The following is a 244,516-nucleotide window of genomic DNA, read 5'->3' as shown; positions in this document are numbered from 1 at the left end:
TGGTTTCGGCTCAGGTCATGATCTCACAGTTTTGTGGGTTTGAGCCCCGCATTGGGCTCTGTGCTGGCAGTGCAGAGTCTGCTTGAGATTCTCTCTCTCTCTCTCTCTCTCTCTCTCTCTCTCTCTCTCTCTCTCCCCCCAACCCCCTCCCCCCCGCTTACCCTGTCTCTGTCTCAAAAATAAATAGATAAACCTTAAAAAAAATACAAAAAAATTATCTTGTATTGTACACATTGTCACTGAAACATAGTTACTTGCCTATTGCAGGGGTGGGGGGAAACAGGGCAGAGATTACCATAACTGGTTAGATTGTGTATTACACAGTAACTACTAAGTGATTAAGTGAGGGAACTGGGATACACAGAATCACCCCATCTGACACCAGCCCCGGTGCTGGTCACTGCACATCTTACGTCTTTTTGCAAAACACCCTGAGATTTTTAATACCAAATTGTAGCTGGCGAGGCCACAAATACCTCAGTGAAGTGGGGTGATAACCTTAACTCATGACTCGTACTTAACTTTGTTCTCTGCTTTCTAAAGCAAATAGACTATTGAAAAAGTTTTAAATGGGCATCTCTTTCATCATAACACAAAGAGTCATATAATGTTGAAAGAATAAATGTAGAGAACTGCTAATTTACCCCTTACAAATAGTTTTATAATAGTTATATCATTTTTAAAAATCCAATGATCGATTTTATTTTTGTGTGTTTTGTTAGATTGCTTAACATCTGGGGACCTTTGGGCTTGAGAGGAATACGCGCTACTCCATGAACTTCAGCGCTCAATTTTTCAAACTCGTATTCACTAACACATTGAATGCCTCTTGAATATCTAAACAATAACAAATTTGATTAAACTGCCTTCAACAGAAATATCAGTTACAAATTTAGTATAGCTGATCCTTTTGAGCATTTCAAGCACCATAAATAGTATATAAAACATAAATAAGTCCAGTGATTGTAAAAGATTCCCTTATCCCAAAATGGAGTATAGAAGAGCTGATGCCATAGATTTGACTTTGTCAAATGGTTACACCTTTGGGGAGTTCTAATTTTTAAACCTCCCCAGAGTTTTACTGACTTCATCAGGTTCCCCTCCTCACCCCCACACACCTTCCTAGCTATTTAGTAATAGCATATCCAAAGGGAAACGAGTACCATTTAAGACAAGTACTATTTCCACTGGGAGCATTTACATGTGAGGTTGGAGACCTGGAATCACAGACAGCTGGCTTCTCCTCAGTGGGTGGAGAATACCTGAACACAGGAGAAGCCTGAAAGAATGGAGCCAGGCAGAAACTGTCCTAATGGTATCTACTAGACTTCTCCCTGTTATGGGACCTAATAAGCCCCCAGTGTTTTTGTTTTTTTTTTTTTTTTAATTTTGATTTTATTTATCTCTGAAGCTAGTTTGAGTTGAGTGTATACAGCTTGCAAGTGAAAGAATATGAATGCCCATCCTCACAGAAAATTGGATTACTTGGTACCACAACCTGTTAACCACTACCTGGAGCAGAACTTTATTAACTTTCACTGCAGTCTACTCAAGTTAACAGCATTGTCTAAAGGGTACATTACCAGGAGAGACCTTGAGATAAAATGCAGGAAGGACTAGGCTAGGAGGGGTCAAGAGTCCAGGGTCTTTGTCCTAGAGCTTACCACTGACCTGTTGGGCAACTTTGTGCCAACCACTGGCCCTCTCTGGAAATCAATTTATTCAGCTATATAGCAGGAGCATACTTCTTGCCCTAGCACTCACTGAGAGTTATGTGGGTCTGATGAGGTAGTGAATCCTCAAAAGGGTTTAGGAACCAGTGCTGTGTCATGTAAATAGAGGATAAGTTACCATTCACCCATTGATCTCCCTTATCCATCAGCATTGGCAACATTTGAAAGTCAAATGCTGAAAATGAAGGTGATGGATGGAAGGGAGCAGAAGAAGGCAGGGTCCACTGAGGAGGGCACTTCAAGGCTGGACAGCCATCTTGCCTCACCTCTCTCATGTCCTTAGCAAAATGTAGGCCCATGATTTTGCCCAACCATCTGATTTTGCCCCAGATCTTTTGTTCCCTTTCTGCGAGGAATGATCCAGCCTGTGTATAGAAGAGGGAAATCTCAACCCAAGTAGGAAGGGACTTGGGCTGAGTCATCTTTGTTTTATGTGCCCACCAAAGTGCCAGCCATGGCAAGACTATAGGAAAAGAAGTGTGGAAGGGGAATAGCATTTGTAAAGTGCCTAGTGTGGGTTGAGTTATACATACATTCTCTCATTTAATTCAACAACCCATTTTAGAGATGGAAACGTTGAGACTCAACAAGGTTACATGATGTGTTCCAAAGTCACACACCTGTAGATGATGAAGTCAGATCTGATTCCAAACCAGTATTTTTGTCATACGGCAAATAAGTGGCAGAACTGTGGGTGATGCTTACCTTGCCGTTGATGTGAGGTAGGGATAGTGCCTCTTAATTCCTTGGAACATGGTGGGCATTCAGCAGCTGGTAAGAGGCTGGTGATGATGATTCCTGTAATAATGACATGTCTCACATTTGCACTAAAGTGGCTTCTCAGACCAAAGGTCTTCTCCTTTTATTTCACCCAAGAGAGAAATGCATTAGTTTCTTTGCTTGGAAGCCCAGATCTAGCTGGAGATTATTCTCTAGGACCTCCAAACTTCAGCAAAACAGCTGCCTCCCACAACGCAGTCATTCTAAATGTAGATTGTGCTGTCATCAATTAGGAATAGAATCAGAGTGAGAGCATGGATTCTCTTGAGGGGGTAAACAGAATTTGATCAGGTGAAGCTGATTTAGTGCTGAATGAGAAGGGTCCGGGCCAGCAGGCACCGGGCTGGTCTCCAATTGAGCCACAAGTTTGAGATAGCAACTCTACTTCTACCTTTCCCCACTGTGGGCCAGTCCCTGGAGCCGTACCCAGTGGCCAGGTCTGAGCCCATCAGGCCATGTAGATGGTCCTCCATACATTGTCTCTCATCCTCACAACCACCAGGGAAGCAAGACATTATTGTCCCCAGCCTACAGACAAGGAAACTGAGCCTTGGCAAGTTTAAACGATTGGACAGATAACTATAATTTCCTCTGTAAAAACTAGGATAATAAAAGTATCTCATAGGGTTGTTGTGAGGGTTAAGTGAGAAAATGTATTTAAACTTAGATAAAAATTTAAAAAGTGCCTGGCATATAGCAGATATTCAAAAAGTGGGATCTGTCATGATTATTATAATTTTTCCCTGTAGTAATCATATTAGCCCATCCAGCACAGTGTGGTAGCAGTATTTTTCAAGCTTATGTGTGCATATGAATCACCTGGAGAAGTTAAAAAAGGCTCCTGCCCCCACCCCAAGAATCTAATTTGGTAGGTCTGGGATTGGGCCTGAGAATTTGCATTTATAACAAGCTCCCAAGTAATGCTGCAGACCCACAGACTACTCTTTGATAACCTGTTTCAGTACTCACCTCTCCATCCATTGTCCCACCTGCCTCCTACTCACACCCTTACCAGCTCCATGATGTAGGAGGAACATACAATGCTACTAATGTCCATGTGGAGCCAACTTTTATTTCCCAAATAGTGTCTAACTTGGTTCTTTAGCCTGCCAGTGAGCTGTATTTTTCCTGGGTCAGGAATTTAGCTTTCCCATGGCATGATAATTTCCTGGGATTCCTATTGATTTTCTTGCCAAGTCTCATGGAGATTAAAGGTGACACCAGAGCTTGGGCACAGACCTAGGCCTGCTGGCACAGGGTGCTTTTTCCATCTGTAAAGCAGATTTGCAAGACTCCTATACTTAGCCAAGTACTGGGGAAGAAGTAGAAAAAGAGGCCTTGCATTAGTTGGGTGGCTGAGGACTCAGCTCTGTGAAGACAAACTTGTTATACATGCAGAGATGAGAGTGAGGGTCACAATTAAGCCTGGAGCGTTGCCAAGCTAGAGATTGATGAACTCTATTAGTATGAGGGTCCAATGTGAAATTCGGGGGATAAGGGAATAGAGCTACATGGTACCCATCAAGCAGACAGTAATGACCCTATGTGTGGTCTAGATGGTCATTTTCTGTCCTAGGTGGCCATGCTGTGTGTGGCCATAGGCAAAGGTCCTCCTCATTGTCTCCTGATAACCTTTCCTTAGCTCCTTCCCCTCAAGGGCCTTAGTCCCAGATCTCTTTGGATTGAGACACTGGAAAACGGTCAGGAAGTTCTAGTGCCCTTTTTGCTACTCTATGTGCCTGATTTGAAGCTGAGATTTCTGTATTGAAACTGAAAGATGGTTATAGGCCATGGAGTTCGGGTTAAGGCCGAGTCCTATGAGCAGGTATGAGCTTTGAGGGGAGGGTACGATGTCCATTTGTTCACCATATTATTCCATCCCCTGGCATAGTACTCAATAAAAATCTGTTGAATGAATGAATGGCCATTCCACACTGAATCCTCCAAAATTGAGAACTCAGAGGTGGATATTAGGATATGACACCCTCGCCTTTCCTGACTTCACTCCTTTGGTTTGAGACTTGATGGCATATAAATGACCCAGAAGATGGTCCCTGGTAGCCCAAGTTATAGCGAACCCTGTATTCAAGGAGGTGCTATTAAGAAGATCCTAGGCTGGGGCTGAGGAACACCTTCTTTGTCATTCCAGTAATCCAGGTTTGCTCCACGGTCTATGTTGTTACTGGAAAACCTTTCCTAAAGCCTGATCTGAAGACTGTCATCTGCTGTGTTGTCAAGCATCGAGAGATGCTTGGGTGAGCGCACTTGGCCTGGAGCCTTGAAAGTTGAGAGTAATGCTCCCTCCCAAGGTCAGCGTGATGGTAGCAGGAATCAGTGAGAGAAGACCTAAAGCAGAAGCCTAATCTTGAAGCCAGAGTCAGGTGTGGCAACTGCCTTCCATCTCTCATGGGAAGGTCTCCTCTTGCTGGAAAGTAAGTTTCCTTATAACACTCAGGAGGATAGGGGTGGGGCTCGCGGGTAGGGTTCCATGTTTGCTTTCCAGGCCAGTGAGTAACCCAGTGCTTCCAAAATTGTGAGTGGAGGAGACAGGCCTTCATATTAAGCCCAAAGTCAGAAGGTAGGGCAGATCCTCCCTTATCAGACCTCCCTGAACCCTATGGAGCCTGACAAAAAGGTCAGGCTGCAGAAACACTTATACATTCTCAGGAGCTGAGGCTGATCCCACCAGCTAGGGACAGACGAGTTCCAGGTTCAGGAGCTCAGGTAGGTGATATGTTTGGGCAAGGCTGCTGCTTTTCATGTATCATACAAAAGTGCCTGGCCAGGAGGCAAGTGGGGCCCCAAATCCACCAGCATGGCTTGGGGAGCTCCCCAAGCCATGTACCTGTAAGGCAGCAAATGCCTTTTTTCTAATTAGTACTGGCTAGACCATAGAAACCCCTGGGTTTGGGTGTCTGAGGATAAGAATGACTTTCTCAGATCTCTGGACTGAGGAGCCCATACCTGGCATCTCTGGGAGGTGCTGAGACCAAGAGTTGCCTCTCCTCCTTGCCATGTCTGAGAGAGGGTGACCTAGGACTGGGATATGGTTGCTCTGTATCCAGACAATTCTCAAAAGGGGCCTGTGTACTTGGCAGTGGGACCTCTGGCCTGTGGGTAAGGATTAGTAAAAGACTTTGTGAAAGAACTTGGCGGGAGGGAGGGTAACACTTAAATAACATTTAGGAGAATGTAATTCATTGAATAGAAACTTATGGAACAGAGCAAAATGATAGGAAATTAGGGTTATGCCGGGAATCAAGAGGAAGCTTGGAGCAGCAGTAAAGGCTCTTAGTCTTCTTTCTTTTTTTAGCTCTCACTCCTTCCCTCTTCCTTCCTTTCTTCCTTCTTTTTGTTCTGTTTTGTTTAAACTAGCTGTGTGAGAACTTGGGCAATTCATTAAACTTGTTGAGCCTGCATTTCCTCTCTGTAAAGTGGGCACAATAACATGAACCTCAGGTTGTTGAGAGGATTCAGAGTGTGTCTATGTGATGCAATGGGACAGGGATGGGCAAGCTTGTCCTCTCCATCCCTGCCTTGTTCCCCTTTTGTATTCATCTCTGGGTGGTGCCGGTGGGCCTGAGGCAGTTTGTCAGAGAGTCTAGAGCCATAAGGCGTCCCCCTTGTATTGAGGGAACCATGCTTACCCACGGAGGAAGCCTGGCTACTGGCAACTGGGAGGGTTGGTGCTGGTGAAGGCAGTAGCCCCCACCATGTCCTGTCAGGCTGTCCAGTCAGTCTTCTCCACTCCTCTGGGGTGGGAGAGATTACCTGCTTTGTATAAAAGAAGAAATAGAAGCTTAGACTTGCGCAGGTACGGTGTTGAAGGTCACAGAGCAAGTGATGGAACTGAGGCTGGAACCAGGTTTTCTGGTCCAGAGACTCTCTGGAGTCAGCAGCCCACTTTTCTTGCACTTTGGTAACCCCAGGAACTATCCAGGTTTGGGTTGAGAACAGTTCCCCACGCACAGAATGACAGTCCTGAGTGGGGGCCAAGAGAGAAAGTTGAGGAGCAGGGATCTCTGTGAGTTTGCCTCACCTTCTCCTGGTCTCCTGGGCCTGACGCTTGCTCAAAGTCCTGCTGGAACAAGATCCAGGTGGTCAAACCTTTCCTGAGGCCCTGCCCAAGACAGGTACATCAGTGCAATTGTCTAGTTTAATGCTCCCCATGGCCCTGTGAGACTGGCATCACTACCCCACATTTAGATGAGAAAAGTGAGGCTCAGGGAGTGGCAGTGATTTGCCCAAGGTCATACAAAGTCGGGCTCACCTCAGCCTGAGTGCTCTCAGACCAGGGTTTCACCTGAAGCCCTGTGGCACTGCCAACATCGTCCACCAGGTGGCAATCTTCCCCCAACTTGCCGTGGGCTACAGGCAACCACAAGCCTGTGGTTGGCAATCCCAGCAGTCTCTTCCTGGTCTGTCAAAACTGCTCTGAAGCACCACTTAGTACCTGTTGTTCCCAAGGGGAAACTGATGCCTGAGAGGGGCCATGGCTTTCCAGAGAAGGACGTCCTGTGTGTGTGCCTGAGCACAGGATCCGCCTCACTCCAGTTCCATTTGAGACTGATGAACCTGATGACCTGTCTGTTGTTAGCCGAGAGATAGTGGCCATGATTTCCTTGGCACTTGTCTACCCCCTGTGTTGTCAAGGCCTCGCTCAGTGGTGGCAGTTGAGTTGTCCTTTGACTCTGCCAGAGGTCCAAGGCCCAGTCTCTTCTGTAGGTGGGGTCGCCCTTACTTGGCTTAAGGCAGTCTGTACAGCCCAACGTATACATGCCCTATTCCAACCTGTGTGCTCTTTGTGTGGAACACGGGAACTTCTGTGATCTTCTTCCATGCCTGCCTACAGTCAGAAAGAACTAGGAGGGGGTCCTCTGAATCCTACCTGGAACACCACCTTCCCCCGCTCAGTGGGATTCCTGCCACAGGATCACTCTACCAGAAACTTCGTTCCAGTCTCTGTGCTGCTTGGTGGCAGTCCCAAGGTGGGCCTGTGGGTTCCCAGCTTAGCAAGCTTCCTGCCTGGGTAAGGGAGGGAGGTTCACCTCTAGCAGGCAGGCCCAGTTACCCTGAGGAGCTCTGGAATAGTCCCCATTCTCCATCATGACAGTAACTTCTCCACAGGAACAGAGCACTCCTCACAGGGCTACACTGATGCCCCCCGCCCCCAACTCCGTTTTCCCTCCTAAGTCCTCCATGTGTCTCTTTACAGTCTCCACGGAGTGTGGTCTTAGAGCCTCCTGTCTTCAGCTGGGTGCCTCCTCTGCAATCGCACAAGTCTGAGACCTCAGGGGAAGTCCTGCTCTACATCCTGTCAAGGAAAGGTCATGGCAGTTACCTTTGCAAACACTGAAAAGGTTTAGTTTTGAAGTGAGGGAGACTGGGGGCTCCACGAAGGCAGGGACCTGCCGTTTGAGTTCTGTGCTGTCAGCACCCATCACAGGGCCTGCGTGGAGCAGGCCTGGGGTAGGTTTCTCCTGTGAGTGAGGGGCCCTGAGGTGACCCCCCCCCATATTAGGTTGCATCACCTCTCAGAGCAGGATGCGTCACCTCCCTCTGTAGTCTCCACATTCCTCCGTGCAGGAAGTGGGAGGATGGGGAACGGAACAAAGATTTATGGATGCAACACCACACAGCTGTGACTTCAGGGTTTCCATGCTTCTCTCATTTTCATGCCTCCTCGGTGATTTTTGCTAAATCCATGTATTCTTAATATTTTTCTTTAGCATATTTTGTGTATATTCCTAATTTCACTATCTCCTAAGTAATAGTACTCATGAAATCAAAGGTTTGATATGTTTTATTTTTTCCTAACACACCCTAAAATAAATATGTAGCTCTTAAAGAAAATTAGCAGAAACCACCGACAAACACCTATGTGCCACCAGTGACGTATGTACCAAACTTGGGATGTTCGTTTTTCACAAAACCCTATGAGGTCAGTAATGTCATTTCTGGTTTCACAGGTGAAGAAATAGAAGCTCCGAGAGGTGAACTGCCTTGGCCAAGGTCACACAGAGTCTTCCCATCTTGACCCCTCTGCTTACAGATAGGGGAGGGGAAGGGAGGATGTGTGCTTAGGGGGGATCTGCAGTGAAGGGGGATGGGGGGCATCTCCCAATGAGAAATGACAAAGACGGAGAAGATGGGAAGAAGTGGGGGCAGGACTCCACATCAGAAAGGCAAATGACCTGAGTCTTGATGTCCTATGCACAGTAATGGCCATGAAAATAGCTGCAGATTTGCCTGCATTTGTGTGACCAAGATTTATTGTGCCAGCAGCTCCGGTAATTGGATGATGAAAGCACTGCAGCTGGGACTGCTGGCTGGAGATTAATTATTAGGGAGGAGGGGGAGTGGCTGGGATGACGCCTGGCCTGGTGCTGGTTATCTGTAACCCCCTGCAAGAGTAGGCAGCCAGACCTCAGCAAGCCGGTGGACCCCTCCCCACTCAGCTGATACCCAGAGAGGGAGACCACTGGCCCAGAGAATAGCCATTCCATGTTTCATGGCAGAGTGGGGTGGGAGCTCCTTGGGAGGAAGCCAATTCCTGGGAAGGGCCAGCAGCTATAGCAGCAGGAAGAGCCTGGGCTTGGAGTCAGGAGGTCAGAGGGGTAATTCCAACTTTGTCACTTTCTGGCTTTGTAGCCTTGGAAAGGTGGCAATATCTTTGAGCCTCAGTTTCCCTAGCTGTAAAATGGGGAGGATGGTGCTGACTTTACTAGGAAGTTGTGAGGATCCAAGGAGATTATTAAGCCCTCTGTAGACCCGGGACCCACTCTGGGGAAGCTTTTATGCTCACCCTCACTGCTCAGGTCTGGCCCTTTTCCCCACTGTCTGGGTCCTGCATGCCCCTTCTTATCCCCCCAGAGCCCTAAACCTTGGTGCCCAGCCACTGTGGGCACTTTCTGCATGAACATCAAGGGTCCCCAGTGGGATGGGGATACCCAAGAGGGACTAGGAGTTGGGGAATCCTAAGAAGAGACCCTGAGGGGAAGGCAGGTTTGGGGAATGAGTGGATCAGTCCTGAGTCCAACCACCTCTTGCAGCTAGGAGAGCCTCTTGCTGGCATCTGATTCTACTCCCACTTAATAGGGCTATGGCTGAGCTTTCAAGGATTTATCATCCCCCTCTCTCAGGAGCAACAGGGTCTGAGGGTAAGAGCTGGGGATGAAGAGAAGCAGCCCTGGTTCACTTGGGGCAGAAGGAGTGGGCTCTAGAGGAAGAATGCTCTTGGATTCTAACTCTAGCTCTGCCACTTACCCAGCTAGCTGTGTCCAACTTTTGCTTGCATGTGGCCTTTCATGTCTACAACCAACTCCATGGTTTCTCCCTCTGGTCCACCTTGGAGTCTTTACTTCTTACTGCCAGATGCTCCCACCCTTCCCAATTCATATGCATGACAGAGGGAATCTGGCCATGATCAGGAGGTCACAAGGCCCTCATAGATCTGTGGTGTGGGTACAGCAGATGAGGGTTGAGGTTGGATGCGTACAAAGGGCCCCACAGGGTGCCTGACACATGGTAGGTACTTGGAAGAGTTTGAAACTCAGAAATCCCCCTCACACCACAGACCTTTCTCCTGGCTCCTTCCCTTTGCCTTCACCCTCATGGAGTCCTCCAACCTTGGATTCCCTCACCCCTGCAACTTTTCTTGACCTCCCTCTCCTCTTCTCCCAGCCAGCCTGGACTTGGGATGGGGTGATTGTCCCATCCAGAGCCTTTTCGGTGCCCCGCACTCCCCACCCCACATCCCAGCAAACCTTCTTCTGCTTAAAGTTCCAGACCCCAGTTCTGCCCTCTTTCACAGACCTCCTGCCAAGGCCTATGTAACTGGGAAGGGAGTAGGTGACAACTAGAAGTATTCACTGAGCACCTCTACATGCCTGGCCCTGTGCTCGGTGCTCTACCCATTTGTGTGATGAACCCTTCAGGGTTCCCCTTGGGTCAAAGCTTTGTCCAGATGGAAATACTGTGGTTTGTCATGATGAGAGGAAGTGAAGCCATGAGGCAAGCTGTTGGTGTGAGCTCCGCATCATGAATCCCTTCCAAGTGGCATTTCCATAGGCCACTCGGTATTTCCCACCTTCTCTCTGGCTTTACAAGATGAGTTAGCTAACAGCTAGTTTTTACTGACTACTAACAGCTAACTTTTATCAAGCACTTTATATGTGCCAGGCACTGATCTAAGCACTTTGCATGTACCAGTTCATTGGACCTTCATTATAACTCTATGGGATAGGCTCTGTCAATATCCCTGTTTCCAAAACAAGGACCTGATACTTCTGCATCATGTTAAGTAACTTAACCACAGTCACATCATTCTGGTGGAGTCAGGTTTTACAGCTAGGACTTCTCACTGGCGACCCCAAGCTCTTGACCCTTTGCTATAGCATAGTAGCCATAGAGCTGCCCCCACTGCAGTTCAAGGCCCTGGAGCCCATTTTCTGCCTGTTTCCTCCAGAAGTTTCTATCAATCACCACCCTTCGGTCCCCCAGACACCTTTAAGTTCTCTATCTCCTCCTTAAGTACTCAACATGTTTGCGACTTTCCCATGCCAGCAACTCCCCCATCCCTGGTTCTGCTGTAGATATTCCTCTTTCTCTCCTGGTCATCACAGCCCATTTTCTGGAGTTTCTCCACCTGCTGTCCACACTTCCTCAGCCCTCTTCAAACTGACTTACCCTCCTCCCACTCTGCCCTAAGCATAGGGAGACGGTGCCCTCACCTTTCCAGAGGAAAAAATGTGTACCCATCAACAGCTGAAAGAAACCATCAATCAAACATGCAAATTGTAAAACGTGTTACAGATCTAGTACTTCTACAACAAAGTCCTCAAAATTAAAGACAGGAGCAAAGGCAAACACTGAAGACTTTGGTAAAACCCATCTGATGATGGCACTTGGGCCGAGTCTTCTCCATCACGCGGGAGTTCTGCCCTCTGCTCACATGTGCTCTAATGTCAGAGCCGCCAACATGGCATCCAAGCGTAGAGGCAACAGACCAATACTCGCACTGTCCCATTTTACTGCATACATGCAGTTCTTACTCTTCTTGGCTCATATGGCTTCTTTCTTGGTAACTATGATTATTGGAAAACAGTCAAGATAAGTCTCCTTTTCTTCTTGGTGGTTTTGCTGTTATCATACCTCCCTAATGGTCTTTAGGCATTTCTCAGCTGTTCCTCCTATAATCTTTCTTCTTTCCTTCACATCTCTCCTCTGTCTCTCTTCTTTTTTAAAAAAACTTTTTTGGGTGACCTGGGTGGCTCAGTTGGTTAAGCATCTGATTCTTTTTTTTTTAATATATTTTTTTAATGTTTATTTACTTTGAGACAGAGAGAGACAGAGCTTGAGTGGGTGAGGGGCAGAGAGAGAGAGAGGGAGACACAGAATCCAAAGCAGGGTCCAGGCTCTGAGCTGTCAGCACAGAGCCCAACGCAGGGCTTGAACTCGTCAACCTCGAGATCATGACCTGAGCAGAAGTCAGATGCTCAACCCACTGAGCCACCCAGGCACCCCAAGCGTCTGATTCCTGATTTCAGCTCAGGTCATGATCTCACAGTTTGTGAGTTCGAGCCCCATGTCAGGCTCTGTGCTGGTAGCATGGAACCTGCTTGGGATTCTTTCCCTCTTTCTCTCTCTCTCTCTCTCTCTGTCCCTCCCCTACTCATGCTCTCTCTCTCTCTCTCTCTCTCTCTCTCTCTCTCTCTCAAAATAAATATATAAACCTTTAAAAAATACATTTTTTATGTTTATTTTGAGAGACAGAGGTACAGAGCATGAGTGGGGGAGGGACAGAGAGAGGGAGACACAGGATCCAAAGCAGGCTCCAGGTTCTGAGCTATCAGCACAGAGCCTGATGTGGGGCTCGAACCCACAAACCATGAGATCATGGCCCCATCCAAAGTCAGATGCTTTACTGACTGAGCCACCCAGGCACCCCTCTGTCTCTCTTCCTAAAGCTTTCCTTTCATCATCTGGCTCAGGATTTCTGGGAAAGGTTGGATAGGAGTCGCTAGTGTACCAGCCTCAAAAGATGTCCCCGGGCTGGGGCGCCTGGGTGGCGCAGTCGGTTAAGCGTCCGACTTCAGCCAGGTCACGATCTCGCGGTCCGTGAGTTCGAGCCCCGCGTCGGGCTCTGGGCTGATGGCTCAGAGCCTGGAGCCTGTTTCCGATTCTGTGTCTCCCTCTCTCTCTGCCCCTCCCCCGTTCATGCTGTGTCTCTCTCTGTCCCAAAAATAAATAAAAACGTTGAAAAAAAAATTAAAAAAAAAAAAAAATATGTCCCCGGGCCTAATGCAGAGAGAGAATTCAGAGTCCTGGGTAGGATGTGTATAGACCTCTAAACCATTCAGTAACATGTGTCCATGAAGACTCCATTGCCAAGGTTCCCAATGACTGCTGTATGGAGCTTCTCTGCTGCACTGCTGTCTGCCCATCCCAAGCCCAGTTTTTAGCTCAAATTTTACCAATCATTTGCTCCTTGAAACAATTCCATTCCTCAGGGGCTGACATCACTTTGCACCACACTGATTCCTTATCTATCTTCCTGCTGCTCATCCTCTAAGGACCGGAATTCTCCTAAGTTCCAGCCTTGATCTTCCATTCATTGTATACACGCCCTCTAATGACCTAATCCACTCACACAACTATGACTACCCTTTTGTCAGCCACTCCTTGGCCAGAAGCATGCATAGCCTCCATGAGTCCTGTCCTTTGCTTTCCACATCCAAACAACTACAGAAATCAGATGGATCCTATGCTCTCTTTGACTCTCTGGAAACTGTAGAGCACAGTTGAAAGAGTATGGGGCTTTAGGGTTGAACAGACCTGGGTTGAAATCCTGCCTCTGCCACATCCTGGCTACGTGACTCTTAATTTACCCAAGGCTTAATTTCTTAACTTACAAAATGGGGATAATAGCTGACTTTGAAGAGTTGTTTTGAGGATTAGAAACGCTGATGTAAATACTTAACGCTGTGTCCATCCTGTAGTAACACTTAATGGCAGGATTCATCAGAATGATGGTAGTGATTATTGTCATTTCTGGATTCACATTATTGCTCTAATCTAGGGCCTTGTCTTCTCTCTCCTGGACCACTGATCTCATCAGCTTCATCACAGAACTCCCTGCCTTCATTCTCCATCACCACCCCCAAATCTGCTTTTCTGACAATAGTTGTAGAGATTTTTCTAAAATGCAGATCTGGTCATGACATGTACCTGCTTAAAACTCTTCTGGTCCCCTATTCCATCTATACTGTGTCCCATCCACACTCACAGGCCTCTGAGCACACATTGGTTACTCACCCCCTTCTGCCATGTTTTATTCAACTAGTTCCTTCTGCTTCTGCCCGAATGTCTCCTGCCCCTCCTTTTCCGCACTCCCTGCTTGACACATCCTTACCCTTCATTCCCAGTGCCAATGCCTCCCACCCTTCCATGGGAATGTCTGTTTTACTTGTAGTTGACTGTCTGCTCCTGGAAGGCAGGGGTCAGGTCTGATTCTGCTCTGTGGCCCCTGCTTGCCCGCACAGGGCCTGCCATAGAGAAGGGCCTCACAGAATGTCTTCAGACACTTGCCCAAGGTCACATAGTAGGTCAGCAGCAGGGCCCAGGCTTGAACCTCAGTCCCTTGTTTTCCTTCCCAGGACTCTGCACTACAATAGTCACTTTGCCTCAGCAGAGAGCAGCCCAGGGCTGGTGGCTTGGGTGGGGGACCTGCCCACGTGTGGGCAGCAGGCGACCTGAGGACATCACACACCCCATCTCGGTGCTGCACCCGATCCTGATAAGTGGTGAAGGATAAAATTATCTACAGCCCACGTCCTGTATCTCCCCATCCGACATGGACTAGAGATAAAAAATGAACGGCACAAAATCCAATCTTCCTTGGCGCAGAGGCTGGCAGGGGTGCAGGGGGTGGGGCTGGCGGCCCAAGCGGCAGCTCTCACACAGCACATCTCATATTTATTGGCTCATAATTGAAGGCAGCCTGGAGATGTCCCAGAATTGGCCCCAGGCAAGACAGATGGGGGCACAATGATGGCTGAGGGAGGGAGTCAGGACGTAGACATCCTCACGGGATTGCAGCTATGGATAGGAGGGGTGAGAAGGGGGAGGCCGCTGGCTAGCTGCCCTGGGGGGGGGGTGGTTGGGGAAGTGGGGTGGTTGGGGGGGTGGGGGGGGGGTCTGGCCCCTGCTCTAGGGCCTGTTTCTGCCACCTAGTTGGGATGACCTTGGGTCAGACCCTTCCTTCTCTGGACCCATCATTTCAGGCTTCTGCATTTCATTACCAGAGAATGGAAGAGCTGCCCTGGGATTTGGGGAAATCCAGGCTACTAACTTGCTGTGTGGCTTTAGGTGAATCTCTACTTGTTGGGCTTTGTTCTTTCTCCTAGTAAAGACAAGGGGATGCCTCTGTCTTCCATGTGAAGACTCAGGGGTTTGGGGTGACCTACAAGTAGCCAAGTCATGCATTTTCACAACAGCACTGGAAGGCTCCCTGTTGTGGGAAGGCAAAGAAATAGGAAATGTTGCCAAGTGGTAAGAATCAGCCTTGGCTCCCAAATGCTTGTGGGAATGGTCCAAATTCCCAGGCTTGGCATTCAAGGCTCTGTGAAACCTGTATAGCCCTACCTCTATTTTTTTGTGGAGAAAGGGTTTGGGGCTGGGGGCCAGGATGCCTGAGTTCTAGACCAGTCTCACCACTATCTTGCTGTGTGACTATCAGCAGGGCTTTGACCATCCTCAGGTCTCATTTTCCCTATCTGCTTCTACATGTGATCTATGAGTTAACTAAGGTCTCTGAGTCCAGGGCCAGTCAGTGACTAAGTTCTGCCATCTCTCCCTCTAAGTGTCCCAATCCACCCTCCCTCCTCCTAATGTAGCTACTACCTCACCTCATAGTAAGAAAAAGAGTAAGTAAGGAAGAAAAAGTACTTCCTTTTTCTCCTGGACCAATGCAGGAACCTCTTTGCTGATGTCCCAGTTCCTGCCCACCCTTCTCCATACTCTGGTCAGAGTGACCCTTCTAAAGCACATATCTAACCCTGTGCCAAACCCTTCTTCAGCTTCCTTGACATTTGGGATCCTCCATGACCTGGCCCCATCTTATCCTCCTGTCCCCCACCTATCTACACCTTTAAGGCTGACCTCTTCACTTGTCTCTTCGGTGCCTTTGCTCAAACTGTTCTTCCAGACCTTTCCCCTACGTTCTCTTCAGTTCTGACACCAGGCCTTCCCCAACTGGTCCCTGCTCCAGCCTCTCCAGAACTTCTGGAGTTCCAAGCCCCACAGGTGACCTGTTCCACGGAGTCCCTACAGCCTGAGGTGTGAATGACACTGCCACTTCTCCCTCTTGCTGCTGACAACCAGAGAATGTCTGAGCCACAGGGGGCCCAGAGGTGACCTCCTATAATCCCCCTTTGTACAGATGGAGAAACAGAGGCCCAGAAAGGGGCAGTGACCACATAGCAAGTCAGTGTAGAGCCAGGGCTAGGGCTCCTCCAGTGTCTGCCGTCTGGGGTGGGGACACAGGGCTGGAGCAGAACTGGGAAAGAGACAAAACACTCTGGGGGATTGGGTGAAAGGGACATCCTGGCCAACCCACCTCTCCCCTAGTGGTTAGGGTGAGCTCAGCAGGAAAGCATCAAGGACGGGGAGGCTCTTGTTGACTGAGTTTCTCATTGGGCCCCCTGATGGTTCTGTCACATCAGGGGTTGCAGGTCTCAATGCTTTACTTGACTGAGGCACAGGTTAGGTAGGGTAGGATTGCCCAGTTGCCCCAGAAGGTTAGGACCAGACCTGACACCAGAATCTAGGGCCCCAGGAGATCACCCAGCATACCGTGTTCCTGCCCTGTGGCATGGGGTGGTGAGTACTTGGACACTGGAAGGGGCTCAGCTTCCTGCCCCAGCTGTTCCAATATCATGTCCATCTCTGGTTAAGACTTTTTCTACAAGTTGTAGCCACCCATTCAGTAAAATGAGCTCCTTGGCTGGATGGTAGGAACACTTGGTCCTTGCCCTTGCAGCTCATAGGCCTGGAGACAGGAGACAGCAACTCTTGAAGGGAGAGAAGATGAGGCTAAATCATTGGAGTGGTGGTGGATGGAAATGGAGGGAAGGATGCCAGAGAGGTAGAATTGGCAAGAGGACATGTGGTGCCCAGGGGTGATAGTGGCCAGACCTGAGCTTAGGATACACATTCTATTGGGTTGTTTCTCAGACCCACAGGGCCCTGTTCAGGAATGAGTCCTGATGAGAAAGACTGGTCCCTACTAGGGGAAAGGCTGAGAGAGTACAGGTCCCTTTCCATATTTCAGGGGACCATTGTCTCAGGGCTGAAGGCACTGCTTTGGATGAAAGGCTATTTAATGCAGGCTCAATCTGATGGTCACATTAAGTGGTGCCATAAGGGAGCTTTTCCAGGTGTGAGGTTATTAGTTTCCTAGATGTAATTTCATAGGAGGAATATGGCCCAAATGAATCCTCATCAATCTAGCAACTGAAACAGCCTATTTAAGACCCAAAATCGCATGTTACTTCTATAGCATGTCTGTCAGTGACACCATAAACCCCGCGTTCATTCCACAGATAATCACAGAGCCCTGTGGGCGAGGCTCCGTACCAGGCTCTGGGAATCCACAGCCCTTGCCTGCATTTTCTTTAGTTTTTATGGTTTCATTTTTGCACTCAATTCTTTAACTCACCTAGGGTTTATTTTGGCATATGGCACAGGGTGAGGCTCTGAAATGATTTTCCTGCAATGTGAATTGTAATCTATGTTAGAATCTTTAGGGACGCCTGGGTGGCGCAGTCGGTTAAGCGTCCGACTTCAGCCAGGTCACGATCTCGCGGTCCGTGAGTTCGAGCCCCGCGTCGGGCTCTGGGCTGCTGGCTCAGAGCCTGGAGCCTGTTTCCGATTCTGTGTCTCCCTCTCTCTCTGCCCCTCCCCCGTTCATGCTCTGTCTCTCTCTGTCCCAAAAATAAATAAAAAAACGTAGAATCTTTACGAGTGATTCAACAGAGTACTGGTCCCATCAGATGCTCAGGAGTCAACAAGGTCTGTAGTCTAAAAAGTGTAGGAACTGCTGCAGCCTCATAACCTTCTCAGAGATTCACAGTGGATATGAACATAGTAAAGGCTCTGAGGAGTCCTGCACTTAAAGAAGTCTTTATGTCTTGTTTCCTCATTTTATTTGACTACAGAAGCCATTTGTAAGTAACAGCTACAAACACAATGCAGAACATCCGCTTTGGACTAAAGATGATGGTAAGACAAAACTAAGTCAGAGGCCTCCTCTGCCTCAGATGCAGCATCTGTCTACTCACTTATGGACCTGGGGCTGTGGTCAGAAGCACACAACCAGCTCTGCTACAGGCCCTCAGCACTAAGAGTTCTGCCAGGAGCCACAAACCCTGGGTGCCTCAGGGAGGGCCAAGTGGCCTGGCACTGGGCTAAAACTTTACTGAAGAGCATTAGCTCTGGGCCTTGAAGGACAAGCAGAAGTGCATGATAGAAGTAGATCTTGTCAGGGCAAGACCTCCAGCAGTGACAACCTGCCAGGCAGACCCTGATTCCAGAACCGTGGGATGGAAAGAGCAGTATGAGCAGAGATGCCCATGGGGAGCCTGGCGACAACACAAATGCCGTTAACGTGGGGCAAAGTGGGCGTGGGCATGCATCCAGAACAGGGGAGGGGAAGAGGTCCTTACCATTCACTTTCCAAGTTCAGGGTCTGCTTTGATAAGTCAGGGTCTCCTAGGGCCTTATTACAATAGTCAGTCCAGACCACACATGTGATCACGTCCCAAGGCTTCTCTTTCCTCAGGGAGTCTGCAAAGTTCCTTTCCTGTCTGGAACAAATAACTGGGGAGTTGGAGTGAAGCAAGAGGAGAATGTGGGGAACCAAATTCCTAGGGATTAATTAGGGCCCTACAAGGAGATCCGTTTCCCCTCTGGAGGCCAATTAGGGCATCTGGAAGGTTGGGAGAGGAAAGGTAGGTATGTGTCTATGTACTAGTGGGAGGCCCATCCATCCTGTGCTGGGCTGGGTCCCTCTGGGGGAGACCAGGTCTCAGAGGCACCCTGTCCACTTACAGGAAAAGTACAAGTGCAAAGATAATCACAGAACAGTTTTCAGCATCTATGAGCAGGAATTTAGTGTTGCACTGTATGAAGTGCATTATCATCATTGCAGAAATCCCCCTCACCTTTGTAGTATTGTCCTACACTGAGCATTCAGTAGGGGCCGGACCCTAGGCTAGGCTTTTATATTCATGAGCCACCAGCAATGCACGTAGGTTCCAATCTTTCCACATCCTCACAAACATTTGCCATTTTCTGTGTGTGTGTGTATGTGTGTGTGTGTGTGTGTGTGTTTAAATAATACCCATCCTAATTTGTGTGAAGTGGTTTCTCATTTTGGTTTTGATTTGCAGTTTCCCTAATAACTAGTGATGTTGAGTGTCTTTCCATGGGCTTATTTGCTATTTATATATCTTCTTGGAGAAATGCCTGTTTAATTACTTGGCCCATCTTTGAATTGTGTTGCTCATTCTTGTTAAGTTGTAAGAGTTCTTTATATATTCTTGATACTACTTCCTTGTCAAATATATGTTTTGCAAACATTTTCTTCCATTCTGGGCATTGTCTTTCCCCTTTCTTGATAGTGCCCTTTGTTGCACTTAAGTTGAAACTATTGTTTTAATTGGGAGATACAGAGATTGTGCCACGTGGCAGGTGAGGCTACAGGTAGAAAACATTGGTATTGTTATTGTTATTGTTTCATGTCTACTTCTGAAAAATGTTTAGGAGGAACCACAGGGACAGAGTGAGTGGGGTAGAACTAGCCTAGGATTCTGTAGCATCTTGACCCACCCCCCGTGTGATTCATTCATTGTTCCATCTAGCAGGGGAAGTGAAGACGACAAGATGTCATGAGGCTCTTCCAGGGACACAGGAAACCAAAGCACTGAATTTAAACTGAATTTGGTACGAGAAGAGCAGTTACACAAGACAGAACTTCAGTAATGATGTGGTGATACTTGTGGAGTTATTTACCAGGCGGTAGTGGAATAAGGAGGGGAAAAAAAATCCTTTCCATGTCCTTAGGTTAAATTCTAAGAGCTTACGGAACTCAGAGGCAAGGCAACTTACTAAGTTGTCTTTTTTATACCTCGAGGATGGCGGTCCCAAGGAAGTCTGGACACCAAGTTCAAGGACTGAGGGAAAGAAGCGCTGCAGATTGAACACAGTTTGAATAGAAGAATGTGAGCCCTGAATCCAGTTGCCCAGGGCCAGGAAACTGAAGACTGAAACAGGAGACTGAAAATCCTTTCTGACTGTAGCAGGATCTCCAAGACTGCCAAATGCAGAGTCCAGGAACAAACCATACCCTTTGCTGACCTGCATCACCAATTGAATTCCCAGCTGCACTGGGTTTTATGCAACAGGAAAATGGTTAAAGTTGGTGCCGTGAGTGTCAGAAACTTGAATCCTGGAAACTGGAACAAGAATATCTGTGATGAGCCAGAGATGAGGGTACCTGTCACCTGGGTCCCCCAGACACTTTCACTGTATGGTCTGCATGTCCCTGGCTGGACAAGCCTGGCAGGTCTTTGTGAGACAATTTGACATAGGGGAAGGGAATGAGGAGCCTGGACTGGCTGCTAAGGCCAGAAAGAGGAGACACGGGACTGTATTTTGAGAAAGAGTAAAGGTCGTGGACACAGCATACTAACAATAAGTCACACTTCTCTACTTAGCTCCCCATTGTTGTGGAATGGCTGAGAAATAAAAGGACTGTCATGCTTTGATGCTCACACAGGTCTGGGAAGGAATACCCTTGCTTTAGCATCAGCTAGAGGAAGGACACACTCTACTTTTCTGACAGGAATGTCTACATACCAGAGGTAAACTTCCTGTGTGACTCGTGTTAAAATATTTGTAGCAGCAGTGAACTTTCAGGCAACAAAGATTGAGAAGGTAGCAGGTTCAGACTTTCTCCTTGAAGGGGCTTTCTAAGTTGCTACCACAGCAGAGAGGGCAAGGCTGATTCACACTATCTGTCAGCAGTCCCGGGGAAAGCTAGAAATATGAATAGATAGAAAGAGATACAAGGGGAAAGACTGAAGTTCTTGCTAGTCAAATGCTTGAAATCTCTGAGATTCAAAATTGTTTGAACTAATGGAAATGTGACCACAATTATTTTCATAGTCTTATGAGATTGGGACTCACAACATAAAAATTGAGTAGAAAAATCTAAGGGTGCCTGGGTGGCTCAGTCAGTTAAGCATCCAACTTTGGCTCAGGTCATGATCTCGCAGTTCATGAGTTCAAGCCCTGCTTTGGGCTCTGTGCTAGCAGATCAGAGCCTGGAGCCTGCTTCAGATTCTGTGTCTCCCTCTCTCTGACCCCACCCCACTCATGCTCCACCTCTCTCTCTCTCTCTCTCTCTCTCTCTCTCTCTCTCTCTCTCAAAAATAAATTAACATTTAAAAATTTTTTTAATTGAATAGAAAAAGCCTATACATTTTATCTGTGAATTAAGGAAAGAAAATCATTATATTATTACAACGGAGGAGGAACAATTAAGACTGTATTTTGAGAATTATTGTTCTATCTGGCTATCTGAATTGTCTACTTTTCCCTCTATTGTTATTGACATTTGTGAGTAGAATCAGGGTTCCCCAGCATTCTTTGGGTCCTGGGGACATTCCGTTCTGGTGATGGCTGCTTTGACATTCTTGTTCCTCAGCATAGATGAGAGGGTTGAGGACAGGTATGAGAATAGCATATACCACATTGCCCATGATGTGGAAGTTGAGTGGCAGGTTAGTGCTGTAGGCCACATAGGCTATGGCAATGGATAAGTAGTAGGTGCCAACCACCAGGAGGTGGGAGCTGCAGGTGGAGGCTTCTGAGCGTCCTTCTCGGGAGCTGATGCGAAGCACCGAGGCCAGGATGTGGGCATAGGAGAGAAGCACCAGGACAAGGGGCAGGAAGGATACTGCCATGGCAATGCAGAAGCCCATGAGAGCCTGGGGCTAAGCAGGTGGCCTAGACCACAGCCAGGTGGTCACAGAAGCAGTGATAGATGTGAGCAGTGTTGTCAAAAGCCATGTGGGAAGTCTGCACCACCACTGGGGTGGGCAGGAGGAGGGCAGTGAGCCAGACACAGGCTGCCAGTGCAGCATTGGTCTGTGGAGTCATGAGGACAGGATAGTGCAGTGGGTGGCAGACAACCACATAGCAGTCATAGGCCATGACCACCAGGATGAAGGCTTCTGAGTAGGAGAAGCTATAGAAGAGGTACAGCTGCAGGAAGCAGGCAGGGAAGCTGAGGAAGCAGTCCCCCAGTAAGAGGAGGGACAGTATCTTGGAGATGGTGGTTGTGGTGAAAAGGATGCGCAAGCCTGAGAGGTTGATCAGGAAGAAGTATATGGGCATGTGGAGGCTGGGTTCTGCCACCACAGCCACCAGGATCAGGGCATTTCCCAGCAGGATGAGTAAGTAGAGTAGGAGAAAGACAAAGAAGATAGGAAGAAAGAAAGATTTGGGTAGAGAGGGAATTCCCACCAGGTAGAAGATGGTTGAGGAGTCCTCTGATCCATTATAGGCTCTAGTCTCCATGGTGGGTTAATCTGGATACCAGGAAGTGGGTAGGGGAAACATCTGGGAACCAGGCATATCTGGAAACCAGAACAATCAGTGATTCTGGAATGATAATTATGTGATGGTTACTATATAATTAAGGAAACCCTCTTTTCTTTTATAGTAAAGTATGGAAAAATATCTACAATATATAAAACTATGTGTTACATGCTGTGTATATAGTAGATAGTTGAATAAGACAGAGACAGTCTCCAATGTCATAGGGCTAATTTGAGTGGTAGAGAGAGACATTAAGCAATGAATCACACAATTATTTAATGTTTATTTATTTTTGAGGGGGAGAGAGAGAGCGAGAGAGAGAGAGAGAGAGAGAGAGAGAAGGGGAGGGGCAGAGAGAGATGGAGACACAATCCAAAGCAGGCTCCAGGCTCTGAGCTGTTGACACAGAGCCTGACTCAGGGCTCAAACTCACAGACCATGAGATCATGACCTGAGCTGAAGTTGGATGCTTAATCCACTGAGCCACCCAGGCGCCCCTGAATCACATAATTTAATTGTAGTTGGGTTAAGTGTTATGGAAGAACTTGTTCTCTTTCCCATGTCCCATATCATCCTTTTTGGGGATAACAGATCTCTTAAACCATGTCCCTAAGCTCCTTTTTCTTTTGGCATTTGCTTTTTTAATGTTTATTTTATTGTTTATTTTTTTCTGAGAGAGAGAGAGAGTGTGCGCGCGCGCATACACACACACACACACACACACACACACACACACACACACGCACAAGTGGGGGAGGGGCAGAGAGAGAGGGAGAGACAGAATTCGAAGCAGGCTCCAGGCTCTGAGCTGTCAGCACAGAGCCCCACGTGGGGCTCAAACTCACAAACCATGAGATCCTGACCTGAGCCGAAGTCGGACACTTAACCAACTGGGCCACCCAGGTGCCTCAGCATTTGCTTTAAGTTTTTAAAAAGTAACATCTTTGGGGCACCTGCATGACTCAGCTGGCTGAGCGTCTGACTCGTGATTTCAGCTCAGGTCATGATCTCATGATTCATGGGATCAAGTCCTGAGTCAGGCTCTGTGCTAAGCCTGCTTGGGATTCTCTCTCTCTCTCTCTCTCTCTGCCCCTCCCCTCCCTTTCTCTCTCTTCCTCTCTCTCTCCCTCTCTCTCCTGCAAAATAAATAAATAAACTGTTTAATTAATTAATTAATTAAAAATAAAAAGTGACATCTTTGTTACCAAGTTGCTAGGGAGAACTGATTTCTCCAAGGTTTATAGCAACATGCTGTCTTCCCACCATAATTACTAACCAGGGAATCGTTCCTTTCTCTCTCAGCCGCTTGGTGCAGTGGTTCTGCCTGTCTCCATATCCTGTCTCTGGGTGTGGGGCTCTTTGTTAGGTTACAGTGAAGGGAAATGCTGAAAATGCTCTTGATGGGAAGAATCATTCCTGAGTCGGAACAGATAGTGGATTCTCCCGCAATTGGGCAGCAACAAAGAATCCAAGACAATATCTGTGTGATTCCATTGAACTTACCTTCCCACTGGCTGCCTCAGCTCAGCAGGTGCTCCTGTTTAACCATTGCATGCCCCCTGCCCCCCGCCCTCCACCCAGCAGGCTGACTCGTGCCTGGGCAGAAGTTGTCATGTGCCCTGGGAGGCATTGTCCATAAAGAGAAACTGGTTTGCAGTAGCAGCTCAAAGGAAAAAAGAATCCCTTTCAGAGGAATCAGAAGGGAATGTTTTCAAGCCACAGATCTGGGGGGTTGAGCTAAAAGAAATACTGATTCACCCTCCACTTTGGACTAAGCGACCCTGAGAAATCCATGTTGATAACTGGTATTCCTGTCTGGTTGATCCTGGTGACTCCATGAGTGGTGTCCCCATGATTTTTCTGGAGTCACTTCTAAATTCTCTCTCTTCTTAAAACACCTCTTTAATGTTTATTTATTTTTTGAGGGACAGAGAGAGACAGAGCATGAGCAGAGGAGGGGCAGAGAGACAGGGAGACACAGAATCTGAAGCAGGCTCCAGGCTCTGAGCTGTTAGCACAGAGCCTGACGACGTGGGGCTCAAACTCTTGAACCATGAGATCATGACCTGAGCTGAAGCGAAGACGCTTAACCGACTGAACCGCCCAGATGCCCCTCTTCTTAAAACACCTCTCATGCGTAAGACCACCAATATAAAAACTGGAAAAAACACTTTTATTTTCAAGTCCCACCACTTCCCCCACAGGCCAGAGACTGAGCACAAAAAGGGCAGGGGCTTTCCCAGGTGCCACAGGCAAGTTGCAAAGCCCCCACCAGAGCTCAGGCCTTTGTTTCCCAAAACAGGGCTCTTTCTTCTATGCCTTGTTTCCTGGAGATCCAGAAGTTCAACTTTTCAGAGGGAGAAAAATACTAGGACTAAGGTTTTCTATTTCCCTTTTTGTTTTTTTTCATTGATAACAGATAAATCTATATTTCATATTTTTAAATGTTTATTTTTGAGAGAGAGAGAGAGAAAGAGCATGCAAGTGAGGGAGAGGCAGAAAGAGGGGGACAGGGGATCCGAAGCAGGCTCCTGCGCTAACAGCAGAGAGCTTGATGCAAGGCTCAAACCCACGAACTGTGAGATCATGACCTGATCGCGACGCTTAACCAACTGAACCACCCAAACACTCTATATTTCAAATTTTTATCTGAGTTCTATATGGTGAGTGCTAAATCAAGACCTGGTATCTGTCAATTCAAAGCCGTCTTTGAAATGTTCCAGAAGTCAGACCCAAGGATCTAGCAAAAGAGTGAAAATTCTTTGTCCCAAACTGAGAGGGCTATCCCTTGATATCTAACCCCATCCTGAGATGATAGCCCACTGGGATTTTCTCAGACCCAAATGGATGTAAACTGCATTGCCCTGGTCACTTTTTCCTCAGGCAGCTGTGGCTGACAGTCCCAGATGAGGCAGAGTAGGGCATCAGAGAGGTAGGAACACAGAGAGCCAAGGCCAGAGTGGTCCTAAGGGGTCATTAACTCCAGCTGTTTTCTCTTCCCTCCTTTGCTCCACCGCTGTGCAAATGGAAGCACAGATGCTATGACCTGGGAGGACAGGTGGCACGTGGCTTCTCACTGCCACGCGGAGCTGGACTGTCCAACAGGCACACCAGGCAGGTGCTGGGCCACCACCTGGCACCAGCAGGGGCACCAATAATCATTTCTGAAAGAATTTCACTTTTGGTATTTCAAAGCATCGTTCAACTAGCCCATCCTAGGAAATATCCAAGTTTGACTGGACCCTCTTACACTTAAGTTACAGGTTAGGGTCCTTGTTTTACTCTGAATTGCACAGTATATCTGAGTGTTGCAGTCGTGTGCTCAGGGCCCAAAAGTTGCTGTTTCTCAGGCAAGGCACAGAACCTGCCCTGGCAGGTGCTCCCTTTCTGCATTGTCTACCAGCCAGTTACAGAGAAGGACAAAAAAATCAGTCACTGGAACACATAACCTGATGCCACACTCACGTATATCTTCTCCTCTCATCATCCAAGTCTGCCAGGGAGTGGCTATGCCCTTCAGCCAGCAAGAATCTGAGAGTCCATTCAAGACCATGGCTGGGGAGGGTGAGAGCAGAAGGTGTTCTGGAGCCAGCCTGCTGCAAAAGACTGAGCCCTACCTGGCAACCAAGAGTGCTGGCTCCTGGACCAGCTCTGCCACCCGCCTGCTATGACTTTGGGCCCCTGAGCCTTGGTTTTCTCATCTGGACAGTGACGGCTTTGGAGGAAAATATCTCTGGGGGGTTTCCAATTCAATGAGCCCTCTTCTGAGGGTCCCTTCTGTGGTTGGCTGATCAGATGGCACAATGGCCCATGCCCCAAAGGGAGAGATCAGGGACTATCTTGCCTCATGAGCACCTGTTGCCAGCTGGGTTCTTTCCCTTCATCTTATCACATGGACCTTAGTGGTCAAGTGTGAGTCAGAAAGGACCTGATTCCAATCCTAGCTCTTATTTCTAGCAGTGTGACCTTAGGCAAGTCACTTCCCCTTCCTAGAGCTCATTTTCCTCACCTGTGACCTCCTGGGTTGTTGTGATGCTTACAGAAAGAACGCTCAGACATCATTTACACAAGCCTAGAACACGTAGGACTCAGGGCTTGCTAGTGTGTCCAGTGGTGGCTGCTATCATCAGCCTTGCTTTCCTGTGGTAAAGCCTTGGTCAAGATTATTTGAATCCCACCCATTAAGTGCAACCCATTGCCCAGCTCCGCCAGGATATGTGGTCCAAGTTCCCACAGACTACATGTGCACAGTCAACCTGGATCCTGGTTGCCTGTGTCTAGTGTCTTCTTGATCCCTGGTCTTCCTTTATAGGCTCTGGACTACCTACCCTGTTTCCCTACCCCAGCATTCTCTGCCTGTCTTGGAGCACTTTATCCCTAGCCCTACTCACCTGTTAAACCTGATCCACACTGGTGCTCCTGCGGTGTCTCCATACAAGACCTTGTTGGGAGGTGAGCCATGGTCCACTAAACCCTCAGCTTTTTGCTTCTAGGCAGGTCTCCTGGGGTGCTTCCCCTCAAGATGGTACTCCTGTTGGCACTGTACCCACCACCCTGCAGAGATCAATTCCCTGGCATCTCTTAGAACATATATGAGGGAGGGTAGGATTTGTTCGTAGACTTTGCTGATAATGAGAAGAGCATCATTAACAGTTCTGAAGGACTCAGCATTCCAATGGTTAGACTTTATTTTCATTAAAAGTTTGACTGAAATCCATGGATGGATCATCTTGTCTACCTGACTTTGCCTGTTGGAAGTGTCTGTTCAGTTTCATTCTCTTTTACTATTCTGTATGCATTAATTTATTTATTCAGCAGTATTTACGGAGTTCCTAATCTGTTCTGGGCATAGTTATTTGATGTCCTGAGGGCAGAATTAGCTGCATCTAAAGCTCAAGGGCTCTTATCCCGGACTGGGTCTTGAGAGATGTGATTTTCATAATGGCTGCCTTGACATCCTTGTTTCTCAGAGTGTAAATGAGAGGGTTGAGGATTGGTGTGAGAATAGAATATGCTACATTGCCCATGATGTGGAAGTCGAGCGGCAAGTCAGCCCTGTAGGCCACATAGGCTATGGCAATGGATGAATAGTAGGTGCCAACCACCAGGAGGTGGGAGCTGCAGGTGGAGAAGGCTTTTGAGCGTCCTTCTCGGGAGCTGATGCGAAGCACCGAGGCCAGGATGTGGGCATAGGAAAGAAGCACCAGGAGAAGGGGCAGGAAGGATACCACCATAGCAATACAGAAGCCCATGAGGGTCTGGGGCATGGTGTCAGAGCAGGAAGCCTGAACCAGAGCTAAATGATCACAGAAACAATGGTAGATCTGAGCAATGTTGTTATATGCCATCTGGGAGGTCTTGACTACTGCTGGGATGGGCAGGAGGAGGGCGGTAAGCCAGGCACAGGCTGCCAGTGAAGCATTGGTCTGTGGGGTCATGTGGACAGGGTAGTGCAGTGGGCGGCAGATAGCCACATAGCGGTCATAGGCCATGACCACCAAGATGAAGGCTTCTGAACATGTGAAGCCTTGGAAGAGGTACATTTGCAATAAGCAAGCAGGGAAGCTGAGGAAGTGGTCTCCAAGCAGGAATAAGGACAGCATCTTGGGGACAGTGGTTGTGGTGAAGAGAATGTCCAGAGTAGAGAGATTGATCAGGAAGAAGTACATGGGCTTGTGGAGGCTGGGCTCTGCCACCACAGCCACCAGGATCAGGGCATTTCCCATAAGGATGAGAAGATAGAAGAGGAGGAAAATAAAAAACATAGGGAGGAAGAAGGTCTCTGGCAAAGAGGGGATTCCCACCAGATAGAAGACTGGTGATCCATCCACTGATCCATTACAAGTTGTGGCCTCCATAGTAAGGCAGATCTGGATTTCTGGGGGATAGGCAGCTGGAACATCTGGACAATGGAATATCTGGAAATCATAGAAACAAAGGATTCTGGAATGAGATTTTATAATGTTAATATAAATGTGTATATATATATATATATATATATATATATATATATAGTTAATATAATCACAATTATTTACAACCAACTCTAGAAGACTGACGGTAGGCTGTGGTGTTGATTTCTACCATGTGAATCCAAAATTCCTACCTTTATTCTTTGGACAAATATTAATTACTACTTAACTAATAACCTACCAAATGGAAATCATTACGCTTATGTTCAGGTGATACAGTGGTGAAAGTATAGAAGGCAGGCAAAATTCCTACCTTCTTAGAGTTTACATTTTACTGGGAAAGTCGGATCTAAACAGTTGATTATTGAATTATAATTGTGAAAAGTACTTGGAAAGATTTCTTCTGACCTTCATCTTAGGTTCCATGTTGTTTGGTTTGTGATGTCAGATCTCCCAAATCAAGTCCTTAAGCTTGTGTTTCTTCTTTTGCACTCACTCAAAGTTATACCATCTTGCTTTGTAAGGGCTGCTTTCTCCAAGCTTTCTGCAACATGCTGCTGCTCACATACTTATTAAACCTATTTCTTGCTTGTATGCCTTGACCAGTGGTTCTTCCATATACCTCTTTAGCTATGTGTCTGGACCTCTACTCCTGTATAGGATATAATAGGTCGTGAAAGCCCAACACTTGTGCTGCAACAACTAGGAAAACCTGGATAAATTACACAAATCACACTTTTTTAAAAATAGTAAGAGAAACATGGCTACAATAAGGACAAGATGAATAGAACTCCAGGGAGGAGGGCCCCTCCAAGTGAACGGTCAATCACCAGCTCTTTTCTTCTCTGGGAATATTTGATCTGGGGACCATTGTGCAGCTTGGACTTGGCCCAGGCAGAGGGACGCAGATGAGAGAAGGAAAGCTCAGCACTGCTTTTTGGCAATCAAAAAGGATTTGCAAAATATATTGGAAATGTAAAGCACTCTCTAAATGCATAACAAGTTTTCCCTGTGGGACAGCTTCTGAATTTGGGGGCCATACAAAAGAGGCTAGGAAGCTAGACTGAAGGCTTCTAAAAGACAAATCTCACAATGCTTAAGAGGTTAGAGAGAAAGACCCTCCCTTAAATATACAATAGTCTTACCTTAAAACATTTTCAAAATTTTTGAAGTTGTGTGTTTGTGTGTGTGTGTGTGTGTGTGTGTGTGTTGAGAAGGTGGGTGGTAAGCTTGCTAAAGACATAAGTTCAAAACCTCCAAAGGATAGGAACAGATCTTCCACAATCTTAAGGGCTGAGGAGACAGAGACCAGCCAAGCTATCAACCCAAGGTCCAGGAAAACCAAAGTTAGACTAAATCTTATGAAAACTAAAACCAAGCCTAATTCAAGCCTTGATTAGCTCAAGGTGATCAGCCCTTACTCTGTTTCCTAACAAAGGGAGAGGGGTGCCTGGGTGGCTCAGTCAGTTAAGCAGCTGACTTCAGCTCAGGTCATGATTTCACAGTTCATGAGTTCAAGCCCTGTGTCAGGCTCTGTGCTGACATCTCGGAGCCTGGAACCTGCTTAGATTCTGTGTCTCCCTCTCTCTCTTCTGTCTCTCCCCCACTCACACTCTGTCTCTCTCAGAAAATAAACAAATATTTAAAAAATTAAAATAAATAAAAGCAAGGGAAAAATTGATCTGGTGAAAGATATCATTGAGGGCCTCTATGAACCTATTATAAACATGTTCATCCCATAATAAAAAAATTGTTAGGGGCGCCTGGGTGGCGCAGTCGGTTAAGCATCCGACTTCAGCCAGGTCACGATCTCACGGTCCGTGAGTTCGAGCCCCGCGTCAGGCTCTGGGCTGATGGCTCAGAGCCTGGAGCCTGTTTCGGATTCTGTGTCTCCCTCTCTCTCTGCCCCTCCCCCGTTCATGCTCTGTCTCTCTCTGTCCCAAAAATAAATAAACGTTGAAAAAAAAAATTAAAAAAAAATTGTTAGACATGCAAAAAGGCAGGAAAATGTGACCAACAATCAAGAAGACACAGAAGAGGATAGGATTAGAAACCCGGAAAATAGATCAGTAGAAAATATCAAAAGTAAAGCCCAGAGAAAGATAAAAGAATATATACTATATGATTTAATTAATATTAAATTTATGGACAGGCAAAACTAATTTATAGTGTTATAAATCAAAACAGTGGTTGTCTATGGAGGTGAGGATTGGCAAGTTATAGGCAAAAGTATGCTTCCTGTTGTGATGGAAATGTTCTACATTTCTGTATTGAGTGGAGTGGTGGTTACATGGGTGTTTATGTTTATGAAAATTCATTGAGTCATACACTTAAGATCTGTGAATTACCTTCTGTGTAAATTTTACCTCAATTTCAAAATACAACATGAAGAGATGAGGAGGTAAGACACAGACTTGGAGAAGATATTTCCATATTTTAAATACATATATCAAAGAATGTGTATCCAGCATACATCCATATAAAAGCTTTCCATAAATTAAGAAAAAAAGATAGATGACCCTTCAGGAAAAGGAGCAACAGACTTGAATAGGCATTTCACAAAAGAGAACATCCAAATGACCAAAAAGTATATACAGAGTGCTCAACATTATTTGTCGTCATAGAAATGTAAATTAAAATAAAATGATACCATTACATACTCACCAGAAAGGCTAAAGTGAAAAGAATTGCCAAATGTTGGTGAGGTACGGAGCAAGGGGTACTCCAATACATTGCTTATGAGTATGCAGATACTCCAATACATTGCTTATGAGTATGTAGATACTTCAATACATGCAACTTTGGATAGCTGTTTGGTAAACCTTCTAAAACCTGTGACCCAGGAATTACACATATGGACACAAAGCCAAGAGATAGGACTGCTTGTGTCCACCAAGATACATGTATAAAAATGTGCATTGTTCTAAATATAAATCCAGAAGAATTAAAAACATATGTCACACAAAGACTTGTACATGAATATTCATAGTAGCATTATTTATAATAGTCAAAAAGCAGAACATCCTAAATGCCCATTAGCTAATGAATGGATAAACACAATGCAGTATATTCATGCAGTGGAATATTATTCAAAAATGGAATGGAACACTAATCCATGCTACAATGTGGGTAATCTCTGAAAATATTATGTTAAGTGAAAGAAGTCAGATAAAAAAAAGTCACATATTGTATAATTCCATTTGTATGAAATGTCCAGAATAGACAAATCTACAGAGGCAGAAAGATTAGTGATCCCCAGGGACTAGGGAAGGCGAGAATGGGAAGTAACTGCTTAATGGATACGGGGTTTATTTGAGGAGTGATGAAAAGCTACTGGAGGTAGATGGTGGTAATTGTTGAACAACACTGTAAATGCATGGAAAGCCATTGAATTGCACACTTTCAAATGGTTAAAATCATGAATTTTATGATTGGTGAATTCCGCTTTGATAAAAAATGTTCATTACAGCTTTTACTTATAATCACCAAATGGAAACAACCCAAATGTCCATTATCAGTAGAATGGACAAATTATGGTATATTCATCCATATTGCATAGCAAGGAAAAAGGATGAACTATTGTTACATGCAACAAGATGTATGAAGCTCACAGTCCAGTTTCGAATGAGAGAGACCATATCCAAAAGACTACATATTGTATTTAGTTGAAGAACAAAGATAGAAAAAAATTAATCTATGGTGATATAAGTCCTAACAGTGACTAAATTCTGTGGAGGGATTTATTTGACTGGGCTGGGCACAAGGGAATCTTCTGGGTTGCTGGAAATGTGCCATATCTTTAGCTGATCTATCTATATCTATATCTATATCTATATCTATATCTATATCTATATATCTATGTATCTATACCAATATCTGTGGATGTCTATGATGTCTATATCTTTATCTGTATTTATAGCTAGACCTATATCTGTACCTAATATTTGTAGGCTTTATTATACCTGAGTTACACCTTGAATAAACAAGGTATAGCTTTTTGTCCTCCTTCAATGAAAGGAATGGCAGAGGATGCCTTTTGTTGGAGTCACTTCCTGATAGGAGTCAAAGTTACAGGTATACTCTAACCAATGGCAGAACCAGAGATTGGACGGCATTCCTGTGTAATATGATTTTTTCCCTCCCTCCTAGCTGGTACTGCTGCAGAGCAGATGTTCCTGATGAGTCACTTCATGTCCACTAGCCTGTAGGCTTCCCTAGCTCCAGCTAAGGAGGTATTACAGTAAACTAGAAACTTAGGGTCTTAGGATCCACTGCTGCAGAGAAGAACACTGTATTCTTGTGACAGTGCCAAAGGCATAAGTCCCTACCCCAGAGGCTCCCTTCATCAAGCAAGGGGGGATGTGTGCTTCCAAGCACCCACAGAATTGGAGATCTTCAACTGAGGGGATCTAATGACTCCTCTCATACATTGGGATGTCCCTCTGAATAAACGACCCATGAGCAAATCCATGGTCACGTTTATATCATTGCTTTATCAACTCCGATGATTCTAAAACTACTCCCTCCCTGATTTTCCCAGAACTGTCCGGTTTCTCTTATTTGTGACAAAACCTCTCTTATGTCATTAAATCATAAAAATACCAAACCTGGAAATGTCCAGCCAGCTTTCTTCTTTATAGACAAGAAGGTCAAGGGCTTACCCAAGATCACATGGGATCAGTCAGCCACAGAGCTAGGACCAGAACCCAGGCCTCTGACTTCCAGACACAGGCTCTTTCTCTAGATCATCTGGAAGCTTAAGTGTTCATGTGGGAAGAGATTGGGAAAAAGGTTTTCTCTTTTCTTCTCCATTTCTAAGCTGAAATTGTCAGCAACAATCAGAAATTTCAGTTTGTTCTTTAGTCTCTTAAGTGTGATGGGTGGCCTGGTTCCTCATTAGGGAGTGAAGGCTGAATAAACGTCTTTCTGAAAGATGCATGGAACAAACCACTCCACTGTGAATGCTTCCTTGAAAGAAAAAAAAAGTGTGCTGAAGGTCAGTGCCCCAGTACCCAGCCAGGAAAGCAAACCTGCTGCCCCCAACTAAAAAGAGTTAATTCTCAGCTGACCACACCACCAGACACAACCTGCCTGAGCCACTCACCAGGTTTTCCTCACACCCAAATTGATGCCAACTGCATTTTCCTACATGATGTTATAGCTCAGAGGAATTGACTTTGGATTGGTTATCACTGAGTTAAGCTGAATTGTGGTTTGAGGTGCTCAAGTTCAGAGCCATAAATCTATTTGTACCCCTGTCATCCCTCCTCTGTCCCACTTTTATTCAACAATGTGGGTGGGGGTAGGGAGGATGAATTCAGAGTCTGAAGTCGAGTAACAAAGTGTCTTCTCAAGGTCAACCAACAAGTTCACAGCAAAGATGGGTCTTGAACCCAGTTTTCTAGCTCCTATCCAGTGTTCCTAAGGATTTTTCCTGAGGAAAGATGACTCCCTAGCCTGCCATCCAAAGTCTATCTTCTTGCAGCCTTATTTCTTCTTACTTTGGTCAAATGGCAACTCCTTGCTCTTGCCTTGTTTTTCCGCCTAACTTAGCTCAAATATTCCCTCTTCCAAGAGGCTTGGCTGGGCTTGGCTGTCTCGGGCCCTCTTTCCTGGGCTTTCACAATTACTGTGCCTTCCTTTGTCATCACTACGATCATACTGGTTTGTCTCTGTCTACTTTGTGTGTCCATGGCTCCATCAGACTGGCAGCCCTGGGAGGGCTGTCATGGAGCCTGATTGTTTCTATTGAAAAGTGAACCCCACCCTTACCAGGAGCTCAGTGCTCCAGAGACAGGAGCCAGAAGGCAGCTTTCCCAGTAGGCCTTCTGTTGCTTGCTGAATCAGACAACCAGAAAGAAAGGGTCGTTAGCAATTAAATAGTTTTAGTTTAACCCTTTTCTTATACACAGAGGGCACACAAAAGGGAGAGTCAGAAATGGGCTGTGATTTGCCCAAGGCCACATAGTAAGTGGGTGACAGAACCAGAACTAGACTATTGGGTGGGGGAGGGGCAGATTATCACCGGGAGCCTCAGCAGAAGCTCTGCCTGCTCTCCAGACTGGGGCCAGAGGCAAGACCAACCAAGTGATTTATTTGGTCACCCCAAAGGCACTGAAGCACCTCCCTAAACTTTCATTTTGTCAGAGTGCATCCATGCAACAGATAAAACAGGTGCTTAGGGGGGCGCCTGGGTGGCTCAGTAGGTTAAGCGTCCGACTTCGACTCAGGTCACGTTCTCACGGTCCGGTCTGTGAGTTCGAGCCCCGGATCGGGCTCTGTGCTGATGGCTCGGAGCCTGGAGCCTGCTTCCGATTCTGTGTCTCCCTCTCTCTCTGCCCCTCCCCCATTCATGCTCTGTCTCTCTCTGTCTCAAAAATAAATAAATATTAAAAAAAACAAACAAACATGTGCTTAGGTGCCAACTAGATAGGAGCCCTGAAAAAGGCTTTTGACAGAATTTAGTATTTGATAGTTTTCGAAAACACTGGTGTAGCATCATGGTAATAATCAGGAACTTTCTGGACTTCCTTACTTTTATTTTGTAGTTTAGATTGGGGGACTTATTTTGAATATATATCACAGGGGTGTTTTCAGTGCTTAAGGACACCAAAGGTATTGTTAGGGGACATTTCCTCGGTCGGGATTATCTGTGGGCCATGAGTTACAGTGCTGGCAAGGGACAGAGAAGGACAGAAAAACCTATTACTGGAATGTCCAATGTGATGCTGCACTTCACATACACCCTCTCCTCTCATCCTCCAGGCCTGCCAGGGAGTGGTTATGCCCCTTGAACAAAGGAGAAACTGAGTGTCAGTCTGAGATCAGGGCTGAGGAGGGTGAGAGCAGAAGGAGTTCTGGAGCCAGCCTGCTGCAAAGGACTGAGCCCTGCCTGGCAACCAAGAGTGCTGGCTCCTGGACCAGCTCTGCCACAAGCCTGCTGTGACTTTGGACCCTCGAGCCTCAGTTTTCCCACCTGTAAAAGGAGGGCTTTGGAAGAGATGGTCTCCTCCAGCTCAGCTAGCATTTTGGTGTGCACCCTCTGTGTTTGGCCCAGTGAGAGGTCAGAATGGCCATCTTGTGCCGCCAGCCTCTAAGGAAGGAAAGCAAGGGCCCTGTGGCATGTTTGATCTTTACAGCCATTGTGTCATTGTGCTTCACTACAACTCCCGAAGCCACACCATCCTCTCACAATATTTCCAGTATCCTCTGTCATTCCCATAGCCGAGGAGCTGGATATGTGTGCATGACAGAGTTTGTGTTCATTAACTGGAGTTAGAAAGTCCTGGGTTTCCGTTTTGGCTTCAGCACTTTCTACTTTCCCTCTCTGCACTGTAATTCCCTCCTCTGTGACTCATAGTGTTACAGATGCCTCACTAAATATTTCCATTTCCTTCACTGTCATCGACCTTGCCTCTCTGTGAGAAGCTCTCTTACGAGATCATCAGCCTCTTGCTTGTGACTGCATAACCCTGCTTGTCCCATCAGGGTGTCTAGCCCAGGGACACACAGACCATGTGTGCACACTGGGATCCTGATGTTCACCCATCAGTACATGTCCCTGGGCTCCTCACTGTGGCTGTACACATCCCTGGCCACTCTGAGGCTGTCCATTCACCCCAGCCTTTGCCTGCTTCTGGACACTCCATCCCCGGCTCAGCTCACCTTCAAGGCTGATCCACCTTGGTGTCTTCTGTGTAGTCATCACACTTGGCCCTGGGGGAAGAGCCAGGTAGGAGCTGGGCCACGCATGGCCCATTAAACCCTGGAGTCAGGGCCTGCTGGGGCCCCTTCCTCAAGTTTGTTCCCTCTAAGAGACCCCACGCCCGCCAGCTGGGAACAACTTCCTCGGTGGAGCAGGGGATTTGGCCCTGGGCTTTGCAGGTAATGGAAACAACATCATTAACAACCCTCATGGGTCCCAGAACTTTATCAGCAATGGAACAGTTTAATTCTTGTTTTTCCATCAGGCCTCACAACAGCCAGGGAAGACAAGCAGAGCCAGGATTGTCCCTACTATCAGACGTTTGAGGAAACAGATCTAGAGAAGTGAAGTGACTTACTAGCCCAAGGTCACAGGAGTGACAGCTGGTAGAGCTGGGATTTGGACCCAATTCCTGTTGAGTGGTTCAGCAGCACATCAATTAATGGCTGACACCTGAGTTCTTTCCAGTGATGTCACCTTGAACAAATCACTTAGCCTCACTGGGCCTTTACTTCCTTTCCTGTGAAAAGGGTATATAAAAATGCTGCCTAACCCACAGGCTCCTGGGAAGCTTTCGGTACTTAGCTCAGTGCCTCCCACACAGTAAACCAGTAAGTGAGAGGTGAGATTTTGACCAACCAAAATAGTAAAACCCTGTTGTGTGATTGGAGCACACTACTCCTCGGGCACAATGAGGATCTTGGGGGTTCTGTGGGAAGAATGTGAGGTGGGGGTCTGTGCCCTAGCCCCAGCCAGTGCCAGGCCGACCCTTTGTACCTCAGTCTTTCAGATTCCTTCCTTTAGCTCCATTGCTCTCAGTTTCTGACTCTTGTCATTCTTTTACTAATCTGTATAAAATTTAAACAATTTTTAAAAATTTCACAAGTAATAAATAGATCCTATTGTAAAATATCTTAATCAATATGGAGATTTATTTATGGAGTAAAAAGTGAATGTTTTCTTCACACCAGCCCTTCCTCATATTTCCTCTCCCCTCCCCTCCCCAGAGGTAATGATTTGGTGTGTTCCTTCCAGATCTTTTCTAAGCATGGGGGGGGGGCGAGTTGTTTTGTTTTTCTTTTGGGGGGAGGGGGTTGTTTTGTTTTTCTTTTAACATAAATAGAATCATTTTGCTCTTGATGGCATCATTTATATTCCAAATTACTAAGTTTTGGAACCTTTCCATCTGACATACTTCATTCTTTTTATCTGGTGTTTGGTATTTCATAATATGGATATGACATAGACTGTTCATTTCCCTGCCAACGAACATCTAGGTTGTGCACAATTATTGCTATTATGAACAATATTATTATTAATGTCCTCTTAATATGAATCTGGGGGATGGGCACCCAGATATTTGTCTCAGATCCTTAGAAGTAGAACTTCTGGGCCAAGCAGCAAGCACATTTTAAAATGGAATAATAATAGGGTGTGCATGTGCAGGGACTGTCCCGGTTTCAAATATAGAGGCTTCGAGACCACGAACCTCAGAAATGACTGAGATGACCTTGTTGCGCCTGATGCTGCTGCCCAGAACAGAGGAAGACCATGCACGAGCGATTCATTTCAGCCCACAGAAAGGACCTGCATAATAGATGTCGACTGTAGATACACAACTGCAGGACGCAAGATTACTAAGCCATTGGCAGCTTGATGGAAACCAAAAGAATGATACAGCAGAGGCTACAGCCCCTTCTGATCTAACCAATGTCACAATGGGACTGAAGATGGTTTTGGAAATTTCTTTGAATAACAAACCAGAACTTTTTGTGCTATTTTGTCCTCTCCAGCTCTTCTCCTTCCGACTGAAGAGAGGAATTTTGGTTTGGGATAAATTTGTATATGTGGATCTTTGCTTCGGTGCCATAAAGGTAAATGCTGAAGGTTTTTCTGGAGGAGAAGATCTAACCACTCTTAAGTTAAAGGCAAAGAATCCCGCAGAACCACCAGACTGTTAGGTGGATTCTTTTGTTCTGTTCTGTTCTGTTTTGTTCAGACACTACAGAGCTCCTTAACAAACACCCAGAACCATGGTAGTGTTGTATAGCGACAGATGGTAGCTGCACTTGGGAGCATAGCATAACGTGTAGACTTTGCCAAATCACTATGTTACAACATTGTGTGTTAACTATACTTCAAAAAAAAATTTTTTTTAGCCAGGTCTGTACAAAAACAAAACAAAAAACCACCCAGAGCCAGCTTTTGGCAGCATGAGAAGGACTAAGGGCTTTCCAGGATGTCCCCGATGAAACTAACGAAGGGGCGTGATTTCTTGGAGGGAAGCGGTCACATGGAGCCCAATGGTCAGTAGAACTGCAGTAGGCAGGAGAAAACAAACAAAAACCAAGACTTAGCTTCCTTTTAGGTTCCCAATTTTCTTTTGTTTTACTTACAAAAGTGAGCCCAAAACAGGAGAGCCAAACTGTTGGCTGGGATTTCTTTGTAAAAAGCCAACATTTTAAGACTTACTAGTATAACATCACGGGATAAAATATGATTTACTTCATTACCTCTGAGAAGAAAAGTGTTCTCAGGCTTCTAGGAAATGACAGGCTGTTCTATAGCCATGATAACACATAGTCCTCAGAACTTGTTTTAAACCTGTTGTATTGTTTAATGACTGCTTCCCACCAGCACGCAAGCTCCTGAAAGCCAGCCAGTTGAAAAGTCAGCCGCCCAGCAACAGCTTCACTCCAGCAAACCACACTTCCACCACTACATGCAAACCATTCCCTCGATGCTGGCACCCCTGAAGGTCTAGCAGCCTCTCATCTCCGTGTTGTCCACAACCCTGTGTAAGATCAGCTCGCCACGTCGCTCCAAACCAGACTGTGCCATAAATGATACCATTCCCATGCTTAAGCTAATGATTAGGTTCAGCCTTTTGTTTCAGAGTTGGCGTGGTGGTCTCTTCCTTTAACATTTTGTAATTATTTCTCTTTGGTTCATACTAATGTTCTCTCTCTCATTTTTTATTTTGGTAATTGGGGATCTTCTCTCTTTTTTCTTAGTCACTCTACCTAAATGTGTGTCAATTTTGTTGATGTATTCAAAGAACAAATTTTAGTTTTGTCAATTCTTTCCATTCTCTTTTCATTTATTTCCACTCTAATCTATATTGTTATCTTCTGCCTACTGCTTGCTTTGAATTTAGTTTGCTTTTCTAAGTTCTTTTTTTAAATTTTTTTATGTTTATTTATTTTGGAGAGAGAGAGAGAGAGCAGAGAAGGTGCAGAGAGAGATGGGGACACAGAATTCGAAGCAGGCTCCAGACTCTGAGCTGTCAGCACAGAGCCTGATGTGGGGCTCGAACCCACAGATGGCAAGATCATAACCTGAGCCGAAGTCGGATGCTTAACGGATGGAACCACCCAGGTGCCCCTCTTTTATAACTTCTTAAAGTTAAAAATTAGGCTATTCAGCACTCTCAACAATAACCAAATTATGGAAAGAGGCTAAATGTCCATCAACTGATGAATGGATAAAGAAATTGTGGTTTATATACACAATGAAATACTACGTGGCAATGAGAAAAAATGAAATATGGCCTTTTGTAGCAACGTGGATGGAACTGGAGAGTGTGATGCTAAGTGAAATAAGCCATACAGAGAAAGACTGATACCATATGTTTTCACTCTTATGTGGATCCTGAGAAACTTAACAGAAACCCATGGGGGAGGGGAAGGAAGAAAAAAAAAAAAAAGAGGTTAGAGTGGGAGAGAGCCAAAGCATAAGAGACTGTTAAAAACTGAGAACAAACTGAGGGTTGATGGGGGGTGGGAGGGAGGGGAGGGTGGGTGATGGGTATTGAGGAGGGCACCTTTTGGGATGAGCACTGGGTGTTGTATGGAAACCAATTTGACAATAAATTTCATATATTTAAAAAAAAATTAGGCTATTAACTATTGGTTGAAATGGGTGATGGGGATTAAAGATGGCACTTGTTGGGATGAGCACCAGGTGTTGTATGTAAGTGATGAATCACTATATTCTCCCAAAACTAACACTACACTATGTGTTAACTAACTGGAATTAAAATAAAAACTTGAAAAAATAGGCTATTAATTTGAGATTTTTATTCTTTTTCTAATGAGCATTTCCAGTTCTACATTTTCCTTAAAGCACTTGTTTAAGTTATATCCTATGATTTTTGTATGCTGTGTTTTCATTTTACTTAGCTCAAGATATTTTCCAATTTTCCTCGTGATTTCTTTCTTGACCCATTGGTTATTCAGGGGTGTGCTCTTTAATTTCCAAATATTTGTGGAAGAAGCATTCAGTGATAGAGTTTATTATTTTAAAGACAGCACAGAAAAAAATGGGCAGGTTATTTAAAACACATAGGGCTTGGAACCAAAAAATCTAGTTTAGAAATAATGATGGCTTCAAAGTTGAAACTAGACAAGATAGCACAGACAATTCTCAGAATATATTTGAAGAACACATAAGAGGAAGATAAAAGAGATTAAACTGAACCACGCTGCTGGAAATATAAACAGTCCCAAATAAGAATTTAGCATACTAGGAGCATTTTACTTACCATCAAGACTATATGGAATTAATGCAGAGGAAATGGTATTACCATAAATATCGTTCTTATAATGGAGTCATAATCTCATGACTACCTAAGTATTTTCACCATGTGTAACTGATAAGTGGAGCCAGCTTTAGAGCTTAACGTTGTAATTGAGTTTAGAAGTGATTTAAACTAGCTTTTGAAATCTTAGAATTCACTTTTTAGTGTTTTTTCTTCCTTCTTCTCCCTGTAACATTGAGATATACAATATAGCACATAGTACACTCATGACATATATAGTCACTATATAAATGACCTTATGTGTTTTAGCTGACGGATTTTATTATCTTGACAAGAAGCATAGGTAGCCATTGGTGAGGACAGATAAACGATCAGATTTTTAAAAAATCAAATTGTTGCTGCCTGTAAAACAAGTTGGCCTATGTAATTATCCTAATGATTGGTTAAAAAAACACAAAAACAAAAACAGAAAAACTCCACTGGAAAGAATCCATAACATTGGGATATCAGTCATACATACCCTGACTCAGGATGAGCCCTGCACCCTTAGGAAAAAGTGAGGTGGATTTTAAGAAAGTATTTTCCTGATGTAGATGTACCTTATCTGAGCTTAATGTAAAAGGGCTCCACAGACCTTGATTCTGACAGGTCATTCAAGATGTCCCTGGTTTGTTCCCTCCTCTCCTCTTCCAGATGACTTTTTCAAACCTTCTCTTCTCTCCATGATCCACAATACCTCTTCCCATTGTCCCTCCAGAAAACAGGAAGGAAATGCACAGAGTCCCTTTGCACACCCGCCCACCTGCCAGCATCCATGTCCACAGTCTGTCTTCCTGCCTATTCCCATGGACTAATTCTTCTTCATGTTCCTACCTAAAGCTGGTCGCTCCAGCAATGCCCCCTCCCTCTCTCACCACCCATTTTTTTGCTTACCTTGAACAAAAACTTGATCTCTGCAAACTGTTGATTAAAGTTTCAAAATCAAAGTGCAGAATGGTCTTATAGTATGTTAATGCTACTATTTCCCTAAGGAAGAGATAATATAGCCATATTTATATATTATACATATGTGTGTAAGCATACAGATTTGCTTCTATTAAAATGAGAAAGAAAAAATATGAATAAAAACAATTTATGTAAAGGGCATGCAAACAGATGGAGGGAGCAGAAATGGAGGGGAGAATTCACTAACGATGCCTTGTTTCATAATTTTGACGTAAAATTGTTATCATTGTGACTTTAAAAGTCTATTAAAGACTCTTTGCTTATTTACTATTTACTATTTGCTATTTACTGAAATTCTCACTCTCTGTTAATGCCCTTGCCTAAATCACATGCTGCATCTTTATCACAATTTTCTAAGGAAGGTTTTCTTCCCTTTAACACATGCAACAAAAATGTCACTGTCTGTGCCACTCACTTTTCTGAGAATGGTCTTCCTTCCTGCCTTTTTGGGGGGCGCTGTGGTTCTGCCCATTCCAGAGACTTTTTTTTTGACCTGTGTGATTCCTGAAGAAAACTGAGTGGCAAAGTCTTTTGGGTTTGATTGTGAACTCCGTTTCTTGACTGAGGGGGTCCAAGCTAAAAATCAACACCCCATGACAGAAGCAACCTGCATGCCACACAGCCTCCTGGCCAGCTCTAGAATGAGACCGCTCTTTCTCTGATGGGAGCAGCTCAGGGCTTCCGTTCAATCAGTCCACATCCACCATGTTGTTAACTCCATGAGGACTCCCAAACCACACTGTGCTATTTCTGCCCTTGTCTGTCTTCCTCACTAGATATGGTAAACAAATTGAGGGCAGCGACTGTCCTGATTTCTCTCTGCATCTCTAGCTTCTATTAGCATGGTCTAGCACCTTCCAAAGGCTAATTAAAATTTTCTTTAAAAAAATTTTTTTAATGTTTTATTTATTTTTAAGACAGAGAGAACACAGAGCATGAGTAGGGATGAGGCAGAGAGAGAGGGAGACACAGAATCTGAAGCAGGCTCCAGGCTCTGAGCTGTGAGGACAGATCCTGACATGGGGCTCAAACTCACAAACTGTGAGATCATGACCTGAGCCGAAGTCGGATGCTTAACCAACTGAGCCACCCAGGCACACTGCCAATTAAAATTTTCTTAAGTGAATGGACAAACGGGGAAAATTGTATTCAGCAGCTTGATGCTTACTGTGAATGTGAAAACCACCTCAAGTCACCATACCCACGGAAAGACTTAGAGCGAACTTTGAGAAATACTTTGGCAGCCTCTGCCCAATGGAATGATGCCTTGTAAGAGTTTATTATAAAATACAATGTTCACATAGAACAAACATATATAAAGTCTAATATACAGTTTAATTGTAAAGTAAACACCATGTCATCACCATCCATGGGAGAATGAAACATTGGCAACACCTCATAAGGCCCCAGGTGCTCCTCCTTGATTACAAACCTCTCCCTCTCTTACAGAAATAACCCTGGGGCACCTGAGTGGCTCATTCGGTTAAGCCCATCTGACTCTCGGTTTCAGCTCAGGTCATGATCTCGTGGTTTGTAAGTTCGAGCCCTGCGTGGAGCTCTTGGCTGGGTCGGGCTCTGTGCTGGTAGCAAGGAGCTTGCTTGGGATCCTCTCTCTGCCCCTCCCGTGCTTGCACATTCTCTCTCACAAAATAAGTAAGCTTAAACAAATAAATAAACAAGATAATTTTTTAAAAAAGAACCCCAGGGGCGCCTGGGTGGCTCAGTTGGTTAAGCATCTGACGTCAGCTCAGGTCATGATCTTACGGTCGGTGAGTTCAAGCCCCGCTTCAGGCTCTGTGCTGACAGCTCAGAGCTGGGAGTCTGCTTCAGATTCTGTGTCTCCCTCTCTCTCTGCCCCTCCCTGTTCATGCTGTTTGTCTCTCTCTCTCTCTCAAAACTAAATAAAGATTAAAAAAATTTTAAAAAAGAACCCCACTTTTCATTTTTATAAGAAATATGCCTTCTCTTCACAATGTATGCCATCTGTATGCATTTATAAAAAAATGTAGGGGGCGCCTGGGTGGCGCAGTCGGTTGAGCGTCCGACTTCAGCCAGGTCATGATCTCGCGGCCCGGGAGTTCGAGCCCCGCATCGGGCTCTGGGCTGATGGCTCAGAGCCTGGAGCTAGTTTCCGATTCTGTGTCTCCCTCTCTCTCTGCTCCTCCCGCGTTCATGCTCTGCCTCTCTCTGTCCCAAAAATAAATAAACGTTGAAAAAAAAATTTTAAAAAAAATGTAGTTTAAGATACCAAATGTTTTCACTCATGTGAATCCTGAGAAACTTAACAGAAGACCATGGGGGAGGGGAAGGGGGAAAAAAAGTTACAGAGAGGGAGGGAGACAAACCATAAGAGACTCTTAAATATTGAGAACAAACTGAGGGTTGATGGGGGGTTGGGGAGAGGGAAAAGTGGGTGATGGACATTGAGGAGAGCACCTGTTGGGATGAGCATTGGGTGTTGTATGGAAACCAATTTGACAATGAATTATATTTAATATAAAAAAATGTAGTTTAGCCTTGCCTGTCTTTAAACTTTATATAAGTGGCATCATATCATATATATCTTTTTGAGTCATAATTTTTTTGCTCAACACTTTGTGAGATTCCTCATGCGTATACGTAGTTCATATGTATGCCATATTTTATTGGCATCCAGTGTTACATCTTAGGAAAATTTTACAAGTTATAGAAATGTTGCCATGCCAGATAATAAAGTATGTAGATCTTCAACATGATAAGACAGTGATGAAGTGTTTTCCAAAGTGGTTGTACTTACGAACACTCCCACTATCAAAGTGTGAGGGTTCCATCAACCCATATGCTCCCTATATTGGATATTGTCAGACTTGGACATTTTAACCCATCTGATGGGTTTTCTAGTGGTAACTATTTGTTGTTGTAATTTGCACTTCTCCTGTTACTACTAGGTTGAGTGTGTTTTCTTAGATTTACCGGTCAAGATGCTAATTTTCCTTATGACTTGACTATTTCTAAAAATTGACCTGAATTAATTCTCTCTGTATTCTGGATGAATCCTGGGTCCTTTCCTTGGTGATATGCATTGCAAATAACTTTTTCTGTTCTGGAGCTCAGCATTCCACTCTCTCTTTGGTGCCTTTTGATGAACAGAAATTCTATATTTTAAAAGCAGTCGAATTTATCATTTTTTCCCCTAGGTCTAGAGTTTTTGAAAAATCTTGCTTAAGAAATACCTCCCTGGGGTGCCTGGGTGGCTCAGTCAGTTAAGCGTTTGACTTTGGCTCGGGTCATGATCTCGTAGTTCATTAGTTTAAGCCCCTCACTGGGCTCTGTGCTGACAGCTCAGAGCCTGGAGCCTGCTTCGGATTCTGTGTCTCCCTCTCTCTCTGCCACTCCCCTGCTCATACTCTCCCTCTCTCTCTTTCTCTCTCAGAAATAATAAAAATAAAAACATTAAAAAAAAAGAGAAATACCTCCCCATCCCAAGATGAGAGCTATACTCTTCTATATATTTTTATAGTTTTGCCTTTCATATTTAGATATTTAATGATTATTTAATGCTTGCTTGAGGTAAGGGACAAATTTCATGTGGATACCTGATGGTATTAATACCATTTATTATATGTCCATCTTTCACACCGCTCTGCTGTGTCATGTTCATATATTTAAGGGTCTGATTCTGGGCTCTCTATTCTGTTCTATTGATCTACATTCTACTCATGTCTTAATAACTAACTTTTCTGTGTTCTCATATTTATTACTAGTTTAGCATTATTACATTAAAAAATCTATTTGATACTTTTATGAGACTGACTCACTGCCCAGCGTGTTAGAAGGTGATAATTTTGATACTTTTAAGAAAATACTTCTTCTGTTTTATCTGACCTTTTTCTTTCCACAGAAGGGTTGATTTCATAGCCAATATATCATTAATGGAAATGGAAGTCTCAATGGTATATTTTGGGCCCTACTCTAAGGCACTCTTCCCTTCCAAAAACATTTTTGATGACATAATTTATTTTTAGCACAGCGGTATCCTGGGAACAAAATTAACTACATCTAAGAATCAAGGGTCCCTCCAATGCCCTGGGTCCTGGGGACATGCCATTCTGGTGATGGCTGCTTTGACATCCTTGTTCCTCAGCGCATAGATGAGAGGGTTGAGGACAGGTGTGAGAATAGCATATACCACATTGCCCATGATGTGGAAGTCAAGTGGCAGGTTAGCTCTGTAGGCCACATAGACTATGGCAATGGATAAGCAGTAGGTGCCAACCACCAGGAGGTGGGAGCTGTAGGTGGAGAAGACTTCTGAGCATCCTTCTCGGGAGCTGATGTGAAGCACCGAGGCCAGGATGTGGGCATAGGAGAGAAGCACCAGGACAAGGGGCAGGAAGGATACTGCCATGGCGATACAGAAGCCCATGAGGCATGGTGTCCGAGAAAGAGACCTGGACCACAGCCAGGTGGTCACAGAAGCAGTGATAGATGTGAGCAGCGTTGTCAAAAGCCATGTGGGAAGTCTGCACCACTGCTGGGTTGGCCAGGAGGAGGGCAGTGAGCCAGGCACAGGCTGGCAGTGCAGCATTGGTCTGTGGAGTCATGAGGACAGGGTAGTGCAGTGGGTGGCAGACAGCCACATAGTGGTTATAGGCCATGACCACCAGGATGAAGGCTTCTGAGCAGGAGAAGCTATGGAAGAGGTACATCTGCAGGAAGCAGGCAGGGAAGCTGAGGAAGTGGTCCCCAAGTAAGAATAAGGATGACATTTTGGGGACAACGGTTGCAGTAGAATGTCCAAGGCTCAGAGCTGATCAGGAAGAAGTACACGGGCTTGTGGAGGCTGGGCTCTGCCACCACAGCCAACAGGATCAGGCATTTCCCAGCAGGATGAGCAGGTAAATTAAAAGGAAAATCAAGAAGACAGGGAGGAAGAAAGATTCATGCAGAGACAGGATGCCTACCAGGTAGAAGACCAGTGAGTAGTTCTCTGATCCATTACAGATGGCTTCCATCAGCACATATCTGGAAACCAGAACAATCAGGGAAACATTAGCTAGAACATTAATCTTTCCCTTTTCAACCATAGATCTCAATCCCAATAGTTTCTTTGAGTCTAGAATTTCATTTCACATCTAAGATGCCCATAATGGTGAGGTGTCTAATGAGCAATGCTTGAAAGAGCTGGTCCTGTCTGGGGGAAGAAAAGTGGACACAAACACCTGAAGGGCTGTTAAAGGGCAGCCATGCTTACCAAGAACTAGTGCTAGTGTTAGTAGCTCCAGGAGCCCAGAGTTCAGCCCCACACATGGAATAAGTTTCTTACAGTTAGAACTATCCCATTAGGTACAAATTTGGCCTGAAAATTAGTAGATTCCATATAACTTAGAGGTATGCAGGCTGGGGGCTTTTTGGCTGAAATGCTACAGAGAGGTTTTAATATCTGGGTAAGAGCTAGATTACAAAACTTTTATGCAGCCTTCTAACCCTAGATCCATTGGTTCTTAAAAAAAAAAAAAAAGTAACATAAGTGAATCACGTCAATCAGATTGTGGAGTTTCGTGGGCAGACATATTCCATCCAAGAGAATAAGTCTTGGGAAGCATCCATTTCAGCTCAAATGTCAATTAAAAATCAAGTAGCTACTTTGTTAGTTAGTTCAGTAGCTCCTTTAAGGCTGTCTTGTATGGTAGCCTACCTCCTGCCACCTGGGTGAAGGAACATTCTGGGTAGGAAATGTGGATGAGCCCCTCATTGGATTTTGCTCTCTGTCAGCACTAGAATCTTGAGTGCAGTCATTTGTCACAAGCCCATCCGGTCCAGAGATATCTACATAGCAGTTCCTGGTGGAGTTCTTTAACCTGAGACCTCGTAAGGACAATGGGATCACTGGCTGATAATGACAAAGCAAGGGCCTGGGTGACTCTGTCACTTGAGCATCTGACTTTGGCTCAGGTTGTGATCTCATGGTTGGTGAGTTGGAGTCCTGTATCAGGTTCCCTGTTGTTAGTGTGGAGCCTGCTTGGGATCCTCTCCTCGCCTCCTCACTCTCTGCCCCTCCCCTGCTTTTGCTCAATCTCTCTCCCTCAGAAATAAAATAAAACATATGAAAAGAGAGACAGAGAGAACAACGAAGCTAAAGTCTGTGGTAAAAACTTACATACCTTACTCTAAGGTTCCCTTGACCCTACTTACATACCTCTGAGCCTAAGGGTTGTCAGTGGATTCTGATAAAGGCTTTCAACTCATAAGCTCTATGGGACTGGTGGGAAGCCTTCTTCAGAGACACTGAGAGAACCATTTCTATATAGCTCTGGATTCAATTCCTCTTCTACACCCCACATCCCACCCCATTCTCATCTCACACCATCTGGATTGGGACGTTGTCTCTTGAATCAGTGTCCCTTGTCTCTACGCTTCCATTTGCTTGAGGACTCCCTTTCTATGATATCTTACCGTGATATCGTTGGGAGGGCTGCTTGCTCCAAGGAACACTACAGACTGCTATCTGCCTAACTCAGGAACAGTCGCCCTTTCTGTGTAGCTGGGGCTGTGGGCCTCTGTCTGTCTCCAAACTGGGTACCTGTGACCTGTCTTTCCATGGAGCAACAAGAACTGATTTTCCCAGAACTTCCTTGTGTTAGCACTGAAATTCCCATGTCCCAGGAAATAGCTCCATCCACAGCAAATCAAAAGTTGGTTACCCCACAAGGGTAGAGGTACTGTATGTGCCTTTGGTCGAAGGAGTCATTTTCTGAATGGAATCTGAGTTGGAGATGAATTCTCCCCCAGTGGGGAAAAAAACAGACTCCAGGGAACTTCCATATGTCTTCCCTCTTCCTAGCTGCTGTAGCTTGATAGGTGTTGTTACTGTTTAAGTATTTTATGCCCAGTAACCCCAACCCTTCCTTTCTTTCTTTTTTTTTTCTTTTAAGTTACAAAATTCTACTTATATATTTATTTACTTATTTTTTATTAATTTATTTTCAAGTTAGTTAACATACAGTATTGTCTTGGCTTCAGGTGTAGAACTCAGTGATTTATCTCTTACATATGACACCCAGTTCTCATCCTGAAAAGTGCCCTCCTTAATGCCTGTCACCAGTTTAACCCACCCCACCACCTCCCTCCAGCAGCTCTCAGTTTGTTCTCTGTATTTAAGAGTCTTTTATGGTTTGCCTCACTCTGTTTTTATCTTACTTTGCCTTCCCTTCCCCTATATTCATTTGTTTTGTTTCTTAAATTCCACAAATGAGTGAAATCATATAATATTTATCTTTCTCTGACTGACTTCTTTTGCTTAGCATAATACACTCTAGTTTCATCCACATTGTTGCAACAAGTAAGATTTCATTTTTTTTTATTGCTGAGTAATACTCCATTGTATATGTATATATGCCACATTTCTTTATCCAGTCATCAGTTGATGGAAATTTGGGCTTTTCTATAATTTGGCTATTCTTGATAGCACTGCTATAAACATTGGGGGTGCTTGTGCCCCTTTGAATTAGCATTTTTTGTGTCCTTTGGGTAAATTCCTAGTAGTGCAATTGCTGGGTTGTAGGGTAGTTCTATTTTTAATTTTTTTATAACCTCCATACTGTTTTCCAGAGTGGCTGCACCATTTTGCATTCCCACCAACAGTGCAAGAGGGTTCCCCTTTCTCCATATCCTCACCAACATTTGTTCTTTCCTGAGTTTCCTAATTTTAGCCATTCTGACAGGTGTGAGGTGATATCTCATTGTGGTTTTATTTGTGTTGCCCTGATGGTGAATAATGTTGAGCATCTTTCATGTGTCCGTTAGCCATCTGAATGTCTTATTTGTAAAAGTGTCTATCATTTCTTCACTGAATTATTTGTTTTTTGGGTGTTGAGTTTGGTGTTGAGTTTGGTAAGTTCTTTATAGATTGAATACTAACCGTTTATCCAATATGTCATTTGCAAATATCTTCTCCAATTCCATCCATTGCCTTTTAGTTTTGTTGAGTGTTTCCTTTGCTGTGCAGAAGATTTTTTATCTTGATGAGATCCCCATAGTTCATTTTTGCTTTTATTTCACTTGCCTCTGGAGACATGTCAAGTATGAAGTTGCTGTGGCCGAAGTCAAAGAGGTTGCTGCCTGTTTTCTTCTGTAGGATTTTGATGGTTTCCTGTCTCACATTTAGGTATTTTATCCATTTTGAATTTATTTTTGTGTATGGTGTAAGAAGGTGGTCTGGGTTCATTCTTCTGCATGTTGCTGTCCAGTTCTCCCAGCACCATTTGCTAAAGAGACTTTTTTCCATTGGATCCTCTTTCCTACCTTGTCAAAGATTAGTTGACCATATATTTGTGGGTCCATTTCTGGGTTGTCTATTCTGTTCCACTGATATATGTCTGTTTTTGTACCAACACTATACTGTCTTGATGACTACAGCTTTGTAATACAGGTTAAAGTCTGGGATTGTGATGCCTCCAGCTTTGGTTTTCTTTTTCAACATTACTGTGGCTACTCAGGGTCTTTCGTGGTTCCATACAAATTTTAGGACTGTTTGTTCTAGCTCTGAAGAATGCTGATGTTATTTTGATAGGAATGGAAGGAAAGCTTCCAAACTCATTCTATGAAGCCAGAATTACCTTGTTTCCAAAACCAGACAAAGACCCCACTAAAAAGGAGAATTACAGGCAAATATCCCTGATGAAAGTGGATGCAAAACTTCTCAACAAGATACTAGCAAGTCGAATTCAACAATACATTGAAAGAATTATTCAAGTGGGATTCATTCCTGGGCTGCAGGGTTGTTTCAATATTCACAAAATTAATCAACGTGATACACCACATTAATAGAAGGAAAGATAAGAACCATATGATCTTGTCAATAGATGCACAAAAAGCATTTGACAAAATGCAGCATCCTTTCTTGATTAAAAAAAAACCCTCAAGAAAGTCGGGAAAGAAGGATCATATCTCAACATCATAAAAGCCATATATGAAAGACCCACAGCTAATACCATCCTCAGTGGGGAAAAACTGAGAGCTTTCCCCCTAAGATCAGCAAGGTGGCAGGAATGTCCACTCTCACCACTGTGTTCAACATAATGTTGGAAGTCCTAGCCTCAGCAGTCGGACAACAAAATGAAATAAAAGGCATCCAAACTGGCAAAGAAGTCAAACTCTCACTCTTCACAGATGACATGATACTCTACATGGAAAACCCAAAAGACTCCACCAAAAAACTGCTAGAACTGATCCATGAATTCAGCAAAGTCGCAGGTATAAAATCAATGAACAAAAATCAGTTGCATTTCTATACACCAATAACGAAGCAACAGAAAGAGATATCAAGGAATCGATCCCATTTATAATTGTGCCAAAACCCATAAAATACCTATGAATAAACCTAACCAAAGAGGTAAAAGATCTGTTTGCTGAAAACTATAGAAATCTTATGAAAGAAATTGAAGAAAACACAAAGAAATGGAAAACATTCTGTGTTTGTGGATTGGAAGAACAAATATTGATAAAATGCGGATACTATCCACAGCAATCTACACATTCAAATGCCATCCCAATCAAAATAACCCGAGCCTTCCTTTCTTGTGCAGTGGGCGCTGCAGAGGGCACTGCAGAGAATTGAGAAGACTCAGAACCCGGAGAGGAGAGATGGCCGAGTGAGCACTCTTCAGTGACTGTGCTTTCTGGAAGCTGTTGAATAAGGTCCCACACAACTCTGGCCACCCAAGACCCAAGTGAGACTTTGCAACCCCCAGAACTGAGCTGAGGGAAGTGTTGGTTTGCCCTTTACCTGGACTAAATGATCCAGGGCCACGTTATGCCGACATTCAAATCACTGCTTCTCTGCCCCAACCGCCACTTGAGCAGTTCCACTTGGTTTTCCCAGACCGCCTCCAGCTTCCTTCTCTTTTAACAAAACCCTCCTGAGGTCACAGAATATTTAAGAGTGGAAATGGCCCTGCAGATAGGTGAGTCCCTGATCCTTTCTTCACAAAGGAAGAATCAGGCGGGAATGGGATGGGAAACAGTTCCAGGTCAACAGCAGGTCGGTGCCAGAGTTAGTCCTGTGAAGCAGGCCTCCTGGCTCTGGCCTTGGACTTGGCTCAGCAAAGCCAGGACAGCTGGAGAATTGGGAAACTGCTTTCCACCTAGGGGAAAATCAGGCTAAAGGTTTATTTTTCCTCTCTCCATTTCTTAGGTTGATGTCAGAGACAGCTCTAAACTTCTATTTTCTTTTGAGGGCATTTTCTAACAGTTTCAGATGGACTGGTTACCAAACAGAGGCTCTACGTGGCTAGAAAAATGCTCTTTTCAAGTCATGACTTAAGGAAGAGATGGGCTGGGCACACATCTGCATGGAAAAGGTCATGGCAGCCAAGCCCCGTGTCCTGAGCAGAAAAGTTATACACCTCGTGCCTGGTAAAACCAGCTCCTCAGAAAACCTCAACAAAGATATATTTTTTTAATTATTTATTTTGAGAGAGTGAGAGAGAGAGAGCATGTGCAGGGTAAGGACAGGGAGAGAGGGAGAGAGAGAGAATCCCAAGCAGTCTCCAAACTGTCAGCGCAGAGCCTGATAAGGGCTTGAACTCATGGATCATGAGATCATGATGTGAGCCGAAATCGAAGTCAGACGCTTAAGTGACTGAACCACCCAGGCACCCAAAACAAATATTTTTTAATGAATGAATTAATGAATGAAAGGGTAAACCTGGGTCAAGCTCCACTTTTTCCCACAATGGACTAGTCCACAGGGTTTTCTATTTTCTTTTAGCATTTAGATTGATACAAACCATATTTCCCTCAAAGTTGCCACAATTCTGAGAGGCTATCCCCTCCACTGACTAAGCCCATGTAAGCTGGTCATGCAAGGTTTGCTGGGCAATCACAGAACATCAGAGACAGAAGCGCACTTAAAAGCAAGCAATATAGTCCAATCCCCATTTCTCCCAATATTTCAAAAAGGAGTGGCTTGCTCAAGGTCGCACAAGGGTTGAAGACAGAGCTGTACTGGAAGCCATATTCCTGGCTCCTTGCCTCTCCACCTTTTTTTTTTTCCTAAGTTTATTTATTTATTTTGAGAGAGACTGAAAGAGTGAGCAGGGGAGGGGCAGAGAAAGAGGGAGAGAGAAAATCTCAAGCAGGCTCTGCACTGTCAGTGTGGAGCCCAATGTGGGGCTCGAACTCACGAACCATGAGATCATTACCTGAGCCAAAACCAAGAGTTGGATGCTTAACAGATTGAGCCACTCAGGGGCCACCTTGCCTCTCTACTTTGGGAGAGGCACTGAAGCTCCCCTGTCTGGAGGCCCACATCATTCCGGGAATTGTCATTCTTGTTTCCCTCATTGGGAGTTCCTTAGGGCTGGAGATTGGCTCTGACTCATCTCCTACAAAACCAGCCTCTCAGTGGGACCCATCTTGCTTCCCGGTGTTTCCACAGACAGACACTGGAGCATGGCTGTCGACACCCACAACCTCAGGGCTTTCTCTCTAGCATTCCTGAAGAATCAGACAATACTTGGCTTTATGGAGACCTTACGATCCTGTTCCCTTATTGTTGCTGATAGTGAGGGAGAGGCCCAGAGAGGGGCTATGACCTGGCTAAAATCACACAGTTAGCAAATCACACAGTTAGCAAATCAGAACCAGCCCATCCAGAATGCTATAAATTGGGGCAGAAAGATTTTAACCCATCTCCCTTCTCTTAGAGCCCTTCTCATAATAGGGTGAGAGTCTCTACCTGCCTGCCCGCCTAAAGCCTGCCCTCTTAAAGCCTTGTCCCTTCTTGGGCTCTGACCAGCTCTGGACTCTTCCTTTGTGGCCTTCATACCTGAGATCTCTGCAGGGTGGCCCAGTTCTCCTGCAACCCAGGCCACTTCAGCTGCCCCCTTCTCTCCCCAGGTCAGCGCTGCCTTGATGGAGAGAACCATGTGGGGCTGGTCCTGGTCCCATTAAACCTCCCAGCCCTGCCCATCACTAGCCTTCTGGAGGCTCTCCCCCTGGAGATCCCACTCTGCTGGGGCCCTGAGTAACGTTTTTCTGGAGACTCCCAAGTGGCTAATTAGTAGCAACCACTGGGCTTTGCTGATATGAGAACAACAAGAATAACTGTCTTCACCGGGGCTCAGAACTGTGTGGTCTGTGGACATTTTCCCAGCTATTCACCAATAACTCGTATCCCTGTGTGATGGATGAGGAAACTGGGGATCAGAGGTGAAGGGATTTTCCAAGTCACACAGCAAGCCCAGGGCAAAGGGGGGATCTGAGGTCTTACATTTGCTAACTCTCAGACTAGTCTCTGAGCCAACCAACCACACAAATGAGGAAAAATTTGTGAAAACTCTCTATGTAAATGTGAAACCAGTCCTGTGCTAGTGGCCAGGGGATGGGGGTAGGGCCTTGAGTGTTTTGAAGCTAGAGAAACAAGTGTGACAGCAGGGAGCCACTCAGTTTCCCAGATCTTCACTCTTTCACACTCACCTGCCCTCTCTTGCTCAATCTTGCTCTTTGTCAGACACTTTATAACTCAGTCCAACTTCCTCCAGGAAGCCCTCTGTGATTTCATTTCCTCCAGCTCCCAGGGCTCTTGCATTCCTCTGGATTAACTAGGCCTGGCTAGCTATGCTGATCATTTTAAAAATAAAGAGAACTGAGGATCACCACTCATTCCATATTGAATGAAGTTGGCTGTGTTCTGGCTGCCTGACCACAGTGAATCGACACAGTCTAGTGGGGGGAGTCAATGGCAACACTGACAAGCAATCATATCCAGTGTGATGTGTACTACTATAGAGTTGGAGGGCTCAGAGGAGGGAACAAAGCAGGCTTGTATCATGGAACACATCTTTTGGGCTGGTTGTGAATTATAAGCAGGTGAAGAGAGCCCTTCAGGCCAATGAGGCAGAGACAAAGTCAGGAAGGGCTGAAAAAGCAGAGGTGTGTTTGAGGGGCAGATAGAAGAGAATTTGGGGTGCAGTACAGAGGGGAAGACTGGGAGTCTCAAAAAGTGAAGCTACAAAAGTTGGCAGGGGCCAGAGAGAGAAGAGCTCAAATTCCAGACCACAGAATAAGAACTCAGCATGAGACACTGGAGAGCCAGGGCCAGTTTTCAGGCAGGGGACTACCAGTCAGCTGCCTGTTCCAGAAAGATCACCCCCACTGCCAGGTGGAGAGCAGATACTAGCTGTCTAAAGTGGCTAGAGGCAGGGAGGCCAGCTGGGGAGCTGATTGATGAGAAAAGGAATGGGGAGAAGTAACAGCATTCCTGATGGCAGAAACCGCTGATGTTCCTGAGTGCTAACTTGTGTTAATGATGTGCCTGGGTGGTCACATGCTTCATCGCAGTTCATCTGAGTGTTGGTTTTCATTACCCTGGCTTTATAGATGAGAAAGCTCAGAAAGGTTAAGTAACTCAACCTGCTCTTGTCTCTCCTCTGGGCTGACAGTGAGTCACTGTTAGAATTCTATCCATCTCCAAGGATTAGAGAAAACATCAAGGGACTGAATGGCCAAAATTTGATAACTGTGCATGGAAGAATCCAAGCATTCTGGCTTGGGTGACAAGGCAGATAGTGGTGATGTTGAGACACGGGACATGGTGGTGGGCAGTGGGCAGTGCAGGTGGGAAGATAGTTTTGGAGGAAGATAATGAGTTTGGTTTTGGACATGTTGCATTTGAAGAGCCAATGAGACATTCAAGTGGAGATATCCAGCAAATATTTGAGGGATTAAGCCTGGAGCCCAGGAAAGAGCTGAGTTGCAGACAAGGACCGGAGGAAGCCTTTGTTTTATGGAGCTAAGGAGAGTGTGAAGTGAGGGGGACAGAGCCTTGGAAGAAACCAGCATGAGACAGGGGCAGAAGAACAAGAAAAATCTGTAAAAGTTGCTGAGAAAAAAATGCCCAGAGAACATGAAGCCACAATGATATCACAGAGGAGTTCCAAAGGGCACATGTGGCCAGCAGCAGTAAAGCCGCTGATGGGACCAAAGGATGAGAAGTAGAGACTGTCCAGGGGCCCAGCGAGGAAGAGGCTGCTGGTGACGTTGGAATGAACAGGCCCAGGGGAACCGTGGGTGTGGAAGGTTGGGGACTGAGTAAGTGCAGAGAGGAATAGACAGCATTTTCAAGATGTTTGGCTGTGAAGAGAAGCATGTGGTTGGAGGGCAATGAGGGGTCATGGAGGATTTTGTTGTATTTTTTAATTGGAGATATTTGAGCAGATTTCCCAGCATTTGTTGGTGGAAATAAGCCAGTAGAGAGGGAGAGGAGGGAAAAAAATGGGACAGGGAAGGATGGTCAACAGAGGAGAAGAGGAGCTTCAGGGTCCAAGGTCTGGACTCCTGGTGAGTCAGGTGTGGTGGGGGAGTTGGGAAGGTGGGAGGTGGTGGTTAAAAAAAGAAGGGGGTAAAAGCCAGTTTGCAGATTTAGCAGTGTCGGTAGGGGGGGGGGGGAGTCTGATTTCAGACAAGAGTGGTAGGAAAATTTTGTGAAGCTGTAGGGGCTGTGGGGAGTTTGTTCTCCACGCAATGGGAGCTGGAGCCTCTTATAGAGGTCTGTGCTCAGATCTTGGTGCCAGACTGATTGGGCTCAAGCCTGGCATTTAGCTTCTTGAGACTGAGTTTCCTCTTGTGTAAAATGGGGGTTTGCTCATTGAGTAAGTATCTCTAGAGTGCAAGCTCTGTGTTCGTGCGGTGCGGGTTGAGAAGAGGTGAATGGTGCGAGCTGTTGTCATAAGCATTTTCCACCCAAATCGCACAAGCCCTGTCCCTCTTGCCTGGCCTCTCACCTGGGGCCGTGGGAAGGCTGGTAACTCTCACAGTCCAGGCCTCTTGCTCCTTAGAAAGGGGGGAGGTCCAGATATGTCTCCAGGAGGAGCCTGTGCATCTCAGGAGCTTTTCTGGGCTCAGAAGAGAAAACAACCTGGCCCTCTGAAGTTCCCACCCAAGCAGAGGCCAGCTGCCTGTGCCACCTCGCCCTGGAAAGTCCATGACATTCTGTCTCTCTGTCTCACCCCTACCGCTCTTCCCCCTCACTGACACAACGCTCTGACAGACTCGAGAGGCTGGAAAAGGAAGGTGCCAAGGGGGAAAGGGAAGTTATAAATACATTCAGGGAGAGCCTAGGCTGCCTTTCCAGCTGTGGGCAGGAGGCCATTGAGCTCCAGGGAAGGGAGTCCAGAATCAGGGCCCACATGGGTGGGGCCTCCAGCATTCTCATCCCTGTCACCATCCTCCTGCCACCAGGAGGCAGGGTGGCACCAGCTTTGGGGGTTCAAACCCTAGCTCTTTCACTTATCACTCCACTTGGGCAAATGACTTCACGGTCTCTCTGCCTCTGTCTCCCCTGAGGGAATGGGGAGCACCAGTAAAAGCACCAGCAACAGTGGCTGCAGTGAAAGTCTAGTGAGATACTCTAAGTGAGAGTATTTTGCAAGCTGAAGGGCTGTGAGGAAGTTTTCTATTGCCATCACCACCATAGCCACAGAGAGGCCACTCCCCTGGATGTCTTCTCTTCTAAGGTTTTTCACCTTGGAAGGGTAGAGGCAGAAGAACTGGCTGTGGAAACCTCCCTGAGGGTATGGCCAGACTGTTCAATGCTCACAGACAAAGGTCTGTGTAGAGAACTAGGATATGATTCTGACCTTGTCCATTTTCTTCCTGGAAGAGTCAGAAGGAACACTTGGGGCCGGGGGCGGGGTGGGGGGGGGGTTGGCAGTTGGCAGTGGTCCTTGAAGGGTGAGTGCTAATCCTGCAACAAAGGGAGGAAGGACATTTGTCCAGGGGGGCACTGCACATGTACAAGTACCAAGACGTAAGTGTGTCTGGTAAGCTCTGGGCAGGGGACCATTGCAGGTGGGGAGGCTGGTAAGGTAGGTTGTAGATAACGAAATGACAAACATCAATTTTAGGCTAAAAAATAAACTTTGCTCTAAGGAGCAAGGCTGGGTGCCATGAGATTGGGGTTTAAAGATGACTCTGGGAGAATGGGGGGAATGAATTAGAACAAAGAAACTGGAATCACAGAAGAGCAAAGGGACTGCAAGAGTTTGGAGGAATTAGGAGTGGAGTCAGCTAAGGTGGTTGGGGAGAAGGAGACAAGAATATGAGGGCAGAGACTTGCTGTGGGGAGGGAGTCTGGGATGGGCCTGACTCCAATGAGACTGGGTGCTTAACAAGGGCCTGGCAGGGGCAAGTCTCCAAGCCAATGATGAGCTCTTGCTGAGCTGGAGGTACCTGGGTGACCCCCAGAAACAGGTGGACATCAGGAGGGGCAGAATCTAGGAATCTGCTGGAATTTAAGCCCTTTCTGCTGTGAAAGGGAAACATGAGATTTGAGGAGGAAAGTGACACACCCAGACTCATTCAGATGGTCATCAGTAGAATAGGCCTGGACCCCTGTCAAAGGTGCTTAACTCAGTACTCAACTCTATTCAACCCCACGGCTTAGGGACAGGTAGACAGATGACTGAGTCCTCAAACTAGCTGTCTGACATAGTTAAGTGCCATGATTCAGGACACAAAATCTAGGGTCAGACTGTATAGGTTAAATACTGGTTCTGCCTCTTAGCAGCTGTGGGCGAGTCTCTAATGTCTCGGTGCCTCAGATTCCTCATCTGTAAAGTGGGGGTTATAATGGGTGATTGGGAACATTAGCTGAGTCAATGCATGTAAAGAACTTAGAACAGTGTTTGGCATGTAATGAATACCAGCCATATTTATTATATCAGTTGTATAGTTGGGGAAACTGAGGCTTAAAAAAATGAAATAGCCACCCAGGGCCACATAGCTAGCTGTGGGCAGAGCTCAGGTCTACGTGGCTCCAAAGACTGGATTGGTTTGCTTATGCTGAACTTCCTTCCCTTGTGGCTATTTCTGGAAGACGGTTGATGTTTTTAACTCAAGAGACAGGAGTCCCCAGCCTAAGGACCCTTGAGGAAGAGATTCTGTGGTCCTGGGCTCTGATTCTGGGCCCTGCTCAGATTTGGTAGACAGATTCACCCCACCCTTGCCAGAGACCTGGTCTGCTCTATTTGGGACATCTCAGGCCTGGTCTCTCCCTTCTTCCAGTAAGACTCATGTGTGTTTCACCCAGAGGACAAAAAAAGGGCAGGCCTTTAAATAAGTACAGCACCACTTTGCTAGTGAGAGTGTTCTAGGCATGAGTGCCAGAACAGTCAGAGTGAGCAAATCTAGGAAGAGTGTATGCCGAGTGGGAGAAGTAGGTGTGTTTGGGGTGGAACGTGAGAAGGAGAGAATTGAACAAAATGCAAACTGACAATGCTCCAAATAAACAGCACTGATGGAACCAGCTAGCCTGTTCCAGCTGCTCCTGAGAGTTAGAACAGAGGCAAGTTGGGAGTCCTGCCCTGGCCCAGACTGGGCCCTAATGCCAGACAGAATTCTATTTGCCCCAGCAATTCTCACCGGAGCATCTGCGGAGGGCCAGCCTGGCAGAGATCAGCTGCCTGTGCTGCTCTGCTTCCTGTCTTCCCTATCTGCAGGCTTACAACCCCATCAGGGAGGAAGTGACTCATCTTCCTAGATGAAGCATGCGGCATGCTTCCCCGGCAGCTGGCATAAACTCTGCCCGAGTCACAGAAATGAATCCTGGGGAGTAATGGGCCCTTGGGTTTCTGTAGATAACCCATGCGGTGCTGCTGCATTACTTTCCAGAGCAGTTGCCTCAAGAGGATAAAATAACAAGTAATGTTGACTGAGTACCTATTACCCACCTACCAGGCCCTGTGCAAAGACATCCCCTTATTAGTCCCATCCTACAGATGAGAAAACAGAGGCATAAAATCACACAAGGATATGGAGTTTCAGTTTGGGGAGATGAAAAAGTTGTGGAGACGGGTAGTGGTGGTGGCTGCCCCAAAATGTGAACGTACTTAATGCCACTGGATTGTACACTTACAGTGGTAACAATGGTAAATCTTACGCTATGTGTATTTTACCATGATACAAAACAACTTACAAACAAGCAAAGAATTAAGTAACACAGTTACCAAGTAGAGAAGCTAGGAGTCACACCCTGAAGTCCTGCCCCAAGGCCTTGTTCTTGACCATTTGCCATTTTGTCTCATCTGCAAGTGGAGATACTGACCTGGCTGAAGACTACAGACAGACTGGGGCACAGGCCATCAGGCTGGGAAAGATGGGTTTATCCTGAGGGCCGCTGGGGAGAGCAGGGGAGGGCAGGGTTTTAAGCAGGGAGGGATAGCATTAGATTTAAGGATTGGAAAGATCCCTCAGGCTTTTAGGAGGAGGGGCTGGAGGTGGGGAGGAAGCTGGGGCAGGGCCCAGCCAAGAGCTGTTGGTGGTCTGGACTAGGGTGGGGACAGAGGAATGGGACGAAGTGGGCCAGTTTGAAAGACTTGTGAAGCAAAATAGAAAGTTGTGGAGGGGAGGGAGAGAGGCAGGAGCAAGCTGTGACTGGTCTCACTGGGCTCCTCCTGGCCTGCCCACTTCAGCCTCCTCTGACAGTGGTCCTTCCACTCCCTTTCCCTGACTGGAGTCTCTGGGAGGAAAAGCTCAGGGCGCAGCCTCCTCTCTGGTCCCCAGGGGGCAGTGTTGCAAAGCCTTCTGAGAGTTGGCCCTTGCTTCAAACTACCTGCAGTGGGGGGCAGATGCTGGCTCCCCTCTGTCTCTCCTCCCAGCCTTGGCTGCACCCTTCCCCCACGTCCTTTTTTCCAGGAGCCAAATTATTAATAACCATAATCCCTCATGCCCCACACTTGACACTTTACAAAAACAGTGATACATCGATAAACTCACGTGGTTCTTCCCCAAAGACAAGAGTGGGGAGTGAGACCCTTCCTTTTATCCCTCCACCACCATTTTATACTAAGGAAACTGAGGACAGGCAGGAAATGGGATCTGACCAATGGAAGGTGTTAGTGGCAGAACCAGGGCTAGGAGCCACGGGCCAGCCAGTGCCTGGTCTAGAGCCTGTGAGAGGGCACCACCCCACAGCTCCCATAGCTGCTCACAATGGTCACCCAGCCTGCCTGCCTGCGCCCCAATTTTGCCCTGCAGTTCCCTCCCACCTCAGGGGGCCTTCTCGGTGATTTATTCCCATGGGGTTTGTCAGTCAGGTCAGACTGACCTGGCACGCACCTGCCATGATTTACTTCTTCCTCATCCTCTGTTTCCAGAATTACAAGAGTCATCCCATTACCATCGTCACCATATTAATAATGGCTCTCGTCTGCTCAGCTCTTAGAACTTAGCAAGTGCTAATCTGAGCCTTATGACAGCCCTGGTCACCCAGCCAGGTCTTGGGAGAGTTTATAGTCTGCTGGGATAGGGAGGCTATGCATGTACCAAGTTGAAGAGAGGGTGAGATGGTCGGGTTTATTGCAGATTTGCCTGGAGGTTTCCTGTTATCTCAGATAAGGAAACTGAGTCTTTGAAATCTTCTTACTGGGTCAGTTTTGAACTATCTGATGGCCGAGCTCATGCTCTTTCTGGGGCTTGGGGCTGCCACTTTCAGGGAGGGATGCAGAGTTTCTAGCATAGTATTCTCTCCAGGCTAAGGGGGAACCTGGTGGGAAGTGGATGCAATTGGACCCAGGGAAGGTTGTTGTTGGGGCAAAAAGTCTTCCTGGGGAGGAACCTCCAGGGTGGTGTAAGCTGTAAAGAGCCCACAGCATGGGCTGTGCAAAGCTGGCTGTGCTGAGCCAGGGCCGGTGGGGCTGCATGGCCAGACCAAGTACCCACCTGTCTGTAGGCCTATCCTTCTCCTCAGATGATTGGGGAATTTCCTATGTTTTGATCTAAAAGCTGTGCCAACAAAGAGGGATAAGATCCTGAACCGTTGGCAGGAAGGGGTCTGTTTCTCATCCACCAGAAAGAGAAACTGAGGCCTAAGGAGAGTGAGTGACTTCCTTGTCATCTCACCAGGCCTCAGTCTCCCAGTCTGAAAAAGGAAAGGGATAGATTAAATGAGGTCCCAGTTTCTTCCCACTCTGACCTTCTAAGCACCATGTGTCCATCCTTGCTGTCCTTGGCTCTGATCCCAGCCCAGGCTGTATATTTGACTTGTAACTCTGGGCAAATCACATGGACTTTCTGAGTGTCAGGGTCTTCATGGTGAGATAAGTATGACACAGCCTTCCTTGGGCAGATTAAATGAGCCATGCATGGGAGCATGTCTGTGTAGCTTGGGTTTTGACTCCAGGCAGTGTCCAGAGGCAGGAAAGGCTGAGACTCTGACTGAGGTCCTCACTTGTCTGCCCAGCCAAGGGCTCATTTATAGACATCCGCTCCCTGGCTGCCAGGCCAGAAGGGAAGTGGGAGCAGAGGTGCTGAAATAGCAGTTTGGAGCCTTTTTCAGGAAGGAGGCACTGGCTACCCTTCCCCTTCCCACCCCTGCCCCCCATCTTCTGGACATTCTCACACTGATATTAATAACAGTCCCAAAGGGGGATGGTTGGATGTCATGATCTCCATTTAACATAGGAGAAGACTGAGACCCAGAAAGGGGAAAAGACTTGCTGCAAGTCCCATAGCTAATTAGTGACAGAGCTGGGACTGGAACTGGAGTCTCCAGTCGAGGACTCAGGACTATTCCCTTACACCCAAAGTCAGATAGTTCTATAAAATGAAGTGTGCTCTATTTTTCTGGGTTTGCAAACCTCCAACATGGGTTGGCTTAAAGAAGGGAAAGGCCTGGGTTCTGCAAACAGACCAGGGTTTGTGAAACGGCATCAGGCTTGGCATGAGACACAGGACTGTGCACACATCATGGGGCCCCAGAAGCCTCAGAGCTCTGCAAACTGTGCTGGGCTATGCCAACAGCATGGGACTCTAAAAAAGGCAACAAGTTTTGCAAACTGTGGGAATTCACAGATGGTGTTGCCATCTACACACACCATGGGGCTCTGTAAAATGCACAGGGCTCAGCAAACCCCATGCTGGCAAGTAGTAAAGCTGGGGTGCCAACCAGGTTGGCTGAACAAGCTGGGACCACCCACAATGGGGCCTCACTGCAGGATTAGCCCAAGAGCCATCTGAAGACCTGTTAGCCTTCCTCTGAGAAGCTCCTGGGTACCTGACCCTTGCTCCAATTCCAAGCTGAGTTCAGGAATATTCTTGGACCAGACTGCGTCAGCCTGTGCAGGCTGAAGTGATGAATGAAGAACACTCATGTCTGAGGTTCCTGTATGTTCCATGCCTTGTGGGGTGTTGTGTGTTGTACATTGTCTCACTCAAAGATTGATGACATGAATGTAGCCTGCCAAGCTGGTCCCAGCATATTCCCAGACCAATCCATGTATAGAAGTTTTTCAAACCTCTGAAACCAACATGGAGGCACCTGAGCTTCCAGAAAGTCTAAAGGGACCTTCTCTTTCTTAACTATGCACCTGCAGTTTGGAATCTGAAGGTGGCACCTCTGCTGGTCTCTGTGAGGACTCACAGCGCTGACTTCAGTCTGAAGGATTTAGAGAAATAGACCCAATTGGTTTTCTCAAGCAGGAGCCTCAAGCTGAACGGGGCCTGGTCTTTATATCAATCTGAGTCAACTATTGACCTTTCCCAGTATAGTGGTCATGCATTCACATTTCTGGTTTCTTAAAGACTCAGTCATGCCACAAGTACCTATTGAGCGCCACTCTGTGTCAGGATGCACATTGATTATTTCAAATACTCCCCACTTCCCACTAGCCCCTTCATATAGCCCCCAGAGCCAAGTGGGACTGATGTCTATTTCTCTATCATTGCACCCTAAAACTTGGATTCCAAACCTACATCCCCATTTCATGCAAAGACCCTATTCCTGGAATTGGTTCAAGTTCACTTCTGTATCTTGGATTTGGGGAAACCCAGAGGTCTTCCTCAGAAAATGCTGCCTGGGTAGAGGGAAAAGCCTGTTTCAATGCATGGCCCTACCACCTACTAGCTGGGTGGTATCTGGGCAGTTGCTGAGACTCAATGCCTCATCTGTAAAATGGGAGAATAAATGCTTGGCCTATGAGGCCAATAGGAGGACCCAATGGGGTCTCATGTGTGAGAATGCTGAACTAGCTGGAAAAGGCAAGCAGGTATGTTTTCTCTTGCTGTCCTGTTCTGAACCCTGGCTTCCTTCTCTGAGCTCCAGACCTTCAGGCCTTTTTTTTTTCTCACTCACTGAACTTGCACAGCAGCGCTACAAGTGCGGGGCCAGCTGTCCCTTCTTTATGGATGAGGGAAATGACACTCAGAGAGGTGCAGAAACCTGCCTGAGGCCACACGGCCAGTGAATGACAGGACTGAGAAAGAGGTCCAGGTCTGTCTGGCTCCAAGGTCTCCATCTTCAGCCTGCAGTCCAGAAAACTCTGGAAATGTCATATTTACCCTTCTGCTCCCCAACCCCCTCCACCAAGATGCCTGTACTTTATGGAGCTGCTACCATGAGTTCCCCAAGGCGGGCTGGCCATTGTGATTCCTGGTGAATGGACTTCCTCTTGGCTCTGGATCCTCAGAGCTCAGAGAGGAGATGGGGGTTTGGTGAGAGGGGATGAGATCTTGCGGGAGACAGGGATTCCAGGGAGGGGGACAGTGGGGGGGAACAAGGGCTCTAGATGGGGCTCATGGAGGGCGACAAAATTTCTGTGAGGGGGGGACAAGAGCTTGGTCAGGGACAGACTGAGAATGGGAGTGTAAGAAGAGACTGGAGAATCGGGACTGAATGATCCCAGGGCATGGGGATCATTGAAATTCCCTCTCCCTGCCATCTCTTTCCTGCTAACAGAGGAAGTGAAAATATCCAGGGGAATGCTGAGGTATGAGGCTGAGGGGAGGCGACACAGCAGCCTCCTCCCATCAGTAGGGCTGGATCTAAACAAACCCAGCCTCCCACAGAACTCTGGCCCTGGGCTGTCCCAGCCAGGAATCAGAGGAATTCAGAGAGACAGAGACAGAAGGAACAAGTGGCTGCATGAGGCAGGCACTTGGAGAGTGGGGTCAAGTTTTGCAGGAATTCCTAACCCATCTTGGAAGAGGTGGCTGCGGTCCAGTGTGGCCCAGGCGGCATCAGCCTGGTGCCTGGAGTCTCCACATTAGCGCCTCCCTTCTAGAAGTGGCTCGCAACTGCTGTCTCCAGGGGCCTCCCGATAAGGTCTCACTCCCTCTCTCCTGCTCAGCTCCACTCTTGAAATTGAAATACGGGCTGGAATTCACTGCACCCCAAAAATCATGGGACCCAGGATAGGTAAGTCTAGATGACGTAAGGAAGGGGCATTGGGAGGGAGTCTGGGGGCTATGTTCCCAGTGTGGAGGGTGAGGAGGTTGTAGAGCCAAAATGGGTAAACTGGGGTGAAGTCGGGTGGGATGGGGGGCTTGGCGTTCCCCATGCAGAGCCAGACATAAGGAAATATAGTGAAGGTGTATTGAATGAATGAGTGAATAACCAAAGGGGCAGGAAGGGATACTGTTTGCTCAGCTGGAGGCAGGGAACCCAGCCTATGCTCCCTGATGACACAAGGATGTTGAAAGGGCGGTGCAAATTCAGGCCACTGAGCCCCTCACCGAGCTGAGCCCTGTTCTCCCTCTGAAGTAGGCAGAGATACAGACAAAGCAGAGAAAAACACAGATAAAAGTGTAGTCAGAGACAGAGCAAGTCCAGAGATATGCAGTCAGACAAAGGCTGGGACAGAAGGGCGACAGGACAGAGGAGAAGACAAAGACCAGCAGGTGTCTGCAGGAGCATGCAGGGAAAGGGAGGGAGGTCAGCCCCAGAGAGCTGGCTGCAGAAGAGACAGGGAGAAATGAAGAGAAGCAGAGATCATGTGGGAGAGAGAACCAGAGACAGAGACAGGAGAGAGACAGGAGACCTGCCACGAAGAATCTGAAAGATCAGCAGAGAAGAGAAACAGGTTCAGAGAGAGACCTGCAGAGCCAAGCCTGGAGTGTGACTGAAGCACCGCGTGGAGATGGTGGCGGTTCTGTGAACAGAGCACCCAGTTGAGCATTTCTTGGGCAGGCAAAGGAGGAGGAGGAAACAAAGGGTTCTTCAGACAGGGTGGCCCTCCGGGCTTGCTGCCCTGTGGTGATCACTTCTGGCCTCTTTCTAGCTGTCTGTCCTCCTCCAGCTGTGTTAGCCTCACCCCCACTCAGGCAAGACTGAACTTGCTCCCTGTCTCGTGCACGCGACAGTAAGGGCTTTGTGGGCAAGCTGACGCACCTGGGGACCATGGCATGGCAGGAAGGGTGGGATGGATGCTTCCTCTAGGGACCTCACAGGAGAGATGACAGTGAGATCAGAGTTGGACGGATTGGTTTGGAGATGGGTCACTGACAAACCAAATTCCCCCTCAGCCTTGGCTCATGGCAGGATGGGAGGGTTGGTGATCTTATAGGTATGGGAAGAAACTAGAGACTTTGGCTGTATTGCGCTTGCCCCCTGCCCCACTGTTATTCTGACCCCTGCAGGGCTCAGTTCTGGAATATTCTCTAGCTGCCCCCACATCCCACACATACAGCAGGAGGCTGACCCCAGCATCTACCCACTGGGCCACCAAAAGTCTTGCTTCCTGAGCTCTAACTTAAGCTGAGAGGCTAGTCTTCCTCCATGCTCTCTTTCTGGTCTGAGGGCACTCTGAGGGATGTGGGAATTCAGGTGGGGCTGGGTATAAAGCCTGGATCCTGGGAAAAGAGCAGGGACCAGCTTTCCTGAGGGAGGGAGGCAGCTCTACCAGCCAGGGGCTGACACACAAAGAGCAGTCAGGGTCAGATCTGGCTCTTGGCCTAGCCCCACCACCAACTCACCACATGTCCTTAGGCAACACGCAGAGCTTCCCCATCTGTGGGGGAGGAGTTGGAGAAAACGATCTTCCAAGGCCATTCCCATTTTGTGGTTTCAGAGAAGCCACTTTCCTACTTCTGCCCCTTTGCTCAGCTTTTACCTCCACCAGGAAGGTATTTGTCCATTTTTCTTCACCCATTCTGGTGAAATTTGCTATTTTCCTCCTTCAAATTTGCCAACTCTCCAAATGCCAACTCCTCCAGGAAGCCTTCCAGACCAATTCTCCCAGCTGGAAGTAACCTTTCTCATATATGCTGTTTCACTTTTCTTTTTTGAGGTTCATCTTTTCTTGTTCCTAATATTGTTTCTGTTGCTTTTGAACCCCCCTGGGTTCAAAGTGAGCCAATCTAGGGCAGACAGGTAGGGCAAGGGAAAGAACCAGCAGTCCTGGGTTAAAATTTGAACTCTGTATCACTGGCTTTATGAGAATGAAGTGACAATCTCTCAACCTTTCTGATAGTTGAGGAAACAGATGCTCAGAGAGGGCAAGTGACTCACCCAAGGTCACCCACCAAAGGAGCAGCAGAGTGGGGGCCAGAACCCAGGTTGTCTTGATGCCAAAGCTCTTTCCTTTCTCTGCCATTACCCTCAGGGCTCCCACCTCCCTTCCACAGACCCCACACTAGTGAGACTCCACCCATTTGGGCATTTCTCCACTGGTTCCAGACAAAGCAAACTATTCTCTGTGCTAGTGACTGGGGAGTAGGCAGGTTTGGGGATGATTATTTCATCCCAGGCTAGGCCTTGCCTACTGGGCCAGATCTCAGGCAGCTGTGAACCAGATGTCAAGCTAGCCTAGAGCCTACAATTGGGTGCCAAGCATTCAATGCCCAGTCTGCTTTCTGAGACCCACTGTCTCTGTGCAGTAGATGGAGGGGGTTGGCCAAGGTGGTCGTTTGGTCTCTTCCTGTACTGAGAAGCTCAGTCTTCTGTGTCTGCAAGGAGCAGTGCAGCAAGGGCCTCTCTGTAGGGGAAGAGATCTCCCCATCAGTGTTAAGGGAGCCTGGCTATTTCCAGGGTGCCAGCTTGAACTTCAGCTGCACCCTGGGGGTCAAGAAGAAGTAAAGACATAAACTTGGTTCCAGCCACCCCTTATATGCTACAGCCCAGAGCCCTAAGCACTAATGCTTGAAACAATGGAGAACAATGCCAGTCTCACCAGACTGGGGGCTCCCTGGAGGTGGGGCCACATTTGATTCCCTTCTTAAGGGCCCAGATCTGAGCACAGGCTGGGCAGAGGCGCGGCATTGGGAAAGTCACGGTACATAGACTGTCCTCCTTCACTCCATGCCTCCCCCATGACATTCCTTCCTTCCCTCCAACCTGTTGTGAAAGCCTACTCTCCTTGAGGACAGGAGACTCATGATATGGAGTGAGGTTGGGTATGATAGGGCTCCAAGGAGTAAATGTAAGCATGGAGAAATGAGCTGGGACTCACGGTTGGGGGACCGAGCATGGCCAAAGTCAGTGGCTACCTGTCTCTGAGCCTCATTCTCAATGTTTTAAGCTGAAGGAGACCGACCTGAATTCCCTGTGGGCTCAAGGCTTGCCCTCCCCCCAGGCCCTCCTCATTATTTTTAAGGTCTTCTTGGGTTCAGATAGGATAGCCAGGGCCAGAACTGGAAACAGAAAGTCCCAGCACAGAGTGCCTGACCCAGCTTGGAAACCACCAGAAAGTGCTTGGCCTCCTCCCCACCCTGCATGGATCTCCTTCAAGAAGCAACAGCTGGAAGGCTCGCAGTAGCTGGACCTCAAGCATGCTATTGTCCTCCCAACAGACCACCCAAAGTCCTGCTAGCAGGAATTTCCCAAAGATGGCAGCCAAGCCCTTCGTGGCTTTGACTCTTCCTCCTCCAGGAGCCCACCAGGCCATGCTGGGAACTGGAGCACTAAGGGGGCCCACTCCACCCCCACCCCAACCTGGGCCCCTCCTCTCCAGGCCCTGGCCTTCCCTTCGCCCTCATCCAGCTTAGCTGAATTCAACAGCCATGTTTTTAAGCTGAGCCAGGTCTTGAAAGATAAGAAGTGGTTTGCTGGGGAGGAAGGACACTCCAGGCTGAGGGTACAGTACGTGCAAAGGCTGAGGGGTGAAAAGAACAGGATGAATTTGGGGAAGGGCAAGCATCTACGGGGCCAGAGAATAATGTTCGCTAGGGGTGGGTAGATGAAGCGGGAACAGTTCCTGGGGGCCTTGCCCTCTTGAGGCTGAGGTGTCGGTACTCACATGTTGCGGATGGGGTGGGAAAGGAGGAGGGGGCTAACTGTTGTTGAGGACTGCAGTGTACCCGGCACAGCATTTTCCTTCAATCCTACAAAAAGGCCACGAGACGGGCACTCTTCTCTCGCTTCCAGAGAAGGAAAATGAGGCTTACAGGGGTTACATAAACTGCCCTAGGTCACATAGCTACAATGTAGCAAAGCAAATATTTGAATCCAAAGTCTTCTGACCCAGAGGGTTTCAGCAGGCACTTGACATGATCCCTCGGGACACAGGACGGGACAGGCTCTGCCCTAGGGAGTTCACTGCTTAATCAGGGGGACATAAGTAGTGCAGGAGACTGACCAGCCCTGTGGCCCAGAGCAAGGGCTTAGGCAACTGGCCCAGGAAGGGGTTTTATGGAAGGAAAGACAGCTGGTATGGGCTGCAGGAGCTAGGCAAGAAGGACCAGCAAGCCGAGGGAATACAGAGCAAGGAGGTAAGAAGGGCTCGACGCAGGGGTTGGCCACACTGGCCTCCTTCTACCCCAGCACTTCCAGAGAGAGCTGTCTGCTTGTTATGAGGGACAGATTACCCAATACTTGCCGTGGGGGATATTTCCCTTCCCAGGCTTGGGCTGTGGGGGCTGTGTGTGCATTAGTGCTGGAGGCTGGTGGATTTTCCAAAAACATCTTGGCGCCTTTGGAACACTGTCCCCTCCCCTGACCTTGGCATCTGACCACAGTTCCAGGGCGGGTTTCTCCTTCGCTCTGTTCTCTTCAGGTGGGGCACATGGCAGAGGCGTCTCATTCTTACTGGGCAAGTTGCCCACTTGTGGTTTCTGTTACCTTCTCTCCACTCATGTCTCCAGACAGCCAGAGATCTCGCTCCAGCCCATATCCCCTCATGGGCTCTCCTGGAGCCCGTGGCCTCCTAGGCATTTCTCCCTTGGTGCCCCCTGGCCACCCCAAGCTCACCATGGCCAAGGCTGAGCTCACCACTCAGTACCACCCTATAATCCTGGCCTTCAATGTTGGCATGTCCAGATGCAGAGCTGCGCCTCTCCCCACTCCACCCCTGCCCCCAGGATTCCTCAGCCTCCTGCAACCCCCATAGCTGATTTTCCATGAAGTCCTGCCCATCCTACTTCCCACTGTGGTACCTTGGCTTGTTACTCTCCATTCCCACTGCCACTACCTGACCCAGGCCCCAGAGTCCCTTGCTGCTCTGGACCCCACCCCTGCCTTTGCCCTAATCCCTGCCCACCACCTGACTTCTCCACTTTCCCTGCAGAGACATGGAGGTCTTCCCAGGAGGCCAAATCGGACCTCATCCTTGGGCTCAGAACAAAGCCCAGCCCTACAGTCTGGCATTCAAGGCTTGTCAAGTCTGGCTCCTCCAAGCGCTCTAGTCTCACCCCCTCAACCTTGGCCCCAGGGCTCCAGCTTTGTCAGACTGTTTGTTCCCTGAGCATTCTTTGTGCTTTGATACTTCTGCCCTTTTCTCTGATGTTTCTTCCTTTAGGAAGCTTTCCAGAAACTTGCAGTCTAGGCCGGGGCCTCTGCTCTGTTTCTGTAGGCTTGAAACTCCTTGTATCACATCAGTGAGCACATTTCACTGTGATTCTGTGTTAGATGTCTGCCTCCCCCCAGCCCCCCCCCCCCATACATACACTGGGAGCTCCCTGAGGACAGGGACTGGGGCTGCTGGCCTCTGGGTCCCCAGAGGCCTGCCTCAGGTTGCTGTCAGGATGTGTGGAATAAATCTTCACTGTGACTTCTAGAACCAGCAGAGACCAGTTCTTCCCATATGGTGACCCTGGGCAAATCATAGCGCTCTCTGGTCCTGTTTCCTCATTCCTCAAAGCGTTAACCTAGCCCTGGCTTCCTGTCCAGTGGACTCCCCAGGCCCAGTGTTGCTGTGAAGTCACAAGCAGGTGAAGAGAGTCCATCAAACAGACGAGACAGGCACCCCCCCCCCCCCCCCCGTCAAAGAGACTCCAACAGGGCAAATTGCCACATGTAGGCCCAGAAGCTTGGACCAGCTGAGTGTTGGCATATGAGAATGTGGGCCCAGTATTGCCAGATCTGCTAATCTTTCAAAAAGAAGCAAAAAAATCTGGAGTTTATGTCAAGTTTCCTGTTTTTAAATGTTGGCAACCAGCTGAAAAACACTGAGAAAGCAAGCATTGTGCAAGCCCCCCAAAATGTCTAGAAGTCAGATGTACCCCCCCCCCCAAGGCAGGACTGCCATGTGCCACACCACTCCAGAGGGCACCATTCACTTTGTGGTGCACAGCCCACACAACTGTACATGGGCCTTTGGCCAGGGCCTCCCCATTGTAACCTCTGCCCTGTACTCTATCTCTGCTAGTTCCTTTGGTGGCTTTGGCAAAAAATGTGGAGGAGAGAACTTTCGTTCTCTTGCCCAGGGAAGTTATTAGGAAAAAAAAAAAGACGTTTGAATGCAGCTGGTGAGATGGGTTGGGGAGAGGACAAGAAATGGCAGAGGGAGGCATCCAGAGGGGTCTGTATTGCTTCAGGGATCAGAAGGAGGTGAGAGAGTGACACCAGGGCTGAGTCTCCCACAGGAAGGAGTATGAGTTATTCTGGGGCCTGGTGACCACACCTGGAAATAGATTCCCTAGTGAGTTTGGGGCAGAGGCTGACGAAATTGCTACTTGTGGGACATCCTGATATTGACAAAGGGTGTTATCCTGTGTGACCCTCACACAGGCTTCAGAGACAAGGTTTAGTATTCCTATCTTGCAGAGGCTCAGTGAAGTCTACTTGCTGGCCCAAGGCCATACTGGGTCTAAGTGATCTTTGATCTTGCTCTCTCTGCTGGAGACAGGCTCTTTCTTGAGAGAAAGAGTCATTGCCCTGACCCCCCCCCCCCCCACTTAGTTCTCAGGATGTGGAAACTGTCACATTTCTCAGCAGATCCCTCCTGAAAGTTCAATTCTGGGCCTTGGTGATGAGTCCTGAACTCCCACCATACTTAGGTCCCCCAGAGTATAGGACTTAGATCCCCACATGTCCCCCTTCCCTCATTATGGTTGCTGTTGGGGGCCCAGGAGTCAGATAGATCCAGGTTCTGGTCCAGGCTTTCCCATTTACCAGCCCCAGGACTCTGGGTAAGTTGCTTTCCCTCTGTGCCTCAGTTTCCTCCTCTATATCCTGGGGTCACAACAGCTGTCTCAAAGGGTTGTCTGGAGGATTGGTGAGGGAGCCCAGCCTAGCCAAGCACAGCACATAGTATTGCTTGGTCTGTGATAGCCCCTCAGACAAGCTCCTCTAAGTCCCTTCTTGTAGAGGATTAGGGTGAGCCAGAGAGCTGAGTCTCCCAGCCTCCCAACTTTCCAGCCTTCCTGGGTTGAACTTTTTCTGAATTCTCAAGTTCCAGATGTGGTAATGTTCCTTGCAGTCACAAAGCAAGTATGGAGGCCTGTCGGGAGTTTGTGTCAGGATAGACAGCTAATGGAAAGACTGGCTGCCTGATGGGGAATAAAACAACATTTACTGAACATCTGCTATGTATTGTATCCATGCTGGCTCCCCACATATTACTGACATAACCTGTTGGTAAGACCAAGTTTACCATGATAAGGGATAATACCACTTCTCAAAGCTTTGGCACGATTCAGAGTGGGGAGGCAAGGTCAATATTTGTTGAGAATTGAAAGTTTGTTTTAAGGCAGGTCCTTTAGTATGGGGAGGGAGGTGGAAGAGGGAGGCTTGACTGGGATCGGGTAAGAATCATGATACAACAGTTTGTTGGTGGAAACAGAAGATAAGGATTTTGTGCACAGAGATTCAAAGAATCAGAGGCACACACTCTGTTGATGGTTTCCCTTGAAGAGTCGAGCAGTCTTTCAAGAAGTTCCTGTAATGAACAATCAAGCCATTTGCTTGAGCTGGTCAGTCTGGGAAGAGTAAGAAGAAAAAATGCTAATGAAGACAGTGGAATTGCAAGGTCAAGTTAGTGCAGACCATAAGATGTGGTTCCAGGCTTTCAGTGTCCAGGCTAAACATGGGGTGGAAGGATCTGATTGTCGGTGGGTGCTTTGTGTACTGGGATGTAGGGATTACAGGCCCTGTCACAGATGAGAAAGCAAAGGGGCCACTGGTCCAAAACCACACAGCAGGATTGCAGCCAGTGGGGATTGAAACCTGGGCAATTGCTTCTAAAGCCAGTGAGTGTGCATGGAGGGAAGGGGTTCAGGTCCTCAGGTCTTGTGGTAAATTGGGGCCTGGATGAAAGGGAGAGACAATCTAGGGATGGAAGAAGGAGGTGTTAACTTGGAGGGGTCAGGTGCACATGGAAGGGAATGGGTTCAGTTTGACCTTGTGGCCTCGGAAGCACTTGAAGGTTATAAGGAGAGGGGAGGGCAATCGTCCTCAGTGGGGCCTACTGTATCCCAGGCCTGAGACAGCCCCCCTAGATGCCTCTCTTAGATGAGGAAACTGCTCAGATGTTTCCTCTGAGATGAAAGGGCATGTCCAGGCTCACACAGCTGCCGGTGGCAGAGCTGGGGTTCGAGCCTAGGTCTGAGGACTTTGAAACCCACACTCAGCCCCACACCTGCCTGGAATTTTCTTTTTTGCAGCTGGGAGGTGGCTGGAGGAGGCCAGACTTTGAGCCTTTCCAGCAAAGAACAGGCAGAGAAAAGTAGTCCTCTCTGTCAGGCTACTCTCTGAAACCTTCCTCCCCATCACCATGGATCCAGCTGGTGTGAAGAATACTGACTCTTGTCATGGAGGGGGCAGGGAGACCCCAGACCAGAGCCCAGAGGCTCTGCCTCTGCCTTGCAGACATTCAGAGTTTATCCTTCAGTGAACTGAAGGTCTCTGACAGACATTCAAGATGACTGTCTGACTGGCTAGCTAGCTAGTTTAGCTTATCTAAACAGACAAGTCTTCTGAGAGACAGCCAGACCAATGACTTACCAGCTGATGGACATGAGTTGGCCTGTGTGTGGCCAGCCATGTAACCAACTGACAGACACACAGACCCCTTGCCTGCCACTCTAGGGGCGTGGGCTCCAGCCCTGGGAACCACCTGGCCTACCTAAAGCCCCCAAACCTGGTTGCTCACCTGGGAGAGAAACAGACTCCGATTTTTTCCTGGAGCCTGACTTCCTGCCTCTCCCCTCATTCCCACAGGATACCCAGTCCCAGCCCAGGTTCAACTCCACAGCTGCCCGCTCTTCTGTCAGGGATGACCCCTGACAAAGTTTTCACCGGATGGGAAGGTCCTCAGAGATGTCACATGAGGAGGACCTACCTTCCTGGTCTCAGGATCCTCCTGTCGAGCGGAGCTTTGTCCTTATTCACAGAGTTGGACTGTTTCCTGCCAGCTCACTCAGAGGCCTCAGCCCACAGGAAGAGCTTGGAGAGGTCTGGCTACCTGCCTGACCAGCCCCGTTCAGTGTTCAGTGATCAACTGACCACCCTGCGCACTAACTGGTGGCTGCTTTCAGATCCCAGGGGCCACAGCTTCCCTCTACTAGACCACAGGAAGGTGGAACATTCTAAGCTGGTCCACTGATCTTCTGTCCCCCTCCCTCATCCATATCCTGGACTTCTTTCAGAGCTGGGGCTCCTGGTCAGCGACTTCTGCCCGCCCCCCAACTCAGCTCCAGCCTCATCATCTGGTTGGCCTGACCCCTTGATGTTATTGGGTGGGCACTGGCCTGGTGGCCTGGTTAGGCTTGGTTGGGTTCAGACAGAGAAGAGCATCTCCCCCTCATCCATACTGTGCAAGGAACATGGAGTGATGTTGAGGTTAACACCTGGGCTTGAGTCCCTGCACCAACATTAATCAGCAGAGCTAGCTACTTCTGAGCCTCTGTCCTCGTCAGATACAGAGATAACGAGAGCACCAAAGGCACAGAGCTATGGAGAGGTTTGCATGCATGTGAAGGCTGAGTTGCATGTAAAGTGTGTAGCCCAGAATCTCTGCTGTAGTAGGTGACCGTCTATGCTGGTGAGTGGAACCAGGGCTTGCAAACGTCCTATCAGCCTCCTCTGGGCAAGTTCACCTGGAGCCCCCTCACCTCCTTTTCTCCTCAGTGACCTCCGCAGAGCCCATCCCACCCCCACTTCACTGGGCCAGCCCCTTATCTCCTCCCGGTCAGGTGTCACTTTTGTTTCAATATCTCCTTGTTTCCTCTGAATACTTACATCCCCCATCGGGACTCCTCCCCAGCCACACACACTTTCATTTCCTCAAATTCCTCAAGCTATCTGAATAGACATTTCTCCAAAGAAGATAAACAAATGGCCAAGAAGTAAGTGAAAAGACTCAACATCATTAGTCATTAGGGAAATGTTAATCAAAACCCTACAAGATATCACTTCATGCCCACTACGATGGCTATCCTCAAAGAGACATGATAATAATTCTTAACAAGGATGTGGAGACATTAGAACCATCCTATGCTGAGGGTGGGAGTATAAAACAGCGCAGTCACTTCGGAAAACAGTTTGGTAGTTTCTTAAAAAGTTGAACAGAGTTGCCACATGACCCAGGAATTCCGCTCCTGGCTACATACCCAAGGGAACGGAGAACACATGTTGACACAAAAATGTGTACGATACATGAATGTTCACAACACCTGATACAATCCAGATGTCCTTCAACAGATGAATGGATAAACAAAATGCGATTTACATCCACAAAATAGAATGTTGTCCAGCCATAAAAAGAAAGGAGGTACTCATATGTCCAACAACATGGAGGCACCTTACACATTATGCTACGTGAAAGCAGCGAGGCGCAAAATAATTACATATTGTACTATTTTGTGTATATGAATTTATATGAAATATCCAGAATAGGCAAACCCAGAGAGCCAGAAAATAGATTAGTGGTTGCCAGGAGCTGGAGGGGAGGCAGGACTGCTAACAGGTATGTGGTTCCTTATTGGGATGATGAAAACGTTCTGGAATTAGTGGTGATGATGTATAGCTTTTAGAATATACCAAAAAGCACTGAATTGTGTACTTTAAAAGGGTGAGTTTTATGGTATATGAGTTATATCCCAATTAAAAAGAAATTCCTCAGGCTCTCAGGTACCTCGTGTGAGGAGCACAAACCCTTGGCTGTGGTGGTTCCAGGCCTCTGTAGCCCCTCCCTGATTCTGCCTTCTGGGTCTGGAGATGGAGAGTCCCTACCCCCTACCTGGGTCAGAGGTGTCCTGAGTCCATTTCCAGACTCTACAAGGAGCTTGTTGAATGAGGGGAAACTCCTGCCAGGTTGAGAAACATAAGAAACAATGGAGGAAGCTTCCGCAGGAAGTGGGGCCCCAGGAAAGGAGGAAGGCCAAGGTGGTGGGGGTTTCCATCTAGGTGGAGGCATGGAGTCTCCCAAGGCTGGACTTCAAGCTCCTCACCGATAGTAAACATCAGGAGGGGCGCCTGGGCTCAGGTCATGATCTCATGGTTTGTGGGTCAGAGCCCTGCATTGGGCTCTGTGCTGACAGCTCTGAGCCTGGAGCCTGCTTCAGATTCTGTGTCTCCCTCTCTCTGCCCCTCCCCTGCTTGCACTCTCTCTCTCTCAAAAATAAATAAACATTAAAAAATTAAAAAACAAAACAAAAGAACATCAGGAGGCCCCAGGAGATGCCCTTGTGGGGGTTCAGCTTTCCTCTCACTGCAGTGAGTAAAATGCTGACATGTTACCGGTTTCCGTGGAAAAACCCAGACATGCCTGATGGGGCCAAGGGTCCAGGTTCTAACCATAGCTCTGCTTCCTGAGTCATCACAACACTTGGGGAGTTCAGTTTGTCCAGGGTGAGGGAGGTAGTTAAATGGGATGACCTCTGAGGGCCATTTCTGCACCAACTAGCAATATGGTTTGATTCATGAGTTAGAGATTGGGCAAGTTAGCTCTATGATTACATGCAGGGTGGTGCCCTGTGGGGGTGTTGGTAACTGTTTTGAACTACTCCCAGGAAAAGCCTTTACCTGACCGTGGACCAAGCCTTGACCCTGCACCTGACCCCGAACCTGTGATCCCACACCGAGCCAGACAGACCCACAGCCACTCAGCCTCTATGAGCACCAATGTCTCACAGATACAGGCCCAAGGGGGTCTAAGTCTGCACATTCTTACTCCTGGAGACCTTGCTTGAAACTTATGTAGTGTGGCCAGCAATGCCTCCCTAGAAGGAAGGTTTATGCTGGGAAAGGAACGAAGTCACTGTGTGATAGGTGGTTCCCGTTAGGATCTGGCCAGCATGGGCACGTGGGGCACATACCCTCTTAGGAAGGGCCCTCCCATCACTGGGACTCAGGGAGGCTGAAGGTGCTCAGACTCTCAGATTCTCACCAACGCCTGGAATACCTTGGGCGACCTGAGTCAGGGACATCCTCTGGGATTCCATCTCTACCCTCACCTCCTGGATGTCTGTCCCACAGGTCCAGTGGGTGAGGAGCCCCGGATGTCAGACAAGGACACCAAGGCCATGATGAGCACAGAAGACATACCTCAAGGCAAGGCCAGCCCAAACTCTCAGGACTTGCAACGAAGTGTGTTCTATAGCATCAAGGTATCTCTCAGGGCCTGCCGGGAGCAGGGGTGTCCGGACCTGGCAGAGAAGGCCGTGTAACTCCAAGCAAGCTGCTGCTTTTCTCTGAGTCTCAGTTTCCTCGTCTGTAGAATGGGTGGCTGTGAGAATCAAAGGGACAATCTACCAAAGCATTTAGCTTAGTTTTGGGCATGGAGAAGAAACAAGGGCTGCCCCGGAGGCAGTGGGGCACCAGTCTCCTTGCCTCCCCATGTCCCTGCAAGGAAAGAGAAGGACCCCAGAGATCCTATCTGTATGAATATCAGGGAGCTCTGGCTCCACCAAGGGCAGCCCTAAAAATGCAAGTGACCCCTGGGCGCCGGGGCCTGTGCCGAGTGACGTCTTGTTTAGTCCTTGCAGTCACCCTGAGTGGCAGGGATGTCGTCCTTGCTGTGTGCAAGAGGAAACCAAGACTCAGGAACAGAGAGACTGTTTTTAAGCTCTGGAATAAACACCCTTCTTTGAAGCAAGTTTTCCTTCTCCTGGGAATACTGCCAGTTCACCAGGAGGGAGGCCAGACGTTTAGGGTGGAGTTGGGTGGGGTGGGCAGTTTGGGGATTCGGTGTGTGCACGTGGTCTCCCAGAGGAGCTCTAAGGGGAGGACCGGGTGGAGTGAGCAGGGAAGGATCCGGGAGAACTTCCCGGAGAAAGGGGACAGGGTGGTGGAATAGGGAGGACGGTCCAGTCTAGCCCAGGTGGGCTCTGAGGGTCAGAGTGACTCTCATCATTCTTGGCCCCACAAAGACCCTACTCTCAGTCATGTGGGTCTGAGGTGGCACCCAGGACAGCTTGTGTAGTTTTTAGGCCTGTGTGAGAAGCCATGGGCTACTCCAATAACTCTCTCTTTCTCTCGCCCCTCTTGTTCTTGGCCCTCCCGCCCTTACTCTCTCTCTCTCCTGTGTGTCTATCTCCTCTGACTCTATTTCCCCATCTTTATTCCTTGCTCCTCCCTTCCCCCAACTCCGTCTCTGTCTCCCAACCACCACCCTCTCTAACTGCATCCCCACCTGTCTCCCTGCTGCCCCGCCGGCTGCCACCGCCTTGGCCCCTCCGGCAGTTCTTCGTCCTGTGCCACAGCCTGCTGCAGCTGGCACAGCTCATGATCTCCGGCTACCTCAAGAGCTCCATCTCCACAGTGGAGAAGCGCTTCGGCCTCTCCAGTCAGACCTCAGGGCTGCTGGCTGCCTTCAATGAGGTACTGGCCCTGGAGCAGTCACAGGGGTGGGTGTTCAGGGCGACTCTCACCTGGCCTCCTCATCCTCCTCTCTCACCACCCCGACATAGGCCCTTCCCCTCCTGGTGCCCACAGGCGACCCCATTACAGCTTCCTCCCCTAAGATGTTCTCCTCAGCCAGCTCCTTCCTCATGTTCCGGTAGAGAAACTGACCTCTGCCTCCCTGTAACGTCAGAGCACTGGCAGTCCTGCCCTCAGGGGCACTCTAACGGGGGGTATGGGGTATTTTAGAGCTAGTCAGAATTCCCGTGTCCACCCACTCTCCCTTTGGTTCCTTTACCTTTCCAGGGACCTGGCTGTTGCCTGTCCCAGGAAGGACTCAGAGGAAGTCACTTCAATAGTAGAGGGAGAGATTTAAATTAGATCAAAGGCAGAACTGTGGACCAGTGGGTGGTGGGGGAAGGGAGCCATACCATGGGATGAGTGTCTCTTCAGAGTTGCCCAGAGATCCACAAGTCTGGGGCCGACAGCCAAGCGATGAGGAGGGGACAAGCTACTTTGGGGGGATTTAGAGATCAGGGTACAGCTGTGCCCCAGCCCCCCCCTCCACCAGATGTTTTCCACCTCAGAGAAGGGCCACTGTCCACAGTACCCTTTCTCCCCTCCCCACAGCAGATTTCTGTGCAGTTGTCTCCCCCTGGGGTGATGTGTCACATTCAACCCAAGGCCTGCCGACTACATGGCACCCTCAGATATCTCTCAGACCCCACCTCCAGATGTCAGAGGTGGGAAGGAAAGGTCATTACCTAGCTCTGGGACCTTAGGGAAGCCACTCCACCACTCACCCCACCCCCCCCCAACCCCCCAGAGCCTCAGTGTCCTGTCTATAAAATGGAGAGTGGCTACCTTCTCAGACTTGGTCCACCTACCAACTCTCTTGCAGATACTGCCTCACCCCCCCACAGCAGCGAGGAGCCTGGGGCTCAGGGCGAGTGTCACAGCCAAAAAGCAATGGGCAGCACATTTCAGCTTCTGGTCGTAGAGCCTGCCCCATCGCTGCAAGCTCTCAAGTCCCCTCCAGTGCCCACATCCTAAGTTTTTTATTCTAAGGCTTGAAATTCCAAGAAATTCTTAGTCCCCTGGCTTTAGATTTTATTTGTTTGCCTCAATTGTGATATCCCAGAAACTTAACAACCCTTTCCTTAACTGTCCCCCCTCTTCCGTGTTCTAACATGGGGTCCAACCCATTTTCCAGAATGAAATTGAACTGCTAGCCTTGTCTGCTCTGCCCTCATTTCTCTCCCCTAATGGGACAGTGGGGACCCTCCTAGGGGGACCCAGAATCTGCATAAGAGGGGCCCAGATGATTCTCATTCAGCCAGCTAGTCCTTTATTCGGATGGGAACCCCAGATTGGTGACAGAAGTGAGGGCGGTGCTGGCCTGTGGCAGCTCTGCTCCATTCGAATGGGTCCCCTCATCCCTCGGCAGGTGGGGAACACAGCCCTGATTGTGTTTGTGAGCTACTTTGGCAGCCGAGTCCACCGGCCCCGACTGATCGGCTATGGGGCTGTCCTTGTGGCCCTGGCAGGCCTGCTCATGAGTCTCCCACACTTCATCTCGGAGCCATACCGCTACGACCGTGCCAGCCCCGGTAAGACCAGGAAGGGCTGGGCTGGAGACGTACGTGAGGAGCCGCATTACCATGCACCAGGGCCCATCCCCAGGCCCGTTGGTCAGAACGGGCATTTTCTGTTCCTCTCCACTCCCTCAGTCCCAGTCCGGGTGGGTCCTTCTGGCAGTCCTGGAGAGTGGGGTTGTCTTGGGGCGGAGGGCTGAAACCCTCTGATCCTCTCTTAGTGAGGGCCTGCTTATATGTCACTGTATTTTTGAGGTGGGGTGAATTACAACACAGCCTCCGTCAGGGCCTGGCACGTAGTAAGTCCTCGGGAAAGGATTGTGAAATAGTAATAACGGTGTCACATACCACTTATGGTGTACCAGACACTGTTCTGAGTATTTAGGTGTATTCATGCATTTATTTAGTCCTCACAAGAAGCCAAGATGTTAATGAAAGAATGAATGAGTGAATGAACAAATTAAAAAATGAAAGAATTTTAGAGAGGAGTAGTGAAGCCCCTGTTTAGCCCAGTGAGATTTTGTTGAGGGCCTATTGGACAGATAGATGCCTGTCCCTTGGAGAACAACCTAAGAAGCCTGAGCTTTATTCCTTCTCTCTCCCATCCACCCATGTATTTACCCATCGATCCCTTCACCCCTCTACCCATTGATCCATTCACCCATCTATCTACCTATCAATCCATTCACCCATCTATCTACCCTTCGATGCATTCACCCATCTAACTACCCACCCATCTATCCACCCTTCCATCTATCCATCTATCCTCCATCCATCCATCCATCCATCCATCCAGTGGTCCACCCAAGAAACCCTTCATGCTGCAGACTTTTTGTCAGGCCCTCTCAGGGGACTCAGTATTGCCTCCAGGGGGCTCCCAGTCTGGGACAGGAGACGGGCAAAGAAAAACCCTACAGTGTGTCCCTTGTGTGAGAAGGGAGCCCATGCCCCAGCCTAGCATCATGGAAGGCTTCCAGGGGAGGAATGTCTCAAAGAGCATCCTTCCTCCCTCCCTCCCTCCCCTGCCTTCTCATCAGCTCACATCCTGGGGCTCCCACTCTGTAGCACCAGCCCTAGGAAAGAGTCCAACTCCTTGGGAGTCAGCCAGAGAGAGCCACTAGAGCCCTGAGTAGACTGTAGTGTGGGGGAAGGAGGGCATTTCGAGTGGAAGGAACCACAAGGGCAATGGCAAGGGAAGTAGAGAAGTAGATAGTGTGCATGAAGAGCTCAGAGCTGTTATCTAGGCCTGAGTGGAAAGCGGTCAAGAGGCTTGATTGGAAGGCTGAAAAAAAAAATTTTCTGTGTCCAGAATTTCCACTTTCACAGAGCTTTTTCTGTACAGAGTCATACATGTTCTTCTCCATCCTCCCTGCCATACAACACCCCTCTGCCACAGGAGCCCTGTGAAACCCTGAGTAAAGCCTTCTCCTGCCTGAGCCTCAGTCTTCGATGAGAGACTAGGCTCAGTGACCTCCGAGCCCCCATCCTGCTCTGGTATTCCAGGCTATTTCATTCACTCATTCTTCACCCAAAATTAATTAATTTATTGTTAATACTTATGTGCCAGGCCCCTGATAGGCACTAGGGTTACTAGGGGTGGCCAAAGAAGACAGGGCTCTATGACAATCATCACATTTAATGGCTAGTAGGTGCTGTGTGTGGGCACCACTCACCACTCTTAACATTTACAGCCTTATAGCAGGTATTCTCTCAGTAGCCCATTTTACAGGTAAGGAAACCAATGTTCAGAGACAGGGATTTCCCGAAGGCCCACAGCTAGTGGAGCCATGACATGTCCAGGTAGCTTGGCCCTAGAGTCCCTGAGCCACTGAATTATTGTGCTTCTGAGTTTCTGTAGAATTTCCATTCTAGGAGACTCTTTTGACAGATGAGGAAACTGAGGCCCAGATGGGCTGAGGGCCTCTTGTCAAAGTCTCCCAGTCTTCTACCCAGGCAACCTTGGTTGAAGGTCAGGGTCCTTGACCCTGGTTCACGTGGCTTTTTCTCAGAGTCCTGGCTTCTATAAAGGGCTGGGCCTGCCACAGAGAGAAAGCCACTTCTACACCCACATTTGGGATAATAATAGCATGAGGGTCTCTTTAAGTTTTCTCACCAAATATTGGTGAGCTACAGGGAACAACTGTCTGGTACTAAATTAAGAAATTCCCCTTTACTGAACTCTGCATCGGTGTCCTGAGCTGACACTGAGCCCACCCAAAATGAAGGCCAAGGGCACTAGAGCCCTCCACAGTCCAGGCCCACCATCCCTCCCCTGCCCAGCCCTGCCCTCAGCCCTGGCTTTGCCCCTCACCCTCTGTGAGCCAGCCATGCTGAATTTCTCAAGCCCCTGGGTTTGCATATGCTGTGACCTCTCCCTGGAACACCCCTTCCACCTTCTCTTTCTGGAAAATCTTGTTTGTTCTTCTTGGCCTTGTTCAAACTCTACTTCCTTTGACAGCCCCTCCCTATCCCAGAGCCATGGTCACCATGGTATTTCTATATACCTCTGCTCAAAAAGGTGGCATAGGGTGGTTTTAAGACATAGACTCTAAGTTGAGCTTCCTGGGTTCCAATCTCAGCTCTGCTTTTGCCAGTTGCTGCCTGAGCATCAGTTTCCTCATCTGTACAATGGGAGTAATGAGGGCAACCATCCTCTAGGTTTGTTGGGGGAGGGAGTCAAATGATTTATACACACATCACTTAAAATGCTACCTTGCATCTGGTGCATGCTCTGTAAGTCTTAGCTATTGCCATAATATTTTTTTTATCATCTCTTAGTGGACATGCCACAGGATTTTGAGGCTTCTCTGTGCCAGTCCAAAACCTTGGTCCCAGACCCAACCCCAGCTCCCTCCAACAGCAGCTGCTCAAGCTACACGGAGACCCAACATTTGGCTGTGGTGGGGATAATGTTCACGGCACAGACCCTGCTCGGTGTGGGCGGTGTGCCCATTCAGCCCTTCGGCATCTCCTACATCGATGATTTTGCTCACAACAGCAATTCGCCCCTCTACCTTGGTGAGGACCGGGGTCTGAGGGAGGGCCAGGCTCAGAGGAAGGGGTATGAGAGGCTAAGATAGGGGCTGGGCATGAGTCCCTGACCTCTGCTCCATGTGACCAGTAAAGGTCCAGAGAAGACCCAGAGTTTCCTGGGCCTAGCCAACTGCTCTTGCCTATTAGAGACTGGGCGGGCACTGATCTGCTGAGGGAAGCCAGGGCCAGAGGAGACTAACCCAGCCTTTGTGTTGCAGGGATCCTGTTTGCAGTAACCATGATGGGGCCAGGCATGGCCTATGGGCTGGGCGGTCTCATGCTGCGCCTTTATGTAGACATCGACCGGATGCCAGAAGGTGAGCCTCAGGAGCGCACAGTTGTCCCCGGGGGCACACAGATGCTAGCTAGCTTATGGATTGCTCATCTAATAGGAGACAATGAGCCAGGGGACTCAGGTTCAAATCCCAACAACCCCACTGACCTTGGACATGCCTCTTAACCTCTCTGAGCCTCAGCTTCTTCATCTTTGAGATACTCTCTGTCCTGTCCACCTCCCAGAGCTGCAATCAGAATCCAATGAAAGCTGAAGATAAGCTGTAAAGCACCATCAGACAGGGGAATGGAGAAGCATGCAGGAGAGAAGTTCTGGAGCAGGACTCAGATGCTTGGGCCTACCTCAGATGGAAACTTACTGGGTTGACCTCTAAGGACCCTTCTAGTTCTGACCACTTAAGGGTCTGGGAACCTGTGCCGAGGGCACCATTTAGGGAACCTCAGTCACTACTCCAGGTAGTAGCTGGGGTGGGCCAAAGAGTAGGTTGGAAGCTTGGCCTGAAGGCGCCAGGAGAGGGCAGTGGTAGGGGTCCCCGTGCTTTGGCACCCTACAAGGAATAGGAGAGGATTCCTTTTTAGAACAGGTCACTGTGGCATCTCAGCTGCCTGATTGTCACATCTAAGCAGCTCTGAGCCCCAACCTATGCCTTCTACCTCCTGCTACTCAGAAGTCCCATCCCTCACCTGGAGATTTTCAGCAAGCTCTAGAAAGCTCAAGGTCACACACGTATGAATGGATGGACACGAAGATTCTGCTTCTTGTTCTCTGGTTTTTGCACAAAGGTGCCTCCAGGACAGGTCTGGGCAGCTCTGAACAGGTCTCACTAGGAATAGCCCTGCCCCGCCTTCCTCTCTTCTAGAAAGCTGGGGCCAGGAGCCAAGCGTGAGCTCTGGTTATTGTCCTTAGGTTTCCCAGACACGTCCCAATGCCGGGGAAGGGCGGTGTGTGTTTTCTGGCTCTGTTGACACCATCCTGGCAGATGTGGCACCTTCACAGGCAGATGTGGTGTTCCTGTGGACTGACCTCCCTACACTTTCTCTATGGGGGATTTCAGGGGTGGGCGTGGCGTGTCTGCTGCAGGCACAGCTGGGTGTGTGAGAAGCGGAGGAGTCAGGGAGATACGTGTGCTGACGCTCGCCAGGCTGGCACAGAAGCAGGGGAAATAATAGGTGGAGGAGGGATTTAGTGCAAAAACCAACTTCATTCCCAGCTTTACAGATACATTTGCTGAATGCCAGTTGTGTACTCTGGCCCCTGGCCAGGTAAGCTCAGGACCAATCACCTGGGAACCAGCCCCGCTCATGGGGTTGGTGTCATTATGCATCTGTGTCTTTATAAAGTGTTTGCGGATGCTATAGCAATTGAAGGAGGAGGTATCTGACTCAGCCTTGAGGTCAGGGCTTGGATGGGAGATGTGGGTGTTCCAGCCAGGAGGCACATCTGGAATAGTCTAGTCCTGATTACACCTTGGGAACTTGTTAAAGGTAAGACTCCTGGGTCACCTTCCCACCCCACCCCGTGGTAGTTTTAAGTTGGTCTTGGGTATTTTTGACAAAAACTCTGGTGATTTTGATGAGAATCTTGGGCTGAGAAGCACAGGAGTAGCCCTGACCATAACTTAATAATAATAATAATAATAATAATAAATCACAACAGTAACAGTAAGATGAGGAAGATGAGCAAACTCCTATACAGCACATACTCTGTGCTGGCACTATTCTAAATGCTTTACATGAGTCAGTTTCTGTGATTCATCACCTGTGATATAGGACTACTACTGTCTGTATTTTACAGAGGAAGACACTGAGGCACAAAGATGTTAAGTAATTTGCCCAAGATTGTTATGTTAGTAATGGGAATTCAGACTCAACGGTCCATTTCCAAAGTCCATAACATCGACCATTACACCCAATGCCTGGGTAGTTGAAAAAGCTGAGGTCCAAGAAAGGTCAAGGTCAGATGCGATGTAACTGGCAAAGCCACCACTGAAGCCCAGGTCCCCTGACTCTTGGTCCAAGTCACCTCACGTCTCAGAAGCCAGTCCCACGATGGTGGGATCCTGATCCTAACATCACTATGGTCTTCTCTTTCAGGTGGTATCAGCCTGACCTCAAAGGACCCCCGATGGGTGGGTGCCTGGTGGCTGGGCTTCCTCATCTCTGCTGGTGCGGTGGCCCTGGCTGCCATCCCCTACTTCTTCTTCCCCAGGGAGATGCCCAAGGAGAAGCATGAACTTCGCTTTTGGCGAAAGGTCTTGACGGTCTCAGACTCACCTGTCAGCAAAGTAAGCCCCCTCCACATCCCCACCCGAGTCCAGGCTCCAGCCCCACCCACTTGTTCTCCTTTGTAACCTTAAACTTCATCCCTCCCCGGCACTGCACTTCACAACTTGCAAATCCATTCCTGTCCAGGCTCCACAGCATCCGCCTACAGCCCCACGCAATGAGTATGTCTGGCCCCTTCCACAGCTGAGGAGATTAGGGGCCAGAGGAGGAAATGACCTTCCCAAGGCCACAAGGCCACTGAGGGCATCACTGGGATGAGAACCCCAGCCTCTCTGATCCCATGCCCTGTCTCTAAACACTACACTTTGCACCTCTTTGCTCATCACTTCATGGTTTTTGTGAGTTCTAGCCGTGCTGTGCCGGAGTAATATTGAGAGCCAGGGGGAGGGGAGAATGGGTGGGAAGGTCTGAGAAGACTTCTCTGAAGGGGTGGAAATTGAGCTGGACTTTGAAGGATGGTGGGAGCCTAGAGAAGGGCGTTCTAGGTGTGGACACAGTAGGTCAAAGAGTTCAGCTGTTGAAATGAATCTGGCCTTTTTAGAAGCAGTGAGGGGACAAACACACATTGAGTGCCTCCTCTAGGCCAGATGTCAGGCCGACACTGGAGCTCAGCACATGGCCTCTACCCTTAAAATAGGCATGGCCTAGTGGGGACAGAGATTCATAGATAAGTAACAAGCCATGAGGTGCTGGAAGACATCTCGCTGAAACCCCTGCTCGGCTGTGGGGCAGGTGGTCTTTCCTCAGAAGAGACCCACTGGGCAGATCAGATGACTGGTCGGGGGGCCTCCCTGTTTTCCACAGACTCACCAACACACGAGGCCCTAAAAAACAATACATTGGCTCCAAAGTACAAAAGAAAATGACAAAATAGAAACGTTTCTTAGAAGTTCAATATACAAGTAATGTCAGCTTGATCAGGTTTTCTTTAATACACACATTTCATGACATTCTGAAAATCTGTACATTTGATTTTCTTGTTTCCCAAGTTCTCACACACACAACGTTTCTGTGACCAAATGTGTGGAGTTCTTCATGCCGATCAATTCTCGGCGATACCAACAAGGTGTCCCACTCAACCCTGACACTGTCTACCTGGAGGTAGCATCTGATCCCACAGGTTAGGGCTCAGATTCACAGTTGAAGTCCCACTTCATTTGCAGACAATAGGCTCACCCCCTGGTTACCCACAACTTCTGTCCTACTTGGCTGCAAATCAGGTTCCCACAGCCCCCTTCTTGGATTCCATGATTTTCTAGACTAACAGCTCACAGAACTCAGGAAAGGACTTACATTTACCAGCTAATTATGTAACAAGGGATATGATAAAGGGCATTGCTGAACAGCCAGATGAGATTACATAGAGCAGGGTCTGGGAGAGTCCCCAATGCAGGAGCTTCTGTCCCTAGTGGAGTTGGGGTGTGTCACACTCCTGGCACGTGGATGTGTTCACCAACCTCAAACCCCATACTATTAGGATTTTTGGGGGGCTTTCTCCATATGGAAATGATTGTCCTTAACTCCATTACCAGCCCCTCTCCCCTCCCTGAAGAATTGGGGGTGGGGGTGGAGGGGCCTGAAAGTTCTAAGCTTATAATCATGGTTTGGTCTTTCTGGTGACCACTTCCCATCTAGGAGCCCACTGAGAGTCATCTCATTAGAACAAAAGATGTTCCTCTCATCAAGGAAATTCCAAGGGATTTGGGAGCTTGGTGATAGATGCTCCCAGCACTTAGGAAATTATACAGATCTTAGGGCTCCATGTCAGGAACTGGGGTCAAAGACTAAGTATTAGAAGATTCTCCTAAGCACTCTTATTTACAAGAGTTTTAGGAGCTCTGTGTCAGGAATATATATATATATATATATATATATATATATACACACACATATATATATTTGTTTATTTATTTATGTTTATATATTTCTTATTAGTAATTGTGGAGAAATCACAATCACAAATTATTTGTTGCTAAGTAGTTCTAATTTCAAAGAGATGATTTGTAAAAAAGACTGTTGAATATTTTGCAACAAGAATAATTCTATTTCATGAGGCAGGTTGGTGCATTTGAATATGCTTGCTGTGATGTGAGCAAGAAAGTTTGGGCCTTGGAGAGAGGGCTGAAAATGTCTTCACCTAGAAAGGCTAGAATTTGAGCCCAAGTCTGTCTGACCTCAAACTTGGCTGTTCTATGACCCTCATGACCCATCTCCCTCTGCCCCCACCAGCACCACCGCCACCACCACCACTGGAGCAGAGGGTATATACACGGGACACCAACAAGAATTGATATTAGAACAGCCAATAGGGGCCAGAACAGGAAAGGCCTTGCCTGCCAGCTTTGAGAGCAGCAGGCAGCCCTGCAAGGAGGGTAAACAGGGGTCCCGTGGCTCTATCACTAGGTTCTAAGCTGAGAAAGGGACAGAGGAAGTGTGTGGACGTGGCTGGGGGTGGGGAGACTGATGCAGCAGCCGTGGCTGCGGTCCAGGTGGGAACCGGTGCATTGGCAGTGAGGCAGGCCAAAGGGAGGAGTCCAGGAGCCTCCCAGGAGGGAGATTGCTTGGGCCCCGATGCTGCTTTGCTATGGGGCATCCAGGATAGTGCAGGGCTGGGCTGATGCTGGGCTTGGAGGCAGGAGAAGGCAGGCCCTGCAGAGGGACCAGTATCATGGGAAGAAGACAGCTTGAAATCACAGATGGCACTTACTGGTTCTGCCTAGCTCAGGCCAGAATTTGAACGAGGTAAGGATTCCTAGAACTTGGAGGTGAGTTCTTAGAAGTAGGGGTAGTCATAGAGGAAGAGAAGAGCCTGGGTTTTTGGTTATGGGCAGTCTCCAAGTTGGGCCTTAAATCTGAGCAGAGAACAACCACTTGAGCCATGGGGTGGCATCTGTGGGAGAAGCAAGGGTGAGACATGTGTCAGTTGTGTGACCTTGAGCCAGTCACTTCCCCATTCTGTTCTGTCATGGAAGACACTGAGGTTGGATTCCTGGAGCAATATTCTGTGTGCCTCGAAGTCTAAGAAGGCACAGTTTTTGGAGTTGAAGCTGCTGTGATGCAGAGATTTGGGTTTTAAGAGCTGCATCTCTGTGATGCTTTGAAACCCTGGCTCCCCGGCTGTGAACCTGTCTGGCTGTCTGGATTCATTCTGTCAGCACATTGGGGATGGGGAGTGAGGAAGGAAGGGGGTGAGAGGTTCTTAAAAAAGAACCGAAGGCTGAGAACATGATGATCTGCTTCCAGCAGCTCTCAGGCAATAAATATTGATGTGGGAGGAATTGTTCCCCCGCCTCCTTGAAGCTGCCTTGGCCAGCTCTGCTCGCAGTTACTCAGACTGGCCCAGCCCACTCAGGCCACTGAAGAGGAGGTAGATGGACGAAGAGGAAGGGCCCAATTAGGCAGAACTGACAGCCAGAAAGTCCAGGCCCGCAGACATGGGAAGTGTAGCTTCTGTAGAGAGCGGGAACAGGCAGGGGGAAAAGTGAAGGGAGGCTATTTCTCACATCTCTTCAAGCATCTTCTCCCAGGCTCAGGGGTCCCCTAAATACCCTCCTATAGTAAATGCAGTTTTTAAAGGTGGTGTGATGGTATGTGATATAAGGGTCGTGTGACCTGGCGAAGGTCTCTGACCTCAGTCTCCTTATCTCTAAAACGGGCAGAAGATTGGACAAGGGTTTACCAGATTCAAGGACGTCTTCTCTAAATGGCTCCCTATCTCTGGAGCAGTACATGAGCCCTTTCCCTGTGGGAGAAAAGGGTGCCGTCCACAGCCTCTGCCCCAAGAAGCTCTCAGGTAATGAAGGCAGGCCAGACTCAGACAGACTGACTGACAGCTCAGGTTTCTCCAGGGTCGGTGCTTAGAGTTCTCTGCCTACAAGGAGGGGAGCATGAACAGTCTCCACAGAGAAGACTATAAGATGGTAGGTGGGGGAGGCTACATGGACGTGAAGGGGCAAAAGCTCTGCTTTCCTGCCTTTGATTCTGCCCATGTGTCTGTGGCCTCCTGGTGGCTACCAGACATCCTTCTCAAAGTGAACCAGGGCAGGTCTTACCTTTCTGCAAGCCACAGTGACCCTGTCTATAACCAGACAGTCTCTAAGTCAAGCCCCAGGACTCCTGGCAGATGGCTCTCTAGAGCCTGTGGAGTAGAAATGGCCTCTCAGGGGCTCCCCAGCAGGTCATCCGGTCCCATTAGGACCCCATTCAATCAGCAACACTCCTTTGCCCTCCACACCCTCAGGTCCCTCTTAGTGCCTACCCTTGGGTCTAGGCAAGGGGCTGACAAAGGCCTCATCCTTCAAGATCCCCTGTCCCTGCCCAGCCTCTGAGCACTGCTGGCTTCTGTCACCTTCTCTCGGTTCCAATTTCCCAGGAGTCTCCATGTCTGTCATTCTAGGCTGTCTCTCAGAGTCTGGGATTCTAATATTATAAAGTTCTAAATTTTGTATTTCTAGTAAAGATTCTCAAGTACTTGTGTTCTATTATTCTAAGACTCTATGCCTCATATGGTCTGTGACTCCAAAAATTCATATTTCTACATGGTTACAATTTGGGCCTGTGAGTCTAGGAGTCTGTGAAATCTGTTTCCTCCCAATTGTTAACCTGATGTGCTTCTTTGGGAGAATGGTCAAGGATGGGGACAGGAGTGGGCAGTGGCAATGGCCCTTAAAGCCTAGGACTTACGGCCAGCTAGGAGGCTTCTGTTCCCTTTGGACTTTGTGCTCCTTTTACAGCCCCTGTGAGGTCCAAGGTGACTTGTGTCTCTCTTATGCCTGGTACCTCTCCCTTGCAGTAACTGCCAACAGCCTAGGCTGGCTCATGTCCCTAGCAACCCAGGCCTTGTGACTACCCCCCCCCACCCCTCCTCAACTCTCTAAAGTAGAAGGTCTTGTGTGATCATCCAGTTCAACCCCCACTCTATCTTACAGATGGAGGGATTCAGGCCCAGAGAGGGTCAAGGTTGTTCCCAGAGCTGGACCAGTACCACCCCACCTTGCACCAGTCTATATAAGGCCAGGTCTTGGCCCCAAAGGGCTAAAGTGAGTCCTCCCCCACTTCATGGCCTGGTGTAGATCAGAGCTTCCTCAAACACTGGGGCTGGAAGGCACTTTGGGGTGACCTGTTTGAGTGGTTTCAACAGAAACCCAAAGGTGCCACCATAGGGAGAACCCCAAGGGTGCCACCATATGGAGATTGAAGAGAGGTGTCCGCAGTAGAACTAAGGGCCTTCCACCTCCCTGAACACACACGTGCACACGCACGTGCGCACACACACACACACACACACACACTTCAATCAGACAGATTCTACTTTTATGTGTTTTGATACCAGTCTTTTGAGTGAGGTTTCAATTGGGGAAAGGGTTTTGCTGCTAAAAACCCAGTTTTCAAAACACCGATCTAGTCCAGTACCTCCGTTTGACTGCCGAGGAGACTGAGGCTAAAGAAGAGAGCTGACTGGAAGCTGATTCTGGCCCAAGAGTTTCCTTGGTGCCTGAGATGTCTGAGTGCCGGCCTAGCGGGAGGCCAGCAACAGGAGTTAGACATATGGTGTCTGTACCAAACCAGCCTGGGTATGAATCCTGCCTCTGCACTTATAATTCTGAAATCCATAAAATGGGTATAATCACAACGTTCACATCTTGGGGGTTTTGTAAGAATGAAACAAAGTGTGAAGTGGGTTGTTCAATGCCTGACAACCAGGAATGCTTGTTCTTAGTATCTTTCTCTGCTCCAGCCAGCTCTTTAGAGTTTTGAAAAATAATGGAAAAATTATCTTTTTTTTCCTAATATTCTTCTTACAGCTCACACCAAATTCACGTACAGTGCTAATAAAAGAGTGGGGAATTAGGCTGACATCTATTGCCTACTCTGTACCATGCATTGTTCTAAGCCCTTGGTATGTATTATCTCATTTAATCCTTGTAATCCACCCATGAAGTAGATGCAGCTATTACCCCCATTTAACACCTGAGGTGCCGAGTTACAGAAAGATTAAATAACCCGACCACATGGCTAGTGAATGGTGGAGCTGGGATTCAGACCCAGGAAGAGCATTGCAGGACCTGGGCTGAATCACTCAGCCGAGACCAAGAAGCAGGAAAATAGAAACAGCAGCAAAAGTTTGTCAGAATGAGAGAGAGAAACATAGGAGCATGGACCACAAAGATGAAGTCAATTGTTATAACTGAACCACTTATTTGGTTCTGAGCTTTCTGGTAGTCAAAGGGAAAAGAGAGGCATGGCCTGTTGCACGGATCTCAATACGAGAAAGCCCGAAGCATGTCACAATCTTCTGTGAAGCTCAGATCTCTAGGCACTCTGCTAGAAACACGACCTCCCTCCCGCAGCAGGTAGGAAGTCTAGCAGATAACCCCATTCCCTGTGGCCGCTTGCCGTGGCCACCTGTGATGGAAGCTGAGGGCATCACCTGCCAGGGTCAGCGTGGCTCCGTGGGGTCACAGCTCCACATAGAGCTTTCCAGGAACCCAGCTTCCTCTGAGGATGACTCCCTGGAGGCCCGGCAGACAGGGTCCTTTCATGTGGGGGACCACACATGGTGTCCGGTGTCCCGCAGGCTTGCAGCAGTCAACACACGGCCCCGAGAGGGGAAGTTCTAACCAGCTCACTAGCGCAGGCCTGCTGACCTGGGCAAACCACAACCAGATGTGTCCAACTCCAAATCACAAGGCTTTCAGTTTCAGGAGCTGGCTCTTAGTCAGGAGTCCTCCGAACAGATCTGGAGAGAGAGGCGGGAACTTGTGGAGAACACAGGACTGGAGCTAGGTCAGTGCTCCAGATAAGGCCCAAGTAAAGTCCCTTAGCATGGCCCTCCCAACCGCCCAGCTCCTGCCCCAGCAACTCTTACCCATAGTCAGGATGGCTTCCCCATCACTTTCTGCACTGATAGACCCCTTCCCCCCAGCCACACTCCTGCTAGACTATGCCCTTGCTTCAAATAACCTCTTCCTTCCAGTCCACAAATCTCAAACCTCACTTCTCCTGGATGCCTTCCCTGACCTCCCAGCTCCTGAAGGTCTGCCCCTCCCCTCTTGTCTCCAAACCCCATGCTCTTTTTCACAGCATGAGACAGTGTGGTACTATAGGACCCACATTTGAGAACCTGCTCTGCCCACTGCTCCCTAGGTGACACTTCCCTTTCTGGGGCCTCAGTTTCCTTTTCTGCGAAATAGGTGCGGTAATAACCCCTTCACCAGACTGCTACGGGAATCAGATGACACAGTGGATGTGAAAGTGCTGGGTAGACCATATAGGGTTGTACATGCAGACACTGTGGTTGACTTTACTGTTTACATCAAAACAAGGAACTCACAAGGTTCTGCTTGTCCAAGGTTCTGTCTTGTCCAAAGGTCAAGCCTGTCCTTCCATCCCTGATAAGAAATGCTGGGAAGTTAATAGTTTACCTTAGCCCCTCCTGCTTCTGTTTCTGGGAAGTACCCCAGGCCTAGTACCCCTCCCTGGGGTCCCAGGACCTTCCTGCACCGCCCTCCATAGCTTAGCTAGGACTAAGAAAGGCGTAAGGAGATTCCCTGATTTTCTTGAAGACAGTGTGTCCAAAAGAAATATTAGGTGAACCACATATGTAATTCTAAATGTTCTGGCAGCACATTCGAAAGTTAAAGACATTAATTTTAATAATTAAGTTAACCCACTATATCTAAAATATTCTCATTTTAGCACATCATAAATATGAAAAAAACTAATGATGAGGTATTTTCCCATCTTTTTCATATCAAGTCTTTGAAATGCAACCTGTATTTGGTATTCATGGCACCTCTCAGTTTGGACAAGACATAATCCTGGTGCTCAGTGACCACACATGGCCGGTGGCTGCTGTGTCAGCACAACTCGAAGGTATAAATGAATAACAGACCCCCGGTAACTTACCCAGAGTGGGTAAGACCCAAAGTGTGGGCTCTCAGGCCCCTCCACATAACACCACAAAGGTGCCTCCCAATTATGCCTGTCTTGCATCAGGGCCTCCAACTCACAGGGCTTAGTGGATAAAGCATGAGTTTTCTACTCAGGTAAGCTTGAGCTCAGATCATAGTTCTGTGCAATGTTGAGCAAGTTACCTCACTTCGCAGCTTCTTTGCTCAAGTGTGAAGTGTAAGACCCCTTCCTTTGCAGGTCCCAGGGAGGATGGAGCAGGAGCCCACATACTGGTGGCCTGGCATATCCTGGAACCCCCATTCTGCTAGGCCCCTGGGGTACTCAGTGTGGACGTTTTGCCCTATTCCGAACCAAACTGAACCCACTTCTGAGCAGTGTACAAGCTTGCCTGCATCACATTAGCATCTCCTTTTGATCTCATTTTTCTTCCAAGAGGCCAGCATTGGCCGCACCCATTGCCTGTTAGAGACATCTGTTGCGTTTCTTCTTTTCATGGATATTTATCAGATGCCCACTATTTTACCTCAGGCCCTATGCTAGGCACCAAGGTTTCAACAGAGAATAAGATAAAGATGATCCCTGAGCTCTTGCAGAGCTCAGAGCCCAGCAGAGGAGAGACCCTGAACAAGGTTTGACTTGGACGTACATGTATATGTAAGATCGTTATTTTCTCTTCAAATCAACTTACCTTCTACTCTGAATGCCCATCTTGCTGGATTAGCAAGACACTCAACTTCAGCCTTTCTTAGGGTTCCCCCACCAAGGTGAAGCAAAGGTCCTGAGGTCTTACAGGGTGTTGAGGCACCAGAGAGGTCTCACCCCCAGCCAGCAGGCATCAGCAACAATCCATTCTGGCCTGTTCAGAGCCAAGAACAAATGGAACACTGCTGGCCCCTATTGCTCCCGATGAGGTGACAGCCCCATACCCTCTTCTCTTTCAGAGTGTTTCCGCACCCACAGGCACATCTGGGCAGAATGTCTGGCACCCAGCTGACTGCCTGGGTTGTGTGTCTTCCAGGGTGAAGATTCTCCCTCTGAGCAGAGTCTGCGGGAACCTCTAGAGAAGCAGGATGGCCTAGTCCAGATTGCACCAGACCTGACTGTGATCCAGTTTATCAAAGGTAAGAGAGCTCAGGCCAGGATATGGGGAAGGGGGACCAGAGGGGCATTTGAGGCTGCAGGGGATCCAGCCCCTTCCTGCCCTTCTTGATTTATCTTTCACACCTACAGGCCCCTCATGAGCACCATACACTCCTGTAAGTCTTTGCTTATATGATCTCCTCTGGCTGGAACATCAGTTTTTATTGCTATCTATCAAAATCTTCCTGTCCCTCTAGGTCAAGCTCAAGTGCTACTCCTCTCCTTCCCCCAGCAAGCCTGGCTCTCCCTCCTCTCAGCTCTCTGAACCCTCAGGGCCAATAATCCTTGCTCTGCTTCTCTCAAGGACTATTAGGAGGAGCAAATGGGGTGATGAATGGAAAGCCTTTTGTATAATATATAAAAAAAAACAACTTTACTTATATAAGGTGCAATTATTATTTCGATTACCACCCGTGCCCTATTGCTATTATTCTGACCATGTCCTGGGACAGTAAGGTGAGCTGTCTATGGTTTAGGAAGGTGATAACCACAGGGTTTGCTTCAACACCCATCCCTGCTCCCACTGAGGACTTTTGAAACAGGAAGTAAATTAGGCCCAATTCTTGGAAGTGTGTCCTAAGACTTGTTGTTGGGATGCCAGTAATCCAGCCCCCAGTTCTTCAGTATCCCCAGGGAATGTGGGCAGGGGGGTGGGGGGTGGGAGGGGGCTGGACCTAGAGACAGGAGGGGCTTTGACTTCCTAACCTCAGATCACCCACAGCTGCTGGAAGGCCCCAGCACACTCTCCATAGGAGAGTTTATTAATCACTGCTTTGGCTTCTGCCCAGAGGGAAGCTGGGGCCAATCAATGAAATTGGATCCTGGAGCGGGTGTCCTGGGCAGATAGTCTCTGGCTGTTTCAGCTTCTACACGAGCCTAGAGGAGACTGAGGCAGGGCTAGCCATAGGCCCTGAAGTTGGTCAGCAAGCTTGACTTCTGAGCTTTACTGCTGAGTTCTGGGGAGATCATTGTGACCTGAGGTTTGGCCTTGACCACATGGGACCATGGGGGAGCCAGAGGGAGGAGGAATCATGGCCCTTAGCTGCAGGAGGCCTAAACTCTTAGGGGAAAACAGTCCCTGAGTTAAAGAAGGTCCTTGTCTGGGGGAAACATAGTCCCTGTGCTGGGAGAGATCCTATTCAATGAGAGAGACACAATCTCTGTGCTGGGGGGTGGGGGGGTTGCTGTCTAATGGAGGATACATAGACCCTGAATGGAGGGAGAAAATGCTTTGTCTAATGGAGGAGAGCTGGCCTCTGTGCTGGAGGAGGCCGCTGTCTGATGGGAGAGATACTATTGTTGAGTTAAGGGAGGCCCTTGACAAATGGAAGAAACATAGTCCCTAAAGTGAGGGAAGACCTGGCCTCTGAGCTGTGAGAGGCTCCTGTCTGATAAGAAAGACATGGTCTCTGAATGGGGAGAAGCCCTAGCTTATGTGATAGAGGAGACACTGTACTAAGCTAAGGGAGGTAGCTACCTAATGGAGGTGCCCCTGGAGTTCCCCTTTAGGTATCCCTATCTAAGTGAAAGGCATAGCCCTGCCTCTAGGAATTTTCCATCTGTTCTAGGGATAGGCTGAAGATGTTGAAGAGAGATAGAGGATGGGTACAAAGTGCACTGCAATGATTAGCACAGGAGAATGGGATAGAAACAAGGAGACAGACCTCTGGAGTCAGGCAACCAGAGGGGCACAGGAATGTGGAAGAGGCAGGGGAGGTAATAGCAGACAGAATGACCTTTACATTCGGAGTTAGGAAACCTCTGGAAACTCCTAGCCGTGGCCCAGCCTCTCTAGGGGAACTTGGGTGAGTTCTGTGGTACCCGTCTGTACAATGAGGCCAGTCCTGGCCAGGGTAGCTCATGGGAGGGAAGGAGGCCAGAGCAGCTGTCTGGGGTAAAGGCCACATGTGATACCTTCTCATTCCAAGTGCTGGCTGAATGCGCTGCGTGGCAGGGACTCAGGACAGGAAGCAGGCCTGGGACAAGGAAGGGGGATTCCACAGCCCCAGCTCCTACCCACCCTGCCTAGACTATTTGTCTTTATTTTCTGGCGCCTAAGGAAACAGTTCCTGGCCTGGCCCAGAGGGCCAGAGGGCCAGAGGGCCAGCTGACTGGGCTCTGGCCATGCTCTAAGGACAGATAGAGATCTCAAGTGACAGAGGCCCTGGTCCTGCCACTGCAGGAACAAAAGGGACCCCCCACTTGGCCCAGAAGAGCCCCATGGCTGTCTTTCCCTACCAGTCCCGACTGCCAGGTGGTTTGCTCCTCTGATCTTGGAAAGGCCTTTCCTCCTCTCTCCCCTACGCCTCCAGTTAACTTCCACCTCCCCTCCTGCAGGCAGAAACACGTCTTTTCTCTTTTGATGTTAGTGGAGAGAGAGTTGCGCATGTTAGAACAGGAAGCATTCCTGGCTGTCACCCTGGCTGCCCCAGCTGATGAAGGCCCTGAAGCTCTTTCAGACTTACCCCATGTTACATGCCCTTTGGGTTAGCAGATCTGCAGTGAGGAAACCTGTATGCTGGACATCAGTTTAGGAGCTAAAAGGAGACCGGGGAGGTCCGTCAAAGCCAGACCCGTCACTTCTATGCCTTTCTCCGTGCCTTTGTCCCTGCTGCGTCCCTATAGGGATTCCTTTTCCTTCAGACCCATTCTTCAGGCCCTACCCCTGTCCTGCCTTGAGAAGCCACCCAGCACTGAGCCTGCTCAGTGTTCACCTTCTCTGGAGGTCTTGGTCCTGCTCCAACATCTTGATAGTTGATCATATATGGGCCTGTTTGTCCATTTGTTCATTCCCTCATTTATTCCATAAATATTTATTGAGCGTCTGCTATGCCCCAGGCTCTGGAGATTCAGCAATTAACATAACAGTCAAAAATCCCCCCTGCTCTAAAAGAAGTTTATATTCTAGTGGAGCGACTAGAAAATGGCTGAGTGAGTGAAACATGTGGTATGTTAGGTAAAGTGCTATGGAGAAATATAAACTATTTCTGTTTTGCGCTGGGGACACCAGAGGGAAGACGAAGGGCCAGGTTGGTTTGGAAAGAGCTAGAGCAGGACAGGATGAAAAGGACTAAGTGGGAAAACTACGATGTGAATGGGTAGAAATGGAATGAGGTGGGATGACATGAATGAACTAGAATCAAATAGAACTACATGGAATCAAAGTTTGGATAGAATCAAACGGAAAGAAGCATGATTAAATAGTGTGCAATCTAACTCAATGGAATGTAATGAAACAGTTTCAAAAGCAGAATAGAATTAAATGGACAGGAGTCCATTGTAATGGGATAGAAGCGAATGCAGTAGAATTAAATGAGATGGGATGGAAGGAATAGATCTGTCTAAACTGCACAGGGCAGGATGGGACAGAAATGAAAGAATGGCTGGCCTGCCCACTCTGACCTTCTCCCCACTTCCCCAACAGTGTTCCCCAGGGTGCTGCTGCGGACCCTGCGCCACCCCATCTTCCTGCTGGTGGTCCTGTCTCAGGTGTGCATGTCATCCATGGTGGCAGGCATGGCCACCTTCTTGCCCAAGTTCCTGGAGCGCCAGTTTTCCGTCACAGCGTCCTACGCCAACCTGCTCATAGGCGGCCTCACCATCCCATCGGCCATTATAGGCATCGTGGTGGGGGGCATCCTGGTCAAGCGCCTCCACCTGGGCCCCATGCGCTGTGGAGCCCTCTGCCTGCTGGGGGCGCTGTTCTGCCTACTTCTCAGCCTGCCCCTCTTTTTCATGGGCTGCCCTACCCACCGGATTGCAGGCATCACCCACGAGCCTGGGTGAGTGTGTGCAAGAGCGCGTGAGCATAAGCAGGCGGGGAGACGTGTCAGGGAGGGGGCCAAGACAAGGCCAGATGAATTAGGGGACCCATCTACCTCAAATCTCACTTTCCACCAGCACCTTCTCCTCCCCTCCCCACCTACCTTCAGAGCAGTGGGACTTCTGTCTCCGGGTCTCCGGTGAAGGTGTCAGACATCACTAGAAGGGGCAGGGAACATCACAGACAGGACAGTTTGGGTCTGCGGAAAGATGGAAGCCAAGGCAGGGCAAAGCCACTCGTGGGGATGGCGTCTCCAGAGTGGCCAAGCCCTGTGAGCCAAGGGGAGGTGAGACAGAGGCCACGTCAGAGAGCAGGACCCAGCTCAGCCTGAGGAACACTTAGTTTCTGGCCAGAAGAAAGGCTGGCCTGGGAGCCTGCATACTCTCCATCCCTGGGGGAGGGGGGGCAGGAGTATAGAGAGAGGGGGTGAGCAGAGGGCTGGAAGCCATCTATCATGGATGCTGCAGAAGGGGCTTAAGCTCTAGGAAAGAGTTGGCTTACAGACCTCAAAGATTTGGGGTTTTTAGAGCCTGGCAACTAAAATTCTGTTATCCCACGACCTTAAACCTTTATAGAGTTCTTTTTCCACATCTGGGCAGTACCAGGAGGAAAGCCTCTGATGCCTATCTCCCTTCTCCATCTCTTTGTCCCCCCACCCTGCCTCAGGCAAATGCCCTCTCCCAGTGGGGTCTGTCTTCGAGAGGATGTTGGAAGATACATTGCTGCCTCTTCAGAATGATTTCACTTTTCCCGGGAACTGCTCCAGGCTCAGGCTGGCCCAAGATGCAGCTAGAATTCCCCAGTTGTCTCCGTGCCCACCTCTCTCTGGGCACTTCCTCTCTCCACCCACATGCCAGCTCTCCCCACCTGCAGGAGGCACAGCTCAGGGCCCAGAAATGCTCAGCTCTTCTCTCTGTCCCTGGTCCCACAATAAAACCTCTCCCCCCATCTCCCTTTCCCTTCCCCTCCTTCCTTCTCCCTTCTTTTCCCATTGAGCCGACTCTACTGCCTCCTGTCTGCAGAGCCCTTGTTCGAGGCACGACTGGTGGAGCTTTAGCCAGGCCCTCTAAAGTCCCCTGTTTGAGGAGCGAGCCAGAGCCTTTAAATGATTTGTAGAGTAAAGAGCAAATGGATATTTTAGCACCAGTTTTGCAAAAAGGAAATGGAAAAAAGTCACCTAGCACACATGCCAATTTCCCTTCCCTTCTGCCTCTCACCTTGACTCTGACATCTCATCTCACTGTGTTCTCCTCTTTGTGCAATTCACTCAACTGAGCTTTGGGCTCTAATTCATTGAAGAAGCCTTTTGGGACAAACTGAGCAAATTAAGGAGAATTTCTCATATTCCAGCCCAACTAATGATACTTACAGCCACCAAGAACTGAGGGTCTCCCGTGCTCCCAGCGTCCTGCCCAGTTCTTCCCATATTCTGTCTCATTGAATCTTCACAGGATCTCTGAGATGGGTCCTACCATTATCCCCATTTCACAGATGAGGATAGAGAGGCTCAGAGAGGTGAAGTCACCCACCCAGGGCTGTCCAGCTGGGAGGGGCCGAGCCTGATGCCAGGGCTCTCCCCACAGGAGCAAGGGGCCGAGGAAGAGCCCCCAGCTCTCATCCACTCGGCCTTCCTGATGAGGGTCTGCCCCTGGATGGAGTCCCCTGGTGCAGCCTCAGTTCCAGCAGTGCCAGCCCATTCCCTCCCTTGCCTGGCAGAAAAGGAGGGAGAGATGATCTCCACCCCTCCCCCGCCCCCCACACACTGTTGGAGGGAGACTCCTCTGAGGGAAGGAGAAAGAGTAGAACTCACCTCTGCCCCGATGCTCTCCCACCCCACTCCCAACTCTGGCTACAGGCTGGCTGACTCAACAGTTGTCCTACTCACTTCCCCTGCCCCTGCTGGGCCTCTTCTCCAGGGAACCGGGATGGCACAAAGCTGGCCAGGCCTGCCACTCTGTCCATACCCACCCTAAGTCCCCAGGACCCTCAGCTGGCCACTCTGGCCTCCTCTGTAGCCTGGCCATAGGCTCCCTGGCAGGTTTTCTCCCTCTTAGTTATGAAGTCAGGTCACATTCTGAGTCCCAGGGGCCCCCTCTGCACCTCTCCCAGGGTGACTTACCCCTTGAACTCATCCTCTCTTCTGATCTCCTGCCCCTGTCCACCCCATCTTGCCCCAGCTGACTAGAGTGGGGGCACTCCTGGGACTTGGGGGCAGGCCCTCCAGAGGGAATTGGCGGGACTAAGTCCTGCAGTAGCCACAGTGAACAGGGTAGTGATGTGAGCTGAGAGGTTGTGAAACTACAGGATGGCGATGGGAGGGGGGCCCCAGCTGAGCTAAGGGAGACACTGAGGCCCAGTGAGAGGCAGGGACAGGTCAGTGATCCTGCAGCTAGTCAGGTGCCCTGACTGGTCCCAACACACATAACTCGAATTTTCTAAGAAGAGGAAGCAATCCAGCTCATCAAGAAAAAAGCACTTTTCATCTGAGACTAAATTCTGGGATGAGTTTATCTTGTGTTCCCTAAAGAAGGGCCACTGAAGAGTGGAGATGCTTGCAAAAATTCAAAGGCTCGTAGGGTGTTGGGGCTAGAAGGGGTCTCAGAGGCCTCCATCCGACTGTGCTCGCTGCTTCTCCCATTGGGAGGCCTCCCGCAGCCTCTAGTTCATCTCCCTGCTTGCACATCTCCATTGCAAGGTGCCCACCACTGCACCTTCATGGAACAGCCCTGACAGTGAACAAATCTCTGTGTGGAGTTGAAACATGTGGGCATTGCTCTTGGGGTGGGGAGCTGGGCTACAGGGGTGAGGCGGCCAGGAAGCCAGGCTAATTCTGCCAGCTTTCTCTCCCCCCAGCAACTTGCCTGGACTAGAACAGTTTCCAGCCTGCAGAAGGAATTGCTCCTGTCCATTGGACGACTTTAACCCTATCTGCGACCCCAGCACCCATGTGGAGTACCTCACACCCTGCCAGGCAGGCTGCACAAGCCGGGTGGTCCAGGAGGCTCTGGACAAAAGCCAGGTGGGTCCGGCCTCTGACGGCTTCCTCTGCCTCCCTGGGGTTCTCCGCCCCTCCCTGTCTTTGTGCACCCATCACACTCTCCATCTTTGAACATTCTCATTCTGTGGCTTTTCCGTCTGTCTATCTGTTGGCCAGTCTGTCTCCTTCTGTTGGCCGATGTAGAACATTATTCTCACAATAAACTTTTATCGCCAGTCTGGGCCCAGCCATGGGCCAGGCCCCAGAGCACAGGGGTGAACCAGATCTGGCTCCAGCTGTCTGTGCAGGGGAGAGGCAAAAGGAAACAAGTCAGGAATTCCAGGGCTGGTGGTAGGCAGGAAAAAGGGTCCCCACAAGTACAGACAAGGATAGAAGAAGATACATCCTGCCTGGAAGGGTCCTGGAAGGCTTTCTGGGAAGTGGCCTTTGAGCTGGATCTTCAAGGATGAGTGAGCAAACTAAGAAAGGGCTTTCCAGGCAGGGGGAGCAGCAGAAGCAGAGTCTGAGAGCGAGCACGTGCACATGGCACACGCACACAGCGTTTCAAGAAACTGCAAAGAACTTGTTGGAGCAGAAGCATAAGGTTTCAAAGAGGGAAAGCGAGGCCCAGGCAAAGAAGAACCTTGAATGCCAGGCCACCAGTAGGGACTGTATCAAGAGAGTGATGGGGAGCCTTGGATAGGTTTTAAGCAGGCAAGTGACAGGGTCCGATCTGTGTCTGATCACACTTGAGACCACAGTGTGGAGGAAGGTGAGCAGAGTGCAGGCTAGGAGACAGGGAGACCGTGGGGAGGCTGGCACAGTGAGCCCGGTCGGTCAACAAGTCAGTCAACAAACCTTCGCAGAATCCCTCCTCTGTGCCAGGCCCTGTGCTGGGGACTGAAGACCCAGAGGCAAGAGGCCTTACCCTCAAGGGACTCCCAGCAGGGAAGAGAGGGCAGAATAATCAGCAGCGTGCACTCTGTGAACCTTAAAAAGGTCACCGAGACTAGCCACTCCTCTTTCCCTTTCTCCTCAGTCCCCCCCAATGACAAATGAGGATAATATCAGCCTTCCTCAGGCCCCCAGGCTGTAGATTAACATGTGTGTATGTGTGTGTGTGGGGAGGTGCTGGGGGGGGTACAGTGTCAGGCTGGTCATTAGGACACCATGTCCCTCTCTCCAGGGCTCCCCACCTTTGTCATGCGGAACCCCTGCTTTTGCATCCTGCTGGGTATCGGCATCTAAGCCCAACGTTCCTCCAAGTAGAGAGATCTGGACCCCACGGCTAGTGCAGAGTAAAGCACCTGGTCAATGGGGTTTCAGAACCAACAGGAGCCACCTGGGCTGTGCAAACTGTATTTGCAATAATCATAATCCCAGGCCTTGGGCCTCCTTAGCACTCACTGTTCTTGCCCGGTTTGATCTCCCTAAGACCCTTCCAGAGGACCCCAGGCCCTGCCAGCTGAGGCAAGATCCCCAAGAGAACAGTAAACGTTTGTGGATATGGGCCCCTGAGCACTAAGGCCAGGCCACCCAGTTCAAATCCCTATTCTACCTATAACTGGTTCTGTTACCTTAGGCAAATTATTTGATCTGTGCCTCAGTTTCCTGGTCTATAAAATGTAGGTGATCATAATGAGTACCCACTGTATACTAGCCACTGTGCCAAATGCTTGCCTCAGCTGAATTCATTGAATAGCAAGTGAAGAGCCATATTGACATAACCTACGAAAAGCACTTAGCGTGCCTAGTGGCTGGGACATTTTAAGCACTTGGTGATACACACTCCTGCTATGTCCATTATACAGATGAGAAATGGAGGCCCAGGGAAGGATTAGGCATTGCCCAAAGACTTAGTGCCAGAGCTGGGATTAAAACCCAGGGTTCTGGCCTCCCAGCCCAGCCCCCTCCCCAGAGCATCCTTAGAGGTTGTGTCTGGGTATAGTATTGGGGGGAAGGTGCAGCTGGGCCCTGGTCAGCATCAGGAACTGTCGCCCTGGCCTGGAATAGTCTCTGGCCTGCCTCTCCAGGTCGATGGTGAGCTCATGGGCTCAGGGCTGGGTCAGTCAGCGCCCAGCATGGCTGCACTCAGTAACCATTTATGAACACGTAAAGGACCAGGAGAAAGATGGAAAGAGGTGGGTGCTTGGTGGGATCTGGGACTCAGGGGGTAAGGCTGAATCCCCCTGGGGAGTGAGAATCAGAGGCAGCTGGAGAGACTGAAGTCATCCATAGGAAGAACTTCCTGCCAGAATTAGATGAATGTGAACAAGGGCTGGGAAAACCCCAAGAGAAAGGCCTCTCACTTTGTGTCCACCCCTGCAATCTTCTGCTTCCCAGAAAAGGCACGGGGGCAGGTGATTTCTCTTCCAGTAATCTTGCCTTCGCATATTTCTCTCCTTACCTGTCCTTCCATTGAACCGGGTGGGCTGCTTAGCCTGTAGGCAAAGGTCCAAATGGTGTGTGCTCAGCCTTAGCGCGTGCAGGCACTCTGCGAGGCAATGGAAAGAGCACCCAGTTACCCAAGCCTGAATCCCAGGTCTCTCTCTTCCTCATTTTGCCTTGCCCTAATTTTATCTATTCAATATCTCTCAAATCAAAACCCTTTTCTGTATTCTCTGCCCCCTCCTCCTGCCTCCCTACCACTCTCTCCACATTGGGCATCTTGGCCTGTCTTCGCGCCCCCCACCCTCCCCTTCCCCAGGCCGTCCCCTCCCAGGGGCCAGAGCAGCTTTTGTACTGTCAGGTCTTGTCCCTTCCAAGCTTACAATCTTCCCAAGGCTCCCAGGGTCCAGCTCAGGGCCTCCCAACCCTTTCCACAATGGGAAGTGTCTGAGGCCGCCAGGGTTGAAGGTGAGAGGTTGCCCCAGGCCGACCAGACCCCCTCGAGGGCTGATGGGACCCATCCCTGCACACCTGTCTCCCAGCAGAGGCCGAGGGTCCCTGGGGCACCCGGTCAGAAACTCTGATCTATGGGGAAGAGAAGCCTAGGCTTCCTGGCTTGCTTTGCTCCTGTGAGGCGCCTGAGGGCACTGGCAGTCTAGACCACTTCTGAAAGAATCCTAGGCTGGAAGTTTTCCAGGCCACGGTAGGGGGTAGGGATTTGGGCTACAGTCAGACACACCGTTGGGCCAGCCTAGGGGCCATTCCTTACAGTCTGAAAAGGACTCAGCTTTTACTCAGACCTCAGCCTCTGGAGGGGTCCCAGTTTTCTGTGGGTCTCCTAGTAGACTTCATCCTGGCAGGAGGGAGGGCTAAGATTTATCCTCTGGCCCTGAAGCCCCCAGACCTCAGAAAGCTGTACTCCCTAGTACAAGTTCCGCAAACATATCACGGCCAAAGCTTATTTCCGGATTCTGCTCACCTCCCTGGATTCCAGGCACTTAGTACTAACCCGAGTTTTTCACTTTCTGCCAGCTCATGGATGCACTCAGGACAATGTTTTCTATACTTCATCCAGCATTTTAAGTTGTTGGCAGTATGATTGGCAGGGTACTGGTGCACTGTGTTTCTGGAAACAGCAGTCCAGGTTCCTCTTTTGTGTTCCAAGCTGTTCACCATGTCTTCCCAACGCAATCCTGGAGCGCCTCCCCTCTGCCCTCTCCCGCGTGCACGCTCTGCTCCAGGCTCACTGAAAGATTTGCTAGGTTCTTTCCTTCCACTTTCATGGGATTTTGCATTTGACCTTCCCTCTGCTCATTTCAGTTTTCCTCTCGGAAAACTCCTATTCATTCCTCAAGACCCAAATCCAACGCCCCTCTTCCAAGAAGCCTTCCTTGCCCTTCACGTGCTGAGCCAGGGTGCCCACTGTGCTGCCTGCATCTCTCCATCCTTTTGGAGAGAAGAAATCTCCATTTTCCCTTGAGAGTCTAGTCTGGAACCCAGTGCCCTGGAAGAGGAACCCTGAACTGGAAAATCCGAGTTCCTTCCCCAAAACACTCTGTTACTTTGATTCCATGTGCAGCCAGTCGGGAATTTGGAACATTCTGGCATTACCAGGTGAAAGAAAGAGAGTGTGTGTGCACATGTGTATGTGTGCGTGTGTGTATGTGACTGGGTGAGTGTGGATGTATGTGTGTGGGTGGGTGTGTGAGTGTATGTTGTGGGACTGTGGTGTGTGGGAGAGACAGTGTGTGGTGTGTATGTGTATGATTGTGTGAGTGTGGTGTGGTGGGGCTGATGCTCTTCCAGGCCCTTCTCTCTTTTCTGTTCACCACTTCCCTCTCCCGGCAGCCTCAGCCCATGTGTGTGTGAACCATGCGTGTCCAGGGTCATGCTTGGCTGCAGGGGTCAGAAATCCCAGCCTCCAGCCAGCTCCACCCCAGCTGGCTCGTGCCCTTGGGGCCTTCTGGGGCCTTCTGGGGCCTTCTGGGGCCTGGGCCAGCTGTTTGCCCTTGGAGGCTCCTGAAGGCTTTTCTCTGCCCCCTCCCCACCCTAGGTTTTCTACGCCAACTGCAGCTGCGTGGTAGGGGGAGGCCCTGTGCCCGCGGGCTCCTGCGACTCCGCCTGCAGCCACCTGGTGCTGCCCTTCATGTTCCTGGTCAGCCTGGGTGCGGCACTGGCCAGTCTCACCCACACACCCTCCTTCATGCTCATCCTAAGGTGAAAGCAGGGGCAGGCCACACCTGGTGGATACCAAGAAGTCCTTAACCCTAGGCCGGACAAGGAATCCTGAGGGAGGGGTTCCAAGAAGGAGGCCACTCGGGTGTGCTGGGCCCCCCGCAACAGGCCAGGCTCTCGCTGCCCCGTCTTCATCCTCACGGCAACCTGCTAAAGTGAAGTTTCCTCCCCATTTACAGATAGGAAAACCGAGGCTCAGAGAGAGTCAGATGTCAGCCCCAGGTCTTATCACAGCCGCTGGGTGGAATAGTACTGGTGCCAGCACCAGAGCCCAGGTCCTCACTTACCTCAGGGGATGGGAGGCCACACCTAAGGCCCTGCCCTGGCCACCCAGTCACAGCAAGGAGAAAATGGAGTGTCCCCCGACTCCCCGCCCCCACCCTACCTGTGATGAGTGAGCCACAGGAGGTACACCCAGAAAATCAAGCCCTGTAAGTTGTGGCTCATGAGCCTTCGAGTCAATAAGCACTTGTGTGTCCACTGCGGACCCAGCCCACGCAGAGCACTGCTTCTTGGTTCATGTTCTTTCTGGCCTTTGTCCTGAGGGTGCCTGCTGGGACCGACAAATTGTTACGTAAGGCCAAAGTCAGCATTCCTAGGGTGGGGGCTGGAATAAGGGGACCTCAGAGCAGGACAATTCTAAATTTTCATCATGTTGGGATTATTTTGGTTCCCCATCTGTTTTCTAGAAAATTAGAAGGGGGATGGAGACCCTCATAAACACGACAAGACATGTAGATCTGTAAAGCAGCCTGGCCAAAAGAGAGAAGGTAGAGGAATCAGATGCCCGGGCAAGGCAGAAGTTACTGCAGGCGGTGTGCTCACAGATTCTGACCCCCTGACACCCACCAGCTGTGGGGTCTTGGCCAAGTCAACTTGTCTAAACATTCATCAGTTTCCTTACCTGTAAAATGGGCCTGATGGCATAAACGACCTCATGGGGGTGAGGCGGGGGTTGCAGTACAAAATGAGCTCATAGGAAGCACTCCCAAAACACTAGCTGCTGGTATTACTACGAAGGAGGAGCCAGTGATTTCCGGGGCAAACTAGGCTGGGGCTTCCCGGCACTTGTGGAAGTTGGAAGCCATGTCTGGCCGCCTAGCTTCAGGTTTTGCCAAGTGTAGGAGGAGAGGGGAATCTGGTGGGCCCAGGGGTAGGGAGAGGGGAGGTGTCTGTGGCCAGGAACACAGGGAGGCCAGCACAGTACCCTGATGGCCAGTGGGGGTGCCTGGAACATGGGCGCTGGGCTCGACAGGTTGAAGGGAAATGGAGTATGGAACCTGAGCCCACCCAACCCCAAACCCACAGACCTTCAGACTGGGGGAAGGCTGGCCCCTGGGTGGTGAGAGAGCAGGGGATGGTGAGAGCCCCTTGAGGGCCGAGACCCTCTCAATCTTCATGTCACCGTGTTTCTGCTTCTTAGGGGAGTGAAGAAAGAAGACAAGACGCTGGCTGTGGGGATCCAGTTCATGCTCCTGAGAGTTTTGGGTAAAGAACCTTCCTGGGACCCTTAGACACCCACTGTGTGCTGGGCCTGTGGCACAGGGATGAGCGGGACCCAGGTCCTGACCTTAGGGTTCACAGGCCCATTGGGCAAACTGGACCTGGTACCCTGGAGGTGGGTGTGCAAGCAGCTAGAGGGCCGTCCAGGGAGGCAGCATCTCACATCAGGGTGAGGGGTGGGCTTGAGGGCCAAAGACTTATGGGACAAGAGGCCCCAGTGGCTCTGGGGGGGTTGCATATGCCAGGGAGTAGGGGGTTGGGTAATGCAGGATGCCAGGCCCGTTGTCCCCTGAGCATGTCCTCCTCCAGCCTGGATGCCCAGCCCAGTGATCCACGGCAGCGCCATCGACACCACCTGTGTGTACTGGGCCCAGAGCTGTGGGCGGCGGGCCGTTTGTCGCTACTATGACCATGACCTGCTCCGAAACCGGTGAGACCTGAGGTGGGGGGGGTGCCAGGGGCCCCATGGGGAGGCTGCCGGAAATACTCTTGGGGTCTCAGGTGGGACAGCAGCAGGGACGAGAGGCCCATCGATATCCCCCTGCTAGGCAGCAGGTACAATATCCAGTACTGAGCTCACCAGTCCTGCGAGCTAGCCACTGTCCCCCCACTCTTCTGGATGAGGAAAGTGACCCATTAAAGCAGCCCAAGGTCACACAACTGATAACAGGCAAAGCTGGGCCTCGAACCCAAATGGTCTAACCATGGTCTGTGCAGGAACATGTGTCACCGTGGCGGACCATGGGGGAGGATCAGGGGAGCAGCCCAGCTGTGAGAAAGATGGGGAGTTGAGGTGGGGTTGGAAGAAGGCCAATTTAGGACACAGGAGGCTTGGGATCCAGCCCAGCTCTGTCTCTTTCATTGGGAGACCTGTCTTTTCTGGAACTCAGTCTTCCCATCTGTGCAATGGGGAACCCAAAGAAACCTGAAGGCAGAGAGCTGCTGGGATGGGATAGGCGGTTGAAGGGGACTCGCTAACAGGGCTGGGAGCAGGGAGTTGGTCACTTCCAGCTCTGAGGAGGGCATGGCTCCTGTGGGCTGGGACTGACTAGTGCCCATTCTATAGGAAGAAAGATCAAATAAGAGCTTTGGTGAGTTAGGGAAAGAGTGGAGAGGGAATCTTCTTGTGGCAGGTGGGGTGATCCCAAGTTGCAACTATCAGGCCCCCTGAGCCCTTAGACAGAGAGGACTGTCCCAGGCTATAAGCCAGCTGGGGACAGGGCAGGGAGGATGCCCAGGCTTCTGCCTCCCTGTTCAGGACTCCTTCTGCAAAGCATCTCCCCCTTTTCCAGGGAAGGGGCTAATTCTAGGGGCTTCCCCATCTCCCCAACCAAGGCCATGGTGATAGGGTCCATTGCCCTGGGGCTGGAAGCCTCTTTTCCACCCACAAGGTCTCAATGTCTCTGATCACACAATGGGTGATGATTGCTGACCCTACTCTGCCCCAGGCCAAGGCCATCCAAGCCCTAGACAAGGGAGGTCCTGAGTTGACAAGTCCCTTGCTCTTTTCCAGGTTTGTCGGCCTCCAGTTCTTCTTCAAGACAAGCTCCCTGGCCTGCTTTGCCTTGATTTTGGCCATCCTAAGGCAGCAGGACAAAGAGGAGAGGACCCAGGTCACCGTATCCATCCCTGGCCTACAGCAACAGCAGCCATTAGTGTCAGGGCCAGAAAAGAAGCCTGAGGAATTCAGACCGTGAGCTGGTCCCAGAGTGGCCGCCACTGGGAATACCTCCTCTGGGCTCTTTGCCCAATATTGGGTGTCAGGAACCCCGTTTTCTAATTCAGACTCCTCTGCTAACTTGCTATGTGACTTTGGGCAAGTTTGACCCTCTCTGGGCTTTTGGGACTCATCTGAACCAAAGAGTTGTCTAGGGGTTTGGTGTGTTGGCCACTTCTAATGCAAGATGGTCTTCCCCCTTCCTCCCCCAGCCAGACAGGCTGACCTGACCAGGCTTTCCTGGTGGAAGGACTGCATATCTTTCTCCCAGGTCCTAAGATAGAGAAGTAGACAACAGTAGGCCGGGCTGCCCTGCACACCTGGTCCTAGCCTAGCTTTGCCACTCACCGGGAGCACCCTCTCTGGGCCTCAGCCACCACCTCTGTCAGGTGGAAATGGACTTGCCAGCTTTCAGGCCTTTTCCAGCCATGACCATCTGTGTGGTCAGTATGGACTCAAGTCTCATCTCCAGCCCCACTCAGCCTGGAGGTGGGGCCAGGACAGCCTCTGTCAAGAAGTGTCCATTTGGCGCCCCCTGGAGGCAGAGCCCTGAACTCTGAGCGGGACCTACTAGGGAGGGAGCTGGCCTCACAGGACATCCAGGCTGATTGGGGTCTCCAGCAAACCTGGTGTGAGGGCCCCTGGGGAGTTTAGCTGAGGTGGAGGCTGGCTCTCTGGACTCAGGAAGTCCCAGTCCTTGCCCTCAGGGAACCACAGTCTGGGTGTGGCCTAGTCTCGGCCTTAAGGGCTCCAGTGGGGAGGGAGACCCAGGTCCCACACTTGGGCATTTTCTGACTTCAAAGACCAAACACACTCTGCACACATTCACTGGTACTTATGCATTGCCAAGATTTCACTCTGAGCAGGGCCCACCAAAGTCACTGTTACTTTTGTGACTAGATCCTAATTTCACCATTTCCTTCCTGGTGCCTGACTCTTTGTGGCCTGGGGCTGTATAGATGCCTGGTTCTGTGATAACCATGTTTTGGGGGTAACATCTGGTTCTCTGTGATGCCTGAGTTGGTGTAAGCACCTGTTCTTTGTAAGGCCCAGGCCTAGAATGCTGGGATTTGTTAATGTCAGGCTCTATGTAATGAGCGGGTCTGTGGAATGCTTGTGTCTGAACCAACTGGTCCTTATCTTCAGTGGCCTTGTCTTGTTTTATGGCTAGTCTTATCTGGCCTGGTTGTCTCCCTGAGAGGGGGAGAGAGTTTCCCTGATCTTCTCCAGCCCATTCTGTTGCCACCACATACCTGACCTGGCTGGGACCTGCTGCTTGGGAGGCAAGAGGCAGGTCTGTCAGCCGCAGCTTCCCAAGCCCTGTGCTGGAGGCAGGGGAGAAGCTGGGGGGCAGGTGGGGGACAGGAGGGCAATGCAGCTCTGACCCTCTGAGCATCTCCCTGTGGCAGGGCTTTGAGGCTCTCCCATGTGAAAGAGGAAGGGGAAGGTACAGAAGTTCTCACTCCCATTTTGATTCTATTGGCTGGTATCTTTAAATGTTTAACATCTATCTGAGCCTGTTATCAATGCCGAGAATTTCAAATTCTCCTCCAACAAGAGGAGGCTGTTTACGCTTTATATTCCTTTTCCCAGGTTTTGCAGAAATAATTTGGAGTTATAGATACAGCTTATTATTAAATTTGTTCTTGCATAATGTCTTTTCTATTACAAAATTCCTTTCTTACAAACTGCATTAGAGTTTGCAACAACCACATTACTTCCAGCTATTTAGATTTAAGTTTTACTGGATTCATTATTCACTATTATTTCTTATATATGACATCTTTCCCTGTCTGTATATTCTGGTCTAATTTTCATTTGACTGGGTTACTTCCTCTAGTCATGGTTTCAGAAATGGGATCAGGTCATGAAGTTTGTGAGGCTTCACCTGTCCAAATTGTCATTCACGTTTTACAGAAAAGGAAACAGTTCAGAAAAATTAAGCAACTTGCCAAGATCAGACAGAACATAAATGGTGAAGCCAGGGTTTTGTGTGAATTGAAGCTTATAAACTTTGGGGAGCCCTCTTTAAAAGAAAAAAGAACACAAAATTGGTAAGAAAGAGTGAAAGTTTACCTCTTTGAAAATAATGAGAAAAGAAGTCAAAAAAATACATCACACAATTCAGGAAAATAGCATACTTTTTACTAACTCTCGTGCACACCTCTAAAATACATTCTCCCCCCTGACGATTGGAAGGAATTTCTGCAGCCTCGCTTCTGGTTCTGTCACTGCAAACCTGTTTCCTCTCTAGTGCCCATGTACTTCCAGGGTCAGGTAGCATAAAACACATTCATGCTATGAGATGACCTCTGGATATGATACCTTGATGTCACAATGCTGAGTTGGACAGTGAGGAGGAAGATTCTTAGAGGCCATTCTCTATACAGAGGTAGCTAGCAATGATTTATCTATATACAGAGGGGACTGAGAATCACATAAATATATCCCAATGAGCCCAAATTAAGGTGATCCCCAATTCAACTGCCCCTTAGCCAGATCCCAGAAATGCCCATGGCCCCTCCAACCACCTCACATAAAGAGAAACTGGGACACAAGTAGCTGGAGTAAAAGGAACTAGCAATCTTAACTGCTTGTGGTTAAAGCATCTTACTTTTGCAGATTTCCCAAGGATATGACAACCTGAACACATTGCAGAGGCCCCTTCCTGGGCCTAGAGAGAGACCCGGATACTCAAGCAGCATTAGCTTCATGCTGAATCTGCCTCTGGGTCAAGCTCAGCTTTGAAGGAGAAAATGAGATCCTTGTGTTTAAAATCTCCCAGGCTGGTCAGGGCGAGGAGACTCCAGGAGTCATCGCAAGAGAGACATGGAGCTGAGAGCCAGGGGTGGAACAGGTCAGGGCTGGAGGGGTTCCCAGGGACTGATGGATTCCAGGGAGCCATGCTCTTATGGCCTCTGGCCAATGAGGAGCCACAAGCTATTGCATCTGTGAGCTTTCTTCTCACCCTGCCATTGGAAGTTGGGAGAAGTCATTAAAGTCTCCATGCTAGTGTCAACTGGTGGTAAAATCTAGCAGTTTCTCCTGGGACCAGAATGAACATCTTGATGCCTGGCCTAGAGGCCCTTTGGCAGACCCACCCTGGAAAGTTGCAGGTCAGGCAGATGCCTCTCTCGAGCTGGGAGCCAGGAGCCATGATTGGAGTGCAAATAAATGAAGAACAAGAACCCACAGCACCTTTGACATTCTTTGGCCACGTTGAATTCTTTCCCCCTAACATTCCCCAACACGGGCACTTCCCGCTACCTAGTAGGCCTGCTTCATCCCCACTCCACTGCTTGGCTTTCCATCCCACCTCATGAAGTCCTACCCAATCTTCCAGACTCAACTCAAAGGCCACCACCTCTACAGAGAAAGCCTGGTAGAGGTAATGGAGGGTGGATGACAACCACTTTAAAGACACTGATAAAAAGATATATCTCCATTAAAATTGCACACAGTCATATCAACACTTGTGCATCTGATTTCAGAGGCTGGGGACCATCTGAAGTCTGGCTGTAGACCTCTGGTGGAGTGGAGTGAAAAGAACAGTTTTAGAGTCAGTGAGATTCGGGTTCAAATCCTGACTGCCACTTACTCACAATGTGACCCTGAACAAGTGATTTAACTTCTCTGCATCTGTTTCTTCACTTGTAAGGTGAGGCTGATCCTTCCTCTTTCCTGTCTCCCAAAAGTTGTGAAGACCAAATAATAACATACAGGCAGTGCACCTGATGACCAATATTTGTACATTTCCTTCCCCTGTCCCTGAAAGAATTTAAGGCACACATGGAACATGGGGGCAGGATCGGGGTGAAGACAGAGGGAGGAGCCACCAAGGAGGGAGACACACTGCCCTGGCTGCAGCTCTGTTTGTCCCCTAATCTCTCTTCCACTGTCAGCCAGGGCTCAGCCTGCCCAGCCTTATCTCTCCCCACAGCCAGCCTGGGACAGCTTTTCTCAACTAGATTTACATTTTTATTGATTTTCTTTCTCCCTTCTAGAGCAGTCCCTTCCCCTGCTGCCCCTTTTGCTATAAAATGGGCTTACCCTGGAGACAGTAGTTCTGGGGCTGACCAAGAAGTGATGGTTCAAGGATGGATTCATTCACCATTCATTCATTCGTTTGTTTGTTCAACCACCCACCCAACCAACAAATCCTACATGGCTGCTCTATGCACCTGTGCTGGCACTGCTGGGGACACAGTCATGTGTCAGATACAGCAAACTCCTAGTGTAAGCAGACAAGCTGACACACAGTGACAAAAGTATGAGTAGTCAAATAGGGAATAAAGAAGAGGAAGCCACAAACTCTTCCTGGGGCCATCAGGAAAGTCTTCCAGAACAGGTTAGATCAGAGCTGGCTTATGAGATTAGGCAGGAAGTCCCCAGGTAAGCTGAAGGGATTGGGCATGAGAAACACTGGGATGCACAAAGATAGGGAGACATGAGAGAGCAAGGTGCGTCTGAGATATGACACAAGAGCAATGTGGCAGGGGTGTACTGTGCTGGGTGGGGCAATCAGGAGAGACAGGAGAGCTGAGGCTGGAGACACCACTGGGGACTAAGCCTTGAGTTCCAGCAGAAGGCTTTGGATATCTTCCTGAGGGCAAGGAGAAGCCCTTGAAGCATTGATTGATGGATAATTCCATTGACTGGTTATTTTAAGTGGAGTGACAGGACAAGATTTGTGTTTTAGAAAGGCTGCTGGCTGCACCATGGGGGCTTTGAGTGGTAAAGGGAAGCTGGAGGCCAAGAGCTCAGGCAGGAGGCTGGTGCGCTAATCAAGGGGAGAATTAGGAGGTCCTGAACCGGGTCAAGAGAGGCATCCTAGAAGTGGGGACATCTAAGCTGAGTCTTGAAAGATGAGTAGGAACACACCAGGTGGAGAAGCTGGGAACGGTGTCCAGGGAAAAGAAAGGGCACAGATAAAGTCTCAGCATACAGAAAGATCCTGGCAGGCTTGGGGAATTTCCACTAGTTCAGCATGGCTGCAGTGTGGCCTAAGAGAGGGGTCATGGTGAGGGATGAGGCTAAAGAAGTGAGTCGGGGCCTTAAACTTCTCTCAATATTCTGTCTCTGGAAGCAAAACTCAGGTGGGAGAGAAGAGGGGGAGCGCTGGCCACCTGTGCAGAGGTAGCTGTGTAGGACTGGGAGGGCCCTGGGTCAGGGGTGCTCTGTACTCAAAGCAGACCTTTCCATACTCAACACTTCACATTTTACAAAATCCCTTCACACTTGATCTTCACGGTTTCCTGGTGAGGCATGTGGGACAAGGATTATATTTCCCATATAGTGGGCAAATAAACTAAGGCCTAGAAAAGCACAAACATTTGTCCAAGGTTACTCAAGGGCCTCTCAAAATTCCACTGTTTGTTCTAATAAAACTTCTTGCCACAGAATCACATATACACACTAGATGATGCAGTGGCTGCTAACTAATGTGATGGAATAAAAAAAAAATGAGAGGAGACACATCAGAGAGACCTCCTCCTCCTGTTCTGTTCCTTAAACTTCACCCTGCAGACATTCCAGCTGAGAAAACAGAACCAGGTTCTCCCTCTGCTCTGGAATCCAATAAACATGAGGGCAAATTCCAGCTGTGCCACTTTCCAGGTGTGAGAGGTCACTGCACTCAGCATTGGTTTTCTCATCTTAAAAATGGAAGGAATGGGGCGCCTGGGTGACTCAGTCAGTTAAGTATCCAATTCTTGATTTGGACTCAGGTCATGATCTTGCAGTTGAAGGATGGAATCCCGCATTGGGCTCTGTGCTGGGCATGGAGCCTGCTTAAGATTCTCTCCCTCTCCCTCTGTGTATGCATATGCTTGCTGTCTGTCTCTCTCTCTCTCTTTCTGTCTCTCTCTCCCTCTTTCCCTCCCTCCCTCCCTCTCTCTCTCTCACACACACACACACACACACACACACTATGGAAGACACAAACTCCACCTTTCAGGGTTGTTGTGAGGGTGTAATGTGACAATATAGCACTACAGCAGTTAACTACTGCTGAGTAAGAAACTACCCCAAAACTTAGCAGCTTAAAATAACACATATTTATTATCTCACACAATTTCTGAGGATTGAAAACCCAGAAGCAGCTTAAAATGACGCATGTTTATTATCTCACACAATTTCTGAGGATTGAGAACCCAGAAGTGGACTGACTGTGAGATTGTGGCTCAGGATCTCTCATGAGGTTGCAGTCAAGTGTCAGCCAGGGCTGCAGTCATCAGAAGGCTTAACGGGGATCCACTTCCAGGCTCACTCTGTGGTTGTCAGGCAACCATTTTTTGCTGGCAGTTGGTCAAAGGGTTTAGTTTTTACGCAAGCCTCTCCATAAGGGTACTCTTGCCATGGTGGCTAACTTCCCCTGGAATGAATGATCCAAGAGAATGTGTGCTACCAAGATGGAAGCCATGGTGTCTTTTCTAATACAATCTTGGAAGTGATATGCCATAACTTTTTCATATTCTATTGGTCACACAGACTAACCCTGGTACAATGTGGGAGGGGAACACAAAAGTTGTAAACACCAGCAGATATGGAGCATTGGAACCAGCCATTGGAAGCTGGTTACAAGTGGCCAGAGGAGTGTCTGGCACACAATTATTCATTAGTAGCTGCTGTTAGTTTCCCAATGCTCACAGACTGCGTGGGACAAGACTTGAACATGAACAGATGAAAGAGCTTGGCAAAGTAGACTTGAATTGGGTGATGCTCAATTATGTGGTAGAAGAGGGTGTGCTGGACAAGGGTGGAAACCAGGGCAGGATCCCTAGCAGAGGTGAAAAGGACAGGAGAGGCCAATCCAGAGAGGAGACAGAGTTAAGTATGGCAAGAACTACTGGTTGCCTTCCTATAGCCAATTCCCTTTCCTTGTTTTAGTAGCAAGGTACCTAGCCACAGGGATAATCCAAACCATTCATGGAAATGCCTTCCTCTTCACCAGTGAGTAGTCTAAGAGTAGACATGTGGCTTCATTTTGGTCAATAAGATGTAAGGGGGTGATCCGCTTGGAAAAATCTCCTCCTGGATGACACAGGCATGAGAGAAGAAGAACTTTTATGCTCCCATTCCCTTTCTTCCTGCTTGGGAGGACATGGTGCTTGGTGCCATATCAGCCATTTTGTGATCACAGAGGAGTCCCTCTCAGAGCTTAGAATTGGAAAAGCCTTGATCATTAAACATGGTTGAGTCACCAGACAAACCTGGACCTAACTTCCCCCCCCCCCCCCCCGTCTCCTTGTTAAGGAAACAAAAGGTTTAAGCCTCTAAATCAGGTATTCTCTTACTTGCATTCTAACTGATTCAGTGAGCAAAGTATTCCAATTCCCTCTGGAGTTATTTCCTTTTCCCAAGGCAGATAGAGTGGAAATGTAAATGGGAAAGTGACTTGGCCTTGGAGGCAGGCGGCCTTGGTCTAACCCTAGCTCTGCCTCTGAGTTGCCCTGTGATCTTGAGCAAGTCCCTGCCCCTCTGGACCTCCAATAATTATAGCTAATATTTATTGACTGCTTACTCTGTGCCAAGCACTCCGCTAAGAGCTTCCCTTGCATGATCTCATTCAATGCTCACATCAACTATAGTGTGTCAATATTATTATTCTATTTTATGGATAAGGAGACTGAGATCCAGACATATTATGTAATTTACCCAAGGTTACACATGAAATTAGTGCTGGATCTCTGGATTCTGAATTCAGGCTCATCTCTCTCTAAAACCCAGGCTCCTGACCATGATGCTCTACCACCCAGCGGTAAAAGGAAGTCTCTGGACAAAATGACCTCTAAGGGCCTTTCCAGCTCAGATATTCTTTGATTTGCTGTCCCATTTCTAGCTACATGATGAACAAACCAGCTTATCCTAGAGAAGAAAGAAATAAAGACTGTCTTTAGCCATATGAAAAGCTGTCATGTGAGTGGGAGATTAGACTTTCTCAGTGTAGCTCAGAGGACGTGAACTGGACCAATGTGGGGACACTACAGGAAGAGAGTGCAGCTTACATAAGAGAGAACTTTCTATCTGCCATTCAGCAGGGAGTAGAGGTATGCACACAGATAATGACTCCCCTGTCATGAAACTTATGCAAGTATATGTTTGATAAACTTTTGACAGAAGTACTCCATTGAGTAGGTATGGGAATAAATGGCTTAAACCTTATAGTAGAAGTTAAATGGGAAAATATACTAGAATACTTTCAGCACCATAACTGATACAAATAGTGGGAGTCGATAAACTGGGGTTTCTTTTCCCTTTTGACACTGAGATTCTTGGATTTTAATATTCCCTAATATGGGCTTTTGGTTCTTTGGCTCTAGTATTCTATAGTATTTCTATAACTTCAACACACTGTGTTCTGCCCTGCTAAGTTGGTACGGTTTTAATATTCCAACTATCCATGGTCATGTGGCTCTAGAAGCTGAGCAGTCTATTATTTTGTACCTTAATAGTCTCTAGTTTTAACAGTCCAAGATTCAATAAAGTGTCTCTCAGAAGCTCGAGAAATATGAAGGAGTTGTTCCAAATGCTGTACTTCAGTGACCTGGACATACATTGGGCTACTCCCTATGTCCATCTTATCACTCCACCACTATCCCCCCACCCTAGCCTCAGGCTCTTCATTCCAACCAACCCTCCTCCTTGATCTCTATACCATCCTCACTCTGCTATCTCCCCAAACACTGAGGAAGTACATTCACTCTCTATCTGCTGGCAATTATACATTGAACAAGGATCCGCTCTGTGCCAAGACTTGTGCTTACTCTAAAGGGGATATAAGGGAAGGAGAAGGCATGGTCATGACTCTCAGGAGGCCTAAGATTTAGAGACCCAAGTCTCTTGCTTTCCTTTAAGTTCAGCTCAAGCTCACCTCTACCAGCAAATTTTCCTTTATTAACACAAAATATCTAGCACCAAAAACCACAATCAGAAGCGTGAAGATCTGAGTTCTTTGTTAGGTTATTGTGCACATTTTATTTTTTTTTTTAATTTTTTTTTTCAACGTCTATTTATTTTTGGGACAGAGAGAGACAGAGCATGAACGGGGGAAGGGCAGAGAGAGAGGGAGACACAGAATCGGAAACAGGCTCCAGGCTCTGAGCCATCAGCCCAGAGCCCGACGCGGGGCTCGAACTCATGGACCGCGAGATATTGACCTGGCTGAAGTCGGACGCTTAACCGACTGTGCCACCCAGGCGCCCCTATTGTGCACATTTTAATGTCTCTTTCCATCCTGTCTCCCTGATTATAACTAAGGTTTCCCTCTAAATCAAGAACATGTCTCCTCAGCTGAACTGAGATTTTCCAGAGGAAGACCAGGTCTTCCTCATAAGACTGGAGGCTCCATGTAGACATGGTCCATGCCTCCCTTATATCATACTTGAGTTAGAGTTAAAGACACAGTGATGTTTCTCCACCACTTTAACAAATTCTCAAAGGTAGTTCATAACTATCATTGGACTGAGGATTTTATAAAAGGATAACTCACATCTCCCTTTAATATGGGAAAGTCCTCAAGGCCAAGAAAGGGCTTCCACCCTCATACTGGGGTCCATCTCCCTGACAGCAAAGGGTCTAGGGCTCTTCCCTCTCTTCCTATTTCTTCAATCCCAGCCAAGGACTCTAGCCATAAGAGATATTTTTCCTAAAGATGATAAACAAATAAATGGAAAAGGGAAGATTCAGAAGACAGAATAGGAACTCAAGCCTCTCCCCAGCAGGTCCAGACCTTTTCTTACTCTATCCTGGTCCATCTTCTAAAAGCTGCTGTCCCTCTGCCTCCCCTAGCAACTCAGAGCAGTAAGTGAAGATGTCAGCACCTTGGACAGCGCCCAACCCATTACAGTTCTCAGAGCCAGCGGAAGCCAAGCTCTCCAACTCCCTTAGCCTCTGGGTGATGGATTTCCTCGTTTCTCAATTTGATTAAAGCCCAGTAGATAAGCAGAGCGCATTGTTCCTTTCTCTTCTCTCTTCCTGATGAACATAATTAACTCCGTCAGGCTGGGAATACTTGCTCTTAAATAGTGCCTTTCCAGCCCCCACCCAGGCATGCGTCAATAATACACAATCAAAACATTTGGAAGATACACGTTCTTTCCTGGGGAATGGAAGTGGGAGAGGAAGCTCTTCCTGAGATATACAGGGGCTGTGACTGGAGACTGAAAAATTGTGGTTGGGTAAAGAAAACCTTGAGCCAAAAGTCAGGAAATCTTAAGTTTGTTCTGGCCTTGCCACTAATCCAGATAGGATCTAGAACAAGTCACATGCTCTTTATGAGCCTGTTTTTTCCATTTATAAGATGAGGATATTGGATGAGAGGATCTCAAATGCTATGTTCAGTGCTTAGATTCTATGGGGAGGATTAAAACAGAGGGAAAGAGGCTTGCCTAAGGTCACAAAGCAAGCTCGTGGCAAAGCTGGTTTTGAATTCATGACTCCTGGCTTCTACTTCAGTGCTATTTCCTTTACACAGAACTTCTCCCTTCCTCCATATTACAGAATTTCTTGCCTGGGGATGTGGCTGAGGCAGCTGAAGAGGGGTGGGATTGAGATTATTGGTGCCAACAAAAGAAAATAAAATTTAAGGTATGTGGAAATGCTGATGTCTCTGAAGAGAGCAGAGAACATAGTAGAAATAATTAAAATTAGGGGAAAGGACCACCTGATAGAGACAGAAATTCAACTCCAAACTCAGAGAATCCCATAGAGGCTTTGTTACTTCTCCAAGGCCATCCAGCAAGGCAACTGTAGAATCCTCTTAAAGACTAAACTCTTGATTAACTACTGGGGGTATCCCTGTCAGAGAAGGAACAATATGAATCACTGCATATGTATCAGGTTACTAAAGTGTGCCCAGGTCTGTATTTCATACTTTAGTTGGGGCATAAGGAGTAAGACATGAATTCTGTTCTCTGTATCTTTGATATGCTGCTTCTTTTACTTGGAATTACTTCCAATGCATTTATGTATGTCCACATACTGTTGTTCTACTAAGGCCCAACCCGAAAGTTTACCCTGGCAAGAAGATATCCATAGCCTTATCCAGATACCCCTTCTCCCTCCTCTGAATCCCCAAAGCATTTTCATTGTTCCTGTTTTACAGTACTCATCATCATCTGCTTTAACTGCTCCCAAAGAATGAGCACCTGTATTTTACTCAGTTTTGAATCACTCAGAATGCTCAACACAGATTTAAAATATAATAGAACCCCAGTAAGTACTGGATGGATGGACAGATGGATGATGAATATAGATGTATGAGTGACTGGGAGAGGGAGTAGATGAAGAGATGGATGTGTGGATGGATAGGAGGTTTATATTGGTAGATGGTGGATGGATGGATGAACAGTTAAGTAGATGATCAGACAGGTGGATAGAAATGTATAAATGGGTAAATGAGTTGGTTTGTAGGTAGGTGGATGGACAGGTGAATGAGTGCATGAATGAATCTATGGGCAGCTGAGTAGAACAGTATGTAGGCAGAGAGTGAGGTTGGTGAATGGATGGATGAATATATAGATAGTAGTGTGGGTGAATGGGTAGATGGATAATTGCATGATTGTATGAGAAATGTCAGGGTGGATGTTAAGAATTATGGGGAAGAAACATGGAGATGTTCCTAATTATCACAAAGATCATTTTCATGGAGACTTTCCATTGCTAATGTCAGGAAAAAAAATGATGATGGGGATTTGCTGACTCTGTGTGTAAGCTGAGTCAAAAGTGTGCTATCCAGCCTCAAAAGATTTCCATCAATTTCAGGCTCTATCAATGGAAATCTAATATCAACATCAGAAAAGGTGACAGTCCTGCCCTGACCTGTTCACACTGTCCTGAAGTCTTTGTTCTGCTCTGTGCATCTGGGGAGATGATGATCTCCATGCCTTGTCCACAGAAGAGATACAGTGGGGAGTAATACGTAAAGTCTACCAAATAAGGAACTAGTGAAAGAGCCAGGAGTGTTCAGCCTGAAGAAGAGCAATCACTGTGTCTCAGGATCTGGCTGTCTGTTCTGGGGCAGGCCCTGTGGCCCCAGAGGCAAAGCTGGGTCTCAGAAGTCACAAGGCTGATGTCTCAGCCCCATTTGAGAAAGGCCATCATACAAGGGAAGGGCTATCTCAGGGGAGTGAGCCCCCCATCGCTGGGGGTACACAAGTAAGATCTGGACATCCGCTATCAGAGAAGCTGCAAAGTGAAGATTTGCTTGGTGTAGAAAGTAAATAAAGATAACGCCGGGGCACCTGGGTGGCTCAGTCGGTTAAGCATCTGACTTTGACTCAGGTCATCATCTCATGGTCTGTGACTTCAGGCCTCATGTTGGGCTCTATGCTGACAGCTCAGAGCCTGGAGCCTGCTTCCCATTCCGTGTCTTCCTCTTTCTCTGCCCCTCCCCCACTCACACTCTTTCTTTTGTCTCTCAAAAAATGAATAAACGTTAAAAAATTTTTTTAAAAAGGTAACGCCAAGGTCTCTTCCCACCCCCAAATTATATCATCTGTTCATCTGTTCATTTCTCAATAAATTATGTTAGGCTGTGCCCTGTGCTCAGATTGGAATGCTGGCCAGAGCTGAGAGTTTGGGGAGATTTGAGAGAAAGGTAGTGCTTATGGGACCCTCAACTTTCTGTCCCTGTAGGACTGGGTTTGAGAAATGAGGAGGAGGTGAAAATGTCCTTTCAGAGACCCAAATGACTGGGGAGGGGGAGGATCAGAGCCACGCAGAGCCAATCCATGACCTAGATTCCCTGTAATTAATGAGCCTACGTCACTGACGTGTTGGCTTCTGATCAGTGCTGTCTCCCCAGCCCCGCCCAACTCTCTGGTATGAGAAGATTAAATCAATTAGGAGGAGGAGATCTGGCTGGCGCTGGTTGGGAACAGAGGATAATTCACTTACATAACAGGGGATTGGGGTTTGCACTTGGCCCTTGAGTAGTGGGTGTGGGTCCTAGACCCCAGGCCTTTGGGGAGAGACTTCAAGAGTTAAAAGTGAATGCAGAAAGGGCAAGGGGGTCCAGGGAAAGAAGGAGTGATGACCCCAGGTAAAGGCCCATCTTTCGTGTTCCTGCTGAGAACTAACCCCCTGTTTTCTGGGCTGAGAGAGAGCCAAATTGAAAAATTACTCTTCTTACCCCAAATGAGAGGGGTCCCAGCCACTAGGATCATTCAACAGTGAAAATCTGACCACGCCTCTCTCCTTAGCTGGCATTTAAGGTCCTGCAGCCTCTCCCACCGCATCTCCTACCTCCAAGGCAGTGGGGGTGTGTAGAAAGGAAACAAACACGTCCTGGATTTCCCTCTGTGCCAGATCCTGGCTAGGCACTGAAGGTACAGAGAGAAACAAGTCCAGTTCCCTCATAAGTGTTGCCTTCTGAGGAAGACATATACCTGCAACACTCTGTGCCATGCAGTATAACAGAGGACTGCAGGGGCAGGGTCCAGAGGGGGCACAGTGAGGGAGGCCTCCCAGGGTCAGTTCCAGAAAACTCCCTAGAGGAGGCAATACTTGCATTCAGTGTGCCTGATAAGAAGGATGGATTAGTGGGAGTTCTTCAGGCTGACCTGGTTAAGGGAGGGCCTTGGGTAGAGGGAACAGCATGTACAAAGGCACGGCAGTGAGACAGCTTGGCATACACTCAGGGAACTAGTTGATGTGGATGGAGCCTACAGCATAAGGCAGGAATGGGGGAGATGAGGCAGGAGAGATAGCCAGGTCCAGGTCTCACTGCCGATGGCATGCCAAGAAAGGACAGAAGCAATAATCCCAGAGTCTCTGATCAATCCACGCTTCCTGAGCATTGACAGTATGCCAGGCTCCAGGTGGGATTCAGGACTCGCTGATATCTCTGGAGTTCCACTTGTGGGCTGGGCCTGCCTGCAGCCCCTTGCCTAAGATACCCAGACAAGCAGTCTTACTGGCTAAATTTGAGCTGGCCCCTGGGGGCCTGCTCCTGATACCTAACTGGCCTCCTGAAGACCAGCCCAATGGTGAGTAAGGGCCCCATAAGGATGGGCTGAGATGATATCCTGGAGACGGAGGTAAGGTATGGATTAAGAAATGTTTAGGAGGTTGGACTGGAAGGACACAGCCAGGGTTTTTACCTCCAGCATGCCATCCTACGGGAAACCCAGGTCTGGAGGGGAAGAAAATGAGCTGCAAAGGTTTCAGGCTGCTTAAGTCACAGGATAAAGCAGGTGGAGGTCCAAGGAGCCTTAGGAATCCAAGTGAACCACACACAAGCTGCCTGTAGGAAGCGGGCATGTAGAAATCCCTCCTTTCCTTCATTCTTGCCTTCAGCAGCTCTGAGTAATTCCTCTCTCCAGGCAGGCTCTGGGCTGAGCAGTGAGGCACAGATCTAGGATCACCCTGTTCGTTGTCCAAAGGGCCAGCAGTAAGCCCAACACTTCTAGCATATCCAAGAATTGTCTGCGTTAAAACTTTGGCTGGTAGTTAAAGCCAGTGCCTGAAATTTATTTCACTGTTGAAAGATCTAGGAACTAACCTTTGTGGTCGCAAGCAACAGCAATGGACTCAGACGAAGCAAAACAGAAAAAAATTATTAGCAGTTCCACTGGGCATCTCAGAGTGGATGAGAAAGCTGGAGAATCAAAAGAGTGGGCACCTGAATTCACAGCCAAGGTCATACAATAGGAACAGCTGGTCCCAACGCCTCTACTGGCATGGCCTTTGAACATCTCCACAGCACTACACCTCCAGATGTTGCACTGCTGCATGGCATGAGCACAGATATATTCTAATGAATCTTCCTCCCAGCCTCACTAACTGTCACATCGAAGTCCTGAGCCAGGAATGGCTGGCCAAACTGCCAGGGGGTGACAGTGGGAGAGTTATCTGGCCCCCTTCGGCTTTGAAATGGAAGGTGGGGTCCTAGCTCCCAAAGGCTTCACCTCCTGGGGGATTCATTCAAAATATAAAAATGGATTCGTTTTAGGCAGCAAAAAATGTGACAAGTGTCCACTACATTTTTATTGAGGACTCAGTAAGTATGGGATGCATTGCCAGATGTTTTATATACACAGATCTGCAAGGCAATTCTCTAACTGGATAATGGTTGATCTCATTTGATAGCTGAGGAAACTAAGGTTTTAGAGGTGAAAGTAACTTCCAAAGCCACTCAGCTAATGAGTGATAGAGCCAGGATTTGAATACAGGTGGGTTTTTGTTGTTGTTATAAAGACATCATGCTGTCTCCCAAACTGTAAACCAATCACTGTACTTATGGTTCCTAACATGTAAAACAAAAACAAAAACAAAAACATGTGGGGGCACAGAAAAATGTCAAGAAGTAAATACTCCAATGTCTTCACAAAATGATTGATGGGATAATGGGATTATTGAGTAGTTTTTTTTTCCTCCTTTTTCATGTTTTCCTATACTTTTTTTTTTTTTTTAACTAAGAGCATGCTAGGGGCGCCTGGGTGGCTCAGTAGGTTAAGGGTCCGACTTGGACTCAGGTCATGATCTCACCCCACATTGGGCTCTGTGCTGACAGCTCAGAGCCTGGAGCCTGCTTTGGATTCTGTCTCCCTCGCTCTCTGCCCCTCCCCCGCTCATGCTCTGTTTCTCTCCCTCTTTCAAGAGCAAATAAACATTTAAAAAAGATTTAAACTAACAGCATGCTTCCCCTTAATAATCATAAGAAAAAAATAAAAGTAAAAGTTTTCAAGATTAGAGCAGCGTTAACACAATTATGGAGAACATACGCTTAGAAAAAAGACGGGAAGGAAATTTGTCAAAAATGTCTCTGGATAGTGGGATCATAGGTGTGTTTATTTTTACCTTCCATTTTTCAAATTTTCTATAGTGAGCACACTCTGGAAAAAAAAAAAGCAAAATAACTTTGAAAAAAAAACAGGCATAAAATTATATTAACAAAGAGATGGCAAGGCCGTGCTTTGGTTCTTTAAGTTCCTGTAGTCCTGTCCTGTAGTGGTTTGGAAGTCAACGTAGTTCTGGGTTTTCTGGGGCAGCCTGGCAGTCCCCTGCAGTGTCTGCTGCCAGAGCTAGCCCAGCTGGCATGGACCACGGTCACCACAGTTATCTCAGGCTGAGCGCTCTGAGCGAGGGTGGGAATAACTCAACATTCCCACCTCTTCTAACAACGTGTACCTTATCAGGCCCTGCTATGCTGTAAGGTAAGGACTCAGCCCCCGGAGCTGAAATTCTCTCTGTTGGTTTTATCTCTCATCTCACAGGCTTTAAGGTTCGCCTTCTCCTCTCTGAATGGGGCAGTGCTGGTCAGTTGTGTCAAATTTAAGCCCCTCTGAGGTGCCTTCTGCGTCTCTGTATCTGAGGGGCAAGCCCCCAGTCCCCTCTCTTCCCTGCACTGCTCCAGCTCCCAGTGCTGTGGATGGACAGAGGATGGATGTTCAGTCCTGTCCTGGCCCCAGTCTGGTGATGGAGGCAGTCCTCCAATCTCAGGGAGCCTCCAGACTATTCCCAACCTTAGGAATGTCTCAATCAGATGGAAGAGGGGGTCCTTATTTTATAGAAGTTCCCAGTGAGATGGGAAGAAAAGACAGGAGAGCGGGGCTGATTCTCATACAGGAGGAAATCAGTCTCAGCCAGCCTTGACTCCAGAAAGTTCTGTCCCAGGACTCCCATACCTTTCCAACACCTACTCCAGGTGGAACAGTCAACTACCATGGCCTTCCCTGGCCTCCAGGGCCCTCTGCTCCCTCCCCTTCTCCACCTCCCCAATCATATGGAGCTTCCTTATGCCCGATGCATCCTCCACTCCAATCTCCCCCACGAGGAGTTTTTCCACCTGCCTCCCCTGCACCTCAGTTTCTCTCTGAGAAATGAGGGAGCCAAATGAGGGAGCCAGATACTCTTGAAGGTGCTCCAAAGCAATGGAGACATTCTGTGTCTCCTTAGCCCCTTTCCAGACCCCTCCCCTTCCCACTCCCTTCCCAGCTTCTTAACTAATCTGTTCCCTTTCCTCCAGGTTCCAGGTATGCCTCCTTCCTATAAAGCTCCCAGAATCTCCAGGCTGAGACCCACTCTGGCTCTTGCAGTGACCAAGCTGCTGCAGTAAAGAATGCAGTGGGGTAGAGCAGAGGTGGCTAGGGAGGGAGGAGGGCTCAGGCCAAGGCTGAGGTCGAGGAGCCTGGGCAGGGCAGGCGGCCAGTCCTAGCAGCCGAGGCCAAAGCTACCTCAGCAGCTTCTGCAAACCCCAGCAAGGCATCTACACTTGGGTGGAGCTCCAGAGTTGAGAGGCTCGTGGGGGAGGGGAGCACCTGCTGAGGTCAGCACAGCCTCCAGAAACCTCTCCAGAGGAGGAGGAAACCACAGAGAGTCCCAGCCCAAACTCTGGACTCAGGGATAAGAGGAAATGACACTCCTTACTCCCTAGGGGAAATGACTCAGGTCTTGGGAAGCTAGAATCCAGGGCAGAGAGGGTCCCCAGAGGACACCTGCTGGGTATAGGAATCTCCCTTACTCCCCACAGCCCCATAGAACCCCTGCTCATGTGCCTTCTGGGGCAGGAAGCTCATTCCCTTCTATGGCAGCCTATTCCTCTGAGAGCTGCTTCATGCATCAACTATCAAATTGCCACTGATGCCTCCTCTATGCCAGGATCTGTGCTGATGGGGATGCAGAGATACATCTGGTTCCTGCCCTCATGGAGCTTGCCATTGAAGTGGCGAGACAGACACGACCAAACGCTGCAGGGAGAAGCGGTGGAAGCCCAGAGGCAGTCCTGAGCTAGCTTTGGGGCAGGGTTGGGTGGGGGGGTCTGCCTCTCAGAGCAGACAACGGACCCATGGGGGCTCTCAGTAAGCAGGCAGCTTCAATTCCACCTAAATACTGACAACGCCAGCTTTGCATTTCCAGTCCTGACACAGCTCCTGAACTCCAGACAAATATCCCACTGTCCATTCAACATCTCCACTTGGATGCCTCAGTATCTCTAATTCATCAGCACCAAGGCCGAATTCACACTCTCTGCCAACCCCTTTCCTGGTCTTTCTGCTCACGATGGATGGTCCCATCATCCACAGGGCAGACATCCTGGAGCCATCCCTCCTCTGCCTCACTATCTGGTCACCAGGCCCTGAGTGACAAGCCTACCACCCCTCCTGCCTCCACACTACCACCCAGCTCCAGTGCTGTTGTCACCCACCTGTACCCCAAGCACCGCATTTGTCTTCTCACAGTCAGCCCCCTCCAATCACAAAGTGACAGTGATCTTTCCTGAAAGGAAAGATCCTGAAAGATCCTGAAAGATCACCTCTCTGCTTAAAAGCCTTCAGTGGCTTCTCCTTGCCTTTGGGATAAAGGTTAAAATCTTGACAAGATCTGCAAGGCCTGGCCTTTGCAGACCTCGCCAACTGTATCTCAGCAACCCCCCTCCTCCATCTCCTGCCCTCCCATCTCTGGCCCATCAAGCCTTGTCCCCTGACCTCAGGCCTGTGCACGTGCTATTCACATGGATGCCCCATGGGTTCAAAGACTTGGGTTGCCCTCCTTTTCTCTTCCAAATGACACCCAGGACATATCTGTTCTTTGCATGTCCCCTGGCCCTGAGCACCAATCTCTGGCCCTTGAAGGAACAGCTGTGGAGATAGCCTATGGTTACAAAGTAACCAGCAGGTTTGGAGCCCAAGGTCCCAGAACCTCCCAGTGTTCCCAGAGGGAAAGCCCTGACTCTGGCTCCCAGATGCCTTCCAGATCTCCTGCTCCCCTCCTGCTCTCTTCTTCCATTCCTGGTCTGGGAGCTGGGGGTGGAGAATGGGCAAACCTCCCCATCTCCTCAGCCCAGATTCTTCCTGGGCCTTACAGTGGGGCTCAGAGCTGAAGGATGAAAGAAATGAAGTGCCCAGACTGGTACACTCCATCTGGACCTGCAAGCCATGTGCTCCCTGGGCTCCCAGACAAGCCAGTCATCCTCAGGCCTCAGGCCAGGTACTGCCTCCTCTGTGCAGTGTGCCAGGACTCCCTGAAGCAGGAGTCCCGTTTTCCCAGGGCTCCCGTGGCATGGAGGACACCCGGCGCTACCAATTTGTCTGTTGTTGTGTTGGGTTCTCCTCCCCTAACAGCTCCACTTGCTTAGGAGGGACATGTTTTTCCCTCTGCGCCCCAAGCCCGGGTCTAGGGTGACCCCAAAAGAGAGGCTCAGAAAAGGCTCCGCATTACAATATGGGACTAACATCACATAAACGTGTGTTTTTCTTTTCTTTACACATAATTGCCATTAAGCTCCGTCTCCTTTGTCTTCAACATTTTGTGAGAAGGTGGGCCTACGAGTCTGACCAGCCTCAGCTCCTCTGCTTATTAGCTATGACCTCAAGCAAACGCTCAGCCTCTCGGGGCCTCAGTTTCTTCCCCTATAAAATGAGAACAGGGGCGCCTGGGTGGCTCAGTCGGTTAAGCATCGGATTCTTAGCTTCGGCTCAGGCCATGATCTCCCAGTTCCTGAGTTCAAGGCCCACATCAGGCTCTGTGCTGACAGCATGGAGCCTGCTTGGGATTCTCTCTCTTTCTGTCCCTCCCCTGGTGGCACTCTCACACTCTCTCGCTCTCAAAATAAATAAACTTAAGAAATGTTTAAAAAAATGAGAGCAATGTCCTCCTCCGAGAGTTTTCATAACTAAGTGAGCTACCTTATGCAAAAGTTCTGGCACAGTATGTGAGCACAGTATGTGCTCAATAATTCCTTTCCCTCTCCCCACCCCAACCTTTGAGCCCTAATAGGAACCTAGCATTTACTTCCATGAACTTGAACCTATGGCTGTCACCTACATATCAAGTCAATCCAAATCATTTTGAAACCCAGTCCTGCCACCTGACATCGTCACCCTTCTGCCTGCAGATCTGATACACGTTTTATTTGGTTTCATCTAAGTCCTTCAAAAATACATCAGACCAAGCATGTCAGCACGGAAGACTAAGCCATGGGCAGGGCTACAGTGTGCCCTCCAGACTGCCATTGATCCACTAATCAATTTTCCTCCACCAGCTGTCCAGGCAGCTAGGGATTCCCCTAGAGTATCACTATTTGATCCCGCCCCTTGTCTTGCCATAAAAACATCTTGGGAGATGTTCCAAATGCCTTTTTGAAATCAAGATTCTTAGGACTCTGACAGACCCCTGATTCATCACTCAGGGTCTCCCAAAGGAGGAGAGAGGGGAGATTAGCCTGACTTCCTTTAAGTAAACTTCTGCTGGGTCCTGGTGAGCACTGCATTTTCGTCTTCTTTTTTCAATGATACAAGCCATTCTTTTTCTGTCTTTGTTAATGCTGTTAAGTCTGAAGAATTTTTAGTCTTCAGTGAAAAGTCTCACTTAGAAATGATCTAACACAGGCCACTTGCCTACAACAGTTGGCCGTTGGCTGAAAGCAGTACAAAACACTTAAATGAGAACCTCCCTCTACCACAGGGAGGTGGAAATCTGCCTTCCAAATGAATGAAGGTTTTCTACAGGAAGGTAAATTTCCATCCTGCTCTTTCGACTTGTTATAAATGTAGAATGGTGAATTTCAAATAATCGCTGCCTTCTTGTAATATTGAGTCAAACATTCACTTGTTAAAAATATAACAACATTGTGCCTTAATAAAAGCTTAGCTGTATATTTTAAGACCAAGAAAATAAGCTTAGCCAACTATGATTTTCAAAGTTTTGTAAGATGGAGAACATAAAAAGCCAGACAAGAGGGAGCATAATGAAATCCAGCAGGAATAATTTGTAATTAGAAAACCCCACGCAATTCTTCAGCCAAGGATAATGGTGATCCATCTTAAAAACACATGTGTCCCATGCTGGGCACTGATGAGCCTAATCAGACACACTCCACTGACATTTTTCACAATACCGAGGGGCCCCTAATTGCTGGTGGCTGCAGACAGGCAAGCTTCTGCTGTTCCTCTCAGGAGATGATGATGATTAAAAGCAGGCCTGGAGCCAAACGGCTGGGGGTGGAATCTCAGCCCTCCTCCTACTCTCGCTGTGGCCTTGGACAAGTTACTTACCCTCTCTGGGCCTCAGTTTCCTCATCTTTAAAATCAGGACTGAGAGGCACTACCTTTGAGGATGTAAAGCTGCGAAGACAGCAGCTATGTAAAGTCTGCCTCACCCAAAATGTGTTCTCTCCTACTCCCCAGTTACTGCTGGGGTGCTCACAGGCGGGGCCAAAGGAGGGTCCTCTTCCCTCTCCCCATCCTGCTGCCCCTCTCCTCTGCTAGGAACATTCAGCCGCTGCCAGAAGATTCAGCCTGCATGGAAAGGTGCTGTGCCCACAGTGGCCCTGCCCTGAGGCCTAGTGTATCCTCTCCTCAATGCCCCCCAGCCCGCTCTGGACCACAGCCTGGCCCTGGCCCAGCTGGTCTGCTGGTGATCTGCCCGAGCTAAGCAGAGGTGGCTTGGCTCCAGCAGGGGCTAAAGGTTCTTCATTTTGTTTTCTGCTTCAGCTTAACCATCTGGGGTGGGCGGGAGGGTAGGAGGAGTGGCAAAGAGGGAGAGAGAAATGCACTGTTCCCTCACTTCTTCCTCCCCTGCCTCCCCCACGGCCAGGCACAAGCTGTGTTCAGTCCGGCACTGTCCTCAGCCCCAGGAAAGCTGCCCCAGGGGTCCCCTGCATGATGTCCCAGGGGATGGAAGTGATCTGTCTCTGTACTGCCTCCAACATCCCTCCCTCCCCCCCTTTTTATGTCCTTCCCTGGTTCAGCCTGTCCTGCCTGTTGAGTACAACAGCTCTTCTCTGCACTTGCCACGTGCCTGCCCCTCCCCGGGCCGAGCACTGGGGCACAGGAGATGATGCAGGCGAGGGCTCTGCCCTCCAAGCACTCATTTTATAGCACCAAGAGCACAGGCTGCCGAGCACAGGCCTAAGCTGGACTCTCCACTCGGCCCCTTTTAAGCTGTGTGATCTTGGGTCAACTACTTAACCTGAGGGTCCACTTCTTTATTTAAAACTTGAGGCCAAAGTACCTCCATTTCAGGACCACTGTGAAAATTAAATACAATCATGTATGTAAGCCTCTCAACTCAGCGCACTGCATACAGTGGATGCTCACTCATGTCTGACTGCCTTCCCTCCCTACCTCCCTCCCTCCCGTCTCCCTCCCTCTTTCCCCATAGCCAGCTGCTTCTTTCAGAGGAGTGGGCCATGACAGTTCTACGGGTAGGTGTGTAGATGTCGAGACCTTCCCCAGCTGGGGGTCCTAAGAGCCAGGGTCGGATGGGCTTGCGTGGGGCCAAGCCCCGTGCTGTGTAGTGTGGGGGTACAGACCAGCCATGCCTCTGCCTGCCAGGTGCTTTCTTTCAGAAGTAGACTCAGGCCTCTGACCTCCTTTTCACTCTCCCAGTGGCTAATTAGGGCCGATTGTGGGCTCCTTTTTAGCCTTTCCTTTTCTGAACTTCCAACTGGCTTCTTTTTTCCTTTCCCAGGGCAGTGCTGGGGACATACTGGCAGAGCCAAGCTGAAGCCCCCACCATAGGCAGGCAATGCACTAAGGAGGGGTGAGAGCTGTTTATCCTGGGTGTGTCATGGGAGCTGCTGAGGCACAGACTTTGGGGTTGGCCCAACAGGGAACTCTGCAGGCTGCTGTCCACCCATCTGTCCTGAGGTTCCTGTCTTAAGTCCAGGAATATATGGGGCGTCCAGCAATCAGTGTTCTGGCCAGCTTTCAAGGTCTTCCTGCCCACCCACAGACTTTCAGAGAGTGACGAGCTCCTAAAGATCCCCAGGGATATTGTGCCCTTATAGAGCTGGGGGAAGCTACCCAGTGCACCTGAAGCTGAACACTTTATCATTTTGGGACACAGCTAGGGAAATCTAGGGACTTAGAACCTGACCTACTGGGGGAAACCAGCACTAGACCATCCTGATAAAAGACCAACGTAAGACTAGAAAGGCAGAAGCAGCTCTGGGGTGGCAAGAACCTCCAGTTTTGGGGGCCTAGTCTCGTGGTAATAGATGGTCTAACTGCAAAGAGCAGGGCTCTCTGCAGGCTCTTTCATGAGCTGGGAGCTCCAGCACACCAGAGATGGGAAATGAGTGAGTCAGGAGTCCCAGGGCCAGGGATTAGCAGCAAATGGGGCCAAGACCCAAGGTGGGACCTGAACATCTTCAATCACTAAGAAACAACGGAAACCACGGTGAAGTAAAGCTGCTCCCAGTGGACGGAGAGGAGAAGGGCCACAGTAGCTACAGCCAGGCAGGGCTGCCACTTATAAGGAATCACACATTAGTGGAAAGGGTAGGCAGGTCAGGGGGATGTCATGGAGGGGCCCTGAGCAGAAGCAGAGAAAGAGACAAAGGAGGCAGAGGGCAGAGGAGTCATTAGGAAGGCTTCCTAGAAGAGAAGTGTCACCATGAATGGTCAAGAAATATGGTGTCAAAGGTTCAGGAGGTGGGCTCACCAACCGTCTTGAGAACCAAAGCCTGTGGTGACCTTTATGTTCTAGGTGGGTGCCAGGGGAGTGATGCTGGAATTACTCAGGCCAAGGTGTCCTCCGCCCTCCATCTCCAGCGGGCAGGAGGCTGCCACATGTTTTCATCACGCCTTCTCACCTGGAGCCAGAGCCTGCTGCCTGATGGCTCCTCTGCTAATGGCTTCCAGGTGTGTCCTTGGGCCCCTGGGGGAGACATCCTGGAGGACACACCCCCTCCAACCCAAGTCCCACTGCTCTGGTCACCTTCAGCCACAGAACCTGGGCTGGCCTGGGGCAGGCCGTGGAACACCAGCGCAACCTCACTGCAGGTGGGATGGGTATCAAAGGTCACACTGTTTCCTTCTCTGATTGGCTGCTGAGCTCTGAGCCCCCTCATCAAGGTCACTTCTGGTCCCTGGTACCTTCAGTGCAAGGGACCCAGGGGTAAAATGAAAGTTGTCCCATGGAATAAAATGGCTGGACGGCCTGTGTCTCTGGGGAGAGGGGTCGGCCTCGTGCCTCCTTAGGATACTAAATGTGTCTGTGCATCTCCAGGACTATGGGCTGTTTCTTTCTGCAAATCTGTAACTCTCTCTGTATGTCTGTCCTTGGAACTGTTTATTCCTGTTTTTGAGACTACATATCCACGTGTTTCCCTGTGTACTTCACAGCAAAGCCAACTCTGACTGCAACAACAAATTCCATCAGTGTTTATTGTCTAATAAATGGAAGTCCAGTATCACTCTTGCTGCTTCATTTCCCTGAGGCCTTAAGTTTTCATTCCAGAGTTATTTCCAGCCTAAATGGGAGGAATCTGATTCATGCTTTGCTCGGGGGTGACTTGGCCTTAAGAAGGCAAGAGGCTCACGGCTGATGCACTGAAAAGTAGCAGTGCCCCTGTGGCTTGGAGCAGACTCCAAGCTCCAGATGCCTTGCAGTCTCTTGGGTCCATCTTCTGGTATTCTCCTGGGCCAGGCTGATGCTTGAGTGAGTCTGTGTTCCTGGACCAAAGCTTATATTGGCCACCAGCTTTATTATCACCATCCTCACCATTATCTCTTTGTTCATCACTATCACTATTATCATGACCGCCATCACCATTATCACCCCTTCTACTACCATTACCACCACCATTACCGTTGCATTACCACCGTCAACACCACAACTAGGATGCCACAGTCACTGTCACCATCAATACCACTGTCAGAGATATCCAGTTACTTTTTAATAGCTATTTTTCCTTCGTTTTCAATAGTAATGACTATAACCTTTTGCTGGGCACATTGCCTCCAAGTTAAAAGACTTATTTACCATGCTCTTTGAAGCTAGTTACATGTGGCCACATAAGTGAAAGTGCTGGATAAAAGTAAGGGAAGTGGCCCCCTTATTTACCTTCTGTCTCCACTTGGTATCTGATGTGATGGCTGGTGCTCTAGCAGCCATTTTGTACCAAAGAATGAGGACTATACCCTAGGGAAGGCAGAGTGGGGGGCTAGAAGGAGTGTTGGTTCTCATGAATGTGGAGAAATCTTTCAGACTCTGGACTGTCTACATCTGGACTTTTTTTTTAATGAAAAATGAACTTTTTTTTTTTATCCTTTAAAAGACCCTTGTTTTTGGGCATTCTGATGCATACCATTTAACCTAATCCTAATTAGTATACATCACCACATATTAGTTTTCATTAAATACTACAGCCTAATGATCTGTATGAACGATGGGGGAAGGCAGGGAGGAGGAGATGGAGAGAGGAGGGACAGAGGTAAGGAGAGGAAGACAGGGAAGGAAGGAGAGGGAGGGACGGAGACAGAGGTGGGCATTGATTGAGAGATTTAATTCTAGGACACAGAAATGATTCTTACCTTCTAGAAGTAGCCATTCTGAGTCAGGCAGTGGCAAGAAGGATAAAGACATTCAGCACCGTGGACAGATCCAGGAACACTGTAGTAAGGGGACACAGCAGGGAAAGGCGAGAAGGTTGGTGGTAGTGGTGGTAGTTTTCTTCAGGACATACATGTTCATTAACTCACACTGTACCAGGAACTGGGATAAATACCAAGACGAGTTTCCACCACATACACATTTAGCCCCCAAGACCAAAACAAGCAGATCAGCATGAGACAGCTTCCTAAAGCAGAGGGAAGGGATTGAGAAGCCAGACCAGGGGTAGGACAAGAAGACCTTGTGACAGAATGAACAAAATGCCAAAGAATAAAAGACCTTGTGGGTGGAGGGAAGGCTCCAGGTTGTAAGAGGGTGAGTGGGTCAACTGGTCTCCCCGTCGGTCGATAAAGAAAAGGAGCGGGTCTCACTGGTTAGAGGTGTCAGGGCCCTTCTAGTCCTCAGTTGCTACATCAAAGATTCCAGTCCCTGCTGCCAGGAACCAAGATACATGCTTGTAGGGGTATATGGGATCTGTGACTAAGACTCTACAATTCTAATTCTAAGCCTCTGAGTCAGTTATTCACTGCTGTGTAACAAACCACCCCCCTCCAAAACATAATGACTTAAAACAGCATCGACTTTATTTGTTCACAATTCTGTGAGTCAGCAATTTTGGGCTTGGGTCAGCTGGATAGTTCTCCTGGTCTTCTCTAGGGTCACTCAGGCAGCTGGCTGGAAGATCACTTGGGAGCCAGTTGGTCTAGAGGGCTTCAGCTGGGGTGGCTCATTTCTGGTTTCTTCCCCTAAGAAGCTTGCCCGGGTATCTACACATGGAGATCTCAGGGGACCAGGAGAAGGAAAGCCCCAATGCACAAGCACTTTTAAATCCTCTGCTTGCATCACATTTGCTGATGTCTCAATAGCCAAAGGAGTTCAACTGGCCAAACTAGTCAGTGTGGGAAGGGACATCATAAAAGTATAGATAGAAATAGGCAGGATTCATTGCAGGGGAACATTAATACAACAACCTTCCACAAGTTCCAAGTGTTTCATTTACCACCATAAGAGTCTTACATTCTGATTCAAACCGACCATGGTTCTATGGCCTTCAAACTCTGTGGTTCTTATAATTCAGTGCTTTGATTCCAAGATCCTATAATTCTAGAAGTAGAAGGCTTGGAGTAGCTGAGGAGGATCATGAGGGCCCGAGTTAACAAGGAAGGCAAACAAACTAAGGTCACTCCTAGATCTAAGCAAGAACCCATTTGCCTCTCCCATTCCCATTCCTCAGCCCCCAACTTCCTGCATACGGCAAGGCAGTGGCATGAGCACCAAACTGGGAATCAGAAAACCTATAAAATAGGCTTGTTGCATCATTAATTTGGGGTGGCCCCCAAGCATCACTCTTACAACCAACAGAGGTATCAATTCCTATTTTCCAAATGACACAGAACAGTGGTGAAGCCAGGAGAACTGGTCTCACTAACTTCCATTATCAGGAGCCTGAACCTGGTGCAGCTTAGAGAGTTTAGCTCTCACCTCCTCGAAGTGCATCTATAGCTGAAGAGACCTTGAGCTTTAAGGACATCAAGATTTAAATAGGCTACTGCCCTTGACCTGTCCTAACCTCTACCTGCAAAACATAGGAAGAAAAGGGGAGGAAAGGAAATGGGAAGGGAGGGGAGGAGAGGAGAGGAAAACCCCCAACCCTGCTCCTTCCCCTTCCCCCTACCAACTCCTGCCCCTGACTCAACTGAGTTTATACCGGAACCCTGGCTGGTCTTGAGCCTAAGTCTGCTCTGCCTTTCAGCTTCCCCAGGAAGAAGAGTGTGGAGGCAAAAAGTAGTTCCGTGAGAGGAGACCTAGATCAGGGCAGCAACTCATGAAAACTTTACAGCTAGAAGGACCAGCAGCAACTCACTGGCTGAACCACCTTGTAGCACAGTGAAGGGATTAGAAGCCCAGAGAAGGACATGAACCTGCTCACAGTCACACAGCCAGCCACTAGTAGACCAAGACCAAAAGCAAAATGGGGTCACTTCCCTTCTCTAAACTTCAGGTTTCAATTCTAACCTGGGGGTAACAAACCCAGACTGGGACACCACTTAAAAACTGTGAAGCACAGTGCAAGGCTAATAAAGAATCAGGTTTTCCCCAATGGCCTGGGAGTCTGGGTGGGGGAGGGTGGGTTGAGGTGGAGGCAGGAACACTTACGACTTTGAGAGGACTCATCCAGCTCATTTATTCTAGCCTTTCCCCAGAGGCCCAGGCTGCAGAGTGGAGGAGGAGGGTATTAAATATCAGAGAGTTATTTAAAAGCCAGTTGCTGGCCCCTCAAAAGCAGAGCGTGGCCTCTGCTGACTCAATGGAGAAAATGAATCTTGGGCCTATGGATTTTCCTGTGTCTCATAGTCAGTGGGGGGGTGGGGGGGAGGGGAGTGAAAAATGGGAACAGCAAAGCCTGAAGTGGAGTTTTCCCCTCCCTGCCAGTGCAGAAGCTACAGTAGAGGAGAGAACCTGGGGCCTCCCCCACTACCTAATGACTGAGCTTCGTCATGTCAGCCCTGCCCAGCTGCTCCTCCACTTGCCTCAGAGGAAGGGGGGAACAGACAAAAAGGGAGTCTGCCAAGATAAAGGGGCCCTAGATATCACAGGCTGCTAGGAAGACCGTCCTCCCCCACCAGACTATGCTACAGCACTATATAGTTGGGATGGAGCCAAATTCAAGGTCACACACCAGCACTATATAGTTGGGATGGGGCCAAGTTCAAGGTCACACATCAAGGTGGGCTCACCAACTTGGGCAAATCACAGTATTACCTTCCCTTCCATGACCCGCATCCCTAAAAGGTCAAGGGGCACAGCACTGAAAGCCCTCCAAGATCATCCTGTCTACACACACACATTTTTTGCAGACAGGGAAACTGAGATCTGGGAAGGCAGACTTGCCTAAAGACTTCTGGAACACTGAGACACCTCTGATGGACAAATGGAGCTGGAGGCAGGTGGGGAAGGGACTGCCTGGTGGGTGACCTCAGGGAAATTGCCAAACCTCTGCAGGCTCCCTGCCAAGGCTCAGTGGACCTTACAGAGGGCAAGGCCTTTGGAGAGGAGCGTGCCTTGGAAGGCTCAGAGAGGGGCTCTGGAGCCTAGTGTGGTAATAAATTCAAGAACTAGGTCCAGTGAAGCTGACATGGGGGGATTCTCAACCTGCAAAGGGCAGTCACTCTGCTTGGGTGGGGCTGGGATGACTCATTTGCTGAGTCCTAAGGAAACCCTGAACGCTTGAACTCTTTGCCCACAGGGTCCCCTGGGATCTAACCTAGTCACACTCTACAGAGAGAGAGCCTAGGATTGGGAGGGCTGCAGCATAGAAGATGAGCAGGAAACCCGAGCTACTGTCAGGCTTGGGTCAGCTGTGCAACCTTGGAGAAAGCACTTCACCTTTCTGGGAGGCTGTGTGAAGTGTAGATGGGGGCTCCTCATCTTGCCTGTCTCAGGATCAGCAAGAGATTTTTAAATCATTATTTCATCCATTGGTCCCTTCTCCATGCTGAGCTCTGAGATGACACCACAGGAGACCAGACCAGTCCTGAGCTCAGTTGCTGACAGTTAGGGGGCTCAGAGGAGCATCAGCCCTCTGACTGCTAAGTGAAATTCAAAGGAGAGAAAAGGAAGCCATGAAGGCTTCCTGGAGGGGACAGAACCCAAGCTGAGCTCTGGCTGGGCTGTGCTGAAGGAATAGAGTCAAGGGGAGAGAGCACCCCAAGTGGGGAAAAATGTATGAGCTAAGATACTTCCACCGGATACATCAGAGAATGAATACAGCCCCAGACACAATTGGACTTACATTTATTGAACACCTACTGCGTGCTGAATGCATGGCAACATGGACAGAGAAGTTCCTCCAGAGAAGAGAAACCCCAAAATAGCTCACAGACTTGGTTCCAGGGGAACTTGAACAGAAAAGGGGAACACCTGCATAAAGAGGAGAGGGGCGGGGAGGAGGAGGTTGGGTAGGGACATTCACAGAGACTGCAAGTCGAGATTCATTCCTTTTACCACCTATCATGAATTTGCTATGCTGGGGGCAGAAGGAAGACGAAACAGGGCAAAATGACATGGGAGCTAATTAGTCCCAGAAAAGGACAATGCCATGTCCTGTCACAGAGGGGACAAGGCCCCCGGGCCCTGGTTGATAAGGCTTTTTTTTGTTGCAAATCACTTTCCATTCACATTGTCACAACAGCTCTGAGAAGACTAAGAAGGATAGGAATTCAGAAGCCCATCTACTTTCCAGAAGTTGACAGAGGCGGAGAGAGGTCCAAGGTCACACCATACCCATCCTGGCATCTGTAGCCGGCTTCAGTTTCCTGGGGGCAGGATGAGATTCCCTGTTGCACTGGTCCCACTAAGATGCGGCCAATACCTTGGACAAAGGCCTGGGCAAGGAGCCTGGGGCCAGGTCCTAGGCTAAGCCCAGACAGCCACTGGCTTTGAGGCAAGTCCCTGGCCCTCTGGCCTCAGACTCCCCACTTTATAAAGCATGGTCATTGCTTTATTCTCTGGTACCTGATGTTTCTAGGTTCTCTCTGGGCCTCCATCTTCAATTGAAATGTCTAGCTCCCCCTTTCCCCCCTAAGGCTGCCTGCTGTCCTACAGCCCCTTCTCAAGGAGTCCATCAGCACACCAGGAACCAGCCACCATGGGGTCCTAGAGAGGGGGCTCTGGCCTTGGCAGTTGGTTTGTAATTCCTCAGAGGCTGGAGGCAGAAAGGGTTCTATGCAGTGGGACAGGGAAGCAGAGACCTTTCCATCCATCCTTCCATCCACCCACCTACATTTACTGCACACTCACTGGTGCTAGTTCCTGTACTGGAAACACAATAGGAAGAAAAGCCAGTGCCTCTCACCAGGGAGATGTCAGAGCTAGGGCTTAGCGTTGATATGGGCCAGGAGTGGCGGGAGTACAGTAGCTGAGGGCACAGCCCCAATGGCTGTTTGAGCACCTGTGCCCATATGAGAAAAGACATCTCAGCCTGTTACTTATACAGACCAAGGGCATGGTGGAGGGCAGGAATGGGCTCAGGGTGTGTTGTCCAATCTCTGGATGCATGTGCTTGCATGCATGGGTCTGTGAGCTTGCCCCTCAGAGAATGTACCCAGGAACCTACATAACAGAGAAATGAATATTCAAGTGTGTATGTGCTTATGAATGTATGGACACATACCAGGATATACTCAAATCTATGTTAACATGTATGTATGTTACATGTATGAATGAGCTTGCATGTACTCGCATGAGTTTTATCTGAGCCTGCCTGCAACCATGTGCAAGCTTGTGCACACCTTCCTATACATGTGTATGCACACTCAAGTAAGCATGAGTCTGTATTTCCTCACATGTGGATGTACCTTGGGCTGTTCATGTGTCAAACTTGCTTCTACATGTACAAGTACACATGCGTGTACATCTTATAGACATGTCCAATCCTGCACATGCAACTTCTTGTTCTCATCTGCTAAAAGCTGGGAGCGATTATGGGAATGGGGAGAGAGATGGAAGGGGGAGGGGAGCTCCCACCCCCCACGCCAGCATCAACAGACCTGGTCCTTGATGTTGTTGGTCTTTGCCTGGGACCCAGCCACCGCAGGGTCTGCCTCTTCTCCTTAAGTGGTATTGATCTGTTGGCCAATCTGTTAAATATAACCTCAGGGAAGAAGTCAATCCAACAACTGTCCCTAATTCAGGAGAAAGACTAACTGATTCCTATGGGGGGGAGGGTGGAGCCTCCATCCCAACCAGCTCTGCTGATACCAGAATGGCCTGTGGATCAAGTGTCAGCCTCTCCAGCCTGAATAATTCATGTCAAGGCAAGGAATGCTCCCTTCTCAGGAGCCTATCTCTTTAAATCAGGTCTGGAGCTTCCCAGTTCTGGAAAAAAAAAAAAAAAATCCAGAACAAAACAAACCTATAAGCAGCTCAGCCATGGCCCCCTCTGAGACCCCCCACCCCCTCCCAATGCTTCAAAATCTACTCCAATTCTCCAAATCTTTGGAACTCCAAACCCTCTCACCCATTCACCATTTACAGGTGGGATACCCTGGAAGGGAGGAGAGGCAGTCAGTGGTATCTAACAATCCCAGGCTCCTGAGACCCAGCAGAACAATCAAACGGGGTGCCCAAGTACTGGGAGGGGACAGCAAAGAGCTGAATCACCACACCCATCAGGTCCTAGGGCCTAGGAGAGTGCTTGGGGGTGGAGTCCAGCCTGGTGGAGGAAACCAGATGTAATAACTCCCTGCAGAGCAGCCAGTGAGTTGGGGTGGGGGGAAAGAAAGGAGGAGGGGGTGTCGCTGACACCCCTGGGTGAAGGTAGGATGGGGTTGAGAAAACGTTGGTCCCACAGGACCTGCAAGAGTGGTGACCCAGCCAGGCCTAATGTAACTGGGGTTGCTGAGGGGGGAACCAAGGCTGGGGATTTTCCAGTCTCTCCTAGCACAGACCTCTCCTTGGCCACACAGATCAGGAAGAGGCTGAAAGATGAGTAACTTTCTCAGCCCACCCCTCACCCCTGCCTGTGTTTGAAGGGGGAACTCTAAGGTCCTCCGGCAAATTCTCGCACTGTGGTGCTGACCCACCTGCCAGCTCTCCCCCGCCCGGCCCCGCCCCACACGTGCCTTAGAGGGAGGAGGAAGGAACCAGCTTCAACCTGGGGGGATGGGGGGAGATGAGGGGGAAGCAAGTCAGAGGCTTGGAGAGCCAAACTTCTCAGCAGCCCCGGAGCTGGAGAGTGGGGGAGAGAAAGCGCAGCAGCGGAAAGCTCTGATTCTCCGGAGCCTCCCACCCCTCCTCTGGGCGAGGAGGGCGCGGAGGCTCCTCGGGGGAGGAGGAGGAGGCCGGGAGGCGGGGAGGGGGGAGACAAACCGACAAACCCTGCCCACTCGGCTCCAAGCCCGGAACGGCCGCGGAAGTCGGAGGCCGGCGCGCAGGGCGAGGAGGGCACCGTGGGCGGGGGGCTCCGCTCCCCGCCTGACCCCTCTCGCCCCAGACAGGAAAGTGAAGGCTCCTCGGACTTTAGAGCCAGCGGACGGACCGACCGCGACCGCCAGCCGCTCCGGGTCAAGGACTTGCCCCGGCCGCCCCCCTCCCCGCCCCCCAGGCGCTCCGAACTCACTGGTGAGCGCGGCGGCCAGGGCGCTGGATGCGGGGGCAGCTGCGATGGCCCCGCGCTCGGGACAGCCGGAGCAAAGGGGGCCGCTCCTGCCGGGGCTGCTGCTGGTGGCGGCGGCGCTGAGCCGGCCCGCCGCGCCCTGTCCCTTCCAGTGCTACTGCTTCGGCGGCCCCAAGCTGATGTTGCGCTGCGCGTCGGGCGCCGAGCTCCGGCAGCCCCCGCGGGACGTGCCGCCCGACGCGCGCAACCTCACCATCGTGGGCGCCAACCTGACCGTGCTTCGCGCGGCCGCCTTCGCCGGCGGGGACGCTGACGGGGAGGAGGAGGAGGCGGCAGCGGGCGGCGTGCGCCTGCCGCTCCTCAGCGCGCTGAGCCTCACGCACAACAACATCGAGGTGGTGGAGGACGGCGCCTTCGACGGGCTGCCCAGCCTGACGGCGCTCGACCTGAGCAACAACCCCCTGCGCGCGCTGGGCGGCGGCGCCTTCCGCGGACTGCCCGCGCTGCGTTCCCTGCAGCTCAACCACGCGCTGGCGCGGGGCGGCCCCACGCTGCTGGCCGCGCTGGACACCGCGCTCGCCCCGCTGGACGAGCTGCGCCTGGTGGGCCTGGCGGGCAACGCGCTGAGCCGCCTGCCGCCCGCAGCTCTGAGCCGGCCGCGCCTGGAGCAGCTGGACGCGCGCCTCAACGCGTTGACCGGCCTGGGCCCCGACGAGCTGCGCGCGCTCGAGCGCGATGGCGGCCTCCCCGCGCCGCGCCTGCTGCTCGCCGACAACCCCCTGAGCTGCGGCTGTGCCGCGCGCCCCCTGCTGGCCTGGCTGCGCAACTCCACTGAGCGCGTACCCGACGCGCGGCGCCTGCGCTGCGCCGCCCCGCGGGCGCTGCAGGACCGGCCTTTCCTGGACCTGGACGAGGCTCGGCTGCGCTGTGCCGACGGCGATGCATACGGTCGCGGGGAAGAAGTGGAACTCGCCGGCCCGGAGCTGGAAGCCTCCTACGTCTTCTTCGGGCTGGTGCTGGCGCTCATCGGCCTCATCTTCCTCATGGTGCTCTACCTAAACCGCCGCGGCATCCAGCGCTGGATGCGCAACTTGCGCGAGGCCTGCCGGGACCAGATGGAGGGCTACCACTACCGCTATGAGCAGGACGCCGACCCTCGCCGCGCGCCCGCTCCGGCTGCCCCCGCCGGCTCCCGTGCCACTTCCCCGGGCTCGGGCCTCTGAGTGTCACCCCTTGGGGGTTGATGGCTGTTCCTGCCAGCTTATGACTTTACTGGGGCTCTCTGGCTTGAAGCCATGGGTATGAGACACCCGCGAGTTGGGGGCTTCGAGACTTGCCCCTTCCCGGCCTGAGACCTTTGGATTATGGCATCTCCCCGACCCAGAGACCCCAAGCTGTACCCCCTCTCCCCAGCCTCTGAGAGCTCTCACCATCAAATATCGAGAGACACCCCCTTCTGATTTCAGAAACCCTACTTGCCCATCCCAGGCTCTGACACATCCCTCCTAAACCACCAAAAGCACCTTCCCTTTTCAAGACTCTCCAGGAAACTTTGTCCTTCAATCCGAAAGCCCTGAGACTGCCTCCACCACCCTGTACTTTGAGGCCTGCCCTCTCACTGGGAAACCATCCTAGACATTACTGACTCCCATCTCCAGCTTGGAGACCTCAACTTCCTTCCCAGGGCTCAGGGACCCTTACATCCCATTCTGGTCTCAGAAGCAGAGCACCCCCACCTGAAGGTTTTTGTGGACTTCGAACCTTTTTTCTCATCCTGGAGCTCTGAGCCCTCCATCCTGCAAACACCCACATCCCCAGACTCTGAGGGTTAGGCACCCTCCCCCAATAAGGGGATGTATTTCATACTGCCCACCACCGCAGCTCTGGCTCAGGCTCCTCCCTTCCTTGGCCCAGGCTTGGGGCTCAGCTCCAACTGTCTCCCGTCCTCGGGACAGTCATACCCCATTATAGCCTTAGTATGGAACCGATCCTCAGCCTTTCTCACCGGGGCTCTCTGATCCCCTAATACTCAGTGCTTGTCCCTAATCTCCAGACTCTCAGCTCTTCACCCGGATCTGAGTTTAATCTCCCTGCCCAAGTTTTAGGCTATCTATCCCCTCCTACACCCATCACTTGCATTCACTATCCACCTCTGCCATTCACTGGGTCAGGGTCCAGTGAGGAATCCATTCCTGGGATGTGCCCACCCCCTTTCCTCCTAGGATGAGCTCTCCAGCCCTGCAAGGCAGGTGAAGGTGCCAAGCGTCCTCCAACCATACTGGCCCCAACCAGATGCCCATGAGGGAGGAGAGACTCCTGGGGGTTCAAAGTAGTTGGCTGGGCCTCAGAACCAGGGTCACCTGTACACTGTGGCCTCAGAGAGAGGTAGGGGAGGGGCTCTGAAGGGCTGGGAGCTGCTCTCCACACACCCTTTCCCACCCATGTGACTCTTTTCTCCCCGGGTTTCCTTGCTGTCATGCCCCCCTCCCCCATGCCTTTTGGAAGAGGTGAGGGGCCTCATTTCTTGTCTCAGGCACAAGCCATCCTGTTTAGGGTCAGAGCCTCAGTGCCCTGCCTTCTGCATGATCCCAAAGCACAACTGGTGAGTGGGGAGGGGGCTGCCTCTCCCTGACTCCCATCCCCTAGGTCAGGCAGAATGGCTGGCCTGTGCTGCCTCTACACACAGGAAGGCTCTCCTTCAACATATTGGCTGAGGCCTGCCTTCCCACCCCCACCCAGGACATCTGGATCTCCCTTGGGCAGTTTTCTATAAAGTCTGCAATAATCTCGGATACTCTACTCTTGTAAGTGGTGCCATGTCATTCCTGCTGACCTTGGGGCATTGAAGGAGGTGGGAGGGGACACTTGGGAGGGCGTTTTGGACCTCCCTGAAGTGAGGCAGTGACCTTTGGTGTCTCCGCCTGGCGTATGGGAGAAGAGATAGGCTCCGACTGCATGTAGCAGGCATGGAGGGACTTCCCACTGTGATTGCATTGCTCTCCAAGCCAGCCAGCCTTTTATCCTCTGAGAGGGGGTTATCCACAGCCCACGTGGGATCCTACACTTCCTCTACATCCTCTTAACCCTGTCATTCTTCCTCATCACTGCGGTGAGGGTGGCGGCTGTGGGGGAGATGCAGTTGGACTGACAAACGCTAGCATCAGATGAGGCTCTCGGGGAGGACATCCAGCTACAGAGAATCAGAGGCAGTTAATTCAGGCGGGAACAGAGGGATCATGATTTGCCACTTTGATATCATCCCCTCTGATGAGTTACCTGACATTCCCTTATGACCTGTGCCATGCTATGCTGTCCTGGCTAGAGGGCTAAGGACTGCACCTTGGGTATGCAAGAGGAAAAGCAGCCTAGAGGTGGAGAGAGGTGGGTGTAGATAAAATGACCCCTCGAGATAATGTGGAGCAAAAAGACAGGTGGGTTCTGGGCCAGTAGGGCCAGGGTAAGCGGCGTATCTCCTGCCCTAAAGTCCCCAGACTGGATTATTTTGCATTCATGGTCTTGGCGCCTTAGAACTACATGGCAGAAGGCTAGAATTCTGGCATTTTAGAATCTTAGGGCCACATAATTTTAGAATTTGTGCCTTCTAGACGCTGGAAAGGACCTCAGAGGTAAAGTGGGAAGCCACCTAGATCATCCCAATAAGGAGCACCCTCTTTCGATGAGGAGCTCACTCCCTCCTCTCCTGGGAGCATCCCTCTCATTGCCAGAGGAGTCTGCCTGGGACTCCCTGACAGTGGCAGCTCTGCCCCGGGGCCAGGAGTGTAGGTCACCCACGATAGCTCTTCACAGAATTGGAGATGGTGCCATGAGTCTCCTTATCTGTTCCCAGCAAATTCCCTACCCCTTCTCCCTGTCATTCCTCATGAGAGGGGGTCAGATTCTCTTGAAACGTTCCCATCTGTGAATGACCCTCAAAAGGTGCCCTGCCAGTCCTCCAGGACAAAACAGTAATGATCTCTCTAACACAGGTTAGAGAACTGTGTCTCTAACAGGTCACCTCCCCAGTTCCAAAGATATGCCCTCATAAGGTAACATAAGACTGCAGTGAGTCCTGGCGAATAAAGCATGCTGTTAGCTGTGGGTTCATTGTCAGCAAAAATCTTTGAGGGTTTTATATGAGAGCTGCTGTTAAGCTAAGTACCAAATCAATAGTTGTCAAAAATCAACTAATTGAGTGCCTAATGTATGCCAGTTCATATTTAACCTCGGTGCCATTCACTGATTCCCATTAAATGTCATTTCTGGGCTGCCATTCTTCTTGCAGCCTGCCAGTGGCCTTTGGCTGTATGGGACTATCAACAGGTCCCCAGGGCCCCTAGCCTTGCCTCCCCCACAAATCCAGCCAGCCATTCAGCCTCAACTGAATACAACTTTGCCAGTTCTAGAGAAGCTAATGACCCAAGGAGACTCCTATTTAATCATGATCTAGGGAAAAGAAGTCCCAGGAAACAGAGCTTAGAGTAGGGGCCCCTGGCCCAGCCTTGAGAGGCTTCTACTTAGAGGAAGTCACATTTGAGCAGGGTTTTGAAAGAGCAGTAGGATTTTGAAGAACGGAGAAAACTCAGAAGTATCAGCTGGGCAAAGAACTGGAGGCAGGAAGATCTTGTTAGTCTGAGAATTAGAGAATACCATTAATGGCTGGGGTTAGGTAGGTGGGTGTGCGTACTTAAGTCAGATCTGCATTCCTCACATTCTTCACTGGGAGGCCCTGGAGGGATCTCTTCCCTTAGAGGATATGGGAAGCAGGATCACTGCACGGTGCCTCTTCCTTTTTGCTCCCTTCTGCTCATCCTTTTTGTGCCAGACACTGGGCACTGGAGATAGAGAGAGGAATCAGACCTAAGCCATGCCCATGGGAGCCCAGATGGGCAAGGAGATAAGGGCTTCCACAGGAGCCCAGAAGAGGCCTTGCAGGAAAGGATAAGATGGAGGGGTCTGGCTGGCCCTGACCTGATACCCTGATGCCACCCACTCCTCCGGACGGTCTCAGCAGTGCCGAAGTCTCATCCATCGAATGACCAGCCTTCCGTGCTAATCGTAATGCTTCTTATGCTGCTGGAAGTCTGAGGTGGGCAGGGGGGTGCAAGGGCCAAGTGCCAGGGGGAAGGACTCCATCTGGTTTGTCCCCCTAAAGAGAGAAGAAGGAGAGAAAAGGTGTGTAACAGTCAGAAATGTGATAGACATGAAACCAGCTACGCTCTTTGAGAAACATGTCAGACACCCCAGGGTTTGTGGCCCTGTAAAAGCTGAAATTTCCTCTCAGAAACAAAGGGAAGCAGTGGCCTATCTCCTTGAGAAGACTTTTACTTCTGCAGCCCCTTTCCTACCCATGCCCTTCGGGCCTGCTGTGGGAACTAGGAAGGGCCCGGCTAGAGTCCAGAGGTCTGGGTTTCCATCTGAGCTTAGCATTATTTGCCACACCATTTGGTCCTCCATTACAAATACTAGTTGAGACCCTACTGTGTGCCGGGTGCTGGAGATACAACAGTGAACATGGCAGAGCTGGCTCCTGCCTTCCTGGCCCAGTCCAACATTGACCTTGGACACCCCGTGCCCCTCTCTGGTTCCAGGTTCTTTTTGTCCAGGCTGGGACTGGACTTGTGACCTCCAGAGGTCCTGCCTGCTCTCACTGAAGTTCATCTCCTTCATTAAGTCTCTGCCTGGCAGACTCATGGCCCTAATTTATGGACATGGCCTTTGCTGGACTGGGAGAAGTGATGGGGCAGTTAATATTTCTGTGGTAATGTGCTTGGTGGCCTTTGGCGTCCCCTCCTCCACCCCCTCCCTCACCATCCCCACCCCCTCCTTCAGCACCGTCCCAGGCCAATTCACCTAGGGCCGGCTGGTCCCATGAGACCACTTCAACTAACCCTTCATTGTATTGATGGGGAAATTGAGGCCCAGAGAGTGTAGGAGGCCAGCCAGGTCACCCCAAGTGTCAGAATCAAAGCAGATCCAGAACCCAAGATACCTCTGGGGCCATCCCTGCCCTACTCTAGGTTTGAGTATCTGGCAGGGCTGTCTCGTCTCCTCACTCTCTGTCTCCATCCCTCCAGTCATTCTTCTTAAAGCCAGACCCAAGCCTGTGGTAGCCTAGAGATGGGGCGGGGGGAGGGGAGGGCAGTGGGGAGGGGAAGCCAACAACAAAGGGTTTGGAGGACTTTGCAGCCTCCCATCAGCAGCTTCCAGCAGGCCTTGGAAACCTCTTGCAGGCAGAAACCCTGCTAGGGAGTATCTCTATCCTTCCCTGAGAGAAATGAAGGGTTTGCTCTGGAACCCCAAGCTCTGTGGTCCCCACGTATAAAACTCATTCTTCCTGAACCTCAGCACCTGCTGAGATGGACCAGATACTGCTCCTGTCCTCAATAAAGACTGGGTCACTGTGATAATGGAAGCACATGGGGCCCCTAAATAAGGTGACCAACCAAACCAGAAAACTTTGGAGAGTGAAAGAGGCCACTATTAATAGTTATATTGGGACAAGAATAATGTAGGACTGTTCCAGGCTGGTGGGCCTTGGACTCCAGTGACTTTTAACAAGACGTGAAGGGGAAAAGAAAAAGTGCTAGACTGCTAGACTAGCTAGTCTACCAACACTAGATAACTAATACACTCTCCGTCCTTGACCTTATCCTCCAGCCTCCTTGAACGTCTATTCTCCAGCTACACCAAACCACTTAGATTTTAGTAACTGAGCCCAGTGATTCCAGACCCCGTACCTTGGCTCACCTGGTACCCTCTGCCTGAAATGCTTTCCCTATGCAGAAAGCATCAGGACATCTCTAGTCCCCTCTGCTGTCCTCCCCTCACCTCTTCTTCCCATCACTACACCCGCTAGACCTTTATTTGTATAGATTGTTTTTCTGGCCCATTGTCCACACCGGACCAGAAGTTCCCCTCAGGGGTTGGGTCCAGTTCCCTTTTGGGTTCCCAATCCTGGAGGACAGAGATTTGTGAGCACTGTCCTTGCCCCACAGAAATCCAAAGCACCAGGGGAGAAACATCACGCAGGGCTCATGGCCTCCCCCTGCTGCATGTCAGATGCCCACTCCCTTTGGCTCCCATAACCTTCCCCATCATTGAACTGAGGTTGCCGTTATAGAAGATGCCTGTATGGCTAGCTCCTTGTTACTGTTTAGTAAAGTGAGAAAGCAGAAAGAAAATGCAGCTATAGAATATGCAATCATGTAAAACATAATTTATCCTTAGCTCCTCAACTTTGGCTTTTTAATACAATTCTAACTTTCTGGCCCTCCATTTGGAATATTTGTCCATCATCCCATCTGGGTTTGACCACTGGCTCAGCCAGCTCAGTCACAGGTCTTGGTTTCTTTACCCAGAGAGCTGCAACGACATCTGTTGGCCAATTTGTGGCAAAGTGGAACGAGTTTTAATTTTTCTTTGCATACATGCGCCATCTGCTGGTGAATATAGGAAAGTTCCTTCTTTTCAGTTCTTCACAATCCATTCAAGTATTTTATAAGGTGCCTATTATGCGCTATAAGCACTGTGCTAGGAAGAAACTGGGGGTTGTTCTAGGCACTTTATATATATTAACCTATTTTATTTTATTTTATTTTATTTTATTTTAATTTTTTTAACGTTTATTTATTTTTGAGACAAAGAGAGACAGAGCATGAATGGGGGGAGGGACAGAGAGAGAGGGAGACACAGAATCGGAAGCAGGCTCCAGGCTCTGAGCTGTCATCCCAGAGCCCGACGCGAGGCTCGAGCTCACGGACCGCGAGATCCTGACCTGAGCTGAAGTCGGACGCTTAACCGACTGAACCACCCAGGCGCCCCTATATTAACCCATTTTAGCCTGATGACAGCCCTATGAAGTAGTTATTATTATTCCTATTTAGAAATGAATAAAATAAAAAGAAATGAAGAAACCAGACACATAAAATGTGAATGATTTGCTCACACTGCTAATATAGCCACACTGCTAATAAAGGGCCAAATTGGGCTTAGAACCCAGAGCCCATGTGCTTATACCATAAACAAGCAAGACTTAGGAGGTAAATAAACAGAGTGATATAACAGCAATGGGGAAGGATGTCTTTGACTAGGGTAGTCAGGCAGACCCCTCTGAGAAGGTGGCTTACCCTGACGGATGGGAAGAAATGAGTCTATAGGATCTATCAGTCCAAGCAGAAGAAACAGCAGGTGCAAAGTGCTGAGACTGAATATTCAAATATCGAATGGCAGGCCAGTCCTAGCCAATGTCCATAGCCTCTCCTCACCTGCCTAACTTCTTCTCATCCTTCAAAACTCAGTTGAAGCAATTCCTCCTCTAGGAAGCCTGTCTTATTCTCCATCTTACCCACCCCACCTATACCTGATGACCCCTACTTAGTGCTCCCATGGCATGCCATGACTACGTGTCAGCCCCATCTCCAATATCCCTCAACAGCAATTCCAAACCTTTGTTGTCATACCTTATCCTCCTATGAATCTGTGAGCTCCTTCAATGGGTTATATTATTTATCTTTGTGTCTTCAAGGGTCCATCATAAGTTCCAGCAAATGGCACATGCCCAGTAAATATTATTTGCAGTCTGTGATATAAATTGTTTACTTTCTTTTTTGATTTATTATTATTTTTTTTGCTTTTGCTTTTTTATTGAGATTCAGACTTGAATAAAGTAAAATCCACTCTTTTGGGCTTACAGTTGATTTTGACAATCAAGATACAGAACAGTTCCATCATCCCCCAAGTCCCTCCTGTAGTCTCTTTGTAGCCACCCTCAATCCCAGCCCCTGGCAACTAGGGGTCTGTTTTCTATCTTCCTAGTTTTGTTTTCTCCAAATGTCATATAAATAGCATCATACATATTTGTTCTTTTAAGTCTGTCTTCTTTCACTTAGCATAATGTATTTTAAGATCCATGTTATAGGTATCACTAGTTTGTTCGTTTTTTATTGCTGAGCAGTATTCCATTGTGTGGCTGTACAATAGTTCACCCATTCACTCTAACTGAAGAACGTTTGAGTTGTTTCCATCTTTTGACAATAAAGGCATTATTAACATTCACATGTGGATGTTTGTGAGAACATAACTTTTCCTTTCTTTGGGGAGTAGCGCTGTCAAGTCTCATATAAGTATATTTAAATTTATAAGAAACTGCAGGCTGTTTTCCAAGGTGTCCATACATTTTACCTTCCCAACAGCAGTGTATGAGTGTTCCAGTTACCCCACATCCTCACCAGCACCGTTTATTGAAAGGACAACAACTGGGTTGCCTTTGAACTTTTTTGGGAAATCAATTGACAGTACATATGCAGGTCTATTTCTTGATTCTGGATTCTGTCCCATCAATGTAGATGTTTATTCTTTCACCACTACCACACTGTCTTTATTACCATAGCTTCATGGTAAGTCCTTAGATCAGGTAGTAGATAATTCCAACTTTGTTTTTCCTTTTAAAAATTGCTTGGCTGTTCTAGTTCTTTTAATTCTCCATATACACTTTAGAATCACCTTGTCTATATCTGCAAAAAACAAGCCTGCAGGGATCTTGACTTGGATTTCATTGAATCTGTAGTCAGTTTGGAGAGAATTGGTATCTTAACAGTATTGAATCTTCCAGTCCATGAACGTGGTAAATGTCTTAATTTGTTTAGGTCTTCTTTGATTTCTTTCACCAATATTTTGTGCTTTAGAGATGTGCATCAAGATTATGCTCATATTTTGATGCTCATATTTTAATACTGAAGTATTTCCATTTTGATGCTGTTGTTAAATGGTGCTATCTTTTTATTTGGCATTTTTTTAAGTTTTTTATTTATTTTGAGAGAGAGCATGAGCAGGGGAGAGGCAGAGAGAGAGAATCCCAAGCAGGTTCTGAGCTGTGGGATCAAGACCTGAGCTGAAATCGAGAGTCAGACACTTAATTGACTAAGCCACCCAGGCGCCCCTGGCATTTTCTTTTTAATTTCAATTTCCAATTGATGTTACTATCCAGAAGTACAATTGATTTTTGTATATTGATCATGTATCCTGCAACTTATATAGATTCACCGATTGGTTCTAGCACTTTCTTTGGTAGATTTCTTGGGATTTTCTATGTAAATAATCATGTTGTTTATGAATAGAGACCATTTTATTTATTTCTTTACCGTCAGTGGGCCTTTTATATCTTTTTCTTGCCTCATTTTACTGGCTAGGACCTTCAGTAGGACATTAAATAGGAGTGATGGGAACAGTCATCCTTGCCTTTTTCCCAATCTTAGAAGAAAATCATTCACCACTACCACACCATTTCACCATTAGATACGGTGTTAGCTGTAGGTTTGTTGTAGATGCCCTTTATCTAGTTAAGACAATTGTTGTTGTTGTTGTTGTTGTTGTTAATCAGGAATGGATATTGAAGGGGGGCCTGGGTGACTCAGTTGGTTGAATGTCCGACTTCAGCTCAGGTCATGATCTCAGGGCTTGTGAGTTCAAGCCCTGCGTCAAGCTCTGTGCTGACTGCTCAGAGCCTGTAGCCTGCTCCAGATTCTGTGTCTCCCTCTCTCTCTCTGCCCCTCTCCCACTCCCTCTTTCTAAAATAAATAAAAACATTTTAAAATTTTAAAAAAGGAATGGATATTGAATTTTGTCAAATGCCATTTGTGCATCTATTGAAGTAATTTAGCAGCATCCCATAAAATTACTTATTTTTGTTTTCATTTTCATTTAATTCACAGATTTTCTAATTTTCTGTGTGGTTTTCTCTTTGATCCATTTACAAGAGTTGCTTAATTTCTAAGTATTTGTAAGTTTTCCAGATGCTTTTCTATATTAATTTCTAGTTTAATTCTGTTATAATCTGAAACATCTTTTTTAATTTAAATTCTTTTAAATTTGCCAAGGTTTTTTAGACCCAGAAAATGGTCTTTCTTTCTTTTTTTTTTTTTTTTCAACTTTTATTTATTTTGGGGACAGAGAGAGACAGAGCATGAGCAGGGGAGGGGCAGAGAGAGGGAGACACAGAATCGGAAACAGGCTCCAGGCTCTGAGCCATCAGCCCAGAGCCTGATGCGGGGCTCGAACTCACAGACCGTGAGATCGTGACCTGGCTGAAGTCGGACGCTTAACCGACTGCGCCACCCAGGCGCCCCCAGAAAATGGTCTTTCTTGGTGAATGTTACATGTGTACTTGAAAATAATGCTCATTTTATTGTTTTGAAATATTTGGTTAATATCAAATATCAAATATTAATAAAGGTGAAATATTTGATTAATATCAGTTAAGTTATTGATAGTGTTGTTCAGGTCTTCTACATCCTTAGATATAGTGTTGTGGATTTGTATATTTCTCCTTTCAGTTCTGTCAGATTTTGCTTCATGCATTTCAAAAACACAATTACTAAATGTATATACAATTGGGATTGTTATGTCTTCTTGGTAAGTTGGCATTTTTATTTTTACATTATGTCCCTCTTTATCCTTGATAACATTCCTTATTCTGAAGTCTACCTTGTCTTCTATTAATATAACCACTTCAGCTTTCTTTTTATTATTGTTTGCATGGTTATCTTGTCCATCTTTTTACTTTGAACTTATCTTTGTCTCTGTATTTCAAGTGGGTTTCTTGTAGACAGCATATAGTGGGACTTTTTTTTAAATCAACTCTCACAATCTCTATCTTTTAATTGTTATATTTAGACCACTTACATTTAATATAGTTACTGATATGGTTTGATTCAGGTCTACCACTTTTACTTTTTTGTTTGTCCCCTCTGTTTTTCATTCTTTTGTTCCAACTTTCCTGCCTTTTTTGGGAATATGTGCTTATTTTTTAGTATGCTATTTTATCTATATTTTTGGGTCCATTTTAATTGTTGCTCTACAAATAACAATATACATAATAATCTTTCTCAGTATACTTAGGGTTAATATTATATCACTTCGATATAATACAGAAGCTCTACAGATAGGTCTCTTTATCTTTCCCTACTGAACTTTACATTAGAGTCTATATAATATAATATAGTATTAGTATAGTATTTTATCTATGTACTGTGACAACCCTACTAGACAATTTATCGGTTTTCCTTTCATCAATAATTCATATTTTAAAGAACTTAAGGGGACCAATGTAGCCTTTTATACTTTACACAAATAATCACCATTTCTGTTGCTCTTAATTCCTGAAGATGTGGATTTATCTCTGGCATAATTTCCTTTCAACCAAAAGAACTTTTTAGTTTTTATAAGAGCAGGTCTGCTGACAAATTATTAGTTTCCCTTCATGTGAGTATCTCTTTATTTTGCATCATTCTTTAAAAAAAATTTTTTTAATGTTGATTTATTTTTGACAGAGAGAGAGAGAGAGACAGAGCATGAGCAGGGGAGGGGCAGAGAGAGAGGGAGACACAGAATCCAAAGCAGGCTCCAAGCTCTGAGCTGTCAGCACAGGACCCAATGCAGGGCTCGAACTCACAGACTGTGAGATCATGATCTGAGCCAAAGTGGGATGCTCAACCGACTGACCCACCCAGGCACCCCTATTTTGCATCATTCTTGAAGGATATATTCACTAGATACAGAATTCTAGTTTGACAACTATTTCATGTTAGCACTTAAAGATGCTGTTTCACTCTCTTCTGGCTTCCATGCTTTCTATTGAGAAAGCTCCATCAAATCATCATTCTTCGTAAAGAATAAGATAGAAGAACGCGTCATTTTCTCTAGCTGCTTTTAGGAATTTAGAGTTTATCTTTGGTTTTCAGCAGTTTGGTTATGTGTGTCTATGTATGGTTTTCTTTGAGTTTAACCTGTTTGAGGTTTGCTCAGCTTCTTGAATCTGTAAGTTTACACCTTTCATTCAAAGATTTTTTTTTTCTGCACCAGACTTTTTCTCCTCTCTTCTGGGAGTTCAATGACATGAATCTCAGAGCCTATATTATGTCATAGGTCCTTGAAGCCCTGTCAATTTTTCTCAGTTGTCCCTCTTTTTCAGATTGAATAATTTCTATTAATCTATCTTCAAGTTCATTGACTTTTTCCTTTGTCAACTCCATTCTGCTATTAAGCTTATCCAGTGATTTTTTTATTTCAGATATTGAAGTTTTTGGTTCTAAAATTTCTATTTAGCTCATTTTCAAGTTTCTATATCCCTTTTTATTTTAAAGGTTTTTTTTTAATTATTATTTTAAGAGAGAAGGTGGGAGCAGAGAGAACCCCAAGCAGGTCCCATGCTATCGATGCAGAGCCCAATGCAGGGCTTGATCTCACAAACTGTGAGATAAGGACCTGAGCCAAAATCAAGAGTCAGACACTTAACCAACTGAACCACCCAAGCACCCCTATATCTTTTCTGAGAACTATCTTCCCATTCATTTCAAGTTATAATCAACCACAAAATCTTTTCTTATAATTCCAACATCTAAGTCTTCTTAAAGTTGGCATATGTTGATTGTATTTTCTCTTGATATTTGGTCATGTTTTTCTGGCTCTTTGTATATTGCATAATTTCAAGTTACTATATCTGAAAAGGACACTGTAAATGTTATATTGTTTAGACTCTGGAGTCCCATTATAATCCTTCATAGAATGTTGATTTTGCTATTGTTGTTTCAAGAGGCAATCAACTGATTTAGGTTCAGACCCTAAGTTCTCTCACCTTCTGTTGGTGGTGGTTCTAACCTCAGCACAAATCCACAAAAGAGAGAAAAAAAGGAAATGCACCCCATGCAGCTTACTTCTCCAAATGTTGACTCCTATGTACCATCTGCCTGCTTTTGTTTAATTTTCAGAGTCATTAGATAGTGTGTTTAGTACTTCTGTCAGGAATTTTTATGTAATCAGTTGAAGTGATAGGCTGTAGTGGACTTACTCTCTTGGCTATAATTTGAAACTCTTACCCATTTTATCTTGATTTGCTAGAGTTTAAAAAAGCTAAGAGAAATGAAGTCCCAAAGCGCCATGAAGACAGTGACAGCAGGAGAAAAGCTCAAAGCTAAGAGGCAAAAACAAATACTCCCTCTTTCCGTCCCCCCCCCCCCCCCCCCCATCTACAGTCCTGTTTAGAGGTCAGGGCACTCCTCAAATTGTGGTATCCGGGCCAGTATGATTATTTATATTTTTTGGATGAGATGATTCGAGGAAGAGCTGATTTGCTATTTGGTCTCAGATCTAATCCCATGATCCTCCCCTGTTCTGTATTGCAGGGCATCAACCATTGCAAACCACATATCCTAAGATTCCTTGAAAATTAGCTTTTGATTAGATTCTGCCAATAGTAGGCATGGGCATGATGTTGGAGGGCAGAAAGAAAGGAGAAACCAGAGTATTTCTCCTACTCTCTCTGCTTTGAGTAATGACAGATGTGTTTCTATGGTGGTCTGAATTCCTCAGATACCCTCTCCCTCAATGTCCCTAGTTCCTTAGCTCTGTAACTCCTCTCCCTGTCCTTCCACCCTCCAGGTGGTAGTGGTTTCCAGTTGCACCTAATCTCTGGGTTACCTCCAATTTCACTTGCCCTTTTAACTATTGCAATATTATAACCAGTTTCATCAATAAAATCCCTGCTCCTGAAATACAGGCATGGGGTATTTCTCTGGACTCAGACTGATATAGACCACGAGGGAGGGCAGAATGAAAGCCCTAGCTCAGGTCTCTTAATTCAAATGTCAGTGTCTTCCCACTACCCTTCTCTGGCCTAAAGGGAGCATCAGAGGAAACAGACCACCTTCTGGTTAACCAGGAGGGCAATGCTTTGATCTAGGTTGCACATTATTTTGGAGGAATGTAAAAAAAAAATATTTTTCATACATAATCAGTTTTCTGGGAAAGTCATCTTACACTCATCAGCGTTTTTCTTTTGTGTTAATACAGCACATTATCATGTAGAACTTTGAATCTTCCTCACATATATCCCCACTCCTCCCATGTGTTCTTTTGGAACAGACAGTGGGTAAGTCATGGAAAGTGAAGTGACTTCAGGGAGCCCCAGTAGAGCAGGAGATGAGAACTGAATAAGAACCAGGTCTGGGGTTGGGGTAGGATTCCAGCTGAAGTGGTTGGTGTTGCCAAAAAGAATATGGGATAACTTTACCTGAGGAGCAGACCAGGGGTCATGGGATCTAGTGATGTCTGAGAGGGAAAAGAAGTTTGGCAACTTCCCCAAGACCATAATACTGGTAAATGGCAGAGTGGGAAGGAGAAAGCTCTTTGGCAGTTTCCAAAAAGGGTGCAGGAACCAGGTTGGAGTTCGGGCCACAGAAAACAGAAGAAAACACCTGACCCAGTCACAGGTCCTGTCCACCATTCCAGGGCAGCAGGGAGAGAATTTACTGGTCTGTGTCTTACTAGGAGCTAATGAGACAGAAATGAAAGCACATCCAGGATCTGTCACAAAAGACCTTTAATGGTCTCTTATTTATGGTTCTTTTGTTCATTTGTCCTGTTAGAGTTGAATAAACTGTAATAACTTATCTGACGTTATAAGGAATGCCACAGGTACAACAGATAAACCTGGCAGGTGGCCCAGGAATGAGGGTGTAACAAAATAATCACTTAACAGAAGAGCTACAGACCTGGAGACCTGTCCCAGCTACCTGTCACTCCCTGCATCCAGGATCCACACAGTCACTGTGCCAGGCTCAATGTTGGCTCCCATTGGGTAGGAAGAGACACGTCTCCCATAGTGTCTGTGGCTAGACCTTAACACCAAGCAGAGATGCCCCAGGAAGATGGTACATCCCATAATCATTCCCCCAAGCAGTCTGCTGATCTGCAGTGTAAGCCATGACCACACCCCAAGTTTGTGCAGATCCCCTCTCATATGACACTACCTATCATGCCCACCTATGACCCTTCCTTGCAGTAATCCCTGTGAGGAAGGTGGAGCCTGGCACTAGCCCCATCTTACACATGGGGAGACTGAGGTCAGTGGGGTTCCAAGGGCATGCTTAGACTGAACATAGAACACTTTCTCCCATGCCACGTGGTTGGCTATGCCCTGACCTTCACATTTTCCCCATAGAATTCCCTCAGCAGTGGGCCCAGACAGGATTCTGTGTCAAGGGCTGGTCCAGGTCTCACCAGTGTACCCACCCCTTAGCCCTGGTCGTGGGCCCAAGCAGAGAGGCAGGCTGGCAGAGAAAGAATATGGGAGACTGTGGGTGGGAGACCAGCATCTCTTCAGTCACCTTTCTGTTGCCCACACACTTGCTTGTCCACAGATGTGGGAGTGGAATCCTACTAGAATTGCTCAAGGGAAACTTGCTGCTTTAAAAGTCTCTGGAGGGGCATGCTCTCACAGGAGGGACTTCTGTCATGAAGCCCTCTCTCAGCATTTGTTTTGTAAAAAATCTGGACATCCATCCATCTGGCTGTATGTAAAGAGGAACCTGAGTCTAGTTTCTCCTTCTCCCACCATGTGGCCTGGGGCAGGGAGTTGGGGTGCTGACATGAGTCATGGGGTGGGGGCTGGGCCGAAGTCCTTGTTCCGCAGTCCCTCACACTGCACGGGCTGATATCAAGGTAAGACTCACCCTCACTGAGCACCAGGCCCCTGCCCAAATTAAACTCAGGCCAGAGCTTCAGGGTGGGTGAGCAACAAAACCATCAAATGTGTACACACGTGTGTGTGTGTGTGTGTGTGTGTGTGTGTTTGTGCATGTGTGTGTGAGCAAATGCTTGGGCCTGGGTCTGCGACCCAAGTTCCAATACAAAGACACTTTGTATTGGAATGCTAGAGCCATTCCAACATGAAGAGCAAGAATAGAACCTATGCTTGCTGGTTGAAGATCAAACCTTAGAATGGTGGTTTGAAGAAGTTTTCCTTCACAAGTTTGAAGGTGAAACCTCAATAGGCAAGACAGATAAAAGCAGAGTTGTCCTGGTGGAAGTGGGGATGGGGGGAGAGCTGGAGATCTAGCCTTTGCCTCCACCCCCCATCTTCCCACCTTAGCAGCCCCTGACAAAGCTCTGTGAAACCCAGGGGTTCCACAGCACCTGGTTTGAAAACCACTGTGTCAGAGTGTCTATAGATCATGGGTCCTGGGGACCTGTGCTTTGATTTCTCTTTCAGAGTGAGGAGTTGGGAGAGAGTCCTGCGGGCAGGGGGGGGGGGGATGCTCCCCCTTCAATGGGCCTTTGAAGCCACTGTGCAGGGACACTGCAGGGGAGTGGGAGAGGTGGGGATCCTGCCCCACAGGTAGGCCATTTCAGTCCTGGAGGGAGGACAGAAGCGATGGACCTGCCTGGACAAGAATGGCAAAATGCCAAGCTCAGTGCAGGCATATGCATGAGGGTCGGGGGGGTCTGTTTTGGTCCCTGCTGACTTTAAAAACATCAGAACAGATATAGGCCTTTGCCCACGAGACCCAATAACAGTTCAAGATTGGGGCCAATGCCTTCCTCTGGGATGGGTGGAGGATGTCTGGTCCCCAGTCACTGGCAGGAGAGAAGCTGCCTTTGTGGGATACTGGAGCCACTGGGTACAGGTCATCAGGGCTCAGCTCTCAGGGAAAGAGGCCTGGGTTTTCCCTGGGCCCAAATCCCTCCTAAGTGTCACCGAGCATTGGCAGCTGTGTCTGATGCTGGAGAGGGCCTTCTACTTTGAAGGGCAACTTCTATTCCACCTCACCCTTGGGGTTCTTATATGGAATAGTGGTTCAGCCCTCCCTGGGCCTGGGGGTTAGGGGCTCTCCCTAACCTGGGATCAGAGCCAAGGCTTCCTGGCCTCTGTGGGATCTGAAAGATAGGAGGTGTGGGTGGCACCAGGCCTGGGACAGTCCAGATGCCCCCCCAGCTCAATCACTGATATCCATGGCTGATATCCCTTTTGTCAGGATCTCTGGGACCACTGTCTGTGGGCGAGGCATTCCTGAATAGCGTCTGGATTTTTCTTTCACCTGAGGCACCAAAGCCAAACTGACTGCACTCATTCTGGCTGACATCTGCCTAAGTGAGAAGGGGGCAAGAGATGAAGACTGCTGGGAGGAGGACTCTGCCCACAGTGACCTTCGCACGTGACTCTGGGTTGCTCCCCTGCAGTGGCAGTGCCATGGCCTGTGCAGCCATTTGCAACTTCCAGAGCTGACTTCCATCTCCTCTGAGCCTCCCAATTCCTTAAATCAGGTGGGGAAGGGATTACGATCTTATTTTACAGTTAGGGACACCGGGCCCAAGAGGTCAAGTGACTTGCTCAAGGCTACTCAGCTGGTTGGTGACAGTTGGGCAGGAGGCACTGTGGACTTCCAGGCCAGCATGCTTTTCATGGAACCATGTGGGAATCAGCTTATTAGCAATGCACCCAGCTGAACCAGCCCCTGGTGGGGCCACTCTCACCTGTCTGCGCCTTGAGGCTGAGGCAGCCCATGGAGTCCAGCCAAATAACTCAGTCCTTATCTTCATGGGGACTGAACTCTTCTCACAGTTGTAGTGCTGAGGACACCCCACTGGCCCTCTGCCTGTAGATTTTCACCTGGGGCCATGCTCTTTCCTCCTGCCCAGATTGCTATGTATATGCCATCCACAAGACCCACTGGAAGGTACCAGTGTGGAGCTGTGTGGTCAGCATAGAGCCCAAATGTGTGTACAGAAAGAGCCAATACCGTGGGCTGGTGCCTGGGGCCCAGTGGGCTCCTACACCCCCAATTTCACTCCAAGGTCTCACCTGATTCCAGGCAGGCTAAACTCCAGATGGAGAGGGGCCCTGCATAGAAGGACTCGGTCGTGGTTGGGGGCCGCAGGTGGAGTGGGGTCTGGAGTGGAAGCTTTGAAAGATGATCTGGGTCTTTCTCCCAGGAAGAGGCCTGGGAGAAACACTCTGGCCTGAGCATGGCACCTGGGCTGGGCAGGTGGGGCTGAACTCCAGTCTATGCGCCATTCACAAAGTTTTGCATTCTAACTAACATGGGCTGAATCTACCTGGAAGGGGCATTGCTTCTAATTCACAGCAAGGCACCATACGAACTAGCAGCAGCCAAGGAGCCCTGAAAGCACTGGCTCCTATTACCTATTCCCACTATAACTTTCACCTGACCATGAGCTTTCTGAGGACAGCGGCTGGGACTGACCCATCTCTGTGTGTCGAGTGCCCAGCACTGAGCAGAAGTCATCAGCCAAGAGCAGTGAAGCCAAATTCAAATGAACTTGACCACTGCCCTTCTGCAGCCCTGGGCCCAAATAGTAAAAGTCTAGATGGGGCTATGATACTTCCCACAGCTGGAGAAATTTCCATTAAAATACTGGGATAAAGCCCAAAGGGTGAGTGTGATATTGAGGTGAAGAAGCTCAAGTAACCAGGCTGACAAATCTTTCATGTGTGTAGGTGAGGGATAGAGGAAGAGGTTTGTAGGGGAGTGATCGATCACCTCAAAACCTAAAGGGTCTCGTACCAGCCTCAAAGGTTCCAGAGGAAGACACTGGAGAGCATATGCTTGGCCCATGCTGTTCCAGCCCTTCGTCAACCCTTCAGCTGTCCAATGAGGTGCGGACTGCCAGCAAGGTCTGGTAGAGGCTGGATGCCTGGGGCATCCAGCAGCTAGGACCCCAGGGATGGCCAGGAGAGTAGAGCTGCCCCAAGTTGACTTGGTCCTGACCTGGGGCAGGGAGTCCCTAGCCTCAGATCCTCATGAGATTCAGAAGCGGAAGGGCTGAGGTGCAGTGCCAGGCCTGTGAACTGGGTAATCTCGCCATGGATAATGGTTACGCAGCCCACCCCAGGAGGGGCTGGACAGTTTGAGACCCAACTTGCATAATAAAAGTTTGTTGTCTCCTTTTTCAGGCAAGCATGGGACAGAGATAAAAGGGAGCAGGGAAGGAGGAGAGATCCCCTTGCCCTGCTAAGCAATATATTTGCTTGGGTATAAGGTAAACCTCAGGGGGTCTGCCATCCACAGGGAGCTGTGAGGCACCAGAAGCCCTGTCATAAGCAAATCCGAGCTTGGCCTTCTGTAATACTCAGGCCCTAGGGCCAAGCAGCTCATGCTAGCTATGGCCACAGCTTGACATCAGATGACCCTCCAGAGGCCCAAGAAGGGCCCTTCTCAGGCCTGGGGAGGGGGTGGCTAGAAGCTCTCCAGCGCCCCACTACCAATGAATCACCTCTGGCGGCAGACAAACGAGAGTCAGTGGTCTGGCTCTGGTTCCACCTACCATACCAGAAGCTCTAAGGTTTACAGATTCTTAGAGGACAGAGCTGGGAGGTCCCTTTGTGATTATCTGGTCAAACCCCAGGTGAAGAACTCAGGCCCAGAGAAGGAAAGGAACTTGCCCAAGGTCACACAGTAAGTGGGCCTTAAAGGTCAGACAAGAACGAATACCTTTTAACATTTTCTACCTCATCATCTGCCCACTCTATTGCTTAAAAATACCCCAGGTCTCAATCACACAAAACACCAGCCAATGAGTAGTGAGTATCCATGACACTGGGAACTGGCAGAGGGTCATCAGCTCCCTAAGGAAACGAAGGGTTCTTTGCTACCTGGCAGTCCCCTTCCTTTCAGGTGAGGGCATCTTGGTGGGCCATGCCACCTTCTGCGAAGAAGCCCCTTTGACTGTGGGCATAGTGGCCTCGAGCGCTCTCTCCCAGCCTGCAGGGCCAGCCCAGCTCAGCCCGGATGAACCGCAAGGGAAAGCCGGAGGATACCGGTGTCCCCAGCCCTATCTGGACCGCCAGCCTTACTTCCTGAGGGATCACCGATTGCTCTTACGTCCGCAAAGGAGGGAACAGAGCAGAGTCTCATCTTCTTGTTCCGACCCCATCTCTCAGAGCCACCCTTCGGGAAACCTCCCCAGGAGCTTGGGCTCACTCTACCTCCGGTTGGTGCTTTCTGAAGACCCCTCCCTTATTTCTCTGTGCATGTGTACAGACAGGACACACACATAAGATACAAGGTGGCTAGGATGTTACATCCTGACAGTACTGAAATAGATGGGCTAGTTCACACAGCTTGCCTTAGACTGAGTAACTGCTGGTGAGAAAGCCAGTCTGGTGGCTTTTCTCTACTCCTGGGGTCTGCAAACGGTCACCACAGACACAGAAGGTCACTGTCAGACACAGAGGCATGTAGGGTGGGGACGGAGGGGTGGATGCAGAGAGGTGTTTCGTGGGTCTCAACTGCCTGAAGGCAGTAAGAATCTATCCACAGGTGTGCCCCTCCCAGCCAGAAGAGGGTGGCCCTCAGCATAGTCATCTTTTAGCTGCCAGAACTGTGTTAGCCACCTAGGACCGTGGGCACCCTCTCACACGTCTTGAGCCCTCAATCTCACCCCTCCAAGCCCTATGCCCCACACTCCCTGTTCTGCTCCCCATCCCAAGTCAAATTCCAAGGCCAGAGCCAGGATGGCCTTTCTGGGGGGTCAGCAGGAAAAGAGAGGGGCTGGAGGGGTGTCCCGCGACAGGGGTGAGAGGGGTGAAGGTGGCCCATGTGACCCTTGTTGGCATGGTGATGTGGGGCCAATCCTGAGGCCAGAGGTTCACCACCGTGACCTGGAAGAACACTGGGCCCCCTGGTAGAAACTAGAAGAACAAAGGGGAAGGGGGAACGAGAACAGGAAGAAGACGAATAAGCATCTTAGTGCAGGAGAGCAGACCCGGAGCTGCCCGGAGGGAGGGCTGGCCCCAGTCTATCTGTCGTTGAGCTGTGGAGAACCAGTACCATCCTCCTCTTCCTCCTTGTCGTCCTTCATGCCTTTCAGTCTCTGGCGGGCAAAGTCCTCAAACACGATGTCATCATCGCTGGTGGAAAAGACAAGGAAAACGGGACGTGTTTGCATGGCAGGGAGGGTAGGCTTATCCAGAGGGTCAGATGGGACTCAGAGGCTGGCCCCTAGGGTTGACCTTGGGCAGAAAGGCCTGCCAGGCTGGCACATCTAGATGCCCTCCAGTGACAGTGGGACTGGTCGTATCTGGACTCCAGCTAGTCGTGGAAATACCAAAGGGAGGCATGGGTTTGACTTTCCTGCCTGAGGGCTGGGAAGTGACCCAGTTCTTAAGGATTTGGGGGTGCGAGGCGGATATCAAACGGGGATGGAGGTGCAATTTGGCCGGGCTGGGGCCAGAGGAAGAACTTATTCCCACTGTGAGATGCCAGGCCCAGTAGTTTCATAGCCTATGCTGAATCCCTCAGAACAGGCCCAAGAAACCCCACCACCCATCCAAAGAACTACCCTCAGGAAGCATTCCTGTATCTGCACAGGATGGTGTGGGCTTGGCTTAGTGGAAGAAAAAACCACAAGAGCCCTTTCTCCAGGGAGCTGTCAGCTCACACTCTATCCTGAGGGATCTTGGATAGGATGGGGTCTGGGGGTAGTAAATCTAAATAGTGGGGCAGAGGGAAGGGTGGGTGGGGAAAGGAGGTGCCTGAATGGGGTTTCTGGACTGAGGACCGCTTTTAAGAACAGTGAGTTCTGTTCTATCACATAACATGTACACTTAGGCCCACCCAAGTCCCCCGCCCCACAGAACTCAGCCAGCCGCATGAGGTGTCCTCATGGGGTGGCTTGAGACACCACATCTCAAATATCCCCTGGGGGACAAGGAAAGGGTGAATTTGGAGCTGGAGAGAGAAAGCTGCTTGGCTCTGGAGGTGGTTCATCATGTCGGCCTAGGTCCTCCCCCTCGGGCCACTGTCCGGTGAGGCGATGGCCTTTGACCGCAGGGAAATCCGCATCGGTCCTCAGGAGGCAGAAGCAACAAGAGCCCCAGAACCTTCCCCACCCCGCAGCCTGATTCCACCAGCTGGGCGCTGGCAGGGCAGGAGAGCCCCAGCCCAGGGCCGCGAACCGAACCAGCCCTGTGAGAGCCGAGCAGGCGCTGTGGACGGACGAACGGATTGACGGACGGACGTGCAAGGACGAGGGAGGAAGACAGACCCCACCAAGGCAGGAGGAAGAGGAACAGGCACGGAGGGTCCTTCAAGTCACATGCAGGCAAGCGGGTTGCTGAAGAGGCGAGCAGAGGCGGCTCTCAGCAGACGGGGGTTAGATCAGCTGTTCCTCAGAGGTTAATAAGCATATATGCAAATGATCCCATCGCCCCGCCCACCACCCAAGGCCCGCCCCCCCGGACGTCTGCAGGCAGGGTTTGGCTTACTTTGTGTCAAGTTCTATGAGATTGGTATCTACTGGCGCCTCGTTCTCTGGAACTAAACACAGGGTGGGCGGGCGCCCGTGGGTTAGTAGTGAGTGGGCACAGGGGCAGGTGGGTACAGCTCCCCACTCCAGGGCAAAGGGGAGGGCTACGGAAGAAGGGAAGTGGGGAAGAAGCGTTGCTCCTTGATCTCAAAAACACCCCCAAATCATCCTAAAGGCAGGAAGGAAGGTCCAGGAGGGTCCAAGGAGGCCCGGGAGGCCCCTTGTAGTTCTAGAAGAACAGAAAAACCTCTGGACCCTACTCCTTTGGCATGTCTCCTACATGACTTAGATTCTTTTCTTAAGTACAGGGCTTTGACGAAGTGTTACGACAACCCTTTTTTTTTTTCCTCACAATTTCACATCTCTGAACTTGGGGTATGTTTTACAACCGATGGCAGTTGATACTTTAATTGTGAGAACATTTTTCTTTCTTTGTGGTACATACTATAGAGTTGTCTCTTTCAACTCAAACATCCTTTGATTTAAGGAAATATGACCAATCTGGTCATTGACCCTTCCACTCCCAGCCTGCCTCTCCATGGAGAAAGGAGTCAGACCTCTTTGTCTCTTGGGGGAGTCAGATGCAAATAGAGGAGTGTGGGCCTCGCAACAGATCCTGGGGAGCTGTGGAAAAAGGTAACCCAGGCCTGAAGGCTAACCCAGAGTGAGATGGGATGATGGGGAAACACAGCACTGGTGGAGAATGGGGTCAGCAACCTGCAAATTCCCACTCCAGTGACCCACAGATCCTGCTCACCTTCACGATGTGGGGGTTCCTCTTTGGGCTTGGGGTGCATTAGGGTGAAGGGCAGTTCCACGGCCACATCACTGAAACAGAGACCCAGACCCAGTGAGCCTTGAGCCCAGTCTCGGGCTGTAAGACTCAATGCCCTATCAATGCCCTATTTTATGGTCAGAGGAGGTAGGTCTCAGCTAAGGCAGGAACTCTGCTCAGGCCCCAGTTCTGCCACTCTCTGAGCTTTACTCTCTCTAGGAGGTGAATTAGAAGCCCTTTTCTGCTGGCTCCAAAAAAAAATGGAAACCTCCCCTTTTCCTGAGAAGGATCCTTGGATTCTCATGAGCTGGGAGGAGGCACAGGGGTGGGGAAAGGACTGCCCAGAGCATTGTGCACATTGGTCCCTGGGTGGTACCAGAGGTGTCCTGGGACTCTGCAGGCCTCAAATCACCACAGCCAGCCCAGCCTTCCCTAACACAACCCTTTCTGCCGACTCAGCCCCACCTCCCAACATCTCCATGAGACTCTTATAAAAGTGCTCCTGTGGTCTTAGCCCCCCACATCTGGATGATGCACTGCTGAGGTCAATTAATTGAATTCAAGTTGTATTGGCCCAGGCCCCAGGGCTATCTACACTGTGCATAGAGCCTTGAAGCCCTGTAGGGGCGGAGGGACTGGGTGGTGGGGAAGAACAGGGGGAGGTGCCACCAACACCCAGTGCTTCTGACCAGGACCTCCCTCCCCTTGGCCCTGATGAACAGAATAGTAACAAGAGCAGACACATGGTGCTGACTCTGTGCTCAGGACTATTCTAGAGTAGCTCCTTTAATCTCCACAACAACCCCATTAGTATAGCATATATACAGACTAGGAAACCGAGGCACAAGGAGGAAAAATAATACTACACAAGGCCACACAGCTATTAATGGGAAGTGACAAGATTCTGACTCCATAATTGACATCCTTGCCCAATGAGTGATAACTGCTCAGAACTGAGGTGGTGATTCCTATCCATCCTCTGCTCTCCACTCCTACAGAAGGAGCCATGAAAGCTTCTCCTCTCAGCTTGGGATGCTGTCACCTTGGAGGCCCTGCCAACAGTGAGCACCTTCAGGCACAGCCTCATCTCACTGACCTTGCTGCCCAGAGCCCAGCTGGTGGGGAGGAAGGGAGAGTGGAACAGAGTGGGCAGGGACACCGGCTGTGCAACCAGAAAGGTCTGTTCCCAGCCCCAGCACTGTCTGGGAGGGACACTTTTACATCTTCAAGTCTCACTGAGCTCATCTGGAAAATGGGGAGAGCAATGCTTACCTTCTAGAACCACTAGAACTTCTAGGAGATGATATAGGTCAAAGGTTTGACTGAACTGTGACACTGGTACCTGCCAGAATCATTACTTCTCCTCAATGGGAACATGGGCGATTCATAGGCTATTACAATAGTCTGGCTTTTCTTTCTTTCTCTTTCTTTTTCTTTCTTTCTTTTTCTTTCTTTCTTTCTTTCTTTCTTTTGTTCTTTCTTTTCTTTTATTTTCTTTCTTTTTTTTTTTTCAATGAAAAGGGGATTGCTTTTCCAGATTCACTTGGAAGAGTGAACTATCAGAATGGAAGAATGAGTTTGCCAACCTTCATTAAAGCCATACAGGATGTGGGTGGAAGAATCTAGACATTAACTCCAGCAGGCCTTGAGTGATCAAGGGCAGGGGATGTGTCTGATTCCTCCATGGGATCTCAGCATATAGCACAAAGCTGAGCACAAACCTGGGTTCAGAAAATCTTTGCTGAATTGTACTGAACTGAATTGAATTAATTTCACTTCTCCAAATAGATGATTTCTTGGGATGAACAATACTGCCACCTTGTGACAGGAGGAGGCAAAAACACTGCATGTGGAGCATGTGCAGTGTGGGGAATGCGCATGGATCCAGCTGGCTACAAGGAGAGCAGATCTCCCCAGGACCTCTCCTTAGCAGCGCATGGCCAGCAGTTAATTCCCATTAGTGTACAAGTTTGGAAGCCACGAAACCCGCATTTCTCGAAAATGCCAGACTTTTACGGGGCTATTCCCCAGACCAACGAAGCTGACCTTGCTGTCTGCAGAGGTTTTTATCTCTTGGGTGGAATGGAAGAACAGGGCAAGGTTTTTAAAGGAGAAACTGCATCTCCCTCGTCCCTTTGGGGAGGGTTCTAGTCCCAGCACATGACTGAGTCTGGCAATTGAAAGTGACTGCTAAGATTCCTTCCAACCCAGTGCCCTGCACTTCTGGATCTCTGGGCCCTCCAGGAAGGTGGGTCGATCAGGTTGAAGGGAGGGACTTTACCTGGATGCAAGATCTCCCAACAGGCTGGGTGGGTCAGAGGAGGCGGGAGAAGTGGTCAGGAGAGAGTTCAGAGAGGAAGAAAACAGAAAGTACGTTCATTCATCACCTTGCTGCCCACAGGGGTAGGGAAGACCCTGAGAGGCACTCCCACCCACCACTGCATGGCTGTAACCTCAGTCAGAGATACACAGAAACGGCATTAGCCTTGCCTGGGGGACTGAAATCCAGGCCCAGCTCAGCCGAATCTCCTCACAGGAGGCCTCACTAAGCCCGAGGATCCTCTTCTGCAAAGGAGACAAAAAAACTGACCCCTGTGCTGCCCGCCCTGGGGAGGCCTCTCTGATGGCAGAAGAAATCAATCTGGGATTCACCGAGGATTCCTCAAGGAAGAGCTTGAGGCAGACTGTGGATCCTGCAAGAACCACAGGGCACAGGACTTGGGATTTGCAGTTCTGAGATGTCCTGTAATATGTGGGCACATTCTAGTAATAAAGGGGATTCAATGTCTAATGCCATTAGCATTCAAATCTTTTCATAGACATTTATGAACAAGAAAAAAAATCCCTGTGACAAATTAGAAATCCTAATTCTAGGTTTCTAACAACATGCAGGCCCATTCTGTGGGGAAAAGTTGTGTCTGAGCCTCCACTAGACTGTGCTCCGGGGCAGGGAATATGTCTGGTCTACTGCAGTGACCCCAGCACCCAGCCTACAACCTGAGATTAGGGGAGGAGATTTCAGGAAATGTGTGGAGAACAGTTTGGGCCTCTGTTTCCCCATCTGTCAAATGGGAGTCAGAACATCCCTAATCCAGCTCTGGGATTCTGAGCCCCTTTAGCCATGTCCTCAGCAGATCAGCATGTACATGAGCAGGGGTGGGTGCTGTGCCCCAACATGTGATGAGGGGACAGAACCCTCTGGAGATCCCACAGCACAGACTCTGAGGAATCTTCCCCCACACAACAACCCCATGTGCCCAGACAGGGATAGGGAAGAGGAGGAGGGGGAGGAGGAAGAGAGAAACATGGAGAGGGCAGGCAAGGGATTGAAAGTCTCTGAAGTAGGAGAGGGAAAGGGGGCAGAAGAGGAGGAAGAGGAACATGAAGGGGGAAGAGAAAAAACAGGAAGTCCTCCAGCTCGGTTTACCCTCTTGGTGGCTGCAGCTAAAAGGTCCGACAAACAGGCAGAATGGGGCAGTGGGCTGTGGGTGGTCAGGGATGCCCCCCTCTGCGCTTAGAGTTTTGGGCTGGGCTAGAACACTTACCCGCCCCGAGATACCACCAGCTTCACTTTCACCTTGTAGGAAACAATGATGCCCAGGATCTCCCGGTTGGCACCTTCCCTCAACCTGCAAGGTGACATAGGGAAGCAGGTTCATGGAGGATGGCTGGGTAGATGAGACAAGGTAGGGTAGGGTGCAGTGGGGGCAGCAGCCATCCATCCCTCTCCTGGATCACTCAGCCACCGTGTGCAAACAGAGCTCTGTATATGAGAAAGGTAAGCTTTGCCCTGAGCAGGTAGGAACCTAGAGCCCTGGGTCCCACATCTGGTTGTGAAATTCACTCCCTGTGCACACCTGGCAAGCCCCTTTCCTCCCTAGGCCTGACTCCCAGCAGCGCGGTAGGTTCTTTCTACCCTTAGATAGACGGAGTCTGCTTCTCTCACTGTTCAGCAACCCGTGGGGCACAAAGGGCTCGCCAGGCAGGGAATTCAGAGAGAAAAAGGGAGGTTGGCAAGGCAGTGGGGCGGAGGTAGCGGGGAAGACCCTGAAGGAGGTGGCCCCTCAAGTCTGGAAGTCTTGAAGTCAGTTAGGATTTGAGCCAGGGTGGAAGAAGGGGAAGAGGGCAAAAGCTTGGAGGTGAGTGGCTAGCACGTGCATGTGAGCAACTGTGTGGCTGGAGCACAGGGTCTGTACTGGGAGTCACGGGCAGGGCTGCTGCAGAGGCAGGCCAAAGCCCCACTGAAGGGGCGGAGCTCAGCAGATAGGGCAAGATGAGTTCTCCACACCCCAGGTCTCCACTAAAGCAAGTAGCCTCAGAGTCAGTGATGACCATGAGGCAAGAGTGATCATATGGCCCTGGGATCCCTGCCTTTGAGGGCCACACTTCCATCTGGTTTTGCCCAGCTCACTGTCCACATCTTCCCAGACTCCCCACCCCTCTTCTGATTCATCCTCTCCTGCTGGATGAATCCAGCCTTACTCTGCCTCAGGGACACACCCCACATGACTGTAGACCCTAGGTCAGGAGCTGCTGCCTCCTGCAGGAAGTCTCTCCAGGTTGCCCTCCCCTAGGCAAGCCAGCAGATCCCAGCACTGACTAAGAGAGCTGGGTCTAGGGGCCCAGCTTGCTCTCTGGTCACCCCTGGATAGGGATGGGAGTAAGGGGACAGCTTCCCTATAGTTCAAGCTCCTGAGGATGGGCCAAGGACAATGCCTGGGGAGAAGGTAACCACACCATGTACTGGCACTGGTGGGAATAGGTGGGTGTGGACCCACTGGGGGCAGGGAGTAGGGAGGGTGGGTCCTCACAGGGTGCTGGAGGCCAGGTTCGTGTCTTCATGCTTGAGCTTCCCATCCAAGGCGAGGCCCCGCTTCTCTCGGTTGTTGGCCAGGAAGGGGGTCAGTGTGTAGACCTTGCAGAATGTCGAACTGGGTGCCACTGTGTCACTGGGAAGAAGGGAGGCGGGTGTGGAAATACCGCCCCCCCCCAAGAGCCAATCCCCAGCCATCACCCCCAGCCCAGCCAGAACATCTGTCATATAGTAACATTTAAAACACGTTTTTAACTTTCAAAAGTACTGATTGCTATTACATGTAAACACACACACACACACACACACACGCATGAAAAATTACATGAAATGCACTTGCCTCCCAAAAGGAGGCAGGGCTAGGAAAAAAAAAAAAAAAACTAAACAGATGTGTCTTCTACTGGGAGCATCTACTTCCTTTAGGTAAGAAAAGATGTTTCACTTGAGATCTCTCCTCTTGACTTAGCTGCTAACAGGTTTGGGACAAGATTCCATGCTGTCCTCAAACCTAAATTTTTTTAAATTAAATACAATTTATTGTCAAATTGGTTCCCATACAACACCCAGTGCTCATTCTGACAGGTGCCCTCTTCAATGCCCATCACCTTTCCCCTCTCCCCCACCCCCCATAAACCCTCAGTTTGTCCTCAGTATTTAAGAGTCTCTTATGGTTTGCCTCCCTCCTCCTCTGTATCTTTTTTTCCCCTTCCCCTCCCCCATGGTCTTCTGTTAAATTAAACCTAAATTTTTTTAATATATTTATTCTCTACCCTCCCACATACCCTCCCTTTTACCCAATGAACTGGATTATTCCTTTATCAGACAAAAAATGCTATGTACCTAGTGCCTTCCCCTCTTTGCTGTGGCTGCCAGGAAGCTCAGAGCAAAGTATCTCCTTCAATCTAGGTTTCTGGTACAGTATAGTCATGACCCTAGTCCCCTTAGATTCATTAGCTTTAATTTGGTCATTCTAGTTTAAGTAGGTCTTTCCCTTGACTGTCACATGCATTTTCCTGTAGCTAAATCAAGTGGATGTTTTCTAAAAGGCTGCTGTGAGTGGCAAGAAAATCTGAGGTCCAGCCCTCCCAGGTGGAAAAGAGCCATCTGCACCTGTAACCGGAGCCAGGACTTCTCATTTCCCACCCAGTCACACACATCCAAGGCTGGGCTTGTGCTCACTTACTCAGCCTCTTCCATGGCCACAGGGCACTTGTACTGGGCTGTGTTGAAAAGGCAGATGTCCGCATACTGGCGCACTGGGGAGGAAGAGGGAAACAAGCTGGTGTGAGCCAGGGGTGCAGCTCCCAGGCAAGCCAGGCTCCCTTGAGTTGAGGATGTTCAGCCCCAGGAATGGCCAGAATGCACTGGGGGATTCTGCAAGAGACCACCCCCGTCTTCTACCTAAGAGGTAGCCCAAACTCACCCATTCCCTTCCATTACCAAACATCTCCCTCAAGGACAGCTTTGCCCAGAACCTAGGGAACCTAAGAGTAGGTGGCTTAAACAGTAAACTCATTACCTGGCCAACGAGCAGCCTGTGTTACTAGCCTCAAAAGCCTTACCCTTTGGCTTAGAGCAGGCCCTGGGCTTCTCTGCAGGCCAGAATTTATGTATAAGGCTGTTAACAAGGGGAGAAGCTTCAGCTACCCCCAACCCTTGGGTGGATTCCCTCTTGCCTGCCCCTCTGGGCTGGCCCTGTGCCCAGGGTACCCGAGATCTTGATCTTCTTCACTGTCTTGTTGGTGTTGTTGGTGACGTGAACATTAACGCTGATGGGTTCTCCATGGTAATAGATCTGGGAGGGGTAAGAAGGGAGAAGGGTTGGACCAGAGAGTATTAAAGCTCTAGATAGGGAGAGAGAGAAGAGGCCCCACACACATTTCCTGGGGTTCCCCAGACTTTGGCCACTCTGACATTGGCCTCAAATTCATCAGCCACTTCCCACTGATGCTAAGTCACTGGGCATGTTCAGTTCCTTTGTGGGATTTTTGAAAGATGATTGAATTAGAAGGTGATAGTCCTGGGCTCCAGTCCTGACGTGGTCACCAGAAATAATGAGAGCAATAAAACAATGGTAATGAAGGATGACCTTGCACCGGTCTGTCTAAGCCTCGGCTTCCCCCTCTATTCAATGGAGGGGTTGGACTAAGTGATGTATCAAGTCCCTGCTCACAATGGGTGCCAGGAATTTTAGACACAGGAGGGTCTAAAAGAAGCAGGAGAAAGGGGGGGAAGAGCTGACCTGCTCACTGAGGGAACCGGCTCTAAGAGCTCACTGAAGGACCTCATCTCAAATCATGCCCCCAGCACCTGCCTTTGGCTGTCCCAGAGATGAAAGGGCAGTGTCCACACCTCAAAAGGGGGAAGGGGTGAGGGGAGATGCCCAGAACCCAGGTCCCTTTGGGAGGTACCCTGACTTCTAAAGTCAATCGCACCCTTCAGGCTCATGCCCCACTCTGCCGCTCCTTTGGACCCCCAGAGGCTTCCCCAAATCTCCCAAGGGAGGTCTCAGATTCCCTGAACCCTGTGGCCTTAGGACTGGGGGCGGAAGCTCCTATCCGAGGAGCCCAAGAGGCCATGAAAGACCTGGGATCTGAGGTCCCAGCCCCAGTAGAGCAGCCCCCACCCCCTGCCAAGTCTAAACCTCCTACCTCCTTATCCAGGGAGGCCTCTAGATGCAGGGGCTTGTCCGACATGAGGAACTGCCTGGTGGTCTCAGCTGTGGGCTGGGGGCCAGGCCTCTCCGGGGCATACTGAACCTTCCTGATAACCAGGCGCACGGAATTCCTAATGGAGATGGGCAGAGCAAAAGATAGCCAGAGTCACCTGCCTCCATCCCCTTCCCTTGGGATCCTCCCTTTCCTGCTCAAGAGACTGCCACGGCTCCCCATGGCCTTAGAATCCGTCCAAACCGCAGAGGTTAACACAGGCCACCTGTGTTCAGAGTCGCCACCTGGCCCCACTCCATCCTCCCCCACTGTGTCCGCAGCCACCCCCACTCCCTCACTATCTCCCTTGATGGTCTATCTAGTCTTTTCTTTGCATCTTCACTTGCACTGAGCCCCTGCCTGCAACACCCTCTTCCCACTTCTGCCCTCATTTGCTTCCTTCTTCAAGGTCCAGCTAAACACCTCTTCTTCCAAGAAGCCTTCCTGGATCAGCTCACTTGATCTCCTGGTCTGAACTCCCACACCATCAAAGTGAACTACCCCATGGAAGCACTTCAGGTGGGTCTGCGTCTTGGTAGCCAGCAGGATGGCAAGAAAGGGACTATGTTTTCACTTCCTGCATCCCTTATGTCACCTAATAGCATAAGCTCCTTAAGGACATTTTGTATCTAAAGTGTTCACTGCTGTGTTCTCACCACCTACAACAGTGCCTGCCATCTAACAAACGTCCGCCAAATATCTATTAAATCAAAATACACAGAGGGGCCCCATGAAGAAATGGGGGCTCAGAGAGGTGATGGGCTTTAGTGCGGGAGGGGTATGGATTCAGTCAGGGGGATGCTGGCCAGTGAAGAGGACAGAGACTCAGTGGGAAGATGGAGGCCCAGAGAAGAGATCGTGCTCAATGAAGGTGACAGGCACTCAGGGAGGAAATGAGGGAGGGCTCAAGAGTTGGGAAGGGATGGGACCCGGTGAGGCAGTGTCTGTGGTGTGCTGGGTATGCCAGCAGCACCCCCGTTTCTCACCTCCACTCCCCGGAACTGGATAGCCAGGGTTGAGGTCTTAGCTCTCCCTTTATTAGCTGTATGACCTTGAGAAAATTAACCTCTGGGTCTCAGCTTCCTCATCTGGAAAATGGTAATAATAGCTACACCTATCTCACAGGGTTGCTGTGAGGATTAAATTAGTTCATACACGTTCATCACCCTGAATAGTGTCTGGCCCTTAATTGGCCCTTGATAAATGACAGTTGCTATATCATTAGTAATAGCAGTTAGTAGTAGTATGGACATAAAATGTCCCATTGATGGTAGGGTGAGGGTGGTGGCCTTCAGTGTTGTTCCTCTTCCTTGGTCTGGTGAGGCCCCTTCAAAAACCCACAAACCCCTTTCTTTCCCCTGGTCTCGGGTCTTAAGAAGAAAAGGAAGACAGAAGCCAGGGAGAAGGGTCCCATCTCCCCAAACTCAGGAGTTTCCCAGGCTGAAGATAGAGATGCCTGCAATACACCCTTCGGCCACCAGATGGCAAACTCAGCCCATGCCCTAGGAAGCTGCAGCCCCTCCCTCAGCCAGCCTCCGGGAGGAATTGTGCCTGGGGAGGCAGAGCACATCAGAGTTGGGGGTGAGACCAGCCTCACCAGGAGGCTGGGCAGGGCCTGCCTGGAGGAGGAGCAGGCATGACAGCAGGGCTGGGCAGTCCCGCTCAGAAGTCAGGGCCACCTGTTTCCGCCTGCCCGCCTAGACTGTCTGCCCAGGGCTGTGCCTGGCTGGGAGAGCACTACCTTCTCTGACACGTGGGCTGACCACCCCCCTCACTTTCCCCAGGGGGGGGGCTTTACTTACTCCACTTCCCTCCCTTGCTTAGAAGCCTCCACTGACCCCACATCCCCCCATCCCCCCACCCACCCCAACCACCACCTGCTGATGGCCTCCCAGGAGAAGAACTGGGAAGTGGGGGCGGGGGCGGGGGGAGGGGGTTCCAGGGTGGCTGGGAAAAATCTCGTCCACTGTTAAAAACAATCTGAATCTTGTGTTTCTTTCCAAAACAAAATAAAAAGCCATGCAGCCTGGTGGGGCAAGACTAGAGGCAGGGAGGAAGATGGAGGAGGCAGGTACAGTGGTGTGAAGGAAAAAATGATGAGGCCTGAGCCAGGGCTACTGAGCCACCTCCCCCAGGAAACCCTCCATGACTTGTCGGCCTTCCAGAGGGCCCTTCTCAGAGTCCCTGAGGCTGGAATGTGTGGCCCCTCCTCTCACATTTCCAGGTATTGTTACTTATCTCTTCTTCAGACTTTGCTGCTCCTGTCTCCCTCCCTCTGCCAGCAGGCAGCCCACACCCGGGAGGGAAGCTGTGCCCTTCTCACCGCTTGTGGATCTTCTCCTCCAGGTTCTCAGCACAGAAGGCTTTGACTTCATAGTCCACACCACAGGCCTGAGGGGAAGGGGCTGCTGACCACAGGGCCTTGGAGCGGGCAGGGTCCCGACAGCACAGCCATCCCACCCTCTCATTTTACAAACAAGGACGCTGGATGGGAACACCAGACTCCCACAGCCCGGCCACCCCTCAGCCTGACTCAGGGGCCCTGTGCTCAGCCCCAGTGCAGTGCCGCCTCCATCTGCGGCGGCCTCCCCCATCTGACCTTCCCGCAGAGCTCTCCCAGCTCCCCTGACACTGGACATCCCAAACTGCCCTCACCGGGCTCCACTCTCCAGACACCTGCCTGGTCTGGGCGGCTGTCCTCACCAAGGCAGCCACCCGGCAATAACAGCGGGTGCCTCAGCCCCCCTGTTTGGGGAGCACGTACTGTGTGCAGACCCTACAGCGCTTCAGTGTCTCACTCCGCCCTCCCAACCCCATGAGGAGGTGCATCCTACTGTCTCCATTTTGCAGATGAGGAAACTGGGGCTCAGAGATCTGGGGCCTGTGACACTGGAGGTGTCACTTCTCTCTCAGCCCCAGTTCCCCCACTTGTGAAGCCACAACGAAGGCACCTCCCCCATGTGAGGTTGTGAGTCCAGAGAATATTTTGGGTCTGCTACAGCCAACAAGCCCAGGACAGACTGCACGTAACTGAATGTGGGGGTGAGGATGACACAGTATCAGCCACCCTGTATGAAGGGGCTGCTTATCTGAGGTGGTATTGAAGTGGCCTAGACACGAGGAGGCTTCCACACAGAGGGTTCCAGCACCTAGCAGAGAGAAAGCCAGGGCCCTGGGGATACAAACGTCCTACACCCAGAGAAATGCTCCGAGAGAGGTGACCCACCTTCCCTGTGTCTTCAGGCCCCGGCTGCAATGTCACAGAGCATGGGAGGTTCGGAGGGATCTGTTAAGGGAACAGACGAGAATAGGTCTCCTGTCACATTCACCACTGACCTCCCCATGTCACCCACCCATCACCCCCATGCACATTCAGCAGATCGGGGGTCCCTAGCAACAGGCCATGTCTCTTCCATCAGACTCGGGGCTCCAGAGGACAGACCATGTCTCCCCCATCAGACCATGACAAGGATGCCCCACATGGGGCCAGAGGCCCCTCCAGTAAAGCCAAGGATTTCAGGGTCTTTCTTTACCTAAAGGGTTTCACCTAGACTATAATAGGTAGAATAATACCCACCCCCCTCCAAAGATGTCCACATCCTAATCCCTAAAACCTGTGACTGTGCTACCTTACATGGCAAAAGGGACTTTACAAATATGGTTAAGTTAAGGATCTTGAGATGGGGAGAGTATCGGGGATTATCCAGGTGTGTCTGATATGGTCACAAGGGACCTTGGCAGGGGAAGCAGGAAGCAAGAGAGCCAGTGTCAGAGTGTCGGGCTGTGAGAAAGACTGGCTGGCTCCTGGTGGCTTTGAAGACAGGAGGGGTAGGCTTTGAGCCCAGGAACATGAGTGGTCTGCAGAAGCTGGAAAAGGCAAGGCCTAGAGCCCCCAAAAGAACGCAGCCCTGCTGACACCTTGATGTCAGCCCAGTGAGACCCATTTTTGATCTCTAACCTCCCAAACTGTAAGACGATAACTTGTGTTTTAATTCCGTGTTTAATTCCCACCAGGTTGGCGGTGGTTTGTCACACGGCTACAGGAAACCAATACATCTACCATGGAGAGGATGACTGTTTCCTCTCTCCTGCTCTAACCTCCCAGCAAGCCAGGATATTTCACTGAATCACAGAATCGGAGTCTGAGAAACAGGAGATTTGAAAATCCAGCATCTGGGAGTCTTTCCATTCAGCAAAGTGGCAGAGCAGGGAAATCACTATGTGCCACCCCTGGTTTGTGAGCTGGGCTGAAGCCGGGCCATGTGGGCAGCTGGTCTGAGGGAGGAGACAGTCTTTGTAATAACTCAGGGGTGAGAAAGGGCTCCTTCTTTCTCTACAGTCTCTCCCCACCCCACTCTCTCCCGCCAATGACCTGGACACAGGAGGGTCCAAGGAGTAGCCCAGAGGTAAGGTGTCGCCCCTGGTGGTGGCCAGAGAAGAGACACTTACCAGGTAGTGTAAGTGACAGTGCCCCAGGTCCCAATGTACAGTGAGAAACTGAGTGCCATGGAGCTGCCGCCCCAGCTGCCCCCATGTGCCTGCCCAGAGGGCTGGCGGTCCCTAACCTCAAAGGTGAAAGGGTAGGCGTGCTCGCCCAGCTTCTTGATGAGGCGCTCCTGTAGCCGTGTCAGGGGCTTCTTGTCCTCAGGGGCCGGCGGAAAGGACTGCACGTTGGCCACAAACAGGTCCTTGCGAAAGGTCAGGCCCAGGACATCCAGGTCCTCCCGGCCATAGCGGAAGGCGCAGGTCAGTGTCACATAGACTGTGGGAGCAGGGGGCACTGAGGACGGGCCCAGGAGGGCAGCAAGCAAGCCCCCCAGAGCACCAGCTGAGCCCTGGGATCGGCCCAACTGGAGCTCATAGGTCTGTCCCGAAGCTCCTGTGGGGAGGGCTGTGCTGCCCTTGGGATGGGGGTACTGGGTACCTGGGAGGGCCATTCGGGCCTGGCCCCTGGGAGGAGGTGGGGGCTGACTGCTGGACCAGCTCTGTCCTTCCCCACCTCCCACTCTGGCCAGCGGAAGTGAGGAGGAGCACAGGAGACTGACGGGGTTGGTGAGGGCTGGCACAGGCTGGCAGGACTGGGAGGGTGGGGCCGGGGAAGGGACTGGCTGGAGAGAGCAGAGGGCGGGGGAAATAAGGGCTGGGTGGTATCTGGAAGGCACGGGGTCTTGTCCCAGCCCAACCCCCACCCAGTGTCTCCCTTGGACAAACCCTTCACCTCCCTGGGATTCCATTTTCTCTCCTGTAATGAGACCCTAACTCCTGCCCTGGTGGGCAGCCCCAGCCTTGCAGCAGTCATGATATACTGACGTTGAGAGTGCTCAGGGCACTGAAAAGGTTCTCCCAAAATGGGCCTAAGTGGGCCGCCCCAGGCCAGAGGAGGCCAGGGCACCTGCTCTGATGCTTGTTGGAACTGTAAAGGGAAGAGCCAGGGGGGCTGGGCAGGGAAGGGCCGTAAAATTAGTTGATGTCCTGCCCAGGACTCAGGGAAGCCCTGGGCTAGAAGTCGGTGGGGAACAGGAGGCCCCTTGACGGGCTGGAGGTGGGGACCACCACCTCACCTCTCCTCTCCTTGAGATACTCAGGATCCACCAGGACCACACCATCTGGAAGAAGGACACAGAGTGAGCACACCCTCCCAACTTGACCTCTCACATTCGTGAGCCCCAAACACCACGCCAAACCCAAACCCAACCATCTGTCTGCTGGGTATCATGAGAGAAATGGGGAGGCCTGCACCTAGGGGACAGCACTACCATGTCCCAACCCCTGCCCTCAGGCCGGCCTTACAGATCCAGTTGGAAGCCTGGGGCACGCTACCTCTCTGCTTCTTCTCTGTTAATGAGAATGACGATGTGGGTCCGAAACCCCTACAGTCAGGTATACTTCAGAATTGAGAGGTTCTGAACTGTGGAAAGGCCCCATGGTACACCTTCCATATGTTCTGTAATACCCTCTGCAGGATCTGGGGCCCCATGATCAAACGCCTTAACACCTCAGCAGGGAAACATGGATATTTTCATCAAGAGGCTAACGTGTAAAGAGCTCCCTATGGGTTCAGGTCAGGTTTTGCGTCTAAGTGAATCCCACGTCAACCGTATGAGCAAGTTTAGATTTCCAGAGTTTCTTGGACTTGGGATTTGCAGATCGGGACTTGTGATCCTGTAGGACCAAACTCACAGGGCTCCTTTGAAGACTAAGTGAGTTGATATGTTTAAAGGGTTAGTTGGTGCCTGGTTCATGCGATACCATGGAAAATGTCCCATGGCCTGGCCCTGACCCAGTAGAGTCCAGCTGGACACAAAGGACATTTTCTCTGCACAGAACCCCAAGAAGCCAGAAACTCTGGCTCGGGGGTCACCTCCTTGCCTGGCATTCCTGGTTACGTCTGGTCAAACTTTACTCAACCATACGCATACCCACTGAGCAAGAAAATTCTCTCTCCCCAACTCTAGCCCACTGCCACCCTCCCCCGACGCTGCCTTACAGCAATCTCTCTGGCAATCTCAGAGGCCACATCTGGAAGTGAGTGCCAGAGGGCTCCTGGTCCTATCCTGGTCCTGGGCAGGTCCAAGGGATACCTGGCCAGGGGATGCCCACCCCATTCCAGAACCTGCCGAGCATCTCCCCTCCTTTTACTATGGGTATTCCCTCTGTGCCTGAGCACCAGGGACTCCGTAAACAAATCAGTGGAGAGGGCACTCCCCCAACCAGAGGTATCAGTCAGGGAAGGCTTCTTGGGGGAGGGAAGTGGGAGCCAGGACTTAAAGGTGTCTGGCGTGTAAGAAGCTTTATACTGAGTGGCGGCTGCTATCGTCATCGTCAGGCCACCCTGCCTGCTTCTCCCCTCAACCCGCCCACACTTTCCCCTCACATGGTCCTCACTGAAGGGAACGGGGCTGCTCGGTAAATGTGTCAATGTTTGCCAACTGACACAGGAAACCGCTTACACCCTGCTCTTGACACCAGGCCCCTCTGGAGACCTGAGAGCTATTCCTAGGTGGCTCTAACAAACCCTCTCTAGAAGCGGCCGGATCGGCCCCACCTTCCCCCGCCTTCCTCCCTGGCCTCTGCAGGGACTCACCGACAGGGTCCACGAGGTCGATGTGGTCCACAAAGTCCCGCTTTCCCAGATACACAGTGAGCTGGGGAGGATAAGCACAGGGGGTGTCAGCAGCTGTGGGCCTGGGGGACACATCCCTGAAAAGCCACTGGCCCTTGCTCTGGAGGAGAACCTGGGAGCTGCCTGTGAAACTCCTACACCCATCCATCCTTAACACACATTAAAGTCCTAACTGGACCTGGACCCGAGCTCCAGCCCTAATATCAACAAACCCTTGTACAATTTTGAAAGTACCTGCTTATCCTAAACCCCTATGAAGAAGTTATCAGTGTTCCTGGTTTATAGATGAGAACACTGAGGATGGCACACCAGACGCACCAGCTCCCTTGATGGTCTGTGGCCTGCAACCTCGCAAGCTCCAGGCCCTTCTCTCCTTAGGCCAGACCAGTCGTCCTAAAATGCAAATCTAATGATGCCACTCCCGACTGAAAACCCTCTAATGGCTCCCAGGGCCCAGAGGTAAGATGACAAATGGGTTTCATTCCAAATGCCAACTCTGATAGATGGGGGCTGCCTGGGGCTCTGGGTGGAGAAGGACTCCAAGGCGGAATCCTGGCTCAGCAGGAAAGGGTGAGCAGTGACTGGCGATGTCTGCTGTGGGCACGAAGGGAGACATGGGAGCACGCGTGGTACTATCTGCCAGCCCAGGAGTCCGGGCTCCTGAGCCCTACAACCTGTCCCACCTTGGCTCCCGCTCTCCCTGCCTCCCTCCTGGCACTCAGATTCAACTGCTGTTCATTCCCCCACACTCCCTGTGAGTTACGTTCATGCCTACAATGCCCTTTTTCACCCTGTCTTGCCTGGAAGACAAGGCATCCCTTTTAGAGAAGCCATCCCTGACTGCCCAGGCTGGGTCCCGTAGCCCCTGGGCATCACTTTATCCCACACCTGCCATTTCCTATTGAAATGACCGGTTTCTGTGCCTGCCTCCCCCATCTGACCGTGAGTGGCACGGGGTGTGCCTTATTTGTCTTGGAACACCCTAGCCCAGTCCCCGCCGGCTTGGCCTGCACCCGACAAGGAATGATGTCAGTAATATCTACATGCTGAACCGAAAGGAAAGCAGGATGGAGCCTGCGACCTGTGGGAAGAAAGAAAGCAGGACAGACCCTGGGAGCTGCCCTGGATAACTAGGTGATGGCAGGGTTCAATAAAGAGGCTGCAAGCACCTCTCACACCAGGGGAATCAGTGCCCCCGAGGCCCTTGACGCTTAGTCTAATTATCACACTCACACTGAAGTCTATGATAGGCTGGATCTCAAACCAGAGCAGTGGCTCCCTAAAGTCTGGGGGAGTTGAACTACCCCCCGCAGACAGAAAAGTTTCCCGAAAGGCCCCTCTCCCTGAGGTGGATAGCTCCTAAGGACAGACTGGGGGGTGTGGGGTCCTGCATGGGCAACAGAAGTGGCCAAGGCAGGACAAGCACTTGGGGCCAGGGAGGAGCTGGGGCGCGGTTGTCACAGACTCACCTTTCCATTTGGGCTGGCCTTCTTGAACACCCTGCGGACAGAAAGCAAGAGAAAGCCAGGATTAGCGCATCCCACCAGGGGAAGGCTCCTGCGGGCCTTCCCTGGGCAGGACAGAGGGCAAGGGCCTGGAGGGCTTCCAGGCACCATCCAAGCCTTGAAAGCCAAAACAGCGTCTGGCATAATCAGATCCCAGCACCTCCGGCGCCCACCCAAACCTCCCTTATTGCCGTCACAGCTTTTGTTGGATCTGGCCATGGCCCCTCGGCCTCCTCCTCACGCGGCAGGCTGAGGGAGTCTCTAAAGATATGTCACAGAATACCACTCATTTGCTCAACGTCCTCCCAGCTCAGGCAGAGGAAAAGCTTCTGTGTGTGGTGTCCCCTGCCTCCTTTACCCTTGGGCTCACCTCCCACTCCCCCCCACCCCTCCATTCACACTGCCTCCAACACACCAGGGTGGGGCCTGCCTCAGGGCCTTTGCTCTGGCAGTCCACTCTCCCGGGCATGGTCCCCACAACAGATCTGCTTGCCAGTCCCATGCCTTTCTGTGACGTGGCTTCACTGTGGCCTCCCCTCTCACCTCCTCTCCTCCTCTGCCTCTGTTTTCTTTCCCACAGCACTCACCACTGGCTAACCTACTACACGAGCGACTTGCTAATTTACGCTTGTCTGCACTGCTAACATGTCAGGTCCAGGAGGCAGAGATCTGGGGTCTTTCTTCTCCACTGAAATATCCTGACCCGAGCATCTAGAACAGCGTCCCTGGTAGGTGTTTAATAAATCTGTGTTCATGCATAGCAGGTAGCAAGCACTCAACAAATATTAATAGAGTGAGTAAATGAATGAATGAGTGAAGGAATCAAATGAAAAACTGAGGCCCAGGAAAGGTAGGAGATGTTCCCATGGCCACACAGCAGAGCACTGGATGTGCATCAGGCAGACCCGCGGCCCCCAACCCTTGCAAAGTGCTTGCTGGGCCTTCTAGAGCACACTGTGGTCCCCATCAGAGCCCCCACCCCATCCTCTCTCCCCGCTGGGCCTGGGAGCTTGAGACCCCCTCACCTAGCCCCCATCAACTAGCCCCAGAATTGCTCACAACACTGTTGGGAGGAGAGAAGAAAAATGAAAGAGGCAGAGCCTCAGAGACTAGAGAAGGTGTTGGAGGAGGGAGCAGGGAGGGAGGGGAGGAGGGAGAGGAGGGGAGAGGGATGCTGTCCTGCAGGCATGAAAATAACAGATGGAACGAGAGATGAAAAAACAAACAAACGAACACAAAGAGAAACTCACAAACAGAGCAATGGAGTGGAGGGACGGAGCAGGCCCACAAGAGGCCCAGAAGGATCCACACAACCCACATGGGTCCCCAGGGGCAGGGGGCGCAGCAGGTATCCAGGGCAAGGCAGGGTGAGGCCCACAGTGCCACAGTGACAGTTGCTCCTCCCAGGGGGGTGTCAGGGGGTGGCCCTGTGCTGCCTCCACAGCACCCCCTCCAACTTCTGGGGCCCAAGGGACCACAGACAGGTCTGAGCCTGGCTTGTAAGGAGGGCCTGGTGCATCTCTCCCCCACCTCCCCTGGTTCTGGGCTTTTCTCCTCCTTATAAATATTTAGCAGTGTTTGGAGTGTGAAAATGCCACAGTCAGCTGGGGTGTAATAGTTGCTAAAGTGAGAAAAAATACAGATCACATGGTTTGAACCAGCAGCTCCCAAGTGGACCTGCAGAGGAGACCAGAGAAGGGCCACAGGGCCACAGGGACCCCCAACTGCTTTCAGAAACCTCAGTCTAACTCTCAAGAGCCTGGGGTCTGACAGGAGAGATCACAACTGCCTGAGTTATAACTGAATCAGGGAAATAACTGAGTCAGGGAAGGCCATTCTAGTGATCCTTGAGAGGGCCAAGGGGCACCCTCACCACGGGAGGGGACTGAGGGCCAGGCTGGGAGGAGTGACAGTCAAGAAGGGAGGGATGGAAAGAGAAAGGGCAGTAAGACAGAACTAGCATTTGTTGAGTGCCTACTTGTTTCTTACAACACACTGTGAAAGGGGCATTATAACTCCCACTTTACTGATAATGAACTCGAGGTTCAGAGACAGCTGATCATTTGTCCAGGAACACACAGCAAGCAAGAGGCTAGTCAGGATTCAGACCCGATTCCGTCTGCGTCTAGAGGCTGGGCCCTTTATAGCCAACACTGCTGCTTTCCTAAAGCAAGTGTTTTTCATCAGCTTTGGGGAAAAGCAGAAAAGAGGAGAAATGAGAACTGGGGAGGGGAGGGGGAAGAGATGAAAGGGTGAGTAAGGATCAAGAAGGAGAACGAGGGCAACAAGGGCAGGAAACGTGGCCAGTGGTGGGGAATGTCCCGATAACTCAATCAGTCCCTGGGGCCACCTGCTCAGGAAGCTGGGACTCTGACGGCTTCTTCAAACAACAACAGCAGCTTCCCATACCCTGAGCACCTGTTCCGCCCTAGTCATGCCTCTGAGTATTTTTCCCAGAACACTGCTGACCACTCAACAATCCCATTTCAGAGATGAGGAAATTCAGGCTCTGAGAGGTGAACTCTGTCTCCAAAATCCACATCCTTTCCACTCCGCTGCCCGGCCAAGCCCTCCGTGAAACAACCCACCGGCTTCCTGACCCCACCCCGGGGCGGGGAGGGGGGTGCTTCCAGTTCACCGGGCCCTGCCCTTGGGCAGCACCATATGGATGGCTTCTGCTGGTCTACTGCGAAGCGCAAGCACAAAATGTGCAAGACTGCGGTCGAAACCAAACTTCCGGATTGTGGAATGGCTGGCTCTGCCTCACCCCTGAGACCCATCCATGCCCCGCCAACCTGATTCTCAGAGTCAAAGCCGGGTCTCCTAAGAGAAATACCAGTGGTGTCCTCACTAATTAAAGCTCACTGGAGACAAAGAACAGAAACCCAACAAGGGTGGCTGGAGGAAAGGAGGAGGGGGTATGAGAAGGAGACAAAAATCTCACGGGAAAGATGCGCAGGCAGAACGCAGGAGTGCTGGAGTCAGGAATGGGGAAGCCATCAGCCCTTCAGGCGGTTGCTCTCTCTCCACCTCTCCCCCTGGGGCTGCATGTTCTCACGCTGCTCTCCGGTCGGCTGCTCCATGGTCTCTGGGGACCAACTCTCTCTGCTTACTCAGGGCTTTTCTGCTCCTCCATCATTTCGGCTTGCATGTGGCTCTCACTCCGACCCTGTTTCTACTCTGCCTCTCGCTCGGCTTCTCACTGTTAACTGGCTGAATGGCCCAATTCCAAATTCCCAGGAAAGGAATCTGATTGATCAGCTTGGGTCAGGTGCCCCATGCCCGGACCAATCAGCTCTGTCTAGGGCGTGTCATGTGTTCCACGAGGCTTGAGCATAGGAGGGCTTATAGAGCGGTGTTTTACGAATCAGGGGTCACAACCTATTAGCTGATAATGAAATCAACTTAAAGAGTTGCCACCAGCATTTACAGAATAGAAGATAAAAGCATGAGACACAGATAACAAGGGTGTAGTAGATATTACTATATTTACCAATATTCCATTTCCCTCTAAGGCTGGGCAAATTTCTCCAGCCCTGTGAAATTAGACATGCCCATGTGGCTTGCTCTGGCCAATGAGATAGGACTAGAAGTGCCCCCATGTCACTTCCAGGCAGAAGCATTTAAGGGCTAGTGCGTGTATTAGTTTTCCGTGGAGGCTGTAACAAGTGACCACAAATTTAGTGGCTTAAAACAACATATACTTAGCTTACAGCTTTGTAGTTCAGAGGTTCAAAATGTTAAAATCAAGATGTTGGCTGGGCCACATTCTTTTCCGGAGACTCCAGGGCTGAATCTCTCTCCTCACCCTTTCCAGCCTCTGGAGACCACCCACATTTGTCTCACGGCCTCTTCCTCCGTCTTCAAGGCCAACAGCGGCAGGTTGCGTTCTTATTATATTGCCTCATTCTGACCTCTTCTGCCCCCCTTCTTCTATTTTTAAAGACCTTTATGAATACATTTGACTCCCTAATTTAAGGTGAACTGGTTTAGCAACCTTAATTCCATCTGCACGCGTAATTTCCCTTTTGCCAGGATTTATAACATGTTCAAAGGTGTCAAGCATTAGTATGTAGACATATTTGGGGAGCCATTTCTTCTGCCTACCCTGCCCTCCTTCCACTGCCGCTGAAACCAGCAATGAGTGGATTCTGTCAACTAAATACCAGGGCTCTCCTGTTACATGATAGGTGTGTAATATGACAGAAAAAGAAAGCTCGCGCACCGCTAAGAAATGGGTGCTGTTTGTTACTGCACTTCTCTGGACTGATACAAAAAGTATTATTTAGTGAAACTTTCATTTTAGATCAGCTGAGTTACAATGTTAGATGAATTTCATGTTGCAAATGTTTTAATTTTTTAATCCACTGTTCTAGAGAAACATGTCTAAAATGAACATGTTCTATCAATGCCTGTGCAGTTAGTTGGATCCTGTTTCCTGATTTAATTCCCTTAGGCTGGTGCTACCACGCAGGGAGGCAGGTCAGCTCTCCAGTAACCAGCACGTTGGCTTTTCCAATGAGTCCCACTCCCTACCCGCAGCATGGGATACTTGCTGATCAATTTTAATATCCTGCTGCCCTTCTGGGAGCCACCTGTACTCCCAGTGTCCATTTGTGCCTGCACCATGAAGGTACCAGAACAAAGTACTTTCCATGATAGATTACCCAAAAACCAACAGTTTTGGGTACAGCCAAACAATGGAATATTACATAGCACTGAAATTATTCTTGCAGCTTTTGTAACACAGGGACGTGCCTATGATAAAATATTAAGCAGAATAAGTCAGGATTCAAAACAATATATCTGGCATGAGCTCAACCCTATACTCAATAAATACCAAAAGAAACAATGGGAAGACTTAATGTTAAGGTGGCAATACTTCCAAAATTGATCCACAGATTTAGTGCAATCGCTACTAAAATCTCAGCTGGACTCTTTTTTTTTTTTCCCAGAAATGAACAGGCTCACCCTAAAATTCATATGGAAATGCAAAGGCCCAGGATAGCCAAAACAATCTTGAAAAAACAAAATAGAATAAAGTCGGAGGACTCACACTCCCAACTTCAAAAGTCACTACAAAGCTACAGTAATCAAAAGTATGTGATGTTGGCATAACGATAGACACATAAATCAATGGAACAGAATTGAAAGTCTAGAAATAAACCCATATATTTATGGTCAATTGATTTTTGACACAGGAGCCAAGACAAGTCAATGGGGGAAAAAAACGCAAAGCAGTCTTTCAACAAATGATGCAGGGACAACTATATATCCACATGAAAGAATAAAATAAAGTTAGACCCCCCCCCACCTCACACCATATATAAAAATTAACTCAAAATGGATCAAAGCCCTTAATGTAACAGTTATAACTATGCAACTCTTAGAAGAAAACTTAAGTGTAAGTCAACATGACCTTGGATCAAGCAATGATAACCTTAGATATGATACCAAAAGCATAGGCAACTTACAAAAAAGAGATAAACTTGCTTTTATTGAAACTAAAACCTTCTAAACTTCAAAGGTCACTATCAAGAAAGTGAAAAGACAGCGCCTAGAATAGACAAGATATTCTCAAATCATGTATCTGATAAGGGTTTAGTATGCAGGATATATAAAAACCCTATTATAATTCAACAATAAACAGGCAAATAATCCAATTAAAAGTGGGCAGGGGCACCCGGGTGGCTCAGTCAGTTAAGTGACCGGCTCAGGTCATGATCTCACAATTCGTGAGTTTGAGCCCCACCTCGGGCTCTGAATTGAAAGTACAGAGCCTGCATTGGATCCTCTGTCTCCCTCTCTCTCTGCCCCTACCCAGCTCCCACTCTCTCCCACTCTCTCGCTCTCTCTCAAAAATAAACAAACGTTAAATTTTTTTAAATTAAAAAAAAAATGGGCAATGGATTGGAATAGACCTTTTTCCAAAGAGGATATAACAAATGGCCAATAAGCACATGCAAAGATGTTCAACATTATTAGTCATCGGAGAAATGCAAATCAAAGTCACTTCACACCCACTATGATACCTACAATCCAAAAGAAGACAGTAACAGTGTTATCAAGGATGTGGAGAAATTGAAACCCTCCTCATGCATCGTTGGTGGTAATGCAACACGGTGGGATCACTTTGGAAAACAGTTTGGCAGTTTCTCTGAAAGTGAAACACAGTTACCATATGACCCAGCAATTCGATCCCTAGGTACATACCTGAAAGAATTGAAAATAGATGCCCACACAAAAACTAGTACAGAAATGTTCGTAGCACACACTGCTCATAACAGTCATAAAGGGTGAGGAAGAAAATCAAATGTCCAGCAATTGATGAATGTATTTTTAATGTGGTATATCCATACAAAGAAATATTATTTAGCTATAAAAGGAGACAGCATACAGATTCCTGCTACAACATGGACAAACCTCAAAAACATGTCACATGAAAGAAGTCAGACACAAAAGACCACCTATTTGTGTGGTTCCATTTACAGGAAATGCCCAGAACAGACAAGCACATAGAGACAGAAAGCGGATCAGTGGTTGCCGGGGTTGGTGTGAGGGGGAAATGAGGAGTGGCAGCTAATGGGCATGGGGTTTCTCTTTGGGGTGATGAAAATGTCCTGAAATTAGGGGCGCCTGGGTGGCTCAGTCAGTTAAGCATCTAACTCTTGATTTTGGCTCAGGTCATGATCTCATGGTGTGAAGTGGCCAAGCCCCAAGTCACTGGCTCTGGGCCGATAGCGTGGAGGCTGCTTGGGATTCTCTCTCATTCCCTCTTGGCTCCTCCCCTGCACATGCATGTGTGAGCTTGCTCTCTCTCTCTCTCTCTCTTTCTCTCTCTCTCTCTCGCCCAAAATAGACATTTTTTTAAATGTCCTGGAATTAGACAGTTGTTCAATCTTGTGAATATACTAAAAACCACACCACTACATTTTATGCAAAAATTCGGAATATGATGGTATATAAATTAATTATATGTCAATTAAAAAATAATACTAAAAAAAACCCCTGAAAATAAATGAAAAGAAAGGAAATGTGCCTAAATATTAACAGGGGTTGAAGGAGACTCCCTCCACCCACCAACCCACTCCTTGATACATCTTATTTTTCTGTGTTGTATAATAAGCATAAATTACTTTGCAAAGACGCCAGGTTTTCCCTAACAAGATATGTCTCAGGTCTTGGTGAAAGGAGAGGCTGGAAAAAAGAAAACATTGCTAGTAAAGTAGAGAAATATGGATCCTATTACTCTGAATCCTTTGATGTTAGAGTCTCTCCTACAATTTTACAATCCAGAGTCCGTAAATCTGTGATACGATCCCTCCCAGGCCTGCTGTGCTGTCTTCTGCTCAGCTATTTCTTTCTCCAGGAAGCCTTCCCTGACTCCCCCTAAGTCCCACACCCAGTGGGGAGTCACAGCATCTCCCGCACTTTGTGATGGTTTGTTTGCTCACTTTCTGCTTCACTTAACATGAATGAGAGCACAGATCTCATTTGCGTTATTGACACTGGATCCCCAGGGCACAGCATGGTTCTTGGAGCACAGTAGGGGCTCTGTAAATAAATATGGGTTGAATGTTGCTGAATGAACAAATGCTCTAAGAGAAAACTGTCAACAGTGAGGATGGAGAAGGTTTAAAAAGATGTTGGTGGGTGATGATCCTTTGCTCTAGGCGAGCAGACTCTAGAGATTTCTTCTTCTGTCTATACTTCTCTTTGGCTGTCAGGATCAAAGGGCACCAGGCTTAGAAAATGCTTCACAGGGGCAGTGTCCCAGCCCCCGTCAGGCTGAGTCAGGAATACAACCGATGTATCTAAAATGGGCCCCTGCTCAGCTTTGATAAAGTTCTCCCACTTACCACTCACCTACCCACATTCACACTGCCCCTACTGCTGCCAGGCTCTGGGGGCACTAAGGTGAACAATTCATGGTCTCTGCTGATGAATGACCCTGGTATACAACCCAGTTAGAGAAAGCCACCAAGCACGATGACCACGGTGTACTAAGCTCTCCTTAGGAGTCAGGTACAGTGCTAAGCAATTCACATGCTTTGAGATATTATGTTATTCCATCTGAATATTCCCATTTTTTAGACCTAAGACTCCAATAAATAACTTATCCAAAGTCATGAAGTCAGTGTCAGAAAATACACATAGGAGAGAAAGCCCATGAATGAGCCACCTATGGGAAATCATTTAAACGAAATGCGTCTTACTCAACAGCGGGAACCTCATCCTGGAGAGACTATTCACGAGTGTGCATTCACGACCAGTGAACTGAGGAAGCGCTGGGAACAATTCATTCCTTTATGAGCATCGGAAAGTTCATGGTGGGGAAAAATGCTATGAATATGGTGAATGTGGGAAGACCTTCAAATATTACTCAGTCTTCAGTCAACATCAGAAAACTCACACAGGAGAGAAACCAGGTGCCAGTTGCTGCTCTAAGTAAGCGTGTCATAAAGATGAACTCAACTGTTCCTCCAACAACCTTAAGAGGAGGTACGACTACATCCCCGTGTCAGCAATGGGGAAACCGAGGCACAGAGAGAGAGTCGAATTTTCCCAAGGTCACACAGCCAGTTAAGGGGCAGGGCTAGATACTGGAGCCGAGGCAGTCTGGCTCTAGAGACCACACTTCTAACCATTCACACAATAATAGTACCTTGTAAGTGGGGTTGTGTGGTTCTGTCTGGCAAGGCAGGAAGGTCTTCAAGGGAGGAGGCAGCAATGAGAAAGGCCTTGAAGAACATTCAGAGATGAAGAGGTGGCTGAGTCCACGGGGTGCTTGGGAGACAGCAGGCAGCCTGGTGTGGCTGAAGTGTGTCCTGTGTGCCTGGGATGAGCACCAGGGAGGAGGATGGGCCAGAGAAGGGTCCATTCCCTGCCCAGATACTCACGGAGCACTTCTACGCGCCAGGCCCTGGGCTAGGTGTGAAGGGTCTTGACAATGCCAAGCTAAGGGACTTGGACCATAACCAGAAGGCAACAGGGAGCCATGGGCATTTGGGGGAGGGAGAATGACTGGCCAGGGCTGTATTTTGGACGAAGACGTGCCCTAACCCCGTAAGTTTCCTCCACCTCTGCCCCAATGGCAATCATGACTCAGTTGGGTAGGGTGGGGACCACACAAGGGGGCATTCCTTCTGCCCTACATTTTGACCCACTTTCTGGGTGTGAGAGCAGTCATCAGGGAGCAGGGAGGCGTGAGGAGCAGGTGGCTATGGCAGCAAAGAGGCTTCTAGGGCCCTTATCACACACTCCCTGGTAGCAGAGTTATTTGTGTACAAGCTTGTCTGCTCTGCCAGAATTGAAAGGCCCTCCCTGTGTCAGAACATTGCCTGCCTGTTTACCCACCATTAGTGCACCTGCTTGTCAGGACAGCCCGGAAGGGGGAAGGAGACAGGAAGACAGGAAATGTCACCCTCATTTCACAGATTTGGAGAGCCTGAGGGAGCACGCTACAGGCTGCTCCATTTGCCAAATGGAGAAATCACACCCCAAGGGAGGGAAGAGTCTTGTGCCGGGGCCCGGAGTGCAGAGTCACAGGGAGGAGAGAGCCCCCGGTTGCCGGTGCTCCTGTTGTACTGCAGCTCAAAACCAAGCATGGCTCCTTTGGGCTTCTGCATGGCTCTCTGGGCACGGTGGCATGCCTGGCAGGGCTGAGAGGCGAGGGGTGGTGGACGGGGGCCCTGACCAAGTCAAGCTCCCAGGCTCTGGGCTTCACATTGGCTTCTGGGCACACAGCAATTCTTCCAGTCCCCTGTCTGCATTCACATGTTCGCTTTTCCGGCCATGATCCATACTCGTGGAGATTTCCAGGGGGTGCAGGGTGAGGAAGGAGGGGAGCCACCAGGTGGCCGTGAACAGAGGGGAGAGTTTCTTAACGGAGGAGCATGGCCCGTTTGCTGGTAACCTAAGAAGCTGGAGACCTGAAAGTCAAGGGCTAATAAAAATTTTCAATGAGTGGGCTGGCAGCTGGACCCCAAAGAGCCCGCAGACAGCACCTGAACATTCTCCAGTCTTCTCTAGGGTTGAGAGAGGGAAGGGAGGGCTGCTGGCGCAGGAAACAGGGCAGACCCTAAAAGCAAGCAGACCCTGCCTGAGTCCTGTGTGACCTCGGGCCAGTTTAATACCTCTCTGAGGCATACTTTCCCTGTCTGGAATATTCGGGTGATATCTACCTCACAGGTTGAAGGCATATAGAAAGACTTGGTACACAGTAGGGAATTGATCAAATGAAGCCAACATCATTGGTAATATGATGATTATTGTTACCACCTTTCCACTGGCCAACACTGTGCCTTGCTTTTGGTGCCCGGGGGACAGTTCCTGCCTAAATGTCCCTCAAGTGAGAAGGCCTTGGGGTGGGAAGAGATGGTTATGTTATCCTTGCTGGAGACAGGGAAGTTTTTTAAGTTGTCTTCCTCCCAGTCTCAGATGGAAAACAATAGTTTATAATATGATGTTCTCTTCCCAGTTTAGACCCTCACATTTCAGATACCTCTGGGGACATGCCCTATTTCTTCTTTCTATAGAAGCTTCTCCTTCGGTTCTCCCAACGGCAATCCTTTCTTCCCTATGTCACCTCAACCAAGAAGCCTTCCCTGACTGCTTCAGTCAGTGCCTTTGTCCTGAGTCCCCTCATCTCCAGAGGGGCTTTGCTTACGCCTCTCCCCTCCCTCCTTCCCTTCTCTCCTCTTTCCATCCATCTTTCTGACTTCCCTCCTTTCTTTTCTTCCTTTTATCTTCCAGTCTCTGGGCCTGGCACTGTTCTTATCTCCTGCAGGTACAGGCCCCTGCACCCTGTCCTCAGGGCACCTACACTCTGGAGCAGGGAGGCAGATGTTCCATAAATACACAGACCCTCCCTCAGAAGCACGGCGGGCGGGTGGGATGAGACGATGGACAATGTCTCGCTCGGTTCCAGGCATAAGACAGCCACCCACACACATTACCGCCCCTCCCCTCTTCTCCTCTCTCCAGCGCCCGTGTCCCCTCAACATCCACATGGGCCTGTGCCTCTCCTCGCCTCAGTGACAGCCACGGAATGCTGAAAAACTGCAGAGAGCAGAAACCTCTTCCTTCAGTCATTCATTTTCCTTGGTACATAGTCAGTGCTAAGTAAATATTTTGAATGAATGAATCGAGGAGAGCCAAACCCTGAGCTTGAAGCTGGGGAAAAATAGGACTTGGGCCAAGTGGCCAGTCAGAGGTGGGCAGCCTGGCCTGCAGGATGGGACACGCCGCATGGGCCTCAGCAGGAGCCCGGGCCACACAGGGTGGCCCCAGACACAGGGGGTCAGATTGTCCCAGCGGAAGACTTCATTTAAAGTTTCATTTGTCTGGGTGTGGTGTTTTGTTTTGCCAATCTGAACATACAGACTTCCAGAGTTATAGAATAACATATGAAAATGAGATATTAATTCAGAAGCATTACTTTTTTCCTCCTCTTACATTTTACTAAACATCAGAACAGATCACCATGGCAACCCCTCACCCACTCTGTCGACCACCTTGGGGGCGGGTCAAAGGCTGAGAGCCCTCTGGGGTCTGGGGCTCTGTTCAGACTGTAAGCTATGGCCTAAGGTGGCGGCTCTTTTCTGAGAAAGAATTCTAGAGGGAAAAGCCCATGCCCTACATTTAGCCAGACATAGTGTCCTTGATGTGCTGGAGGGGGCTCCTATAGGCTCATAAGAGCCTACTGCCGGGTTTGTAGATTTTGTGAGCTGGTGGTTAAACACAGCCATTGCCAAGGCTCGCCACTGAGGGTGAATGTGCCCCGCGGGGGACAACTTGAAATGTCTGGAGACATTTTGGGTGGTCACAACTTGGAGGAGGGGTGCTACTGGCATCCAGTGGGTGGAGGTCAGGGACGCTGCCTGCACAATGCACAGGTCACCCCCCTTCCCATCTCCAACAAGGAACCGGCAGCCCAAATGTTTGTGGTACTGATGGTGAGAAATCCAGATCTAAGCTTATGGTTAAAAAAAATGATATGGGTGGCGCAGTCGGTTGAGCATCTGACTTCAGCCAGGTCACGATCTCGAGGTCCGTGAGTTCGAGCCCCGCGTCGGGCTCTGGGCTGATGGTTCAGAGCCTGGAGCCTGTTTCCGATTCTGTGTCTCCCTCTCTCTCTGCCCCTCCCCCGTTCATGCTCTGTCTCTCTCTGTCCCACAAAAAAAAAAAAAAAAAGTTGAAAAAAAAATGATATGAAAAACAAAGGGAAGACATAATCAAAGCTTACCACTTGCTATTTCCCTAAATTTCTCTACGATTCTCTTGAGGCTATTGATGCCCACTAGATCCGTATGGTGGACTAACGTATGATGGTGCCCTTACCGTGCATCTCTTCCCAAGTCCATGTTCGATGACACCACTTTAATAGTGTGAAATCCTTGGTGGGAGAATTTACACCACAGAAATTGGCAATTACTACACCACCACCACCGCCCCCCCCACCCCGTTTTTTTCCTGAACAGCCACTTGTTACCAGTACGCCACTGGGCAGAGCCCTAAACAGAGAAGGGAATTCACAAGCCTGGTAAATGCTTCTAAGTTTCCAGCCCAGGTAGATGGCTCAGCACCAGCCTGCTATACACGGTGTGGAACAAGGATCTAAACGTGGCGACGTGCACAAAGTACACATCTCATACACAGACACACACCATGCACATCGTACACACACGCACAGACACACACACTCCACACATATCCAGAGATACCACACACACACCGCACATCCTCCACATTATACCTACAGACGTCACACACACCACACGCGTAGAAAACACACACGCATCACACTCACCTACACCGCACACACATACCATACCTGTTTTACACCTCAGGCGCCCATGTACCCCACAGACACTTATACACACCGCAGACAGACCACTCACACAAATATAAGCACAATGTGCACCTGAAACACACAACTCACGCACAACACCCCCCCCCATGCCAAACACACACCACAGAAATACACATGTAAGTAGCCTTCTAGCTAGCAGAGAACTTATAGAATGAGAACAGTAAAAGAATGCCAACCTGACTGACCACAGTCTTCGATGTCTCAGTACCTTCACCTTTACTCCCTCCTCAGCCTCTGTGGCCCCCCCTCCCCCACACACCACCTCCCTACCAGCCTGCTAAGGTGAATGGCTCAACCCCCCTGCCCCAGGAATACCATCCAGTGGTCCTGTCTCGGTGCCCATTCCTCTTGGCCTCTGGAACCCCGGCTGAGTGGTTCCCTACCCCTGCTCTGTGCCCAGCTCTCTGTCAGCTGAGCCCAGCTGGCTGTGGCCTCCAGGGTCTGGCCTCCACCCCTTCCCAGAGCTCATGACGAGCAGTCCCTGGGTGACTCCACCCACTCAGTCACTCGGCTGCTACTAGATGCTGGTAAGTCCAAACCTCTACCTCCAGCCAGACCCTCTCTGCCCCCACACCCGCCAGCCTTGTGACATGTCTACTCAGATGTCCCCCAACTCCTCAGACAAGTCCCAAACAGACTTTCCGTCTGTTCCTTGCCTAGGTTCTCTGCCCCTGCCCACCGCAAAGATCAGAGGTGCTCAATGCACATCTCATGAATAAAGGAAAAAATTATGTAAATCCTACAAAGAGACAAAAAAAAAAACAACCCAAAACACCCAAACTTCCCTGTGAGGCAGAGAGGAAGTCTTACCCCATTTTACAGATGAGGGTCCTGAGTTTTGGCGAAGTTAAGGATCTGGCCCAGAAGCTGCAGCCAAGGAGGGTGGGGTGGCGGGGTGGGCACAGACAGGTAAGGCTGTGTTAGACCCAGAGCAGGGGGCTGCAGGCAGCAGCAGCCAGGCCAGGGCAGGCCCTTCAGAGTCAGCTCTTGCCGGCCCCGAGTGAGGGGGTTAGTTACAAAGAAAAGGAAAAGGCGTTCCTGATACGCGTCCTGTTTCCTCTCCTCCTCTGGGCTTCTCAGGCCTTGGAGGGCGGATGTCTCTGGGCTGGCAACACTCAGCCTGTGCACAGTCAGAGGGTGAGGGTCTCCCTGGGACCCTTCCCCCCCACGCCAAGCAGTCAGGCCTGCATGAAGACAGGGGCTCTCTGGAGTGGCCTCTCAAGTGTCCCTTCCCAGCCTGGAAGAGCCTCAACCCTCTATCTCCAGTGGAGTCGCATCACAGCCAGGCACCTCCTGTCCATAAGACTGTCCCATAAAGGCACCTCCACTGGGAAGCCTTCCATGTCACCCTCACTTGCTATGGAGTCCTTCTATAGTCCCCCTTCTCCCCGTCCTCCCTGCCCCACGGCCGTTGAGCCCATTACTCTGCCCAGCTTTCTGTGGCTGGTGCCTGTAGATCCGGGCTCCCCATAAATCAGGCAGGGGGTGGGAATCAGGGAGGAGAGAGACAAAGGCAGAGGCTATAAAATGGGGCTTCTTGAGTGAAAGGACAAGATGAGCCTACCCCATAAGACAGAGGCCTTCCTGAGGGCAGAGGGCAGATCTCCTCTATCAGATAAAGATTTCCCTGAGGGAAATGGCTATGACTTTCCATCACAGGAGTTTCTGCAGGACAAAGATCATGCCTCTTTCCTTAAACATGGAGCTGCCAGAGGATAAGAGGGCTATGTTCCCTCCATTTTAAATAGGGAGCCCCAGGAAATAGAAGCCACATTCCCCCCATCAGACAGGAGTCTCTTCCCAGGGGGATGGGGGCCATGCCTCCTCCATTAGACCAGGAGCTCTCAGAGGACACACTCCCACCTGCTGCCCCCACAACAGTCCTCAGAACAGACTTTAGCTCAGTCTAAGACACAGAGAAGGGCTTCCCTCTGGGGCAGAACTGGGGGGAGTCTTGCCCAATCCTCCCTTGCACAGGGTCCCATGCCAAGTTCCCATTCATGCCCTCAACTGAACCAGAGCTGCCTTGCCATACTGAAGATGGCCACGTGTCTGGGCAGCGGCCACTGGCCGTCTGTCCCAACCCAGGAATGTAGACTTCTCAAGAAATTTCGAAGGGGGCGACTGGGAGAGCCCGGAGAAGAGGACGCCCGGACAGGCCAGCCCTGGCCTGGATGTGACCAGACATGTGGGCTGGATGGGTCTCTGCTCCTGGCTCTGCCACCAGCTGGGCAAACCTCTTCCCCCTGTGGCCACTATCACCCCTCCCACCCCCAATCTCCAAACTCTACCATCACCTACTGCTGGCTGAGTGGCAGGAGGCACAGGAGAGGAAGGACAGCAGGGCCCTTCCCAGGTCCCGCCCAGAGGACATCACTGGCCGCCCCAAGTGCCGGGTGCCATCCCTGAGCCTGGTCCAAGCCGTCTTCACAATCCTCTTCCCTACGTGTGCCAGCTCCAGGGAGCTGCTATTAGTTAGCATTGATCCACAAAGTGCTTTGATGACACTGTCTATGAGCTTAGCCTCACACCCAGGGCCCTCGGGGCTAGGAGCAAGGGGTGGAAATGGAGCTGGGGACCCAGGTCACTGGGCAGAGTGACAGAACAGTGGAGCCCCAAGACCAAGGCCCAAACAAGCCCAAGGCCAGCACTCAGTAAATGGTAGCTGAATACATGTTCACTGAAAAGCTACCTTAATCTGGTAACTTAATCTGGGTATATTTTCTTATTAAGAACTATTATTGTTGTTATAAGTGAAGTTTATCATGTTTAATACAAGCCCAGCACTTTTCTAAACACTGTATCAACTCATTTAATCCTCACAAGAACCCTGTAAGGTAGATAGATACTCTTCCTCTTCACACTCTACATAGGAAGAAACTTAGACACAGAAAGGGTAGTAAGTAACTTGCCCAAAGTCACAGAGCAGAAAAGAAATGGAAGCAGCTCAAACCATCTGCTTGATAAATTAAGAAGTAAAAATATATTGGGGCGCCTGGGTGGCGCAGTCGGTTAAGCGTCCGACTTCAGCCAGGTCACGATCTCGTGGTCCGTGAGTTCGAGCCCCGTGTCAGGCTCCGGGCTGATAGCCTGGAGCCTGCTTCCGATTCTGTGTCTCCCTCTCTCTGACCCTCCCCCGTTCGTGCTCTGTCTCTCTCTGTCCCAAAAATAAATAAACGTTGAAAAAAAAATTTTTTTAAAAAGAAGTAAAAATATAGTAACAATGCCTCTGAAGTTTTTTAAATGTTTGTGTATTTATTTATTTATTTATGAGAGAGAGAGAGAGAGAGAGAGGGCAGGGGAGGGGCAGAGAAAGAAGGACAGAGGATCTGAGCCTGATGCGGGGCTCGAACTCATGAATCGTGAGATCGTGACCCGAGCCAAAGTCAGCCACTCAGCCAACTGAGCCAGCAAGGCGCCCCACTGCTTCTGAATTTTAAAAGAATTCGATCGTTTTGAAAGATAAAATTTATCCTGTGTTCCAAACCAAATACATTCATTATCAGACTTATCGTGGTATGGTCAGGAGGTAAGAAGTTCTCTCAAAGAGTAGTATGACAAAGGTAAAACATGTGCTTCTCGGTTATCTCAAAGCCATAGTTCTTTTGAAACTTTGAGTAGTTTTATTAACATTTAGAAAACAAGAAAAACTGACAATGGCAATGGTTTTAAGATTTATCATTTATATGTTAGGTGCTAGGGACTTCGCATATTTATCCTGCTTAATCTTGAGGTCAACTCAAGGAAGAAAAGGCATTTTTCTCCCCTGAGGATGCCTATCTCCTACACCTCCTTGGTGGGCCTGGTCCATCAGATGTCTGCCCTGCACAGGTTGGGAGCTGTTCCAGGGCGGGGCTGTGTTTGGCCCAGAGATGGGGCCTCGCAACCGAGTTCAGGGCTTGGGGTCAGGCGACTGTTGCTTCATCAGCCTGCACTTCAGCTGTCTGGAGTGTTAAATGAGGCCCTGGCACCAAGAGCTCTGTACAAGGGGTGTAAACACTAACCACCACCACCACCACCACAATAATCAGACTCACTGGGTGGTCTTGGGCAGGTTTCAGCCCATCTTGGCCTCAGGTGGCTCACCAGCTCTCAATGGGGGTCACGTTACCTTGATGGGCCCGGGCAGCTGAGAGGAGATAATGGGTATGAGGAGCTCCTTGGAGGTCAGAGACAAAGGCATGTTAGGAGAACAAGGCTGAAATATCAAGCATTTTTAAGAAATGAATTTCCATTATTTCCAAGAACACAGAGGCCTACGGATAAGGTGGGCACGGCAAGGCCAGCCAAGAGCAGCTGTCCTCCGCGAGGCAGCAAGCAGGAAGGAGCACTGGGGGTGTCTCTGAACTTCTCCCCAAACCACACCCTGGGGCTTGGTAATCCACACCCTCACACCCACCCCAAATTCTCCACCCACTCCTCATGCTGATTCCCCTCCGTTGTCTGGGGAATTTTGAGAAGCCTGCCAGGAGGAACAGTGCTGGCCCGTTCTTTAGCCACCGATCTGTCTGCACTGACAACTTCCCAACCAGCTCCACCCGCCCAACCTAGATGTTTGTACATCTGATGATAAGGGTCATGGGGGCCTGCTCAATTCTAAGGACTGGACTGACACATGGAGACCTTGCCCAGGCCAGATCCCAGGAGGCCAGCTCCCTTAGTGCCTCTGCCAGCCTGCCTCTGTTCTACCACAACTCCAGGGACCTTGACAAGCAGAGGGGTCTGTAGTGAATGTATTGCCCACATATGGTAGGGGAGACAGACATTATATCATACTTAAGGGGTCTATCCACCAAGAAGGCCTAACAATTGTAAACATTCATGCGCCAAGTGTGGGAGCACCCAAATATATAAACCAATTAATCACAAACATAAAGAAACTCCATGATAGTAACACCATAATAGTAGGAGACTTCAACACCCCACTCACAGCAATGGACAGATCATCTAATCAAAAAATCAACAAGGAAACAATGGCTTTGAATGACACACTGGACCAGATGAACTTAACGGATATATTCAGAACATTTCATCCTAAAGCAGCAGAATATACATTCTTCTCCAGTGCACATGGAACGTTTTCCAGAGTAGACCGTATACTGGGACACAAATCAGCCCTAAGTAAGTACAAAAAGATCGAGATCATACCGTGCATATTTTCAGACCACAACGCTACGAAACTTGAAATCAACCACAGGAAAAAATTTGGAAAGGTAACAAATACTTGGAGACTGAAGAACATCCTACTAAAGAATGAATGGGCTAACCAAGCAGTTAAAGAGGAAATTAAAAAGTATATGGAAGTCAATGAAAATGATAATACCACAACCCAAAACCTCTGAGACACAGCAAAGGCGGTCATAAGACGAAAGTATATAGCAATCCAGGTCTTCCTAAAGAAGGAAGAAAGATCTCGGATACACAACCTAACCTTATGCCTTAAGGAGCTGGAAAAAGAACAGCAAATGAAACCCAAAACCAGAAGAAGACAGGAAATAATAGGGATGAGAGCAGAAATTAATGCTATCGAAACCGAAAAAAAACAGTAGAACAGATCAATGAAACCAGAATCTGGTTCTTTGAAAGAATTAACAAAACTGATAACCCCGTAGCCAGTTCGATCAAAAAGAAAAAGGAAAGGACCCAAATAAATAAAATTGAGAATGAAAGAGGAGAGATCACAACCAACACAGCAGAAATATAAACAATAATAAGAGAATGTTATGAGCAGTCATATGCCAATAAAATGGGCAATCTGGAAGAAATGGACAAATTCCTAGAAACATATACATGACCAAAACTGAAACAGGTAAAGGAGACAGATGCACAAACCAAAAACTATCTGCAAAAGGCACTATGAGGGAGCGTTATAAAGAAGGTGACCGTAACTCCAGAGAGGGAGTGGCTTGGAAGTTACAGAGAACAGGCGACATCTGAGGTGGGACCGGAAGGATGATTCAGAGTTTGCCAGGTCATCAAGGTGCAGAAGAGAGGACATTAAAGTGACGTGCAAATGCATGGAATGACGCATCCCTAAATAGCAGAGTGTACATTTCAAAATCATTTCAAAATCACCATCCCAATTGATACTCTCAAATCCCACAATGGGGTTACCTGCCCTGCCACACACACACACACACACACACACACACACACGCATGCACGCAAGTAAGAAAAGGGCCAGTGAAGACAAATGATGAGCCCAAGGGGAAACAGTGACTGATTTCTCGGGAGAGGGTAGGAGTGAGGGAGGGACACTGGCTGAGATGGCTCTCTTGTCTTGAAGGGGGCGGTATTCTCATAGGTGAGTGATCCCTCATTTCCTGCCCCTGCTGGTCTGTGATGCCCTCCTCCCATCCCCGACATACATGCATCCTCCTCCGGGCCCCAGGGCCTTTCAGAAGGGCGACCAGCAGAGGGACAGAGCAGCCTTCCAAGGAGGACAAGAAAGGTCTGAACTTTCATGAGGCCCAGCTTGGAGGCCGTGCCCTACCCTCCCCCACTCCCCCCAGGGCACTGATAACCCTGACCTCTCCCACTGCAAATCTCCTCTCCTGGTCTGTCCTCTCCCCTTCTCTCGCAGCTGCAGCTGCCGCCAGCCTCTCCCTCTCCTCCCTCCACCCCTCGCCATCCCCAGGGAGCAGTGAGCTCAGCCTTTCCCATCAGCCATCCCTGGGAATGATGGGAAATGCGAGGCAGGCCAGGAACCAGCAGAGGCCTGCCCCAGAGAGGGAGGAGGAGAACACGGGCCTTTCTGAGGGCCACTGGGGGCGTCTTGGGGGCAGGGCTCCATTCTGCTGCTTGCGATGAAGCCCAGGCTGCGGTAAGAGCACAGTCTGCCTGTCCTTACCACTGGCTCTAAATAAGGTGCGATCCAACTGCTGGAGCTGGGATGGGCCTCTTTTTCTGGATGGGGAGACAGAGGTCCAGAGAGAGGAGGGAAAGGAAGTATGTCTGGGAGCTGACTGCCACATCCCAGGCACTGTTGGAGCCTTTCACGTCCTTTGTCTCATTGGATCCTTACCACTACCCTGCAAGGTATGTGTGGCACGCTGAAGAATGCCCCCCCTAAGATGCCCACATCCCCCAATCCCTGGAACTGTGAATATGCTACCCTACATGGGAAAAGGGACTTGGCAGATGAGATTTAGTTAAGGTTCTGGGGATAGGGAGCTTCCCCTGCATTACCTGGGTAGACCCAGGGCCATCACAAAGGTCCTTATAAGAGGGAGGCAGGAGGGCCAGAGACAGAAAAGGCAAGGATGTGCTGATAGAGGCATCAGGAGAGAAATTAGAAGATGCTATGCTGCTGGCTTTAAGATGGAGAGTGGAACCAGGAGCTAAAGAACATAGGCAGCTTCTAGAAGCTAGAAAAGGCAACGGGATGGATTCTCTCCTAGAGTCCTCAGAAGGAACGCAGCCCTCCAACTTACTTTAGGACTTTGGGCCTCCAGAACCGTCAGAGAATAAATCTGGGCTGTTTCGGGCCGCTAAATTTGTGGTGATTTGTTACAGGAGCAATAGGAGACTAATAAAGGAAGTATTCCCATTCCTGTTTTGCAGATGAGGAAACAGCCTCAGGGAAAGCACGTGACTTCCTCAGGTCCTACACGCTCCCCTCCACACCACACTGGGCTTACTGGGAATCTCCCCTCCACACCACACTGGGCTTACTGGGAATCTCCACGGGCTGTCAAGGCTGGGAGCCCCTCAGCCAGAGCTTCAGGGCGGGAGGAGGGGGGAGTGTGAGGAGGAGGTAGGGGTCTGCCACTGCAGGGCCAAGGTTGAGGACAGGAGTAGGGATGGGATCTGGGGAAGGTTAAAGCTCTGCCTGCAAGGACTTGTATTGTGGATTGTGGCTAGGGCCTTCTGAAGCCAGCGACTGCGTCCTACCCTGCCCCAACTTGACACAGGGAGGCACGGGACACGGACAAGGGGCGCTGGCCATGTAGCTGGGCTCAGCGGGCCAAGAATTTGCAGGATTTATCAAAATTAGGTGAAATTTCCCCATTATCTCTCTTTGCTCCTGATAAAATCCCTGAGAGGAAGGCTCCTCATCCTTCTTCCCACATGACCGGTGAGCAGGATGAGGCCCTGGGGGTCAGTAGCTGGCCCAAGTTTTCACAGCCGGGAAGAAGTGGAATCTGGGTGTTCATGATGATCAACATAAGGAAAACGTGACTAATAGCTATTGAGCTGTGTGCACCTGCTGTCCCTGGCATTTTCTCAGTCATTCTTGAGGCAGACCTGGTCAAGTCTCTCCTCTGCCTCAAACCCCTTCACTGCTCCCCACAAGCGCTTCACAATCTGGGCCCACCCACCCCTCTGATCTCCCCTCCCACTACACTCCCCTGCCCCCCATACCCTCTAGCCCCACTGACCTTGGTTGTTTCCCTGGAAACATCAAACTCTTTGCAACTATGGACTCTCCCATGGGGCTCCCACCTCGCCAGCTCCAGGCCACACAGCACTCATGGCACTCACTCACGGTGGAGAAACCTTAGGTCTTGGCCACACCCGTTCCTTCTTGTGGCTAAGGGGGAGGGAAAAGGGCCAGAGGTCAGCCCTAGGTGGCAGGAGGCCTGGCAGGCTGGAACTGAGAGGGCCTGAGTGAATCGATCATTTCCTACACAGTAAAGGAAGAGCAGCCTGGACATGTGACAGGGTGTGGTGGGGTAACTTCTCAGGGGGACGGGTCCTCCCAGAAATGCAGATCCTAGGGTACTGGGGCTGAGGAGGCCTCCGAGAACATTGGATTCCAGTCCTCAGTGCATGTGTGGTGGCACCGAGGCCCAGAGAAGGACGTGACTCACCCCTGGTCCCAAGCATGTCACCAGGAAGGTCAGTTTGGGGCAGTGTTTTGGGCTCTGCCACTCACTAGCTGGGTGACCTTGGGCAAAGAAAACCGTTCTGATCCTCACTGATAAAGTGGAAATAATAACAGTGCTTTTCTTGGTGAATGCCTGGAGAGGACCGGGTGCAGGGAAGCCTTTGGTAAGTGAGAGCCGCTGTCACCACTGAGAGAGCACGGCCTGACTCAGGGCACTGGATGGGGGAGCTCATCCCTCTGTGTGATATAGCGGGTTTAATTTCACCCCCACGCTGGGCCCTGAGGCTGGGGTGGGAGGGACACCCAGAAAGATGGACACTCGGCTGTCTGCAAAGCCACTGCCTCTGGGCCCCCACAGCTGGTGAGTCCTTAATCGCAGCAGTCATCTCTAGTAAAGAAATTACCAGTCTGATTTTCCTTCCAGTTAAAGAAAGGACTCCTCTAAGGGATCACGCCTGGGCTAGAGGGGTTCCTGATCAAAACCTGAGCTCTCCACTTCCACACTGACGGAGGCAAGAGGAGCCACTGGGCGCCGAGCACTCTTCCTGCAGGCGACGCTGTGCTGGGCTTCTGTGCAATGACTTCTACCTCTGCGCAGCCACCTGAGGGGACCGAGAGACCCATCCTGCTGAAGGGGAAGCTGAGGTCTGTGGAGAGTAAGTGACTTGCCTGCCACACCAGCTGGCAAGGCCACATTCTTACAGCTCCAGAAGGTCTCTGGGCAAGGGCTGTTCCTATTCTAAAGCCTTGGTTCTAGAGGAGGAGCCCAGAGCTGCCATGAGGCCCTGAGGCAGCCTCCTAATTGCCTGCAGCCCCAGCAGCCCATCTCCTCCCTCCAGGCCCTCTCACCTCCCCTCAGCTCCCCAGAGATCCGTTATTAATAACTATGAAAAAAACACATGGTAACGCCGTTGCCTCCGTCTGGACAAGGCTGTCCACCCCCACACCAAGTTCACATCCACTTTATCTCAGATATTTGCTCATTGGGCACTTCCTCAGAAAGTCTTTGGTGACCCCTGACGAGGTCAGGCCCCCTCGTAGGCACTCTCAGGGTATCCCTCACAGTGGGCACTCTGGCTGTCCCCCTGCTCCAGACCATTAGCCCCATGAAGTCGAGGATAGTGTCTGTTTGCTGCCATGGTTTCCCCAGAGGTATGCCCAGTACTGGCACGCAGCCTCGGGAAGCCACTCTCCACTTGCCTGGGCCAGGCACTGTGCCAACTGCTGATCCCAAGCTGCACATTTAATCCCCACGATTACTCTAGGAGGTGGGGGTTATCATCCTCCTGGACAGATAAGCACATGAGACCAGGACAGACAGTGACTTCCCCGAGGATACCCAGTTAACCTGGCACATGGCTGGGACCAGCACCTAGCACCGGCTATATGATCTGTGGGCCCAGTGCAGGATGCGGGGCCCCTAAGAGCATTTAACCAATCAAGAGGTCCTCCTGAGCTTGGGGCCCTAGGTGACCGCACAGGTCGCCCACCCCTGAAGCCAGCCCCCTTGGGCACCCATGTGTTCTGACTCCCGGCCCAAACCCAGGCTCCTCTGAGAGGCCCTTGGGCATCAGTGCCCTATGGCGGTGCTTCTCACACTGAGCATAGGTCAGAATCACATGGGAGGAGGGGCGCCTGAGTGGCTCAGTCAGTTAAGCATCCGAGTTTTGATTTCAGCTCAGGTCATGATCTCAGGAACTGTGGATTGAGCCACGTATCAGGCTCTGCACTGATAATGCAGAGCCTGCTTGGGATTCTCTCTCTCTCCCTCTCTCTCTGCCCCTCCCAGCTTGCTTGCATGCTCTGTCTCTCTCAAAATAAATAAATAAATAAATAAACATTAAAAAAGAAAAAGAAAAAGAATCGCATGGGAGGCCTGTTACAACCCAGCTTGCTGGGCCCCACCTTCAGTCTCCCCATTCAGTAGGGGTGAGGTAGACCTGGGAATATGCATTTCCAACGGCTGCATTTCTAAGGTGAGGTTGATACAATGGCCCTAAGACACTGAGAACCACTTCCCAGAGGAACGTATATTTAGCAGGGACATTCTGAATCCAGGGTTTTGTGGAAGGAGAGATTTATGGGCAGGTTATCAGGGCTAAGGATGCCTCACATCCGTCCCACAGTACCCAGGCCTCAAGTGGAAAGGACCAGCCCTACTAAGAAGGAGTGGCGGGGGGGGGGGCGGGGGGCAGTGCAGTGGAGAGGAAGGGAAGAGGCAGGGAGAAGCGGGGAGGAAAAACGAAAACTTTGCACAAATTATCTTAATTTTTTGTAACAATCCTGAGAGGCAGCTTCTGTTATCTTTATTGTAGAAGAAACCCCTGCATACACAAGTCAATGATTTGCCCAGAGTCACAGTCAGGAAATTACAGAGACCACAACTGAACCTGGTTCAAATGTATGTGTTGCCACAAGCCTGTTTCAACCAGCTGGCCCTGACAGGTTCTAATCCCATGACCTGCTCGGCCCGGGGAAACAGAGCCAATAGCCTTGGGTTCACACAGTCCCAAGCCCTGGGAAAGCCTGGCAAGCCTCCAGGGCCCTGCCCCTCCACCACCTGCCTGCCCCCACAAACCCCAGACTGCAGCACCAAGACCTGGGACCCAGCTGAGGGGGCTAAGTGCTGGCACCATTCCAGCAGGCCAGGACACCCATCCTGAGAGAGGTTCCTCCCAATCCAGGCCCTTCTCTCCAGCTTCCCTTCTTTCCACTTACTCACACACGCTCTAAGCCCCAGATCGCACACCATCTGTTCCTTCTGCCTGGAATGCCCTTCCCACCCTGCTATCTGTCCAACTCTTACCCATCCCTAAACACCCCACATCACCTCTAGTAGGAAGTGCCCCCTCAGCACCTTGACCATCCTCACCCCTCTATCACGCCGCTGTCACCTTCCCTGGCTGTACCTCCAAAGATCATTCTACAAATACTTATTATCTGCCCTGCTCCAGACACAGTGCAAGGTGCTGAGGATACAAAGCTCAAGCTGAGCTCCATCAGGCTTGGGTGTGGGTCTGCTTCCCCCTGTGAACCTCTGCCAGGAGGGGCAGACAGAGAAGGAGTAGGTGAGGGTCGTCAAGGAGTGATGGGACCACAGCTGGGGATATGAAAAGATGGTTGGGGGCCTGGAAGGTAGTACAAATTCTATGTTCCAGGCACTGTGAGGCTGTAGGAAGCAGCTCCCCAATGTCCCACACCTGGAGTATAGATCCTTGACAAAGAGCACAAAACTACTACCGAATGAGCACAAGGCAGGTTATGTGATGGGCAGGTTATGGGCTCCCCAGGAAACCAAGGCCCAGAGACAGAAAGGGATGAGCCCAGAGTACCACTCAGAGCAGGAGGCAGCCCTAGAATGGGCCTGCAACCTGCTGTCCCAGGAGATGTGGGTGTTAAACAGCAGAGGAAGGAGAAGGCAACGTGCCTTACCCTGAAAAACGTGCCCCGTGGACCCTTCTTCCAGAGACATAAGGCAGTAAGGGAAAGCCACAGCCCACAGAAGCCCTAGGCAGGAGAGGATGGCCACTGAGGAGCAGAGAGGCTGGAGTGTGGCCAGGCTGGCGGAGGAAACATCTTGAGAGGCAAGAGGGAGGAAGGGAGGAGGAATCAGAAAGGAGGAAAGAGCCAGACACGCAAACACCTCCGCCTCCTCTTTCCAACCAAAACAGAATCCCCAGCAGACAGACCTGTGAGGAAGGAGACAGGGAAAGAAGCTGGGGCCTCCGAGGGGCGGGTGGCTGGGAAGGCACCCAGGACAGGAGCCTCTGGAAGCTTCAGGGACTAGGTAGCCCTGCTAAGGATTGGGTGGGGGGTGGTTAGTGGGGAGGCCCCATCAATCAGCAGGGCCCGCCCAGCTCTGTACCCACAGGTACAGAGCTGGGACTCGGGGAGGAAGGTGATGTAGACTCCACCTGGTCGCTCCTACTGCTCTTCCAAGACCCACTCAGGTACCAGCTTTTCTCAAAGCACCTGAAGCAACCACTGGGCTGGGCTGGGCTGGGCTCCAGCACAGGATTAGCACAGACTCAGAAAATACTGTGCAGCAAAACTGATCTGATGATGGTGGAGTCAAGGCCTAGCCCTTAGAAAGCCTACAGTCTGGTAGGAAAGCCAAGGCATTCAAAGGTTGGAGCGTGGGCACCGAGGTGACTCTGAACTCCTAGACAACCAGGACTGGCAGGCACTTCGGAACCATCCACAAAGCTTTAATGGGGGCCTTGTCCTCTAGAAGGACACGCTGCTGGGATAAGAAGTCAGGAGGAGTGGGGGGGATTGAAGAAGAAGGAGGCATCATCTTTGTCCCCCACCCCTACTCCACACTCACACACACACACACACACACACACACACACACACAGAGTGCTGAAGGCTGAGGGGCTTCCAGAGACCAGGATTCTGGTCCTGGCTCTGGGACTTAGACAAACCCCTTGACTTCTCTGGGTTTCTCCATTCCCTCACTCCATAATGGAAACTCTCCTATCCCCTTGCCTCTCAGGAGACACATCAGGTCAAGGACAGGCTTCCACACAAGTAAGAACGAAGGCCTCGGGCATGACTTCAGCACATATTAGAGGCCCACCCCATCCCTGCCCTGGCTGCTACCTGCTTTCCTCAGGCCTCCATTTGGGTGCAGCGAGCCTGGGAGGCAGAGGTTGTGGTCACGAGAGTAGGCAGCCAGGCCTGGTGTCCAAATGGGAGAGTGGCCCCAAAGCAAATCCACTTCCTGTCCAGGAACCTCCTCTCTCCTTCCTCTCTCCCTAGCGGAGGAAAACAACCCTTCCCACACAAACACGTCCTCACCACTGTTTGAGAAGCTTTATTGAAACTTCTGTCTGGGCTTTCCCTCACCTGGCTGGCTTTAAGCTGCTAGAATTGAGGGGTCCTTCTTTCATCTATTTTTTTATAGGGAACCAGTCTGGCTTGGTTGAACCTTCCACTCGCTAGAGGACAACAGTCCAGCAGTCAAGTGACTTCCCCTTCCTCAGCCTGTGTCTTCTTCTAAAAAGAGGGGATGACGATAGGGCCTACCCCATAATGTTATTCTGAGGATTAACTAAATGTAGTGCCTAGCACTTAGTAATACTTATTAATTCTTTTTTTTTTTTTTTAATTTTTTTTTTTCAACGTTTATTTATTTTTGGGACAGAGAGAGACAGAGCATGAACCGGGGAGGGGCAGAGAGAGAGGGAGACACAGAATCGGAAACAGGCTCCAGGCTCTGAGCCATCAGCCCAGAGCCCGATGCGGGGCTCGAACTCATGGACCGCGAGATCGTGACCTGGCTGAAGTCGGACGCTTAACCGACTGCGCCACCCAGGCGCCCCAATTCTTACTATCATTAATAATGTTCCATGGGGCACCTAGGTGGCTTAGTGCGTTAAGCGTCCAAATTCAGCTCGGGTCACGATCTCACAGTTGGTGGGTTCGAACCCCGTGTCGGGCTCTGTGCTGACAGCTCAGAACCTGGAACCTGCTTCAGATTCTGTGTCTCCCTCTCTCTGCCCCTCTCCCGCTCATCCTCTCCTCTCTCTCTCTCAAAATAATAAACATTAATTTTTTTCTGATTAAAAAAAAATAATATTCCACAAATATTTATTGAGTGCCTTTTCTGTGTCAGACGCTGTTGGCTGCCAGGGACAAATGGGCAGATATGTGTAATGGACCCTATCTATACAAAGTTTCCCCTCTAGCAAGGAAGACAGCAGGGTTCCACACTGCACAGCACCAGGGGGCTCCATGGCACGGACCCCAATGCCAACAGCATCCCCTGCAAGACAGATATCAAAGAAATCAATAGTACACAGTGACTCTAACAATAGGTGCTCTCAAATACAGTGCTCCGAGAACACAGGACAAGTGACCGACCAGCCTGAGAAGTGGAGAAAGCTTCCCCAAGAAGTGACATCTGAGCTAGGAGCTGAAGAAGAAGCGGTAATAACTCTGACAGGGGCAAGGTGTGGGCATGTTATACTGAGGCAAAATAAACAAAAGCTGCCGTGGGGAGGCTCTGAGGAAGGAGCAGGATTCATTGAAGGTCCTGAGGGGTATGGGCAGGCGAGGCCAGCAAGGGCAGGGCAGCAGGACCCGGTCACCAGGTGGACTCGGTCAGCAGTTGGGATTTTATTGTCACCACGATAAGACATTGGCAGGGTTTCAGCAAGGGATGGACACAATGTAGTTACACTTTAATATGCTCACTTTGGCCACAGGGTGGTGAATGGAAGGACAGAGAGGCGAGAGTAGACACAGGGAGACCAGTTAGGTGGCAGGATCAATAATAAGCCTGCTCTTGAGTTCAAATCCCAGATCTGCCATTTATGAGCTGGAAGGGAGATCACAAGAACACCTGCCTCCTTCAGTTGCTGCGGGGATTAAATGAGCAACTTCGCGCATGTGAAGAACTTGGAACTTGGAACGACCCCTGGCCCAGAGAGTGTGCTGTGTGTTCAGCTGGGATCATTCATCCAGGGGAGAAATGAAGGTGGCCCACATTAGAGAGGTAGCGGTGAGAGAGAGGGAGACATGGCCAGACTCCAGGGATAATATCAATAAGGTCTCCTTGCAAGCACCCAGCTGCTCCAGCCCCTGTGCCAGCCGCAACGGCATGAGACACCCTGAGCCAGAAATGCCCAGCTGAGCCCTTCCCACATCCTGACCGACAGCAATGGGGAGAGATAAAAAAACAAATGTCATTTCCAGGTACTAAGTTATTGGGCGACTGTTTATGCAGCAAAAGACAAATGCAACAACTCATTGAAATTTACCTGGCAGGAACCTCCCCTCCCCCAAGAAGCTGCACCTTAGCCACAAGAAAGGTGCTCAGAGTATAGCAGGCAGCTGCCGAGCCTCGGACATTTGCAACTTCCAGGATTCTGCCTTTGGAGAGCCATCCGAGAGCTTCAAAGCTAATCAACTCAGCATTATTTACCATAGCAAAAAAAAAGCTAGAAGTGACATCAATGCCAAATAAGGAGAAGATTCAATAAACTGTGGAGCATTTGCAATGAGGAACTCTATGTGTCATTAATAAATACGGATTTATTAATGGTGGGTTAATGGCATGGGAAATGCTGGAGGCAAAAAAAAAAAAACAGTAATCCAAATGTCACATACAGTTTAAGCACAACTGGGTTTGAATACACAGGCACATCCACACGTACACGTACACATACAAGCAAAGAGGGAAGACACACAAAAAAATTGTTTTGATGACCTTCCAAAGTGATGAGATTATGGGTGATTGCTATCTTCTCCTTGTCCAAGTGGGAAGGTTTTGTGTTTTTAAAAATAATCACTGAAAGATAAGTATTAGTTCTTTTTAAATGCTGCATCAGAACTCTGGTCACTCTGTCTCTAGGAGGACACCACACTAGAAGGTTAGCCTGGTGAAGGGAAGGGCTCCTGCCCACTTTGTCGCTTTGTTCACGGCTGGTGGCCCAGTGCTAGAACGGTGCCTGGTACGTAGCAGGTGCTTGGCAAGTCTTTGCTGAATGAGCAAATGAATGCATGGCCCTTATCAGACTGCACTGTATCCTTCTGAGTGCCCAAGGCCTCCCTCGCCAGCCCTCAGGCAGGGACCTGGTCTGGTCCTACTCTCTGTCCCTGGGGTTCAGCACAGGGCCTGGCACTGAGCAAAGGCCCATGGATGAATGAAAGGCTGAATAAATGAGTATTCTACCAAAAGAACCTTCCCTGATCACGGTGTGCCAAGCCCTCGAGGGCCAGAGTCTATGTGAAGGAGTGTGGTGCGCATGCCTGGGAGAGAGAAGGGGGGATATGAATACACCGGGGCCCTCTGAGAACCCAGAGAACTCTGCCTGGCCTGACTCTGGCTCTACCTTCTTCCCGAGGCCCTCCAGTTCAGCCGCGACTGCCTGTTTTGTCCATCCTCCCACCCCCAGGGAGGAGTTCCAGAAGGCCTGACTCAAGCTACTTACGATGTAGTTTTGTTTTTACAAGAAGAGAGAAGGCAAGCGCCTTCCTGGAATGCCATTCCTGCTCGGCTGCCCTGGGACAACCTCTGGGACAAGAATCTGGCAGGGAAGCCAGCAGGTGAAGGCAGAGCTCTGGGGGATGGGAGGGCAGGTGGTCAGAGGTGGCTGGGGGATGCAGGTGTCGGAGAGGGCAGTGCTGGGTGGGAGGCACCAGAGCTGAGCGAGACTTTGCTGGGGGTGAATGGAAGTGACCATGATCAGGTGACTCCGTGTGTATTGACTGTCACAGTGAAGGGATGGGGCACGTGCCTGTGCCCGAGCGACAGACTGAGGATGGCCCTGGGAGGGGTGCCAATGTGGAGGGCTTGCCAGAGCGGGGTGCGGTGGCGGGGGGCAGCGGCTGGAATCGGATTGTTTCAGTCCATGAGACTCGGAGCCTGAATGTCTGCTGGCGGGGCCGGGGAGGCTGACAGGGGCTGGTCAGGCCCAAAAGGAAGCAGAAGCTTGAAGGCTGGGGCTCAGGAGGGACCCCGACTCCCATTGTAACGCCCTACTTTGGTTGTCCAGAGTGCCAGCCCAAAAAAGACCGTCCGCTTTTTATAAATAAAATCGCGACAGATGTGACACCTCAGACCCATTCCAAACACAGGCTCAGAGGTTTGGAGGTTAGAAAACACTGAGAACCCCAGAGCGCAGCCCCCTGACTTCTTCCATGACAAGCAGGCAAACAATAGCCTTACTAAGGTTCCCGAGAGCCCAAGGCACCAGCCCCCAAGACCTGGGTGTTTTCAAAAGCCATGAAGGAGGCCTGCCAGGTCCTATAGGGGAAACAGTGCCCACTCAGGCAGCTCTGAAAAGCAGGAGGTGAGGTGATTTCATTAACAGCTGGAGCTACAAGGCAGCGTGGGAGGAGGCTTGATTCCTGCACCAAGACGAGACGGCGCTCCAGAGAACAGGCCCTGAGTCCGGCTCACGGCCCCAGCCTCGGAGAACAGCCTAGGCCTGGTGCTCAGTAACGAGCACATAGATAAAAATGTGAATGGGCCATAATAACAGGAGCTAGCATTCACGCAGTACTTACTTTGTGCCAAGTGCTATTCTAAGCACTTTACAAATATTAACTCATTTAATGCTCAGGAAAATTTTACAATTTCCATAATAAAAGATGAAGATCCCCATAATACGAACTTCATTGTTCCCATCTCACAGATGAGAAAATGAAACAAAGAGGGGTTAAACAACCTGCCCAAGGCCACATAGCTTTGAATCCTGTCAGTCTTATTCTAGAACCCTTGGTCCTAACCGGTCCGCCATACTGCTTCCCACTGGACACCTGCACCTGTCATGGCGTTCAATCCCACACCACCCTTTCTGCAGTAGTCTTGCCCCCACACCCCTGTCCCACCTCCAGCATCCCCTCCTAACCGATGCTGCCTTGTCTTCTTAGCAACTAAAAAAATATAATTCCTTGAGGTGAAATTCACATAACATAAAATGTACCATGCCAAAGTGAACAATTAGTGGCATTTAGTGCATTCACAGCATGCAAAACTTCCTCCTCTATTTCCAAAACATTTCCATCCCTCCACAGTAAAATGCTTCACCCATAAGTAGTTTCTTCTCCCCATCCTCCTCTCCCCCCCTCCCCTGGCAACTACCGAGGTCGGCTTTCTGTGTCTACGGATGGATCTGTTCTGGACATTTCATATAAATGGATTCATACACACGTGACCTTTGCGACTGGCTTCTTTCGCTTAGAACAATGTTTTCAGGGCTTGTCCATGTTGTAGCGTGTATCAGTATATGATTCCTTTTTATGACTCAATACTATTCTATGGTTTGGATAGACCACAGGTGGTTTAGCCCTTCATCCACTGATGCATATTTGGACCATCTGTTTCCACTTTCTGCTGCCTTTTGACCCCACCATGACTCTGCGGGTGAGGACTATTGTTCCATCTCGCTTCTAGAAGCAACACTGATGTTCATACGTGGTAGAGCGGTGCTTTGCATTGGAAGCCCCGGCCTGCCGAACTAGGTGTTCTTCCCTAGAGTATCCTTGTCTCCCACCAGCCACTCACTCGCCCTGCAAGTCACACTTTTCCTGGGCATCAGTGCCAGGCACATGCCAGGCTCCGGGCCGGGTGCTGACCACCCAGAATGGATGGTTCAGGCTAGGCTCCAGGATCCACCAGGGCCTGAAGCTGTAGGGATGGGTTCCTGCCCAGCCCAGAGGTCCCAGGATCCAGGCACACTAGGTCCAAAATGAGTATAGGGGCAGGAGGACCCTGCTCCTTCCTCCCTGGGTCTTAGCTTCCTACCCTGGAGAGAAGGAAGATGGCCCCTAGCAGAGTGTTCTAGAGTGCTTCACAGCGAGACTGTCGAGCAGAACAGGAATTGCTGAGCTGGAAGGGCCTCCAGAAAACACAGGACTCACAGCATGGAGTGGGGAGGAGCTGTGGATCAGGACAGCCATGAGGGTCTGCCCTGCCAATCTGTCATTTCACCTCTCAGACATAAATGCACTAGAAAAAGTCCTTTGCCAGGAATGCCCACTATGGGTCCCTGCTGTAACTTTGAGCCAAACCTCGTCTGAGCCTTCTCTGCACAGAGGTAGGGGCTTGGAAATCTAGAATTCCAGATTCTAGGTTGGGAGGAGTGAGTTGACTTCAGACAGCCCTTCCTTTTGACAACTTCCCCTCAGGCCACCTCTCTGTGCAAGACGGTGTGGCTATGAACAGTAGACACCCAGAGAGGCCATCTCCTGCCTGGCCCTCCAAGAAACCGCCTCTGCCACACATTTGCCTGTTAATGGGACCATCCTGAGGGAGTCTCTGGCATTCGATGTGGAGACAATCTGGACTCAGCCCAGTGACTCATAGTCACCACTGCCTCCTTAGGCCCCCTTCACACAGGACGGGGGCCTGACAACTATGTAGTGAATGAACGAGTGCATGAATGAGCGAACGCACGAACAAACAATCCCTTGGTGATTTCCCAACTTCTGGCCTCTCTTTTCCAGTCTGTTTTTCTACACAGCTGCCACGTGAACCTTCAGCTCCTGCCTCCCCTGTGAGCTGTGTGGCTTTAAGCAGACTGCTTCATTTCGCTGAGCCTCGATTTCTCCATCTGCAAACAGGGAGTCGGCTTGTGGGTAATGAGGAGGATGAAAAGAGAAAGCATTCGCCCAGCACCTCAAGGGCTAAGGAACAGTCCAGGAAAAGCAGTTGAAGGAAAGCTGTTTCTCTCTGGCACCCCACCCCATCCCACACCTCTGGGCCCTGATCCCCTGATCTCTCTGTGTTCTAAAGGCTGGAGGAAAGAGCCAAGCCCCTGAGCTGGCCCCTGGCTGGATGTAAATGTTTATGCCAAGCCCAGCCTCCCAGGGACAAGTTATTTGCTCTGCCTGTAATTAATTGCAGTAGGCCCGGCTGGGTAATAAACTCTGCCGGGGAAACATAAACAGTTTGCGCAGAGCTCCAAATCCTTTGTGAGGCCAGCAGAGAGGGTCTGCAGGAATGGAATATTCTCCCAGCCAGAAGAGGAAGACCCCTGGAGATCATGTGAAAAACAGCAGCTGCCATTATTGGGTGCTTACCTTGTCCTAGGCACGGTTGAGCCCCTGATTATTTGGTACCACTGTTTTCTCCATTTTATTTATTTATTTTTTAGGTTTATTTATTTATTGCAAGAAAGAGAGGGAGAAGGGGAGGGGCAGAGAGAGGAGAGAAAGGATCCCAAGTGCAGAGCCTGACGTGGGGCTCGAACTCTGAACGGTGACATCATGACCTGAGCCGACACCAAGAGTCAGACGCTCAACCGATTGTGCCACCCAGGCGCCCCTCCCCATTTTAAAGGGGAGGAAACTGAAGCTGAAAGAGGCACGGTGACTTGCCCCAGCTAGAAAGTGGCTGGGCTGGAAGGGACACCAAGCCTGCTTTCAGAATAGTGGGGGGGGAGGCAGCCATTCATTCAACAAAAATGTATGTGAATCCCCCGTGCCAGGTACTGGGACCAGAAGGAAAGAAAAGAAAGTCACTGTAACAGAGGGTGATAGCAAATTACAAGTGGCCATTCAAGCTCTGAGGGGAAGAGACTACCCAGTATGCCTCCAGCAGGAACACGTAGTAGGTGTGCAATAAGTGAGTTTCTGGCTAAAACTTCGCGCTCTTCTCCTTGAGCCAATGGAGCTTGTCGCCAAGCAGTTCAAGGAGTCTTGAAGACACTGTGTCAGGGCTGGGGGGTGTAATGATGGGTGAATAAAACATGACCTTGTCTCCCAGGGAGCCCAATCCAACTGAGGGTGTGCACACATGGGTAAAGGAATAGAATGCAACACAGGTTGATGAGGGTCATGGGGCAAGAGAGAGGGATAATCAGTATTTACTGAGCACGATACTATGTGCCAGGCACTGTGCTAAGCCCTACATTATCTCATTTAGGCCTTACAACAATCCGGGCAGGGGGAGAGAATATTATCACACCCATTTTAAAGATGAGAAAACCGAGGTGCGGCAAGATTACACAACCGTCGCAAGGACACAGACATAAGCAGTAGTGGTAGTGTTTGAAACCTGGCCTTACACCAAAGCCTATGTTCTTTTCTCCCCACCCCCACTGCTCCTCCCTCTCTGAAGGGGGCACCGAAGTTGGGAGGGAGGAGGCAATCACCAGTAAGCTCCCTTCACCTCTCCCCACCTCGGCGCGAGGGTGGAGGATGTGGGAAACAGCGCACCCTGCTGGCCGGGTTTCCTTCCTAAGCCAGAAAGGTCAGTTTGCCTGCCAGGGCAGCAGAGCTTTCCAACAAAACCAGTCAGGCTGGTTACCTCCCACCCAACCCCCCTCCCCCACACCCCCCAGGAGCAGACTTCCATTCTGACCTCTCCCACAAAAAGGCCACTCAGTTTACAACTGTTCCTTCCCAGGGAACTGTATTTCACAGCTTATAAACACTTTCCAACGTCTTAGCTCATCTGACCACCACCACCCCGCCCCAGCAGCTCGTGTCCCCAGCACCCAGCAAGAGGCACAGCAGGGTGCAGGTGAATTTGACAGGCAGTGGACTGGCTCCACCCCAATGCCCCCACCCCACCCCCAGCGCCCCAACGCTCCCCACCACACCCCTGCCCATCTCCATCCAGCTTCCACCACCATTTACTGAGCTCCCGCGTGACAAGCCTGGGGCTGTACCAGGCTGTTTCATCTGGGGTACATTGTTTAAACCTTTCCACAGCCTTTTCAGGTAGGTATTGTGTCCATGTTGCAGATGAGGAAGACTGAGGGCAGAAGGACCTTTCCAGGCTCTTCTTTACATAGCAAGTAGGATCCGCAGCTGGGCCTGTCCCAGAACCAGCTCCCCCCTGGGAGACTTTCAGGTCCTGCCTCAGCAGTGAGGACTCTAACTGATGACCAGGTCCACACACGTGGGGTGAGACTGCTCTGAGCACACATAGGGACGTGGCACCCACATCCTGGCACAAAGGACCATCTGGCCTGAGCAGGGGCAGATCCAGGCTTGGATGAGCTTATGTAATTTGGAAGCCCTCTTAAAAAAGAAGGAGAAGAGTACAAAAATGTCTTCCTTTGGCGCCTTTCACAAAGCGTCCAAGCACGTGGACAGCGCTAGGCCTTGGAACGGGCCCTGGAGCACAAAGGGCCCGAAGCTGAAGCTGCACCAGCCTCATGGTGAACCCGCCTCTGGGCTGGAGGAAGGGCCCAGAGGCGATCCGAACACCACCCGCCTTCACAAAGGCCCTGCCTCCAGCCCAGCAGACAGAGGAGGCTCCGGAGGACATTCCTTCTTCTTGTCACGCGTCCTGCTGCTACTAAACCCTCCCTGCAATTGGGCCACGTCTGTCTGTCTGTCTCCCTCTTGCCATGGTTTCAGAAGAAGCGGAGATCATCTGAGCACAGGGCCAACCCACAGAGTACGTACGCTCACATGGATAGCACCGCTGGCTTTCTTTGTGATCCTGGAGCACATCCCCAGGAGGATCTTCTATGCCTGGGTGGGCAGGGTCATCCCCCACCTGTGCCTGGAAGCCCAGGCCAGCAGGAACAGCCTTGGCAAGAGCCCCATCCCCAAATATTCAAAGGATACAACACTGATTATCAAGTGTTCCCGCATCCCACATCCCATTTGGCCCCCACATCAGCCCTGGGAGGTATGCAAAGCCAGTTTTATTGTTCCCACTTACAAAAAGGGACAACAAATGGCACTCACTGGACCTACGCTGTGCTAGACGTGCCAAGGGGCCTTCCACAAGTCACAACTCACAGACACCCTGGCAGGAAGGGCTGATCCCCAGGGAACAGGTGGGGCACTGAGGCCTAGCTCGGTCTCTGGGCCAGGACCTGAGAATGGGGCTGCTGCAGTCCTGCTCTCCCATCCCCCAGCCCAGACCTCTGTGCAGTCTCTTCGCAGTCTGGAGTGGCTAGCTCAGAAGGCAGACAGGCTGGAACACAGTGGGCTGAGTGAGGAACATGAGGCCTCCTGCTTCCAAAGCAGAGGAGCAGCTGGTGGCTTCTCACAGGCCTTTCTAGCAAAAGTGGATCAGCAATTGCCTTCCCCTCTCTGGCTGTGTCAGAGGAAGAGTGCATAGGCCCTGGAAGCCTGAGACCTGCTTGAAAGCAATAGCCTCACAGACTCAGGACCTGTGTCTTCCTTCATGTTGCCATGCAGCAGAGGGCGCCATGCCCACCTCCCACCTTGCACCTGCCAGGCCTTCTAGTCCCTTCACAGGACCACCTCTCACCTGACAAGCCAGCTGCCCAGTGCTTGCTCTTGCCTGCCCTAGTCCTACCTCGGTCCTTCCTTCATGATTCATTCACTGCTCTATCCATTCTACAAACCCTCATGGAGAACGTAGTGTAGGGCGACCCACTGTCCCCATTCACCCAGGACCAAGGAGTTTCCCAAGATGTGGGACTGAGACAGTCCCAGGAAAACTGGGATAACAGATCACGCTGATGTACTGTCACTGTGTGCCTGGCCCTGTGCTGGCCACTGAGGACACACTGGACGTGGTCACTGCCCCCGGGAAGCTTCCAGTTGGAGAGTGGCCCTCACTCAATGAGGAACTATCAAAGGCACCTGCTTAGCACCTCACGCACATTATCAACTGCAATCTTAGGAGGAAGGTATTATCATCTCCATGGTATACATAAGACAACTGAGGCTCAGAAAAGTGACCTGACTTGCCCAGGGTTACAGAGCTATCAGTGACATGCCAAGACTTGAACTCTGATCCATTGAGACAGATAAAAGAAAGGGCAGGTTTGTTCCAGCATGAACATTAAGAAGACAGAAAAATATAAAGATATGTTTTATTTAATCAATTTTGTAGCCCCCAGTATTTGGCATGTCCTAGAGGCTCAGAAAATGTGTGTGGAAGGAAGGGAGGGAGAGAGGGAGGGAGGGGAGGAAGGGGGGAGAGAGGGGAGGAATGGAGGGGAGAGACTGGAGGGAGGAGATAAAGGAGACCGGAAAGGAGGGAGGAAGGGGAGGGACTAAGGGGAGGGAGGGAGAGGGGGAGGGAGGGCAGGGCAGGAAGAGAGGGAAGCATGCGCCTGATTTAATCACCTTCAGGCTAGGAGATCCCAACCCCCAATTCAAAATACATATATTTCCCTTTTCATAGCCAGTGTCAGCTGTTTTCTTGAAGCAGCAGGGCCAGGAAGGAAGTGAGAAGAGGGAAAGAGTGCTTCTCTTTTGGGTCAGCAGTTCAGGGCTCACTTCCTCCAGGGAATTTTTTTTTTAATTTTTTAAAAAATATTTTTATTTATTTTTGAGAGAGACAAGAACACGAGCAGGGGAGGGGCAGAGAGAGAAGAAGACACAGAATCCGAAGCAGGCTCCAGCCTCTGAGCTGTCAGCACAGAGCCCAATGCGGGGCTCAAACTCATGAACCACAAGATCATACCTGAGCCGAAGTCGGACGCTGAACTGACTGAGCCACCCAGGCACCTCCCTCCAGGGAATCTTAAGTGACTCACACCCCCACCTAATTCTGGCCCTAACTTATTTGAGTACAACAGCCACGTGTATCACAAATGTGTGTACGTGTGTGCACATGTGCATACACACATGGGCGTGCGTGTGTGTGCAACTATGCATGTGGTGCTTGTATTCTTGCTTCAGTTCACTTCTACAAACCTAGGCCTCACCTGGCTGGGCCAGCCCTATCAGGAGCTGGGGGTCCAAGAGGTATCAAACACTTGTCTGCGCTCTAACATGGGAAACTGACATGTCAGCAGCTAACCATGATGATGCAATGAGCCATCATGGAATCGTACAAGGTGCAAGGGAGCACGGAAGAGGGCACTGATTGCCTGGGCAGGGAGCACCAAGTCAAGGGAAGGAGTCGTGCCTAAGCATGCAGTAGGTGCTCCGTACAACAGATCAACTGAACTGCACTGAGGTTAGGTTCAACCTGAAAATATAAGGGAGATATCGTCAGAGGAAGAAAGTATTCCCGACAGAGACCAGCTAGAACAAAGGCACAGTGTGGATAGTGTGAAGACTGTGGAGGAACATCCAAAAAAAAGTCAGTGCAGCCAGAGTGTTTGCTGTGTGGTGGGGAGAGCTGAGACAGGAGCACTGGAAGGAAGTTTGGCATAGATCATGAAAGGCCCCCAATGCACCCCACCCTGTACCCCACGAATGTGGACTATCCTACAGGAAATCGGGAGAAACTAGCCAGGTTTGTTTTTTTTTAATTTTTTTTAACGTTTATTTATTTTTGAGACAGAGAGAGACAGAGCATGAACGGGGGAGGGTCAGAGAGAGAGAGGGAGACACAGAATCTGGAACAGGCTCCAGGCTCTGAGCTGTCAGCACAGAGCCCGACGCGGGGCTCGAACTCAAGGACCTCGAGATCGTGACCTGAGCCGAAGTCGGACGCTTAACTGACTGAGCCACCCAGGCGCCCCCAGGTTTTTTTTTTTTTAATGTTTGTTTTATTTATTTATTTATTTTGAGAAAGAGAGGTAGAGAGCGAGCAGGGGAGGGGCAGAGAGAGGGAGACAGAGTCTTAAGCAGGCTCTGCACTGCCAGTGGGGAGCCTGACGTGGGGCTCGAACTCACAAACCTGAGATCATGACATAAGCCGAAATCAAGAGTTGGACCCTTAACTGACTGAGCCACCCAGGTGCTCCCCAGTTGTTGTTTTTTTATGTTTATTTATTTTTGAGAGAAAGAGTGTGTGTGTGAGCAGGGAAGGGGCAGATAGAGAGGGAGACAGAGGATCCGAAGGAGGCTCTGCGCTGAGAGCGGAGAGCCCGCTGTGGGGCTCAAACTAACAAGCTTTGACATCATGACCTGAGCTGAAGTCGGACGTTTAACTGACTGAGCACCCCAAAACTGGCCAGTTTTTAAGCCGGGGGGTGGGGGGGGGGAAACAGAGTCAGATATGAATTTCAGAATAAGAGGAGGGTTTGGGGGGCGTCTAGACTGAGCAAAGGGACAGCAGTCAGAAGACTAGTGTAACAGTCCAGGCCAGAAGGGGGGCTTGGCCTGGGCCAGTGGCAGTGGAATGGGGAGAAGAAAGGCACTTTAGTGATAGGGGCACGTATCCGTCAGCATCTGGTTGGGTGTCCTGAAGGTTAGGGTTGGTGTTTCTCTTCTCCATGGAGCTTGGCACACCCCTGTCCCCAAACACTCCAACAGAAACTGAGGCTTGAGGGAGCCAGGTTGCTGTGTGGCCTCAATCTGAGACTGAGTCATGGTTCTTTGTTTGAAAGTTCTTTTTTTATTTTTATTTATTTTTTATGTTTATTTTGAGAGAGAGAGAGAGAGCGCTTAAGCAGGGAAGGGGCAGAGAGAGAGGGAGAGAGAGAATCCCAAGCAGGTTCCGCACTCCCAGGGCAGAGTCCGGACATGGGGCTCGATCCCACGAAGTGTGAGATCATGACCTGCACCAAAACCAGGAGTCAGACGCTTAACCGACTGAGCCACCCAGGCGCCCCTGAAAGTTTTCCTTACCAAAAAACTTTACCTCTTCTGGGGAAGCAGGAGGGCAAAACTGACTGCAAAATAGTGAACATCAGAGATGACCAGATTGTTTCAAGTGTGCATACTGAGTGCCTTGCTGCTGAAGTCAGCCCTCTAAATGAGAAATGAATATGTGCATATTAACCACTCCATTATGCCATGTGATCATCTTTGTCATTTTTAGGATATTAAAAAAAAAAATCCCTTGCAAAGAAAAAGTTCTCATTACTGAGCTTAAAAATGCTTCCAGGTTTCTTCCACAGCCCTGGGGCAATCAAGACCCATAATAAAATCATCCTGCTAATGTGCTAGCTGCTTTCATTAGCACAGATACAACAGAGAAAGAATGGAAACTTTATGCCCAGAGGCTGAAAAGCTATTGGAGCTTTGCACAAAGCTCTTGGTAGAGGAGAGGTGAGACTCAAAGCTATTGGTAGAGGGGAGGTGAGAACCCCCAGCCCACTGCTTCTCTCCACCAGGCAGCCACTGGCCTCTGGCCTCCGTGTTCCCAGAAACAGCCGTCACTCAGAGCTCAGAGGTGTCCCCACCTCCACCGCCACCCCACAGCCCCAGAGCCTAGTGCACGGTTTCCTATTTCACGGCCACCGCTTATCTGGGAAGTCATCAGACCCTTTCTGCCGGGTTTCCTCTACCGGAGGAAAGCCTTTGCTCCAGTGGCCCTCCACCAGAAGAGACCTGGGCAGACCCTCGTGGCTGGACCTGGTGTCTCCTCCTATGTCCGTCCCGTTTCTTCTGTCCAGGCCCACTCACAGTGATGCCATGTAACAGAAGATGGACTTTCACCCGAGATTTTGTGTCCTCAAGCAGTCTGCAGCTCCAGGACACCCCTAACCGACAGCAGAAGAAGTGAGTGTCTGACACTGTGCCTGGTACATAGAGGGTTCTCATGTATCTGATGAAGGAAGTCAGTCCTGGCTGAAAACCGCCATCAAGATACGCCTCTGGCTCACTTCCACCTCACCATCCAAAGCCTGCTCCAGTGCCCCCCTTCCGAGGAGCTGCCTCTGACCTTTAACCACCGGGCTTGCTTTGCCCCCGATAGAAACTGACCCACGTCACCCCCTTCTTACAGTGTGCTGTGATGATCTATTTCCTCTCCCCTAGAAGACAGGAGCTGCACCAGTGCTGAGACTTGCATGTTTCATCCTCACGCCTCTGGTACCCGGCTCAGGGCCTGTGATGTGGCAGATACTCAGAATTTGTCCACAGGTACCTCCTTGGGAGGCGGTGGGGGGGGGGGGGGGGGTGAAAGAAATAAGCCAAGCCTGAAAAGGCCCAGCCCAGAGGAACCCCCACGGTGTTCTCTATCATGAAGTTCCCTGCCACCCCAAACCCAGGAGGGCTAGGCCCCAGCCTCTGAGAAAGGGTCTTAGGTGGGAGACAGGAGCAGAATTGCTCCCTAAACCAGCCTCCCACCAGGAGAGGCAGGCAGGCTACCGGGGTGGGCCAGGCGGCTTGGGGACATGCCTTGAGTGGAGGTCGAGTGCTCAAGAAATGTCTGTGGAACCCAGTGGAGCAGACCAAAAAATGCTATTTGTTCTTCTGGCTGCAGAGAGGCCAGGTCCCCTCTGGGGGCACTTCACACGCAAATTATCTCAGGACACGGCCTATTCCTCTAATGAGGCTTCTCCCCTTTGTGGCTTTGCTCCCAGGAATGTGGGAGGGGGGGCGGTGGTGATACACAGGGCCAACCTCAGTGGCCACGGCCCACACTAAGGCCGAACACACGGCCCTCCTCCCGAAATGGTGTGGGCAGGCACGTACCACCCAGCCAGGCAGGGGATGGTCACATTGACCTCTCAGGCCCAGGAATCCTGAGCAAAGCAGCGCCTGCCTCCTCCTGGGCCCCTCTGGGGAGGAATGAAAGAAGGAAGCGGGGAGTTGGGCTGTGTTATGTAACCAGCTTCCTTGGAGTCAGAGGCCCTAGCTTGTCTGTCATAGCCCAGCGTTGCAGGGAGAGGCTGGGGGAGGGGGAGGCGGCTTTCTTCCCTCCTTTGCTGTCTCTCCTCCAGACCTCAGCAGACCTCCTAGGCAGGCGCTGCTTTCCAAGCGCCTCAGCTCCAAGCAGGCACCCCCGCTAGGGGTGTTGTTGTCTGAATGTGTGAAACAGTGGCCTGCTGGCTTCCCTGCTAGAAAACCTGGCTCTAGACTCCACAGCTGCACCTGGGTGCATGGGGTAAGGGAGAGAGGCCTGGGGCTCTCCACGAGGCCCACCCCTGCCCCCGGCTTCCTGTCCCCCAAATTCTCCCTGCTTCCTCCTACAGAATCTGCAAGAGGGGGCCAAAAGGTGGGGACGCTCAGGCTGCCCCAGCACCACGCTGCTCTGCCCCTCCCCGGCCCCGGGCAATCTCACTTCCCTTTCGTGAAGTCATCTGAACTTCTTCTCAGGCCCAGTGCAACTCCCCACCTCCGCATAGTCAGCTGTGTGCACAGCGCTGTTCAGGACAGGAGAAGGGAGGGGATGCGGGAGAGAGGGGAGCACAGAGGACAGCAGAGATCCACTCCTGGTCTTGAATGATAGCAACGACTTCATCGAATCCTGACCCTCTCAGCCACGGCAGCCACATGCAATAGGTGATATTATCACACCTATTTCACAAAAGAGAACACCAAAGTCCAGAGAGTTTAAGACCCTTACCCACAGTCACGGAGCTAGCGGGCGATATTGCTGGACAGCAAAGCCGAGTCTGTGTGACTCGACCCCATGGCTCTACCTTTGGGGGATGCTATTTGGGAAAGGCCTAGGCTGTTGAGAGACACTGTGCGGCCTTCACTGGTCACTTGCTGAGGACACTAGTTTGGGAACCACAGGACAGTCATGAGGACAGGGACAAGAGCATGACAGAGGCCGAGGGCTTGCCTGTTGCCAATAGTCTTCCATCCTGATGAAGCTACAGGCACTCAATCTCAGGCTGGATGACACCCACACACTGCCTGCCCCTTCTAGAAGACACGGCTACAAGCGGCCAAGCTATCAAGCACAGAACACAGCCTGCCCTCTATGCTCTCTCCTGTTCTAGCTGCAGAACCGAGAAGGAAAGCACCCTACAGACCTCCTAGGCCAAAGCCCTTTCTCCTTCCTGCTTGACACATGGAGAAACTGAGGCCCAAAGAGGAAAAGCAGCTTATCCATGGTATCAGAGGGATGGTGAAGAAGTGGGGTCCCTGTATCCAAGGTCAGAGCCCCTGTCCTTGATTTATCTCACTTGGGCGCTGTCCCCAGATAGCACTCTCTCTCATCTGTCTGTGTGTCTGCCTCTCTCCCTGTTCCCCCACCCTCTCTCCCCACCTCCTGCTTTCTTTTCGCAGCTCTCCTTGCAGGCCCAGTGTCTGAAGCCTCCTTCACAGCATCCCTCGCCTTCTCACGCTCTTCTGAGCCTCACTACCCCCCCTTCCTTCCTTCCCCTCCTCAGGGCCAACGAGCAATTCTTGGGTGGTTTAATTAGCTGATTATGACCACAGCCTGCTGGATCCAGTGCCCAGAAGCTTGTCCCCAGTAATTAGGTGGGTTCTGAGTACTTGCCCAGTGGGAAGCCAATGGGTAGATCTCTCCAGCTGCATAAAGAGCTCCTTGATCACTGGTGGGTCATCAGAAGCCATGGTCCCTGCCTCAGGCCAGGTCAAACCACACTGGATATACTGTAGCTAGATCTAGATGTCCATCCTAAAGAGAGACTCCGTACTCACCCATGCCACAGTCCAGACCCAGGAAGGCTCAGGAAATGTCTGAGGATGGGAATGATGAACGGATGCCACACTCTGGGGGCCAGGAAGGGATGGCTTCATGGCCAGGGCACTTATTGAGGAAGCAGGATTTGGACAAGCCGTGAGAAGCGAGGATGGCATTCTAAATGGGGAAAGCAGCAGAAGCAAAAGCAGGAAGGCTGGAATGAGCCACCGATCCCCGTGCCAGATAGCTCTGGTTACCAGAAAGCACATTCACCTAGCAAGGTAAAGCTGCTCATCCATTGACCTCCGCCCTTTGGGTCACAAACACACAAAGTCACTTTTAGACATTTCAAAACCAGCAAAGATGTCCCATTGTCCTCATCAACCACATTGCCCACCCCCACCCCCAAGTATATCTTTTCCCAGTGAAATACGCACATTCGGCCTCCTTCACTGAGCAAATATTTATGGAGCTCGGTGCCATGCCAGGTCTGCACAGGAACAGGGACAACAGACACAGGGCAGGTGTCCTTGGTCTCACACAGAGGACATCACAAGTGTGTAAATAGACAGGACCCATGGGGGGTGGGAGTGAGGGGATCAATGCCAAGAATAAGAGAGAGAGAGAGAATGGCAAAAAAAAAAAGGTCACAAGGCACTTGGAAATCGGTGAGGACTTCCTGAAGGAGGAGGCCATATATGATCCAGGCCTTGAAGGACAGACAGGAAGGGCACTGTGTTGGGTCAGGTCACCACCTGTGTACGAAGGGCCAATGACAAAACAGGCTTGTGCTGAGACCTTTGAGGCCTCCAGCGTGAGTCAAACAGGGTCCCTCCCTGGGGGAGTTCACAGCCCGGGAGGCAGACCCGGTAAGAGGTCAGCTAAGAGCTAACCTCAAATAACACTGCCCTTGCATCAGGAGACTTGTCTCTGAGCTTTACCTATTTTAATTCATTTAATCCACCAGACAACCTGGTGCAGGCACTATCACCACCCCATTGTGCAGAGCACCCCATTCTGCTACAGCAAAGAAAGGGTTAAATAATAGGGGAAGCCACAGAGCTAGTAAGTGGCAGGGCGGGGCGGGCACTTGAACCCAGGAACCCTGGTTCTTCCTAAAGGCTACCCACTATTATGCTAATCAATCTATGCTAATCAGGCTGAAGGCACAACCCACAGCCACCCAGGCCCAAGTCCCCTGAAGTCTCAGTCTCACTGGCCTATGACAGAGGCGTGAGCTTTGCCCAATCCCCCGCTTCTGGCACCCCCTGGAAGAAAGGTCACCCCTACACTCACTAGCAGAACACAGGAAAGGAGTAACTCAAGGAGAGTTACCTCCTTGCCCATCATGGCTGATTTGACTTCCAAGGGATATCAAGATCCAGAGAGGGTGAACGTAGTGCCCAAGGTCACACAGCAATGATTAAGCATTAGAGCATACCTCTGGGACCCTCCTGAGATGGTCCATCCCAGCTGTCCTCTCCCCACTCCTGCCCCCACCCCATGCCTGCCCACTAATGGTACTGGAAGGTGGGGGTGGGTAAAGGTGCAAAACAACCAGGAGGACACGCTGTGGGGCCAGAGGCCCATGGCCACTATGGGAGAGATCTTCAGTCTCATCCAGGTCTGTATCCGTTCAGTTTCTGGACCTCTGCATACGCTCTGGAGAGAGAGGCTGCACCCTGTCCCGCGACTGAACACTCAGACCCTGAGTGAGGAATGTGTCTCCTACTGGCCTGACATCAGCCACAGCACCCCACCTTGCTCCACGCTCTTTAGACCAACAGACAGATCCCTCTCCAGGTACGAGGGGGTCCCTTGGAATCAGCTGCCAGGCCCAGCCCAGCCCTGGGCAGAGACTCAGTCGCTGTCGTGACTTCAGTCACACAGAACACCAGGACCTGTCTGGTCCAGTCCCTGGAGCCTGGCCTCATCTGGCACCAGGTCTCCTGGGAAGGAACAAGCAGTTCCTCTAAAGTGGGCTAAAGATGGGGCCAGTCCCAGAAAGGAGGAGACGTCTCCAGAGAGATGACCCTGCCAGGGCCCCTTGGGGAGGGAGGGAGGGGGCTGGGACAACAGACTCCTTTGTTCCCCTCTCAAAAGCAGCCACCCTGTCCTGCCCCCCCCCCCCACTGTTGTACACCCCCCTACTAGGACTCAAGCCATTCCTGGGGCAGGATGAATCCTGCACACAGGAAAGAGAGAGGGTGCCTGAAACCATCAGAGATAATATCTATTCTAATCCCAGGGCTCACACTGGAGACCCGCCCCATCCTCCGTGGGAGACAGGACTTCCTCCTGCAGAAGCCTGTCTGATGGGGGAGAAACCGGCTTCACTCCCAGGAACCCCATTCAATAGGGATGGTACATCCCCTTCCCTAAGGACTTCACAATCGGATGGAGGAAACTGTTCGTCCCCCACCCCCCCAACCTAGTCTAATGTGGGAAACATGGCTTTCATGCTTAGAATTCTCTAATGGAAAAGACCTAATATTAGCCCTTAGGATGCCCCTGGGCTGAGAGTAGAGGCAAGAAGGGAGGAAGGAGTTCAGTCCAGTCAACAAATCCTTGCCAGGCATCTCCAATGAATCAGATCCAGGGGTGAAAATGGGCCAGCAAACAGAAAATAGAAATAGCCCCAAACCACAAGGAGCTCACCAACTGGGGAATAAAAACACCTGGGGTATGAATAAATGTGTGAGAGAGTGCCACGAAACTCACCCACCCTAGCACCCAAGGCCTACTCACCAGGGCTGCCAAGACCCTTAGCGGCCACACCCCCATACACTACTGCACCTGCACCCATGGTCTGCACTTTCTGTCTAGATCGCCTGGCCTTCCCCATGCCCCAGGACCTGCTCAGAGTGCACTTCCTCCGGAAAGGCTTCCCCAAGACCCCCAGCCCGAATCAGATGCCAGGAGCCAGCACGGACAGCTTCCCCTGTGACCAGCTCACATTTCTGCAATGTCCCTCCCAATCCCAGCTGAGCCTGAGCCCCCAGGTTCCCACACCTCTGGTTCCCACCACCCAGGGCCCAGGGCTTTCCTCCAAGAGGCCCACCCCAGCTCCAAGCATGAGGAATAGCAGAGTCCTCCCTTCTGCTCTGCCCCTGTGCCCCGGTGGCCCAGCTTTGCCCTCACCCCATCCAAAGCCCTGTCCCCAAGTCACCAGCCACTGCCTTCTAGCCAACTCCCACGAGTCTCTCCCAAGGTCCATCCCCTCTCCCCCCTCAGACATCAGTGCTCTCCAAGGCCCCAGCTATCCCTAATTCTCCTCTCTTCACACACCATACGTCTTCCCTGCACCACTTCTAAACCCAAGACTTTCAAATCCCCAGCTCCCTCCTCCATCCCTACCCCAGGAGCCTGGCCCATCCATGCAGAAGATGTCTTCCTCAACTTCCAGTCTGGCTCCCTGCCAAGCTGCCCCCTCCCTGCAGGTCTCAGAGTGATAGATGGCCCAGCAAGGTCACTGCGAAAGCAGCAGAAGATGGCTTGGCTGAGGCCAGGGGGCCACTTGGGTTGTGTTGACTCCCCCCCACCCCCCACCCCCTCACCCCTGCTGTTTTTCCACTGTCACAGCCCCCAGGGGTAATAAGCCCCCTGAACCAATGGCAATGGAAAGCTTCAGCCTCAGGCAAGGATGCCCAAACTTGGACGGAGGAGAGCCGTGGAGAAGCCCAGAAGCCAGCCTAGAATCAGGGCCCAGAGATGGTAAGTCAGGCTCAACCCTCCCACTCCCAGCAGCCCCAGAAGCATCCCTGGCCAAAGCCATAGGACTTCCCCATCTTCCAGCCAAGATAGGTCACACAGAGCTTAACCGCCAAGAGAGATGACAGCCAAGGTTCAGAGAGCTGGTGATTACGTGTCCCCATCACACCCACCCTCCTCCCCTTCCAGCGAAGAAACCTTCATAAACATCTGTAGGAAAGAGAATTCCATTCCATCGCATTGTGGCTCAGGAAGTCCCACCTGTTGCCCAACTCTGATTGATCCTGTTGCCAGTTGAGTTAGGAGAAACAGCAAGAACCAGAAGGGATGCACGACTTGAGAATGGAGCTGCCGGGGAGGCGGGGAGGCCAACTGTGGGCCAGACAAGCCCTCTCCCCCTGCGTGAAAGCACGGTGCAGCAGAGGGCTCTGCGAACAGACAGGGCTGGGTTCAGAAGCTTGTCGGCTGCATGGCAAGGGACAGATTACTTAATCCATCCTAGTCTCTTTCCTCATCTGTGAAAGGGAATAACAGTCCCTACAGCAGCAGGAACCCTGGGAGATCCAAATGAGACCGTGCATGTAGGTCTCCTGACATATCAGACACCCAAACAGTCAGGCTAATGGACACCACCTCCTTATTCATATTTCTCAACTGCTTCCTCTCCACAACCTTAGCTCAGATCCCTCCCTCTTCCAGGCTCCTCCTCAGCCTCCTCACGGGTTTCCCTGTTTCTGCCATCCACCCCCTGCCACATCCCTCTGGAAGGGAAATCTGCTCCCATCCCTCCCCTCACAACCCCCTCTGAATCACCACGCTCTTCAGGAGAAAATCCTCTCTCCTTAGCTTGACATTCAAGGCTGTGGCTGACTAGTCAGTGTTTATCTCTAAGGCTCACCCATCATCGCCAGCCCAACCCGCAGGCTGTACACGTTGCTTCATGCCTCCCAGGCTTCGCACATTCTGCCCTCAGCCAGGAATGACATCCCCAGTGCCACCACCTGGGCCTCCTCGGCCTTCCAGGTGAAGTTCAGTAGCTCCAAAGCCACCTGGTTCCTGGGAAAGCTTCCCTCACCATGGCCCCTGCTGGGACTGGCGTGGGGACTCCTCCTTAGGCCTGCCACAGCACATGTCACCCTGCATTATAATCACCTGCTCTGCTCTACGTCCCTTGGGGACAGAGTGGGGCCATTTCTGTCTGAAGCCCCAGCCCCTGACACTCAGTCAACACTTGTTGAATGGATGTATGATTGCTCCCAGAGCACCTTGTTGGAGCAGTCATCATACATCTGCCTTGTATCTAATCCCATCCAGGCAGATGAGAGTCTCCTTGACCCTGGGAGTTCCTAGGGGGCAGTGACAGTTTCTGACTAATTTTGTCACTTTCATATGGGGAGTGAGCCCAGATACAGAGACAGATGCCATGACTCCTGATCTAGATACAGTCCTGGGTATTTGCAATTTCTTCTTCTAGGTCGGAGACAAAGTAAAAGCCCACGGCCTATGGAACAAGGCAAGGCACAGCCCATTACTGAGTTTGCCCTTCTCTTCCAAATGACTCAAGAAACCTGTCTGAAAGCGGGAGGGAGGCTTCCTGGGGCTACTGGGGAGAGGGGGAGAGGGAGGAGGGGGTGGAGGGAGCAGGGCCACCATTCACTGAGTGGAGTTTAGCCAAGCCTGGACTCCAGGCTTCAGGCAGCACCTCTTCCCCTGCCCAGCAAATTCCATAAACTCAAAAGAGCCTTGACATTTTTTTGAGTGTTGACAGCTCCAATTTACAGATAGGAAAACTAAGGTCCAGAAGGATGAAGATAATTGCCCGAGGTCCCCCCAATGAGTTAGAGGCAAGCAGAGGGAGTCATGGAAAAGGTCCTGACCCCAAAGATAAGGTCTCCAACAGGTACCTGGCTGCTCCTGGTGTCCCCATCCCGCTGACAACCTACGCCAGCAGGGGAGCAATGACACTCCTCCTCTAATCACAGAGAGGCAAACCAGGGCCCAAGAGGGGCTGAGTCACCCTGATGGCGAAGCAGCATACAAGGAATAAAGGAGAAGACCCAGGGCTGCTAACCCTCACAGGGAGAAAAGTCTAACCTCAATGGTGAGGAAGATCTTGGCTTTGGGGGACGTGGACACAGAAGACAGAGGCACACGTCCTCCTGCCGAGGACAGAGACCTGGGCCACAGCGCCGGCCAGCCAGCTGCAATGAGGACTAGTCATCAAGGTGAATGCAGACACCTCTCTATCTCCTGCAGCCTCCCCCAGCAGCCTGGGCCTCCACACATACAGCAGGGCACCCCACTCTGGCCTTTACCCCATGAAGGGCTTGGCAAGGCCCAAGGGCAGGCCACAGAGAAATGGACCAAGTAGACTCCAGCCTCTGCCCTGCTTCCGGTGCCTCGGCCTTAAGCAAGTCAGGTAACCTCTAACACTCTGGTTCCTCTTCTGGAAAACAGGAAGAAGAAAATTAACCTCTTTGAAGAGCCGTCAGGAGGATGGCTAGGAAGCAGTTTCTAAATTACTTCCAAGCCTCAGTTTCTTCTTCTGAAACGTGGAAGTAATCCCTGGAGGATCTTTCTCATGCCGTCGAGAAAGAGGGCCAGATGACAGTCAGTGTGAAATTGCTTGGTCGCGGTAACAAAATGTGATGACCACTGGGGTCATTTCTTCCTAGTCTATTTGCTCCTTTGGGGTAGGAATAGGTCGTGCACATCTTTGATCCCCGCACTATGCCTAGTACACGGCAGACACTCAATAAATGATTATTGAAGGCAAGGAGACCGGGAGGGCGGAGAGAGGGAAGAGAAGAGGGAGAAGTGGGGTAGAAGGATAGAAGCTAAAGAAAGAAAAAGATGAAAAAGGGGGGTGTAAGAGGGGTAAGGGGGGGGAGATGAGGGAGAAGCCTCTACTGGCACTTAAGGGAGTGGACAGAGTGAAGGGATATAGATGGGGTGACAAACCTGGGTGCCTGATCAGGGCTGGTCTTGGTCTACAGGGGCTGCCTCCAGGGGCTGCCCTACCCCAGCCTCCTCCCCCTTTTGGTCCCAGCTTTCCATTTCAGAGGCAAAGCCTCTCCCTTTCTGAGCCAGGGCAAGCTCCTACAAAGATAGGAACCTCTCTTCCCACCCCAGCCTGAAAGAGATCCTGGCCAGCCACCCTAGGCCTCCAGAGGTCAGAGGGAAAGGAAACAGAGTGGACAGGATGCATTTTTCCCAGGCTCCGGGGGGCCTGCCACCCCGTGTGATGTGTGTGTGCCACTTCTTGCCACGTGGGGACTGGAGTGTGTGTGTCAGCAGCCCCAGGGCCTGCTGGCTTGTGACCCGGGGGTACCAGTCTGTGGAGGCATTAGCCTGACGTCTCTGTGAGGGTCGGTGCTGGGGTGGTCTTGCAAACACTGTGTTGGGGAGACATGTGCCAGCACAAGTGTTCGTGTCCGTGAGGGTGCGCCTCAGTGAGAGTGTTCATTACAGTGAGTGCAAGGGACAGTGTATGCGTGTATCAGTGTAGGCCAACATGCGTGTGCCAGGATGAAGGCGTAGAACTGATATGTGTTGGAGCGTGACCTGTATGTGCCAACCTGACTGTCAGTAAGAATGTGTTCACAAGTGGGTACCAGTGAGCGTGACAGTGTGTCACTGTACGCGATCGGTGTGTGGCAATGAATGTCAGTGTGTGTGCCTGCGTGAGTGTGCCCGCGGATGAGTGTGTCCGTGTGTCCATGTGAGCGCGTGTGCCATTGTGTGCCAACCTGCCCCCTTGAGTCTCTGCGTCTGCTGGCCACTGCTGGGTGTCGGCAGCGAGTGAGTGTGTGTGAGTGTGTGTCCGTGGCGAGAAGCCGCGAGCCAGATAGGCGGCCCCGGGTCCTCGTCTCTCGGTACCCCCGCCCACGGCCCCACGGCCCCACGGCCCCACGGCCCCACCGCCCCACCGCCCCACCGCCCCACCGCCCCGCCAGCGACCGCACAGGAGACCTCGGGCGCGGGAGAGCTGCCTGCCGCGGGGCCAGGCGTCAGCGCTCCCCGGGGTGACCCACAGGAACCCCCGCCCGTGCCCTCGCCCAGGTCGCCCCCCACGCGCACCGGGCCGGGCCGCCGCCCGCACTCACCGCGTCCCTTTGTCGCCCATGGTCCGCCGCGGCTGCAGGAGGTCCGAGGCGACAGCGCCCAGGCTGGAAAATCCCCGGCCGGCAGGAGGAGCGCGGGCCAGCCGGCTCCCGGCTCCCTGCTCCGCCTCCTCCGCTCTCCCGGCCGCCGCCGCCCCCGCCCCGGGCCCGCCCGCCGCGCCGCACAGCGCCCGGGCCGCGGCCAGGGGCGTGGAACAGTGCGGGAGGGTGCGTGTGCCTGCGCGTGTGTCTGCGTGTGCCTGCGTCGCGCGCCAGGGCAGGGCGGCTGGCGCGTCAGGGCCCCGAGGTCGGCATTGGGGGTCCGCACGGCCGTGCGCCCAGCTGTGTGTGTGTGTGTGTGTGTGTGTGTGTGTGTGTGTGTGGTGTACGTGAGGGCGCACGCTGGGGTGTCTATACGTGCGCGTGTAGACACGCTAGTGTGCCGGTGCGTGTGCACGACCGTGTGCGCCGGCCGATTAGGGAGTGTGTTTGTGTGATGGAACGGTGTGCACGTCTTTGTGCAGTTGTGTCTATGTGCAGGAGCGCTCCCCCGTGCACGCCGGGGGCAGCCTTTGTGTGTGCGGGAAGGTGGAAGCCCAAGGTCGGCCCACCCCAAGGCCGAGCTCCCTCCCTGCGGCGCCCCTGGTAGGGTGGGGGTGGGGGCCTGTCGGAGACCCCGGGTGCCTGGAACAACCTTAGCGCTATGCTCCACCCTCCCCCACCCCAACTCCCCGCCCTTCTGGAGAGATAACACCCAACAACCCAACAGGGACCGGAAGAAGGGGCCCAGGGGGCAGGAGGAGGCAGCAGTCAACGCTGGGGAGCTGATGAGGGTGGGAGGGGACCGGAGGCCAGCAGGGGTGGTGGCAGTGGCTGCCCAGGAAGAGGAAGTGAGCACAGGAGATAAGGAAGAAGCCTAGAGCTGGCCTGCTGTGGACTGGGAGTCTGACCTTGCCAGGTTAGCACAATGGAAAGGCCCCTACCAAGCTTCGTGGTGAAACGAACAGCTTTTAATCCAAATGACTGCCCTGCCTTAGTTTAAAGCTAAAGTTCTCTTTTCTGCTTATTATAGATCTTTGATAAGAAATACAATTGCTGAGAAGTCTATTTTGCTTGCTGTTTGCTATGAGCATTGTAAAACCTTTCCTGAATGTAACCCGCTGTGTAATAGAATGGATTGTAAACCTACCTAAATGTAATCTGATATGTGATAAAATGAGTAATTGCACATAAACTAACCGGCATTTCTCACTTCTGTCAACCTGCTTGCTTAACACATTCCTCACCTACCTTACCCCCTTCCCCCTTCCCCCTTTCTCCTCCCGCCACAAGTAATGGACAAAGCCTTCCCGCCAAAGGACAGACAAAGGACGCCCAATCAGAGAACAACAAATGTCCTTACTTTAAAATCAACCAATCAGGCACCTCATAATTTAAAACCTCCCCTGTGCTACTTGTCTCTGTCCATAAAAGCGCTGTACCAACCCTGATCGTGGCCTCTTGCGTTACCGGCGATGAGTGCACAGAGGACCAGGTTCGAACCTGCAATAAACGACCCTTGCCGCTTGGCTTTGACCTACGACTCTGGTGGACTTTTGTGGGAGGATTCGGAACTTCGGGGATTACATTTGGAGGTCCCACCGAGATCTGCCCCGAGCCCACCAGACTTCTGGTCAACGGGTCCTTTCTGATTCCGATCGGTAAGTAAGCCGGCTCTAATGTTCTTCCTTTTCTCTCTGATCTGTGTTTCTTCCCTGGAGAACCGGTTCTGTCTGGAAGCTGGTGTGACCCTGGCGGACGCGCTATAGGGCACCCAGCCGGGGTCAGTTGGAGACGTCCACTGACATCTGGGGGCCTTCTTGGCCCATCAGGGGACCTTCTTGGTCCATCGGGGGGCCTTTTTTAGCCCATCAGGATTCTTTTCTGTGGGCTGCTTACGCCCAACGCGCCTGCGAACTAAGTACTTTCATTTTCTCTATGAACTTCCAGAGTGCTAAAGAAATATCTCTAGGCGTCTAAAAAAAAAAAAAAAAAAAAAAAAAAAAAACCATCTAGGCATGCCAATTGTTACTCGTATTTTGATGTAATGTGTGTCTGTGTGTCTGTCTGTTAAATCGACTGGACTGATTGTTGGGAGTCAGGGGCACGCGCCTGACTTCCCCTATGTGTAGTCCCACGGCGTAAGCTACGGGATTCGAGTGGGCTCTAACCCGACTTCCACAGTGATCCTCATACGGCTTAAGGTGGTCAAAATTTATTTTAATCCAAGCAGGGGGTTTATACCTGCCCGCCCATGCTAAGAGGCACCTAAGTTCCCGCGAGGGACGCAGACGGGCGAGTACGCGAGTGCTTATATGTCAGTCTGAATGTATTGTCACCCCTGGGCCCTTGTAATTACCGCCGTTCAAACCATAGCCCTTTCTGTTGGGCTGGCCGAGACGGCACCAGAAAGTTGGAACCGCTACGAAAGATTCTTGTTAGTTCTTGTTTTTCTTTCATGGGTCGGATGTTTTGTTGGAATTAAGTGTTTCCTCCGCTGATCAGAATTAATTGTTCCATCCTTTGTTCTTCTCTCCTCCTTCCTCAGCTCCCTGCGGCTTTCCCTCCCGCCCCCTGGCCAGCAGCGCCCCCTCCCCCACGTCAGTGCTGCCCGCGCCCCCCCTCTCTTCTCCTCTTCCTCAGAATCATAACATGGGCCAAACACAGAGCACCCCTCTCTCCCTCCTTCTCGCCAACTTCAGGGACGTAAAAGCTAGAGGACACAACTTAAGCCTAGACATTCACAAAGGGAAGTTGATCACCTATTGCCGCTCTGAATGGCCCACCTTTGGGGTTAATTGGCCTATGGAGGGAACCTTCTGCCTCCCTGTGGTCCTTAAAGTAAAATCAAAGATTTTCCTATCAGGGAAAGAAGGCCCCCCGGATCAGATTCTCTACATTTTAGTATGGCAAGATCTAGTAGAAAACCCACCTCCCTGAATGGCCTCCTTCGTAACAACAGGGCCATGCAACATTCTGGCGGCTAAACCTATCAACCCTCCCAAGCCACCAACTCCAACTGCACCCTCTGTCCTCCCCGACAGCCAAGACTTACTTTCCCTTGACCCTCCCCCTTACCAGGTTCCCCCTCTTATTCCGCAAGCTGCCCCTATCCCTGCCGCGCCGGCAGAGCCTCCCGTAGCTCAGCCCATAGGAGGACTAGAAGATAGGGAGGCTCAACCCGCGCCCATGCCTAGTGGGGGCGAAATCCAAGGGCCAGCTGGACGTACCCGTAGGCGAGCCCCACATGAGTCAGGGCTCCACCTTCCTGACTCTACCATAGCTCTACCCTTACGAGAAATAGGGCCTCCCGACGATACGGGGAACCCCCGACTTCAATACTGGCCCTTCTCTACCAGTGATCTATATAACTGGAAAACCCAAAATGCCCGATTTTCTGACAACCCTAAAGATTTAATAAGTCTCTTAGACAGTGTTATGTTTACCCACCAACCCACCTGGGATGAGTGTCAGCAGCTCCTCCGAATCCTGTTCACCACCGAGGAGTGAGAAAGAATTCAATTGGAAGCAAGAAAGCTGGTTCCTGGAGACGATGGCCAACCCATTGCTAACCTTGATCTCATTAATGCAGCTTTTCCCTTGACTCGACCCCCACAGGATGGCTGGGATTACAACACGGCAGAAGGTAGGGGATGGCTGCGCATTTATCGCCAGACTCTAATGGCGGGTCTCCGGGCTGCTGCACGCAAGCCCACTAATTTGGCAAAAGTGTATTCAGTAATACAAGGTAAGACAGAGAACCCTGCCGCTTATTTAGAAAGATTAATGGAAACCTTCAGACAGTATACCCCCATGAACCCCGAGGCCCCCGAAAATCAAGCTGCTGTTGTAATGGCCTTTGTAAATCAGGCAGCCACTGATATTAAAAAGAAACTCCAGAAATTAGAGGACCTGGAGGGAAAACAGATTCAGGACTTACTCCGCATTGCCCAGCGTGTCTATAATAATAGAGAGACTCCAGAGGACAGGCAACTTAAAGTCACCAAGGAAATGACCAAAGTCCTGGCCGCTGTTGTCCAAAAGCCCCTGGATAAACAAAAGCCCCTAGATAAGGAGCAATGTGCCTATTGCAAAGAAAAAGGCCATTGGGCCCGAGAATGCCCTAAAAAGAAAAAGCCACGTCATGATCAAAAACCGTGGCAGCCAAAAACCACACCTGCCCTCTTCACTCAAGATGCAGAATAGGGGAGACGGGGTTCGGATCCCCTCCCCGAACCTAGGGTAACGCTACAAGTGGAGGGGAACCCAGTTCAATTCCTAGTCGACACAGGGGCACAACATTCGGTCTTGATCAGACCCCATGGAAAAATTTCTAAAAAATCTTCCTGGGTCCAAGGGGCTACCGGGATAAAAAAATATCCCTGGACCATGCAGAGGACTGTGGACCTAGGAAATGGAAAGGTCACCCATTCCTTCCTAGTCATCCCCGACAGCCCATGCCCCTTATTAGGAAGAGACTTACTCACTAAAATGGGGGCCCAGATTCATTTTACGCCAGGGGGCCCCCAAGTGACTGGCCCTCACAACCAACCCATTACCATACTTACTCTAAGATTAGAAGATGAATATCGACTCCATCAGGGGCCACCCTCACAAAGTCAAAACATAGAGCCCTGGCTCCAGCAGTTTCCAGAAGCATGGGCTGAAACCGGAGGTATGGGGTTGGCTAAACATCGCCCAGCTCTATTCATAGAGCTGAAACCAGGGGCAGATCCAGTTCGGGTCCGACAATACCCGATGTCAATAGAGGCCAGAAATGGCATCACGCCACATATCTGTCGCCTCCTAGACTTAGGCATCTTGCGTCCCTGCCATTCAGCCTGGAACACCCCCCTGCTGCCTGTACGAAAACCTAACAGTACGGACTACCGTCCGGTACAAGATTTGAGAGAAGTTAACCGCCGAGTCATGGACATACACCCAACAGTACCCAACCCCTATACCCTCCTAAGTGCCCTCAGCCCAGAAAGACAATGGTATACTGTCCTTGATTTAAAAGATGATTTTTTCAGTCTGCCTCTGGCCCCCAAAAGCCAAGAGCTCTTCGCCTTCGAGTGGTCTGACCCTGAGAGAGGCATAAATGGGCAACTCACCTGGACCCAGCTCCCCCAAGGATTTAAAAACTCACCCACCTTGTTCGATGAGGCACTTCACGAAGATCTGGGTGAGTACCGGAATCAAAACCCCAAAGTAACTCTCTTGCAGTACGTTGATGATCTTTTAATCGCCGCTGAGACTGCTGAAGCTTGCTTACAAGGCACCAAAAACCTCCTCCGGACACTTGGTGCCCTGGGGTACCGGGCTTCAGCAAAGAAAGCCCAAATTTGCAAATCCGAGGTAACCTACTTGGGGTATCTGTTAAGAGAAGGCCAGCGATGGCTCACTGATGCACGGAAGGAAACCGTCCTCCGCATCCCCTGACCCACAACGCGAAGGCAGGTAAGAGAATTCCTGGGATCGGCCGGGTTCTGCCGCTTGTGGATACCTCGGTTCGCCAAGATGGCTAAGCCTCTTTACCTGGTCACCGGAGAACAAGTGCCCTTTGAATGGACAGAGGAAACTGAGCAGGCTTTCCAGCAAATTAAACTCGCCCTGTTGTCGGCACCAGCCTTAGGGCTCCCCGATGTCTCCAAACCCTTTCATCTCTTCGTAGATGAAAATAAAGGGGTAGCCAAAGCAGTGCTGACACAACTCCTTGGCCCATGGCCCAGGCCCGTTGCCTATCTTTCAAAAAGACTGGACCCAGTAGCGGCTGGCTGGCCTCCTTGCCTCCGTATGATCGCTGCTACAGCTCTAATGGTAAAGGATGCTGATAAGTTAACTATGGGACAAGAGTTACATGTTACAACCCCTCATGCCATTGAGGGAGTCCTCAAACAACCTCCTGACCGATGGATAAGTAACGCCCGACTGGTTCACTACCAGGGACTATTACTAAATCGCCTCAGAATCATTTATGCTCCCCCCCGAACACTAAACCCTGCCTCCCTGTTACCAGACCTGGACTTGGATACCCCCCTCCATGACTGCGCTGAGATATTGGCACAGGTTCATGGAGTTCGGGAAGATTTACAGGATCACCCGCTACAGATGCCGAAGTTACCTGGTTCACTGACGGCAGTAGCTTTGTACATCAGGGTCAAAGGTATGCGGGGGCAGCAGTCACAACTGAAACTGAGACTGTTTGGGCAGAGCCTTTGCCAGCTGGCACCTCTGCCCAACGGGCTGAACTTGTGGCCTTAACCAAGGCACTGACTTTGGGAAAAGGCAAAAGACTAAACGTGTATACCGATAGCAGATATGCTTTTGCTACGGCCCACACATGGAGCTATATACAGAGAGAGGGGACTGTTAACTGCAGAGGGGAAAACCATCAAAAACAAAGAAGAAATATTAGCTCTTTTAAAAGCACTCTGGCTGCCTAAACGACTAGCCATCATACATTGCCCAGGCCACCAAAAACCGGTCACACCGGTGGCCAGAGGAAATAATTTGGCTGACCAAGTAGCCCGAGAGATAGCCCTACAGGTGGACTGTGCTTTAATGACCACCCTACCAGACCCCGGTTCAGCTAGTTTACCAGAAAGTCCCACCTACACTAAAGAAGACCTAAACTGGATCCAAAAATTGCCTATGACTCAGTGCCTTAACGGATGGTGGAGAGCAGCAGACTGTAGCATAATCCTCCCAGAAGAAATGGGAAATAAAGTCTTATCCAAGATGCACCGAGCCACTCATATGGGCACAAGAAAAATGTGAGACTTAATAAGACATGCTAAGATCACCATTAAAGACTCTAAGACAAAAATTGAACAGATAGTTACTAGCTGTAAAGCTTGCCAACTAACTAACGCCACCAACCATGGGAAAAACCCTGGCTCCAGAACCCGCGGAACCAGGCCGGGAGCCTGTTGGGAAGTAGACTTCACCGAGGTAAAGCCTGGAAAATATGGATACAAATATTTGTTAGTGTTTATAGATACCTTTTCAGGATGGACGGAGGCCTTCCCCACCAAGCATGAGACTGCGCAGGTAGTAGCAAAGAAAATGTTAGAAGACATCATGCCCAAGTACGGATTCCCTACCCTAATAGGATCAGACAACGGACCAGCATTCATTTCAAAGGTAATACAAGGGATAGCGCAGTTTATTGGGGCCGATTGGAAACTACATTGTGCATATAGACCCCAAAGCTCAGGACAGGTAGAAAGAATGAATAGAACCCTAAAAGAGACCCTAACCAAATTGACCATGGAGACTGGCGCTAACTGGGCAGTCTTACTCCCCTACGCTCTGTTCAGGGTGCGGAACTCCCCTTACAAACTGGGATTAACCCCCTTTGAAATCATGTATGGAGTGCCCCCCCCTATAATTCCCAACCTACAATCTAATGTGTTAACTGAATTTGATGATCATAAACTTATTTCCCTGAGGGAACTCCAGCACGCCCACCAGGAAGTTTGGCCCAGGTTGAGAGCCATTTATGAAAACGGGCCCCCTCCTGAGCCGCATCACTACTGACCCAGAGATTGGGTATACGTGCGGAGACACAAGCAAGAGACCCTCCAACCACGGTGGAAGGGACCCTATATTGTGATCCTGACTATGCCCACCGCTCTCAAAGTCGACGGGATTGCTACCTGGATCCATTACACCCACGCCCGACCAGCTGATCCCTTTGCGATTCGAGAAGACTTTGTGCCAGAAGCCAACACCGCCTGGACGGTTGACTTGAGTGAGACCCACCCTTTAAAATTAACTCTGCGTCGAAAACGACCCCAGAGACCAGACCCGCAACCTTAGCCCCCCCCCAACCTAATCTCGCGCCATACTCTCCTTAAACATGATCAGGGTATTAATCTCTATTCTGCTGGCCCTAAACTTCAGACCCTTAAAAGGAGGACTAAATGCCCCCGTTGACAAACGGAAATTATATGAAGCTCTGTATGGAAGGCCCTGTGATTGCAGAGGTGGCATAGTTAAAACCCTTACCCTGCCACATGGTAAAAGACTAAAAACCATAGCCGGCTCTATAGGAAAGGGTGGTCACTATCAGCAAATATATACTCAAACCCAAGACTGTTGGGACCACAATTGCTCACTTAACCCGGACCTATGACATCACAGGACCCCAAAAACAGCAATGGATATGTGTTAACAAACCTAAACCCCTGCCCCCCACAGCAAAATGCCCTTGCTCTACTTTCCAGGAATCGATGCATAGCTCTTGTTATGACTCCTATCAGCAATGTATGGGGCCAGACAATTCCACAAGCTACTTTACAGCTATCTTACAGAGTACCAGGGCCGCAAAAGTTAGTGATAATAATATGCAACTTCAAGCTGGCTGCCATGGTTTAGTTGGAGAAGCCGTCTGCTGGAACCCTCGAGCCCCTATACATGTGTCTGATGGCGGAGGACCCCAAGACACTGCCAGACAGATAGAAACACAAGCGAAACTTGAAAAAATTGCAAAACATATGTATCCACAGCTTAACTACAACCCCCTAATTCTCCCTAAGCACAGCCCTTAGGAGTTAGACCCTCAGACGATGTCTATCCTAGAAACCACTCTCTCGCTCTTAAACACCACTAACCCAATTTTAGCCCAAGATTGCTGGCTGTACCTACCCCAACAAGCTCCCCGACCCATCGCCATCCCCGCCATACTTAATATTAGTATAACCGACGACTGCTTCCCTTCCTCCTTACCTCCACCTTTCCCTGTTCAGTTTATCAGTCCGTTCAACACTTCTTGCTTCATAAACAACTTTACCTCTCAGAACAACAGCATAGATGTAGGAATCACGTCCCTTGCCCAATGCCACCAGTACATCACTATCAACTCCTCCCTATGCAGTACTAATACTACTGTATTCGTCTGCGGGAACAACCTAGCTTACACCTACCTTCCCCATAATTGGACCGGAATATGTGTCCTAGCCACCTTGCTACCCGATATCGACTTGGTTGCAGGAGAAACCCCCATGCCCATTCCTAGCCTGGATTTTGTAGCTGGCAGATCCAAACGAGCTGTAACTATTATTCCCCTCCTGGCAGGTCTGGGAATTACAGGCGCTCTAGCTGCAGGGACAGCAGGATTAGGAGTCTCTATACACTCCTATCAGCAACTCTCCCAACAGCTAATCAACGATGTCGAGACCTTGTCAGGGACAATCCAAGATCTGCAAGATCAGCTAGATTCCCTGGCAGAGGTAATGTTACAGAACAGGAGGGGATTAGATCTGCTAACCGCAGAACAAGGTGGCATTTGCTTAGCCCTGCAAGAAAAATGTTGCTTTTATGCCAATAAATCGGGAATAGTTCGAACCAAAATCAAACAGCTCCAAGAGGACCTCGCACGCCGACGGAAAGAAATGGCCGAAAACCCACTGTGGTCAGCACTCCATGGGTTTCTACCTTACCTTCTCCCCCTTCTAGGCCCCCTACTAGGTCTTCTCCTCCTTCTTGCCGTCGGCCCTATTATATTCAACAAAATAATGAACTTTATCAGAGATAGACTAAACGCCATTCAGGTTATGGTCCTTAGGCCACAATATCAACTCCTAGATATAAAAAGCAAGCTCAATTAAATAACGCTGGAGGGCCCAAGATTGGGTCCCCAGGTACTTGAGACAGGGGGGAATGAAAAGAACAGCTTTTAATCCAAATGACTGCCCTGCCTTAGTTTAAAGCTAAAGTTCTCTTTTCTGCTTATTATAGATCTTTTTTTTTTTAATTTTTTTTTCAATGTTTATTTATTTTTGGGACAGAAAGAGACAGAGCATGAACGGGGAAGGGGCAGAGAGAGAGGGAGACACAGAATCAGAAACAGGCTCCAGGCTCTGAGCCATCAGCCCAGAGCCCGACGCGGGGCTTGAACTCACGGACCGCGAGATCGTGACCTTGCTGAAGTCGGACGCTTAACCGACTGCGCCACCCAGGCGCCCCTATTATAGATCTTTGATAAGAAATACAATTGCTGAGAAGTATGTTTTGCTTGCTGTTTGCTACGAGCGTTGTAAAACCTTTCCTGAATGTGAAACCTTTCCTGAATGTAACCTGCTGTGTAATAGAATGGATTGTAAACCTACCTAAATGTAATCTGATATGTGATAAAATGAGTAATTGCACATAAACTAACCGGCATTTCTCGCTTCTGTAAACCTGCTTGCTGAACACATTCCTCACCTACCCTACCCCCTTCCCCCTTCCCCCTTTCTCCTCCCGCCACAAGTAATGGACAAAGCCTTCCCGCCAAAGGACAGACAAAGGACGCCCAATCAGAGAACAACAAATGTCCTTACTTTAAAATCAACCAATCAGGCACCTCATAATTTAAAACCTCCCCTGTGCTACTTGTCTCTGTCCATAAAAGCGCTGTACCAACCCTGATCGTGGCCTCTTGCGTTACCGGCGATGAGTGCACAGAGGACCAGGTTCGAACCTGCAATAAACGACCCTTGCCGCTTGGCTTTGACTTACGACTCTGGTGGACTTTTGTGGGAGGATTCGGAACTTTGGGCATTACAATGGCCTGTTTATGGGTGACATTGGACACGAGCCCTCTTCAAAAGGGCTCCAAAGGCGGAGAGTGAGATACCAGCTTGTACAATTGTTCACAGGTGTTTGCTGGCCTCCCCTGAGTGCCTGACGCTCGGTAGGCGCCCAGTAGATGTTAGCTTATCCCTCTGCAGACTTCTTGGTGTCCTGGAAAACCCTGGCTGGGATTCTGCTTTGTCAGAGGCCTCTTCCTGCTCTATGCTCAGTGGGAGAGTGTGAAGTCTTTCCCACCCCACTCAGTGCTGGGATTTGGCTAATTGGACCAGACAGAGTCCTAATATTGGCATACTATTGGGAGGAAAGGAAGCTATCATTTACTCTTCTGTGATTGTGGGTCTGTAAACATCTCCAGTAATTATGCTCAGAAGTAGTTACCTATGCTGGCCATATACAGGTGGGTAAAGATATCCCAGTATAATTACTGTAATTGTGTCCAGATAGAGGGGTGGTTGAGAAGGGGTGTGCTGATGGGCAGACAGGGTGGTCCAGGGTCTGGGCAATGTTAGGAATTAAAAGAGTGTGGATTAAGGCCCAAGACTTTCCTCTTGGCCTTGGCCACTGGGCCTCAGCCTCACTCCCACAGGGGAAGGAGAGGAAGCCACCTGCTGTTTCTCCTGAGGCCAGGGATCTTGAGAGGGGCACCTGAGAGTCCTGTGTGATGACAGGAGGCTCATTGTGTGAGCTGGAGAGGACCCTAACTGGGATGGAGAGACCAGATCCTGCCACTCTCTGCATCAGTTTCCCCACCTAGAAAACACAGGGGCAACCCAACTGTATAATCTTCAATGGCGCACCTTGTGGTGATGACCAAAGCACCTGGATTTTAAAATTCAGACAAATTCTTCGTTTGATTCCATAAATAATTTGTGTTTAGTTTACTACAAAGCATAATGTTGTAAATCACTTCCAAGTAAAACAAACAGTCCAGGAAGATGCGTCAGATGGTACCAGGTAACCCCGGCCCCAACACAGCTCTTCTCAGCCCATTTTGTAAAGCATGGTCCCAATGTTCTGGGTACAGTGAACAGACTGGTAGACTGAGCGGTCAATACGCAGGATTTCAAGTGCATCCCCACTAGCCCAGAAACTTCATGAGGGAGGTAATGGTGTGCCTGACACTACTTGGTACTCACAATTCTAGGAGATAAATTCTTTTCCCTGTTTTATAAATAAGCAAACTGATGCTTGGAGAAGCTAAGAAGGTTGCCCCAATCCATAGCCTCCCGTGGACCTTGGCCTCTGACCTCCCCTTCTCCAGCACCCGCTCCCCACCAAGGG

At 49.9% G+C, this 244,516-nt stretch overlaps 5 protein-coding genes, 2 long non-coding RNA genes and 2 pseudogenes across 17 annotated transcripts; 4 read left to right on the top strand and 5 right to left on the bottom strand.

Annotated features, from left to right (window-relative positions):
- Window positions 1-21,204: 21,204 nt before the first annotated feature.
- On the bottom strand, window positions 21,205-22,157 carry LOC122482550 (annotated as a pseudogene).
- A 4,914-nt stretch (window positions 22,158-27,071) lies between these two features.
- Window positions 27,072-28,063, bottom strand: LOC122484237 (olfactory receptor 2AT4-like). Its single transcript, XM_043582230.1, is given in 2 exon segments — window positions 27,072-27,107; window positions 27,110-28,063. Coding segments are annotated over 2 exon segments (963 nt in total). The 5' UTR covers window positions 28,037-28,063.
- A 17,322-nt stretch (window positions 28,064-45,385) lies between these two features.
- Window positions 45,386-46,334, bottom strand: LOC122484236 (annotated as a pseudogene).
- A 17,862-nt stretch (window positions 46,335-64,196) lies between these two features.
- Window positions 64,197-120,951, top strand: SLCO2B1 (solute carrier organic anion transporter family member 2B1). Of its 3 annotated transcripts, XM_043580236.1 has the most exons (15): window positions 64,197-64,513; window positions 76,727-76,857; window positions 77,933-78,070; window positions 79,539-79,701; window positions 82,465-82,704; window positions 82,938-83,036; window positions 85,108-85,298; window positions 94,232-94,334; window positions 97,778-98,135; window positions 101,030-101,195; window positions 105,595-105,758; window positions 107,200-107,264; window positions 107,589-107,709; window positions 119,497-119,583; window positions 120,101-120,951. In XM_043580236.1, exons 1-14 carry the CDS (start codon window positions 64,498-64,500, stop codon window positions 119,573-119,575), a joined length of 2,034 nt encoding a protein of 677 aa, XP_043436171.1. In that variant the 5' UTR covers window positions 64,197-64,497; the 3' UTR covers window positions 119,576-119,583; window positions 120,101-120,951. The 3 variants fall into 3 exon arrangements, with proteins under 3 accessions (XP_043436171.1, XP_043436170.1, XP_043436168.1); XM_043580235.1 differs by having other exon boundaries at window positions 119,497-120,951; XM_043580233.1 differs by lacking the exons at window positions 119,497-119,583; window positions 120,101-120,951 and adding an exon at window positions 108,793-110,650.
- LOC122483336 lies at window positions 115,030-138,124 on the bottom strand. Its single transcript, XR_006297390.1, has 4 exons — window positions 136,495-138,124; window positions 136,202-136,284; window positions 134,259-134,337; window positions 115,030-115,369 (listed from the first exon to the last, which is right to left on the bottom strand). It is a non-coding gene; the product is annotated as an uncharacterized LOC122483336 (long non-coding RNA).
- Window positions 138,125-140,608: 2,484 nt separating this feature from the next.
- TPBGL (trophoblast glycoprotein like) lies at window positions 140,609-144,253 on the top strand. Its single transcript, XM_043580237.1, has one exon. It carries the CDS (start codon window positions 141,001-141,003, stop codon window positions 142,675-142,677), a length of 1,677 nt encoding a protein of 558 aa, XP_043436172.1. The 5' UTR covers window positions 140,609-141,000; the 3' UTR covers window positions 142,678-144,253.
- Window positions 144,254-156,810: 12,557 nt separating this feature from the next.
- Window positions 156,811-232,763, bottom strand: ARRB1 (arrestin beta 1). 9 transcript variants are annotated; one of them, XM_043580224.1, is made up of 17 exons: window positions 232,619-232,728; window positions 202,734-202,885; window positions 181,443-181,473; window positions 179,935-179,995; window positions 178,412-178,456; window positions 177,416-177,612; window positions 176,077-176,136; window positions 175,174-175,241; window positions 172,794-172,929; window positions 171,853-171,937; window positions 171,326-171,398; window positions 170,141-170,278; window positions 168,875-168,958; window positions 167,611-167,634; window positions 165,312-165,382; window positions 164,514-164,565; window positions 156,811-163,157 (listed from the first exon to the last, which is right to left on the bottom strand). In XM_043580224.1, exons 2-17 carry the CDS (start codon window positions 202,784-202,786, stop codon window positions 163,046-163,048), a joined length of 1,290 nt encoding a protein of 429 aa, XP_043436159.1. In that variant the 5' UTR covers window positions 202,787-202,885; window positions 232,619-232,728; the 3' UTR covers window positions 156,811-163,045. The 9 variants fall into 9 exon arrangements, with proteins under 9 accessions (XP_043436159.1, XP_043436162.1, XP_043436166.1 ...); XM_043580230.1 differs by lacking the exons at window positions 202,734-202,885; window positions 232,619-232,728 and adding exons at window positions 164,294-164,362; window positions 184,423-184,738 and having other exon boundaries at window positions 162,969-163,157; XM_043580227.1 differs by lacking the exon at window positions 202,734-202,885 and having other exon boundaries at window positions 232,619-232,763.
- LOC122483333 lies at window positions 200,094-210,193 on the top strand. The gene is made up of 3 exons (XR_006297389.1): window positions 200,094-201,390; window positions 203,607-203,827; window positions 209,885-210,193. It is a non-coding gene; the product is annotated as an uncharacterized LOC122483333 (long non-coding RNA).
- Window positions 232,764-238,377: 5,614 nt separating the features above from the next.
- Window positions 238,378-240,478, top strand: LOC122484235. The gene is given in 3 exon segments (XM_043582229.1): window positions 238,378-238,474; window positions 238,674-238,820; window positions 238,974-240,478. Coding segments are annotated over 3 exon segments (1,749 nt in total).
- Window positions 240,479-244,516: the final 4,038 nt, after the last annotated feature.

Source organism: Prionailurus bengalensis, chromosome D1 (assembly GCF_016509475.1).
Source record: "Prionailurus bengalensis isolate Pbe53 chromosome D1, Fcat_Pben_1.1_paternal_pri, whole genome shotgun sequence".
NCBI lineage: Eukaryota > Metazoa > Chordata > Mammalia > Carnivora > Felidae > Prionailurus > Prionailurus bengalensis.
The sequence above is the reverse complement of the archived record's forward strand: the minus strand, read 5'-3'. Positions and strand labels throughout refer to the sequence as shown.

What these genes read in the sequence shown, in the direction of transcription:
- SLCO2B1 (XM_043580233.1), top strand. An exon ending in GTGTGTTCTATAGCATCAAG is followed by an intron (nt 76,858 to 77,932) that starts GTATCTCTCAGG and finishes CCCCTCCGGCAG; the next exon opens with TTCTTCGTCCTGTGCCACAG. An exon ending in CATGACCTGCTCCGAAACCG is followed by an intron (nt 107,710 to 108,792) that starts GTGAGACCTGAG and finishes GCTCTTTTCCAG; the next exon opens with GTTTGTCGGCCTCCAGTTCT.
- TPBGL (XM_043580237.1), top strand. Translation starts at nt 141,001, where the DNA reads ATGGGGGGAGATGAGGGGGAAGCAAGTCAGAGGCTTGGAGAGCCAAAC.
- ARRB1 (XM_043580223.1), bottom strand. Translation starts at nt 184,478, where the DNA reads ATGGCTTCCCCATTCCTGACTCCAGCACTCCTGCGTTCTGCCTGCGCA. An exon ending in GTATCTCAAGGAGAGGAGAG is followed by an intron (nt 177,613 to 178,411) that starts GTGAGGTGGTGG and finishes CTGCTCCCACAG; the next exon opens with TCTATGTGACACTGACCTGC. An exon ending in TTGGGAGATCTTGCATCCAG is followed by an intron (nt 165,383 to 167,610) that starts GTAAAGTCCCTC and finishes TCTCTGTTTCAG; the next exon opens with TGATGTGGCCGTGGAACTGC.